Below are 227478 nucleotides of genomic sequence, written 5' to 3' on the forward strand. Positions count from 1 at the left end.
ATTACAGCAGCCTATTAATAATAAGAAATGAAACTGTCTTAAGTACGGAATTTTAACGGGTAAATTAATTAAGTGCGCATTATAAACAATACAGAACAAATATACGTTTTAATGTTTAATTTATTTTTGGTAAATCGAGAGAACATTACATAATTCATTACTCACAAAACATTTCCATTCCAGATTAGTGACAAGTCTTATGTTATAACGAAACGCGATAGCACAATTGGTGGTCAATTACTCAGTTTTGGTGAAATTAGTTGCTTCATGCCTCGAACACCTGTTAAAATTCATGGAAATCTTGCAACATCTTATGGCAAACCAACTGGAGGATTTCTTATCACTGTTTCAAATGACGGTGTGAACTTTACTCAGAACAGCGTATTGTTCTTACTTTATGATTCAAAATGCATGGAGTGTAACAAAGATTACAAAAGTTGTCTTCATAAGGTAAAGACCAATAATTAATATTTTATAAACAAAAATTAGTTTCAAAAGAAAAGAGAAAATAGAATACCGTTTTGAAATTACAGAAATACTTCGCCACGAATGAAGCATTGTAATTAAAAAATACAATAACTATTCACCGTTGTGAACATCAGTTTTTTTGCGGGAACAAAACGTAGGTACATATAAGGAACGGTGAATAGTTATTGTATTTTTTAATTACAATGCTTCATTCGTGGCGAAGTATTTCTGTAATTTCAAAACGGTATTCTATTTTCTCTTTTCTTTTGAAAGTAATTTTTGTTTATAAAATATTAATTATTGGTGTTAAACAATTATCCAGTGGTAGTTGACGGGCTTTCCTTGCTCTTAGCTGCTAATAAAAGTGACGCGTGGCCTTGTGGTTATGAAGTTTACTTCGTAATTACAAGGTCCGTGGTTCAGTCCCCAGCGCGGGCATGTTTAGCTAGTTTCCTTACCACAGCAACGGGTCAACACATGCCATGTGATGGAAATTGCGTAGGCAATGCCGTTGTATACTTAATATAAGACATTCCGAACACAGGACCCACATTAATAACAGGGTTTCCAAAATGGCTATATCCTGTATAAATAATCGGAATAATAATAAGTATACACCTCCCATTTACAAATGTTTTAAACTACCAAGATAAAACATATGTTTTGTAATTGAAACAGTTAAAGTATTTAAATATTAGCTGTTATTTACGTATATTGCTTGCGCATTTATTTTGCATTGTTTTCTATTAAAATTATCATTTAGACAACAAACCTCCTGTTTTCAGTGGTACCAACCTTAATCTAAGGTCATTTAGAAAACAAAAGTGGAGACATGTAATCTCCGCATCTGATCCTGAGATGCAGAGATTGTGATACGAACTTGTTGGTGAAAATCATGGTATGACAGTCTCTTCATATGCTGTTTTAACATCGCATCCTACTAAAGCTGGAAGACATGAATTTGTGGTAAAAGCGATCGATCCATGTGGGTTAAGCACATCGCAAAACTTCGTAAATGGTGTAGAGATATGTGCATGTGACGGACAGAATGGTGGGTTATGCATATGGAAGGGTGATAAAAGAGTTTGCAAATGCCCTGATGGATGTAAAGGAGAAAGGTGTGTAACTTTCATGGATAATACTGATCTTATGCAAGAATTTACACATTTGAGATCCTGTTGCCTCAAATTTTGTGAGTAAACATATAGGACTTATACAAGCTTACACACAAAATTTGATTGCAAACCAACTTGCAGATCCTAAGTTATTGAGTCGTCAGCAAAAAAATAAGAGGCCTGGGAAGAGCAAGCGAGTGTCATTTTGGCAAAAAAATTTATGTTAATCAATTAATCTTTATAATATCTATGCATTGATAAAGTTTGAATGCACACCCCTTAACAGGTCTAAAATTACTGATGAAAGAAAATGTCCAAATTTGCTATTACTGAAATATGACATCATAATTCATGCAGCATAATTAAATCTGAAATTCTTTAAATGTGAATATCTTGAGAACGAAAAGAGCTTTTTAAAAAATTTAAAAAGACTTGTTAGCTAACTTTTTAAGCTCTACAATATAAATCCAACATCATTTTATACCTCGGGTTCCCTTTAACATCTAACGCTTAAATGTAAACTTTTTAAATTATATTATATTTTTGTAAGCCTTTTACTTATTGTACCAACAACACTTCTCATTCTATAACCAGATAGATAACTTAATGCAATTATCACATATTTACGATAAACAGAGAATAGACAAATTTCAACCTAAAATTTGCCACAACCCGAGAATCTGTTATTAAAATTTGACGTCATTCTAGATGTGATGAAGCTATAGACGGAAAACTTTGCAAGATAAAAAGTAAGTTGTATATGACATTAAACATTGATAAAAATAACTGCATCATTATTATTACCCTTTTTTATTGGTTGGTCTATACAAAAGGAAATCGAACAAGGTCATAAGGTATAGACTAACACAGTGAGATCTATGCTAATGGCAAGAATAAATTTTATAAAAATATTTTGCTTCGACACAACAGTAGTATTGTTTAGAACAATGAAGATATAAGTATAATGACAAAATCGATATTCTCCTCAAAGCGTGTAATAATGATAAAATTAATGAATTATTCATTGCCCTACTGAATAAAAATTAGAAGGAAAACTTAATAACAACACGGTGTTTAGAAAAACAAAATCTTTTTTACATACAAAACATTATCTCTGAAGTAAGCAATCAAAACCTTGATTAAGTTCACAACAGGGTTTTAACCAGTCTAAATCCGTTTAGGGTCAAACAATTTACATCTAATACTTTTCGCTGGTCTTTTTTAAGATAGAAATATTGTTTCAAATTTAGATAACACTAGCATAGTTTTAATATATTCTTGTTGTTTTAGAAACCACAGTTGAGCAGGCTTCCACTTCTGATAACACCATCACTGTAACTGTTGTGCCTGTCGTGGGTGCGGTCATTTTAATTTTGGCAATTTTGGGTGCTGTTTTCGTGTTGTACCGGAAGCAGCATAGACAATCGCTAAATATCAAATCAACAGTTGATCAAACATCTGATGAGAAAGCCAAAATTGATAATAATGGAGTGCTTGCTTACAACTCATATGGAAGCGATAAAGTAGCTATCGGCGGATTCAGGAAGAATGTTACCTTAGTCAACGAGGGCTACTCGAATTGAGAAAGGGACATTTCGTGTTTTAATTTAAAATAACATAATTCAGTCTGCAAAATTTACACACACGCACACACACAAAAGTAGCCTATTAATATAAGCGATATCCTCAACCGTTGCAGCTTTGGATGTCATTTCGAAAATTGCAAACGCATGCGCGTACGTTCATGTACATTGCTATTTCAGCGATAATACAACCTTTCATTTTCATTACAGCTATGAAACTCTACAGAAACAAGCCGCTACAATGACAAGAATTTGATCTTCGCTTAACTAAGTGTGAGTCATTGTTTTTTCACGAAATCTGAAATAGTAATGGTACAAATTCTGATTCTTTTACATCTAATAATAGACTTAAATATCTTCCTGTGTGTAATCCGGTAAATACATTTTGTCCCCAGGTCTTTCTTTACTCATCTACATTGTGAAAATTACTGGCTTGAGCTCGAAGATGGTATTTATCAAATTATGACGTTGTTTTGATGTAATCTAATCACAAATATGTTAAAGATACCATATCAATTTCATTTACTTATCTGTTAATTAGCTTGTTTGTTTTGATATCACTGTTGCTATGGAGAAAGAATATTTTCAGAAGGGCTTTGAAGAACGAGGATTGTGACCATGTGTTTTTTCACTCCGATAAGACAAGTTATGTAATTGTGTTGTTGGCGTAGAACTGTTTATTCGTAACTCGTTTAATAGGGGTTTTGTGCCGTATTACCACGGATCGAATTGTCAATGGCGAAGTAGTTGCAAAAAAGAAAATCACTTTTTTTAGTATAAAAACAAAATAATTACTTTCAACAATTTCCATTAATGAGTTTTCCCGCGAATAAACACTATTGACTGCGTTTTAATTGGTTAAAAGTGTACAGTGAAATATTGCGGCGCTAAAAAAGTGGAATCTGTTTCTACTTTTCAGAAAACTAAATTTCTTGAAGCAAAATCAAAACAAACGAGACTAAGCATGTTCAGATTTATTTTGCAGCCCAGTTTTGTTTTTATGAAAATCTCTGCCAAAACATTTTGACAAATTCTTATTTCCTATGTAAGATTATCACGAAAACTTCATCATTTTACAACAATTTTTTTCTTTGTTATTTAAATAAAATCCAAAGTATCCAATGGATAAATCCACAACATCGCCCGTCCTTAATATATTGCATATCGTGTTTCCGTAGCATACATTTTATACGGGTAGACAGACAGACAAAAATGTGCATTATTAATATAGCTAGTCGTTAACCAGCTATATTAATGGGGAAAAAATCAAGCTACTCTTTAAATTTCACATCATTCTGCGTGACCGAACACGACAGTATTCTTTCGGACAGACCGACAGAATACGGCTATTATTGATATAGAATAGACTGCCTATAACAAGGTCATATCTCAAGAAGGTTCAAATGATTTTAGCAACAGCGTTGTTTTCAGCTTCTTCGTTTCTATTCTTAGCTTTTGTGGTATAAATTTAAGATCCAGCAGTTGTTACAGGAAGTACAACTGAAGTATAGCAAACTTTTCGCACGATTGACCAACTGGACTGGTTTGACATTGTCTTTAATTTGTCTAGCCTACTTCAAATACTCCTTCAGGGTGTCATCATAAATGCGTAAAATTTAGCGACGAAATATTTCTAAACATGAAGGCAAAATAGCATACTCCAAGTCTATTTCACTGAAAGCAGAATAATATGTACTAACTAAACGTAATATTTATTTAAGAATTTGTTTCTTTCTAGAATTTAAAACGGAGATTAGGAAAGATTGTGTCTTTGTTCCAAGGCTTTCCGAATTTACACAACCCACAAGACAAGATACTCCTGGGGATTAATGTTTTGCGGCAAACAATATTGCATTCATTCAGATCCGTTAATTATGCAACGCTAGTTGAAAAAATTACTGGCAAGTTTATTTCAATCTACCTGCGAAATTTTTCATTAACATTTTCTTTCGATGCGATTGCGGTATTGATTGTTCTTTGTTGTCTGGTTTTTTTACCACGTGTTAGACGGCGTGCGGCGTTTTCTTTGAAATCGACATTCAGTGTACTATGTTTTAAAACGGCTAAATATGACGTACTTTCACTGATAAACACTTTTTTCACAAAATTTTGATCCGGACGAAAGCCTACGTAACAAATTCTAAGGAGGGCAGATAATTCTGTCTGTATCCCTGGAATTTAAAAAGCTCCTATTCAAAGTTTTCTGGTCAACATAATTTAACCCACGAATTTTACTAAGTAAACCCTGGTGTTACACATATTCTATTTTATCATATCCTACACGGTCAGTTATTTACTAACTCATATTATACTAAACTTTTATTGTTCGTTATTTTTAGTTGAATTTTTAGTTTGATGTTTATTTTTAAAAATGTGTCTGATGCGAAATATACATTACCGTGTGACGTCATACAAACAGCATGTTAGTATTATGTGTTATCGAAGTGTTTTAGCGCTGAAATAAAAAAGGTTATAAAAAGAACTTGAGAGATAAAAAGATATGTTATATGTTTTAGAAGTTAGTTAAGTTTGATATGATAAATTCGTGATATTAGATCTCTTTTTCTTCTTCTTCTTCTTCTTCTTCTTCTTCTTCTTCTTCTTCTTCTTCTTCTTCTTCTTCTTCTTCTTCTTCTTCTTCTTCTTCTTCTTCTTCTTCTTCTTCTTCTTCTTCTTCTTCTTCTTCTTCTTCTTCTTCTTCTTCTTCTTCTTCTTCTTCTTCTTCTTCTTCTTCTTCTTCTTCTTCTTCTTCTTCTTCTTCTTCTTCTTCTTCTTCTTCTTCTTCTTCTTCTTCTTCTTCTTCTTCTTCTTCTTCTTCTTCTTCTTCTTCTTCTTCTTCTTCTTCTTCTTCTTCTTCTTCTTCTTCTTCTTCTTCTTCTTCTTCTTCTTCTTCTTCTTCTTCTTCTTCTTCTTCTTCTTCTTCTTCTTCTTCTTCTTCTTCTTCTTCTTCTTCTTCTTCTTCTTCTTCTTCTTCTTCTTCTTCTTCTTCTTCTTCTTCTTCTTCTTCTTCTTCTTCTTCTTCTTCTTCTTCTTCTTCTTCTTCTTCTTCTTCTTCTTCTTCTTCTTCTTCTTCTTCTTCTTCTTCTTCTTCTTCTTCTTCTACAATTATTCATTTATTTTAGATACCAGTAGGGTATAATTAAAACCTTAAAGTTAGCCATTAAAAACTCAAAGTTGAAACATAATGAAGACCTGGTTCGTGTTTCTGTTAGTGTTAGCATACTGCTTAGTATTACTTGTAAATGGAAACAAATTAAAATGCTTCTCTAAAAGATGGCACGGCTTATGTAAAGAGAAACAATCTAAAACACTACCAAAACAAGGTGTAAACAGTAAGTTCGCGTTTTGTGCAAATCTATATATTAATTTCAGTTGTTAAGGTTTGTCAAAGACATGATAACACGTCAGGAACTGTATGCAATGGATTAAAGTTAAACAACTAACTTGTAAAAGTCAGATATCTCCAACAAATTCCTAACATTAAACGAAATACAAACATTTGTATATAAATAGTAGCGATGTTTCTTTGTTACTCGTAGTCGATCATTATCATTCAGTCGATTTTTCAAAAACAGTGCACTCTAGCGTAGATGGTTAACTTAAATGTCCAGTTAATTCTCTAGCTTAAACAAACAACAAACGACGAAGATTCCATATATGGACATAATGACAAATAACATAAATATCAAAATTCTGTTATGTTGTTTCCCCAGGGTTTTTACGCCTATAATATTATGACAGACGCAGCTATGGATAAAACCAATATGTTAAAATAGAAACTCCCCGGCCACAATCTGGATTGCTGTTTAACTGGAGAATGTAAACATATATTTTTATTTTTGTAGGTATGGCCAAACATGTTAAAAATATGATGCTGAAGAAAGTAAATGGACGAGAACTTCACGAGGAAAAGTTAAATTACCAAAGAAGTTACCAATATGAAGAAAGTAATTTCCTAAAAGAACTTTTGGAAATGTTAGTTTAATCATATATTTAATTGAGTAACAGAAAAGAGATATTTTAAGACATCAAGATTATTATTGCAGGATTTCATGTATTGATTTTTTCCCTTTTCAGTGCACAATCATTACTTTAAAAAATAAAAATGAAAAATAGGATAAAAACTGCATTTACTTTAGTTGTTCCGGAAATTTTAGCTCTGCATTCATTTATATTTGTCAGAAACAAAACATTTTGGTCCAATGTAGACCTTTTTGGCAATATATTATTGCCAAAAGTGGTCTAAATACACGCTATATAAGCTAAATAACTGTGTGACAGGCGTAGCTCGCCTCTTTGTGATTTTGATTAGCGCCAAAAAAGTATTTCTGTCTGTCAAGATAGCCATATATGGTGGATTTTTTAAGGCCAGGCAATAAATATATAACACATAGTTTTAACTTTTTAACCCCATTCAGTCTGGGGTATTTCAAACATATTATCAAACAAATTTTGACAGCCTTGTTGTCCATATTGAATCAAACGTCGCACACTTATAGTACGGAAGCAAAACGGCAGCAATATATTTTTGCTTATGTCAGCAATTTTTCTGTGACGTCACCGGAGGTTTGAGATTTGTCTAATATATCATTATCTGCTTAAAATCTAATTACTTACGTTCTAGAGCGAATTTTTACATTCTGTAAGTTTCTGACAGCTAAATAAGAGTTAGCTAACAGATTATCTGGTTTTTACATAGTTCGCATGCATATAGGTCAAAAATTGCCTGAAAATCCGATTTTTCTCGATTTTCGGATAAAATCTGAAAAAATCGGGTAATCGCATTAAACAGGTGACAAAAATTTTCAGAAATATTTCCCTTGACACAATAAATTTGTCTCGTAAGTTTCAACTGTTAAGAATAATTCTAACGAAAGTTATTATATCTTTCCGACTATAAGAGATTTTTCTAGAGAGGTAGTTTGGGGTAATAGCCAATATCTAAAGCTCTAATTTGTTTCCATACAGGTGCCTAAATATGAATATGAAAAGTCAGCAAAAATCCCAATATTAAAAAAAAGCGGCAACACAAGCCTACGAAGCAAAGTAGTTTATATATAGTCACATCTAAAATGTATTTATAAACTACACCGATTTCTTAAAATACATCTTAAAAAGATTAGTACAATATTTTAACATTAAGTATTTCTCAGTGTTCTTGCTTGTTTTGCTAAATTTACGTAAAGGTGAAGTCTAGCTTTCTGTTTGCAAAGATCTCGTTTTCATTGTGACCGTTCAGAAAATAAAGATTGTATTTTGTAACACTTTAAAAATGACAAATTTCTGTGTAAAAAAGCAGCAGGGAAGTAATGTCAGGTGATCCCAATGAAAGTAGAATTTATTAAATAAAAAAAAAATCACTTTTTTGTGCAAAGTTTATTTCTTATTTGTTTCCTTTTCCTCAACTGGTTCTTCAGGTTCGTCACCGTTCGGTCCTTCTTTCATTTGTCGTTCCATACTATTTGCTCTTGACCGAGTAGAGCGCGGTGTTTTCGGCAATTCCACGTCATCTTCAATTTGTTCCATTTCATCAAGATTATCAATCGCATCAAAATTGTCTTCATTAGAATCTAACCAATCCAAAAATTCGTCGCGGCTCGACCATCTGTTTTCACGAGTTTGATGGTTGTGCTGTTGATACGTCGGTTGGCTCTCACTTCGACCACGGCTCGTCCATACAACAATCTTAGAAGAAAGAGATAGTTTATTACTATCGTTTTAAAAACTGAGTGAACGATGGACGATAGTAAAAGATAGAAGTCATCACTCACATCAAAATTCGAAGGACACTGAAATTAATTTTTAACTATTTTTTTTTCTTTTTAAAGAAGATTTTCTTTTTTAACTGTATTTCTTCAATAACAAATTCAATTACTCAAACAAATGTCATCTCTAACACGAAATGGCCACAAAAAAATTGAGGCAGGTACGGGATATTGACTTACTTTGACGCCAGTGTAATTTTGTTTCAATTGGACCTTTTTTTCCTCATGGTTTGTCATTATTTATTCTTGTACAAATATCTTTTTTGACCGAAAATTTCAAAGCAATGTCCAGTCCACGGATGAAGCAAGTGTGTGTAATTGCACTCAAGACATATAAATTTTTACAGTAGATCAAAAATAGAAACATCAAACTGAAATTTGGTCAATAATTTAATTATAAATCCCTACCAGTTGAAGCTTTTTGGTGAAGATATTAATTCTATTAGAACTGGTTAAAAATTTACAGCGAAATACCAAGCTACGAAGGGCAGACGCATATATTAAAATACATTGCGTCTTTTAATCTGACGTACAGAAAAACGGCTTAAAGGAATTTTGCTAGCCTTTATTAAAAAAAACAGATGAAACTAATCACAACTTAATGCGTAATTTACTTTGTCTCCTATATAAAGTAGAAATTTTTAATTCCAATCACAAGTACTTACAACAAACTTGTATTTCACATTCGGCACCAGCTTAGAAGTGAAGCATCTCGTATGCATGCCAAAGTAAATGGACTAAAATAAACAAGAAAGATCTACAGTCTCCAAGCCAATTAAAAGAAACAAATCAAACGACTCGGATGTGTAGATTCAAGTAAAATCAATAGGTATTTACCAGGTTGTCTCGAGCGATAGCTTACCTTGGAATTGCATAATACTTCAAAGCCGTTTATTCGACCTGGAGGCGCAACAGGCGGTTTCCAAGCAATGCAAATTTCATTGTGGCCAACTGGAATGATTTTTGGTTTGGAAGGAGCAAAGTAATCTAGTAACAAATATTTCTTGCTTTTATTTCGTGTATTTATTATACCAGAACTGCAACTATTAACAGTGGCAAACACATACATTTTGTTGTGAAGAAAAAAATTCTGACCTATGATTATTGTAACTAAGCTAGACTTCAAAAAAGGCTAATAATTCATCAAAACATGTCCATATCAAACGAAATCGTTTAAGGTGGCAATGATTTGGTGTCTATCCCCCGAAGAACTACCATGGTTGTGCACGTTGGACTTAAAAGTAGTAGATTTGACCATCTACTAACAATACGAATTAATCTTTTTTTAAATATTTATTATTGCAAGTTGAAATATTGGAGGGAGGGAAGGTAGCGGGAAAGGGTAATAACAACCCTTTTGCTTTCTCCGCTGCTACAGCCCCAAAAAAGACATGTAAAACAGTTTTTTAATATCTTTGTGTTAGATATTTCGCAATTTTTACCAGACACATGAGTTCTAGCACGAAGTTGTACAATAACAATCTGTGGAGATTTTTAAAACCTACCATCTCGAAGTGTTCGTACTTTTAACGTTGCAGGTTCTCCCCGACCTCGGTGCGTTATTGCACAAACCTGTGAGAGAAAAAATGGTAGACTAGTATTACTATAGTATTGAGTTTGAACACCTAACAAAGTTACTTACAAAATAAAACAGAGTCTTTTCAATTTAACGATTCATTCAGACTTACCTTAAATTCATAGTCTGTGTCCGCATCAAGATTGCGAGCGACGTGGTGCATATAGCCTGTCTCATAATGGGTATTACTTCCTAGAAAATAGAGAGTAAGCTGGGTGCACAAGAGTCTAAAATCTCCTAAATTTAAAAAAGAAGGAGTTCATCCGTGCGTGGGTGAATTCTGTGGGTGCAGGGTCGCTTTAAGCAAAAGCTTTGAGAATTTTAAAACTTTTTTTAGAGTTATTAAAGCATAATTGTACACTTAAGCGTGTAAAATTCCTAAAATCCCTTATTGTTTGTGCGGAAAGCGCTAACCCAATGGTCGCTGGTCATATCCACGGGGTCGCCCGTCCATTATATATACCTTGGTCTTCTACGTAGTAGCCTTTTAAATGTCCACTGATTTTGTTCGGTCGGTCCCAAACGACCTTTATTTCAGAGGCTGTAACTTGTATTGCTCTTAGATTGGCCGGAGGACTGGAAACTAAAAAAAGTAATTTGGAAAATTGACTTCAAGAATGATGAAAAAAGAATTTGACGGAAATAAAGACTCAGACATGAGATTGAATTTCTTACCGGCTGTCAAAGTTCTGGCTGTACTTTTCAGACTGATAAAACTTTCTTCACCGTCGCTGTTGTATGCACGAATCTTAAAATCATATTCAGTTCCATCTTTTAAATCACCTGCGGTGAAGCTTAACTCATTTCCATTGTATATACATTTGTCGTCTAAAACATCGGAAATTAATTCCAGGTTATTTGTGCCAAAAAATGTTTTATGTGAATCATTATCTAATACTTAGTTCACACCAGTGGCTAAGTTTTAATTGCACTAAGCTCATAGTAAGTTATTTTCTTAAGCTTGGTTCCCACTAGCTATATCTCCTTAGCGAATCAGTATTAACGCCCACTACCGCTCGTTAATTTTCATACCAGCGTTAACTAAGACCTAGGTAGATCTGAAAAAGTATTGATAACAGCACTAAGAATTTAGTGTCATTTTATTGCCCTGTTTTAAGATGTAATATTAAAGTGCAATGCGTCGTTTTGTGACTTTTAAATTATAACTTTCAAATCATAACTGAAAAATAAAATAACACATACTGCAAAATAGCTGATACAGCACTTCAACACCTAACTTAGATTCAACTTCTTCCCACGTCGCTGTGATGGAATATGCGTCCTCAACTAAAAAAAGTTGAAGTAAGTATCACAAAATGGAGCGTGATAAATAAACGAAACCAGGAGAAAATATAGTTAAGCTACCTTTCAATTGAGGAGGATTTGGTTTTTGTAGCATTAAGGCATTTAATGCGTCCACTGCATCCTTACGATAGTTGTTGGTGATATGCATTTGTTTTAACACATGCTAAAGTGAGAGTTGTAAGGTTGTTTAACAGCTGTTCAGTTTTAAAACGTATTTAACACACTTGTTGCGTCAAGTTATTGGTTTTCGAGTTATCGGGTTATCGGGTTATCAGGTTAATTACCAGCGTCCATGGTACTAAAAGTTCAAAAATCCTAGGAACTTAACTTCGAGTGTGGAGACGACGTGAACTGCGGTGTAAACTATTTTTAGAATGATATGTCGACATGAAAATATAATATAGATATAGATGCAAATAATCTATTTTTTTTTTTCATGTCTACATGAAACCACACGTTGTCTAAAACATGCAACCTTACACAGACGATTTAAAAAAAATACTGACATGAAATTTTAAAAATGATTGGTATAAAATGTCATGCCTGCACGAGGTTCATGCTGTCAACATGTGACAATTCACCCACAGACAAGATGGTATATAGTCTGCTGTTATTGATGACGGAAAATGGCGGCCACAAATCATTGTCAAAAATATAAATAACGTATGTACAAAGAAACTCGTACGAGCATAACTTTCAAAATAACCGTGTTCACACTGACCTCTAATGTTCTTCTGGTCGGAGCGTAATCTTTTTGTAGAACATATCCATCGATTTTTGTGGTGAGATTCTTCAAAGTGCTAAACAAATATAAGAGTTAAAAACCGCTAACAAATATGTAAGCGACAAAATATAATATGTAATTTGGGCAGATCATGATATAAGAAAAGTTAGTTATGGACATCTCAGCCTGAACACATAGGGTTGGTTAGTCATTCACTCAGGCCTTAAAAGTTATGGGCTTTTGAGGAACCAATGGAATTGCTTTGTTTTTATTTTTAAGTAATTGAAATACAGTATTACCATGATCTTTGCACGACCTGCTGCAAACAGTATCCTTCAGGTGAATCAAAAATGAAGTACAAACTTGATGAATTAAAAAAAAAAAACACAGAGGCTCATGTCAGAAAATGTTACTGAAAAAATTGCTGCTGAAATGAAACAAAATTGTTATAATGAGGAAAAGCTAGCATACACCAAAGTTTCTGTTGACATATATTGCAATGGAAAAAGTGGACTTTGTAAATCCCATCATCTTAACCGTAAAAATGTCTCTTTTTTTTCCAATTTCTCTTTTCCCCATGTCGTCTATATTCTGCACACGTTTTGGTACATTCAGACCGCAATTTTAATTGTTTTTAAAACGGTTATAAATCTAAACACCGTCAAAGGTGTAACTAAAATACCCTGGCTTTGTCCTCGTTCCTTACAAACTTTTCTTCCGTGACTGGGAGATTGCAATCAAAGATTGCGATATATAACGGACGGGCGAACCCGTGAATTTTTCCACCGGTAACGACTAGTCTACATTATAATAGCAGTATACCTTTTGTCTATATTTCACGAGAAATGATAACGCGAGTAGCGAGAGGCACGCGATGCTGTATCAAAAGGACGGGTGAACACGTGAATTTTTCCACGGGCCACCGACTAGTAAAGTTATATTATCCTAACTGATGATGGTGATAAAAGTATAATTTTTGTCAACGTTATTACTGTGTTAAGGCTAACATTGTTATGTTTTTCTTCACAAATTAGTAAGTTGTTTTACAGCTATAGCATCGCGGTAATTCTCTTCAAATTTCGTTTTTAAGGAAATGGAATGATTTTTAGATACTTACACGGCAGCCATTTTTCCTAAATCTTCGTCTCCGCATGTTAACAAATTACATAACAATTTTAACAGTAGATCAACATCAGGATCTCCATTTATACGATCTTGTCCTTCTTCTGTTTCTGACATCTTTTTTAAACAAAATGCAGCGTTTTTGCGACAATGTTCGTCAACGCATCGCAGCATATTAATCAGACCAAGTGTCTAAAATAAAACAAGCAAATTATTTTTAAATCGGCCATAAAGAAACGTTAAAGGTGCGTTTCTTTCTTTTAGAAAATAAAATAGTTCAAAATACAAAATAAAGCAACTGTACTGATTGTACTGCATAATTAATTCTTTAATTGACAGGTATTTTAATCTGAAATTCTAAATTTAGTTAAGAAACCTAGAAAGAGTAGCGAAATTTTGAAATTAACTCGTTTTTTCTGTGGTAGGGAAACGTTAAGACTTTGTTACTCAAACTTACTAAATCTAGACATTCTTTCATGTCAATTATTTTATTCCTTCCGTCTTCGTCCTCCATTAGGTATGCGATGGCAAACGCAGCGTTCATGCCGCGACCTAAACAAAGATATTAGAGTGTAAGATAGGTGTTATACTAGCGAGACAGATCGGGATAGAGTTACACAAGGCCTACAAGAATCTACATATAAGAACAAGAAAACAACGAAAAAAAAGAAACATATAGACTACCTTCATTGTCAACTCCAACAGCTGCAATGAGTTGAACTATAATCGCTTCACATTCTTCGTGCGCCAACAGTTTTTTTCGTCCTACTTCTACTTTACAGAATCTAAAATAAAAGATGCGTCGACACAAATTATACCTCCATTGCCAAATGGTGACGCAGATGGCATTTTAATGATTTGATATATGTTGTACAGACATCATTAGTAGCTACAGACGAAGAGAATAGGTGAAACAAGCAATTTTACCTTGCTAAAGCTAGGGCGCAATTGCTGGCAACATACATATCTGTCTGCATAAGGGTGGCCGACAGCAATAAAAGGAGCATATCACATGCATCTTGTTCGCATGCCCATCTTAAACACTCCTCGCTGTCAAACTAAAAGAAAAATTTAATAGTCACTGCGCATTGGCGAATGAATGAAAGGAAGAAAAGGAAATATCTTTGTTGACATTTTGGACCATGTTATTCAGAAAAGACAAGCTTCTAGCTTGTATTCACTTGGTAGGATATCCTAACAGTATCTCTCATTTTCAATTCGTATTTTCATTGCTTTCTTGAAGCGTAATTTTATTATTCTCTTCTGCAAACTGACATCGTTGTTCTTACCTCAATTTTTACAATGACAATCCTTGCGTAGTAGGTTAGTAGATTGCTTTAGAGAGGAAACAATGAAAGAAAATTTTCTGTTACGTAAATCTCCTGCCGCGGCAGAAGTTATACAGAGAGAGAAGTTGTGAACTGAGTCGTTGGCATTAACTTTTCGCAATTAGCTGTGATAATACACGTTTCCCGAATTGCATTTTCTTTTTTAAATTTTAAAATTTTGATGTTTGGACTTAAAGATCATATTCAGCATCATTGAATTTGTGTGTGTATAAATTTTGTGTGTATAATTTAATCCAACATGTGAAAATGCTGCTTTGGTGGTGTTAATATTACGTTATAGGTCTCCTGTTTGACAAAGTGGATAAATAGCAGTGGTGCATCAAAGAAAACTAATTCGGGAAAGGTGTATTGTCCAAGGAAATTCTTAGGTTAGAACTGTGAATTTTTTATGTGTGCTTATGTATGCTAATCCACAACCTTTCTTTTGCTTCCTCTATATACTGTATCTTTCGTCTCCGGCACTCTAAATTAGGGTATGTTCCCTAGATGATGAGAAGTTGGTCCAAGTTCTCTGGGAATGTCCAGTAAAAAGTTAAGTGATAAAGTAACATTATGCAAATAACAGTCAGATTTTCTGTTGCTTTTATCTGTGGCATACTTACAAACAGAGCAAGCGTTCCTGATGCGTTAGTTTGCATTTCAATTTCATTCAATTCAATCAAAGCAGCAAAACAAGCAATCAAATGCTGTGTGTCTTCCACCTTAACTTCGTGAGTTAAAATAGGTATCGTTTTCTCGCGCCCCATCTCCGTGTCAAGTAAAGCTCCAAGCAAGTACATAGCATGGCCACTCACTCTAAATATAAATACAACTTTCAAATGATAAGCTGACGGAATCGGTGCTATCGACAACTTGTACTTTATATAGCACTGAACTTTACGCAGCATATATTTCACCTGCATTACATTACAATTTGTATACGAGTCGGAAGCACTGCAAAATTAATATAGTACTTAGGCTGTAATATAGTACTTTTAACGCTGCAATATAGTACTTATAAGGTTGTAACATAGCACTTATAAAGCTGTAATATAGCACTTATAAGGCTGTAATATAATACTTATAAGAATGTAATATAATACTTATAAGGATGTAATATAGTACTTATAAGGCTGTAATATAGTACATATAAAGCTGTAATATAGTACCTATAAGGCTGTAATATAATACTTATAAGGATGTAATATAGCACTTATAAGGATGTAATATAGCACTTATAAGGCTGTAATATAGTACTTATAAGGCTGTAATATAGTACTTATAAGGCCGTAATATAATACTTATAAGGCTGTAATATAGTACTTATAAGGCTGTAATATAGTACTTATAAGGCCGTAATATAATACTTATAAGGCTGTAATATAGTACTTATAAGGATGTAATATAGTACTTATAAGGCTGTAATATAGTACTTATAATGCTGTAATATAATACTTATAAGGATGTAATATAATACTTATAAGGATGTAATATAGCACTTATAAGGCTGTAATATAGTACTTATAAGGCTGTAATATAGTACTTATAAGGCCGTAATATAATACTTATAAGGCTGTAATATAGTACTTATAAGGCTGTAATATAGTACTTATAAGGCTGTAATATAATACTTATAAGGATGTAATATAGTACTTATAAGGCTGTAATATAATACTTATAAGGATGTAATATAATACTTATAAGGATGTAATATAGTACTTATAAGGCTGTAATATAGTACTTATAAGGCTGTAATATAATACTTATAAGGATGTAATATAATACTTATAAGGATGTAATATAGCACTTATAAGGCTGTAATATAGTACTTATAAGGCTGTAATATAGTACATTTAAAGCTGTAATATAGTACTTATAAGGCTGTAATATAGTACTTATAAGGCTGTAATATAGTACTTATAAGGATGTAATATAGTACTTATAAGGCTGTAATATAATACTTATAAGGATGTAATATAATACTTATAAGGATGTAATATAGTACTTATAAGGATGTAATATAGTACATATAAAGCTGTAATATAGTACTTTTAAGGATGTAATATAGTACTTATAAGGCTGTAATATAATACTTATAAGGATGTAATATAGTACTTATAAGGCTGTAATATAATACTTATAAGGATGTAATATAATACTTATAAGGATGTAATATAGCACTTATAAGGCTGTAATATAGTACTTATAAGGCTGTAATATAGTACTTATAAGGCTGTAATATAATACTTATAAGGCTGTAATATAATACTTATAAGGATGTAATATAATACTTATAAGGATGTAATATAAGACTTATAAGGCTGTAATATAATACTTATAAGGATGTAATATAGCACTTATAAGGCTGTAATATAGTACTTATAAGGCTGTAATATAATACTTATAAGGATGTAATATAATACTTATAAGGATGTAATATAGCACTTATAAGGCTGTAATATAGTACTTATAAGGCTGTAATATAGTACTTATAAGGCTGTAATATAGTACTTATAAGGCTGTAATATAATACTTATAAGGATGTAATATAATACTTATAAGGATGTAATATAATACTTATAAGGCTGTAATATAATACTTATAAGGATGTAATATAGCACTTATAAGGCTGTAATATAGTACTTATAAGGCTGTAATATAATACTTATAAGGATGTAATATAATACTTATAAGGATGTAATATAGCACTTATAAGGCTGTAATATAGTACTTATAAGGCTGTAATATAGTACTTATAAGGCTGTAATATAGTACTTATAAGGCTGTAATATAATACTTATAAGGATGTAATATAATACTTATAAGGATGTAATATAGCACTTATAAGGCTGTAATATAGTACTTATAAGGCTGTAATATAATACTTATAAGGATGTAATATAATACTTATAAGGATGTAATATAGCACTTATAAGGCTGTAATATAGTACTTAAAAGGCTGTAATATAGTACTTATAAGGCCGTAATATAGTACTTATAAGGCTGTAATATAGTACTTATAAGGCTGTAATATAGTACTTATAAGGTTGTAACATAGCACTTGTAAGGATGTAATATAATACTTATAAGGATGTAATATAGTACATATAAAGCTGTAATATAGTACTTATAAGGCTGTAATATAATACTTATAAGGATGTAATATAATACTTATAAGGATGTAATATAATACTTATAAGGATGTAATATAGCACTTATAAGGATGTAATATAGTACATATAAAGCTGTAATATAGTACATAGGCTGTAATATAGTACTTACAAGAATGTAATATAGCACTTATAAGGATGTAATATAGCACTTATAAGGATGTAATATAGCACTTATAAGGCTGTAAGGATGTATTATAGCACTTATAAGGCTGTAATATGGTATTTACAAGGATGTAATATAATACTTATAAGGATGTAATATAGCACTTATAAGGATGTAATATAGCACTTATAAGGATGTAATATAGCACTTATAAGGATGTAATATAGTACTTATAAGGCTGTAATATAGCACTTATAAGGCTGTAATATAATACTTATAAGGATGTAATATAGCACTTATAAGGCTGTAATATAGTACTTATAAGGCTGTAATATAATACTTATAAGGCTGTAATATAGCACTTATAAGGCTGTAATATAGTACTTATAAGGCTGTAATATAATACTTATAAGGCTGTAATATAGTACTTATAAGGCTTTAATATAGTACTTATAAGGCTGTAATATAATACTTATAAGGCTGTAATATAGCACTTATAAGGATGTAATATAGTACTTATAAGGCTGTAATATAGTACTTATAAGGCTGTAATATAGTACTTATAAGGCTGTAATATAGTACTTATAAGGCCGTAATATAATACTTATCAGGATGTAATATAGTACTTATAAGGATGTAATATAGTACTTATAAGGCTATAAGGATGTAATATAGTACTTATAAGGCTGTAATATAGTACTTATAAGGCTGTAATATAATACTTATAAGGCTGTAATATAGCACTTATAAGGATGTAATATAGTACTTATAAGGCTGTAATATAGTACTTATAAGGCTGTAATATAGTACTTATAAGGCTGTAATATAGTACTTATAAGGCCGTAATATAATACTTATCAGGATGTAATATAGTACTTATAAGGCTGTAATATAGTACTTATAAGGCTGTAATATAATACTTATAAGGATGTAATATAGCACTTATAAGGCTGTAATATCGTACTTATAAGGCCGTAATATAATACTTATAAGGCTGTAATATAGCACTTATAAGGATGTAATATAGTACTTATAAGGCTGTAATATAGTACTTATAAGGCTGTAATATAGTACTTATAAGGCTGTAATATAGTACTTATAAGGCTGTAATATAATACTTATAAGGCTGTAATATAGCACTTATAAGGATGTAATATAGTACTTATAAGGCTGTAATATAGTACTTATAAGGCTGTAATATAGTACTTATAAGGCTGTAATATAGTACTTATAAGGCCGTAATATAATACTTATCAGGATGTAATATAGTACTTATAAGGATGTAATATAGTACTTATAAGGCTATAAGGATGTAATATAGTACTTATAAGGCTGTAATATAGTACATTTAAAGCTGTAATATAGTACTTATAAGGCTGTAATATAGTACTTATAAGGCTGTAATATAGTACTTATAAGGATGTAATATAGTACTTATAAGGCTGTAATATAATACTTATAAGGATGTAATATAATACTTATAAGGATGTAATATAGTACTTATAAGGATGTAATATAGTACATATAAAGCTGTAATATAGTACTTTTAAGGATGTAATATAGTACTTATAAGGCTGTAATATAATACTTATAAGGATGTAATATAGTACTTATAAGGCTGTAATATAATACTTATAAGGATGTAATATAATACTTATAAGGATGTAATATAGCACTTATAAGGCTGTAATATAGTACTTATAAGGCTGTAATATAGTACTTATAAGGCTGTAATATAATACTTATAAGGCTGTAATATAATACTTATAAGGATGTAATATAATACTTATAAGGATGTAATATAAGACTTATAAGGCTGTAATATAATACTTATAAGGATGTAATATAGCACTTATAAGGCTGTAATATAGTACTTATAAGGCTGTAATATAATACTTATAAGGATGTAATATAATACTTATAAGGATGTAATATAGCACTTATAAGGCTGTAATATAGTACTTATAAGGCTGTAATATAGTACTTATAAGGCTGTAATATAGTACTTATAAGGCTGTAATATAATACTTATAAGGATGTAATATAATACTTATAAGGATGTAATATAATACTTATAAGGCTGTAATATAATACTTATAAGGATGTAATATAGCACTTATAAGGCTGTAATATAGTACTTATAAGGCTGTAATATAATACTTATAAGGATGTAATATAATACTTATAAGGATGTAATATAGCACTTATAAGGCTGTAATATAGTACTTATAAGGCTGTAATATAGTACTTATAAGGCTGTAATATAGTACTTATAAGGCTGTAATATAATACTTATAAGGATGTAATATAATACTTATAAGGATGTAATATAGCACTTATAAGGCTGTAATATAGTACTTATAAGGCTGTAATATAATACTTATAAGGATGTAATATAATACTTATAAGGATGTAATATAGCACTTATAAGGCTGTAATATAGTACTTAAAAGGCTGTAATATAGTACTTATAAGGCCGTAATATAGTACTTATAAGGCTGTAATATAGTACTTATAAGGCTGTAATATAGTACTTATAAGGTTGTAACATAGCACTTGTAAGGATGTAATATAATACTTATAAGGATGTAATATAGTACATATAAAGCTGTAATATAGTACTTATAAGGCTGTAATATAATACTTATAAGGATGTAATATAATACTTATAAGGATGTAATATAATACTTATAAGGATGTAATATAGCACTTATAAGGATGTAATATAGTACATATAAAGCTGTAATATAGTACATAGGCTGTAATATAGTACTTACAAGAATGTAATATAGCACTTATAAGGATGTAATATAGCACTTATAAGGATGTAATATAGCACTTATAAGGCTGTAAGGATGTATTATAGCACTTATAAGGCTGTAATATGGTATTTACAAGGATGTAATATAATACTTATAAGGATGTAATATAGCACTTATAAGGATGTAATATAGCACTTATAAGGATGTAATATAGCACTTATAAGGATGTAATATAGTACTTATAAGGCTGTAATATAGCACTTATAAGGCTGTAATATAATACTTATAAGGATGTAATATAGCACTTATAAGGCTGTAATATAGTACTTATAAGGCTGTAATATAATACTTATAAGGCTGTAATATAGCACTTATAAGGCTGTAATATAGTACTTATAAGGCTGTAATATAATACTTATAAGGCTGTAATATAGTACTTATAAGGCTTTAATATAGTACTTATAAGGCTGTAATATAATACTTATAAGGCTGTAATATAGCACTTATAAGGATGTAATATAGTACTTATAAGGCTGTAATATAGTACTTATAAGGCTGTAATATAGTACTTATAAGGCTGTAATATAGTACTTATAAGGCCGTAATATAATACTTATCAGGATGTAATATAGTACTTATAAGGATGTAATATAGTACTTATAAGGCTATAAGGATGTAATATAGTACTTATAAGGCTGTAATATAGTACTTATAAGGCTGTAATATAATACTTATAAGGCTGTAATATAGCACTTATAAGGATGTAATATAGTACTTATAAGGCTGTAATATAGTACTTATAAGGCTGTAATATAGTACTTATAAGGCTGTAATATAGTACTTATAAGGCCGTAATATAATACTTATCAGGATGTAATATAGTACTTATAAGGCTGTAATATAGTACTTATAAGGCTGTAATATAATACTTATAAGGATGTAATATAGCACTTATAAGGCTGTAATATCGTACTTATAAGGCCGTAATATAATACTTATAAGGCTGTAATATAGCACTTATAAGGATGTAATATAGTACTTATAAGGCTGTAATATAGTACTTATAAGGCTGTAATATAGTACTTATAAGGCTGTAATATAGTACTTATAAGGCTGTAATATAATACTTATAAGGCTGTAATATAGCACTTATAAGGATGTAATATAGTACTTATAAGGCTGTAATATAGTACTTATAAGGCTGTAATATAGTACTTATAAGGCTGTAATATAGTACTTATAAGGCCGTAATATAATACTTATCAGGATGTAATATAGTACTTATAAGGATGTAATATAGTACTTATAAGGCTATAAGGATGTAATATAGTACTTATAAGGCTGTAATATGGTATTTACAAGGATGTAATATAATACTTATAAGGATGTAATATAGCACTTATAAGGATGTAATATAGCACTTATAAGGATGTAATATAGTACTTATAAGGCCGTAATATAATACTTATAAGGATGTAATATAGTACTTATAAGGCTGTAATATAGCACTTATAAGGATGTAATATAATACTTATAAGGCTGTAATATAGCACTTATAAGGCCGTAATATAGTACTTATAAGGATGTAATATAAGACTCATAAGGCTGTAGTCTTTATCGACATTTACAAATAAGACAAATCCTGAGTTCTGGAAATGGACGATCTGTTGTCTTTCCCTTATTTCAAAGTGAAATTGTAGAAAAAAGATGGAGGTTATGTGGGTAAAAGTTTATCTACAGACATGTACCTTGGTGTTCTTTGTGTTTCGGTGACAATAACTTTTATCACTCCATAAACAAATTCGTTGTAGTATCTATGGTTGACAATAATCTGCGGGACAATTGGAGGACACTCATGGATGTCAATAATTAGTTCTTCCAGAAAGTTTGGAGTAGATGAATCTAGTCGGATTAAACTTGTGATGTTGCGATCTAAAATTTTTCTTCCACTTCTTGTCAGCATGATTGTTGCGCTCTAAAAGTTTGACAATCGTTTTCATCTAAAACAGTCTTACTTTTATATAATACAGGTTAGTATTACAGAAAAAATATCTTTATTTCTTTTAAAACCGGTAGGTTTACATGCAGAGAAGTTACATTTTAAAATGTTAAAACCAAATGTTATTTGTTGATTGTTTAAAAAAAACTTCATCCCCGTCCTTAAGTTTTGTTGCCTGATGTCAAAACCGCTAGAGCTTACTTAACGGTTTTTTGTCGCCGACGCGATGTCAAAATGGCAAGAACCCCTGGGAATGATATTGAAAGAATTCATCTTTTCTTAAAAGTTTAAAAGGATTTATCCTTTAGAGGAATTTTTTACCACCTTTGATATATTTTCCCATTTTGCACCATTTTTTTTATCTGGAATAAATGGCTCAAGTGAGATCTTCTTCACTGATGATACACTTCGTACCCATGCACTCTTAATAGCATTGTGTAATAAGCAGACCTTACAAGGTTGAAGTAAAAGAAATTATATCCACTTTATTGCAAGGACATCAACAACCTGTAAACGAATAATTACTTTTTTTATGATTTTTTACTTTTTTAATAAAATTTTCCAAAAATAGATACATTATCTTTCAGTATCCTTCTTTTAGCAGTGAAATAAGCTACAGTCTGTAAATTATATCACATACAGCAATATTGAAAATTTGTTTAAAAATGTTAAAAATCATTGATGTTGTCTTTACTGGCTTTATTTTTCTGTATGTTTAAGTTGTATTAACGTTTGCAATAGGATATCTGAGATCGTTTTTATCCTCCTTGCTCATAAACATTTTCCCACCAGAATCTTATCTTTCGTGTAAGTCACTAAAGTCAAAAATCAACAACTCATTTCGCAGCCCCCTTTAAAAATAGAAGCTTCTTTAATAAAAAAAAATTAGCGGTTTTTTAAACTTTCTGTAACGTAAATTTTACAAGAGTTAAAAATCGCGAAACTTTTTGACTGCAAGATAGTTGATACATACAAATAGTATATTGTCGGCTTAACCAAACTAAAAGAATTTGTCGTAGAAATATGTACAAATCAAAAAACAGGTGTTACTGTTGTCTAAAATTCCTTTAAATGTTTTGCCGTATAACCGCTTAGATTGTTGGCGCTACAGTCGGACGACTAAAATTGCATTGAGTTTTCTTTGGGACAGCGCGACTTATTGATTAAAGGGTACCACAATTCACATAACACCTAATACCATCATTCTAATACACATGACGAGTAAATACTGAAACGTAAGTTAAAAATTAAGTAACGGGAAGTTTTAATGTTCTGGAGTTTCTATCCAATCGGCTAGCTCTTCCTCCCCTCCGACTGTAACTATGATACATTACCGCGAGAGATACGTATAGCATTGCTCTAACTTGCTTGCCTACCATGAAAGCCGTTTAGTGGTCAGTACATAGCACCAAATGGGCTGATAACACTACATTTAAAGTGCGCCGGTGTGGGGACTCGAATCTGAAGCCTTATGATTACAAGCCGAATGCGCTGTTACTACATGATCTCCGTTTCATGGAGGGGGTGGGGGCTATAGCAAGTCGTCTGCATTACTTGTAGAAATCTCTATTGTAACTTATGACCACCATGGGAGGCATGATAGTAACATCAAGCGACCGCGAAGCGTTTAGAACCTTGTAAGAAAACTGGAAAAATCACAAATAAAAGGTGGAAACGGTTGCTATGGGCGTTGCTATGAAACTAACTCAATGTTTGATTACGGATTTAAGCATCCAACACGAGTTTTATCATAAATACTTATCATCGCCGTATTGTCAGTTGGATTTGGAACCCGAGAATGGTTCCAAACCCAACTGAATAAAAACCTCGTTGAAATAACTCAGTAACCTTAGCCTTAAGTGATAGTAAAAATACTTTAAAGGTCGCTTTGTTAGCAAAGGTGTTTCCCATATGTTGTTTCTTCAAAAAGCAAAATAAGGAAATCTGACAACTTCGTCGCCAGGGTCTTGTGACCCCTAAGGTGAGTGGTTAACTTTTTTAGGATTTTTTTTGTCAGTTTTGTAGAATATGGAACGTGTTTATAACTTTAAAACCCGTAATGAAGGCTTTTTAGCCAATCAGCGCAGCGGTTTTCCCGCATAAACCAATTGAAAATAACTATCAGTTAAAAACAGCCAATAGTAAGCATCTAACTACGATTTATCCTAAACCAAAACAGATTCTCAATAAAACACTTATAAGAAACATAAATTTATTAGTCAATAATCACAATTTACATAGAAATAGATATACCTTATTGTTCTTACCGTAAAGTTATATTACGTTGCTTTGAGATGTAATCAGCAAATTTTTGGAACTTGCAATGTCTTTCCAATGGCTTCTCTTAATAAGAATATTTTAAAAAAAAATTCTGTATTTATCATGGTAACACTTAGATTGTTAGTATTGTTGCTAAGTGACACTCCCGACATTTTTAATTCATTCGAAATGCTCTGCATGGTATGAATACAAAAATGGTAAATAATTCACTCCAATATGACTTTGAGGTTTAATATAATTTATAAATTTATTTAAAAAATTTAAATAATAACTGATTTGGTAGAAACAGATAAAAAAACCTTTTTCTTTATTTCCCTAAATGTTTGGTGACCACAAACTTCGTCTCCAGATCTTTATCTCTATATTTTTTGGACAATAAGCGGAAATAATTTTAGGAACAAATTTCGCGACAACTCAGGGTATTTTAATTTTTAATATAATTTAACGGCATTCAATTTTAAATTAAGTAAAAAACAAAAATGTGATTTATGACTACTTGGAAAAAAATTAAATTTCATATTTATATTATCTTATAGACAAGTTAATTTTTTTTTATACCCAACAAATAATTTGTGAAAAAAAATGGGAAATGAATATACTGATATGTCTCTGAACCATTACCTTATCATCAATGTGTTATTTTATTTTTTTGGAGTTTTAAAAAGAGAAATTCTTACATTTTTTGCCTCGTCTTTCGGCCTCTTTTTGATAACCTCGTACGGCCAAAAGCTTCAAGATGGTGTTAACTCTTGTCTCTCTAATAATAGCCGTCGTCTGTTTTGTTTAGGCCATTGTGTGCGCTTTACTCGAAAACGACATGCTGCACACATGCACTAAAACGCTCCACCTTGATGTGTAGAAGTTTCGGCTCTTATCAAGCGTTTCATCATCGTTGAACACCGGATGACAGTTACTTGTTGCTTAACCCGATGTTTCGACACCGGTCGCCCAGCTAATCTCCTTAATAATAGCCGTATTGTTTGTTTGTGCGCAATGTCTTTACACGAAATGCTATATACAAAGTACGGGCTACCTGTGAATGATAAAAAGGCTCTTGACTAGTCTTAAATATTACAGCTAACTTTCCGTGAAAAAATGATTTCGTACAAAAAAACTTTAAATGTTGTCCATGAATCTTTTCATTAAAAAATGCGAATTAAATGCATGACACTTTGTAATTGATATAAATGGGGTGCTGTTCTAAGGGGTGTGATGTAAATATATTTTTACCTATCCAGTTTGACATTTCGAACATATTTATTTGCCCTTCATATTTACATATATCTTAATTTTTAGTTGTTTAGATTTTTATTCATACCAGCAAATGTTTATCAGCACCTAACTCATGGTATAATTAGCTGAACTTTCAAGACTTATATCTCGGAAACCGATATAAATTTGTTTTAGAAAAACTAAGTTCATAGATAAATAATCTTTATTCATTGTTTCAATGATGGCAAGGTATAACCTCCGCAAAAATATGGATTGTTCTATTTTATTTATTTTGAATTCTTACATGTGTCCTTATAAGAAAGTCCTAGATGTGTTCTTAATTGTGTAAAACCTTATGCCAGATCTCCTTTTAGCGATTTTGAGCGCGCGATTGCAAAGCGCACAGGACAAATTAGTGCGCGCCCAATCATTTATTCATATTACGCAATAATGGCATTGCGCATGCTAAGAACAGGGCGCTAAAGCTCAGGCGCACAAAAATTGCTGAATAGAGATCCGGCTTCGTGTATAAAAAATGTATGGTTCAGAAAGAGAAAAATTTATGTCATATATTTACAAATTAAAAAAAATAATTACTTTTTTTAAATGCGGCAAATTACAAAAGCGTTACTCCTGTGATCAAGAGACAATATCTTACCTAACGCACTGGTATGTTAAGGCTATGGCTTTATAATATCTTTCACTTTCATATTTTCTACGCAATTTCGTATTCAGCCATTTATTGTTAAAATAAAACGCATTTTTGTAGCGTCTTATTAAATCTGAAATAAACAAAAATCAATAGGAAGCAACTTTAAAAGGTTGTATCCAACTCCATTCAGTATTCCAAAAATCCAATAATTTTCATCAATACCTTTCAGGTCACGATTAAAGTAAACTAAATCAATAAAATATTCGCTAGGTTAATATACCAGTATTATCAACATTAGTATATATTGCGGATATAATTAAAAAAAAACGAGGTCAAATTTCGCGGTATGCTATGCAAGCTAATTCTTTAAACTTTTCGTTTCATCGGCATCCGTCAAGGTAATATTGGACCCTACCATGAAGGCGTCATCCAGCTCGTAATGTTCATCCAACAGTCTCACCGGAGTTTCTAAATGTGAAAAAAAGTTCTCCTGTATCTCTTACACGTAGGAGGATAGAGAAAGAAGAGAACCATCTTATTTTGCAGATATTGATGTATATTTAAATTCTGTATTGTTTTTAATACCAATGGAACCGTAGGCTCACAATCAGCGAGCGAAAGGCTACTAATTTGAGGTTCAATTAACTTCATTGTTTTTGTTTTAGCATTTAAACCGTTCAAACATCTTGTATGACGGTGTTTTAAAAATCACATAATCAAGAAGAGAACATGTAGATGCATGCTTGAAAATCACTATTTTGAAGCTTGTCGAGGTTAAAAGCGATATGAAACTGGATGTGTGTGAACATACTTGTGTTTATTATTGCTGAGTTTACGCAACAAAACTCAAAGTTTTTTTAAAAAAATTCCAGCCTGTAGGGGGCATTTAATAATTACGTAACGCCTGAGGGGTGGGGGATAACTTTTGTTTCGAATTGTTACAAAAATTAAACGTAAATCCTCCAAAAAAAAGACCTGCAACCCCTACGGCATATATCACTTTCGCAATTAGGCTAATGAAATCTATAAATATTACAATTTTGAACTGGTGTTGTTTCTTTAAATCTTAAATTTAGCATGGTTTTAATTTTTTAATCAAATATTACCAATTCCAGGTAAAGAATGTCAAAATAGGGTAGTTAGCATGCTTTGACCTATAACATACTATGTGCTTTATTTGTGTGTCATAGAGATATTTTTTTTGTTTCGAGAACAGTTTTTATTTCTTTATGTCTGAATTAACCATTATGTTGTGACATTTAAGTTGCAATAACCAACATTCAAAATTCAATGCAATTTTTTCTTCAAATTAACATATTCCAATAAATCTTTTTGCCATTAAGCATATTTTGAGCCTCAAAAAGTAATTTTCATAAGCCTTATTTTGGAGTTTTAACAAGTATAACAAATTTTGTACGTGGGAAAACTGAAAACATTTAAAATCATAATAACCATAAAAATCACATAAGAGACATTAGTAAGATTTAAAAAAAGGTGTTTCTCCTTCTCTCTTCTTATCCTCCAACACAAGACTATAAATGATTGCTCACCATTTCGGTGTAGATATTTCCCAAAGTAGTCAAATATGATTTTTCTTTGCACATGAATCGCATCAGCAAACTTCATTTGTTCTGGATGGTTTTTTATTATCCACGACGCAATGAATTGTGGTACCACACCTGGAACGTCGGTTTGATCCATATGACCAGTACCTCTAGTAGAAAAAATGGCGTTTTTATATGCTTGTTGACAAGAAAAGAAAGTATAACTATACCAGTATTATATTGTTACGAGAATATGTTATGTCCTTAATCAATGTAAAAAATAAAGTTCAAGGAGATATATTTACGCCAAATTTTAGATTTATTTACGAGAAATTTTAGATTTATTTACGATAAATTTTAGGTTCATTTACGAGAAATTTTAGATTTATTTACGAGAAATTTTAGATTTATTTACGATAAATTTTAGGTTCATTTACGAGAAATTTTAGATTTATCTACGATAAATTTTAGGTTCATTCACGAGAAATTTTAGATTTATTTACGAGAAAATTTAGGTTCATTTACGAGAAATTTTAGATTCCTTTATGTGAAATTTTAGATTCCTTTACGAGAAATTTTTTGCTCTAATCAATAGCTATTAAAAGAACACAGAAAATTGCTACTTCGGTACTTGGAAAAGCAGTGCTCAAGGAACCTCTGTAATTCCACAAAATGCCTCTTACCTTAATGTGAGAAACTCGATGTAATCTACAAAAATAAAATTACGCAAAAAATCAAAAAAATTACAAACGAATAATAAAATAGATTCAGCTGCACTGCTAACGAGCAAAATCATTTTCTTAAGTACTTTTTAATTGGTAATACCTTTAGTGGTGTTATTGATATATTTTTCACATCTTGCTAGATTTTTCTTCCAATTAAATCGTTCGGTGTTGATCAAAAGAACAGGCTTATCCGTACTTGCATTATCGTTGTAAAAATCATCAGACAATGGAACAAACCAAACATCTAAACCTATCCCGCATCTAAACACGAAAAAAGTTGTAAATAAATAGCAGGAATACGAAAGTTTAAAATCCGAGTGCTGCGCTCTAAAAATATTAACATACTAGTCGTCAACACCTGAAACAATCCACGGGGTCGCCCGTCCTTTATATATCGTATTCTGTGTTTCCGTAACAAAAAGACAAACAGACAGACGACGGCTATTATTACAGAGAATACTTACTTTAATCGCGGATCCCTTTTCAAAGTATTTAACATTGTTGCGCCACCAAACGAATGTCCCATTATTAAAGGACACGCCACATCGATACGATCCTAAAGGTAAATTAAAACATGAAAAGTAAAAAAGAAAAAAGAGAACATTTAGTTTTAAACAACATAGCCAGGGCCGAGAAATTCGACAAGGAGATGACCAATGAACGCTACCTTTAATGTACACAAATCAAATTGTACAGTCATCATATTTTGAATGGTTGAAGGATTGTTATTCAATACTTCAAGTGTGTCCAACGCAGCCATCATCTCCCGTGTTCTCTGTTCTAACTGAGGCATTAAACAAAAAAACAAAAAATAATATATAGCAGTCAAGCAAGTCGATTTATAAACAATAATCCACATCTGCAACTAATGACACGAAATACTTTACTTAAACAACAGTTCGTTTACCTGCTCCCCTCCAAAAGAAACAACTTTTGTTCAATGTTATAACATTGACAAGTCTGCCATTAATATCATTTGGTCATTGTCATAACTCTCCCACATTGACAAGCTTGCTATTAACATCATTTGGTCATTGTCATAACACTAACATCAGTTTCTTTACTACCAAAAGTCTCTAGCATTGATAAACTGCTATAGCTTCCTAACATTTACAAGTCTGGCACTAACATCATTTCGGTCATTGTCATAACTGTCTCACATTGAAAAGTCTGGCACTAACATCATTTGGTCATTGTCTAGCACTAACATCAGTTTGTTCACTACCAAAAGTCTCTAGCATTGATAAACTGCTATAGCTTCCTAACATTTAGAAGTCTGACAACACATAAGCATACCTGTGTGTTTCGTAGCCGAAAGCGTTCCTTGTCACCATCATCAACAGTTGGTGTGACATAATATGGTACTTCAATCGTCTCATTATTACTCATAACATATGAACTTGTGCTTGATGTATCTCTAGATTTAAGTTTGTTTTTTATTATTTCATTTCCGTTATTAAACTTTTTTTTAATAAAATATTTATCTTAATATTTTCTGTATTTTTGTGCTTTACAGTAATTACGGATTAATTTACCCTCTATAGGCTTTTAAAAGGGCTTTGTTTCAGAAGTATCTTTCTATTAATATATCGCATTTAATTTCCCTAATATTCTGGGAACCACCACGTTACTATAATTTTATTCTCATGTTTTTTAAAATGGTTTTTCAATAAAATGAGCTGTACTTTAAATCCATAATCAATTAATATTCTTCTTTCAAATAAACCCCCAAGTTTGACTAAGCTCCCTTTTCGGGTGTTAAGGCAAGTTGATTACGCTATCAGTATTATAGAAAAAATACTAAAAAATAAATTAATTTTGTCATTAAAAGTACTTTGTGTTTTACCTATGTTCCACAGCCGCCACGATAAAGCCTTCAGAAGCCAGTTGAGTACAAAATACCGAATACATTGCACGTTGACCACCAAGACCATGACTAAACAAAACAAGAGGAAAATTCGACTTCTTTTTTAGGTGGGAAAGATTTTGCATGCCCTGCCACGACTCTTGATCAATAACAGGAACGTCTTCATAAGCATGCATCTTGATGTTTTCTATATAAAAAAGCTCAAAAATTTGTTCCCATTTACTACAACGACTCTGTTTTGTATATTCGCCAAACACTAAAGCAGTTCACATTATAAAACTACACTGCAAAATCTTCTTTAGGGAATTTTTGAGTAAAAGAAATTAATTTTAAGGGCATATTCACAAGATTCCCTGTATGCCATCTTATCACGACCCTACACTTTAGAAAAATATCTACTATTGCCCCTGCTTATTCGACCTTCATTTCCTACAATTAAGCACAAAAAAGTAAACATAACAATGTATAGGTTCTGTAAACAAACCTGTTGAATATACTGGACAGCATGAGATGAATAGCTGGCACCAAAGTTTGTGTAAATAAGAAAGATCTTGACCATTTAGAAAGGATTAAAAAAAGTTGAGGGTTATGCAGAATCAGGAAGCAATCCAGGAAGCAATCCAATTATTAGAAAGATAATTTTTATAGAAGTACTTTAGCGTAAGAAATAAAATTGATTGGGAGACCTAGAAAGTCTAAAGTTTTCATAGTTTCTAAGCAAAGCCCGAATGTAGATGCGACAGATTTGACAGTAGAGGTAAAGAGAAATTGGAATTTAGAACTAAAACAGTCTAGATCAGATTGGAAAGTCATTAATATCCGCTGTCCAACACATAATTTAGTTGCACACAATTTTTGCTATAGCTTCCCATTTTTCTTTCATTTTTATTCACACAAAATTAGTAAATATGAACAACTGTTGAAGAAGCATCGATTCATTACAGGAATATGATGTTTTCTGTACATAGAACTTAGCATCCAAAGTTCTGCAAAGATGTGAAAAATGATTATAACAAAGTAAATTGGCAAGATAAGAGCATTTTAACATGTGTACAAGGCTTCGTTTTTACTGTTTATCCATCATTCATGCAGAAAAATTCTACTTACTAGTAAGCAAATGTGATAGCCAACCAAACCAGCGTGGACTAATGTTAAGATGCTTCATAAATGCATAAGCGTAAATTTTTTGATTTGGTTCTGGCGTCCATGTTGCTTGCTTGTATTGTGAGACATCAACATTAGCACAGGGATAAAACAAACGGAAGAACGAACCCAACTCAGCATGACAAACAGAATATGGATCATGAAAGTCTTTTGGTATGCTTTTGTCCTTAGTCATAATATCAACACAACCAACATTGTATGGACCAGTACAGTTCGGTATTGGCATTTCAATTTGTTGGTTCTACTTGTCAGAAAAGTGATAAATAGTTCACAAAAACTGTTTTTGATGCAAGGCTATATATTTATTAGACAAGATCACACAATTTACATTCGCGAAATTCTAGTTTACAGTGCGAAGTTTAAGAAACAAGAGGCTGAAAGTGGCAAGGACGTAAAAGAAACAGTGCAATCTTGATGGTAGTATAGAAAACAAGAAAGGTTTTCGAAGTTATTAAAAAAAGAGAAAATTTTCCTTCAGTAGATAAGACGTAATAAATAAATTTATGAAAAGAAGAATAAAAAGAAGGAAAGAAAGAAAGCTTATTAGAAGTAAAAAAGAGAAGATACATGTAGCATGAGAAAGTAGCATGAGTGTAAAAAAGCTTAAAATGATTAAAAAAATTAAGAAACATTTCAGGCTTAAATAAATGATTTTTTTACGAAACATTAAACCTGCCTTACAAAACCAGTTTCTAAAAAAGTATGTGTATAAGCTTTTATATGTTAAAAAAGTCTATTCTTTCATTTGCTCGCATTCTCGTTCTTGTGTTCATTTATTTATTGATTGATTCATTAAACTATATCTTTTTCGTCCACATTTTACCATTTTTTGGTATCCGTAATAATGAAATTAGCAGGTATGTCAGATAAAGTTAACCTGACACTAAATCAAATGTTTAATAATTTTAATATGTTTTTAATACTTTTAACAGAAAAAAGATGAAAATGCGTTGCTAGGGATTTGTTATTCTAAAAACAAAGTCTTCAGTAATATAGATAAAACAATCAATTTTTATTTAAAACAATCATCGTGGTAGACACCCAACAAGTATATATGCAAAAGGGTATTTTATCACATTCTACACAAAAGCTAATAGATAAATTATGTCGACCTGAGTCAATCATGTTCATCTATTGTTTTTACAATAAAATAAATCAACTAATCCTAAATCACAAATTTAACATTTTAAGATTTTTAGAAGTTATTGTACGATGTAAAAAGAAACTTTGGTAGGCACTGGCAGGAAGATGGGTAGATTTTACATGGAATCTAACCAGTAACAAATCTGATACCAGATTAAGTGGTAACATAATGAAATGTGGAAAATTTGAACTAGCAACTTAAACAAACGCTACAAATATTAATGCCGTATAATATTATCTTATTGTGTATTTAAATTGTAATTAACATTGTCCAATACATCAGATGAGGTTGAAAATATCAGGACGTTACAATTTGGTAATTTGGTAACAAAAATCTGAATAAAACAATCTAAAAACATGATATGGGCCAAATGATTTCCACTTTAATAGTTTCAAGCCCGATTAGGCTGAGGATTAACAAATGATACATAAAGGCCGCTTAAAGTGGGTTTATTTGTAAAAAGGGAAGCAAAAACAATAAGACACTTTACCTGGTTGAAAGAGTCACAAAAAACCCTATTGTTTTTGCCTGTGGTGCAAATATTTCTTAATGCATAAAAAAAGATTATATCTAGTGATTAAAAAACGATGCACTCATTCTTTGGTAAAAAAGCAAAATTTTCAAAGCCTATAGTTTCTTTCTGTTTTGTTTCAAGAACATAAAAGTCAAATTCTAAGAGGTTAAATAAAGTTCTCTACGTCTAAGTATTACGTTCCTTGAGTTTATCCTAAATCAGCAAGGAAATAATACGTTACTTATACATTAGCTTACTAACTTACTTGAAATTTAATCCTTCAAAGCCTGGGTTTGTAACAGCTCTCTAACTTTTAAATAAAAAAGTTGCTTATTGATAAAAAAGGGTTGGCAACTGTAAGCACATGTTTTTAAAATAAAACCCCTTTCAACTATCAAATATCGAGTTACTTGGAAAAAAACGTTTTTTAATGATTTTTAAGAGGTTAATTAAATCTTAAACGAAATGAAAATAAAACTTTAAAAACTAATTAAGCCAAAGTCATAATTATGAATTACAAGTCTAAAAAATGATTTAGTTTAAGGAAGGAAATTTTAACATAAAAAAAATATATTACGAATATTCACACTTATGGCCACAACCAGATGGGCAGTACTTTTTAGATTCAAACCATTCCTTTAAATGTAGGAGGTGACCACCATGGCCACATCCCTGACACCATACATACAAACCTTTGACAGGTATATGACATACCGAACACACCTGTGCAATTTGTCGACATAGGTGACAGTACCAGCCTGGAGGTGTTCCAGACATGACCTTATTACAGTTCCCACATTGCATGTGAATGGTTGTTGAGTTTTGATTTAAAGAATTTACTGGTGGTGGTGCATGGTTTATCACTTCAGTGGCTATATTAAACAGATGCAAACGATAAAGGATTTCTAAATACCCACTAAACCATTCTTCTTGTATAGAGAATTCAATCATACATCTTCCAGCGTCTTGTAACGACAATAAAACTGTTACACAAGTCTGCAAATCACCTTGTTCAGCATAATAAAACAGCATTTGTTTAACTAAGTCTTCATAATCCCAGCGTGGTAAGTACAATCCAGATGGTTTTAAGGTTCCAGTATTTGCCTTATTGTTTCTGTCTTGATCGACAGCTTCGTCTGACTGACTAACTGCTTTTTCACCAAAGGAATGTCTAAGTTGAAAAGCTTCAGTTGGTAGAGGCCCCAGCTCTCCATCATCATTACCTATTTCGCCAGTAAAATATTGTGCATTACCATCATCATAAACAGCATCAAGTTCGGGCTCCAGGGCCATGTCATTATATTGATTGCTAGACATCATTCCACTAGGAGCATGTATCCCAGTTGAGTCATTGTCATCAGAGCTTCCTGAACCATTCATCCATATATTTTCGCTAAAACTTTCTGGAGTATCAAGTTTCCTTGCCAAAATGTCATTGGACAATAATTGACTAGATAATGCTGGACTTGGCATTGGAAATACAGAATCTTGCTGTATTTTTTCTTCGTTTAAGTATAATTGTTTTAAAATTAACCATGTTTGAGATTTACCGCTTAAGTTTATCTTCTCTGCAACCTGAGCGTTGTGGTCACATAATGCAGGGAAAGGCTTTCCGTAAAACTTATACTGTTTTGCCAAGATTTCAATATAAGTTTCTTCTATAACACATCCAATATCATGAAAATTTAAAGTACTATTATTTGGTTTAAATTCATCTGTATGAGTGACAGATTTTTTGGTACCTTGATACATAGTTTGAGGAGTTCCAACAAGCTTGCTTAGTTTCTGGGATGATAATTTTTTTTTTGGAAATGCATGCCCAATAATACCAGAAGGAGATAAACTTAGAGCCACAGGTGGGGCGTGTTCTGCAGGCCTCTCAGCATTGTTAATTACATGGTGGTAGAGTGTCTTATCCTTAGAACATGATAATATCCTGTCAGAATCTTTTAACCATACAATATCAGTGGCAACATCATGGTGCTCTTGAAATGCAGCAAATGGAACAAATGGACGTCTAATATCCCATATTGTCACATTATTATCCAACAAAAGAGCACAGCTTGCAATGTGGTATTTCATGCCTGGTCGCCATTTAATACGAGCAACAGGAGCTATTGTCTGAATAATATGAGTGGGTTGAGTTTTTAGTTGAGTATCCCAAATCTTAATTGTTTTATCTCTGCCACCCGTACTCAGCCAATATTTGTCTTCTGGATGCCAATCCAATGTAAATACTGGTCCACTGTGTGCAGTAAACTGATTATAATAATGATCTGGTTTTCTTATGTCCCATAGTTGTATGTTGCCGCTCTCGCACACAGCACAAAAAATATTTTTTTCTAAGGGATGAAACTGAACATCCCATATGTTTTCACTCCTGCCACTAAATGTGGCATAAACATCTTTCCGGCGAATATCAAAACAATGCATATTACCATCTTGTGAACAACTCATTAATAAATTAGGATCTGACGGGTGAAAGCATATGTTGTGCACATATCGATTGTGTTGCTGGAATAAATGGTCTTGTTTAGATTCATTAATTTTGTTCAGATCCCACAATATAACAGCCCCATTACCAGATGCCGAAGCAATAATGTTCTCCTCTATTGGATGAAATTGAACATCTGTAATACTATAATTTAACTTCTTAGGGCCAACCACAAGATTACCACGTTCTGTAAATTTCCTTTCATCAATGCTATACACTTTGAGCAAGTGTCTGCCACCAACAACACATTTAGAGCCATCTTTATTTGTTGTAATGGCTTTTGGTGCAGACACAAGATTTTGGCAAAATGTTGTTGATGGCACTGGGAGAAAAACAGGTCGTTCTTGATTTCTATTCATTATCAAACTAAAAAATAAAATAACTTGATTAGTAGTTTTAGCTCTTTGGAATCAAAAATAGGGTAAAAGATAAGGGGGTAATTAAAGTAATGGTTTAGTTACAGGAATTTTTATAAAAAAATAGCCAATAGACAGAGTATACAAAAACACAATGGCACACCAGAGGTTAAGCCCATATACAGTATTAGGGAAATTGGGTAGGTAATGCTGGTGTATACTTAATGTATACATTCCAAACACAGGAATCACATTGATAACAATGTTTCAAACACTGGCTTATTCGGAATAATAATAATAGCATTACCGTATTTTCCGGTATATAAACCGCACATAACACACCGCGTATAACCCGCAGCTCAGCTTTTTTAGGGAGTTACAAACCAGATGCTACCAGATAGCCTGCACCTTCGTATAACCCGCATAAAATTTCAATCGGCGATTTTCCTTACCAGCACCTTTGTATAACCCGCATTGTGTTTATTTTTACTTACCAGAATCGATTTTATAAACATGCTCGTGTGGTTGTTTTTTTTCGTTTGTTTTTTAGTTCTGCGTCATTTTTATTTTCATGCTGGAGACAAGTGGGGAACGTTTAAACTCGTGAACCTCAAACACGAGAGCCGAGTGTCTGAACTAGCGACTCACTCAGTCTACACTTCCTTATCTCCGACTGCCGTAAATAATATTAAACAACATAATAAGTATCACGGATTGTCTGTAACAGCGATGTACGGAACGTTCTTTTCTAATGTTTATAAAATTTTGTTATCCATTTATATCGCAGCAATCACAATGTGCATGATAAAATAAATTGCAGCAATGGGGAGGAGATAGTTGTTGTTTTTTATACTTTCAATGGTGACCTGTTGCTTGAAGGTATGGAAGATATATAAAGAAAATTATCATTTATACATTTAATTTTACCATTTTTCAATATTTTTACCAGGAATTATTAATGAAGGCCTGTGCACTAGGTTGTGAAATAGTACATGTTAATAAAACTTAAAGATGATACCTGCTATACTGCTCTATTACCAGAAGCAAATCATTTCAATGTGCTCAATGTGATTGCAAAGATAGAAGCAGATTAAAATTACATTCAACACAAAAGAAAAAATGAACTCCAGAATTGTGTTTTAGAGAGAGCTCCTAATAGTAGCACTTGCAAGCAATAGAAATGTAAAGCAATTTCACTGTGTGAGAAAAATTAAATCACGTAGGTGAAGTAAGGTTACTACGTATCGGATAGCACATGTAGTTTTATTATTCTTTTGTGTTCCCTACTTTCTTCTCAGACCATCACATATACTATTGCTTCGTTTCATTCTGCATAATTTTATAAGGTTGTTTTAGTACTACAAATAATCAAAAGATTCTGTTAAAAGAAAGAAAACCTTGGCTTGCTTGCACCTGTAAAAGTATAAACTTTAAATTTAACAATAAATGATTGAAAAAATAAAACTTACCATATAACCCGCACCAACAGTGGAAGTCGTAAAGATCAACACAAAACCCGCAGGTGATATACCGGAAAATACGGTAAATATGAATGCAAATATATATTGCAGTACCTTCCCAAGTGCTTTTTTTCAGATTTTAAGTACCACAGTACTGGAATCAGGACACCTAACATCGTGAATCGTGTATCGATTCGCAATGCTGTCGCGATAGTAAAATTTTTTAGCATCGCGAAAGCCGCGGTCTCTCGTAGGGTCGACTTTCACAATGCACCATGATTTTCCCGTTTCACATCGCGACCATTATGATACATCTTTAAACATTATAAAAACACCTAATTAATGTCATGAGCAGCCCTAATTTTCACGAAAACAAAGAAAATAATAATAATAATAATAACATTTTTAATAAGAAAAAAAAATTAAAAACCAAACAATTTCTTATCCCATCTCGTGAAAAAAATATTATTATTGTCGTAACAGCCTTCTACCTTCCTTATACTTGCAAATGGGTACTTGAGACAAACTATTAAAAAGGTTGAGAGGAAAATCAGGAACTGAAATAATAAGAAGAGCGACTGAGAGGGTGCAGAAAATGAGCTACAGTGTGTATGTCATATATATACCAGAAACAAGTAACATACTTCGTTGGATATTAAAAGATATTAAAAAAAACCAGTGTTTCAATCTAAAAACATGCTACATATTATACTGTTGCATCCGAAAGACATAATATGTCTGAGAGTCAATGTAATATTGTCTACGAAATCCTGTGAAAGGATTGTGATGCTTTTTATGTTATTAAAACAAAACGAATGCTCAAACAAGCACAAGATCATAAATGAGCCAATTAGCTGAAAGAATGATCTTATTATTGATTGGGACAATAAAAAGATCATAGACTAAGAGTCCGGTTGCACAGCCAGAAATGTGAAAAAACGTTAAATAGTATAGACAGAAATACTGATATGAAAAGTATTTCCTATTAACTTCCAGAAATATGGTTACCCGCACTTCGGAAAGTGAATATTCAGAACAAAGTGCAAAATAATTCAAGGCAAATGTAACAAAAAATTTCTTAAAAAAGGAACATAACATAAAGCAAATTCTTAGAAAAAAAAAGATTTTAATCTATCATTGCATTCATCTAGGTTCGTAAAAAAAAATTACTATAATTGCAGTGATTTGACTGGTTGAGTTTGAACCTCTAAATATATCCTCAAAAATATATCTAAACTATAACGAAAGAAATTCTTAAAAAAAATTTTTTTCTTCAAGCAGTTAAAAAGCAATTAAAAATTAGATAAATTATTAGATACAATTTTTTTTATTAGATGTAATTTTTTGGAATTTTTTTGAAAAAAATAATTTCAAAAACGTATAAAGATGGTTTCAAATAAAATATTATATCAATTGAAATGATTATTTTTGAAACGATCGTTTTCTGTTTGAATAGTTGAAAAATTCAAATCACGCTACGTGATTGGTTTATATATAAAGAATCCATTCACAACTTACGACAAGAGAATGATACAAAGAGAATGATACAATTCTATTCATTCTTTCTGCTCGATTAGTTAAAAAACTACATGATTGGTTTATATTTTTATTTTTTCCTTGATCTGATTTGATGTTCCAAAACCCATTGACAGCAATTGATGTTGTGTAAACTGCACATGCGTCATAACTTTGTACACATGCACAAAAATTCTGTATAAAGGCTGCCTATAATAATAATTTATAAAAAATATATAATATAAAAAATGAGAAGTATTTGTTCCGTAATTTCGAACAAATGCTAAGCTCGACAAAAAAATTCAATGTCGCCCAATCACTGTGCCATTTTAAATATAGGCTTCATGTTTTGTAATATTAAGAAGGCTTAGATTTTGCCTAAATTGACTCAAGCTAATAAACATGTGTCTTCTGACAAAAACTGTGATAAATATAAATCAGAACATGAGGCCTGAGAACCAAAAACTCTAAAATGACTAAAACTTATAGTTGTATAAAAGCACAAAAAACTCCTTGTATCATGTATGGTTAAAAACTTTCCTGTTTTTGCATCGTATGTTTTGGGTTGCTAAAACATAAAAATATTATTTCGTGACAATACAAAACAGTACGTTAAGACTGAAAGCCGACATTGAGAACAAGGTGTTATGTAGAGTGAGAATGCTTGATGTGTATATAAAAAGTGTGTAAGCATCAATTGCTGAAACCCGCAAAATTTTACTGACTTGAGTTACTGAACTCCTTCAGTGTTCTAATAAGTGCAGAAAGGCTTAAAATGCGGGATTATACTTTATGTAAGGGTGGATTTCCATTAAAACTTTTTTTACGCTCAGCCAATATTTCTAAGACAGTAAATCCATATGAGCATGTGCAGTTGTTATTCAAACCAGTGATTGCATCATTGTACAGCATGCAATTGGGGCAGAAAAAGTAAAAACAGATTCTACTTGCGTACTAATAATAATAATAATAATAATAATAAATATTTAAAGTGGCTAGCCCAGAAAATCACAAAAACCTATAGTTAGTGGATTGTTTCCACTGGGGGCAACTAGAACAAAAAAGAAACAAAAAATGATAAACCTTAGACTGCCTCAGCTCAATCAAACATAGTAACATTTATAATCTGTGAAAATTGAAAAGAAAAAGAATAAAAAACAAAAATTAAAAAGTTAAAAAGTGATCTCCATTAGAATTTGCCAAATACATTAGAGATGGAAGTCTTAAACGAAAGCAGACTTCCATCACAGGTCACTTGGTCTGGAAGATTATTCCACACTTTTGCAGCTCTAAATGGGAAGGCTTTTTTGCCAAATTCCGTGTTGACCAAGGGAAGTGTGAACCTGTTTTTTGAAGCTCCTCTTGTTTGATGATTATGACAGTTTTTTGTCAAAAGGAATTTTGAGCGCATGTAATCAGGAGCAATGTGATTCATGGCTTTGAAAAATAATATGGCATCGTTTTTGATGAGTAAATTATTCATTGAATATTCCCTCTCTTTCCCAAGAAAGAAAGAAAGAAAGTGATCGTAAAAATGATCTTGTTAAAAATTAGGCGATCCTAACCCTAAAAAATGTAAACAAAACCCTACCAATGCTGAAGCAGAGCATGAAGGATTTCTTGTTTTTTTTTAAAAAAAAGGCACATGAAATAAATTTTTTAAAAATCTTATATCCTAAGTGATTCTTGGGTGGCGAAAAATTATTTTTTTCTCAAAACATGGTGTAGCAACCGAACAAGCTGCAGCAAATTCTGCAGCAAAAGCTGTTCAAATTTTGATAAAATACCCACGCAAAATAAAAAGATTACGATGGAACGTCAAGCTTAAAAATACGTGCAAGCATGGAAACAATTTAAATGGAAATCCACCTTACCTCTAAAACAGACTAGTTTCGGTGTTTTACACAACACAGCATTTTGTCAGAGGGTAACTATACATAAACTGCTCAAGTTGGCTACACATTTACTTTTTTTAATTTATGCTAGCACCATGACTATACAGGACTGGGTTGTAGCTAGCATCATCACATGGGTATCATGGGTATTTTTTTACTGTTTTTAAATTCTACTATTTTTTAATATTTTTGGGTGATAAAAGAGGGGGAAAAGAGAATGAAGGATCAATGGAGATCAATTAGCAGAACCAATCCGCTTGCTATTATATATAAGTGGTTTTGTGATTGTTTGGACTAGCCACTTATTTTTTTTTACTTATTTTTCATTATTATTTAATCATTTATCAATACTTGCATACATACAGCGATTTGTTAATCAAAGCTAAACACTTCTCGACACGAAAAATGTATAAAAAATCTGAATATCCAGCTATAGCTAGCTACATAAAATATTTCATTTTAGTTCAAGTGAACCTCCTGAAAACAATTGACAGGGGCAGCTTGGACCTACTATCAAAATCACTCTAGCAGGCTGTTCGAATAGGATAGGTTCAAAGGTTCAAATGAAACGAAAGTATCCTACATCCCGGTACACACCGCGCTATGACATCGAAGTTGCACTGTCCCACACAAAGTCGGGCCTTATACAAAGTTGGGCGAAAATATTTGTCTGGCTTTAGCCGCCTGACTTTGAAAGTTTTTGCCCTATGTGGTGCATGTATGAAAAATTAAAAGAGAGCATTTTTTAAGTGTTTTATTTGCAGGAAATAAAGAAATTATTTGCGACAAAAAGTGAAACTTTTTACCATAAGTATAAGTAAGAAAACCACTGTATTGCAAAAAAGTGCCTTTTGGTCAGCTTTGTGCTATTAAACCAAATTAGGCCCAGTCAAAGATGGAGTTTTTTTATCACGTTCATGAAATTAATACGTTTAAGAATAATTTTTTAAAAAAACTAAAAAAGGACACTCGTATTAAACCAGCAGCCTTTATTCGTAACGCTTTAGAGCCTATTAAAGATGCGTATTTACATAAAATCTTGACTTACTTTGAGCATAGTGTTTTGCGTGATTTTTTTAAAGAAGCAAAATCTGTTTCTACTTCTCTGCACAATTTCTAAACTAGTGCCCAGGTATATTCTTCCGTATGAGTTGTCAAAAGCTCAGAAAAAGGGGATCGAAGTTGGTCAACTTCTGTTTACATGTAGGTGTTTTCTGAAAGTTTCCCACTCGATCAATCAACTAACATGAGCACACACGAGAACAGAGAAAAAATTGAAGAGTGGTTAAAATCTGAGGAGGGGAAGCGTAATGGAGGCATCATGCAACAAGATATGCATGATGAAATTGTTGCATATTTGGTGACTCAAAATAAGGGAAAGTTGACGGCTTCCCAACGAGAAATTTTAGATAAGGATCGAAAAATTAAGAAGCGTGTAAAAAGACGTAATTATAATTTGATGGATTATCCAACACTCAGGTTTCATAACGTTTTATGTATGCCAACAGAACAGGTAGTTTATATTTTTCCAATATTTCCATATATAATCTTAATGATGATGCAAAAAAGCATGTATGGTGTTTAGTGAATTTCTTAAAACCTTTTCGAAAAGAATCTGCGAGAATATAAAGAAATTGAAGGGCATTGTTCCTTTATTTTAAACACTTTTTTGTCTAAAAATGTATGAAAATTTAAAACTACGCTAAAGAAATTTTATTCCTGCCCAAAGTTGATCAAAAATCGTCAATATTAAAATGCCCTACTTTGGGTGGCTTTTATTCCTGCCCTAAGTCGATCAAAAATCGTCAGTATTAAAATGCACTACTTTGGGTGGCTTTTCTGCCCTAAGTTAGTCAAAAAACGTCAATATTACAATGCCACTCTATTCTGGGCATGCTTTTGCTGAAATATAGTTGTAGATTAAAAGTTTAAATTTTGCTTAAATATGTGTTCATAAGAGCGAATTTTTGTTAAATTAGGCATAAAAATAGTAAAGTAGTTTAATAAAGTTTTTTTAAGACGCAAGGAATGCAGTTTTAACTGATAAAAGAATCTGTTTTACTTTGCATAGTTTTGCCCTTTTTGGGTTATTTTTTTAAAATGCCCGACTTTGGGCAGCCGCCCTACCTTGGGTGGAACAGCACGAAACACCAAAAGACCGTTTGTTTTGATTTTGTTCGTTTGTTTTGATTTGCTTCGAATTCGCTTCGTCGGCGAAACATTCCGCTGTACGCTTTTTAGCGGCGAAATATTTCCCTGTACAATTTTAGCAAATCAGAACACTCTTCGTGAAACTCATTACTTAAAAAAAAATTCATTTTTTGTTTTTAATGCCCAAAAGATTGCTTTAATTAAGCATTTTAAATTCACCACACATGTTTTGTGGAAATCAAAAGTATTTCGCTGCGAACTTGCCGTTCGCTCCACTCGTGCAAATTCACCAAACATTCCAAAGCGGAGCACGTGGGAGACCATTTTCCTGGGTTTGTTTTGTCTATTTAAAATTGCAGCTCTTCAAGAAAAGTATTGATCAAGAGCTTGATCCCCATCTAACCTTGAAGGAGAAATCGTGCTTCCATGTTGTTTTATTTTTTTACTGAGAATTGTTTGGTTATCCCAGTTTTGTGACAGCGCTTTAAAATTTTAAAATCTCAGTTTTCTTATGGAGCAATACATGATATTGCATGGCGATAACTATGTTATTTTTTAAGTGGTATGCCTTTTTGGCTGTGGCTGAACACTGGTGTGTAGGCAAAGGGATGCAAAAATAAGGTGGACGCTGTTAAGCTACTAGCCCAGCCAGCACAAAGAGCTCTAAAAGACTTCTTTTATACATCTGCTGTATTTCTAAAAGAGGTCTTTTCAAAGATGCATTTTAAAAGATCTCTTTTAGACATCTTTTAAAAAACATCTTTCCAAAGACGTCTTTTAGACGTTTTTAAGAAATTTTTTGCGACGCGTCTTTTTAAAGACGTCTTTTAGACCTTTTACAGATGTAGAAGCGACTCAAATGCATCTTAAATGGAACTTTTTAAATGCATCTTGAGATAGACTTCTTTTTCCGTAGAAAGAAATGTGCTGTAAAATATCAGCAACCTTTACCTTTTGCTCATCCTCTTTTCAGGTTTCAATCTCGGATCACATCTAACGGTGAATTGGATGCTGAAGCTTGATGCTGTGTATTTTCAGCAAGATGTGGGATATCATGTAGCTTCAGTATGTATTTGTGAACGATGTGAATAAACCAATTGTTGTGACTGTTTTTTTATTTATAAATGTATATCATTTGTTGGTATGTAAAAAGATATCTCACATTTTCTACTTAGTCTACTATATTCTTTACTTTTTTATTGACATTTGGTATATACAACTTTCCCAACTATTTTCTACAAATATATATATATTAAACCAGCCGTTTGGGCAGGAAGTTCTACGGCGTATTACTGATTTATAACAGTCCTCTACCGGGGAGTATTCCAATTGTGCAGGAAAAGTGATCACGTTATTAATAATTAATTATTTTCAGCTAGCACAGCTAAAGACGAAAGGAAAATATGAAAGTAGAAAAATGAGTTCAAGTTTGTAAACACTGCTTTTTTAAAAAATAGATGAAACGTAAGAATCAATAAAAACAACTATTTTTGATTTATTCTGGTTTTTAAAAAGAATTTTAGTCTGTTGAAACTCCCTGTAATCAAATACGAATCTGGCTTCATAAAATTTCCGATCACAAAACAAATTTAACAAACGACCATTGTAGCTCGGTGAAACTGGCGAAACCAAATGAACATAAAATAATAATTCAAAATGATTTATTTGTAAAAAAATAATAGGTTTTTGTACCTTTTATACCGTTAAACTTTGGAGGATCAAGGTTCAACAGGACAGTTTTCAAAATCTAATGATTTACGTACCGCTACACTAGACCGGTACCCTTCCGTGCTTCACTAGTCTAGATAGTAAAAACGGCGACAAAAAAGGAAACCCATTTTAAAGTTCTACTGGCTAAAGCTGTAGAACAATTAGGAATCTCTCTCTTCTTCCCAAAATTTCCAAGTGTATAGTTCATTCAATTTGTATTTTGTATTTTTCGTAGAAATGACCATTGTAGCTGTTCACTATAGCTGTTCATTGTGTATGGCAAATACTTCTAGGTGACCATATCACATTATCTATACCCCTCCATGAATCAGTATTTTCCAACTGAAAAAGTGAGTTCTGCAATTTTTTTTTCAATTCAAAAATATAGTTATCTTCTTTCTATAAAATTATTTCCTTTAGGCTTTGATATATTCTTACCTTTTAGAGCTCGACTTATTTTTTATTGGGAGGTAACCTTTAAGAACTATAGACTTTCAGGTTTTTTAAATGTTCATAAAAAGCTCATATAGTACCTTCTATCCACAGTATTATTAATTTCTTATTTCACACACTCTCTGCAGTCAGAACATTTTCATTTTTTAAAACTATCGGTTATAATTATATTTTTTACTCTAGTGCATTAGAGAAATTATACATGACTACATTTAAAAATACAATTTTTTTGAGGTTCTTTTGTTTTCTTCATTTTAATGCTTGCATCAATTTGGATGTTTGAAACAAATGGAAATAGAACAAGCTGAGCTCGTGAATTGGAAGACCATTGTAGTTGTCTAGGAATCTTTTTTTTAATCTTTTGAGATACATACAGGTCTTAAGTTTTGCTAATTATGCAATATTATGATTATTCATAATTATAGTAATTAAATATTAAAATTTATGTAAAATGTTCAAAAGGCCAAACTGAAGGGTAAACATAGTTCATGAAGTCATGCATAATTAGTGGAATTTCTAAGTCCATAATACTAAAAACCATTTAAGATTTTGCTAAAAATATACACATTCCTATTTAAAGGCAGTTTAGCGTAAAATTGATCTTTTGTGATTTCTTGTTGAAAACCATTATGTCTTTTAGACCATTGTTTTAATTAAAATATAAGGTGGGATAAAATATGGAACTCCCTTAAGTTTAATAATGATATTTTTTGTTAAAGGACAATGCACCTTTTATATTCATTAAAATACTTAAGAGGCTTCTAATTAGCAGATATTAACTAACAGAAAACACCAATAAATAGTTAGTTTTAGTGTTTGTAAGTTTTACCTGAACTGTACAGAATTTTTCTGAGAAAACTAAGGTATGCTAAATAAATTAATTCTACATGAAGGCTCAATTAGATTGATTTGTTGGTTTTACTGTTTTCCTTCTGTCATTTTATTTTCTTCTTTACTATGCCATTGAACAGTACTTTCATTTTATTTTCTTCTTTACTATGCCATTAGAACAGTACTGTCATTATGCATCGACTTTTGAGTTTGCTTTCTTTAAAATTACTAAGTTTCTTTTCACATTTAAAAGAACTATTGTTACATATTTGAACTTGTAAACGAATAAGCTTTAATTTTCTAACTTGTTGTGATTAGAAATGTGTTCTGTGATCTTTTTAATAACTTGCACAATGTGATTGTTCTTTGCATTTTTTTAAAAAAAATCTTTTTCTTTTATTGCATATGATTTTTTTTATTTTTAATATTTTTTTAATGCAAATTGTCCTATTCAACTTTACAAAAGGTAATGTAAATTCACAAGCCGTTAGACAGTGCTAATTGCTGAGAAATTACTAATTTTATAACATTATAACTGCCATAAACTTCATCTTTTAAATGTCATCATTTTAATGATTCTATGTATACAGAAAACGGCAATGCCAAAATGTCACAAATGTAAAGTGTAAAAAATGTTAAGTTGACCTTTACACTTGACCTTTAGTTTTAAACGTTATTGATACTTTGCGTGTTTTACTTGAATCATAGTTTTTTTTATTTTGTACACAGTATTATAATGGTGAAGTTCAAGCCAATTTTAGGAGAGGTACAACATTTCTTTTTAGGTTTTCTTTTTACTACAAGCTTGATGTTTGTTTTTTACTTCAACTATATATTTCTTGTTATTTTGTTATTGCTGCCCAGGGTAATCTTAGCTAGGATAAATCGCTCAGCCAAGGTTACAATAACTTAGAATGGGCAAGCAACCGGAATAGATAGAATAAGTTTATAAGTGCATATTATTACAAAATCTTTTTTATCTATTTTATCTTATCTTTTTTCATATATTTTGGTTATTTTTTACTGTAAGTAACAGGAAAGATAACATTGATTTCCATGTGAGATGAATAGATGTTGCTTAGCCAATTAATGGCTCAGCTAGTTTCTCAGTTCTCAATATTGGTTGAGTCTTTGCGTGAGCAAGAGTGATCGCTCTCCCCTTAGTGCTTAATGAAAATTTATAACTAACTGGTTTTAAAGATTTTACTGACTTTGATAAAAATCTAAAAGTTTTCCTCACTTAAATTATCCACCAACTCCCTACCATTATTGCAGCCCCTACTCTATCACGGCCCTCCTATTACTATTGCATACCTGAGATAAATTTCATCACCAACTTTTTGATTATTGTCTTATATCTGTGTGTCCTAATTTTGTTAAGATGATCAACTCATCACACACTTATCACTCACAAAGCTAATACACCACAGAACTAATACACAAGTCTAATCTTTCATTAGAAATACTAACACAGCTTAAACCATAGTAAGATGAATATCTTTACATATTTTTGCAATGGTTTTGAAATAAAGAAAATTATGCCGAAAAAGAAATTTGCTTCATGGAAGTTGTTTTATTGCCTAAAATGCATATAACTTTTTTGAGCAACGTCTATCACTGTTTTATCAAAATAATAATTTTCTTCTTTAATTTAACACTTGTTCAGTATTCTTTAATTATCTGTACTATGATCACTTCAATAGAAATCATTTCAAATCATACACACACTCTTGGTAGCTGTATGGGGTCTTTGTTTAACTTCTTGTGTATAATAAGAATAATATACGGTTTGTGTATAGCACAGTACTTTAACTTATTATTTAGTTAGTACATATTTTTAATATCTTGTAAAGAATTTCAACAATCTTTGCTAGTAATTGAATGATATTGCATATTTATTATTTAAGTTCAAATTTTCTATTATTTTGCTGTAATTAAAACTAATTACGTAACAAGAATTAATTACTTAATTTAATTTGAAAAGAAAGAACATTGCATGCTTTTAGTATTTAAAGTTTTTGTGTCATACAAGTTGTTAAAAGTGCTGCATCATGAACGTGAATGAAATATCAATTCAAGTCCCTCAGGTAAATAACCAAAAATCCACCAGAGATACAAAATAAATAATGTTTTTTCTCAGTATTTAAATCTGTGTATTCTTTTTAAAAGAAGCAGGAAGCATATTCTCGAAAGTAATTTTTGTCCTGTGACAAGACCATTAAGTTTGTTTTGACAGCTTATTTATGATTGACTTGCAGATGTAAATCTGATCAGGTCAGTTTGAAACAAAGATCAAACAATTATTGTTTGAAAAAAGTTTTTTTTTATATGTAAGAATATGCTTTATAATATAGCAGGCAGAGATTTTAGGTTAATAACAATAGAAGAATAATGACCAATTTTAGTATTCTTATAAAAAATGTATAGCATTAAATTAATTTTGTTGCAATTCTTTCGCACATCTTAAAAAGAAAATATTATAATTAGTTTTTTCTTTAAACATTGTATAGAGTTACATAGAATAATAATAATAATAATAATAATAATAATAATAATAATAATAATAAGAGTAATATTGACATACAGATAAATGCAGTCACTAATGTAGAAAAAAATATATATAAATAATAATGAATGTTATTTCAACATTGTATCTTTTAAAACTTTTGTAACCACAGCTAAGACTACAACAAAAAGATGTGCAGGGCCATAATGTGTGTAGCCTCTTCATTCGTTTTCATCAAGAGGTTTAAACTGTTGAAATTCTAATTCGTTGTCTACCCTGGTATACAAGCAAACATGTTTGTCTAATTTGCCTTAGCATGGATATCCACATCAGTGTTTACGATGTCCAAGCTAAGATCACAAGAAGTATAAATTGCTTTTGCATTTTGTTAGTTAAAACTAAAAATTTTGTATTACTTAAGTGGTATTATCATAACACTATGTGAGATAAAGTTTGTATAATGAAACCATAGAAAGACTTGTGCAGGAAGTTTGAGCAATAGTGTGTTTTTCTTTGGTGAGTTGTTATTGTGTTGTTTGTTATTCAAATAAAAGTGTGAAAATAAACAAAAATACAAATAAAATTAACTTTAGTTGAATGTAAGTAGTTCTAAATTCAAATGGCGTGCATCGAAAATGTAAGTTGTTGTGTGATAATATATTTTATTTTTTATATTACTTTAACACCCTGTAAAAATAAGGAAGTAGATTTTGTTTGTATTTTTTTAACTGAAAGAGATACCCATAGATAAAATAGCAAGTAAATAAACCTCTTTTATTTTAATTCTGTTATACTGTTAATAAAAAGTAATTATTTGATATTACTACTTTTACTCATTTTTTTCAGTTCCTTTTAACTTCTGCCCACAATAACAAATTGACTCTATGGAGGGCTTAGAACGCTGATGAAAAATGTATATAATAATGTGCTCTTGATGAAAGCTTTAAAGGCATTGGGATTTAAATGTTTTGATGGTGTCGTTAAACCCCATAGGTGGATTGGTTTAGGAGGTTGCTCCTATTTTGGTCTCAGGTGGTCCCTAGTTACCCACACAGGAGATGATATCAGTTATTTCTACCTGTTTCCAAATTATTTGGTCTTAAACTTAAGTGCAATGCGATGGCTTCACTAACTATAAATCAGATGTTGACCTTAACTAATGTATCAACCTCAAGAAATGGGTTATTTGTCGGCAGACAAATGGACATAAAATCACACTTTTTGAAGAAGTCATGACAAACAGATAGACACAGTTACTGTGTTATTATACTTTTTGGATGTTAGGCAACTGGGTGGTAGGCACACAGAAACTAAGTTGATGTAAAAAAATAATAATATTAAATCTTTATTCTGCATTTGTGAAATACTACACCTGATCTAATCTTGTAAAAAAAACTTGTTCGTGTCATTCTTCTCTGTCAATCATTTTATTTATTCAATAAAGTATATATGCAATTTTTCAATAGAGATTTCATGACGAGGAAGAGGTTGGTGTAGATGCAATGAAGCATCATTTGGTTCAGCATTTTTCAGAGCCTTCCAGGCTCACACTGCCTGGAACACACATACCATTACATGCACAGTCAGGAATTGAACTGTTGACATTGGAAAAGGTATTTTTTGCAACTTATGTTTATACACTTTTTTTTGCATTTTTTAAAGCTTGATTTTTATCATTGATGTTGTTTTCTACTTTGTTTGATGTTGTTTGCTTGAAATTAGATGCAAAGCTGAGAATCTTATTTATTGACTAGAATCCTTTGGCAAACATAGCTACAGGTAGTATTAAACTGAAGCTTGTTGTCACGTTTTTTATAAAAAAAAATTATAAACAGTGCTTTTACACAGATGGCAATTCAATTAACAAATTGTCATAAAGTAAATTAAGTGAAAGAAATATATGACAGTGTTTAAAATAAATATCTTATCACAGGCGGTCACTCGCTGAAAAAACTAAAAATTAAATTAAATTAAAAAGTCTTTTTTGGCAGTCAAATTTTAAACACAATATGTATGCATAGTATAAGCAGGAGTCTGGAATTAAAATTTATGGGAGAATGGTATTAAAGATAATATAAAATTCCATGCAAAAATGCGCACATACTTTGTCAATAATATAACATCGACATTTAAAGGTATAAATATCTAGTTACAAGGGTTGCGATTATTAATTATTCTTTTCTAGTAAATTCAAGTTTACAGACAATAACTTCAGTTTTTTCTTTGTACGATTTATGCTTTGGCTACCTATTTTAGACAAAATCAAAAAAGTGGAAAATCTTTTTTTTAACATTGGTTGATAACTTTTTATCAGGGATATGTAATAAATATACATTAGTGTATAAAAAATATTTCTAAAATTAAATAAAAAAAAGATGTGTTTAATGAAGAAAAAAACGGCATATTTATAAAATAAAAATTGGTTTCTTTGCTCAGAGTTTTTGTGGTTGTTGACTTCATGCTGTATTGTATAGATGCACTCTTGATAAACAATCAGTTTTTTATTGCATAAATTCTGGGATTGGTTCTCGATCGTGGAAGGAATAAATAGTTGCAGGTCAATTTGACTATTGGTTTTTGTATCCTGATGGTCAAATTCCAATTTTAAGAAATCAGTAACTGTTGACCAGCCATTATCTTAGGCGCTGTATGAGTAAAATAGAAACAAAATTTTGTGTGCTGACTTTCTCAAATCAAAATTGACGAGCAATGTTATAACATACTAAATCAAGTTCACCTCGCCCAAGGTTATGGAAATTGTATGCTATAAAAGAGTTTTCAATAAAAGTATATTTAAGGTATGCTAATGTCTGACAATGTGACAGTAAGATTCTGCAATTCCTGGTGCAAATCCTATAATAAAATGTGATGCTCTCTAAGAAATTTATACTTTTTTAACAACAAATTTCCGTATTCGGATTTTTAAATACAAATTCTTATTTTAATAATACTTTTCAAAATACTAAATACAAATTTCATATTTTTTAAATACATTCGTATTTTCAAAAATACACATATTATTTCAGTGTATTTAAAAAAAAAACGAAATACAAAATACAAAACCATATTTTGTATTTTAATAATACGAATAGGGAAGCGGTCAATTTTTCTAGAGAGAGTCACAAATAGGTAGATTAAGGAGTATTTCCAACGATGGTGAATTATTCAATTAGCTTGATGGTCAGCCATAAATAATGCTATACCAAATGGAAAGTGGACAAGAAGCTTGTAAAGTTTTTATAATTTCTGTTTAGATGACAGGTGTTGCAAAAGCAAAAAAACTTCAGCAAACAAGAAAACGTTACAAAGAAATTCAAATCAAGGTTTTTAATCTACTTGAGAGACCAAGAACATGGTTTGGTGTATTGTATCACGGAGTTGTGTAAGTTGACTTGACTGCAAGGGATTTAAGTAACGCATTTATTGTATATTGGATTAGCATTGTGTAGGAGAATCTACAGCTTCTGTTGAATCTTTGTGATGAGTTTTTAAATTCTGTTTACAAGTATAAAAAAACCAGAGTAAAATAAGCAAGCAATCAGCCACTTATTTGTCCATTTTGAAACAAGTTTTAACTATATTAATAAATGGGAAAAACACCAAAACGTCTAATGATGAACAAAGTTTTACCTTTTTAATTAAAAAGTTGTAGCTAAACTAACTTGCAGATCAAATAAAATTATGTGCAAACCACCCATATCCAAAGACTGCTCATATTTTGTTAACTCTGCATAGTTATTTTAATTAGCAACTAATTAAGGATGAAATATTTTCCATAATTTGTATATTTTAACGGCTTTTTTTCTTTTTTCTAGATTTTTGCTGATTATGGCAAGTTTGTTTTTAAGCGTCATAATTACAATGAAAGATTTTGAAGAAGATTTAAATATCCTTAATGCTGTTTACTATCTGGTCAGTGGAATTTACAGACATTTGATTTTTTTTTATCTGTTATAAGAGTTGTTTTATTATATTTTAGAAACCTTTAACCATCAAAATTTCAAAGAAATGTTATTTGCTTTTTATAGGAAATATCTCTTGTTATCGTGTTCAGTGTGGAATATATACTTCGCATGTGGTCCTGTTCATGTCATGGTAATTACAAGGGATTCTGGGGAAAAATGAGATTCATAAAAAAACCATACATGGTAATAGGTATGTTTTCAATACTCTGTCATGTTGCAACAGATTTATGTTATTAAGAATATACTTGAAATAAACTTATCAACTGGCAGTGCAATTCTGTTTGAGTTGAAGCTAATATATAATTGGAATAGCCATTTGTTATTTTGTAACTTGTATAGCAGCAGCCATCTTTTAGTTTTGTTTTGAAAGTTTAGCAAGTATATACCCTAAATGAAAACCAACCAATGTGCTGAATAAAAACCACCTTTTATCCTTGCATGCTATGATTTTTTTCTTTCAATGACTGCTAGCTCTTGCCTTCTAGACATCATTGTGATTGTTGCAACGACTGTTGTTGTGGCTACCACAACACAATCGAATAAATCCAATTATTTCAGTGTGTCGGTGTTCAGGTAGGTGTTGTGAAAGAGACTTCTCTATTAAGTAAGATTCCCACCAGTGTAAATTCTGTGACCTCTCCCCAATTATTGTGAAAAATTTTAGGATGGCAGGAATTATATGCTTAAAATGAGTTTCTATGTGGTTTATATCAATATATGATATAATATAATTATATAGTTTAGAAAAGCTATAATTAGAAGAGATGAAAACCCCCATTCGTTTGTCAAATTTATAGGAAAAGATAACAAAAAAGAGCTTTTTATCAATCTAGGTTACTTCTTTTTTCTTTAAGTGCTGACATGCATGTAGGACAAGATTTGTATTAGTTGTAAAATTATTTCTTACATGTATGTTTGGTTACCAGGTGGTTCCTGTTGTTACTAAGGAGTTATATGGATACTAGAAATAAAATACAGACCACCAGATTTAAAAGAAATATTGATCCAGTGAAATGACCTGATTTCTGATCCCAGTTGTTTTTTTAAAATAGGGGAATATATAAAGGAAAGTGTTAAAGTTATCTTGAAAAAAAAAACATTTGCATTAGTAAAAGGAAAAAAAAAAGTTCATAAGTAATTATGCTTCAGTGATTCTACATTCACATTATTTTCTTTTTAGTATGTTCTTAACACACTATAAATTTTAGCCTTGTTTTTATAAAATATTTCTATTATTTTGTTTTGTTTAGATTTCTGCGCTTTTTGCAAGTCTTGCGTATTCTACGGTTAGACCGACAACGCGGAGCTTTCAAGATAGTCAGCCATGTGGTGTATGAACACAGACAGGTACAAGATTTTGACCATACCGGAATTTATGAGCTTGTATTCAATCAATTTCATTCCCCATGTACTCTAGAATATTGAATAAACAATAAAATTGGAATAAACAGAGGGGTGGAAAAAACATTGAAAATCAACAATTAAGGGCATTTCAATAATTGGTGGATTGGAAATATTTCCACGAAAAGCTTACTTTGTTTAGTTAAATGACAAGCCAGAACATTCAAACATTGTTGTTCGATTTTTTTCTTCAGACTGCTTGTATTTTGACATACTGTTTCTATCTAATTACAGGCAAAAGTATATAGGTTGAATGTTTCAAACCAGTTAAAAACTTTGCTTATCTCAAAAAATGACCAGTTGAAATAAAAAGGCAAAAAAAGCTCAGAAATTACCAATAGAGTGATCTAGGGACGATTATTTAAAACTACACCAACTTTACTTTTTAAAATTTACATCTGAATTGTTTAAGCATCAATTTTGGAAGCCAGTTTCATCACTCTTGTGGATATATGCTCTTAAACACATAGAGCTGTGCAAAAATTCTGCTTATTATTACTATATTTAAGGTGCTCATTACTATAAATTGACTTGTGTAATTTTGTTTTAACCTGTTTTCGTATTTTGACCTTTCTTTTTGCGTTTTGACTTGTCTTTTTGTGTTTTAGAGTGTCAAATTACTTACAAAAAGACTCGGAAACGTGGGATCATAAACTCTTTTTTCTTTTTTTCTTTTTTTTTTACTTTGCTAGGAATTGATGACATGTTGGTATATGAGTTTCATTTTACTGGTGGCATGTTCATTTCTGGTTTACCTTGCTGAGAAGAGTGATGAACAGCCTGACACTGCTCAAATGAAGGATTTGGGTGAAGGGATGTACTTCGCCATTGTAGGTGCCAACTTTTTTTCATCTGACTCTCTTTCGCATGTTTATAACTTAAACATGTAAATTTTAACGTGTTTGTACCTAATTTAAAAAAAAAAACAGAATTGTTTGTTTCTGTGATAAGATGATTTTTCTTTTGAAGAAACTTTGACTAACTTCGTGTTTGTGATGTGTTTTTTTTGTAATGAGAGTTGGATAACTTTTCCAATTTTTTTTAATTTAATTTTACTTGCATGTGTGTAATGTTCTTCTATTTTACAATAACTTTAAGGACATTATTTTAAGGTTTTTTTCCTCAGATATTTTGTTAAGTGAATTTTGAATAGAATTGTTGTCACAGTATACATTGAAATATATCTTTTTTAGATCACTCTTTTGACAGTTGGTTATGGTGATATATCTCCTCAAAATTGGGTCGCAAAAATTCTCACATGTGTATTTGCTTTTGTTGGCACTGCATTTTTTGCCCTACCTGCTGTGAGTAAATTTATTGTTTGCAAAAAATTATTTTCATGAAATTAAATGTGTGCAGTGTTTGCCACACCTCAAAACTTCTCAAATTTCTCTAATAACAACAACTTTCTACTCAAATCTCCTCAATTTTCCTTTTACTAACATATATTTTTTCACAGGTTTTTTATTTTAAAATGCATAAAATGATACATTGTGCGTAAACTAAAATATCTGCAGATATTCTCAATTTCTTTAAAACATAATATTTTATTTTTATTTTTTAAAAAATAAAATCATTTGCTCAAAAACGCTTGTACATGTTTATCAAAATCCTTAAATTTCAAATTTGAATTGGTAAAAAGAGTGACAACTCTAATTTGATACATTTGTTGAAAGACCAGTACCTATTTTGTGAATGTTTTAAGTGTTTTTACAAGTCTTGCATAGTTAAACCCACTATACTTGCCACATACGAAACTGGCTTATTATGATAAAGATTTAGTATCTTTACCTGAGTGTTTGGTTATTTTCAGGGCATCTTAGGATCTGGTTTTGCAATCCAGGTCGCACAAAATCAGAAACGAAAGCATTTCAACAGAAGAAGATACCCTGCAGCACTTGTCATACAGGTAGAACTTTCTATCCTTTTTATTAATTTATTTATTTAACTGCTTTCACTCTGCGTCTGATCGAAAGTAATACTATTTTTAAAAAACTATAAGTTTCATGCTTTCCAGTGGTGAAAACCACATGCCAAAAATCATTTCATAATAATCTTGTTAAGTTTAAATTATTAGAATATATTTTTTTGCTATATTTCATTTGTCTATTTCATTGATTAACATTTTTAGTCATAGCGTCTACATTTTTTTAAATGGATTTGTGTGATGTATATGAATGTTTTTGATGGTAAGGATGGAATTTGAACTGAACTAACACATTTTTTCGCCAGTACTGTATATTTGTTTTTTAAATAGTATAATAAATTAAGTAATATATATATATAATATTATAATAATTTAATATATTTAAGCATACAGAAGAAGTGGTCAACTTAAAATATATCCCTGTGTAATTTGAAAGCGTTTATAAAAAAAATTCAAAATATATATAAAGTGTTGTTTATAAAAAAAAATTAACATTTTATAAAGTTTTTTTTTCAGCAATTCTTTTTGAAAAAATTGTTTGGAGCTCCTTCGTATTAAAATAAGTGCCAGATATTTTTGTTTGAGAGAGACCGAAAATATAACACAAAAACTCATTCAAGGAATTGGGGAAAACATTGTTGTGTATTCTCACCTTTTTTTGTTTTTATAGTACTCATGGAAATGGTTTGTGTCAAATCAACGCAGTGACGATTTTCCAGCTACGTGGATACCACACCAAGTATTAGCCCCATTAAAAGAGAAAAAGTACTCCACATACTCTCGTAGTCCAGGTGCATCACCCACTGGTGGTCGACGTAGCATGTCATATCTACGTAAAAAATTTCATTCCACACGAAACTACACATATGCAGAAGGAGATGGTTTTAACTCGAGAAGAAGTTCTATAGGTGCTACTATACCTTCTGCTTTGGATTTACGTGACCGATGCCAGTCGGAAGGGAATCTTTTACTTGTGGGTCCGCGCAATTTCGAAGATAACCAGGCTACTATTGTCAGTCTACCACCTGAATATAGAGAAAGTAAGTCTAGTTTTAGCCGATATTTTGTTTTCATTCAAAAAAAATTTTTGTAAGAAGGTCAAAATGAATTTTTATTTCAGGTGTTTTTGATACCAGAAACGCAGGTCTTTATAACAGCACACAAGATATTCATTTTAAACCGTAAGTGATACTGTTAAGCCTAGTCAACTATCATATGTAAAAGTTTTATGATATGTGACTCACCTAGGTTGTCGTTTAGGTTGACTGAATATGAGAAAAATGCAATTCGTTTTATCCGGAAAATTAAATTTCGTGTAGCTATAAGGAAATTCAGGGTAAGTGTAACCTTAGATTTTTATTAGATCTGAAAGTTTGTAGTATGTATGTTATATATATAATTTAAATTTAATAATATATGATTATACACCTTATTACACGAAATTAACGCTGTGTGGTTATTAACGTGGTTAAAAATAACAGGTCATTAATTAATGCGGTTGCTTGAGAAGACCTAGTTTAAGTGTGTGGAAATTAACGCGGTTAAAGACAAGTTTTGACAATTTTCATGTAACTAAACATTTTTTATTCAACAACAATTCAATGTAAAAGTTAGTAGAAATGTCTACTTCATAGCATCGAATGGGTTCAAATGAATATAATTTGTACCCACTTCACGAGTATTTTCAATGACGGCGGTAATACCAGCACTCTGCCAACCATTTTTTATAATACTACTTTTTTTGATTGGAGAAACTTGTATGCCTCGACCATCACTTTGGCATAATACGGTTTCAACCTACTTCTACTTTGATTGAAGTACATTGCGGTTCGGTTTTTCACGAAGGGCTGACATTATCGAAGACGTAAAGTACTTGCTCAAGGCTCTCTTCTCTAACTTCTTCAAACTACCATTGGTCGTTAAATCTAGATGTTGTAACAGATGCGTCATGTTTTTAGGGTCCATAACGCACTCGACGCTGTGTTGAGATTAGTAGATTGGGCTTTGAACGCATCCCTATCAAAAGGGTTTTCTGATTTGCATCTTTCACTTTTTCTACATAGGGCACTAAGACTTTCTCAATGAGGCGAATACTTTCTTTTTCCTTACTCCAATGCTTTTTATTGTAAGAACTTTCCCGTTATACTTGGTATGCTATGGCAGGAGGAGCAAAATTCAAAGCTTTTGTTAATGATGCAAAACAGAGGCCATCCCCATTACTTCAGGGTGGGCTTGAAATACAAATCAAAATAGAAGTAAGCTGGCTGAACATACAAAAATTTTCCATTTACACAGCAGAACTTCAATATCCAATGTATTTGGATTATGTCGACGGCTCCAAAGCTATCTTGGAAGAACTTGTTGGCCATGAAATCGAAGATTCAGATACGATGAGGAAATGGAAAGTGACAATGAAGAAGAAAGTAATTGCGAAAATTGTAGTGACAATGAATGTATATGATTACTCATTAGTTATAATTAGTATTTCTTTTTGTTGAGAATTTATTAAAATGTAGGATCCGTCTTGTTCTTTTCAGGATAACATACCTCTGTGAGAAATAGCCTTAAAGTTTAAATTTGAGGTCAAAAAATGTATATATATGATGTATATAATAATGTGTGTATACATTAGGCAGTTTTTAATTTTTTTTCGTTTTTTTTTTTTTTTTTAAATCACAAATTAAGGGTGGTTTAATTAACACGGACCAGAAATTAAGGGTGGTTTAATTAACACAGACTAGAAATTAAGGGCGGTTTCTATTAACACGGCTGGAAGTCAACCGCGGTAATAACCACACAGCGTTAATTTCGTGTAGTAAGGTATATCATTCCGGCATTATGATACAAAAAATTTTTACTGGGTTAAATTATCTAAATCATAAATATATTATATATTACATATATATATACCAACCGGTTTTGATGTTGCACTGTAAATGGCTTAATGTCCAAATTTTGCTAAGTCACCACATGTTAAGGGCATGTATCCATATTTCAAAACCTCTGTAACGACAAATTGTAAAATAGAGAACCATACAACTTTTCAAAACAAGTTTCAAATGATTACATTTATGTAATAAAATTTAACACAAAAAAGCTGGTTGATTAGGTTGATTTGGGACATTTAACTTGATCTGTAACGCAGTAAGTAAATTTGATATCTATATATTAATAAGCCAGTTCCGTGTGTCTGTAACAGGCAAAGTGGATATGTTCATTTTCCTTTGATGTTACCGAAATTTTCTCTGAAGTAACCGAAAAATGCATGTCTAATATGTTATATTTTCTGACGTTACGGCGCGACGTCAATAACACTACTTTAACGTCAATATCTTATATTAAATTAATGAAGCCGTTACAGTGCACTTAAAACTTTGAGGCCAAATAACTTGGAAACGAGGTGGTGACGTCAATGATTTTTCACCGCGTGGGTAACTAGGGACCACCTGGGACCAATTTGGGTAAGTTTCCCAAACCTTGGTCCCTGAATCCGTTTCGGAATGAACGGGTTGATGACGTCATCACAAAACCTTCAAACCCCAATATCTCTGCAACCGTTTGTCAAAAGTTCATGTTTCTATACATTTTCTTGATCAGCATTTCAAGATCTATACGATGAATGCAACGGGTGTACGAATTTGTAAAGAAAGTTTTTTTGGAACTTTTGGTAGGGACTTCGCTGACGTCAGCAAAGTTTTTAAGCCCTTATATCTTCTTAGGCGTTTGTCAAAAACATACGGTACTATGCATTATTTTGACCAGCGTTTCAACTCTATACATTACAGACAACGAATGACTAAATTTCACCAATTTTCCTTCTGTGTATGCACTGCTGATGTCAGCAAAAAATCTAAAGCAACCTATTTTTCCGTTCTTCTGCCTTAGTGGATTTTTCCACGGGCTTTATCGACTAGTCTCTTATAATAATACGCTAAGTGTGTCTGTCTGTCACTTTTGCAAAGTGGATAAAATTTCTTTGATAAAGTCTATAAAACATCGCCTATAAATTTGTTCTTTAAATTAGCAAACTTTGACGTTAAAGCAATATTGACGTCAAAGGAAAGTATATTAAGATTAGTGAAGCCATTGCATTGCACTTTTAAATTTAAGGCTTAATAACTTGGAAACGGGTGGAAATAACTGACGTCATCTCCTGCGTGGGTAACTAGGGACCACCTAGGACCAATTTGGGTAAGTTTCCCAAACCTGGGTCCCCAAATCCGTTTCGGAATGGGTGGGTTGATGACGTCATCAAAAAACCTTTAAACCCTAATATCTCTGCAACCGTTTGTCAAAAGTACATAATCCTATACATTTTCTTGATCAGCGTTTCAAGATCTATACGATGAAGGCAACAGGCATACACATTTCTGAAAAAAAAAGTTTTGTGTTCTGACATGTCTCTGCTGACGTCATCAAAATTTAAATGACGGTTATTTTTCTCTGTTATCCTGCCTAAGTGGATTTTTCCACGGGCCTTATCGACTAGTCTATATAATAATACGCCAGTTCTGTCTGTCTGTGACTTTTGCAAAGTGGATTATATTCTTCACAATTTCCTTTAACAAATTCTATAAAACATCGCCTATAAAATTGTTCTGTAATTTACCAAACTTTAACGTTAAAATAGTATTGACGTCAAAGGAAAGTTAATTAAGATTAGTGAAGCCATTACATTGCACTTTTAAATCTAAGGCTAAATAACTTGGAAACGGGTGGAAATAACTGACGTCATCTCCTGCGTGGGTAACTAGGGACTACCTGGGACCAATTTGGGTAAGTTGTCCAAACCTGGGTCACCAAATCCGTTTCGGAATGGACGGGTTAATGACGTCATAAAAAATCCTCTAAACCCTAATATCTCTGCATCCGTTTATCACAGGTACACGATCCTATACATTTTTTTGATCATCGTTTCAAGATCTATATGATGAAGGCAACAGGCATACACATTTCTGAAAAAAAAAATTTTGTGTTCTGACATGTCTCTGCTGACATCATCAAAATTTAAATGACGGTTGTTTTTCTCTGTTATCCTGCCTAAGTGGATTTTTCCACGGGCCTTACCGACTAGACTCTTATAATAATAAGAAGTGTATGTGACGGTCATAGTGGATATCCTCATTTTCCTTTAATATCGCCGAAATTTTCTTTGAAGTCGCCGAAAAAATTATGTTTTAAATGTTAAACTTTATGACGTTACGGCGCGACGTCAATAACACTACTTTAACGTCAATATCCTATATTAAATTAATGAAGCCATTACAGTGCACTTAAAATTTGAGGCCAAATAACTTGGAAACAAGGTGGTGACGTCAATGATTTTTCACCGCGTGGGTAACTAGGGACCACCTAGGACCAATTTGGGTAATTTTCCCCAACCTAGGTCCCCAAATCCGTTTCGGAATGGGCGGGTTGATGACGTCAACAAAAAACCTTTAAACCCTAATATCTCTGCAACCATTTGTCAAAGACGCATGATCCTATACATTTTCTTGATCAGCGTTTCAAGATCTATACGATGAAGGTATAACAGGTATACAAATTCCTAAAAAAATTTTTAAGGTTTTGACGGGTCTTTGCTGACGTCAGCAAAATTTTTAATCCCTTATATCTCCTTGGGCGTTCGTCGAGAACATATTATCCTGTACATTATTTTAACCAGCATTTCCACCTCTACACATAACAGACAACGAATAAACAAATTTCGCGAATTTTTTTATCTGTACTGCACTGCTGACGTCAGCAAAACATCTAAACAAACTCTCTTTTTATTGACCTTTTGCCTAAGTGGATTTCTCCATGGGCTTTATAGACTAGTATAATACTATTATTTTATCATTTAAGCTCTATCCAGTGGTGTAAGTAGAAGAGTGACTAAGGATTTTACTTGTACAAGAGAGAGCCCATGAACTTGCTTTTCTTATATATTTTGGTGTGCAAAATACCACGAAGTTAGCTGGAAACCCTCTTGAATAATATATAAAGGAAAAACAACAAACCCAAGATCAAGCTTACACCTTGACCCTTAACCGAAAAATTTGTTTTCACAATCCAACATCAAACCGTTCGGTGTCTTTTCATTAATCTCTGACTGATTAAATGGTTTGCTTCGTTTTACAAACTAATAAAATCACCATCCATCTAAGTCGTGAAACAACAATTAAGAGGGAAAACCAAACAACTTTTGGTTCTCTGATTTGTGTGAATGCACAACCCTGTGTATTATAAAGAAATACCTATAGATGTGTGCCAAAATATAGGCATTTTGCTGTACAGACATAAAGATTTATCTAGTAAATTCTATATATATATTCCTATCTAAATATGTAATCCTATATATTTAGATTTATCCTATATGCTTTCTCTGTTTCTTTCTCAAGTGAATACAGGTTAAGAAAACTGTGGTACTTCCAAATAAGCGGATTTTTTAACACGCCCACATAACAAAATAATCCACGTTGAGGTTCATAAAGGTCTTAAATATCAGAAAAAATGGTTGTGCGGTGGTCAGCAACAATTAATGCTGTTTTCGAGAATGGATTTAACCGAAAATCTAAATCCTAAGTCGGATGTGAAATTGGGCAAATTTAAAATGGGAGCATATAATAAAGAAATGAGATGAGATTGGGGATAAGCTGTCTTGTTTTTAACATATTTTGTCCATGATTATAAGTCAAAATAAACAATGTGGCTATTATGCCAGGTTTGTAATGTTTTGTCCCATAGGAAGAATGTCGACCATATGATGTAAAAGATGTAATCGAACAATACACTGAAGGTCAGATGGAAATGTTTGGATTCATCAAAAAATTTCAGTTAAGGTAAAGTAATTGGAGATAGATGTTCATTCATTTTCGTCACTTTCTAACAGAAGCTATTTAATTGCCGCTCCATATTGGGGCGGCAGCATAGTCGAATTGTAAGATATTTATGTCTTGGTATGCCAGAACAGATCTCACAGTTTGATTTGATTTTCACGCTTCCTTATTAAGGGTGGTAAAATTCTTGCAATGTATATTCAATAATTGAGACAAGGTTATCCCGAACTAACCGTACCTTACTAGTCGATAAAATCCATTTAGGCAGGAAAAAAAATGGAAAATATCTGTCATTTGATTTTTAACGACGTCATCAATAACCCCTCCAGACTTAAAAACTTTACACCAGAAGTATATTAATCAGACCGACGTATAAGCTAACCTATTATTCTAATAAACTAGTTGCTTAGGCAGATAACCAATGGAAAACATCCGTCGTGAATTTTGATGTTGTCAGTAATGACCCATCAATGCATGTCATGGTCACTGTGTTTTTAAAAAATTCACTTTGATTTTTTGTTATTTTCCAGTAACTTTTCTTTTTAAAATTAGAACGTTTTAATTTCCCAGTAACTTTTTTGAAGTAGTCTGAGAGTGTCACGAATGCAGGGAACATTTCAAAATTACAGTAAAAAGGTTTAAAAATGGTCGCATTAACTCGAATTATTTTTCACTCAACCTTTTTTAGACGTTATTTGGTATGACGCTGGAAACGTGCCCGCGGGAAATTAAAATTTATATATATTGAAGATTAAATGCTCAATTTTTTAAAAACTTTGTTATTTTTTTTTTCGACTGATATCTTTTCCAACAATTTTAATTCCACCTGATGATGGCTTAACAAGTTATTAGAAATTGCTCAAACCCACCCCGGGTTAACCAACTAGTCTATGCTATACTGTTCGCTGTCTGTTATCGAAAGATGATAGCTGCTAGTGGTAACGGGAATTTTTTGTAGATAATCCAGCAGTTTGAAAAAAATATTTTATATTTTTTCTTTTAACTGCCAACATTTTTTGTTTGCAGTTAATAGATATCATAGTTTATTTAAGTCTGCTTCGACATTATATATTTTTTAACAGAATCTTTTCTTTTCTTTAGATTGGAATCTACTTTGGGCATACGAGGTAAGTTTTTGTAAATTAGGTCTGTCGGTAGGAAGCCCGAGACTCGCCTTGCGAGAAATGCTATGTAGTATATCCTTGATAAGGTTCTGTATCTAATGAAATTGCTTTAATTTATCACGTGATTTATTCTAGCCAATTAAAAACGTAAAAAATATATAATCGACTGCTTGTTTCACACAGACAGACAGACAAAATTTCCGTATTATTATAATAGACTAGTTTTTTGAACCGTGGAATTAACAATTTTAAAGTATTTCTGGTCACAAAAGGATGTGTTGTTAATTTCTTTTATTACACTGCAAATAAAATGAAACGAAATCGACAACAATGACAATGTTTAATTGCCCGGAACCTACGTGGTAAATTAAATTGCAACAAAGCAATTACATTTGTGGTGGTTATAAAACTCTCACGACCAATTAAAATACAATAGCGAAATTTTTAGTTTTATTTTAACTTCATTTTATATCCTGATTTGTTCCAGTCAATAAAAAATGTAAAATATCTTCAGTGTCAGACGATGGCCATTGTGTTGGGCGAAACTTTATTAACGTTCTTCTTTTCCCCCAATACAAACACATTGTGTGATTTGTGTATGGAGAATTTGTTTGTTTCCGCTGCAATTCTGTTATTCTATATACCTTTTTTTTGTTAAACACAACATATCCATAGTATTCTGTATTTTAGAATCTGAATCAATTGATCCACGGCGTACTTTAAACGCAAGACTTGGTGCAGTAGAACATAAGGTGCTGACGCTTGTATTTTTTTTGGCTGTATTGACCTATATCTTACAGTAGGAACCCGGAACCTGGAACCTTACCGGATTTTGGAACGACAAAAATACAAGGGATATTTATAGTTTAAGCAGGCTTTTACACAGAGGGAACAAAAATTGCTAGTGTTTGTGCAATTTATTCGGGGTTCTGATTACGACAGAACTAAGCAAGAAATCTAACGTACCAGATATTTTCGGAAAAAATCTTAACAAAAATTGTTCCCTTAATGGACAGTAATACAAGATAAAACGTTTCAGCGGTTTTATCCTGTAATGGTTAATGCGCATTTCAAGGGAAAATAAAACCTGGGATGCAGAGACTTTAGAAGGTGGAACACGAGACTGGGGATGCGGGTGAGATGTTTGCGAACGATAATTATTTGTGCCAAGGAATTGAAAAGAAGCAAAGCAAAAAGACAGGGTTACTTGACAGTAGAAAAAGAAAGTTTTGGTAGCTAATTTTAGACAGGGTAAAAAAAGAGGATTTATCCAAATACTAGTCGAAGAGGCCTGTGGAAAAATCCACTTAGGCCAAAAAGAAATAAAAATAATCCGTCATTTGAATTTTGATGACAGCAAATTTAAAAAAAAACAGTTGAGGTTCTTAGGGTAAGGAGACAAATTATCGAGCACAACTTTACCTTTATGGCAGCATTGAAACCACTCTTCATTTTTAGACGTTACAGCTTGACAATACTCACATTTTTAACACCTAAATAATAAATATTAGGCAATAAATGTTGACGTGCAACATTATAGTACGGGGCGTTTCTGCGAGCATGAACAGCAACGTTTCGTTGTGCATTTGCTCGTCTTCTATTTACAACCTGTTCAACATTTTGCCTTTACCTCAAGCAACAGCTTGCGTTTCAGCATTTTGAGCACTTCTTTTCACAGCGCGATCAGTATTTTTTTCTAAACAACGTGCAGCAGCTTGCCTTTCAGCATCTCTAACACATTTATTAGCAGCGTGATCAGTATTTTCTAAACAACGTGCAGCAGCTTCCCTTTAGCATCTCGAGCAGGTCTATTAGCAGCGTGATCAGACTTTTTTCTTAACAACGTGCAGCAGCTTTCCTTTCATCATCTCGAACACGTCTATATACAGTGTGATCAGTATTTTCTAAACAAGGTGCAGCAGCTAGCATTTCATCATCTCGAACGCGTCTATATACAGTGGGATCAGTATTTTCTGACCAACGTGCAGCAGCTTGCCTTCCACCATCTCGAGCATGCCTATTGAAGTGAAGATATTGATCAGTATGAGTTGGTTTGTGGTATACTGATACTGATAAATTACCACCGTCGCGGGACACTGTAGTGTCTAAGAAAAAAAGCGTGCCGTTCTTCTCGTAGTATTTTAATATACATTTTCGTGTGTAAATTTTTAATATTTTCATAAATAAGTCTAGATGTGCTATTTTAATTATTAAAAAGATGTTATCCACAAATCTTTTCCAAACCCTGGAATCGTGGTTTGCAGTTGGTTAAGATGTAGTCTAATCCTGCATAAAAATTGGGTTACACCGTCAAATAAATTCATGTTTGGTAAGCACAACTTCGATCAAGGATATTAGTTTGTCATAAGGATGTGTGTTTTGCTCTCATACTCATTATCATTCAACAGTGATTCCCTGATGGTACATCATGTTTTCTTTATCGGTACATTTGTGTGTAGTAAAATAACATCAATGATGCCATACACTCATCGTCCTCAATCCGTGTGTTTCTGATAATTTCCGAAAAATTTCGAGTTGTTACAGTGACCACTCTTTATGTATTGCTAAGAATGGAAGCTAGATATTTCGATAAATTATATACGAAACCATTGGGTGTATTGGAATTCTCTGTTCTCGTGGATTTGTCATATTTGTCTTACCGCGCAAGAAAATTTTTTAACAATTTGATCGCATTTTTCTTTTTTTTTGTTTGTTATTATAAAGTAGTCTTATTTATACCTCTGTGGAGGCGAATTTTCATTTTTTAAACACGTGACTCTTCTCCGTTTTGTTCAGAATGAAAGTTAAATTGAATCCAACTTTTTCCGATAATTCCAAACGAAAATCTGAATTAATAACTAATCAAGTTCGTTAAATAAATTTTCATGCCTTTCCGATTTGTTTTAAGGCAATAGTAAAAATTGAAATTATAAATTTCCGTTCCGTTCCAATTCGATCCCTTCCGCGGCACAAAAATAGTGAAAATGCTGCCAAATTTTCTGCCCCGAAACGAAAATTTTTTGCGCATATATTAAAATATTCTGTATATTTGTTTTTCCATTTAAAGAAGTGAATAGTTAGCTATCCAGAATAGGTATAAGTCAACCATGCTGAACTAGATGCACAATCCAAATGAACCACCTGAATCGTCACATGAGATATTCCTGTGTCCAAGGTTCTACCCTCTGGGGATTCCGGATCCTTTTATCCCCATGAAATTGTAAAAATAAGCTCCTGATACAGATATAAATTCAGGAAAATGTTTCTACGCACGAAGACAGAAATGTATGAAATATTTCTTTTACTCACCAGGTCGACAACCTGGATTCAAAACTGGACAGCATCATTGAACTATTAACGAATAAAAAGAAGGGTCGTTCTCATGACGGTCATCATCATCATCGTCACCATCACCATGATGAGCATGGTCACCCAAACGAACATTTTAACCAATCAGGTGATGCAGGAGACTCAGATGTGGATTTATCCCACGAGTCTATCCCAATTGTTCACATCCAACACAGCAAGCCGCTTGCAAGTCGAGATGAATATATGTCAAGTCCCCGCGATCGTAAGCGAGGTATGACATTCCACGCAGACGAAGTCAGTAAACGGCTAGAAAAATTGATGTACGAATCAACTGACAGTTCTATAGGAGGTGTTGAAAGTAACCTAAAAGTACCTGCAGACACGCCAAAAAGAGCGTCGTCGTCACGGTTTATCGTCACCACGACGCCTGATCTTTTGCTGCAACGTACTAACGCCGTCGATATTCGCTCTGGTGAAAATAGCAATCGATCAAGCACGTCCTCTTTGCCAATTCTTAGTGAAAATAACGTAAGCAGCCACTGCTCAAGCAATTCTGATGAAGGTGCTGGATTATCCAGTAAATGCAATGGGAGCGTGTTGAAGAGGGAACATAATTCTCAATCTCGTAGATGTAAACAGTGCATATCAAAAAGTTTAGGTAGCATTCCCGCTGCTGCATTTAAAGTACCGTTAGATGAAATGACATTGAACTTCTCAGAAAGCGTTCCACAACTTCCTATAACCCCTTTCAACACAGTGCCTTCTAATAGCCTTTTGGCAAACTTAGACGAAGAGGAAGACGATACAACAAAAATATCTACCAAACAAACACTTCCACCCAATGAACATGCTGCTATAAAGAACACCATCGAGTCAAGTGAACTACCTAAAGAAAATTCGTCGAGAAATAACCGTATGACGAAACAGAGTTCTATAAATGGCCATGTTGCAACACCAAGAGAATCGCCTGTACAAAGTGTTCAAAATGCTGCGCCAGTAGTTGCCATTGTTAACCCTAAACAGACGGACGACGAGACTTCTAGTAATGCTCAAACACCAGAAAATAATCTCAGTCTGGTTTATTAATTATTAATTTAGACAAAAATTGCGCAATTTTATTTTTATTTATGTGGCATATATTCCTTAAGTGCTGTATTTTATAATATGTAGGTTGTATAATATTTTTTTCGTAATATTTAGAATTCAATACGCCATTGCTGTTAAATTTTTAATGTGGTAGATTTACATCATAAGAGTGACTGTGTTATCCTGGCGCTAAGAACAGACGGAGGTAAAATTGCATCGTACGCATCAGTCGGAAGGTGTCTTCATCATGGGACACGTTTGAAGCTACAGGGGCTTGATCCTCTTTCAAAGTTAGCTGTTCTTTGTCAGTTTGAGTTTCTAAATTTGGATTTGACCCGACCGACTGCAAAACTAAATTTATCTTTCCCGCTTATTTAGCTCACTTATTTTGGTCACGTGACAAAGGAAAGTAGACTTCAACTGTATCTTGACATACCCGGTTATATGTCTTCAAAAATTTATATAATTAATTTTTGCGATGAGCATCGGCGTTGTTTATTATGTGTTCAGAGAGGTCTTGAAAAGGCGTGTAAAGTTTCAATGAAATTTAACGTTGATAAAGAAACACGTGGTTTTGAAATAAGGATAAAAGTCATATAAATGATTTTTTTTATCTCATAGAAAAGGTCAGAATAAATATAATTTCGCGGAATTAAATTTCACAAATTGCTAATTTCAGTATATTTTGAGGAAACTTTCTTCTTCTGAATAAAGTTTTAGCCCATGTCTCAGTTTCAAGTGTTTCTCATAAAACACTCGGAACAAATAGGATTAAAACAATTTTATAACTCGGGAAGAAAACTATTATACTACATCACAATTACCAGGTGAAATCCAAATTTCGAAGGACCAAGCCTCAGTAGCTTCAAACATGTAGCATGAAGACACTTTCCGACTGATGCGCACGTATTTTGATGTAATTCTCTCTACGCATGATAGCCTTATGGTAGAGCGTTCGCTTCCAGTGCGGAAGGTCTTGGGTTCAAACCCCGGCCATGCCAGAGGCTATAAAAGTGTGAATCTTTCATAGCTCAAATGGAAGCTTTAAATGTACTAGGACCCCTTTGCAGGACTGTCGTTGATAGCAGTACCAATTGAAACTGAAGAGGCTATCCTGGGTAAATAATTTTAATAATAATAGTAATAATAATAAAGATTTCAATAATAGATATATTGTATATATTTTTCTGTAAACTGTTATTAACATGAAGTTCATTTACAATAATTACAGATGAATGATAAATTTAACAACTTCACTCCACAAGTTGGATAAAGTAGAAACATTAAAATATTTAAAAATTGACTAGTAGAAGAATAAAATAAAAGATAACATATAATAAATTTTGTTCACGAACTGGAAATTAAATTTTGGCAGCTTGAATGTGGAAATTGCAATTCAACGATATCTGATTTTGAAATAGATTTTTTATTTGAATAATTAAAATTCTATGCATGCTCGTAAAACATTTATTTTTCTGCTTGAATGACTTGGCGGGAAAGAAGGTTATCGTTGAATAAAATTATACATATTTTATAAACAGATCGCAAAATTGAATTAATGATAAACTAAGGGAAGGAAATCGATGCTTTTTAATCTTTCACGACACAAACACAAAATTACAGCTTCTACACCGCCATGCACTCTTAATTAACAAACTAGCAGATGGCATCCTTTTGTTGGTGAAAGAAAACGACTGTCATTAAATTAAAAATTCACAAATTAAGTCATTAAAGCAGTTCAACTTTTTTACTCAGCTGGCTCACACATTTTATTAAGATAATTTGTATCGAAATAATGTTTTAAAGTGCTTAAAACGGCTTGCATGCTTACTTTCTTTGTTAACCACATTATGTGCTTAGAACGGACTGCAGCGTGTAATACCTGAGAAGGTTTTTAGATAGCCCTTGAATCATATATGTACCATACATAAACGGACTGCCAATTAGACAAAGGTTACTACGTAAACATTATACAAGAACGTACGACGCAAAACAATGTACAACACGACACAACACAATGTACGACGCGACATATTGTACGACGTAACACAATGTGGGGCACGACACAATGTACGATAGGACACAATGCACGACACATCACAGTATATATACGAAACAATATACGACACGACACAATGCACGAAACGACACTGTATATACGACACGACACAATGCACGAAACGACACTGCATATACGACACGACACAATGTAACACACTAGCACGTTTTTCAACGGCATAAGGTGATAATGTTTAGAAATAAGTTCTCTCGCTCAGGAGCCTATGTATTATTATTATTTATAAAAAAACGTGCTAGTCGCACATGGTTGGCAACAAAAAACACACAACGTAGCCATGTGCGAAACGACATATAACACAAAAACAAATGACAATGTTACAGACAACAATTTATTTTATAAGCAACATACCACCTACCACTGGCAATATAGAAGTCAGCATAGACAACATAAAACGTATTACGGACAACATGCCACAGGCGCCATATGACGATCAACATAGAGACATATTACAGGACATAATACAACATGAAACACACCATTTCACAAACGTTGAATATAGTAACTTTTACAACAAATAAACAGTAAGTGAACAAAATTTAAACTTGCAGCACGAAACATGTTAGCAAAAATGCAAATGAAATAAAAAAAAGAAAGGCCTAATATAATAAGATAAATAATCCGTTAACTGAAAAAAGATGAAGAGTGCTCTACGTCAGGAACTAACTGATCATATCTTTTTCGATCCAGCCGATTCGATACTAAATTTTCAAAGTTAGACGTGAACCATGGGTGTTCAAGCAATTCTTCGGCTGTCAAACGTTCCGTGGGGTTTTTACGAAGAATTGAATGAATAAGACATTTGGCTTTCGCTGAAATAGGTTCAGGAATTGTAAAATATCCGCTCTTAATTTTAGCAAACAATGCTGTTGGATCCTGTTCATGAAAAGGATATCTACCACACAGCATTGTGTATATCATTACGCCCATGCTCCATATATCCGCCCTCTTTGAGGAGTAGCCGTTCATTGATTCTAAAATCTCTGGGCTAACGTAAGCGGGACATCCATGTTTATCGAACAAGATATCCGAGTTGTTTTCTAATTCGTAAGCATCGTCCAGAGATTGTAATTTTAATTGAGTTCTAAAAACAAAAGAAGAACATATTTATTTGTTTGGTTGGTTCCTTTCAAGTCAATTAAAAAATTATTTCATTGTTTATCAGTAAAGATTTTTGTATGTAATAAGGTTGAAAAAGAGAACAAAGAATTGCATGGAAGACGAATTAAAACTTGAAGCCACGTTGTAATAAGTAGTTTAACAAGTCAAAGCCAGGTGAGCTTTGTAAACAAACACAAAAAAGGAAGTTTGAGAAAGAAAAACCTATTTTCTTCATTCAAACGTTTTCGGCATCAGTGAGTTTGTAATGATCATAGCAGCGATCAAATTTATTATTCTGAATAAAAGAAAAAGGTTTCCGCACCACGTTTCGGCACAATCATTTGCGGTTGAATGCAAAAGCTTTTAACATTCCAGACTTAACAATCAAAATATAATTTTACAATTTTTATTTAATTATTTCGAAACTTTAGAGACATAGTAATAAACTAATCAAAAACAACATTGATCAACACGAAAGGGAATTAAATATTTCAATACACAAACCAAGCTTACTTACTTTGCTTTGTCTTTAAAAACAAACTTTCGAAGTTTTAAATCTCGTATTGCTAAGCCAACTGAGTGACAATAATTAACAACACTAACAATTTGTTTAAACAATCTACATGCTTCGTCTTCTTTTAATTTTCTTCTAGACCTGATGTAAGAATGTAAGTCACCATAAGACCTTTCAAACATGATATAAACAAATTGATCGCCAATTAATATTTCTTCTATCTTGTTTATGTTCTCATGTGAATCTGTTAGATAATAAGGACTCACTATATCTCTATATTTGCCTATTTCAACTACTCTGCAAGCAAACTCTTTTTGAGTGTCGATATGTACAGCTTTGCAAAAGCAGTTTATAGGATTAATTTCAGACAATATATATCTTCCAATTTTTGCAGGATTAAAATTTTGTACTGTATTTCTTTTTCTGTTTTTCTCTTGGACACCTTTGTGGACGAGATGTGACTTCGTGCTGGCAACGGTTTTCTTCTTTGTTCTGCGAGGACTTCTTTTGAGTTCTTCCAAATTGGGTATACGGTACGGTTCATATCTTCCCGATGCATGATAGCTCATTTTATTTCAGTTGCTTTTGTAAAATTACTGTAATGCTTCTAAAACATTGCCACGTGAAAAAAATTCATATGCTAAATGACTAACGTGCGTTACAGTGGTAAGTCTTCTTTTGGATTCTGTACAACGACTTCTTCTTGATCTTGTTCGATAGAAGCTATTTGTAGTTATATAAATATGTTTTTTCAAAACTTTACCGATGTGGAGTTCATTCACTAGCATTTGATCAACGTGAATGACTTACAAACTGAACGATGTGTTGTAAACAATTTTTCATCCGTTGCGCAACACACAGCCCTGACGCAATGTATTGTCACCGAGTAGTTATATTCATCAGCGAGTTTTTAAGTTTCCCAAACAAGAATACGCGCTATTTCAATAACATTTTGCTGACTTAGCATAATCTAAATTCGGTTTATTGTTGCCAACTCTCGGCATAATATATTCATAAGAAAAACGATTGTAATTTAAACCAATCAATGAACTGTTATCGTTATTTAAGCCAATCAAAATAAAGAATACAATATATTGTTTTACGTGAACGAATTAGAAGCTTCCAATCTTAAAATATTCAGCGACTATTCATTTCGTACGTATTTTCGGCATAATAAAACATTGCAGTGAAAAACATCATTTTACGATAGATGAAATCACCTTGGTTTTAAAAGGTTTTTGTTGAGAGAATAGACCAAATTTAAATATGAAGTACTCAAAAAAAGAAAATTATATTTTTGTGAATACAGCTAATGTGGGTTAGATAAACATTTTACCATTTTTTTTTCATATTAGCATTGCTCATTCGATATTGAATTAGTAGAGAGAGGAAACTTTCGTGATAAAAGTCGTCTTTATTTGTATTCGCTATGATGAAATTACCGCGAGATATTTATCATCCGTGTTGTATGATGAAACATATTTTTGATACAATAATTGTTTACACAAGCAATTCACAAATTATTAAAAAACAGGCTCGAAACGGAAGAAATTGAGAGATAAAAGTACATTAGTCAATCTCGTTCCGAGGGCTTTTTGCGGCTTTTTGCTATGTAGCTAGCGCTTGAAGTAGTCGTGAAAGTAGCTTGGATATAGCTAGTTAGCTAAAAAACCACAGAGGAGACAAAATTTTTCTCTTATTAGTGTTATTACTATTATTTTTGATATTGTTTACTCAGGATAGCGTCTGTTGTGTATTAGGATCACTTAGATTCACACAGATATTTCCAAATAACACATTAGGAATAGAATATATCTTCGTCTTATAATCTAGAACATGCAACTCAAAACTTTTATAAAAAAAATACGGTAGCCGATTCCCATACACAGGATACAACAGCCTCTTTAGTTCTTATTGATATTGTTATCAACAATGGTCATGCAAAGGGGGTTTTAGTGCATTTAAAGCTCTTATTTGAGCTACTAAAGTCGTGAAAGCACAACAATCTCTTAACTAGACAACAACCCAAGACATCAATCCTATTCCCATGCTAAACGGTAAGCAGAAATAAATTCACTCTTTTTCAGTTTCTGGCATGACTCGGCCGGGATTAGAACTCTTTTCGCACTTGGAAACGAACGCTCTACCACAAGGCTACCAGAAAACTAGGTTAAAATAAAAAATGTGAAAGAAAAAAAAACTTGCCATCTAGAAAGTGTCATAATTTTTCTTGCCACCGTGAAATCGGAATAGTTAAAATACAAGAAATAACGCTGGGAAGCGCTTCCGTTTGTTGGTTGGTTACTTCTACTGTTTTTTTGTTTTGTTCTTTGAGCTATTGATCGTTATCAGGAAATCCATTTTTAAGTGCGAAATGGCCTTACTCACCCGAACAAACATAATTAATTCTCGTACTATTTAATAAGAAGGTAAGATGTGACCACGCTGACTTTATGCACATCGGTTGATTTTAATTTGGGGTTTGCCCTGAGAGCATTCTCGACCCCAGAGCTTTTTGAGATAAACTCGAAAGGTTTTAATCTCAAAGAGCTCTGGGGACGAGAATAAGAGAAACTGAAATTTCATGTCCTCGAAGAATGCTTAGTTTTTGGCTAACTAAGGAGAAACATCATCATTAAGCAAAAATGTGCAAGCAGCCAATCATATTTCAAAATCCGATCAACGATACCAGGGTATTTTTTGCCGTCCTGTCTCATATCGAAAAGTCAAAAATTCTTGTGGATGAGGGTGTGCACCTGCAAATCGATCCGTGCTTTCCGCTATTATTTTTTATTCTACGACGTACTTAGTGACACCACTTGTTTAATCCTGAAAGGAACCCGAATCGTCGTACCTACCACTTTGCGAAAAGAAATGCTGAAAGTCATGCATACCGGAAACACCATGGCATTTCGAAAACTAGACAAAGCTAGATCAACGCTGTAATTGGCACCGCCATTTTCTATTTTCATAGGAAAACCCACTTCATCATCGTGGACTATTCAGCGAACTTCTGCGATGTCCGAAACCAACCTTGTCCCCAGGGCACCTTGTATTTTTTCTCGCCCTGCCGCTTATAGAGAAGACGCAACAGGCGCTGGGAACGAAGTTGGTCAATACCATTCCTAACCTTGCGAGTACCAACTGTCGTAAAGCACATCAAAGCACCCTTACTACCATTATTCTTGACGACGGGCAATACCGCTCCACATCGGCCCGTTTTCAAGAGCGCTAAACTAATCAGAATTTCTAAAAACCCGTATTGCCCGGCTTACAAAATCCAAACGTGTTAACAATGCCAAACATGACATACCAAAACAAAACATTTTGGATGATGGTCCTTAATTTACAGCTAAAAAATATGCAAAATACTAAACATCGACGGTTGTTTTTTTTGTTTTTTTTGGTACCTTGGAGTTCGTGTTACCGGGAGAGTTAACTACTGTACCTAATAAATGTCCAGGCCTCTTTCTCCACGCCCTTGGGCGTATTTAGTACAGTATATATGTTACCTGCTTTTGGATAGTTTAGCAATACTCTGAAACTACATTTCGGTTGTTTATTGATGACACAAGCAGTCCTAATAACTGATGACCTCGAGATGCTTACCATGTGTGAATAGTTGTAGACTTTTTATTTCGTACAGGATGTCCGTGCTTAAATCTTAAACTAGAAATTAAAAAAAGGTTGCGAAGCAATTCTCGCAAGTTGCAAGCAAAATTTGTTCATCAAGAACCAGAGGCGGCAATGTTCGTGGGGATATGATGGGCCTTGAAGCTGTTAGCACCTTCCCCTCCTCTTTGCTGTAGTCAGGATGGGACAAAACATAGGATCATTTGACCCTCAATTTGGGGAAAACGGCGTACTGATTCTCTAGCGTAATTTTTATTTTGCTGAAATACAATTTTGCTACACTAGAATTGCGCAGGACAGGACTTTTTGTAAGAGCAACTGTAGCGTATGATCCGCCAACTCTGTGAATCCGATAACTCCATGAAACCGCTTTCGAAGCCCACAACAACTTACCACAGCTCTGTCTACCATTTTTAATGAATAAATTTGATTCAGGGGGTTTGATACTACCACTTAATCATTTTAGGGGTGTCGGAACTCGCGCTTGACAAAAATGTGGCGGTAAGTTCAGCCGGCTACACCTTTTTGTGATTTCCAAGTCAAGCGCGACGGTGGTCATTTTTGATATATATTGTTATCTCAGTTAATTGATTATAATTATGGTCATGTTATATATACCTTTTCTGAGGGTCGAATGATTCGAGAATGTTTTCTAATGAATATTTTAATTTTTAAAATATTTTTGCTAGTCATCAGAAAGCAAACGTGTTTTTAAAATTTCACGGAGTTGAAGGATCCATCACGGCATTATCGGATGATAGTACATGTCGGATCCCGCTTATTTGTCCACAAATAAATGTATTTTTTTCTTGTCATACCCCCCCCCCCCCCCCCGAACGGTCCGCGACAGATAGCGCTACGATAATAAAAGTTTGAAATAACCAATATGTTGACGATATGGATATAAGGACGTTAAATGTGTTTTTTTCACGGAGTTGGCGGATTATATGCTATATGGCAGCACCTAAATTTTTTTCGATGAATAGGTACAAAACTGTTTCTACAACTAATAACCTGAACGAAGGTGCTGATAAGCCGCATACACCGTTAAAAGTGCAGACGTTTTTGAGCGAGTTCGGCGTTTTGAAAAAAAATTTAAGTATTCACCCGAAAAAACCCGCATAGGCCCAAACAATGCCCGAAAAAAAACAAAAAAAACAGACACTAATATGATTCATAAAAACTATAAAAATTAAAATAAACTTACTATGTGGTAGCGAAGTTCTTAAAAGAACTGTTTTTGATGGTTTTTGATAAAGTTTACTTTATAAATAACTTATATATAAACTTTATTAACTCCTTTCTCTTCTAGCGCCTCCTTCCCAACTATCGTCTGCATGGTTTGTTACAAGGAATTGCATTTCGGAAATGTTCCGGGCGAGCTCGGGAAAGTGCGGGCGGTTTCGGGTGACAAGCGCCAATTTTATTCGAAAAGTCGGCCGAACTCGCCCGTATATATACAGGCGTTTGCAGCTTATCGGCACCCTCTTTAACCTGAGTCAGAATTTTGTTAGAAAATAAGAACAAACCAGAATCTGAATTTTCTTACACTTCTTTTTAAACTACCGTAAAGTTTCATAAGTGAGAACAAAGTAGGACTTCATTCGGAAGTTGTGTAGGCATTAAAACAACGCAAGAACATATCAGACGAAAACGGGTGCAGAAAATAATAAAAACAAAATTATCTTCTAGAAAATTTAAATTGTGTGAGTTTTGAACATTTCTATAAGCAATATAACAATGCAAAACATTTAAAATTAACTTCCATTTTTTGTAAATAAAAAATGTGATTTTGAATCCAATCTTTTAAATCTAATCGTATGAGCACAAAACCAACAATAAATTTTAAAGTAGAAACAACGTTTTTTTAATTTGCAGAACATGTTTCGATTGTTGAAAGTTCGTTTCTTTAAGGAAAACACAAAATACCTGTGCTAATGGAAACAACTAAGTTTCTACAATGTTTTTTCGTTATATATAATCCTTCTTTTATTTTAGATGATTTTCAGAATTAATTAAAGGAAGATGTTCTTGGCATTAATGTATAAATGGAGAAAAAAAAATTCATTTCCCTAAACTTTTTACCAAGTCGGTTGAAGAGATCTTTGATGAAGTTTCAAAGAGATGGTATTAGATATGGCATAGAGAAAGAAGGGAGGTGGGAAACAAATAATTGTTTTTTACATAAATTTAAGTGACCACCTGCCAGAAATGTCTCTCCAGCTCTTGCACTCTTCTCCAGAGATATATTAAATCTACGGTCATCAGCTGGATGGGCTGTTAATTAAAACTTTTGCACTGATAATGGTGGTCATCAACTCCTTGTTTAGTTGATTCGATATTCCTAAAAATGCAGAGATCTCTCTCTTTTTGCATGTTTTATCATGTTAAAACGAGGCATCAAAGGTGGGTTAAATTTCCACTTAATTCCTTTGTTGGCTGTAGATGTTGTTTTTTATTAATCCTAAAACTTTTCCTAGTTCCAGATAACTCTTAGTTAGCACAAACAAAATCCTTGGAATTATCCGGTAACATCAACTTTAGTAATCCAACATTACACTTCATTCCATAGTGTTTAAGAAGGAAGGGTCAGAACCCCCTAATTTTAAAACAACGCCCTCCCCCCTATTATTACGAACTCCACCCTTCTTAAGAGTAAAGTAATTTTGAGGCCAAGCTATTATCTTTATCCTGTAACGCACACACCCCATTAATTATATTTAAGTTAAAAAAGTATCTATATGAAATACTAAAAAGTGATGTTAAATAGTTACCACAAATTGAAAGAGTTCAAGCAACTTAAATGTGCTCTTGCTAATTTAATTTGTCTACTTTGTGTGCCTTTCATAGCCATTAAATGTGACTTTAAATACCTGGTATTTTGAGAACTGGCAGTAACATCTCTAATGTATAGAGGTTTTTTTCCCAATTTTGAAAATTGCCACAGGCCTAGTTTACTGAGTTTATTGAATATTTTCACAATTGTCAACTTCAATTGATTTTTTCTAATAGGTTTTGACAGACAGAAATATGAATTTAGATATATTAATAAATAAATGGGATGTAACTTTTAAAAGAAAGACGTAGAAACTGACTGCAAACAAAAAAACAAAAAATTGCCAATTGCTGTTTAAGGCTGAATTAAATGGTCTGTCTTACTTGTAGTAGGTAATCTAGGAAGCGATAATTTACTGTGAGCAACGTTTTACTGATAAATATCATTCGCTCTACTTTTGCCTAATGTATTTGAAACTATTTATTGCTATAATATAGCAACATGCTGTATTGTAGCCGTATCGCTAATCCATTTCTATTTGGTGGTAATTCTATTTTTTTTTTATCTAATTTGTTATCAAATTCCTGGAAATCGTCACATATGAATATTCCAACAGTCATTTTAATAATGTACCTTGCGATTTTCTTTAAAACACTCTGCTTTTTTGTGTTTTAGATGCTTGATTGGTGATGAGGTTTGTAATTCATGTGTTGTTATTCTCATAGTTTGGAACAACAGTAACAAAAAGAAGAAATCAGAAAGATGTTAAACAAAATGTATATTAAAAAAAGAATTATTTTATGTGTTGCTATCCTTTTATTTTTAATTTAGCATCAGCCATGATGAAATTTCTTCTTGTTTTCTTTACAAAAAAACTGATTTAATTTTCACCATTTTCTTCTTCAAAAAAATTTAATTAATAAAATAATTTTTTTTATTATAGATGGGGTTGGGCAAAACCTTACAAGCTATTGGAATTGCATACTACTTCAAAGCAAGTTGGCCACTACTTATAATTGTGCCATCTTCAATGAAATTTAGTTGGGTTAATGAACTTGAAGAATGGCTACCTGACATTGAACCTGGAGATGTAAATGTTATTAGAAGCTTGTCCTGTATTGGGTTGGTAAATTTTTTGTTAAGGTCATACAGTTACTCTTTCTGTTTCCTGTCATCATCATCATCATCATCATCATTTCCGTATACCTTTGATCCTGTTATGTCAGACTTCATTGCAAAGAGAGGCATGAAATATCTACATCAAAACATAAATGGAATCTGCGGAAAGTTGGATATTATAAAATCTTTCTTATCCCACGCGAAAAACTGTTTTTATATCGTTAGTTTCTCTGAGACACACACAAACGACACTGTATTGAATTCGGAGCTATTTGTCTCGGGGTATATACTTGAGAGAAAGGATCGCGAGAATGGTCGTGATGGTGGTGTTTCTTTTTATATTCGGGAAGATTTACAATATCGCAGAAGGTGTGATTTAGAGATCGATGGAATTGAGTTTTTGTGGATAGAATTATTTATTCCGAAATCAAAAGTCTTGCTCGGTCTGCCTCTGGCCTTTGCCCCAGGAACTATCAAGTCTCTACACTTTCTTACCCAATTATCCTCCTCCATTTTTCCAAGTGCCCCAGCCAATTCAATCTTCTTATCTGGATAACATCTTTAATTCTACGTAGACTTAGCCTGCTTCTTAGCTCATCTGAACTCTTTCTGTCTCTCAGACTGGCGTTACACATCCACCTAACCATTCTCATATCATTCCTTTCTAAACGGTCAAGATCTTCCTGCTTCACTGCCCGTGTCTCACTACCGTACAACATAACACTTCTTACACAGGCCTCATACAACCTACATTTTACCTCAATTGACAGGACTCTGCTATTCAACAAAGGAAGTAACTCTCTGAACTGTGGAATTGGTTTATAAAAAAAAAACAAGATAGCAACTTTAGGCAATAGTTTTCATTTTCTTTCCACACACGAAAAAAAGTTTTTACTTTCACTGCTATACACTTCTCTGATGATAAATAAAATCATGAAACACCCCTGTCATGTTTGGATTTAATTTATGATGTCCTAAAAGTCTCATACAGTTTTTTTAGACTCAGAAGCATAATTTACACTGTTCCACTCCCCCATGATTCTGGCTGCTTAACTTTGTGAAATTTTAGATCCTAGGGGCGGATCTGAATTTTAAAAAACAGTGGGGGCTTAGAAAACAGCACCTAATTTTGAAGTGACCTACACAAAAACACTAATATGATGTTTTGAAAGGTACACATCTTCCTCTAGATGTTTCATTTGTAATTTACACACACACAACTCTTTTTTATTATTAAGATTCATTCTATTTATATATTCTCCATCACAGGTCTCTTTCCCTTAGTTCTTTTCATTGTTCAGCTCACTATTTCCATTTAAAGAACACTTACATATTGATATTAAAAAACATTAACAAAATCTATATTTCTGTCGTTTTTTGTTTGGATGAAAAACTTTACCTTATCTATTAGACACCTGCATGTCAAATTTTTTTTAAGTTTCATATTTCTCATAGTCTTTAAAGTATATTAGTATATTATTTAAAGTCATTTCAGTACGCGGAAAATATTACGAATTCGTTAGGATTATCTTACAACACAGCTTTATTTCATTCTGTAAAGTTTGGACACTTAATTAACCCAATTGGATTTTCGAGCGATTTTTAGCATTTTTTAATGTGAATTATTTTGGTTTTGTTTATTGCACTGATTTCGTGCATTATTAACTATCTCTCCTTTTAAAATTCTAGTTCTTAGCATTTTAATTCAAGTTCTTCTTTTTAAGTTCAAGTTCATTTTGTGATTCTTTCTGCAGAAATTTAATTGTATCAGTACCATTGCTATACATACACATTTTGAGGATGCATCATCATCAATGTTCTTGCCTTCCTGCTTTCATGTTTTCGTTTCCAGGGACAAGTGGCAAATTGAATCAACTGCTTTAAACTCATGTGCCTTTTCAGGTTCTGTACCACTCTTCCTTTACAGCTAATCCACTTTTGTTTTTAAGAAGTGTTATATCTTCAATCAAAACATCTATTTTCCTCTACTTTTCACATCAATACCTGGTACTTTTTCATTCCTAGCCTTTTTCAATGCATATTTTTTTAACAATTTATTTAGATGATCATGTATCTATCTCTATTTTACCTTGAAATTTGGTTTTTCTAATGAATTCAAAATGCCTTGAGTGCTAAAATTGTGTTCTTTCTCTAGAGCTAGTCTTGTGTTGACAGGGTTTGTTACTACAAGTTTTCTTCCCAAGAGAATGTCATTTTCTTTGGTCCAACTCTTTTTTTGGTGCTGTAAATAAAAAAAATAGTAAACCTACCCAATATTTGTTTTATATAATTTTTCAAGTTTATAAGAAATATGATCTCCTGTATTTCCAGTGTTTCCATCGAATGTAAATTACATACCTGCAGACTAAACTGTTCCAGAGGTAAATTTTGGTTGCTATCCATTTCTGACAAACAATGATTGCTGAAATATGTTTCTGTTGTTATAGGCAGAATGCAAAAAACTATGGGAATCTCTAATCCTATAAATAAAGCAAACCAAAACAACAAGTTGCATTGGATGTACAGATTGCTTTTTGCATAAACTTCCTAATCAGACACGTTTTTTAAATAATCACAAATTTACTTAGGGCTGAGACTTGCTCGAAAACTAACCAATTGGACAGGCTTTTACTTTGTTACCAACCAATCCAAATTAATAACCTTCACTGCTTGTGCAACAACTAATTAAGTCGCTTTTGCCAAGAAACAAAAATTAACTTACTTGCAGATCAACAACTAATTTTAATATTTCAAGAGGACATAGAAAAAAAAGACTTACAGTATGTCAAAATGTTAACATTAACCAACTTTGAAGATATATTTCCTATAGGACTTTCTTTATATTTAATATATTTATATCAAACAATACACTTATTTGAAGGTAAACAAGTGTAAAAACAAAACCTACCCAAGATATTGTTTTTTTTAGTTCGATGATGAATTCTCGCATAAATATTATAAGTTATGGTTTGTTAAGTTTCCAACGAACTCAAACAAATTCTCTTGCCGATCTAATCCAAAAGGCAGACATGGGTGTCGCCATTATTGATGAATCTCACTACATGAAGGGTTTCAAAGCAATTCGCACAAAAGAAATTTTAAAGTCTGTAAAGAAAATTCCCCATGTAATCTTGTTGTCAGGGACACCTTCTCTTTCAAGACCAGTAGAAGTGAGTTTCATTGTACTTCTTTAGGCTATGTTTTTTTTATTCAGATTTGATGTTTTTTGCTTTAGTTACCTAAAGGTATAGCTTAAAATGCTAAAACAGAATGCACCTAAAAATGAGAATACATTTTTCATTTATTGCTTGATTCTTCATGGAAATTATTGGTATATTTTTTAGTTACATTTGTTTTAATGAGTGGACTTTGTGTTTTTGTTATAGTTGTATCCACAGATATCTTTAATTAGACCAGGCTTGTTTGGTAGTTTTCAAGAATTTGGTAGAAGATATTGTGCTGGCCATTACACAACTGAGAGAGGAAGAGATGGTAAATTTTACCAGAAATTTGATACAAGGTATATAAGTTTTTTAATTATTGTAAGGCAACTTTTAGTTTATATTTCATGAAAGGGCATTTTTATTTCTATTTAGAGGTGCGTCAAACTTGGACGAGCTTCATCGTAAGCTGGTTGAGAATATCATGGTCAGACGACTTAAAAAAAATGTTTGTGAAGTTTTTTGTTTTGTTTTTTTTTTATGAACACGGATCATTTTTCGATTGCTTAGAAATGTATTTATTAGCTGTGGTACTCACAGTTTATAATTTGCATATATTTCACCTTTGTACCACTGTTTTGTATTTTCTTTTTTTACTATGTAGACAGAGAGTTTGGTTAGGCATCTTGCATTCAGAAAATGAATGGCTACACCTGTCTCTTAGTCTTAACCTATGATTTTTTATTTTTGCAATATCCCTCAAGATTAAATTTATTCTGTGTAAAACACAGTATCTAAAAATTCTATGTAAAACACAGTATCACCTTCTTCAACACTTCCACTTCATATACATTTTATCCAGTATGTGAGTTTACGTGGATGTGGATTGTTTGAATGTCAATGTTATCAGAAAAATTTTTTTACAAAAGTCCTAATTGTAAAAGCCTGTATTTGTTGTTGTATCAAACCATTCTTTATTAGGTTTTGACACAACTCCCAGCTAAACGACGACAAAAGATAATGTTCGAGATACCACATTCATCTTGCTATAAAAAGGTATTTTAAAAGGTATTGGGGTTATATAATTTATTTGAATGAAGAGATGTCTTTCACAAGTATGTTTATACCACAGGAACTAGACTTGTGTCAGAAAGAACTTAAAAATGTTTTGCAGAAACTTTCAAACGAGCAGCTGGATGATGACAAGCTAGTTACTTCCATGGACTATCGTTCCACGTTCACAAAGTTATTCACAGCAACTTCACTTGCTAAGGTGTGTATAAAGTTGTCGGTCGTGCGATGTTAAAATAAATAAATAAGAACAAATTGTTAAGTCAAAAAAGCCTTCGTTAAATGTTAAATGATTCTCTTTTAATGAACAAACTTGTGCGCTAGATATTTTACCAAATAGACATTATTACTTTCCATCCATTGGAATATTCTGGAATCAGAGGTGTTAAGATTATAGGCTGCTTTCTTCATACAATAGAAAGGAAGAAGCTCAGTTTAGTGTGCAGAGATTTTCTGTCTCGTATAAGAACGACCTCTAGCTGCAATGTGTGAACACCGATATACTACTCTGTTTTCGGCTATTTTTATATTTGTCAGGAATTTTTCTTATTTAAGTCAATAATCACCTGAGGTCACAACAGTTCTTCTTAGTCTTATAAAAAACTAACCATAGACAAAATAGTAGCGATATCAATATGCAACTCCTAGTATATGTATAAGCATATGTTTATATTTAGCAAAAAAGTTACAAAAGTTAATTTTCTGACATTTGCTATATTCCATGTTTTTTACTGACCTAATTTGTTCTCTTATCAAAAACACTCATAGCAATGCGTGGCTAGTATACAAGTGTAGTATGAGCTATCAAGTCGTCAGGTTGCTTGATTATTTTTGCTCGCTATCAAATTAATTCTGGCAAAGTTTAATTCATTTTTATCCACAAAAGTAGATCACATTAAAAATTTCTACTCTTCTCAGGTACCTTGATGGTGCTAATTTTTGCAACTATTAAGTTTAGCGTTTTTAGCAGTTTTTGGCCAAATATTGTGGCAAGTATATTTTTAAAGATTTTAACCATTTGCGAAAATTAAATTAAAATCTGGTATTGGTGAGCATGAAAAAGTTTACGGTAAACAAAATAGGATGCATGTTAAATGGAGAACAAGTTTTCTGCAACTTTAACGCTATTTTACGTTCAGGCTGGTCCGGTGCAGCAGTACATAATCGACCTGTTGGATGGGATGGAAAATAAATTCATTGTATTTTGTTATCACTTGACAATGGTTCAAGCTGTGCGTCAAACTTTGATTAGCAAAAAAGTGAAACATATCTCCATCACAGGGGAGGTAAACTCCATGCAACGTGGAATTGATGCGGAAATCTTTCAAACAGATCCTCTATGTCGAGTTGCAGTGTTGAGCATACAAGCAGCAGGGACAGTATGTAAAGTTTGTATTCTGTTCTTCATATGTAGATATAGGTGGCTTGTATTCGTCTGTTGCTTCACGTTCAATATATTTGATGAGGAAGCAAATAAAAACTTATTGACAATACCGTCAAGTACCTTTTTATTTTTTTACTTTTTAATTAAAGTGTTCAACTTCTCTAACTTTTGCTCCCATCTTTAAATGATCTTTTCCAAATCTTGTTGTTTTTGTTGTTCGTAGTGTTAAACTCTATCAAACATGGGTTCTTTTATCAAGTTAAGTTGCTTTAAATTGTTGATTTGTCTCAAAATTACAATTTGGTTAGCGATGCAACATATTATGGAAGATTTTTTGAATACACGGTCACAGGAGCCATGGTAAAAGCTGAAAAAATTTGAAACTGAAAAGAACTTAAAAATATTTTCTTTTTTCAAGTCTCTTTTTTTATAATTTTATTAACCAATATTTACCTGAATTTTTCTAAACTGCTGTCTAACCTGCATGAAAATCAGATCGATAGTGGTCACACATACAAACATTTCATGCAACAGTGCGAACTCAACATTTGCTTGGATGATACGTGATGTATTGCTTTTTGCAGGGGTTGACATTGACAGCAGCTGATCATGTTATTTTTACTGAATTACACTACACTCCAGGTGTTCTCATACAAGCAGAAGACAGATGTCATCGTATCGGACAAACCAACGCTGTCCAGATCCATTATTTAATTGCTATGGACAGCATCGATGAAATATTGTGGGCCTGTCTGCAACGTAAGGTAAAACTTCTACTTACTGTATCATGGATGTTTTTACATGAACTTTCGTTATTCTATGAAATTTCTTTATATTTTAAAATATATCCCTTTTTTCAAAGGACCTTATGAACTAGTCGCATATATTAATAATCTGTGTCCATGTGTCTGTCACAGGCATGGTGGACAGGTTCATTTTTAAAAAAAAATTTCCCAAATGTTATTGGACAAAAACGTCGATAATATTAATTTAACTTTAATGACTTATTTTAAATTAAGAAAGCTGTTACAATGTAGTTAGAACTTGGAGGGCAAATAACTTAAGAACGAGGTGGTGATGTCGGTTATTTTTTACTGCGCAGGTGACTAGGGAGCACCTGGGTCAAAAATGGCAATTCTGTACTGACACTAACAAATTTTAACAACTCCATAGCTACCATAACCATTCGTCAAAAGCACATGATTTTATACATTATTTTGATCAGCGTTTCTACCTCCACACAATGGGGCCATTAACGTAAAAACATTTTATGTATCTGCGGGTCATTACTGACGTCATCAAAACTCAAATAACCAGATCTTTTCTATTGAAAGTTAAGCTCGTTAAGGCAGAAGGCCTAAGTTGATTTTTTCACGAGCTTAACTACTAGTCTATTATAACAATACAAAGAGTATGTCCGTCCGTCTGCCTGTGACCGGCAAAGGTAGTGGTGACGTCAGTTTTTTTTTCCACTTCTGTAACTAGGGACAACCTGAGACCAAATTTGCATAAGTTTCTCTAACCTGGGCCATCAATCTGTTTTAAAATGGACAGGTTGATGATGTCATCAAAAAACCTTAAAACTTGACTCTATTTCAGTACAAGATTACATATATTTTTATTATTATGCTGTTGTATTTTTATTATTCAGAAAATCTTTAGAAAGCATATATCGATTACAAATGTGTACAGTAAGCAAATCCATGATATGCAAAAATCAGGAAATCAAACAGTGAATACTTGCAAGTACGAAATAAACAACTAATTATTATTAAAAGCATATAATGACCATGATATTAATTATATGCACGTGTTTTTAAGAAGAAATAAGAAAAAAAAAATGTTCGTTAACTGGAGATTCAGGATTATGAGTACTTTCAACTCCTTATTCACAAAATATTGGGAAATTAAAAAAGATAGATTCACTGGGTAGTTAAAGCGGTTTTTAAGGATATGAAACAAAGATCTGACTATGAAACAAAAATCTTCTATAGAAACTCGCAGTCTCCACCAAAAAAAGCATGCATGTTTCTTATAAAAGAAGACTTGTAATTAACTTATCAACCAACCTTTTAACTTACTTTTTTTGTTGTTTAATGTTTACATTTTACAGATCGTTGTGACGACTGCAACACTCAATGGAAAAATATCCAATCTGCCAGTTGATAGCGAAGATAAAAACTCTCTTCTTTCTGCTGTTGAAGCATGGATCCCTGTAGCTATCGAAAAAGATGTGGTGGATAATTTATTTGAGAAGGTAAATACACAGATTTTACAGTAATTTCAAAATCATTAAGAGAAAAAATGGAAAATACAAGAAAGCTGCTTTTAGATATTTTTAGGGCTATAAATTTGTATACACTTCATTTAGTTTGATTTTATAGAAACCAGAACATAAAGATATTCGTACATTTTTCACTCCTGGAGGTGAAAAAAGATTAAAAAAGAGAAAAAAAATACAAAGTATTGTTTTGATGGATGAAGATGACCATGACAACGATTTCCAACCAGTTAGAAAGAAAACAAAACAAGTCGTCACCACAGTCGAACCAGACAAACCCAATGATAAGGCTGCACCCACCCTCAGAGTTGATAGTTCTGTAGCAGACTATGCGAACGTTTCAATCGCGGGTTCTACGATGTCCTGTTGCGATAAAATTATAAAAAAATTAACGATTTTTAATAAAGTAGAGGAGCAAAAAAATGGAAATAGAGCTAAAAAAGAAGACATTTGTTTCAGTGATACAGGAACTTTATTAAAGAAGAAACAGAAAGAATGGTCGCTTGATTGCCAAGCTGGATCTAACTCAGACACACCAGTTTGTATTGATAGTGACGATGAAGAGGATAAAAGGCGTTGTGAAGGATGTGAAGAGAATACGCCTATCGTGTTTTCTGAAAATTCGAATTCATGTGACACTAATGTAGACTTGCTTCCATATAAACACCCGCCACGCAATTACCTTACACAGTGCACTCCATCGCAGGGTATTGATAACGTCATACCATCCCCTCCGATGAAGGACGTTCTGAGTGATGACGATTTGTTTGTTGTGGATGATGAAGAGAGAGAAGACATATCTGGTCCTGAAATTAATTCTGAGAACTCTCTTCACGGAAACAGTCAAGTTAAAGACAAAAATAGACTGATGATACAGGATAATGTCATTGAATGGAATTGTTCTCAATGCACTTATTTGAATGATCAGTTTCTTACTGTTTGTGAGATGTGTGGTAATGGAAAGATTGAGGAATTAAATGACAGTGTTAAGATGGACAGTCCCGATCGAAATGTTGATATCGATTCTTTTTCTTCATCTGATGGTGACAACGAAAAACTCATGCCATCGTCTGATTTGAGCAAGCAAGACGATGTTTTTAACTCGTCAATTCAGTCATTTAACAGTGAAATTCTTGTCGATGATGATGACGAAGAATTCGAGGGAGCTTTGTGTCTTTTAAACGAAAACGAGTTAACTGATGAGCCAAAATCATCTCAAGACGATAAATCGATTTCGGAGGAGAAGAGCACCCCTGGTTTTAACTTTCTCGGCAAAGATGATTTTGATTTTTCTGATGACGCTATTAATCAAGACATCTTATCGCTACAGGAGAACAAGCTGGGGGAGGGTGGCAACGAAGAGGAAGAATGCGACATGTATAAAAGTGAGGAGGAGCAGGAGAAAGAAAAAAAGCTCGTTCCTGAAGATATTAGAAAAATTAATTTGCGTTATTGCATGAGTGTTTATACAAAACGAGTCTTCGTCTACGATGAGGTAAGCCAGTTATTAACGTGATAACAGGACTGTAATTCCCTTCAAATTTAGTGAGATATTGTTTGTTTTTGCATAGTTAACTGGCTTTTTTTATCAGACAGGAAAGTACTTGCAGATGAGTTTTAACGTTGAAAGCATCAACATGAAGTTGTTTGAGGACTTGCCTCCTTTGTTGCAACATGTGGAAAATTTAAAGCAGATCAAACGTTTTGCATCCCTGTGGAAAGAGTAAGTAAGTTGTTCGTTGTAGAAGAAGGTTTTGATTCTGTAAAGTTGACAAAAGTTTATGAAAATTACAACAACCTCCACCCCAGAGCATGTTGTGTGTCCTTCTAACATAAAGACGGCAATGCGGCCTCTCTACAGAGTGTCATCACTATTGTTTGTATTGTGTTGTATTTAATATATTCAAAAGTTTTCTTTAGTGCATTACCTTCTCATTAAACCCTCATATAAAATAAAATCGCACGCAGTTAAACACCATACCTTGAAAGGATAAGCTACAACAAAAGATGGACAGACATGTAACAGGGTCATGATTTGTCTACGTTCCGATGTCAGAAGCAATCTGTTAACTTATTTTTATCTGTTCATACTTGTAGTCACTTATTTTTCTAGATTAGGTCCTCGTAAACAAAGCCTGGTGCAAAAAGTGAGAAAGGTGTTTTGCAGCCCTGTTGAAATGTACAAAGAAGCTTACGAAGATGCTTACGTGAGTGCGCTTATCTACCTCGTCAATCCAATTCGATTCAATTTAATTTATTTATTATATAAAAAGGGGGCATATACAACATAAAAAGTTGCAGTTATAATTCGATAGCTGGAGACCAACACAATAGCGAAGCGAATAACAACTTTACTGTACATGGACAGTGTACAGTAAAGGCTATGTAATGTAGCTAGGCTAACTGTCACAAAACGAAAACCTGTTCAAGGTAGTAGTAAACCTTTTTACTCTCTAAACAGCTGCATGTAATCCTTCTTAAATGAGAAGGATTATATGCCATCTCAAGGATACGGTAACTCTTTATATTTAATGAACTATATCATCCAATAGAAAATTTATTTATTTTTCAGAGCAAATTTTTAAAATAAATTGTCGAGATTTGGAGGTATTTCCAAAGGGGTAACACCCGTATCATGAAAACCTTTTAATGTTTGAAATTAAACCTGTTTTATTGGTTTGTAGGGAAGAAAGAAGAAAACTTACGAGCGATATATCAGTAAGGTACGATTCTGTTGTTTTTAGAAATACGTGTTTTGTGGTGTGCGTATCTTGCTACTTTTTCTTCTCATCAGGATGAGGAGGATGTACACGTGAAAAATGCTGCTGACTCAGCAGGAGGGAAGGTCATCAAGCTTAAACCACCATGTAAGTGCTACTTTACTGCTTGCCTGCTGGATAAATGTCTGCTTGATAAATGTCTGCTGGATAAATGTCTGCTGGATAAATGTCAAACCGTTGCATGGAATGCATCCTTTTTATACAATAAGATAATATTAACTACTAAGCCGTATTTCTTTTAGCAACCAAAAGGACTGGAAAACAAGAGAAACCTAAGACTAAAAATGGCGACAAAGATGCGAATATGTTACAAGCAGTTGATAAAGAAGGCTTTGCTCTGTGTTTGTACTGTTCTTCACGCGTGCCAGGTATTCAATCTGGTGCTAGAGAGGGAAGATACTGCTCACAAAGATGCATGGAGGAACACAAAGTAAGTGTTAAAGTTAAAGATTTCTTCTCACCTTTATAATTTTTGAATAATAACATTGACAAGATTGATCTTAATATAGGCGAATCTTTTTATTATCCTGATCTTGTCCTATTTTTGCTTTCGTAGATTCTTTTTTGCACCCCAATGTTTCGTCATCCTGTATTCATATATAATCAGTGTCATTGATTGTCTTGTTAGATCAGACGAAGAGCGCGCGACTATGGTCCGCGTGAGCTTCTGTACGAAGTGGAACAAGGTATTTGTCAAATATGTGCTATCGATGCGCATGCGCTATTTGAACAGGTAACATCTGCAAATCCAGAGGCGAGAAAAAGTGTATTAGAAAGCACACCATTTGTGAAGTTACCAATTAATATATTGAATCGTATGGTGAAAAATCCGAAACCCGGTCTGGTAAGTTCACTTACTTTGTATCGGGGAAATGTTCTCAGACCTTTTTGATACACGTTCTTTTATTGCCAACGATTTTAGAGACCCAATTTCTTTTGTTCAGTTACTTTTGCAAATAAGTCCAAGGCTTGTTATTATATTCCATATTATGTTTATCGTCATTAAAAGATAAAGTAATACTTCCATGTTTTACGTGCTTCTATTATTTTGCTGTACTACAATGTTTTCTGGCATTTTTTTTGGATTTCGCAGTTTTGGGAAGCGGATCACATCACACCTGTGGTGGAGGGTGGAGGACAATGTGGCTTAGAAAACTATCGAACACTTTGCGTGCCATGCCATCGAGACGTCACGAAGAAATTAAGAAAGAAAATGGCGAGTCATAAAAAAGAAAGAGCATGTGCTAGTGTGACAGAATTTTTTAGTTTAAAAAGTTCGTAGATGTTTATAACGAATCAGATTTTTTTTTTACCGGACTTTTTCGTTTTTTATCGTTTCGATACATATTTGCTTCTTAAGTTCCACCTAAAGAAAGAAAAGAAGACGAGATGTCGTTATTTTTTTCATTAGTTTTACATAAGAATAATCACAACTTCGATTACATTCAAATAGGACACGCCAAATTTTCATGTCAACATTTGTTTTTATTTTGTTTTTTAAGTGTACAGTGTAAATTATATTTGGAAAGAAGATTTTAGGATTTCTTGCATGGTTCAGTATTTTATTTTAGCTTATTACTTCGTAATAAAACCGCCTTAAAATGGCATCACACATAAATCACATGGTTACACGCCGTCAGACAAGTGTCCATGAAGGTTGCCCTGTAAGTCTCATCAGGGCAAGGTGTACTAAATTGTTTTCCTAGTAGCAGCCTACCATCGTAAGCCCACAAAGAGTAGAAAGTGACGTTTTGAAATCCACCCAAGCAGGTGACCATGGGTCTCGTCGTTCTATTTTCCACAGTACACGATGTCCCAAGCACTATCCCTCAGTGTTATTTTCCTAGGAGAGCCGAAAACTACGTGCTCAGTCAATCAAAGTGTGTAGTATGGCCCGTCACCGCCTAATAGGGTCTTTCAGTTAAATCACGTGGTGAGAGTATTTTTACATAAACATAACAAGAATTTACTTGTTTATTTTTAGTAAAAGCATTTGCAATGAAAAATGTATTACTAATCCGCGTCAGTAACTTCTCAAACAAGATATTCAAATTTTAGTAAGCTATGAGTAAACCTAAATAAGCCCTTACCTTCGTACTTCTTAAGGTAAGAAAATATTTTTTTCAGTTTTTGTTGAAATAAACACGTTTTGTTTGACATACGGATAACAACAAGTATGGCTGTCTGACCTTGTGAGTAAATTATTTCGAAATTGAAAGAGCATTTTAACTAATAAACAAGACGTATGATATACGCAAACAACCTCGCGAATAAAGTTTACAAAAAGCTGTCTATCAAATTGGGATTTTTGTTACGAAGTTAGACACGACATATTTTACTATTCAGATACGCAATAATATTTGTTACACACTTATTTTTCAAAATTGATTTGTGAGACCTTTCTGAACGGAAAATTCCTCGAACTTTTAATTTTCGATGGGTCCGTCTTGGGTGAACCGACTGACAGGAAGAAGAAAGACCACAAACCCACAAACCCCAAAATTTGCGAAATTCATTAATTCAGTTAATTCTGCCTACATTCACTTTTAAAAAGTTTGGTGGAAACACCTTTATTTACTAGTTAGTTAAACAAGTGTTTTGAACACTTGTCTTATCTTTTTAAAAAAGAAAAAAAAAGTAAAAATAGTTACCAAGATGAGATTCGAACCCACGACGACTCCCGTGTCGGTGCTCAGAGAGGCAAAAATTTCCATTCTTGTAGGACACATTTGCGTTTTAATACAAGCTCACGAGCTTGTAACAAGAAGCCCTGGGGGCTCTAAGAATTTCCCCTCGCTACCAAAATATTTGATGACAACCTGCTAATTCGTTGTGCTATCGTGCGAAACATTCGAAGAGGTTTGGTGCATGAAGCTCTGAAGATAAAGCACACAAGTGACATTATATCTTACAACAAACGCCAACAAAAGGAAACGTGTCATAATAAACTTACATTTTAAAAGAAATTGCTAACAAAAAATACAGCCTATCATTCATGGTTGAAAGTCTTGCGATTGAAACGTTTATGGTCTTAAACAGCATTTAGTTGACAAAAAATCAAAATTTTGATGTGACTATCATTTTCAGCATACTTTTTTATTAACTATACCAAATTTTGTCGAGAATAAAGTAGTTTTAATTTTTGGACCAATTTTGGCCTATAATGACATTTAGGTGACAAAAAATCAAAATTTTGATGTCATCATCATGTTCAGCATACTTTCTTTGTTAACTGTGCCAAATTTTGTCGAAAACAAATACCAATTTTGGCCTGAAACGTCATTTAGATGACTTCCCAGTACTTAGGGAGCTTGGATACGAAGTTTAAATCTGTGACGTTGCAATTGATCATTTGGGACAGGGTTAGTTATACCAATACTATCCTCCTCTCAGAGGAACGTGAAATCCCAGGGTCGATTTTGTCTCAAAAAATGCTCCGAAAGTAAAAAACGACGGTTTTAAAGAATTTTCTACGCCTTCGGGCACGGAAATTCAATTATGGGGAAACTCAGTGGAAACGCAATTATTTATCATAGTCTAAAGAAAGACGAAGAAAGAGCTAGAAGTGACATGTCGTAATGATTTAAGCGCTAACCTCTACACACAGTCGTTGCTCATGCTCAACCAAAAAAACATATTTCGCTGGAAGTAAGTAGACATTTTTAAAAAAAAAACTGTTATTTCAAAAATGGCTTCTATTCATAATAATAGTTTTAAAATTTACAAAATTTGTGTTTATATATGTCTGTCCACTGTTACAATCTCTATAAACCTTTACAACATCCTCTTTGACAAAAAACCAACTCTCGATATAATGCTCCATAACTACCAATCTAACTGTCTTTTCGCGCCAAAATATTTCATTCATATCGATTGAGCAAACATTTTCTTTTAAATTCGTTCCCATGTTCATGAATCCATTTATTTGCAACTAAAGAGGGTAAAAATACTGGAATAACAACAAACAAAAAAGTATGATGTGATTTGTGGCGTACAATTTTTTGTGGCAATTTATACTCCAAAACAAAATTCCTGAATGACCGTTTTTGCTAGACGGGATTAACTAACGTCAGGGGGTTGCGTGTGTTTGTATTTAAACTGAGTAGCGTAAAATAAACGTCCACACGCATGTGCGACAAGGTTTGCTTGTACTAAATCTAACTTATACACTTACCCCACTTTGACCCAGATACAACGGGACATGACGCGTGTTCAGTATCTTGTATACCTGTCCCGTTACGATATAGATTGTACCAAAACACAGCATCACCCTAAATTTACAGAAACACTTTTACTGTGAGTAACAAACTTCTTTGCATAACTATATTTTGCGCACTATTCAGAGGTTTGTGAAATAAATAGAAACCAATCTTGAAAATCTGTTGTTGTTTATAAAACCATTAGATAACAAAGTGTTCAAAAACAGGAGCGACAAAATATTATAAAGTTCGAGAAGAAATGCATTAATTATTTCATGCAAACCTAAATATATTTCGCGAAGGATTTTTTTCAGAAACAGCTTTGTACGGAAAAGAAATATGCGCAAAAAGTTAAGTGAATAAGCTAAGTTGAAGACGTTCTGCTATAAGGCGATAATTTTACGAAAAATAAAGTATTTATTAATTTTGTGGAGATTTGCTAGCGTTACTTTTTGTAGTCCATTGTTATGTTCGAGTCGACATCATGGAAAAACAAGAAAATTAAAAAAATAAATTCAGACTTAAGTTTTCGCCGGTAAAAAAATTCGCAATCCAAAGAAAACGTTAAATTTTTGGCGGAATTAAGTTTACGGGAATAATCAAAATTAAATTCGGCGAAAATGAAAAAAGAAAAATGTGTTTCTTTAGTGTTTAAACATAATCCTATATTTTCTTTCAAGGCATAATTTATATGTATATTTGTATAATATGTATAATTTTCTTATCATAGAACGTAGTATGTAACATTAAAGATAGAGAACTAAAATTGGTTTTCTCCTTAATTATCCTTATTTTTTTATTTTTTTTCCTGTTCGCAGCAAAATACCTTTAAAATATGTCAATTTGTCTCCTTAATTCTCCTTAATATCCTTACTTTTGTTGTCATTTTATTAGTGGTCACCCTGGAAGAAGAAAATGAAAATAATTACCTTCTTCGGTGGAACCGATAATCCGATTTGTGTGAAAACGGTTTCCCCTCCTCGTTCAACATCACTTAACTAAAACAGGAATGGTTTATTGACATAGACAAACAGAATCCGAAAAGAAAATGTATACAGCATGAATGAATATTTCAACGACGTAGATTGTTAGCACTGAAATTAACTCACATAACATAACAATGTCGCAATTCTATTTCCATCTGGATGATTCGCCAATCCTTGTCCAGGTAACTACAATTACAGAAATGTAAATTTAACTTAGACTGTGTCATTCGTCGTGGTCGTCCCTGCTAGCCGATTAAAAAATGTCCATGGTTGATATCATTATGTCAACACTGGGTATTTTTCGAAGAGTGAAAACTATTATTCTAAATTTCGCCAAAAAATAAGTAAAGGTGATTGTTTTAAAGAACCTCATTCCCAGGGCATGTTAAAACATTTTGATGTTTGGACGGCCTTTCAAATATAACAACATATGAATTAACTCGCGCACTAACTCGCTGAGACATGCGATTATTGCGCAACTATTTTTTGAAAAAAAAAAATTCGCCAATCAGATCACATATCTGATTGGCGAAATCTGAATAGTCTCCCCCAGGGCCATTTTCGTCTCGCCGCCTGGTTTTCAAAAGAGACAAAAAACACTGAGAACGAGGTTGTGCTTCAGACATATGCCACACAATAGTTCTAAAATTTGCATTTTTTGGTAGTCACCAACCAATACATATAATATATAAAAAATACTTTTATTTATTTATTTATTCTAAACAGGAGGTAAACACAATTTTTAGAGGGATATATAGCTTTTACAAAGGGGGTATATACATCTTTTAAAAATGATCCTTACCCCATGATCATGATGAAATTCATATTGACCTCCCAACCCATAATTGTTCATCTGAAATAAATAAATAAATTCATTTAACCTCGCACCTAAGGTATGTTAGGTGTTTTGTCCCTGGAGACTAGGCTTAAATTCATTCTAATTTAGCATGAACGAAGCAGATCACTTGCTACGTATTAATATTTTTGCATGTTTTAATCATATTAAATAAAAAAATTAATTTTTAAAATTAAATTTTAAAGTTACCTGTAGTTCCTCAGAGTACTTCATATTTAATTCAGTCACTTCACCGAATCTTTGATCTAATTTGTTTGATATCTTTTTATCGCTTGGAAACATTTCATTTAAAAACATTCTGAAACAGAATAATTAATATTAGCTACCGATATCAATAAGAGCTTTCTGGAGGGGGTGTCGATTCTAGCATCTAGAGCACTCATCAAGGTTTAGGAGCTGCGTACGCATAGAAAATAAAAATAAAATTTACTTTCTTGTCGTGTGCTGTTGTTACGGAAAATATTTGAAACAATGTTTACAAATAGATTTGTTTGGTTTTCATTGGTTTCCTTAGCAGTCGTCACAAAACCTGATACTATTCAGATACTTCAGTAGTAAAGCAAAAAAAAATTGCGCACATTGTAAATTATCCCGTTAAGAAATAGAAACACACCTATTCTACATAAATAGCTACCCTTTTTACAACTGATTAAATGATTATGACGTCACAATTGTCTCGATTACTTACGTTTTTGCAATCCGATAGTCAGCTTCCACATAGTCACCTATTTCATTGGTTTCTGTGTTAACTACTTGTGCATTCATAAGCTGGAAAAACAAAATTAACGATTCGATATTTATATGAAACTTAGACTACAAAATGAATGTTTTATGCCTCTCAAAGTTGAATCAGCTCGTTGGGAAGGTTAACACTAAGTGAAATTTTATTCGTTCTTTAATTTTACAAGGTCTACTAAACTTAACAGCTGAGCTTTAGTGGTGTTCCAAGAAAAAGACTTTGAGGTCGAAAAGACTTTAACCCTCTTCGAGCATCTATCTGGGATGCTGTCTCTACTTTTGACTTGCTTACACAAGCCTCCAAACCAACGCACAAACGTTTACACAGTCACGTGTACTTACTCTCGGTGTCGCGATTCTTCGTAATTCTTTCATCTCATTTTCTTGAAGGAGATCATGGAAGATGTACACTTCTGGATTGTCATGCATACGGGTAACTTTAAGAGGTTTTAAAGTCAATGTGGGTGCATTGCGTTTGTAAAAACACACAAGGTGATTGTGATTCTTAATTTTTAACTGAAACAGAGAAATAATGATAATTAAAATGACATTTAAACTGAAAAATAAAACATGAGTTGTGTGTGCGAATTTTATATAAATGTTTATTTTTGAGTACGCCACTACAAGGCCGTTTTTGCCACTTTAAATATTGTAAAAAATTAAATCAAATTCTTGAATTTATATAGCGTAAAAAATAACTTTAAATGTGAGAACACACGACTTAAAAACGACCACGACTTAAAAACAGAAACTGTAAAAAAAAAACCAAAAAAAACAACAACAAACAAACAGGAATATTTTAAACAAAAACAAACAACAGGCATCGAATTTTGTTTTCTTATGCTTGCAACACGTTGCGTTGTTTACGTCAACGATCAGGAGTTTGGAAAATGTCTTTTTTTTAAAAAAGCTGATGGCGTCATCTTACCAACTTCGGTTTAGTATCCCGACATGCTTTGACATATTGCAAATTAACAAATGCATCTAACACTTCCTGTGCTTTCTTCATATACGTAGCCTCGTTTTCAGGTGACTTTCTTTTCCTGCTCACATACCATGAATAAATTTTCTGATTTTGCAGAACTTTTTCATTTGTAGGATCTAAAATCAGGACCATTGATTCTTTTTTAACAGATCGAGAAATGATTCGTGGAATGACGTGTTTATGCGTGTAGAATATATTCAGGGTAAAAAATTTAATTAATGGCAGAAAAGCGAATTTATTCTTGTTAGCTTCATTTCATACTTTTTATTCTTTGTTTGTTTAATTTTGTTTAATTTTGTTTGTTTTTGTTTTTTTATATTTGTTTGTTTATTTGTTTCTTTAGCTACAACTTATAGATACCAATTTAGATTTGCTGTTACAAGCCAAAGCAAACGTTCCATTTTTATACAACTTGTCATTTTTCAATTCTTCTTTGTAATTCCATTGCTCAGGGGTTAACCATTTCTCCTTATTTTCTCTATTATAAAATTTATAAAATTCTCGATTTTTCACAGCCGATTCATTAACAGGATCTAGAGAAAGGGAGCTAAATTTACATTGAAAAATACCCAAGAACATACTTTTAAATGTATATATGTTCAGCTTTTTAAAAATAAATATTATATATTTGAATTCGCTTTTCCTAGGAATGTTTTTTAAAGGTGTGTGAGAAAGTCCAAATATAAAAGCCTAACAAGTCCTGGGGACGAGGTTGCAATAATGAATGCATTTTTGTGTCGTGCTTTGCGTTTTGTCAAAAGAGTTAGTCAAAAGAAAATTTGATGTAACTTTTCTGTGCATTATTTATGGACATTTTATTTCTTTAAATAAAAAAGTTGTTGGAATAAATTGTCGTGCCCGTATTTTTTGTAACAAGTTGAAAAAAATTACCTTCCTGTAACACAAGATTTGTGTATCTCAATGCTTCTTCCATGTCATTTGCCTACGAAACAAAAATAAAACCATATGTTTACAAATGATAATTGTTTTTTTTTTTTTTATCTCTAAGAATTGAATGTAATGTTTTTTACGCATGTATCTTGTCAAAATTATTATACTGTCAAAAACGGTTTATCTGTGTTTTAAAAATAAAAGGACTTTAAGAGGCCATCCAAAAGGTCGTCCGCACAATTTTGCCGATTTGGTGGCTAAATCAGCAAGAAATCCAAAAATTCCCTGTAAAAGATGTCCGTTTACGGCTGAACACACTCCCCCATGTCCGTTTTTTGTCTTAACTTTTGCTAACCCAAATTTAAAATAATATTTTGCTAAGATAAAGAGTGCGAGACGCTCAACAAATAACTCCATTAACTTTAATATAAGAGTTTGTTTGTTGTAAAACAGTGTAAAATTACACTTAAAGCAAATAAATATAAAAATTATAAAGATTAAATTAAAATTAAAAAAGTAAATTAAAAAAAGAAAATTTAAAGAGAAAGTATAAAACGAAAAAAAAGAAAAAGCTATGCCTAGTGTGAGGATCGAACTCACGACCTTCAGATTATGAGACTGACGCGCTGCCTACTGCGCTAACCAGGCTTGTATGTACTGTTAATAAAAATTAATTTATTCAATGTTTTGAGTTTAAACTTTTTAGCAAGCGCTTGGGGTTGAGTTAAGCATTTGACTTTCTTGTTTTATTAAGAACAAGCCTCAAATTTGCTAAAGAAAAAGAAAAAAAGAGAACAGCCCAGACTTGAATCTTTAAAAGGAGCAATATTTTCCATACTAAGAAGAATTGAGTAGATAAATTCTGGCGCTGGGAGGGAACCTTGCCCCACTTATTTGCTAGATTGTGATTTTTTAATAAAAGTATTTCAAAGTTATTTCAAAGTAAAAAGAAGCTAATTTATGGGTCTTAACTATTTACAGGTTGAAAATTTTCTTTGTCACTCAACCATGGTGGACGACATATTGTTTTATTATCTTAAAGCCCCTTTGAGATTAAATCTTACGATACGATCCCTGCGGTGTCTACCATTTTTCTTTATCTTGAGGAAAATGGTTGCTGTTGGTCACATTCAATAAAGAAAGTTATAGACATTATTATTACGAATATTTATACAGCATATACACACTTCAGTTTTGAAACATTGTTATCAAAGCGGTTCCTGTGTTCTGAATATATACATAAGGTATACACCGGCATTGCCTAACCAATTTCCTTCACATTGTATGGGTTAAACCGTAGCTGTGTTATAGACATGGGCTAAGCATTCCCGCGCTGTGGACCGAACCACGACTTGTCATTACGAAGGGAGCGCCATAATCCCGCCACATCCCCGGAAACAAGTCAGAGTCATTTGTTTTATAATTTATAAGGTGAAAATATAAAATAAAAAGATTAAAATAAAACTCACCAAATAATACGTCCATGCCAAAAATTCGTTAATTTCAAGCGCTGTAGCGTTTCCTCGCCGATGTTGTAAATATGGATCGTGAAAAATACGCTCTGCTTCTTTCAACCATTCCATGGTTCTTACATAGCGTTTCTCCTGGTGTGATCTGCTTGCAATATCCAAACAATCTTGAGCAGTAAGGACATGTGAAGACTTTGTAGTTCCTAAAACATGATAACTATCTATTAAGCCTTCCTTGTGTTGTTTTATTTTCTGCCAACCCCGTTCCCAGGGCATTTTGCCTTGTTGATGAAGTTGATCCACTCCGTAATAACGGCTCAGGCGCCACAGGATCCTTGGGACAAGATTAATTCCCTGCGTTAACCTCGTTCTTATGGACCTTTGTAGCGAACTTTGATGACCCTGGAAAAAACACTACACGCAAAGCGGAGTAAATTTCATAAAGGTGGAGGATCTTAAGTCCTACTTTTTATGTTTGTAAATCTTCAAAATGGTCACAATGGCCATCTTCTTTTGAAAGTTCAACTTCTTACCTTCCACGATACCGTCAGATATCTCTTTAGCTGTAATATCATATGTGTCTTGTAATCTCAAGATGGCGTCCGTTGCACCAATCATATCCTTCTCAAACGTCGGCATATACATTTCGTTGGATTTAAGTAAAACTTTCACATCTAAATATAATGCAACAAAACGCGATTATCTACTACGAAATCAGAAAACTTTACAAGCTTTAAAATCGTAGTATGTATATTGTTTTACACTTTTTGTTGTTGTTGTTGAAGTTGTTTCTTCTCCTTAATTACGCCCATACATAAAGTTGCGTTGAGTGACACTTTTTCCTATATTCTTAGCATGCGAAAAGCTAGAATTTTATCTCAATGGCGAATGGTTGATACTTAAACGCACGGATGACACACAATAATAACCACGCAGCATACTGACCTTCTAATTTTTTATCATCTACAGACAACCGGTCCCCTAAATCACTCCAACCGGAAGTAAATCTTTTTATAATTAAATATGAATTAATTGGATTCCCTAAGTATTTCATGGGATCATCTTTTGATAAGTTCATGGCCTCTTCGACGGAGTCAGCAAACTGTTTTAACCCATTTAATTGATGTCTTTCCTGATTTAGATATTCTCTTGCGATTTTCACTAATCTTCTTTCGATATCTATTAATGGTTCCATATGTGAGATCGCTGAATAAACATTGCCTTTCGGTTCGCAATAACAATATTGAGAGAAGGAACATAAAATTGTCAGTAAAATGGAGGATAGGTATAACCTCGTCATTGTTGATATTTGCTTCCCTAATTCTTTTTTATATATTTCCTGAAAGAGAAGAAAACGTAAAGCGAATTGAATTTTATGTGAAAAATGATGTCTGGACATTTATGTCATGATCAGAAATGACAGGACAATTTCGCAAGCTGCCGTAAAAGCAAATAAAGCGAATTATTTGCAACAAAAGTTTTATACTTACGGTCAACTAATACACTAAATAAATATACAATTTTGTGACGCCTTTTTTACTACTTCAAGTTCTTCGAATTCAAAAAAAATTGTAAATACCTTTTTCGTCGTCGTGTTTCTTCTTCGTTTTATGCTTCTCTCTTTAAATATGCCCAATGTTTATTTTGCCGAACCAAAGAGTCAAATAGTTTGAATGCCGAAAATTACTTTCGGCATTGTGTAAAAGGGTTATTCTTCAGTTGAGTATGTTTGATCTTTTGTTTCATGTCAAAATTATAAATCTTTTTCACGCTTGAATACATTTTGAGTTTTCGCCAGTTCTTTTCTTCGATTTCTGTGAACAATGTTAGGCATAGCATATGTGCACACGTGCGTTGTGGCCATGTCTCCAAGTATACATCGTTGCCCATCGTAGCCACAAGAGAAATCATATAACCTTTTTAGAATTTTTAGAAACTCAAAATATAAATACAAAAAAATCCATAAGGATAGGGTTGTCAAACGCTCAATATATTTATTTTTAACAAGTTGTATATCTATGTCCACAAAACCTTAATCAACAATATATAATAGTCTGTGATAACTTTCTTTTAGAGCATTTAGCTCCTTTGCAAGTTATCGCCTTCTTTACCTACTTTTCCTCTTTTCTTTACATAGGTATACATTTTTTCTCTGTTTGGATCGGAAGGTATTATTGTTGGGGTTTTCATCCCAAGTCTGTTTCATTTTAGTCCTTTTCTTCTTCAATATAAATAATAGCATAGAATAATAATATCAAGTAATAATATAACAAACAGGCCACACATATGTATCTGTCTAAAACCAGATGGGGTGGCAAATGACGAAAATAAAAAGATAAGTTCAATTTCAATACTTCATAGGATAAGGATTACTCGTGGCCCCGATTCAAGCTGTACCGGAGGGTATAAAGCACATGCAGATCTACAAGGCTTCGGGTACCCTAGTTATCCCGCAATGGTCGTCGGCCGCTTTTAACTAATCCCAAGTGGATTTGAACAACGAGATGTGGAATTTAACATAAAAGTGTTGAAGTGTAAAGCAGTTTGTGTAACAACAATAACAACAATGTCGCCAACCTTTTTGTGCCTAAAATGCGCCTCCTTAAGTGGAAATCGATGACGGCATAGTTATCTGCTAAAATGCTCGCTAATTACTTTGAAAGAGCAATCTAACAGCCTCACCACTTGCACAATACTAGAAGATGCATCAAATAAGAAATATGATGTTGAAGTGGACGAAAAAGTTTTATCTACATTTGTGGACGATGTTGCTATTTGTGAGAGAATGAAATTCCTATAAAGGCTTATGAAGCTGACGTTGACAGCAATAGACAATTTCCGAGTAATTCATGTTGTGAAACTTGAGCAATAATGACAACATTGACTTTTTTTGTTGAAAGTTTTTTTGTTTGTTTTTGTTTTTTTGTTTGTTCTCCTTGAAAGTTTCTTCCTAGTTATAGTTATATATTGTACGACTTTTTGAAAGTGTCGCTGTGGTTGTGACTTTTTTTTGCGTCTAGTGCAGTATACTTCCAACACTGAAATCCAGTCTTCATAAGCATTATTTTGGTGTTCGATATACCAATGAAAAACTAGGGCGTGAAACACTAGTTTTTGTTAGAAAAAAAATCACATTTAAACACTTGTATACTATTTATGAAAAAAGTATTTCTTATAAAAAAAAAATTATGGAGGAAAGAAGTGTCACATTTGGACATTAATATTTTAGTAAAAAAAAATTATTTTTAAGATAGCCAAAACATAATAACTACCTAAGTAAGAGGCAACCGTTGAATATCGGAGGAAGGGATTGGTTCAAGAAAAGGGACGCTTGGGACAGAGAAATTCCACTCTTTTTTTCAAAACAACAACCAAACTTTAAAACAGTCGAGTTACAGAGTGTGTATGGTTTTATTCACAAACAAACATATACAATAAAGTTAAATAAAAATTGGGAAAAAAATAGTATAAAAATTATAAAATATTTTCTTAATTGTGTATCGACATGTAATTATGTACACAATTCAATAACTTAAAATAAAATCTCCACATTATTTTCAGTTTCAGGATTTTCAATTTTAGGCTGTGAAGAAAAAAGTAAAAATCAAATTATTAAATGTTATGATAAGAACAAATGTTATAAACTCCATTATTCAGCCTTCGTTCTTCCCTTCTGTAACGAACACAAAGAACTGAAATTTATATCTAGCTACCTTCAACCAGCCCTGGGGTCAGCAGATTGACACATAGAAGAAATGACTATTTGTGGTAAAATATTTATGTTGCTTAAAAGTATTTCGGGGATGCCTTGTTGTGGCAAATGCAGTTTTTCCAAAAGTTGAAATTTGCAAGCAAAACATTCTCCGTAATGTCCGAGTTCATAACCTAGCAATAGGAGCCTCAATCACTCTAAATTATCGACCCATGTGAGGTAGCCATCGTAATATTTGACGGCTTCTCCCACTCTTCTTCTTTATCATAGCGAGTACACATCAGAAGCAAGTGGTCCTCCCACACCATCTCTACACTGATCAGATTTACCATATTTGTTGAACGTTCTACCGGCATCCGATGAAGTAAAGCATTGTCCGCCATTTTGTAACGCAAATACTTTGTAACCGAGCTCTTTTGCAACATCAGCACATTTTCCTGAAAGAAAAAATTAGAAATTATCCACTTCGGACGGTACAGACTTTTGTGTTATATATAGGATTTTATTTTTGTTTTGCAACTTGAAAGCCTTTTCTATGTTTGCTTAAGTAGAAAATATACTTTCAGATGCAGTTAAGACCAAAAACTATGCTTGAAGTATCAAATGTCACAGATTTATAACTGTAACTGAACCGAGCTACTGGCACCGTAAGGAAGATTTAGTATTTCTGTTATGTCTTTCCCATACCAGAATTCTAAATTTTTAAAGCTTACCTCCCACTTGAAAACAAGTTGATTTTGTAGGAAAGAGCTTGAAAAGTTGTCTAGGAATATTTTTAATGTTTTTAAAAAAATCTTTTTTGGGTCTCAAGATATTTAACTTAAAAGTTCCACTAATTATGCATGGCATCATCTCCTGGATCTAAGTGAGATGTTGTATTTACTGGTTTTACCAAGATATGATAACGTATATATGTTTTCAGCCATTTAGGTTGATATTTGGAGCATAATTAAATGGATTTCAATATTTGTCATTACAATTATCATTGATAACATCAAATGTCATAATTTCACATAATTAATGGCACTTCTAGTCCAAAACCTTGAGAATTAATAAAAGTTTTTTACAAAAAAAATAAGAAATCATTGTTTTTAAGTGGGAGACAAGCTTTAAGAAGTTATGTGAGCCACGTTTACTTTCAAACAAGCATCACTCCCTGATTGAATTGTGATCCGAATTGTCCAATTACATTTATAAGGTAAGGACATATATTCAATTTGTTAAACTTTTTAAACTAACCTATAGGATCTTTTCTCTGCCTGTAATCTCCAGTCACTTTCGGGTATTTCCCTTCGACACTTTGTATAGCACGACTGTAATCTTCCCACCACCTATTTGAGTCTTTCCAACATCCCATATTCTGAAGAAAAAAAAAGGAAAAGTAACGCAAATAAAAAGGAGATAAACAAAAAAGGCTTAAATTTAATGCTTGGACATGTAAATATATAAGTTAGTCTTCTCGCCAAAACATTGATTTGCAGTTGCAATTATTATTCAATTTTGCGCAACAAAAACCAAACAAAACCGACAAGTCCGGGAGGTTTAAGCGCATATGAAGCAGAGAGCTGAGAATTGCAGGCCACAAGAGACGACATTTAGTTCTGATTTTGTAAACAAAAAAGTTAAAAAACAACTAATAATTTACCTGGTACACAGATATAATGATGTCTTCAGCAAAGTTACCGTTCTTATTAAGCTTCTTCTGGTCTGCAGGCATAGAAGATCGCACCAATGCCTTCGCTACGTTATCAGGCAAACCCAGTGCCTGCAACTCTAAATTTATGTAAGTCATCTTTTGAAAGTAAACTATCAGTTGATGGTATAACCTTAATAAATCTTGTTCGTGCTATAGCTAGCTACGATTATAAAATTACCTTTAACATTGCCACGGCACTTGTTCTGTATAAGGAGTGGAGAGAGGGGCGTTTGGTTGGCAAGAAGGCGTGGAGGGCGTGGAGGGGTTATAAGGGGTGTCGATGGGTTGACGCAATTATATAATTCAACACAGCATTTTTTTAAAAACGCACGTATGTATGTACAAATATTTTATCAGAAAAAATATGTACGTAGATATATCAAAACAAAAAAAATAATTATATTTCTATCATATGTTTAAAGACAATAGGAAACACTATTTAAATCATAACTTCACGTTACAAGATTACCCCTCTGGTGTACCCCTTTATTTCGTGAAATTGTCTTAATTTGTATGGACGAGGTTTAGTATCTAATTTTGCCATAACATTTCGTATCAAATTGTCCATGTTGTACCTACCCTTGAGCTTCTTTTGAATGTTAAGTGGCAGCACATGAGAAGAACGTCCGTAAGAATTCTGAGTGGTTGATGCAGCAGGCTCAGCGTAAGGTTGTGTCTGTGAAGTGACTGATGACTGTGTTTGCATAGGAGGATTATATGAAGTTTGTATAGCTGCGCTGGCAGGCATCATGGATTGTGCTTCATACGTGGTAACATGAGAGGCAACAGGTTCTGGCTCTGGCTGTACATAAGACGGAGGGTACGAATATAAGTATGCCGCTGGTCCTGATGGTGGTGGTGGGGGAGGAGGAGGTGGCGGTGGAGGAGGAGGTGGAGGGGGTGGGGGCGGTGGAGGAGGAGGTGGCGGGGGAAGTGGGGGAGGTGGAGCAGGTGGACTATGAAGTAGCAAATGGTAAGAAACGCTAGGATGTGGATATGAGTGGTGTACGGGCGGAGGAGGTGGAGGTGCTGGAGGCGGTGTCGCATGTAGATCAGGAACATCTAAAACACCAACAAAACAACTTTTAAATCTACAAGCAAATTTTTATTTAGGTGTATCTTTTATCAGAGCGGCGTGTATAAGCGAGAAAGATCGCTAAAAGCTGTTGAAAACAAATAAATTTTTATTATTACGTTTAGCGTCAGAAAAAGCTTACGTTGACAATGTCCTTGTGTCATGTAATAGTCTGATTGGCAGACGCACGCCCCCTGCTCACACGTACTATGCTGAGGACATGGCTTATCGCATTCGTCATCTAAATACAAACATTAGCAGGTCTAATAAAGGTTTAGTATCATTTCTTTCACAGTTTAATAAAATAAGAAATCAGCGTTTTATTGAGTCATAATAAAATATTTGAATTCTTACTTTTTGTGCAAGTGAACCCATCACCATGGTATCCATGACGACAACGACACTTGCCGTCAGTGCAAATTGCTTGCAAGTCACACTCCATGCATTTGTCGTCTAAATAAACATACATTTATTCAGCAATGTTAAAACAGACTGCTTATACATCAACGCTAATGTCTTGTGAATTCACGTCAGCATTGCCGACCTGAAAGCCGAACTACTTTGATTTAAAGACAGCGTTTTTATGCCGCTCTATATGTGTGCTAAGGTCGGCAAGCTAAGAAAACTTCTTTATAACGTCGGCAGAACTGACCTTGTTTCAAGGAATGTAAAAAAAAAGTGAGAAAAAAATTAAAGTTAAGTAGTCTTTAATACATCGTTTGTTGCAGACAAAGGAAATAATAGACAGCGTATATCCTTCGATATTTGTAAGGTTATACATGTAAAATATGCACATCTATCAATCTAATAATATCAAAGACCTACCTTCGCAGTAGTTGCCTTTAAATTGCGGTGTACAAACACACGTGAAAGTATCGCCAACACGAAGACACTGACCGTCATTCATGCACGGGTTAGGATGACACATATTTTCTAAACATACATTAGAAACGTTTTTCAAAAGAATCTGTTGAATCAGTTTTTGGCAAGAACTAAACATCAGAATAGCTGTAGTATACTGCACTTCAAATATGCAGTATATATTTTATTACAAGTATAAATATGTAAAATTCTGAAAGTTTTCCCTACAAAGCAATGACATTAATGCAGTCTAAACTTTGCACTGCGCGACAAGTAAAAAACGAGGGAGGGACGGAGACGGTTTTTATTTTACGCAGGTATTATTTTCATTACATATCATTTATATTACTACGCTAGTCCTGCCTGCCCATTTTTCTATGACTTTTGCAAAGAGGATTTTAATTATTAACCGACAAAATAGATCATTCTTGACGTTAAAACATTAGCCTTACGCCGACAACGTTATTATTGTTAGTAAAGTCGCCGCATTATACTTTTAAGTTTGATATCTAATAGCCTGAAAACAGGTGAAAATAATCAGGAACAAAGTGGGAGCAATGCTGAGTCAACCCGCCCATGTTAGATTCAACGTGTTGATGACGCCTTAAAAAAACTACAAACCTTGATATTTCTTCTACTATTTATTAAAATATATAAATATTTGCACATACTATCAGTAGGTTTCGGTGTGGTTGTTGTCGTGGTGGATGTTGTTTCCACGATTGATGGCGTAATGATGGGCGGTGCAGGCGTTACCACTGGTGCTCTTTGATCACACAAGGGTCCTATGAAACCGGCCTGGCATGTACATTTAAAATTTCCAACACCATCACTAGTACAAGACCCATATTTGCATGGATTAGGCACACATGGATCGGTGTCTAAATTAAAAAAAAAAGTTTCAAACTACATTTACTTTAGGATATACACTACCGTGTGATATTATTACAAATATTTGAATGACATTGGAAATGATATAAAACGGCATATATATATTGTATAATTAGAAGCAAGGAATCTCGTATTTTTAATCTATATAACCTTCACAAAAAGATCCTAAATCTAATGTTCCCAATTTCTATATGACTACCTCAAAGACTCGTTGTTGCGCTGTTAATAAATGACAAATCTAACGCGAAATAACCTTACCTATATTTTCCAAAATTAAATAATTTTTTTCCCTTAATTCTTTTCTCTAATTTTTGTATACAATTTTTTTTTTTTAAATATCTTTTTAAATTCGCTAAATATTGTATCCGCGAAATATTCTTCAAGATGGCATTCGCTTAAATCAATATGCGAAAAAAAATCACAAATCATTAATTTTTGAAAATCTTATCCCGTATTTTATAACACCACTTTGCTTTCTGAACTTACCTTGTGTAATTATACCTTTAGTTTTGTCACTGTTGTTTTAAGGTAAAAACGGGGCTTTTCCACGAGGTAACGTTTTTAATTGTTCAAGAAAGTATACTAAGCCTGATTGCATTTTTCGCAAAAACATATCCCTGCCTGATTTTTAATCTTCACTTGTTTTAAAATACGTCGTTTGAAATAGAACAAAAAAATGTTTTGGAACATATGCATCAGTTCGCTCGTGGTGTACATACACCTACCTACAGATTTAACAAGACTATATGCAATCAACATTCCGAAAGAAAAGAAGAGGTCCGCTAGTTTTATCAAAGTTTGTATCAAGTTTTAAATTTATTCAGAAAAAGGACAATAGATTTTAATTATTTCAAGTCACGTGGGCTAGCCATGCGGATATTTTGTTTTGTGTTTGTTTTTGAATCACATTTGAACGCACTTTGAAGCGAACGGTCATACAAGAAAGTTACAGCCCTTTAAATTGTTTTACAAGCACTTACTTTCTACTTCTTTCTTTACACAACTCGCTCTACCATCTCCCTCGTAACCTGGTTTACATCTGCACACACCGTCAAAACAGTTAGCATTAGTATGGCATTGATCGCACTTGTCCACTAAAAAATATATAAATTAAGTTATAATTATACATATAAATTAAATTATAATTATATATATAAATTAAAAGGCATAAACATCAGATACAAACTTTGAAATAATTCGTTGTTTTAGGTTCATTGCTTTAAGCAGAAACTTTGACGAAGGATGATGTTTTTTTTTTTTGCAAATTTCGCGGGAAAAACTTGTTTGCATTCTTGCGTGAAAAAGAGATTAAATTAAAATTGGGGAGATGAAATTTGAACTTTGATGCATCTTCAGATTTTAAGACTTTCATAAAAGATCCAAGTAGCTAGAACTAAACAAATCAATGTTGTTGTTTTTTGTACTTATAAGTTTACTGTACCTTACGTTTAGGAAAGAGGTGCATTTATGACATTTATCATGTTGTTTTGTAAGAAAAATTAAGGTAAGGGGCGCTTATTTGACATAAACAAAAAAAATGAAAAAACTTTCGCGAGTTAAGAATTATATGTACTTTAGCGAGAAAAATTTTCACGGTTTTTTGATTTAGAATATTCTAAACTATAAACTTTCAGAAGAACCAAAAATCAAGAAAATTGCAAAACTTAGATACTAAATAAGCGTAAGAAATTGCAAATTTTAAGATTATCAATAATTTTAACAAGGGTCTCCATCATGCTTTAAAGTTATTAGTGTGTTGCCATGCTCTTTAAGTTTGCGTTTAATTGCACGAATATAGAGACTCACTGATGAAAACAGAATTACAGTGTACTTTAAGGGGATACAAGAAGTCCTGCGGCTTAAAGATTTCCGCCATTAGCAATAATCTGAAAAAAGATATAAAATCGTGACATACATGTCACGATTTTATAGCTATAATACATTATCTTTCACCAAAAATATCCAGCCTCAACAATTCCTCTTTAAATTAAAATTCATTGATAATTAATTAGTTCTGCTGAATATAGCTTTAGTCTACGTGCTTACAAAATTGTAATACAGAAGGAAATGACGTAATTATATAACATCAAAGATGGCGCCTTATAAGACGATCTTCATTATGCTGCACTGCACGAGCTTTAACTTTCGATTATAAACTTTAAAATAAAGTAAAGTTCATTGGATAATGAAATAATTTGTTGCACTGTTAGGATTCTTATTGGCTTAAAACTCATTTTAGCCTCGTTCTCAGAAAAAAATCTGTCAAAACGAGGATTTAAGCTTTAGCTTGGATAAGTTTTAGGCTTCCAGGCTCTGGGCTGTCTCTATCTTATCTATCTCTCTCTCTATCTTCCCAGGCGATATTAAAGATTCCGCCTTCGCCGGCGGAAATCAAAAACAACAGACTAGCGACTTCATACCTTCACATTTATCTCCCTCGTACCTCTGCAAACATGTACAAACAGGTACACCATCATTATCGGTACACTTGCCAAAATTCTTGCAAGGGTTGGGTTTACAAGCATCAGTGACTAAATGAAGAAAAAAATTACCAATACCAATTGAATCGTTGAAGTTGTATTTACGTTGTATGAAATAATTCTCAAGAATGAAAATGGGGTTATAGTGTCCGACGTTTTAATGACGTCATTCTTTATAATATCTGTATATCTCCTTAGCAAACACCTTGACAACAAACCACCTAGTAATAAGGATAATGTAAATATGCATACAACCAACACAAGATCGTACAACTGTGTACAACATCGTACAACAATTTTACGAGAATGTCGACCGTTTTTAAAATTCTAGAAAATTTACCTTCGCGATGTACTAAATCTTTTCAAACATTTCTTATATATTAAGCCTCAATCATGGTTAGAAAAGTTACAAATATTTAGCACTAAATCACATCCCTGACAAAAGTTATACCTAACCAAAGCAGTTGCGAAAACTCTCTTCCTGTGCTTATGGTATTTAAAGAAGAATTAGTTGTGGTGTTAGGAAGTATTCACTTAATATATGTGTCATGAAATCGAGACGTGATTTAGAAATATTTTAGAATTAGATTATTATTTTAATTTTTTTTTACAGCTGGAAGGTGTTTTAACCGTTGCAAGATGGGTACTCACAAACACAAGAATAAAAAAAGTGTGGTCGTACCGTTGCAAGTTGCTCCAACATACGGGTATTGACATTTACACACAGGCACCCCATGATTGTCCGTGCAAACACCATTGTTTGCGCATGGGTTTGGGTTGCATGGCTCAGTAACTAAATATAACGAAACAAAACATTACCAATGATAATTTTTCTCTAATAAGAAGATTTTTAAAAGAAAACATGATATACTTAAATTAAGTTAACTAACGTTCGCATTTTTGTCCTTTGAATCCAGTTGGACAAATACATGCATATCCATAAAAGTTCAGGTCGTTCTTATTGACACCTGACGGCAATGCATCATCTGATCTTCTTCTTCTTGTTATGTACGCTAATTCGCCATAATCTGCATCCACTGTCTTATTTGTGTTAGCTTCTTTACTATATTTATTAGATTTGTGTTTTTTAATAAATTGTTTAAAAAATGCCGTGGCAAGTTTATCATTTAAATCACGCTTCTTCTTGTTGTTGTCGGCGTTTTTGTCAAAATCAACGTCTCTTTTAAACATAGGATTCTCATCCATAAGCAGTTCTAATTTATGATTCATATTTTGCCAAGTACCTGCATTAATTTTGTCCCTCTTCGATATTTGATTATTGTTTAGCTCCGATTCCTGTCTATGAAATTCTTTGTTGTCACTAGTAGGGTCTTTTGATGCATAGCCTTTAGCTATAGAATCCTTAACAACGGGCGTGTTAGTATCTTTTAGCGGTTCTAAAATGTTTTCTAAACTCTCACGTTCTTCTTTTTCGTCGCTACGGTGGATATTGTTTCTCTTAAAAAAGAACTTCATCTTTTCGTGTTGTTCTTGACTGAGATCATTAGGTTGCATATCATCTGCCGAAAGATCGACGGGAACATGCTCAAAAGGAAAGCTATCACTGGAGTATTCCTTTCCATGCGTGTTTACGTGGCTGGAAGATATGCTGTCGTAAGCTTCATCGTATCGTGTTGGTTCGTGCGCAGCTTCGTCCAAGTAATAAAATCTGTCGATACATGTTGCGCCGTTTTCGCAAGGATTTGGGTGGCAGTTACTTTTTGCTTAAAAGAAAAGCAAATATTAATTTTTAAAAGAATGTAAATATGTATCCCTGCTATTCTAATACAGAAAATTTTGGAGGACAGCAAAAACAAAACGTTGTTTAATCGGCATTGTAACATTGTAACAGACAGGTACCACATAAAAAGAGTTTTTACAAAATCAAGGTTAGTCTGTAAAAACATACACAATATAACAGACTAGTTGTTAACCCGTGGAAAAATCCACAAGGTCGCCCGTCCTTTATATATCACATTTTGTGTTTCCGTAACAGAAAGACAAACAGAGCGACGATGGAGATTATTGGCTACTTGATCTCATATAAAATAAAATCAGTAAATAAGCATTCGTGTTTTACATATCTTTCAAACAAAACCTTTTTTCAACATGGTAACAAGTACCTCTTTCACAAAAGAATCCGTTCCCAGTATATCCTTCTCTGCATTGACAGCCATCCTCAGCACATACAGCATGCTTATTGCAATGTGCACATGGGTCTTCCATAATGGCTGTTTAAATCAGAAATATCAGTTAAAAATTGTTTGGATGTTTGAGTAAACACAACACAAAACACATTTAGAAGCAGGAATGAACAAAGTTGGCGTATAAGTAACAAGTTCAGTGATTATAAGCATCAAACATTAGCCTTCATTTTCAAAACTAAAAGGGATAATTATCCACGATTTTTTTGAATAAGCTCGCATATTTTTCAATAAAGTTTGCACTTTACTTTCAGAATTAATCACGTAAGAAAACACATTGTTTATTTTGATCTTGTCAATTATCATTATCCGCTTCATTAACAAAACATCTAGCATGACTCTATACAAAGTACTCTAAACCAATCACATCATGACATTTTATACACTAACCGTTTTTTTTTTTTCGTGATACCAGCATAAAAAAAGGTTAAAAAATTTGTTGTTGTTTTACACCCTCAACAAGGCCGATTGTTGTATGCAAGCAGAGATGAATCATCAATACTTTAGACAAATGATCAAATTTCATCCTATGCTTAATTCGCATAGAGAGAATTTATTTCCAAACTTACCTGCACATCTTTTTCCTGTTCTTCCAGGAGGACACAAACACTTGAATTCATACTGGTTCACCTCGATGCATGATCCACCAAACAGACATGTTGACGATGTACAAGCACGAAATATTTTCTCTAAATAATGATAAGGAAAAATATACAGTGTATTCATTAAATTATAAGAAATAGGGCAGAAATAAGGTAGTAATTTCTTATAAAAGTACTTCCAATCACCTGCAGTCAATTCTCTGAAAATTCCCCAAAGTGCAAATAATTATATTCATGCCTTACAAGGAAAAGTTAACCTTATTTCACATTATCGTTTTCATCCTATAACTGCAATGCACTTGAATAAGACAAACACATACCTTCACAAACCTTCCCTCTATATTCTTCTGGGCACGTACAATGAATAGCACCTCCATCTTCTGTACAAGTACCACCATTTTGACACAAGGTAGTCAAACATGTTTGCCGTTTTACTATAAAATATGAGCATTTGAAAAATAATCTTCTAGTAACTACTTATTTGAACATATAACATGGTAAGTCTTATCTCTACTACAAAACAATTAATGTAATATAACAGGCCCAGCGGAGCAATTTTGAAAGTATAGGAGCTAAATTATTCAGTATCAAAGGAGGCCTGACCATGGTTGAGGTGGACGGGCTAAGAAAATTTTTAACTTTCGATCCCCCAGATTGGCTAAAACATACTTCGAATTTCGAAATATTGCGCTCAAAAGCCTTCACAAAATGCCAGAGATTTTATATAGAAATATAGAAATGCCATATCTTATGTAAGATATATTTTCAAAATAAGCAATAGTACCTTCGAAGCAAAATAAAGATAATACAAAGAAAGGCTATAATATATGACAACTACCAGTCCCCCTTTGTAAATTCTCTGAATACTCGCTTTCTGTTGTCATTCGGTTGAACAAATGCGTTGGCAATTTTGATCAGGTATTTGGAAGCAACACTTTTACCATATAATTGTAGCACAAATACAGAGCATGTGTATATATTGATCAATTAATAATTGATTAAACATATGATAACAAAAAAGGCTCTATCAGGCCTGTATAATATATCAAAGGATTTTTATAGTGTTGTTAGAATTTCTTACCTTCACAGTTCACACCAGAGTATCCGCGTACACAGGAGCACTTGTAACTGTTGTCATCCTCACTGCAGACACCACCATTTAAGCAAGGATCATTGGGGTGACAAAATGAATTGACTAAGAAAGTAAAAGAAAGGTTTTAAGTGTTTAACTTAGACCATATTGTATAGGTTTTTCATAAGCAGGCTTCATATAAGCCGGAGGTCTAACAAAACAGGATGGGGACAAAAATTTGGGAAATTGAAACAACCGATTGGAATAAAAATAATTGAAAGACCTTAGTGTATAAGTTTTACCATTAGCTTTTTGATACAGTTTAGAATAAATTTGAAAATATTGACAATATTGATAATGATTTTGGGTGGCAAAAATTGAGGCTTGTAAGGGTGGTAATAATTAGTTGGTTACGACCCTAGTATACCGGCAACAAACAGCACTGTTATTTCAGTATTCTCTTTAAAAAATGTCAAAACAACATTAGACTTTTTAACTATTTACATATTTAGTGTAATATAGAGATACAAAAGCAGTTTTAAAAACAGTGTCGTACATATTCTCGTAATCAAGTTCCTGCTCAAACTATACTGTATCCTCGCATCGCTATTACTTCTTTAACCCAAAGTAATGATCCAAGTAACATTTTGAACATAGAGTATTCACTTTGAACAGTATCACAATGCCAATTCTTAAAGTATTTTATACACAACAACTGACACCAACAAAAATAAGATCCTCCTCATTTTTCTTTTTAAAATGTGAAATGACTCACTTGCACATGTAGGACCTTTAAAACCAAGTTCACAAGAGCATTCAAATGTTACTCCCTTTTCGTAGCAGTACCCATCATTTCGACAAGGATTGGGATGGCAGTAACTTTGTGCTACAAATAAAATAAAATACAATTTTCTAATCTAAAACCTTTTTATTGCAAAAAGTTTTTTCAATCATAAATACAATTTGGATTTTTATAACCCTGATATTGGTTACGTGTAGATGTAGAGAATGAATTTCAATCTGTTCCTATTGGACTGGCAGATATATGACATTGCACCACTGTAAAGTTCCCTCATATAATATGTCTTCAGGTAAAGTCTTAATATATATATAAGAAAAAAACAGGTACTGACCAACTGACTCATATTTGAACCCTGGGACAACATTAACCTGCAGTAGCCTGGTGACAAATCTATTTATTCATACCTTCACAACGCTCCCCAACATAACTTTGAGTGCATGTGCAAGTAAAACCAAGATCTGTTTCTGTACATGTTCCGCCATTTTTACAAGGATCGGGATGACACTTGCTAATTTCTATACGTAAAACAACGTTTTAAATATATTATTCAATATTTAAGAGTTGCTTAGAGAGCTAATTTTCTTATTAATTTTCACTTGCTTTAGTCATGCTGAAAACAACTTTCACTTGATCTGATTCACATTCTACAATTTTTACATAGACCATAAAATTGCACAATAAAAACATCTTGAAGAAAATGTTACCTTCGCAATGCTGTCCTCTGAATCCTTTAACACAAATACATCTGATTTTATCATCCACGATATTGCATGTTCCACCATTTTTACATTCATTTGCTTCACACACTAACGGTGGTGGCTCTAAGTATAAAGAGGATTGAGATATTAAAATGACAATTTATTAGGGTCAAACTTGACCACCTGACAGATATGCTGACAATAAATAACAATTAAAATTCGTGAAGACATTATTTATTTCATTTCGATTGCGTAATTTAGTATTTTATTTTTACTTTAAATTACTTCTTCCTTAAAATTTATTTGCTTCAGCATTTGACACAATCTGAAAGGAAGGTTAATGGTAGGCAAACAATTATGCATTATGTAAACAAATCTTATGTTTCATTTAATTACATACTTGTTCAGCAGGGTGGCTGGCATGCTTTTTTCCGAGTTGAAAACTTTTTTAAAAACATGCAATAGCGTTGTAACACTGCTTATTAAAAGAAAAAATGTTGTTACCGCTGCCATCTTAGAAATTTTAAAGTGATTCAGTTCTGCTTGGTGTGTGGAACCGGGTCGAACTTAGGTGTGTAGAATATTTATGTTTTGATTCAACACAGTATAGCTTGTATAATCAAACCTTACTACGTCGGTTCAACAACAAGTATATAATGCATTTACTTTTGTTTCATTAAAAAGTTTTTTTTCAAAAACACCTTTTAGCGCACTTAACATTCTGCATTGTCTGCATTCTCGGATCCAGGTTAACATCATCAAATTTTGAAAAAGAAAACAAGGAACTTTTGAGAAAAATGAGTGGCATATTTGGATTTATCAGCAAAAATTATAACATACGAAATTTAGAATACCAAAAGATAATTAGAACAGAATATATTGTAATTTAAAGTTTTTAAATTTTATAAGAGTTTGACCATAATATCTAACTGCAGTGAAATTTTTTTACTGCAGTTAATTTGTGTGGTCACTTCTTCATACAACATCAAAAGTTTGGCTACTAATAGAGGCAGTTGTACTTAGTGTATAAACTTGATAATTTGCATGTTTCTATAAATTTTGATGCTGAATTTAAATATGTTAGTCATTTTTGTTAAAAATGATTAGAAAATTTCAAGCACGTTAACCCGGATGCGAGAATTAGGGTAGTCTTGGACTAAACAAAATCTGGCCTGTCCACCTCGTCCCCAGGAGCTCTTTTTTAGATTAAACCTCTAAAGCTGTGACTTTCACCTTGGATTACTACAAACAATTCCCTGCATCATGAATCAACATTTTCAGTAACGTTTAACTAGCTAGCTAGTAGCAGAGTGAAAAAGAAAGTAGACCAGCTCCCCCGCGCGTGGACCATGGGTGGCACTTCAAGCTAGCTAGCTATATGTGAATAATAGTAAAGTACTAACAGTGAATTTTGTTAAAAGAGAGATCTGAATTTAGTTCTTAGAAGATATGTATAGCCTTTTATATCTGCTTTGTCACAACATAATCGAACGCAGGCATACTTTGATCATTCGTCTCTCTACCGCGCCATGTTTGTTTACATTAATTTTAAATACAATCTTTCGCGGAAAAACAGAGATAGCCCAATCGCAATCCATCACGTGGCCTGTCCTTGTTTTTATAAGAGAAAATTTAGTTGCTAACGTTTAGTACAACAATCTTTAACGTGAAAAAAATAAAGTTTTTATGCTTTTATTATTATTTCTAAAACAAAAAGAGAAGAGCTGATTTTCACTGGAACCATCCTCCTCTCCAGCGTGACCCTTGTCCCCAGGGTGAACAAACTTTTTTAGCCGTCAAGTGAGCGCTAGCGGCCTTGATTTAGGCAACAAACTCTGGGTAACGAGGATGCCCCAGCCTGATGTTAAAGCCACTAACGCTTACTTGACGGCAAACAAGTTTAATCCCTGTTGAGCCCGATGTCAAAAAGGCAAGAACCCTGGGGATGAGGTCAATACAAATATATATATCTATATATGTTGACTATTGAGCAGATAACAATGATTAATTTTGTGAAAAGATTTGTGAACTTTTGTTTACTACAAAAAGGGATGCAACAGTGTTGCTATGACTACATGTGCAACAGCCACCTTCATGTTTTAAAAGGTTATTAGCTTCAGTTGTAGAATAATTCGCATCGTGAATATTACAGCCCTTCAAGCATTTAAAATGGACATAGATCAAATGATCGTCCACAATTTTAAACGGTAAGTTACAATGTACTCACTTTAATTTATCTATATACTTAATATAATCAATTTGCAACGCACCCCTCGAATGAGCGCCACTCTCAACATAAGTAAGAAGTTACTAAATAAGTAAGTAACGGGGAATTTTTGGGGAAATGTATCACTCAGGCTTTAAGCTCGTTTAAAAAAAAATTCTTCAAGCATTTACCATCTTATAAGGCTAAGGTTATTTGTTCTTCAGGTTCGAGAATTGGCAATTTTTTCAGCTTTAAAGAAAGACCCACAAAAGCTCTATGTTTAAAAGTGGTATATAAATTTAGGCGCGATAGCTACAACGCTATCTATATTGGCAAGACATCACAATATTTAAAGGTTAGAGCTAGTAAACACATGGGGATCTCACTAAAAGCCTCCTCATTTTTCAGCCGTGTCTGAGCATTTTTCAGTCCAGGCCTTGTTTGGAGAATTTATTGATACTCTCCACCGCATGAATAACTATGATCTAGAGCTAAAGGAGAGTTTATCCATATCCATAGGGATAAACCAGCGTTGAATTAGAAATATTGCATCTGTTCAATTATTCCTATTTGTTGATTAATATATCGTACGATAATTGTATCGTACGATCGTAATGTATTTAAAATAATCTTTTACGAAATAGTGTTTGTAACATGACTTAATAATGGCTGTATACGGCTGAGACGTCGTCAAAATATATTTAATTGCTAAAACTGGTGATGTTTTTCTTCTACACCTAATATATGTTATAATTATAACCGAATATCTAAAACATTAATGATGGCTACTTTCATAAAAATTGATTGTAATTAGGATTAAATGTTGATTCTCTTTTATATCGAAAATATTGACACTGTCACAATTCGTTGTTAAAAATGTCAGTAAGTCATGGTTCTACTCTTAAATAAAGCAAAACACTTACCAAAATGGTGACGATGATGTCTTCTAATGACGATAATTCTTGGCCTGTGATACACATGTAAATGTCTGAAGATATTTTGCGGACGACGATGGATAATTCGAATTGGTTTTAAATAAAGACTTTTTCCAGGTATGACTTTTTGAAGGATCGGACCAGGCTCCATTCTATGTATTGGTCCCTCTGTTCTGTGTTCTGGTGGTCCAGATAGTACATTACCTGCTGGTACCACAATCTCAGGAGGGCTATCACGAGTATGGTATACATGAGGAGAAGAGCTCACATGAACATTATCCCCATGATATAACGCTCGAGGAGGCGGGAGGTGTTGGTAAGGTACTCCTCCCTGAAGTCCTTGAAGTCCACCTTGAAATGCTTCTATTGGTATACCTAACTCTCCATTTCTAAATTGTTCTCCTACTCCATGACTTAACTCTTCCATTAGTTCATGCCCTAATCTGTTGCCTTGAAAATTATTGCCCCCTATTGGGATGGGCTCTCCAATAACTTGTTCATTTGTAGGTAACGAAAGCATTCTTGGGGAACCTTGAACCATACCAGGAGGTTCTGGATCCTGTAGTAAATGGTTCGGATCGATATTGATCCCCCCGTTTATCATAGGTCCTGGTTCGATGCTTGGTTGCTGGGTTTCAGCAGCCTGTAAGTTAGTGATGTCATTTATTGTTTTAAACCTACTAGATAAACCTTTATCAAGATCTCCTACAAGACTCGTCAGACTAGCCATATCGCTTGGCTCTGACGGCGTCTTTTCACGATTGCCGTTTTTTGTGTCGGTGTCATCTTCATCGACGTCTACCCAACGTTTTTGTTTATTGCTCGCGTCGTGTAAAGTTTGCTGGGGTAGTGTATTATCGTCATCGTTTTCATCTAAAAATCTTTGTGATCTTGGAAGGGTAGTCTGTTTCCCTTCAGTTATAGAGCCTCGTTTTGCTAACTTAGACTCGTTGTTAGGGATTACATGCGCTCGTTGTTCCGCTCCAACATTGTTGTTTTTATTTTGCTGCTCAGTAAAATAAACATTAGCTCTATTTTCATCCGTATTAGGTACTGCTCCAATCAGAAGAGTATTTGGAAATAAAACCGACACAACTAATATTATACCGAACATAATACACCATCGTTTAACACATAACAAAGTATGCCTTCAAAATTCCCCATCCATGTGAATAACTTTATTAGTTTTTACTATTTATTTTTATTTAATTACATTTATTACTTTAATTACCATTTTTATTTATTTATGTGTGTCAATTTTTATAAAATCGAAGTTAGACCATAAGCAGAGCGTTTGGCTAGTTTGAGATGAATTTGTTTGCTTTGAAAATTGCATGCACCAGTGAGCATGAACAATATCCGATGCTGTGAAATAATTCATTTGTTGAAATAACAATTTTGTACAGAAGGGCCTAAAACATTATTAATTTTACGGCCATGATTTCTGACAAGAACATTGTAATTCTTCTTGACGTACTTTTTTAATTAATAATCTCCACCTTGTGCCCAGACCACTGTAGTCGTACAAGCATGTAAGAAAAAGACTGTGTATTTTTTTGTAGTAATTATGAGAGAAGTAAAAATTCTTTTCTTCGGCGTTTTCATTTTCGATTAGTGAGAACTTTTAACGTCGTCCAAAATTAGCCAAATCAGAAAAATTTCCTGTCTTGCTACACTTAAAATTTGCAAAATTTACTTTATGGATTTCTGCGGTCAGTGTTACAATAAAATGGCATGAGTGGGCGGGGAGGCGTTAAGTGGGTGGAAGATGTTGAGTGGGTGGAAGTCTGACTACCAAGCTATTTACAATTTATTTAGAAATGCTATTTACAATAGCATTTAATAATAGTGCCCACACTCTCACATACGAACATTCTTCTTTTGTACTGAAAATATTTGCGTAGTCGAATTTTTAAAGGTATTATATAGTAATGGCATTCTGATATCCTTCGGTGAAAATTAAAATCTATAGCTCTGGTCATCTATGTCGAATTGAAAAAGCGCTAGACCTTAAAATGGTTTTCAGAGTAGTAAAGTTACTTCTGGCATATTCATTCATCCATTCATTCATTCGTTTTCATTATTTAAAGTCAAAATTTTACATTTACATAGATATATATAGCTAGTTTAAATAAAAAAAACTAATATAATTCGACTATTTGCTCATGTCAAAAAAATCCAAACCTTGGATGTAGCACCTACAAAGCCTGCATGTGCAAGATTATTGGAATGGAATTTAAGGCAAGATCTAACAGTCTTGACTGGGTCTCGTTTTCAATAAATTGAAATTCAATAAAGAAAGAAATACCTGTTGTCATGTATGTCTATGTTGGATGAAAAAGAATTGTTTAGAAAAGATACTTGACAGTCCGGATAATCAGGGCGAGGGTACAACATCCCTATCTTTATTAAACAAGAACAATAAGGATGATCGATAGTCTAGGACTTTATTTCGACGTTTGAAAGGGGAGCGACTTTTGCCTTAGAAAATTCTGGAATACACCTTTCCCGAATTACACCTTTCCCGAATCAAATTATAATAATTATGCCGTCATCCAAAATTTTATAATGGTTCTGTGCTCTTTAAATAAGGATATTCAGATAGAATATTAAATTATCATGACAAAAATAAAGTTTTTAGAGCAATATAATATTCTGGTTAGATTTTATTTAGATTTGAAAAAAATAATTACTTCGAAAACAGGGCTAATCTTAGGAAGTTCGTCTATATAAAGGGTTTGACCGTAACTTTCAGCTCGGAATTGAGGCACTTAACGAAAATAAATATTTACATAATTAGGTAATTTGTTCTACCTTTTGCTAAGGAACCTAGGGATAAGAATCTTTTTTAGTATCGACCTCTTTAATTGAGTTAGACATAATTAGGAAATTCGGGAAAGGTCTATTTAAGGTCTCCAAGTTGCTATTTGACTTCTGAAGTTTTATTGTGTTAAAAAGAATAAAAAATTAGTGTTTTCGAAGTTATTTAAGCTTTTAAAACTTAGGAGGTTGCTCCTCCTCGACCCCTCCCTGCTTTTGTCCGCCGGGCAGAGTAACAATAATTGCTACACCTATAAACGAAAGTAGCCTCTCTTTGATGTTGTCAAAAAGTTACAATGTGAGCTTGACACACAATTTGTCACTTGTGTTAGCCGGGTCAGGATCGGCTTTGAATTTGATAACAACACGTCCACAAGCCTTATGTTTGTAAATATATTACACATAGTGCATAATCTTTTGTTTTTATAACAATAGGGTTTTGTATATATATATATATTGGTTTAGGTTACTATTGGCTGTTTTTGTACCACGTGACCTTAAGTTAAGAAAACGTGAAAAGCTATTTTTGAGCAGTGTAAAATACAACTCGGAATAAAAAAAATCTCTTTTATCTCGTTTTAATGGGAATAAATTACAAAAACCCTACGAGCTGTAACCTCAACCTTTTCTTCTCGCTATTTCGCAATTGAATATTCTATAAATGTATTTGAGTTTCCATTTTATTGGCAGGTTTGTTTGCAAGTTCGTTATCGTTTTAAATGAATAAAAATATTACGGATGTGTTTCCAAAGAAGAACCAGAGTTTTAAAACTGAAGGAGTTGAATTCCATCAATCCAACATATTAATTCACCTTTCCCTAAGTCATACTTTTTTTAAACTCGTAAAATATGAATACCATATTTGAATTCAGCATAGTTTGTTTAATTTATGTGTAAAAGTTTAACTTGATACGCCAACAGAAAGTGCTATTTTGAGGAGATATATATCACAGTTAAAGTCTTCTTATTGCTCAAGTTACCATGTCCCGCCTCGTTTTCAAAAAGAGGTTGGACATGCCACAAAAACTTTAAATTAGAACAGCAGGTTGTTTACTTGCTGCATTGTTTCGAAATTTTCTTTGTTTATGACATTTTTGATGAGGAATTCAAATGTGTTGTCCGTTTTTTATAAAACTCAACAGAAAAAGTTGCGGCACATCAAAAGAATAAGTCTCGGGAAAGGTGTATTCGGCAAATTGGTTAAAGCAGATATACCTGTTTCTTCTTATTTTTGACACCCAAAAGTTTCAGCCACTAGATAATTTTGCATTTCAAAAATTTAAATCTGAAGAGACAATAAGATCACACCAAAGTAAGTGGTTTAAAGATTTTCCATGACTCCACTACGACATTGAGAATAATGTTGTTTTATGTTTCTGGTGCTGTAAATCGGCGTATATAAGCAATGGCTTTAAGTTATGGAAGAAACCTGCAAAATGTTTTCGGGAGCATGAAACTTTTCAACTGCATGTAGTAGCAAAATGTGACGACACAAATCTCAAGCTGATTCTAGAGCGGAACAGAGCATTCCCTTCTTAGAAAGCAATCATTGGCGTTGACAATTTCCACCATATGCTTTTACTACGAGGAAAAGACCAATTCTGTCATTTTAAACAAACTAAAAAAAAAGATGAGCGGAAAAACAAATATGTTAACGCAAATAATATACACTTGAGATACTAGATTTACTGGCGAAAAAAGTATTGAATATGTGCCGTAAATTTGCGCGAATAAAGAAGATTTACAGCATCATTGCTGATGAACAGACTGAAATTTCAAACTTGAAACAGCTCTCAATTTTGCGTTCGTATTGTAAACAATGACTTTGCCGTTACTAAAATTTTTTTGAGTTTTTTCGATTCATTTTACGAATTATCTAGCGTGTTAGGAATAAAATTGTTTATAAAAAGTTTAACAACTTAACCTACTTTGAAAATCTTCATAACAGGTTTTAATAATTTGAAAAATATGTTTTCTGAGAACGAAGCACGTTATTAGTTAATTTGTTTGTGAGAAGAGATCACAAATAATAAATTTTTGTTTATGAGTGTGTTCACGTCCAAGTCATTCCAATTTGATTAATTTGTTTGTTGTTGTTTTTATAGGAAACAGTTATTATAATTTACATCCTTGATAATCAACCTTTCTTCTTTGATTAATCGATAACATTTTGTATTAAGCATACAACATACAAAAGAGATAGGTTGATATGGTTGACACGTTGCACGTAATAATAAAAACGCGCAATTTTCCCCAAACTAGATTCCAGGGCCTGCAGTGATTTTTTATATAAAGATATGAAACACTTTATCACATATCAAACAACTCTATAGGCCCCGGGAGCAAGGTTGGTTTTTCCTACAAGCTTAAAAATGACGTTTTGCCATACAGGCGTCATTCATGCAAAAAAGTTTTAATAGGCACCCACATTGAATCCACGTTGTATGTTTTTGAACAAGCCAGACGCTGGTAAGGAGGGTAGCCCAGACCAAGAAATGTAGTAATTGGAGATCATTGTGTTGGATTACAGTTTAAAGTAGCTTCAATGCAGGTTGGCCCAGATAGAAGCTTTAGATTGTTGCTGACGTTACAAAAAAATTAATATCAAATTTCAAATCGACGTTGATGCGCGGGATGGTGGTTGTTGACCAAAACGGCTCTGTACCGTTTTTGGCTAGCTAGCTAGCTAGCTAAGCATATTTTCCAGGTTTTCCTAACGTTTGCAGGAAATCATTGTTACTTTCTTGTTGTTTATAATCCCCAGACCTCTTACGCAAATCGACAGGCAAAATAATGCAGGCATGGACCAGTCCATTTCAAACTCTATTTTCAGTTCGAGGAATCTTTTGATCATAAAATTAGAATATAGCTTGCATGTGGTTTAGATTTAGATTATTTGTCAGTGAAAGGATGCTAAGCCACAAAACAAAAGTTTTAAACCATAATTTGACTTTCTTCACCTAGGGTCTGCATTTTTTCGCCTAACGATTTTTCGGGTTTGCTCAAGAAACCTGTAAAAACGTAAACATTAAAAGTCATCTAGCTATATGATAATTTTTCTTTTGCTTACATAAAGTGTCTATTCTTGATCTGGCATTCCATATATATATATATATATATATATATATATATATATACATTCAGAAATTATGGATAACTGAGACAATGTTACAGAGGTGAATGAGACAACAAGCACTGATGTAAACAAAGATGGTAGGCAACGAAGTGAGACAAGATGGTAGATATAAAACATAAACTTTTACAATCATAACAATGAACTAACTATGGTGATAGCGAAGTTCTTAAAAGAATTGTTTTCCATGATTTTTGATAAGATGTACTTGATAAATAACTTATATATAAACTTTATTAACTCCTTCCTCGTCAAACGCATTCTTTCAACTGTCGTCTGTCATGTTTATGTTACAAGGTGTTGCATTTCGGGAATGTTCCGGGCAAGTTCAGGCGTGTTCGGGAAAGTGCGGGCGGTTTCAGCAGACAACCGTCAATTTAATTTGTAAATTCGCCCGAACTCGCCTGTATATATGCGGGCGTTTCTCTTCAGTTAAACTGATGACCTCCAGGCTGTCAATATCACTTTCTTCATAACTCCATTTCTTACTGTGTGCAGATATGTTCTTGAAGTCGCTGCGTAAATTTTAATCATAAAATATTTTTTGGGGGAAAATATTTGTTTAAAAAAAGTTACAATTCCTCCACATATGTTTTACTGCGAATAACATAGTAAATTAATAACATATATACTTAATTTTCATGCTGTGAGAATTTCTCTAGAAAAAAATAAATATTTATAATGCCCACAGCCTTATTAAATTTATTCTGTTTACTTTCTTTTTTTCATATAGAAAGTGAGTAAACAACTTCAACTGCAAAGGAGTGAGTGTATTGCTGTAAGTTGTTCAAAGTTCTGCAAACACTTTTCAGGTAGTGAATAAACAATAATTTTATCCAACGATGAGATATTGTCTAAAAAGTTTGAAATTCATTTTGAGTAATACCCAATGTTTCGTTGATCTTGTGAATATCTTAAAGTCGCTTGAGTTGCAAAGGGTCTGATTTCATCTGCCCATTCTTAATTAAAAATCTGCCCATTTTTTTCTTATTGTATATACAGGGTGGCCATGCCTTCTCTAAAGTCTTTTTTTTGAAAAACCTCCTAAAGGTCTCTATTATCCTCTAAAAATAGCTACTTAGTGGGGAATACCTCTAAAGAATTTTTTGGTAACTTTTTACATTTTTAAGTTCATATGGGTTTGATGTTTAATGTCAACATGTTTATTTCATTTATACTATTTATACTATAATCTTTAGAGACCAACAATGAGTTTATTTGGGACATATTTCAATATTTTAACCTGTTTTATTTATTTTTCTTTAGTAAAATATATCTTAATAAAATAATGAATTATTGCTTTTCATCTCATAATATTAATTGTCACAATGCTTCCAACGACCCAAAGATTGTAGTATTATATACCAAATTTTGAAAAATTTTCTAATTTTGCAACTGATTCTCCCTCATATAGTATATGAGATTTCCTGCACAAGCATGCCTTCATTCGCCTATGGCCCTTTTCAAACTGATTGAGCATATGCATAGCATATGAGTAAGTTCCACAGTTTCATTCTCCTTAAACCGTCAAATTTTAAAGTTAGGAAAAAACATTGTTATTTTCAAAAAAATGTTTATTGATGTCATGAAAGCTTTAAATTATTATTATTTTTTTTTGTGAATTTTCAATCGCACGACTCTGAAGTTTGGAAAATTAATTGCTGACTGCTGTCTTTTGTTTTGAAAAAAAATGGAATTTCCTTGTGTGTATTTTACTTTACCATATCTAGATAACACTTCCAGGCTAAAAAACATAAAGTGAGTTTATACATATATATTTCATGAAAGTAATATTTTCGGTTTGGTTTCTTTTTAATTAAAAATAAAATATGGAAAAGACATGATACTGCTTTGAAATGTTTGATTTTACACACATATGTTATAACTAAACAAAAAGATAAAAATGCAGTAAGAGAAACATTTTTAATAATGAAAATTGTTCAAAATTTAAAAAAAAATTTATATATAAAGATATACTATACTATTGCAGATTTAAAAAGGAATGGTGTAGGATTTACTCCTGTGTGCATCCCAATTGATTCTGCATGCTTAATATTGCTCATCTGGGTTGTGCAACAAAGGGTGATAGAAATTTTCCCAACTAATTATTTAGCTGAGAATTTCTTCTTACTTTTGATCCAGTAAATAATTCATTTATTTATATAAAATTTTCTGGACTTTGTTTAAGACTTTACAGTCTAACTGGGCTTGTTTGTTTACTTGTTTTAAACCCTGATATTCACAGTTCATTCTTATTTCTAGTATATGTATATATATATCTGCATGTTTGTGTCTTCCAGCTAGTGTTAAGCTATAAAATCTGTTTGTTTAAACTTACGGTAAAAGCAACTATGTAGGTGAACTTTAAATTTTATAGTTTTTTATTATTATTTTTAGACCAGTACATAAAATGGCAGGTACGCAAGAGAGGAAAGTTGCATTAATCACTGGTGTAACCGGGCAGGTAAAAATAAGCCATTTGATATTTGCATCTAATGTAGTACAAAAGGCACAGAAATAATGTGTCTTCAATTAAAAAAGAAATTTTTGCATAATGCCGTAAATTAAGAACTAACATATCACACGCCATGTTAATTGGTAAGATATATAAAACATGGTAAACAATAAAAACAAGTAACAAAATTTACCGAAGAATAAGAACATACTTAATGTAAAATATATACCTTTTTTTTTTTTGACCTAAAATCTTAACAATTTTATTAATGAGTGCAGTTAATAAAATTACTTTGTCTGTGACTTAATTGGTGCAAAAAAAAACAAAAAAATGTCTTGAGCAAAAGATAAGGGTCTAATCTTTCATTTTTAAATTAGTGAGAAATGACATGAATAAATTACTATACAAAGTCACTCATATTTTACAGATCATGATATAAAATTATGATTTTTTTGTATGTTATATGTACATCATGTACATGTACATCTAATGTATGAATTATTTTAAAATATTTTAATAATAAAGATGAAAGCCTAACTTTTATGATAACTTTGCATGTATCATATGTCAACTACAGTGACGTGTTAAATTTTTTGAGATTTTTCAATTATACACATTCTTTACTGTAATATAAACTTGGTCTTAAGTCTAAAGTTTATTGATTCAATGAGAGATTTTATGCGCACAGTTCCACTATATAGTTTTAACTAATTTTAAATGGAATGTTTTTTTTAGGATGGGTCTTACTTAGCAGAATTTTTATTAGGAAAAGGATATGAAGTACACGGAATAATACGTAGATCAAGTTCATTTAACACTGGTAGAATTCAACATTTATACAAAGACAGAACAGCACATTTAGAAGGAAGTGAGTCCAGATTTACTTTTATTTTGTAATTCCAGGTGTCACATGTAAACAGAAAAGTGCAGCATGTATAATAAAAGCTTTTTTGTAGTATTGTTTCTCCAGATATTTGTTTTTTAAATGCTCTTTTCCAGGTAGTTTAAGGTAGTATAATAAAAAAGTACTTTTTTATTGTTGTATAATGATCCCTTTAAAAGTTTGTTTGTTTATCATTATAAAAAAGGAATATTTGAAGTAAAGTTAGTAATGAATAGGAATTGCCATCTATCTGGTAAACAACTATTTTTTACATATAACATATGTAAAACAAAAAGGTAAAAGTTGAAAGGATTGCATCACCTGGTACAATGTTATTTATCTTTTATAATGACAGTTGTTCATGCTGGAATGGGTATACTCTATATTTTAATCAGTCTGCACTCTATATTTTGATCAGTCTGCACTCTATATTTTGATCAGTCTGCACTCTATATTTTGATCAGTCTGCACTCTATATTTTGATCAGTCTGCACTCTATATTTTGAACAGTCTGCACTCTATATTTTGATCAGTCTGCAGTCTATATTTTGATCAGCCTGTACTCTATATTTTGTTCAGCCTTCACTCTATATTTTGATCAGTCTGCACTCTATATTTTGATCAGTCTGCACTCTATATTTTGATCAGTCTGCACTCTATATTTTGATCAGTCTGCACTCTATATTTTGATCAGTCTGCACTCTATATTTTGATCAGTCTGCACTTCATATTTTGATCAGCTTACACTATTTTGAACTAATTATTTTATTTTTACTTACGTGAGAATTTAACATAAATTTAACATAAACATGTCTTATAAGATATATCATATAAAATATATCAATAGACATAAAATATCTGATAAACTATTTTATTTCAGATTTACATTTACATTATGGCGATGCTACTGATTCTTCGTGTCTGTTGCATGTAGTTAGTAAGGTGAGTTTTTTTCTTCTATGAAATCTAGCACTGTTTTTTTAGACGAATTCTTTTTGCTGACAGGATTTTTTAACAAACTGGAAAAAAATTAAATTAAAAAATTCCTCAAAGAATGAAAGAATGATTTTTGTCCATGGAATAATCTTATTGCTATATTTTATGTAAAGCATGGCTTGCAAGAATTTTAATGAAAATTTTTGTTGTTTTTTCAATTATTTTTTAACGCTTTACACTTAAGAATATTGATGACAGATATTATATTTTTCATGATAATACACAAAAGAGTGAAATGTGTTAAAGATAATTAACTCCTAAATATACGGAGGTGTGGCACCTGAGGGCCAAAATATGCTGATATCAGCAGCAAATATCTGAAAATCATAAGGCAGAACCACATTTTTTTCAAAATTACTCAGAGTTCATCGACGTTGTCCGTCATTTTGACTAGCGCTGAAACTTGTTACTGAGACGCGGTTGGAAGCTCAGGGATCGTAGCTAATAGTAGTGCAAGGGAAAAAAGAGGAATTCTTAAGTAATTTTTTTTCATTGGATTTACAAGAATTTGAGGTACCCCACAATAGAATTAAAGAACAGAAACGCCTTTCCCATGTCTGGTGATGAGGGATGGTCACATCTGGATAATATTTATTTTGTGATTTTAAGCTACCTAGCCAGTACCATGCCAGCACTCCAGGGCACATTTGTTATTAAATAATTAAGTGATAAAGCACAACAGCTAAATATATTACTTTAATGTAGCTATCTGCACAAAATATTTTTCAAGGCATTCTGTCATTTTAAATAAAAATAGCTAGGTAGTTATTTGGACCTCCCACAACAGTGAACATTTAAGACTTGAGTATATAGCTAGTTAGATATGCAAGACATTGCATGTTGGTAAGCATGTTTGCATGACAAACTGAAACCTATATAAATACATTTCTGCTTATATAAATAATTTTATAGATTTTGAGTTTTCTTTTATGAAATAACAAAATTTGGGAAAGTATAGCCAGAAGTAATATTCGCTTGAAGTGGGAAGACCTAAAGTCTTCAGGTTAAGACTTAGTAAAGCGTAAACTGTTTCACATGGAGGACACTTAGTGTAATGTGTTACAAATCCAGTGGAGCGTTTATAGCATTAAGGGTATAATATCTTTTTCATAAACCAACATTCACAGGACTTATGATAAAGATAAAGCCTATTGTTACTTCTGCAAAGCAAATACAGTTGTTTAGCATTTTTAATTTTGCATAAAAAGTTCCTGTGGATATTCAAAAATTAATTGTCAGTGGCACCAGACTGTGCGATTAGTGCAAAGTAGTGTTGCAGATCCAGATGGACAAAAAAAAACTTTCTAACCACTTTGTATTTATACGACATAAAATTTAGATTATGTATTTAGCACTGTGCTTTAGAAGCACATTCCCACTTTCTCTGAGCTTGATAAGGTATTTGGGACACATTTTTATCTGTTTGAATTATTTTTAATCCTGAGAATCACTTAGAATGTTTTCTGTACACATGGCTTGTCAAAATTGATATGCTGTCAAAAAAAGTTTATCGGTGTCTCCAAAAATGGCCAAAATTAAGAACTCAGAAACTATGATAGTAGCAAAAAAAATTGGGGGTTCATTTCATCAAACTTGTCTAAAAACATGTAATACTAGTTTTCAAGTCATTATTTCAATTTTTACTGAAGTAATAGGACTTTTACTTAGTATATTTTTAGCATAGTTTTTCATACCGCCGACACCAAAATGACTGCAGGGACTAATCGATTTGAAATTAATTTATAATATTTTAATAACAAACCTTTTCTCTTGATGTGTTTTTATTTTCCTGTAAAAGTTGTTGCATAGCTGATGTATTAACAATAGGATAAGAATGAAAAAGTTACTGTGAGACATGGTCTTAAACCTTAAAGATTTCCAGCGAGAAATTTGCAAACTAATGAATGACAAAATCGCAAAAGTTTATCTTCAAATTTTTAATTTTTGTTAATGTAAAAGTAATCCACATGAAAAAAGTTTCTGATGCTTTTTATGAAGAAATCTTCTATATTAGCCATACGGGGTAACTTGATGAACAATGCATTTTCCTGCAGGTGTTCTCAAATATGTGTAGTATAATCTTAAAAAATGTGATGTAATTTTCCTCTTTAAGTTTTGACTTTTAACCCAGCTAAAAAGCCCAGCCTTGTCCTTTCATACTTAGTCTAGCTAGCTATAGCGAAAAAGTTCAATATTCAAACTTGACCTATTTTACTGAGTATTAAGTAATAAGTGCTAGTTTAATCCTAAATGTAACTATAGTAGCTAAGCTACCTGTAGGAACAATATCAAACAACATCGAGGCTGTTCTCTTTTGTAAACAAACCCATTGGTATTTTGTAATAAGTACCAAATTTTATGTGTTCATTTCTTGCGCTTATGAGTGTAACCAAAGTGCCCTGTACGTAAGTCCTAAAAATTTATGTCATTTTAAGCCATTGGCTCACTCTTTACGAATGACACCACGTAACAACGGAAAACCACGCTTTGCTATTTCCCGTAACCTATACCGAGATTTGGTTGTGATATATATCAGAGTTAATTGTCTTTAAAGGATAAATAACTGAATAAATATTTCAACACACTTTCGATCAACCTGTTATTTAAAATAAAAGAAATTACGTCAAACCATTGTTAAATACTCTTTTTACCTTAAATTCTTCAACTACATACATGGAGAATAATACAAAAATAACAAAAATGATTGCGTAATATTTTTCATGATTATTCCTACCAGCAAGTCCACCTTAATAGCAACCAACCATTTTTATTTTGCTGACATGAAATGCTGGACTGCTAATATTATCTATATTTATAAATTTCTAATACCTGAAAAAAATTGATAAATCATTATTATTATTATTATGGCAAAAAGATACGTCATTGGCTTACCTCAGGGTACACTAAACATACCTGGTGTAAACAAGAAACAAAAGAAACAAACTTTTTAAAAGTCCTCATTTTACCCTACTTTTTAAAATTCATTCTCAACTTTTACATTAAATATTCCTACTTTTTTTTTTGTAGTGTCAACCAACGGAGGTTTACCATCTAGCTGCGCAGAGTCATGTTAAGGTGTATATCATCATGTTTATAGAGTTATAGTATTACCTTAAATGTGGGTTCTCGAAAAAAAAGATCACCAACTGCATTCTGTAAATACTGATCAGTGTTGATATTCGATTTTAGGTATCATTTGATCTTGCAGAATACACAGCAGATGTTGATGCTATGGGTACCTTACGACTACTGGAAGCAATCAAAATTTGTAAATTAATTGGCAAAGTTAAATTTTATCAAGTTAGTCCCTGCAGATATTTGTAGTAAATCGGAAATATTTTGTGTGCGTTATTTTCTTGACTCGACTGTTACCTTACATAACCATTTCTATTGCACAGGCATCAACCAGTGAAATGTATGGGAAGGTAGCAGAAATTCCACAATCTGAAACTACGCCATTTCATCCACGTTCCCCTTATGGTTAGATTTTTTTATTTTTTTATTTTCTTAAGAAAGTAAATAATAAATTTTTGTCATTCTCGTCTTAACGTCCCTTTTACATGCATGGATTGGATGGGGTATATTAATAACCCTGTTCCAATCTGATCTAGACTGTGGGAGAGAATACGTTTGCAAAGTCTTTTTCTTCAAAAAGCTGAGTTCTCTTGATTAAAACGCTGTTTTACAATTGTGCAAAATATGTCTCGAAATTGTTAAAATTGAGAAAAGTATGTCCCGAAATTTTCGAAATTGCGGTAAATACATCTAAAAACCGTTGAAATTGCACAAAATATGTCCCAAAGTCTTTGAAATTGTACAAAATATATCCCAAAGTCTTTGAAATTTGTACAAAATATATCCCAAAGTCTTTGAAATTGTACAAAATATATCCCAAAATCATTAAAGTTGCAGTAAATATGTTCCGAAACCGTTAAAAAAACTTTAATGTTAGAAAATACCACACTTTCAAATTGTGGTTAAACTGTAAAAATTAAAACCTATATTGGCACTGTAAGAACCTAACCTAACTTTGCACTATTTAATGTGATCAATATATGAGAAGAATCTGGATTTTTTTCTTAGGTGTCGCAAAATTGTACGGGTACTGGATTGTTGTGAATTATAGGGAAGCTTATGGATTGTATGGATGCAATGGAATATTGTTTAACCATGAAAGTCCAAGAAGAGGTGATTTGTTTGTTTTGTTTTTTGTTTTTGTTTTCATTAAATAAATAATCCATATTGAATGCATCAGACGTAATAAGAAAATTTAATGCTTAAAATAAAAGTTTGGATTTCTTAGCTTTCATTCAAAAAAAGGACGAATTTAGGTTTTTCGTAATGATTGATAGCCCCCTTATTCGTTTTCAATTACGTACAGTTAGGCCAACAATTCCTGCTCTTTAAAGCACTTGGTACAGAACCTTCATCCCTGATAAAGTTTAGGCCTGTCGACCATACGTAAATTCAGGCGAGCAAGAATTATTAGATAACCCCCCTTGTTTTACTTTTTCGTTTAGGAGAAACTTTTGTGACTCGGAAAATTACTCGCGCCGTTGCCAAGATCCACCTTAAACTGCAAGAAGAAGTATATAATTTCTTTCTACTCTTTTCTATGGTTTTCTGCCGTTTTAAAAATTTAAAAGTTCATGATGTTATGCAGTTTATATGTTGCATGTCGGGAACGCAATGTTTGTTTAAATATATAAATCCGTTAAATAACCAGCTAAAAGTTATGAATTGACAAAGTAACCTTAAACTTAATTTAGCAATCAGATTTTAAAAAAATGTTCAGGATGGGTGCATCGTTCAACACACTTTTTTATTGAATACACCTTTTTTGTTGTAGTTAGTTCTTGGGAACATCGATTCGGTTCGTGATTGGGGTCATGCGAAGGACTACGTACAAGTAAGTTTCGCTTCGGAATATGTTATTGTATACCTACCTTGTCATAAAAAACAATGTTGGACACATTTTTCGTCACTTGTTTGGCATAAGATAAGGAAAACATCACCTGCTTTGGGGAATTTTCTGCGTTTTGGGAATAATGGGAAGATTGATAATATTTTTGTCGTGTCACAAGAGTTGTCCATGACAAAATTCTTATATCCGTTCGTGTTCAGGCCATGTGGCTTATGCTGCAACAGAAGGAGGCTGATGACTATGTAGTGGCCACTGGAGAAACACACACTGTTCGAGAATTTGTTGAACACTCCTTCAAACATGTCGGTGTCACCATAAGGTACGCATCATTTTCTACATAAATACACAGTTGACTTTAGCAGGGTGGGTTAAGCAAGTTAAGAATTGTATGGAATGTTTAAAATATCGACGAAATATCAAGAAAAATGTCAAAAACATTTTCTTTTAAATGGTCGATAAGATCATTTTTATTTTTCAAAAAAAAGAAATTTCAGAAAAGATTTCAGATCAATTCTTATTGAAAAAGCATTAATACAGTGGAATCTCTCCTCGAACTCGCAAGGGACCGAAAAATTTGTTCGAGATAGAAAAAGTTCGAGATAAAGAGAAGTTCGAGATAGAGAGTAGTCGAGATAGAGAGATTCCACTGTATTTTCAATTTGTTATGTCAATATGCTTTTATCATTTTTTTATAGCAATCCAACCTTTAATAAAATATATATGCGGCCTGAAATAGCTAGGAATAAGGAAATGAACTTTTAGTCAAAAAATGACTGAGAAAACAATATTAAATACTATTTAGTCCACTAACAGTCTGGTTTATGTCTTATTAGTGTAAAACAATGCGAGATGATTATGTTTTTCCATGCTTTAGATGGGAAGGAAAAGGAGAAAATGAGATCGGTTATGACGATAAAACCAATGTGGTACGAGTGAGAATCAGTTCAAAATATTACAGACCTGCTGAGGTGGTAAGTAATCTAACGAAACAACTAGTTTTCTTTTGTCTTGAAAAGGCGGGGACAAATTCTAAACTGTGATCCTGGAAAATTGCATAAATTAACATCTATTTTAACTTCTCTTTTCAGGATTATTTGCATGGCAATCCGAAAAAGGCGGAAGAAAAACTTGGTTGGAAGAGAAATGTATCATTTGAAGTATGTTGCTGGAAATTTTTAACTCTATGTCATAACGCATTAAAATAAGAAACTGAAAAAATCAAAATTTATTCTTTTTTCATTTTTGCAGGAGTTAGTTAAAGAAATGATGGACGCTGATATCTCACTGATGAAGAAAAACCCTGAAGCGTAAAATTTCATAAACATAAAACATTTAATAATTATGCCCATAATATTATCGTTCTGTTGAGGAGAAATTTTGAAGGGGAAAATTTTTTTCTTTCTTTCCATGTTTTTAAAACCGTTCCACAAGTAAAATTTACAAAATGGTAGAACTGTGCTTACTTTCTTTTTATTAAAACAATTGTGTTAACTTATTATTTATGTCGTGTTATTATACAAGCTATAACTGAATCTTTTTTTGTCAACTTATTTCGTGAATTAGTTTTTACAAGTATTTTTGTAATATTTATTAATCCTTGAAGGTCAAATATTGTAAACAATGAAATAGACTTGAAGACGATTTTTTTTCCACCACCAATCACTGTTTTTAGTAATTTCGCTAATTAAGCGTATTATACGGACATTCCTTTTTTAAAGAAAATCCATATGTCAAACTTAACGATTTAATTATGGAGAAGTTTTTTTGCTAGTGTCGAGTTTCCCCTCGTGGTAACAAGTTATATATTCCTAAAGGACACTGATAATTGTGTGGATTGTAGTGCTTTTTAAAACAAAGCGCATAAGAAAGCAGCTGTAATATTTTGTATTTTATTTTCCTTATTTGACATCAAAACAATATGCAGAAAATTTTTAAAATTAACGACAAAATAAACCTGTCACGAGGGTACCTTTAAAGAACCAACGTCAATTTTTCCACTTTTAATCAGAAGGTTGAAATGGAGCCACTAAGAAGTCAGGTTTTCACCTAAGAAAGAATCCTGAGAACAGCTTTTCTCTCCTTCGGCCGTCGTAATGTTTGTAAACAGAAGTGAGCAATAATGTTTTTTATCACTTGAGCGCCCACCGCCTTAATCTTTCGTACCCTGAAACGTGATTAATTCCGCAATGCTCCCCATTTTTTTAATTTTCTAAAACATGATAATGAGAAGAGATGAGAGGGTTACTTAAAATTGTCGTTTAATTAGATTTGGATTGGTTTTAAAGATTTGACAATTTTGCGTTTTATTTCGCTTATTTTTCTTTAATCGTGATTTTTTTCTCACGGGGAAAATTTAAACCACTAACTTCGTTCCCAGAATTCCTTTTTGCTATTACTTCTTCGCGCCGTCTCTTAAATATGAAAAAGCAAAAACGGATTCTGGGGACCAGGTTGGAAAAACATCACACCGCGCATTTTATTATCTATGTGCAATTATACGACGCTGTGTTTGCAACACTAAGCCTACACCATGAAAGCACTGCATACGCCCAAGGTTTATAGGTTTACGGTATAGAAATAACCTGCGCAATTACTTGTAGCGACAAACTTAAAATTTAGCTACTTTGTGTATAAATATATTCATGACCTAAATTTCTTGTTTTTTCCTCGCGAAGTTTCTACTGTTAAGTATGTAAGAACCAAATTTTTAACACCCAACGATAGAACCTAAGCACTTGCCGGTCGGCAGATTTAATTTTATACGGCTTTTATTTTGATAAGTGATCACGTGTTATAGTAGATTAATTCCAGCGGGATGTTATTTGTTTACACATTAGCGGTAAGCTCATCGGTTCTAGCATTTGGGTGAAAGGAAAAAAGATGCTAGGATTTAGTGAGAGGTCATTTCCTGTGGATTTCTTCTCACGGAAACATCGTTTAAGGTTTGAAATTATTATTAAGTGCAGATTGGTGATTGATTTATTTGAATTCGCCTAGTGACAAAACGGACTGATAATTACTTTGCTTCACCTAGCGCCCCCATCTTTTCCTGATGACACGCAGATGCCAAACTCGAAATATCTTACCACTGAAAATGTAAACAACGGAATTTATCTATATGGATAACGGATGACGCAGGTGGCTTCGTGCCCTTTGGAGTCAAGGGGTTATATTCGCCAGGTTAGATATTTTTCCAGCTTCGCCGCCCGCAGCCTTCCCTTTTTGTGTTATTTACTGTTTGGAAAATGATGGCGGCAAGAATTTGACGGTTGTCTTGTTGTTAACGTTTTTAATAAAAAGAACTGCATAGAATCAATTTCGAATTAATTTCTTCCATTTAAAAATAGACTAACGGTGTCAACGAAACTCCGGCGCTGGTGATTTTTCAGTAATGCAGATAAGAATTGAAATTTATATGCTAAAAGTATTTCAAAACGCATTATTTTGTATTGTTTTTTCCCTTGAGAAAAATTACTGGTGGTATTGGGAATATACTGGCAAGTTATTCTATGCGATACTAAAATAACTCACCTAAATTAATCGCTACGCTAGAGTGCTCATTCATTGACAAGTTGTTCTGGACATGTGTTATTTGATCAATTTCATTGGTTGTTTAAAAAAATACTATTTGTATTGTCCAATGAAATTGGTGTATGCTTTCAAATCTGGGCGTTCGAAATCGACTACTTCAGATTGATATTCTAACCTCGCATCACAAGACAAAAATTCAACCTGGAAACACGAAACAAGTTTTCTGGTAAATACGAGATGAATTTCAACAAGGGAAGGCGTCATACTTGTGCCAATATTCGAATAGCGGAGCTGCAATATGAAGAAGATTGTTTTATAACGCCAGCAGCATCAAAGACACGTCGTCGATCAGTTTTCCCTTACACAGATCTAGTGAAAGCTCCAGTTAAAGAAAAGATTTGCCGTCGTTTTTCATCCCCTGAGATGCTTTCAAAAGATCGTTTCAGTATCAGAAAGAAACTTAACTTTGATGCCTTAGATGGGTCAACAAAAAAACGGAGTATGAATCCTTTATTAGTTGCTTTACACAGTAATGATTTAGCTGTTCCCTTTTCCGAGTTAGAAGTTGGTAATAACAGATCAGCAAAGCGTGTTAAATTTGATGATGAAGTTATAACCTCTCCCGTTCCTGAGACTCCGGTGTTTAATCCTACTGTTAGAACTTTAAAATCTGACCTAAAGACCCCCAGTTGTACGGATTCGTTTACAAAACTTACCGATCCCTTTGGTCGCAAATTAGATGTTAAAAGACTATTTAACATCGGAAGAACGCCAGATAAAGCTGACAAAACCCAGGCAAGACCATCTGCAAGAAACTTAACTCTTATGTGGTAAGACAACTGCGATTATATTTAATGACAGTTTCGCTTAGTGGTCGCAATTCAAGCAAGTGTTAACTACATGAATTTCCTCAAAATAAAAGATTACAGAATCGTTATTTTTTGGACTTAATTTGCCTTTCTTGGCATACTTCTAACTTATTATAGAATCACGGTTTTCTAGACTCGAATTGCCTTTTTGGCATATTTCTAACTTATTGAGACTTTATGTAACACTTATTCGTTCGCTCTTTAGCTAGTTTTCACTATTTTCCATTTTTTTGCTGTTATATGCAATGTTGAGTTTCTTAGTTTCTATCGTTAGTCGCAAATCACAGTTTTTTCTATAAAATTTGCTATTCGTGAAAATTTTTTTCATTGACTTTGACATATTTAAACAAGGAAATATTGAATTTTTATAATAATGTTAATATGTATTTAAAATATTTTGAAATATGTAGTGAGCAATATAAATTTAACAACTTCAATTTTCTACTTCTATCGAGTGTAATATACAGGACCGTTGAGACCAGAGAGGAGAGGGAGATATTCAATCATGGTTGTTATCGAGAGACTTGAATTTTGACAATTTTTTCTATTTTCTCAAATTGCTTGATTGTCTGCTAAAGGGAACTGTTCAGCAAAGGCATTTCAGTGACAACAAGTCAATTATCGGTTAGGTCAAAAGTACTGTATAAAATGTGGTCCAAAAATGATTAATTTAAAGTTTGCATTTGCGCGCGCTTCAGGTACTTTCGGTATAATCTAGCACTATGCTATGTCCAGTATAACTATATATAACAAAACTATATCCACTTCAAACACTAGTATTAACGTAAGTAATATTTAGTCTAGCATACATTTACAAGTCACATCTCTACGCGTTTGATCATGATTCAACGGTAAATATATCTTTCTAAATATAAAGGTCGTTCTCAAGATAGTTTCAGTCCTTGAGCGACTTTTGATAGACATTTAAGGTTGAATTTTACTTGCGCATTGCTAGTGCATCGAACACGTGGTCAATTGTTTGAAATGCAAACAATAACAATATATTCGCAACAATGGTGCTTTTTTCACGGCAGTCAATCTTTAAAAAATACATAAATAATAGTAGATAGATAGATAGATAGATGTGCATATTTTACATGGCTAGCCTCACAAATATCGAGGGATATACCCTGTCTATTATTTCCAGGAGGGGCCATGGCTTAGATGGAGAGTTCTAGAGTATTTAATGCTCATTTTGAGCTACGCAGACCCAAGTAGTAGGGCCCACGCTCTACTAGACAACTCCCGGCAACATCCAACGGCTCACACAGTGTGCCATCTCCCCAATTTCCCTCACATGGCTTGGGTTAACCCGGGGCTATGGTAACATTCACTCGACCATGTTGAATCGCCGTCAAGAGGAATCGAACCCCGGTCTCCCGCACAGAGTACGAAAGCTATAACCACTAATCTACGGCGCCACGCGAAAGTATAAGAGAACCGAGTGTACGGAGGAAGTTTGCATTTTGTGAAAACGTTTAGCTGGTATGAAAAAGCTTAAAAAGTATAAAAACTTAGTGTGTTCCCAAGATTATAGGTTTACAGTTTGCAAATAATGCATGCCATCATGTATTTGATGCATTTAGCATCTTCTTGGTGTTAATGACCCTTGATCAACAGATAAAGCCCTTCTACCTTTCTTTTTCTGCTAGTTTGATATGTAAGCTGCTGACAAGTTACAGGTACATCTTGACTGCTGGGTTAAAAACCTTTACATCGAACAGAAAGCTTGTTTTTTTTAACATGCTCTTTAATTTGCAGCGTCGATAACCAATTAGATGCTTCTTTCCCAAAAAAGCTTAAGTAGAGTGTACTTTTGTTGTCCGTGGTAGCATTAAGAACCAGTTTTTGTTAATTCGCGGTTGTCCTCATATCTTTCAACCTGAGTGCAAACTTTAGTCAACGGCAAATAAACGAGAATTCCCATACTTCACTGAGCAGTGATCTGTAGGAAAAAAAATTTCTATTCCTTCCAATCTTTCCAAAGGTTCCAAATCATTAAATATATAGCCATTAAACAAAGCTGGCAGTAATAATTGTCTTCGAGGGGTTTAAAAAGATCTGATATATTGCCAATTATTCTCATGATATAATTAAACCTAAGTTGTAAACCATGGATGTAGGCAGCATATGCAGAATAGGGATAAATTTTTGCAACTTGGGTAACACACGTATTTGTTCCACCTAATCTTTTACTTCCTTTTATTAAAACCTGCAACTACAAATGCACCCTTCGACTGTTACCGTAATTTCATAGCTTTGCCTGTTCAAAACATGTACGTTGACGATCAAAACAAGTTATCAGAGGTTCCACTTATCAGAATCCCAGTAAAAACTCTCATCGGGTTCTTAAAAAGATGTCGGCTAATATATACTGCACCTGGTTTCAAGTTGTTTCTGTTTTTAAACAAATCTTTTATCCTTCGAACTCTATACTAATTAGTAGCTTACGCGGGTATGTAATTTCGCGGGGTAAATGTTGCATTTCGCGGGTATTAACTTTCTGCTGATGATCATTTGCAAAAATATTTGTTGCTAAACATTTTTAAATAAAAAGATTGTTCACGTGTGAGTGAAATTGTTCTCTTAATTGACTGCCCTTGATGGTAAATATCCGCACGATAGGCTTCTTAAAGACTGTCTTACGGAAAATAAATTCAAAACCTTTTATCGCCTTTTAAAATCATGTAATGCACCGATAAACGTATTTTTTGCCCTGTTTTCTTGTTCTACGGAAAACACGGAAGAACAATTATAAAGCTATTTCACGCCCATGTGCACAGTTCAATGTTATGTCTCACACAGCAGTTTTAACGTTAGCGAACCAATTTGGTTGGGAAATATGAAACAGTAAAGCTTGGTGAAAAATTATTTCAATATATACATCTAATTACAAGATCTTTTTATTAACAAAACGGTTATGTGCGAAATTAAAAAGTTCATTAAGAGATTCGGATATTTCGGATTAATACTTCGGAACATCATCGGTTCTGTTTTTGTAATAGTCACGTGTCTTGTACCACTAAAACATAAAAACAAACTAAACTATATCATCCCAAAAATTTCTCAAAAAGGGTTTAGGCCAAAAACTAAAAAAATTGTACATAATTTGTTAAATATTTATTTTTTTAATAACAGTCAGCTTTTCTTGAATGCTATCGTTCATTACAAAAAACAAATACAAAATTATTTATTAGCCCTGATGCAAGGCAAATATACGCTCCTTTTGTTTCGCGTGTCGTCCAAGCCGGTTTTTTTTTAAGATTTGTAGTAGCAGATCTGTTTATGCCCTTAAAATGCTTGTCTGTCAACAATTTACTTTTTCAATAGAAAATATTGCTATTACCCAGAAATTTTAAATGCGCAATGCATTATGGGATTATCAGGGAGTGTTTTTTTATTGCAGAAAAAATTGTGCATAACACGGCAAGAAGGTTGATATAAATAGCTAGCTATAAAAAGCAATCTTTTCGCTCTTTTCGTCATGACTAAATAACTTTCCTTTTTTGTTGAATTAAAACAAAGAGAATGGCGGTACATTTTATATTTAGAAAATGGGAGGAAATGACTTCGGATAAGAACAATATTGTCTATTTTCTCAATATTTGCAAGTTAGCTATTGAGAAAGTACCTATAATCTCAGCTACTTTTGGGAGAACAAGGTAATCAAAAAATTAATCTGCATTAAATTGTCTTTCAAAGGGATCTATATCATGTATTGGAAAAGCATCTCAGGAATTTTTAAATTAAAGATTTATGTTCAGTTTTACACGTATTTGCAATTTGTTTCTGTGATCGAGGGTTAAAATAATAATACCAGCGGCAATGACTACATTGTAGGAATGATGGAGAAAGAATTGACTGCTCTTCCCCACAGTTTTTTTTTAATCAAATACAACAAAAAAGTCTTAATACGCGTACGCATGGCAAAAGTTTTTTTTTGACGTGTTGACAAAAAACATTTTGGTCCCAGTCCCTGCACATAAAAAAAGTCACATCGTGTGTTCACCCATGCCATGCCATTTCGCAAATCTAAGACCATTTACGTCACTTACTTTGACTTCGTCGGTTTGTTTCATGTCTAACCAAGGGCTTGGGTTAGTTTTATGATTCCATCTGAACAAAAAAAAAAACACCTTAGAAAAATATATTTCACATATGAAACCTAGGTGGTGAACATAAGCAATTGATCAACCGTAGCTTTGCAAACAACTTCTTCTCCAAACGTCTTATCCGCTGCCACAAATCCTCATATCAGAAATCTGCAATTAAGTGCTATGAAAATTTTTAAAAGAGCGACTAACTTATAGTTTACAGAGAGCAATAATAAAAGAGTTTTGGAACTAGATTGGTTATAATACATACACGACGTCAGGATATCGTGTTGATTTGATCAAGGCACCAATCCCCAACGAAGCAGCAACTCCGACACATGCCACCAACGGATACACCTACAATATCAAGAAAAATGGTAGCAATAATAACGGCTGCATATAAACATGCGACCATTACTATGACAGCTTCTAAAATAAGAAGAAAAAAATTATGCGTTCGAATTTTAAACATTCCGAAAGTATTTTTGTGTATATTTCTTACCTCAGGGTGTCCCATAGCTTTTCTTAACAGCCACATCTTTCTCCTGTTTTTTTATCTTCGAAAACTTTTCTTCGCATGAAATGGTTTTTTATTTATACGCAATGATGTTTGTAGTTTCGTACATTTTCATGCCAACGTGCACGTCGCGAAAAAACTTACTCGAATAGAAACATGGCTTCCACGCTTAATAAAAGTTTAATGTTTTAAAACTGTGGACAAAAACCAGCTTTGTATTTATAACTTATGATATTAATGAAGCAGATGTTTTAGCACTAGCCTGGATAAAAAAATGTGTTCTGGAGTCTACCGAAAATAAAAGCTAAACGCGTCGTTCTTAAAAAATCCTCCGCGGGGGAAAACCTAATCACTTGATTGTCGGGTATACATCTGCCAAATTCTTTCAACAAGTTCAACAAGGGCAACTCATTCAACTTTGATGATCAAACTAGTTACCAGATTATAGAACCTGGAAATAAAGCTGTGACGGTTTTGAAAAACAAAATTTATTAATGTCAATGTTATTTTAAAACTTGAAGTGCCGTAGCGTACACTGTTCTGTGCAAAAAACCAGAATCCTTTCATACTTAACCTCATCTCCAGGCTTTCTTTACGTTTTCTAGGCTATCTGATATCAGAAAAGATATAAGATAACCAGGGGACGAGGTTGTTATGTTGTATTATTCCTCTTTCCCACACCCATTCCAATTTTTCTAAAGAATTTCCGCACATAGGAAACGACAAAAATAAGTTATTTCGTTGCGAGCAGAATCGTAAGCGCTGTTTTTCTAACTTTGGCGTTTAAAAGCTATATTCGCGAAAGTTTTATACACGCTACAAAAGTCACCCACATTCTGACTAAGTAGAATATTTGTAATAATCGTGAATTTACTACCAGCACACAATAAAATAAAATAAATAAAAGCCTTTTTTACGTCTTTCGAATTTTTTTTCGAAAATTAAGAACTTTTGTGGCCGCTAGAGTCTTAAAGTATGACAGCTCCAACTTCATTCTAATAAATTCTCAGGTTTTTATAGATTGTTTTTTCAGGTTCCGCCCCAGTATGTAAAAGCTAAAATGCTTCAGGGACGAAATGTTGGCAGGCTTGAATTATAAAAGTTTTCTTTAAAGTTTAACGCTGTTACAAAACATGTTTATTATTCAGTTTGTGAAAGAAAAAAAGATTTGTTTGCTGTATAATTACTGTAATAACAACCAGTGGGTTTAAATTACTTTCTTATCCTCAGTAATTTCCTGCTTTTTATTTTATCGCTCCCGCAATGCATTGCCGTATATTAGGCAGTGCAGATCGCAGTTACCTTCTTTGTTTTACAGACAACATAATAATTAATCAGTCGTTAACTTGTGGAAACATTCACGGGAATTCGCTCTTTGAAACAAATCGGATACAGAGTAGGGGTATTTTAACATAAGGATCTTTATAAAAAAAGGATCCTTCCAAATATGGATATAAATTTCAAACAGCTTGCTGTTCCTCGAAATATTTTCCACAGCATCAAAATGCCCATAAAATTAAGGACAATTCCTAATCAAAACAACTTATGCCTTTTTTTTAAATTCTACCATATTTTTCGACTTGCTGATTCTCTGGTTTGTTCCGTTTTATGGTCGTCAATCACTCTCTTAAGGCGAAATCTACATTTTTGTTAAGACGGTGTACGTTTTGCTGGCATTTGAAACGCTTCAACAGTTTTAACCCGAATAAAATTTCACATGAAATATATTCCGAATTCAATGAAGCGAAAACAGTTTGTAAACAAACGTAAATTTAAACGCAGTGGTACAGAGATGGATGTAAAAAGCAAGACGTACTGTAAGGGAATTACTTTTTACGAAAATTAAGAAATTTTCGCGTAGTTGGCAAGTTCTAATATTTTGCAAAAATTAAATTTATCTTTAATAAGGGTTACGAGAAGGAGAAAAATAATTTTTGGAGAAATGTTTGCGAAATTGAGAACAAATCTCATAGTTAAATTGAAGGTAGGGATTTAACGAGTTAAAACCATAAAACTCGCTGACTGAGTACTTGGTTCAAATTGTTTCAACCTTACCCACAGAAATGTTTCTGGTATAAAAGTATTATACGCTCAGTATGTCAAAATCATCTCTCATTACTTTCCCTCTATTGTAGAAAATTAATAATGGGAGCATGTGATGCCATAGCAACTTTGTTTTGGTCGCTGATATGGTTAATTTGTTTATTTATCACCATACCAATTGGTTTAATTTGCGCCGTCATTTACGTCATTCTGTCGCCGTTGTCAGTGTGTTGCAGCTGCTGCACGTCAATAACAGACACTCTTCATAAAGGGCTTGATTTACCAAGATCAATGGCTAGTAATATGATGGACGGAAAGAAAGGATGTTGAGACAAAAGTTGAACAATGGTTAGGCCGAAACAAGTCTTGCTGTTAAGAATGCTAGAGTGACTGGAAATTTAGTCGCGACACTTCCACAACACTGGAAAACAGCAAGTTGCCAACAATGATAACCTTCTGTTGTAGAATCTTAGTATTACCACGGAGGTAGAAATCCTTCAATGGTATTAAATATTGGGAAGGGAAATAAACGACTCGTTGTTTTCTCTTTGTTATCATTATAATTTTAAAAAAGGTTTAATTTAAAAATGTAAAATTTATAATAGTTATGACGTCATCTTACCAAAGTGACTGCAACTGAAGAGATTACATTTTACCACAGAGACTTTGGTATCGATTTTTTTAATGGATACGTACGTTCAACCGAGTTTTTTAACCAACATAAAAGCTTAAAAAGCTTGAAATAAATTTAAAAGTTGTTTTAGGTTCACAAAACTTAGAAAATAAAAAGGACTAAATTGTGTACTAGCGGTAAACTGTTTTTACCCATAAGGCATTGTAGATTCTATGTACAGCGACAAAATGGTAACCAAATACTTCAAATTCTCTTTTTCACATTTTACTCTTCCACATATTTTTCGATGCACATTCTAAACAAATAAAGCACTCAAGTAAACACATCTTCCATGTGGATTTCCCCACCTGAGGAGGAGAGATCTGTGCTATAATATTACTCAAAACTGACCATAGAATCATTGCGTCAAACCATTGAAATACGAAACATTGAACAAAAAAATAGAAAATGTATAGTCAAATTTATGGAAGATGATGGTGAATTTTAGAATTGGAAGAAATAGTTAGCGTTTCCCCTATCCTAACCCTAACCCTAGCAGAGTGGGAACTAATCAGATGACGCAATAGGATACAACTATAAGATGCAGCCAAACTGTTACTAACGAATATATGACTTACTGATCTTGCCTTCCTTCTCAAGTTTATAAAGATGATTTAAAACATTTCTTTCAGCGCTTTTGATTAGGTTTTCATCCAACCCCTAAAACATAACATATAATACAACTGTTTCTCGACTTATCTCGATATATTCGTTTTAGGGAAAAAATAGACACTGGTCACATTTCATTGTGCATGTCGGACAAGAATGACTTTTATATTCCATCGCATTGTTTCGGCGATGATCTTGTAACGTAGAAGGTCTTTATTTAAGTCATAGTTCTTCTCAAATATCAAAATTTATACACATAAAAACACAGTATTTACAAATTGAAGTTCCTCGTATAATGATATAACAAGAATTCCAGATAGCACATTTATTAGTCTGGATATCTTAATAGAATAAATTTTCGCGAAGTTTTGTGAATACCGTCATCCGCGAAATTAATTTTAAAACCTTTTAACAAAATTTTGGGAATAATAAGTCATTGTTTTTGGGTATATCACTAATTTTTGATACCGTCCGTACTTTGCTTATATATAAAAAGAAATATTTTTTATTGACATTGTGCCAGCTGGTGAAATGAAAAGTCGCATGGATCTGATTAACACATAGACTTTGGTGTTGATGCAGGACGAAATGACTTACATTATAAAATCGTAAACTTGTAGTACACGCATTTTCTTTTGTGAAAATATGCATTATAAATTATGCTCTTTTAAGAAGAGTGTGATGTTAAAATTTTAAGAAGATAATCTAACGATGACTATTTTGCGCACTAATTTTTTTATAATATTCTTTAAATATTTTAAGCATTTGTTGACAACATAGTGTAAAAAACACAACATACCTTGTATATCTCCATAACAAGACTGTTTGGCGTGTGTGACTTATCTTTATGATCCATGAAAATTTTTAAGATCTGTTAACAGAAAAAAGAAAATAAATAATAAAAAATATCATAAATAAACTGTTCTACAAACAAACTGAAATGCAGCTTGTTCGAATTTGCATCGCTGATATAACAGATTCAACTGACAGAGAGCTTTCGGTCACGGTTCAAAAGAGGTGCAAGAATGAATCAGGCAACGAAGCAGCCGAACAGTTTGCAACTTGCACATTTAATAAACTGCTAAAAACATGAATAAAGGACATAAGGTTTTATTATGTAGAGATACAAAACTGCACAGTCCAGCAATTTAAATAAATGGAACCGAATATAAATTGAAGGCAAAAATTAGAAAAATTAAAAATGATTTAGGATTGCAGTATTTAGGCTTGGCTTTTGTTTAATCATGAAACAAGATAAAATACCTGCATGAAACATAATAATGACAGAATGTGAATTTTGCAAAAACATAATTGATTTCCACCAGCGAAGGCGGAATCTTTAAAATCGCGTGAGGAGATAGAGAGATAGAGACAGCGCAGCTAGGTTGGACGCCTGAAACTTATACAGGCTAAAGATTTTTTTCTGAGAACGAGGCTAAATTGAGTTTTAAGCCAATAAGAATACAACAGTGCAACAGATTGTTTTATTATCTAATGAACAATGCTTTATTTTAAAGTTCATATGCTATCGAAAGTTAAAGCTGTGCAGTGTAGCATAATGAAGATCGTCTTATAATGCGCCATCTTTGATGTTACGTCATTTTTTTCTGTACAATTTTTCAAGCACGTAGACTAAAGCTATATTCAGTAGAACTAATTAATTAATTATTCATGAATTTTATTTTTTATTTATTGAGTTGTATTTTAACATTGCAGGTTAGTTACAATAATAATTGAGAATACTCAATGATTTGTTTACCCCATAATTCTCTGTTTTCAAGATCAACTTCAAATTTTAAAATCTTTTAGGCTAATGGCGGAAATCTTCAAGCCCCCGGGCTTCTTGTTACACATTATTTTCTTTATTTACATATAGGGCTGCAGTTGAAATTTAAATCACTATTATATATACCTACAAGATGGGCTAGATCAGAAGGAAAAATTGTTTATCTAAATTCTACCGGAATTAATTTTCGTAATTTTGGCGAATAGAAAGTTTTCACGAAACTTAATTACTTTAAGATTCTTACTTGGTTTTCTCGCATATTTCTATGATTAATGTATTCCGTGATTGTTTTCATTCCATTTTCAATAACGGGACCGTGGCCAGGATATATTCGTCCAATATTTAACGCCTGTAATTTTTCTAGAGATTTCATATAATCGAAAAGATCTTCAAATACCTAAATAGAAAAATAGGAAAATAATATGATCCAGTTTTCTAACACTTGTGTTAATAATGTGGTGTGAGAAATATATTGACAACAATATTTTAATTATAACCATCTTGGTCTACCTCCGGGGTTTTGGCCCAGGGGCTCCGAGTCTCTATACCTTACTGGTCAATTATCCTCTTTTATCCTTTCTGCAAAAAAGAAGTGACGTTTCTGTTGAGAAGACGTTTATCTCAGTTAACACTCAATATTTAATAGACCAACTTCAACCCTCTATAGTTCTTCTTTCTTGAGCATCCCAACGCCCTCGAAACAATTCACCAATACACTCGACTTCCATTTACTTGGGATAAAACTATTCTTGATAACCTGATTATCAAGACCTGTAACTCATCTGTTCAACAACATACAGGCTTGTTAATCCTCATTTAGCACTACTCATTTTTTCTTAATCTGAATACGTAGCTCCTCTAATGAATTACCATAAGGCAAAATAGCCATATCCAAACCCTGTACATAAATGCGTTTTGTAAATAGTAAAAAAAAACTATGCACTTAGTACTCACTGCAGTGCCTTCACCTAGTATACAATCAGCTGAAAACAACGCATTTTCTTCTTTTAGATGCAATGACATATGGTCTGATGTGTGACCAGGAGTATAAACTGTTTGCAATGTAGCTCCATCAGTTTTAAAGATGTGGCCATCGTCAATGTAGGAGTATTTGATTGAATCTTTAGCATTAAAAATCACTTCGTTATGACCAGGTCGAACAAACTTCGAAAAAGATACTGGTTTTTCTACAATAAAAATAACAGTGGTAACTCAGTATTTCTGTCAATAAAGCAGGCAGAAGATAAACAACTTTCCAATGGCGAAAAAAGAGAACAACATTTTCCAAATTCTGATTTTTTTATACTTAAGTTAATTGAAATCAAAACAATGAAAACATCTACTAACCTTCTAGCACGTGATTGTAAATATCATTTATCCCTCCCACGTGGTCTATATGCCAATGAGTTAATACAATTTCTTGAATAGCACAACGACATTTTTTTAGTGCACTTTGCAAATTTTCAATATACTCTGGCACATCTGGATTCCCAGTATCTATCAAAATTCGCCTAAAACATACAAAAAACATTCTATCGTTGCCAACCTTTTTTAAAGCAACAGATAAACAAATTGGCCCCATGCATTCCATTTTTAAAAACATATACATAGGAAAAATTTATTTGTCCAGGGAAAATGATTTATATGATATGCCCAGGTAGTATTGATTTCTAACTCTATACCAGCACAAAATTATAAATAATAAAATGTCAGCAACTATTTAGTTCCCTGGCTTTTTAATAAAATTAATGACACAGGTGATGGACTACTGTTCAAAATAAGTGGATATACCGTTATTACGGCAAAAAAATCTTTTTATTTTTGATCCTTATCACCATGTTGACATATAAAAAAATGAGTAAGGTACTGTGCAGTTTTGTGTGCTCCCTTTGTCTGGTTTTTAAAGTCTTGTCCATCAGCCTGGTCTCTATTTAGTATTAGTACATTTTTTTGCATAGTGTACATCAATTTTTTGCTCTTTGTACTTTCATCAAAATGTATCGCTTTATTTTGGTTTACATTATACTATCTTCACACTTTTACTAGCTTCACACTTTTACTAGCTTCACACTTTTACTAGCTTCACACTTTTACTAGCTTCACACTTTTACTAGCTTCACACTTTTACCAGCTTATTTATTTATTTGTATCTATACCAATTGTTTTAAATTTTAGAAACTTTTGTGTAATTTTATTAGTGAGTTTTTACATTTATATATTTTCTACATAACACACAACATGTAACCAAATTTTACTGTATGATTGTTGAAGCTGGTCAATAAAATAAATATATTATTGAAGATATTATTTCGGTTTGTCCGTTCAGTATTCATATTACTGTGGAAAGTTTATCATTTATTGAACATGATAGTTTAGCAGGCGACGTTTCAGGAGATCCTTCTCCCATCATCGGGCAAAGTAAAATGATGTTGAGCATGTATTTATATAATTGCTGAGGATCGAACTTCATAAAAATTAACCAATCAGAAACAAGCTGATAATTACAGTTAATTACGGTAATTAACATTTTCGCACCTAGATGTAGGTAACTACTTCTTCTGTAGGGCTGGTAACCAAAGATCAGGAAGTTGATACAAGATGCTGTTATGTGTTTGTTACGTGCTACACTGTTGATGGTTTCTTTAATCTTCCTGGCCGTTGGTCTTGTATTTCTGTCAATGATTTTCTTCTCATCCCAATTAAACTGATGACTTCTGCTCAAGCTGTGGCCGCAATTTCATTTTTCTTCACATCTCCGTTTCTCACTGCTAAACTATCATGTTCAAGAAATGATAAACTTTCCACAGTAAAATAAATATATTTTTTTAAATATGAAACTTAAAGTGTTTTTATTTCATTAAAAATCTGACTTAGATTTTGATACCTTAAAATTTTTATTCAACTTATCATACTAAAAATGATGCCATGCGTAAGGTAGATGCTGCTGCCATGAATTAACCAAAACTATCCCAGCCCATGTAAAAGGTATGCCATGTGTAAGGCTAATACTGTCCATTGTATGCTAATAAAACTACATCTGCACATAGCAAAAACAGCATAACTGCATTTAAAAACAAAAATTTTATTTAGATTCATTGTAAATAATATGTGTAAGACATATCAAAAGAAACTTTCAAAAGATAAGTATCATAGCTGTTGATATTCAACCTATGCTACTTTTCTCCTGGAATGAGCTTGAGAGAATACTAATAGCAAAGAGGATGTTTGTACAAAGGTTATAATCATGTCAAAAGGGCAGTTGTCCAAGATCAATGTGCCAATCAATGTAGCCGGAGTGGGTAAAGAACTTCCCAGAGCGGCTGACAGTAACGGAATTATAACAGTTAAAGTAACACAGAAAATAATTTCAGGCCGTGCGACACTAGTTTATTCATGCAGCATTACATTTAGGTCAAAAGCTCTTATATCAATTGAAAAGACACCACTAGATCTAAGCAATGAAATAGATGAGTGACGAAGAACCTACTAGTGATGACAACAAATGATAAAGCTAATTATGCAGAACTTTTCTAATGAAACTTAGCTCCAGGACAAGTTGTGAAATTTGCTTTGAAAATTCGAGCAAAAGTTCCAGTTATGAGGGCGTAATTTGACTAAGGGACCAAAAAAATGGTTCTTCTAATTATCGAATGTTCCACTTATCCGGAATTCCACTTATCCCAAAAGATTAGAAGATTTCTACCTCGTGGTTATGGAGTTTGCTTAGCAATCACAAGGTTCATGGTTTGGTCCACAGCGAGGGCATGTTTAGCAAGTGGCTTTACCACAGCTACGGTCAACCCATGCAATGTGAGGAAAATTGGGTAGGTATTACTAGTGCATACTGAATGTATACATTCTGAACACAGGACCCACATTGATAACAGTGTTTCCAACACCGAAGTGGCTATATCCTGCATAAATATTCGGAATAATAATAACAATAATAATGATTATAAGGGACTAGGAAAAATGGTTCCACTTAGTGAAACTTGCACTTATTACAGATTGAGCGTCGACTTTAGTAAACATCAAGTGAAACTTCAATGGATCTACCTGGATAATAATTAACTCATATTTAACACTGTTTTTTTAAAATAACTTAAATCACAGATGTAAGTACTAAAATCCATTTTTTCAGATGTTCTGACTCATTTTGACCCTGAAATCCACCATTATCTCAAAAAATTGTAAATTGTTCTCTATCTTTGTGCAAAAAATCAGAAAAACTACTGATCCAATTCTGAAAAAAATTGGTAAGGAACAAACGGACACACAGACACAGGTCAATTTATAGGACCTCACCTGTACAAGGTATTTTCAACAACAAACAAATTATTCAGCTGTATAGTAAGTTAGTAGAAACAGTATTGAGTGATCTTTGTAGTGATTAACTGCAAAATCCATACTTCTTTGCTAAACAAGAAAATGATGAAGTACATCAAGTTTTGGCTTCCACAGAAATATTAGACCACGATTGTAGTTATGATGTCAGGTTAAATCAAATAGAAATGGTAATTGTCAGCAATGGAAATGTTATTGTCAGCACGCCCTACTTTTCTTGGGGACGATGAATAAATGGTTTGATACAGTCCTTAAACAAAATTTAAAGGTTAACACCATTGTTTAACATAGGAATGAACCCCTTTACATTTTTCTGACTGGGAAAGCTCATTGTGGCAGATCATATTTAACAAATGCATTTTATCAATTAATGACAAATATTATTGATTACTGTGAAAACATTGGTATGACTCGCCATGAAAATTGATGGGTTAAAAAAGTAACTGACAATGGTTTTATACTGAAAAATTTTTGCTTTATTTTAACTTGTTTGTTTTTACTTTTTAACCCACTGTGAAAACATTCCTTTCCTGTGTTTTGTTGTTACCACCCACTGACATTTTAGCTAATAATATAAATGAAAATACAATCCACTCTGAATTAAATATTCATGTGTTATATGTTTAGCATATCTGTGCCTAGATTAAGTGACACAAATAAATTATCACTTAAAAACAAACTTTCAGAAGTTGAATTGATCACCCCGTCCAACCCATGCTAGTATGGAAAACAGACATTAAGCCGAGAATGATGATGATGACGATAATGATTATAGATGAAGTGTTGATGGTTTCTACCACCAATTAAAGCAGCACCTGTTAACTCCTTGGTATTATGGCAATAATATCCCTGAAAAGGTCTATAATGGAGAAAATTTTTTAGTTGGCAGAACTAGAGTAATGTGGCCAAAAGATAAATATTCCTCAACATGTTTCACAATCTCAAATTAGTAATGCTTTAAACAAAAGCCAAAGTGACACTGGTGGACTTGCAGCAGTACCAATGATAAAAGAAAATTGAAGAGTTAATTTAAATGTAACCATTGAATATTGGTAATATAATGGGCAGGACAAGGGTGCTGACTCGCTAAAAGCGCAGTTTATTTTTCTCATTTAAATTTTGTCGAGAAAAAGAAATGTGCTATTTTGTTGTTGTACTCTCAGTTTATTATTTGTAGGATTTTATTACAGCTATTTATGGAATAAATGATATAAAAAGTTTTTTTTAGAACTCTTCCACACTGCTCAATATTAAAAGAATTTAATCAATAATATTTATCTCCTAGTAAACTGTAATATATGTTTTTTTCATTCGTTCAATCATTGGGCAATAAGTGAGTGCTGGTAAAACTATGTGAGGAAAAAATTTGATAGTGGCCCCCAGTGGAAACAATCCACTAACTATAGGTTTTTGTGATTTTCTGGGCTAGCCACTTTAAATATTTATTATTACTATTATTATTATTATTATTATTATTATTATTATTATAGGACTTAACAAAAAATTTGCTAATTTTTTTTAAATATCTTCAAATCTTAAATATGTTTTAGCTCCTGGTTAATCTTTGTCATTTAGGTTTTAAAACGTTTTTACTTGTAAGTTTTGTTTAATTAAGATTTTTACTGTGTTTGTTTTGACTGCTGTAAGGTTTTAACTGTAAGGTTTGACTGTAAAAAGTCTGCGAGAATAAGCTAGTCATTAGCCAAAAGGTATTAAACAAAAAGAATAGAATATCCTTTAGAGATTTCACTGGCAATGATTTCATGCCACAGTCATATTTTTTTTTATTCTCAGTTTGGTGTCTCAAAACACTCTGCATAATTAAATGTAATTTATATCTACCTTTCTCCAGTGCCTACTATGTATGTGTTAGTTCCTTGTAAAGTGAGTGGGCCAGGATTACATCCCAATACACGAATTACTCTTGAAGATAGTTGCTCTAATTTGGGAATATTTTTAAGCATTTTTTGCTTATTACACAAGCGCTACCATTATGATTTCTCGCACGCTATCCGTTCTTGGACATTGGTCATGACGTCACTGATCGGTTTCTGGGGAAACTATGTAAATCAAAAAAAATGGCTGCTGAGAAAAGTATGTTCATTTGATTTTGTTATCAATATTAATTACTATCTTTTTATTTGAGTTTTAACATACCTTTTTAAAATTATTTTTAGCTAAAGGAAAAAGGATCGATTCATTGGCACGTCCTAAACCCGTTACAGCTCAATTTATTGATGATCAGTGAGTATTGGGGTGGGCTCTTCTTAAATTTGAGTGGTATAGTGATTTATATTTTATGTGGTTGGCCATATTAATTTGAAGGGATATACCTTGTAAATTATGTCAAGGGCTTCAAGGGAAGTTATAGATTGTTTAAAGCTTGACCTTTCTGTTTGTCTAATTTCCAAACTAGACGAAGAAGATTGATAGAAGATAGATAGCTAGATAAATAGATGTGCCTCACAAATATTAAAGGATATACTTGACTTTTATTTCCAGAAGGATCCATGGCTGAGATAAGGGGTCCTAGATTTTAATGCTTGTTTTGAGCTACGCAGAGCCAATTAGTTCTAACTTACAACTCCCTGTAACATCCCAAGCAGTGACCATCTCCCCAATTTCCCTAACATGGCATGGATAAACCCTGGGCTATGGTAACACACACTCACATATATTGATTCACTGTCAGACAGAATCGAAACCCAGTATTCCGCACAAAGTGCAAAAGAAAGCTGCAGTACACAACACGATTCCAATGAGGCTCGATCCCGGGTTATTCTTGGGTGGAAATGTAGATTAATAATAACTAGAGCTAGCTGGCTATAACCAGAGAAATTTGGATTGGTGTATAATAAATAGTTTAATAAATGGTTTAACTAAAATGTTGTTAAAGAAAAATAAAAGTGATCTTTTTTTCTGTATCTAGAGAAGTATAAAATTATTATACACAGGTTAGCCTTTGTTTGATAACTGTGGTGGTTGTCAATCAAAAGTGTTTAAGGACAAAACTTAGACACAAAAACAATGTTAAAGTATAACTGCAGTAAAATGTTTTTTACATAACCAACTAGCTGACTTAAAAAAAATTCAGATAGATAATGGCATGTGGTCTTTATTGGAAACTTAGCTAAATTACTGTTAAAAGATTATATTTTGCCCATTGTGTTGTTTATTTTTTAGTTGTTAGCAACAGAAATGCCACAAGGTGGTTGGACATGTTTATTAAAGAGTTACCCTGAGTGCCATTCGAAAAACTTAAAAACACTTTTTTTGCAATGTTCTTGAAATATTTTGATTTTTTCTGGTTTTTAGGTTATAACAACTTTCCAAAATTTGGTACGGTCACCCTAGATCAGTTTCTAACATCATATTTGCTGTAAAGAAGTGAGGAAATACAAAAATATTTTTTTTTACCTGAGTATTTTTAATTTTACTATGAAATACCTTATCAGGGAATTGTAGAAATTTATATATTATCATTATTTATTTTCGTGGATCAATTTTTAAAAAGACCGAAAAAGTATATTTTGCGAAGATTTGTTTTCGTGAATCAGTCTTTTTTCACAAAAACATCATTTTAGGGAGTTTTGCGAAAAATTGTTTTTACAAACCTAATATTTGCTACTAAAGTTTATTTCAGATATGCTGGCAAGGCATTACTTTTATCAGCGAAAAATTCGGTTTTAATTATTCAGCAAGGATTTATTTTCGCAAATTGACCTTTACAGGAACTTTCATAATCACAAATTTTTGAGAAGATGGATAAATTCACGAAATTTGAGAAACTTGATATCCACAATATTTATTAAAATATTTTTATTGAATTATTATTAAAAAAACATCTAAAGCAAATGGCAGTGATTTAACTATAGAAAGAAAACAAGATACCTTGGTTATAGGGCCCAAAATTGTCAACCCTCTATTTCAGATAACAGAAGTAAAACACACCATTTTGTTATTCCAATTTTGTAAAAATGCACACAAATTCTGTTATACAAGGTTGCATATAAACCCCAAACACCCCATATATTTAAGGATGTCTTTAGGCTACTTTCGAAATAAAATTGGTGATTTTTACTGAATTTCCCACACTTTCCACTACAAATTTTTTCTGAAATAATGCATGAGAAACAAGAAAAAAATGAAAGTGTAACGAGCAATATACATGCACACTTTAACATTCTTATCAATTTAGGCTGGGTGTGAAAAATGAAACTAACTGTGTAAAAGGGAGAGAGCTTTGTACAAAATTCAACAAATGAATAACTCTACATCAATGGAATTAAAACTTTTAGTAGCCACAAAGGGTAAATTCAATAGTATAAGGATGTTTCCATTGATCCATGTAAGTAAATAATGACAATATATAAGTTTTGTCCTCAAACACCTTCCATTTCCTTGACAACCACCACATTTATCAAACAAAAGCCAACCTGTGCATAATAATTCTATACTTCTTTAAAACAGAGAAAAAATTTACTTTTGTTTTGCTTTAACAACATTAGTGTGGTGTTGTCTTTCTTTTGAAATCCATGAACCTACACATTGTTGTTTAACCATTTTTGATCTTTTGAAATAATTTGGATAAACATGTGGCCCTTTTTGAGAATAGTTATTTCCTTCTGTTGATGTCATGGACTTTGAATATCAAATTAGAAATAAAATTAAAAAAGTAGCTTTTACACAACACAAAAACTTAGGTAGACAAGTTTTATATATCTAATTTCTTTTTACCACATCAATAACATGTTTTCTATCTTTTATTTTTACTGCGATTGAAGAGAATTATTCACCGTCACATGATTTGATTATGAAACCATATGCATTTTATGTTCCATCACAGTCAAAGCCTACAACAACTTTAAAATTTCCAGTTTCCATGAAACGTAGATTGGATGAAATATATCCATATTACATTTAGTTTATGAGATTACCATGTGTTTTTGTGTTTGTCCAACTTGGTGTAAACTTGATGTTAACATTTTTAAGATTTCATACAATACGCATATTGATGTTACATTGTTTAATTTGCAATGCTCAACCTTACCTCACATAGTCTAGTAAAACGTAATGTTTGTTTTCATTTTGTCATCTCTTTAGTCGTTCAGTTTATTGGAAAAACAATATATCTAAAGACTGGGATAAAAGTGATAAAGCCACAAAATTTGGTAAGTTTATTGACTGTATATATATATATATTTTTACCGTGTGTTTTGTTTATATTAAAAGTTCAACTTGTTTTCTTTATAGCCCTGTCAGAAAGATTAGAGCAGTTAGTTTTGCCTAAGCCAGTGCATAAAGAGTGGCAGGGGGATAGGTGAGTTTTTTTACGTAATTTGTCCCTGTGAAACTTAGAACCTCATAACATTGCTAAGAACACTGAGTTAATTGGACTGAAGGCTTGATTTAAGTTAACCATATAATACCCTGCGAATAAAATATTTATTCTTGCACAAATGGGCGTATAAGAAACACGACTTCTGCGTAGACAGTCACCATATTTTTTAAAAACCCAATTGACTTTAAAAATAAACTCATTTTAAACACCTTAAGGGAAGAAATTATTACGCAAGAAAAGATTGTGGGATTGACCGGAATTTGCAATCTTTTCTTTCGCAATTGCAAGAAAAAGAAAAAAAATTCGCAATCTGATTTTTCCCATTTCCATGCATTTATTTCTGTCGTTGTTTTGCTATATGAAGGTTTACAAGGGAATTCCCTCAAGTATTTGTATCAAAAGAAATTTTCTTTTCAATTTTTTTTAATTCCGCAATTTATTGTTTTTTCGACCATAAATTCGCAATCTTAAAGTCTGCAAACTTTTCTTCCCTTAAGACAGTTTTAATATTTTCGACGTGTAGTTATTTTATTACTTAAAAAAGTTACAATACGATATCGAAAAATTGTTTTTTTTAAACGGCTGATCTGACACAGGGTTTTGGTTTTCTGGGACTCTTGCTTTTACAGACTACCATTTGGTTAAGCATAAAAAAAAATTAAGAACTTATGAAAAATACCTGATACATAATATATTTCTTTAAAAACAGATTTTTCCTTAATTTACTTTTTACAGAAAGTAACAATAAATGCAGTTTTTACCCATCAGTATTGTAAATCATGCAATTTTGTACAAACAACGTGAAGTAAGTTCAGATTGTACTGTCGTGTTTCCATCTGGCCTGTGAATTATATTCTAAAAAGCTATGAAGTTACTGCAGTCACTCCGTTTCGCGTATTCGAATTATAATTCACAAATCTTTAGAAAAAACAGCTTATACAAATTGATTTTAAAATACAGTTAACTCCCGGTAACACGAACCTCCAAGGGACCAGAGAAAAAAGTTCCACTTAACGAATGTTCGACTTAGGCGAAGCTCCCGGTAATTCGAACTTAGAAAAAATGAGATATTAGTTCGAGTCTATAAACTTTACAAATGTTACAATCTTGTAAGTTTTCGCTGAAGTTTCAAATAATTCCAAAAAATTGTCGGTTTGACTTAAGCTTGTTGATAGTTCTTGTTCAACAACACGACTTATTAGATTGATGTATTTTTGAAGGCAGGCTCCGTTTTCATACCAGTATTCATTTTTTGAACATTCATTGTTTATTTAGACACTAAAAAGGCCAAGTTATCCGAAATAATTACTTAAGTGGGGATCAAAAAATGGTTCGAGAAAACTAATGTTCGAGTTATCCGGAATTCGAGTTAACAAGTAGTTTTCATAAGGAAGTATGAAGAAATGTCCAGGGGCCCGTAAAAAAAACAGCTCGCCCTTGTGTAAAACTATCTTTTGTTGGGTAGTTTGGAAGAAATATGGTTAAACGCACATTTATTTATTAAACAGTGAATGCAGAAAGTGAAATGCCATGCTTATTTCCCTTGTGAACGCACTCGTTAAATAATATTTGATATAAATTTTTATGCAACAAAAAAGAAAGTAAAATATTCCATCATTACTGAGAAATGCAGGTTACAAGAGCTAGGCTTAAATTTTATTTTTTAGGCCCTCACCTATGTGGTTAGTGAATAAATCTGCTTTAAAGGCTCAGCCATCGGAGAGATTGATCTCTTTATCATCAGCAAAGCAACACCATCGCGAGTTTCAAGATGTTAAGCCTGTATATACTGTAGTAAGCAAGGCTGCTAAGAATGCGACAGCGAGTCAACGTGTTGAGATGTTAGCTCATCCAAAACAATATACAGAGTTGGCAATTAAACCAGACAGTGGTTGGGATTATAGCGAATGGGCTTCAGATGTTTCTCAAGCTGCTTTGAAATACGAGCCCTCTGGTAGAATTTTACAATTAGCCACACCTAAAGATCTAAACAAGGGTTACGAAGAATGTCGTCCAGTAATGTGGCCAGTGACAAGGGCTGCTAAAAAAGCTCTACCCAGTATACGCGTACAACAATTATCTAGACCGAAGAGTCGAAGTCAGTATAAAGAAGATTACGACTGTAATTGGTGGAAAGTCGCACCCGGTGCAAAAAAGGCCCACGCTTCGCCTCGTATTGAAGAACTAAGCACACCTTTGCCAAGAAAGATAAGATTGAAAAAACAGGGGGGTGTAAAAAGTTAACCTTTTATATAACCTTGATATATGCTTTTATTTAATATGTACATCGTATTTTTTAATATGTATATTTTTTTAATTTTATATGATTTTAAATGATTACAATGGAATAATATTATTACATATTCTTGGTTAGTTTTTATATTTATATATCCTTTTCTTCTATTCGCTGTGGGAAGTGTGCAGATCGGGACTGAAACGAAACATTCGAATGATTATATGTAGAATTTTTTAATCCAAGGGTTTTTTTTCTGACACAATTTTCCGTATAAACCGGTAAAAAACTATCAGTTAATAAAACACAATATCTTAGAGCAATCACCAATTGAGATATCGTTATGGTGAGTTAAATTTCTACAGTTTTTGTACTTTTTCGTTGCATTATTTGTCAATCAAAGATGTTGCAAATATCAAGCTGCTAAATATGCCATCAAAGTGCAAGCTGTATCATCAAAGCTGATACAGCTTGTGAACGGATAATTTTGCGCTTGAATGATAAAGATCTTTTAAAGTTTTAAATACTAATGGCCGCATTGCACGAGGCTCATCAGAAATAGATTATAAGGAACCAATTTTTAAACAACGTCGACTCTCCCTGTGAATAAAAACACTTTGCTAATGGGTAAATTTGACTGCTTTAAATTTGCGCAAATTGTGTGGCTCTATCTAGCTCGTTCTTCTTAGTCTTAGTGTTTTGCAACTAGCTATTAATATTTGTGTACTAAAAGTTCATTTAGTACTGGTCGGAATCACGAAATAGGCTTTAAAACCAACATAATTTGCGGTCACAGTAACATATACCATTTTGGTTTGTCCATACATAATTGTGTTTATCATTATAAATGCAATGTGTATACACTATTTTAATAGCTAGAATAATAGCGGCGCTGCACCTTTTTAAAAGAGTTATGCAGCATCTGTATCTCATAAGGTATGAGAAATTAAGAACTCGCCAATGCAGTAATTCCGCCTGGAAAAGTTCTCGCTAGTTCAGTTATTCCGCCTGGGAAAGTATGTTCTCGCCGAAATAATCAATTTTTCCAAATCGTGTTTTTCACTCATTTGCATCTTTTATTTTATACGCTAATATAAAATTATGTTAAGGCGTTAAAATACAACTCACTTAGACGGTTAATAAAAAATATTTCAAACAACAGAAAGAAAATTTAAACCCTGGAACAACTAACATATATACAAAAACGTACTGAGAAAAAACAGACATGATAAAAAGTAGAATGATACAAATGTTAAAGCGTTTCGAAGACATATATGAAAAACACATTTTTATCGAATGTGGTACGCTAGTAAAAATGATATAAAAAAAACTCTGTTGCTATGGGTGCTGCTATTGAAGATAATTTCAAGTTTGACAGGGGATAGAAAAACTTTTTAGCATTCAAACTGAGCTTAAACACTTTTGCGCACAAGAATGGGTAAAAAATAAGTGAAATTGGGCTGTTTTTCAATAGTTTAGGAATTAAAAATAAACTAAGAATTTTTTTTGAAAAAGTACATTTATTATAAAATTTGCATGTGAACATGTCAAATAAAACATAGTCGTGTTCCGTGACGACACCTTATTCTCTACTGTCAGAGTTGACGGATTAAGAACCAAAAGATATTGACATTATTCTTCGTAAAGTCTAAAAAAAAAAAAAAAAAAAAAGACAGATACTTCTGACGATCAAACGAAATCAAAATGGAGTTTAAACTTTGGTTAACATTTTTTACATTTCGAAAATAGTTTTGGGACGAAAGGAGATTCTATCGAAATGCTCTTGATTTTAATACTGACAACGAGCGACTTTCTTTTTTGAAATTCATGATTATTAATGTAAAAAATAATATTGTTGTCCAAAGTAAAACACGTGAAAGTTTTTTCCACAAATCTTCTATCATTTACAAGGTATGTTTTTGTCTCATTTTAAATGTTTAATAAAAAAGTACAAGACTCTAACTACCTTTGTGTTTATTCTTGTAACTCTGGTGGGAGTGGAGCTTTCGGATGTTTACTTTCAAAGTGCTGTTTGTACGTCTTAGGGTCTGGCATCTGAGACTAAACACAATGTAAATTAACATTAATCTCCTTTTGTACACAGAGCAATCCACTTTGTACACAGCACAATGAACTTTGCACAAAGAACAATCTACTTTGCACATAGAACAATGTACTTTGCACATAGACCAATGTACTTTGCACATAGAACAATGTACTTTGCACATAGAACAATGTACTTTGCACATAGAACAATGTACTTTGCACATAGAACAATCTACTTTGCACACAGCACAATGAACTTTGCACATAGAACAATGTACTTTGCACATAGAACAATGTACTTTGCACATAGAACAACTTACTTTGCACATAGAACAATGTACTTTGCACATAGAACAACTTACTTTTCACATAGAACAACTTACTTTGCACATAGAACAATCTATTTTGCACATAGAACAATGTACTTTGCACATAGAACAATCTATTTTGCACATAGAACAATGTACTTTGCACCTAGAACAATCTATTTTGCACATAGAACAATGTACTTTGCACATAGAACAATCTATTTTGCACATAGAACAATGTACTTTGCACATAGAACAATCTATTTTGCACATAGAACAATGTACTTTGCACATAGAACAACTTACTTTGCACATAGAACAATGTACTTTGCACAAAGAACAATCTACTTTGCACATAGAACAATGTACTTTGCACATAGAACAACTTACTTTGCACATAGAACAATGTACTTTGCACAAAGAACAATCTACTTTGCACATAGAACAATGTACTTTGCACATAGAACAATGTACTTTGCACATAGAACAATGTACTTTGCACATAGAACAATGTACTTTGCACATAGAACAATGTACTTTGCACATAGAACAACTTACTTTGCACATAGAACAATGTACTTTGCATAAAAAACAACTTGCACATAGAACAATCTATTTTGCACATAGAACAATCTATTTTGCACATAGAACAATGTACTTTGCACATAGAACAACTTACTTTGCACATAGAACAATGTACTTTGCACATAGAACAATGTACTTTGCACATAGAACAATGTACTTTGCACATAGAACAATGTACTTTGCACATAGAACAACTTACTTTGCACATAGAACAATCTACTTTGCAAATAAAACAACTTACTTTGCAGATAGAACAACTTACTTTGCAGATAGAACAACCTACTTTGCAGATAGAAAAATACTCTCCATAAATAAAACAACTTACTTTGCACACAGAACAACTGAATACAAGAGCAGCATTAGCAGCTTTTTTCGTGCTTGTACCTTTTTTCAGTTTCGCTTGCTTTTCAGCATTTTTTTGTTGTGATTGAATCTTTTGCTGACCACGAGCCATATCTAGAAATACACAAAACAACTAAGAAATGTAGACAGTTGCTTAACTTTCGTAATTCTAAAAAGCTTTATCTTTTTTAAATAAACTTTTGAAAACCAAAATATTCACTCTGATGCATTTATTTACTAGTTGATTAAGTTGTTCAAATACTCACTTAGTTAAGAAGGCAAATGTTCAAAGAAATGATTTGTTGACCCCAGTAATAAACTGCCTAGATGGAAAAAATAATTTTGATAACATCATTAACTCCTGTATTCTGAAACTGATTGTTTGGTCTCAATATACGAGGACAAAATAACCTGATGCCACTACTTGATTTTTATAAAGCACAGTGCTTAGTTAAAATTAGTTACAATTAGCTTTCTTTGTTAAACTTCGAGTTGCTTTTTTCAGGCTTCCCATTTTGTAAATATGTGCTTACATGATAAATCACGTATGCCAGTTGACTACGTTACGCGATTGCATAGCATACCCAATTTGCTCTGGGTACGCAATTTTTAAAATGGCTATTTATTTCTCTAACAACGCACGTGCAAAGGATCATTTTGCGGTAGAAAAGTGGGGGAAGTTTTAAATTGTGAACCCCAAACATGATAATTGAGCGTCTACTGGTATAGCTACTCTCTCAACCTAACTTCCTTTTCTACTTGTCCGAAATAGTATGCAAGACTATACTGTCATTCTCATAGATTTATTGTTTATTTTTCAGGTCATCACAAGCAAATAGGCAAAAATATGACTCATTTTCAAATTAAAAAAAGTCTTAATCCACTTGGCTCAAATAAAATTTCAAAATTCATTCAGAAATTAAATCCATGATAAAATGTCTGTTCCACTTGTACGTGCAGTTTTGCAGACTTGCTTTATTCGTGCTCCGTCGGCGTTCACCTCTGCATTATAAAGAATCGCATGGCTGGATTTTTGTGTAAGACCTGGTTACCATTGACGAAGATTTATGTCTACATAGTTCTTTTAACTAAGTCAGTGAATTAGCTAGGATGGTCAGGTTGGCTATAAAAAGGCTTGCTCGTGGATTAAAAGGACCAGAATTATTCAATAATTCTGAGATAGTGTCTGACCAAGAAAACTAAACATTGCTATAGCATCACAGCATGTGGATTTATCGAGATAAGGAGGCCACCACACGACAAAGGTTTTTGACATTTTTCATAAGGAAATAATCTGTCAACGTAGGTACTCGGTTCCCTCCGTACCTCATGTAATTCAGGTACACGATAGGGCGTAGGAACACGATTGCGTACCCTAAAATGAGAAGCCTGTAATTTAAAAAGTAAAAGTACTAGTAGCATGTGAATGATGATCGGTTTTTTCAGGTTTTTAGCTGACCCAGATATCATGATTTATGTGGAAAAATCTAAAAAAAAATTACAAAGATGCATCATCATTTAATTTTAATGACGTTAGCAATGACCTATCAATGCACAAAGAAATGTTTTAATAATTTTCTTTTGCTGTTATCTGCATTGTGTAGAGTTTGATTAAAATAAGGTATAGAATTGTGCGATTTTGATTTGCAGATAACAATTTAAAAATATGGCTGACATCAGCAAAGTACCACGAATGTACAAAATTTATCTGTTGTCTCTATTGTGTAGAGCTTGAAATGCTGATCGGGAAAATATAGAATGCTGTCTTTCTGACAAACGGTTGAAGGGATATGGGGAGTTATAGGGTTTTTGATTGATGATGTCATTCACTGTCTGTTTCAAGCAGGGTGGGTTGACTCAGCTTTGGAAAAATAGTCCTAATTTAGTCTCAAGTAGTCATTTTCCACCCATTTTCATTTTACTTAGCCTTAACTTCACTAATCTTTATCCACTTAATTAATGTCAGACTAATGCATAGACCTTGTGCCGTAACATCAGAAAACAAACTTTTGTGGCAACTTCAAAGAAAAATGAACACATCAACTTCGCCTGTCACAAACAGATGGATACACTTATTATAGAGACTAATCAATAAGGCCCATGGAGAAATCTACTTTAGACAGAAGGACAATGGAAAGAGATTGTTTTAGATTTTTTGCTGACGTCTGCAGTGAAGATAAAAAATTGGGGAAATTTAGCTCATTTGTTGCATATAATGCATAGAGATTGTGTTTGACAATCGTATAATGAGAAATAAGGGGTTTTAAATTTTTGCTGTTGTCAGTAAAGACATGTCAAAATACAAGGAAAAAAAATTATTTAACAAATATGTATACCCTTTGCCTTAATCATAGAGAGGAATTTTAGGAATAATGAAAAACCTTTGTTTGATATTTTTTCAAGAGATCTTAGGTACCATAGTGCTTCAAATAACAGGAAAAAGTAAAAACATGTAATTTTTGCCTTGCTTTCCCTTAATTAGACAAGACAAGTAAATTGATTATGGAAGTCAACTATGTAGCCTAACACATAGAACAAACACATAGAACAAAGAAATTTATGTGATACTCTACAGATTTTGAAAATAGGTCTGAAAGTTCTGAATTCCTTACATTTTCCACTAGTTTGGGACTTGTATACTTGCAATGCAGTCAAATTTTTAAGATTGTAATAGTGTGTAATGTTTTATCAGTCTTTTATCCCAAAGTATTTTTTTGTAGAATTAAACATTCCACTATAAATAATTAATCAGAAAACATGTCTCTTTCGATTCAACCAAAGCCTAGTGTTTTTAAAATTCAAGATGGTAAAGATTATGCGATCAATTTTTATTATAGTCTCACTTAATTTACTTAATTTAACGCTTCTTTGCTTAAACTCAGGATTATGTAAACAAAAATATGAAATAAAAAGTTAGCTAACTCCTTCCTCTGGGTCTTAAGACCAATTTCGCTTGGCTTAAGCACTTATTGAAATTGAAACATTGATATCCTACTTGTCTGGGGCCCTGTGTGAATACGAATTGGAAATCTACCTAGCTATAGCTATAGAAAACAACTTTTCTGTACTGGTGCCACCAGCTCTGCAGCGTCAAAATGGGCATATAAAAAGAGCAAGACCCGATCTACGGGTGATACCCCAGATCGGATACCCGATACATTGACCCAGTAACCTCTACTCTGGCACATAATGATAATTGCGTAAAAAAATTAGGAAAACACAAGCGTGTTTTAATTAAAAGAAAACAAAATATGTAAAACTGCCTGTAACTTTATTCTCGCCAAACTATACATTTCATTTGCATGCCGAAAAAAAATAAGATTTATAACAACGAGGAGAAGTGAGGCATTGGGAATCATTAACCCGATTTCTAACTTTCCACTGTCCGATAAATTTCGGGTTATTTACTAAAAATGGCGGCCGAAGCAGTCAGACTGACGGTGCCAGCAGAGATGCGGGCATGCAGCAGAGGTGGCATGTGCTGTGCACTTATTTTTGGATCTTGATTACTTATATGCCCTGCTCTATTTAGTTAATTTTGCGTTTTTTTATCTAAAAGTTTCACCGATTTAGTTGCAAGATTTTTTTGGGGGTTCTTACTTTTTGTCGTGGCGGCAGCAGTTTTCCGCCCACCCCAACTTAGCTAGCTATATATTTTAATTCAATGTCTGAAAAACATTGAATTAAAATATATAACATTCACATGAGCTAATATTTACTATTTAAGAAAAAAACATGTTCATAAGTGGTATTTGATGTTTGAACGCTAAGAAAGTTTAGAAGAAATGATTCTAAACCTGTGCAGCTAGCTAAAAAGGATGATTTAGGAAGGGCCACCCCCTCCCTCCCTCTAGCGAGTAGCTGAGTAACATGGTCTGTATAGCTACATGATAAATTCTTAGCATTTAGCTAGTACAACAGTAAAATTTTTCATTTTTCCACTTACGATAAGCATTATTTACTTTGCACTTCGCGTTGCTTCACACTTGGAGATTAAACGTTTATTGTCCCAGAGACCAACAATTAATAATAAATAAATGTTCTTTGTTGAGAATCAAATATGTATGTGCAATGATAAATATTTACCTATGTACACACACTATCCGGCTAAACTATCTGAGTTTATCACTAACATATTGCTGAATGTATAGTTGTAGTGGGTTCGTCTGCAGCTCCCAGTTCTTGGGACCGTAGATTAAATCTTGCTCGCTGCCTGGCAGTATGCTAGTGATGAACAAAGTAGTTCTTCTTCAATATGAATTAAAAATAAAGTTAAATCCTAAAAGCTGGCACATCGAGGTGGCCTGAAACAATGGGAACTGGAACAGTGCAATACAGATCGTTTTAAAACCCTTTAAAATGGGCTCTTAGAAAGGATGTTTTTTTACTGAAAATGCCAAGTTGCCTTGCATATAACTATATATACTAAAACTACTAAGAGTCACTGTTAATAAAAAGTTTTTTTACGGTTCCAAAGCCAGTGAATGCAAGTGAAACACTTTGCATAACACAGTGGTTGCACAATATAGGTACACTGGATTAAATGTGGAAACATTTACATTTGGAAAAAATAAAGTTGTAGGCAAAGATCACTTCTATCCTCGCTGCATAAAAGATGATTTGAAAGGATGCCTACCAGTTTTCACTCAAGTAGCTGTGCCAGCAAGATCTACTCTGTATCTAGTCCAGCAAATGGTATGGTGAACCATTAACATGGAAAGAGCTAGTGTTTGGAGCAGTTCTAACTATATTTAATAGAAACTGGCAAGAAGGTGCAAGTAATAGCTATCATAAATGCTGTTGTGTTCTGCTGTTACAATGGAGTGGTGTTTCTTGCATAGGTTCATGGGTTTAAGAAAAAAACTGCAAATTGACGTTTCTTGTGGCAACTAGAGTATAACCCCTTAACTAAGGTATAAAAGAGTGACTGGCTTGAAAAAGGTAAAAAAATCAAATAAGTGCATTGGAGTCATCATCAAATTAAATCTTTCTTAAGTTGCACTAAATCACAAATCCAATTATACCTCACCACAAAAGATAAGTCAAATTTAAAACGGTTAGTTCACAAACACAGTATAAGGTAATTGAGTCACAAAAATACCGCACATATAGTGGGGTATTTTCATTTGACCAGTTGGGTCTAGAGCTATACTTTCAATATTTTGTCTGAAAGTGTGCTGCAACATGAACATTTATAAAGACAAAAATTTCTCCTCATCTTTTTCCACCATTATCTTTTTTAATCACATTTATTTTTTATTATTATGGTCCCTAGGTAATTATATTCAATTGATTATTATCAAAAAATCATGTATGTTATTTATATTCCCTTAGGTCATTATTTTATTTTATTTCTTATGCTCATCTGAGATAATTGCTGTAATTTTTTATGTAATTATTCACTAGGCAATTATTTTTGTTTCAATATTTTTATATAAATAGACACACTTTTCTTCACATCAGTTGTAACATGAGTTTCAAAGAGTACATTTATGATCAAAGTCAATTTTATAACATTTGTCAAATCAACTTCAAACAAGTTTAATTTAAAATTTATATGCACTGGGTACACTCAGTACTATTTACACTGACTACCTGGTAAGTTTTGTTTTGTTTCAGTGTCAGCCATTTTTATTTCTTAAGTGTGTCTTCTTAGGTTAAGTCAAATTTAATATTTCAAACTCAATATTATTGTCACTCTAGAATTTGTCAGTTCAATTTTTTAGTTTATTTAAAAATTTGTAAAAATTTATTTTAGTTTGAACATATTCACAAGTTACAAACAAGTCAATTCTCAATAACCCAGTCCGCATTACATTCAAACAGAAGTCAAATTATTCAAGGTGTTAATACCAGCAAATGAAGCTGTTGATGTGTAACGTCCAATGACAACACGAGGAAACAGGATCAATTATAATCTACTGAACAGTACAGGTCAAGTCGTTCCCCTCGAGGAAGAAGTTACTGCTCAATTCAACAATCTTTCACTTCACGAGCAAGCCAGTCTTTCGTTATCACGTACAACAACCACACCAACCATGGCTGAACCAAGCGATGATGCTATTGACATGATGGTATTAGCCCAGGACGCAATGGACATCATCGACGAAAGCCCTATCAAGGATCTGGGTGCAGAAGAACTAAACATCATCATTACCAAGCTGGAACAAATCAGAAGCTCCATTCGTAGAAAAGAGGTCAAAGTCAACATCCAAAGGGAGCAGCTTGGAGAGGATACGAAGATCTCAGTCAATCAAGCTATCATCTCGATAAAGGATTTTATAAAAACGGTGAACGATATGAAGACAAAAGCAAGGCTTCAACAGCAGATGGTCACCGTAAATGAAACTAGACATAAAGAGCAAGCCGTCACCTTTCTACTCAAATGCACCAATGCAGCCATCAAAGAGCTAGAAATCATATTCAACCAAAACGTTAAGACAGTTGACTCAAATGAACTCTTACAGTTGAGAAAAGATCTTCTGTCACATAACACCAAGCTAGACAAGATCAAGGACAACTACAAAGAATGCCTTGAAACTACATCAACCAATGCTGGCCTGCTAACCGATATAAAAAAGACTGGTGAAAACTACATGCAGCTCAATGAACTGAAACAAACATTTGTCAGCAACTTAAGTTCGGAGATACGTAAAAGAGAGCTTAACAAACATGCAGACTTCAAGAAATCGAACCTCAACATCAAACAACAGAAGTTCTCCGGATATGATTCAAACATTGACTACTATACATTCCGAAGCAATTTCGACAAAATGCACCTGTCAACAACACCAACAGAACTTCTGCCAGACTTGCTACGAAACAACTACCTGGCAGATCCTGCACTAACAATGGTCAAAAACATTGACAACATCGATGACATATGGAAACGTCTCAAAGAGTCGTTTGGTGATGCCAAGGTAATGATGACACAAAAATTACAAAAACTGAAGAATCTTGACTTCAACAAAAGGGATCCCGAAAGGCTCATTTCTAGCATGAGCACACTCATCAGCCTAATGAAAGAAGTTGCAACGCTAGCTGAGAAGCACAAGATAGAAGAATACCTCTACTACGGCGATACAATCACAAGAATCCATCAACTCATTGGTGATCGACGCTCAACCACCTTCCTTGAACACAACTGTGAAGACAACCTCAGCCCAAAAGAAACTTGGCAGAAGTTGATTGACTTTCTCAGCAAAGAGAGGAAAGTCAATGAGCAGAAACGTCTCCTGATCTTCAAGCAGTCTGATGCACATAAGAAAGAAGAAGCGAAGCAGTATGGAGGCAAACGAAGCACCTTATGCCACTGGAATCAAGACACAAGCGAACCAAAATGCTGCATCTGCAATTCACCTGACGGAACATCAGACCACATCTCAACAAACGGTCCAAGAGGAAGCAAGATCATGCAATACTACACATGCAAATCATTTGTTTTCAAATCACCTGCTGATCGACTCGAACTTCTTCAACAAAAAGGTTTCTGTATGCAATGCTTGTTCCCTGGAGCAGACGCATCCTTTGGAAAACATGCTGAAGGAAAGTGTCAACGTGACTTTGTATGCACTCATCCATCACACCAGAGCGACATCGTCAAAAGGCATGTTCTGGTATGCGAGGACCACAAGATGTTACAGACGAACCAACAACTCGTGCAAACCTTTGTCAAACGATTCATCAAAAACCCAGCTTTACCATCATTTGCAAAAGACATCAAGCTGTACAAAGCAACTAATCAGCAATGCAATGATCGTGGGGTGTATCTTCTACAAGAAATCAAAATCAACGGCAGCAACCTACTCATCTTCTACGATACCGGTTGTAGTGATTTTGTTATTAGCAAGAAAGGCATCCAGCTACTCGGAAGCAGAGTCAAGAAGATAACATCCGAACCAGTAACCATCGGAGGTGTCGGAGAGTGTCAAGCGGAGTCGGATGGTGTCTACAGCATCACAATCCCGTCACATGATGGCCAGGAAATTGTATTTTCTGGACCATGCCTTGATCAAATTACGTCCAGATTCCCAAGTTATCCGCTGCATGACGTTGAGAGGGACATCGTCGACTTTCACATAGCAAAAGGAAGAACAAATCCACTTCCGAAGCTTCCACCAACCATCGGCGGAGAAGTACACTTGATGATTGGGATAAAGTACCTTCGTCACCACCCACAGATGGTAACCCAATTACCATCTGGACTTACATTGTATGAATCAAAGTTTATAAACTCATCAGGAGGAAGAGGCGTTGTTGGTGGTCCACACTACAGCTTCACGAAACTGCATCAACATTTTAACTCAACCATGGCCACCACTGTCTTCTCAAGTCAATACAACATGATGAGGAATCAACCAAACGTTCCACTCTTGGGATACAGTCAGTCACACAACCTGAAAGACCTACATCCATCAAACCTCACAGATGCATCAGTCCACATTTCAACTACGATGAGGGTCTTCGAGGAGGTTGAGGCTTCAGGCAGTGAAATCGTATACCGCTGTCCAAACTGCAGAGATTGCAAGATGTGTAAGCATCCGTCAAACGAAATCATCAGCTGCAAAGAGGAAGTCGAACAAAGCATCATCAACTCTTCAATTACAATAAACTTCAAAAACAGCACCGCTACAGCACTTCTTCCATTTGTTGCAGATCCAGAAACAAGACTTGCCAACAACAGATACAAGGCAATGAAAGTCTACATACAACAAGTTCGTAAGCTCAATTTACCAAAGAATCAGAAGGACAAGCAAGATGTGCTTGAATCGGAAGCCAAGTTGCATCAGCTTGGTTATGTCAATTACGTGCGCAACCTTCCCCAAGATATTCAACTGCAACTTCAAAACGCAAAGATGCATTACTTCATTCCATGGCGAGCGGTTTGGAAATGCAACTCATTCAGCACTCCATGTCGTATCGTTTTCGATGCATCTCAGCCAACTGCATCTGGATTCAGCTTGAATGATGTTTTAGCCAAGGGTACGAACAATCTAAATAAACTGCAAGAAATTCTCATCCGATGGTATACCCGACCAGTTGCAATACACACTGATATTAAGAAAATGTATAACACAATCAAACTCGACAAGACTCATTGGTGCTACCAACGCTACTTGTGGGAAAGCAACCTCACGCCAACAGTGGAGCCAGAAGAGAAGGTCATCACAACCCTTATCTATGGGGTCAAGTCATCAGGCAATCAAGCAGAATACGCCCTACGTCAGACATCTGAAGCACAAACGGAACAATACCCAGAAGTTCACCAAATAGTGAAAAATGACATCTTTGTGGACGACTGCGTATCTGGGGAGGACGACATAGAAAGCGCCTACCGACGTGCTGACGAACTAGAACTTGTCCTCAACACTGGTGGTTTTCAACTCAAAGGAATCGCATTCTCCGGAGAAGACCCACCAAGCACACTCAGCGAAGATGGAAAAACAATCCATGTTGGGGGCATGGTATGGTTTGCAAAAGAAGACAAGCTTGCACTCAACATTGGTGAGCTAAACTTCAACAAGAAAGTCCGTGGGAAGAAACCGGAAGCAACAATCAACCTAATTCCTGCTAAACTCACTCGAAGACATTGCGCATCAAAGGTGGCTGAAGTTTTCGATATCACAGGAAAAGCAGCACCAATTTTGGCAGCGATGAAAATTGACCTCCAAGAACTTGTTCATCAAAACTTGACTGGGATGACATCATTCCAGACAATTTGCGTCCAATCTGGGAATCAAATTTCAAAGTTATCAAGGAGCTTGGTACCATAAAGTTCAAGCGTGCCATAGTACCTGAAGATGCTGTCAGTTTGAAGATTGAAACACTTGACTTCGCAGATGCCAGCCACTCAATGGTTTGTGTCGCCATCTACGGAAGATTTCTCAGACGTAATGGGCAATACTCCTGTCAACTCCTCTTTGGCCGAACAAGATCTGTGCCAAAAGATTTCACCCAACCAAGGGCAGAATTGTATGCTGCAGTTATCAATACTCATACAGGAGAAACCGTAAGACGCGCTTTGAAAAAATGGCATCAGTCATCAATAAAGTTCACTGACAGCCAAATCGTTTTACATTGGATTGAAAATGAAGAGAAGCCTCTTAAGCAGTATGTACGAAACCGAGTTGTAGAGATTAGAAGATTCACAAAGAAAAGTCAATGGTTTTATGTAAACACCACCAACATGATTGCAGATATCGGTACCAGGAAAGGGGCAACCATCAAGGACATATCTGAATCATCAACGTGGATCAATGGATTTGACTGGATGCGGGGAGATCAATCTCAATTCCCTGTCCTGAGCGCTAGAGACCTATGTTTAAATGATTCGGAAATCAAGGAAATCAGCAAGGAGACTCAAACTTTCTACGTCACCAGGAGGGAAGATCAAAGATTTTCAGAGCGATACTCATTTTCAAAATACCTGATTGACCCAAATCGCAAGAACTTCCACACTATTGTTCGAATACTTGCTTACGTCATTAAATTCTGTGATGCAATCAAAAACAAGTGCTCATCAACCATTAACTTTGTCAAGTCAATACATCTCACTGAAGCAGAAATTCACCTAGCAGAATCGTATTTCTTCAAGAAGGCAACTCAGGAGATTCTGCATTTCGTCGAACCACGTAAATACGAACCCATCTCAACACTAAAGGATGGAATTTTGATTTACAATGGTCGTATTCTGTCAAGAAACAATGCAACAATTGTTGGAAGATTCACTGAAGCCATGTTGGACTTGACTGCATCAACATTTTGTGTTCCATTGGTTGACAAAAATTCGCCTCTTGCATTCAGCATCATCTATGATGTTCACTGGAACAGCAAATCAAGCAAACATGCTGGGATTGAGACAACCATTAGGGAGGTCTTAAAGAAAGCCTATGTCATTGATTGTCGTCCATTAGTGAAGATGATCAAGAAGTCGTGCATCAAATGTCGCCTGATCAACAAGAAACAAATTCAAGCCATTATGGGCCCGATTCCTACATCAAGCATGACCATTGCACCTGCGTTCTATAACACTCAATTGGATTTGAGTGGTCCTCATCAGTCATTCTCACCATCTCACAAGAGGACCACAGTCAAGATCTGGCTTGTTGTGTACTGTTGCTGTTCAACTTCAGCTGTGATGATCAACGTAATGGATGATTACTCATCGACAGCATTCATACAATCCTTCACCCGCTTTTCTACCAGATATGGCTTTCCGAAGAAAGTGTTCTGCGATGAAGGTTCTCAACTCGTTAAAGGATCAAAGACCATGAAGCTGAATTTCACAGATATAAAAACACAAATGTTTCGAGAACGAAGCGTGGAGTTCGAGACATGCCCTGTCGGTGGCCACAACGTTAATGGAAAAGTGGAGAGGAAGATAAAGGAAATCAATCAATCCTTAGAAAAAACAGTCACCAACCAGAGGTTTTCCATCCTACAGTGGGAGACACTGGCATCTATTATAGCAAACACAATCAACAACCTTCCGCTTGCTGTTGGCAACGTTGTCGAAGTCGAGAACATGGATCTCATCACCCCTAACAGGCTCATTCTTGGACGAAATAACAATAGAAGCCCTGCTGGAAATCTAATTGTTTCTGACAATCCATCCAAGCTCCTGAAGACCAACTCAAAAATTTACGACGCATGGTTCGAAAATTGGTTGCTAAGCCACGTTCCAAAACTGATGCAACAAACCAAATGGTTTTCACAAGATAGAAATCTTCAAGTCGGTGATGTTGTGTTATTCACAAAGGTTGATTCAGCCATTTCAAAAACCTACACCTACGGAATGGTAAAGTCGGTCGAGATTAGTAATGATGGTAACGTAAGACGTGTGCTGGTCGAATACAAAAATCAAAATGAAAACGTCAAGCGCGAAACTTTTCGTTCGGTACGTAGTCTGGTTCTGGTACATGCGATCAATGATCCTGATTTTTTCAAAGAATTGTACGATTAAATTCAAAAGAACTCCTCAAAGAAATTTTTGCCTTGGCGGGGAGTGTGCTGCAACATGAACATTTATAAAGACAAAAATTTCTCCTCATCTTTTTCCACCATTATCTTTTTTAATCACATTTATTTTTTATTATTATGGTCCCTAGGTAATTATATTCAATTGATTATTATCAAAAAATCATGTATGTTATTTATATTCCCTTAGGTCATTATTTTATTTTATTTCTTATGCTCATCTGAGATAATTGCTGTAATTTTTTATGTAATTATTCACTAGGCAATTATTTTTGTTTCAATATTTTTATATAAATAGACACACTTTTCTTCACATCAGTTGTAACATGAGTTTCAAAGAGTACATTTATGATCAAAGTCAATTTTATAACATTTGTCAAATCAACTTCAAACAAGTTTAATTTAAAATTTATATGCACTGGGTACACTCAGTACTATTTACACTGACTACCTGGTAAGTTTTGTTTTGTTTCAGTGTCAGCCATTTTTATTTCTTAAGTGTGTCTTCTTAGGTTAAGTCAAATTTAATATTTCAAACTCAATATTATTGTCACTCTAGAATTTGTCAGTTCAATTTTTTAGTTTATTTAAAAATTTGTAAAAATTTATTTTAGTTTGAACATATTCACAAGTTACAAACAAGTCAATTCTCAATAACCCAGTCCGCATTACAGAAAGAGCTCTAAGGAACGAAAATTATTTTTTTTTTGATTCTGTATTTTTTAAAAGGATGTCAGTTTTCTTTGATTCAAGTTAATTTTTTTTAATTGGACATCTTTCCATTTTCTCTTGGACTTTAGAAAACACTAAACAACTGTATCAGTAAGTTCAACCTATAAATCATTCTCATACAAGTCATACCTTTATAAAGAGCTCCAGTGTAATTAATTGTAATTTCACAAGAAACTTCCAGTTCCTTTTTTATCAATTGGCTTTTTCAAATCGCAGTAATTGGTCATTCTTGCAAAATTTTTTGGAACTATTCATTCCACACAGAGTATTAAAAAATAAAAAATCTATTATTAAGGTACATAAAACTTTGTCCTACCCATTACTGCACACTATGATTTCTAAGATATAAACAGGAGAAAAAATCTTCTGTACATCGTTACAGACGATCTGTGAGAATCATCATCAAAAAAATGAGATCAAATTATTATTTTTGGTGTGTCTTACTTTTCCTGCTATTTATTTATTTTGATATCCTCTTATTTATAGATGTGCTTCTTATTTTAATGTTTTTTGTGAAGTCTTGTTTAAAAAGCCTAAATATAAAAATCTAACTATATAGTCGCTAAAAAGATTTGTCATCAATGTTGCTATACATGTGTAACTGAAAACAAAGTTTTAGAAAAGTGAATATTCTAGTAAATCTATTGTTTTCATCCAGGTCTGTAAAAAAGTTAATTACTATAATTACTGTGATTTGATTGGCTTATCTTGACCCTCTTTTTATCTCCCCAACTATTAAATAGCCAAAGATATTATCAATCATTGCCCATTAATGACAGTTGTAGGTGACGAAACGTAGCTCAAAGGTAACCCGAGGTATAAAATGGCCAACATCATTTTATACCTTTGGTTCCCTTTAAATAGTACTGCTTGATGATAATATTTTATTATTTAACAATCAGATTTACATTGTCATTTTAGGTGTAAAAAGAGAAAAACATTAATGTGATGAAAACACAAGTTTTTGTTGTTCTGTCTGCATATCATATTCACTGCATGAAGAACAGATGAGAAAATGCGGCTAGTTCAGCCACCAAATACATCAGTGTATGATGTTAGTAAGCTTGTTCCTTATTATTAAAGTTCTAGTAAAATTGACCCACTTAATAGCATGACAGTGAATTTTGGACTTATAGAAAAAAATTTTGATCAGGAGTTTTATAACTTACATCTACTATTGGGAAAAAGATAAAAAGGTATTGAAGTTTGAAGGTTTTTTATTGACTTTACCAGCCTATTGGGCCTGAAGCGGGTAGGTTAAACTAGATGTCAGAAATTGGCCTCAGTTATTCTTAAATTGTCCCTGCAAATACAATGCAATAGTTTCATTATTCATTTAAATATTTAATAATAATATTGATGTTAACCCTTGTAATGATTAAATTTTAAGTGGGACAAAAGTATGCTCTTTAATAAAGCCTGGGTTTTGGTAAGTTTAATCACAGAGAAACATATTTTTAATCTGTTTTTGGCATGAAATGTCAGCCTTTTTAATTGGTTTAGTTTAACAACCTGCAGAGACAAATTTTTTGTGTATATTTAAAACCTAAGCCACACAATTCTCAAAAATTTTGTGATGTATTAAATAGTTGTCTTTTATAAATATTCCTCCCTTCAATCATTATTTGCTCAGGTGAAGTCCTCTGACACTGTTGCAAGCATTGCACTACGTTACAACACCACACCAACAGAACTGTCAAGACTGAATCACTTGTCAAGCTCCTTACTTTATCCTGGACAGGTGAGGCGATCGTATATATTATTTTTTCAAAGAACATGGAATACTTTATTATGATTAATCTTAATTTCAAATTAAAACTACTAAATACAGGAAAGCTCTGTTGTATTTTTATAAATTCTTTTTATAAAAGTCTGTTTGAGTATAATATGCAGAATATGATAATCTTTTCTTTGAAGAAATATAGTGTGTTGATCTTTTCAGCAATTATGCAGAATCTGAGGAATTCTTGAGTATTAAAATTCTAGCTTTAACACATTAAATTTATTTGATTATGTATTGATCTTAAATAAAAAAAATGGAGGGGGTGTAGTGAGTTGACCTAAATGGCTCATTCTTCATTTGTTGACGAAGATTGGACAGATCTACATTGTAACATCTTTCAGGAAGAACAGTTTCATGAAAATGTGTTTGTACACTCTGTACAGTATAAGTGCCAGGAGAAATTTACATCATCACAAGAAAATTGTCTTAAAAGCAACACTCCATCATTGGTTGAAATATACAATGAGGAGCAAAAGATTTACTGGAGGCTTGGAAGCTGCTTTAAGGTCTTGCTTATTTTTTTATCATCCACAACACTCCCACATTTTTGCTGATATTAATTTCACTGCAGAAGAGACTTAAGCCTCTTTTTTGCTTACAAAATTGTATTGCAAAGCTTAGGGTAATGGATTTATATAAATTTATTGTTTAATAAAAAACTATGCTAGAATAAAAATCTTACTAAAATCCTCCTTATATAAATGCATTTAGCCTAGAAAAATCTTACTGGGTCCTAGAGAATCTCCCTGGTCCCTAGAAATTTTCACTGTGTCCTAGAAATTCTCACTGGTTTTTAGAAAATTACATTTTAAAAACTAGTCCATAAGCCCGTAGAAAAAAAAATCCACTTAGGCAGAAGAATTTTAGAAAAGATATAGGTTGTTTTGCTAACCTCAGTGCGTATGTTTTTAAATTTTGTTTACCCATTGCCTATAATATGTGGAGCGTGAAACACTGATGAGGAAAATGTATAGCATTATGTACTTCTGACAAACTGTTACAGATATATTTGGGTTTTTTGATGACATCATCAACCTGTTTGTTTGGAAATGGGTGTCTTGTTTTAGCTTTAGGAAATTGGTTTTTGTTCCCAGATGGTCCCCATGCAATTATTTCTTAAGCCTTAAACTTAAATTATTGACGTCTAACTAATGTATGAATGGCAACAACAAGACATAAAAACATTCTTTTTGTAAAAATTTACGGACACATGGAACCTTTGTATTATATAGATTGTGAAAGTGGAAACAAATTGAACATAACTTTAATATCCATTTTTATATTGTGCTTGCGTTGCAATATATATAATAAGCGTCTTTTGCAAAACCTTTTTTTTTGTTCATGATTTGAAGTTAACCAAAAAATGTTTGTGCCAGCCAACTGTATAGTAAACAGACAATTATTTAGAAAGGTTTAATTACATATTTTTCACTTTTACATTGAATGAAAGTGATACTGAACAGTGACGTATCCAGAGTTTTTTTTGGGACTATCGTTTTCTTATATCCAACTTCAAATTTTTGCTTAGATTAGTATCTATGTGAGGCACCACCATTGTTGGTGCAGAAGGAGAAATTTTGGATTTTGAGGTCCCTAGATCGCCGGAAAATGGCTTTGCGGCACTCAAAACAGCAAAATTTTGTACAATTATTACTTGCATTTTATTACATAATTTTATATATTTTTCGTTTTTAGTCTTTGTTGCTGATAAATACCTGTTAAAACTTTCTTCACAGAATTAATACTTACAATAAAAACAAATAGGCCACCTGTTAGTTCCCTGTTTTTTATATGATGGTGACACAAAGTCTGTTCGTTGTAGATTTATTTGAACCTCTTCAAAGTCATATTCCATACTTTTCTTCACTATTTTACAGTAGTGATGGTTTATTAAACTCACAAAGGAAAAAAAAACTTGCACATGTTTCATAACCTGTGAGGGAGTCTGCAAACTTGCGAAGGAAAGGAGAAAATTTGGACGTATTTCGAAAAGGTTTTTAACCATTTACCATATGGAGGCCTCAAAATTGTGATTACCAACCTTGTCCACAGTACTGTATTGATTTCGACGGGAAACTCTTTATGAGCCTACGTTCACAGACGTAGCGTTGGGTCTATAACACAGACTAAAGCAATCGTTCACTCGATTTGTTTTTAAATGGCCGAGTAAAGATGGTGGTAGGCTTGTGAATTCAAAACACTCAAATATTACAAATGTGATTGCATGTATGTCACATCCAAGCAGTTTATTTCTTTTGAAGGATCGCAAATTTGATGAAGAAAAACATGCTACTTAGAGTTTATATTTACTTAACTTACTAGTTTTTTTTTCTTTGCATTTTTTATTTTTTTGGAACAAGAATTGCGGATCCCATACCGGTAAACCGGTAGCAAAACCTCTCTGGATACGTCCGTGCTGAAATGTGGACTACTGTTCACAGTGTATTGTCTTGTTACGGCTATGGTCCATTTACTTTTACTAAAAACACCTAATAAAACCCTGCCCCTTTTGTAATCACCCACATTATACATTTTAATAATTGGTTAGTTCATTGCAATAGCAATAGCATGAAATTTTTTTTAAAGCGTTTTGCTATTTTACTTATTGGATTTAAAAGGTTCAGTTGATAATCTAAAAATGGACATGACATGAACAAATTAAGGTCACCTGAAGAGTATATACCATATTCATAACATAACAAAAATAATTAGTTTGTCTTGAGTCTTTTTAAACTTTAAATATGTGGAAGTCTTTAATGTCATGAATAGACCATTTCTTCTTTTTATATGTCAACTTGAATCTTTCTTAAAGTTTTCATTATTAAGTTTTAAATGAGATAATTACTTTAAAAATAAAAGAAATAATAAAACGACATAGAAAGCTTAATTAGGGATGTTGAATTTCTAAATGTCCACAGATCTGTTTGAAATTAAAATCTAGCTAGACATAAAATAAACTTGTGATAACACTAAAGGTGAAGAGCAAATCACTACATCCACAATTTGACAAATATGTAAGTCACAGTTCATCGTAGTTTTGAGTTGTAAATATTGTTCTACTTTTTTAAAAAATTAAATCTTGATAATTAAAGACAGTTTGGTATAAATTTAAATTCTTGTTTTACAAAAAATGATATTTTCAAAAATAGGATTAAAGACACTTATTGTAAAAACATTTATCTTAATAATGGTTGGCCAACTTGTAATTCACTTTGAAGACAACCAATATACATTTTTCTCCTCAATATTTCATGTGCATAAGTAATATTTCCGTAATTTGTTATTATTATATTTATTACTAGTCGATAAGGCCGGTGAAAAAATTCAAATCAGGAGAACAATGGAAAAGAGAACCATAACTTGAATTTTAATGACCTGTTAAGGAATGACCTGTCCATACACAATTTTTTTTCAGAAATTTGTTTACACGTTGCCTCTATTGTGTAGAGCATGAAACATTGATAAAGAAAATGTAAAGGATCATTACCCAATTCAGTCCCAGGTGGTCCCTACCCACACAGTGAGATATTGAATACATCCACTTTGCCTGCTACAGACAGACTCCTCTATTACTCTCTGTATTATTTTACAGACTGGTTAATAAGGCCCGTGGAAAAATCCACTTAGGCAAAGAAAGAAATAACAAGATTTTTTCACAATTCTTTTTAGTACCTGTATTGTGTGGAGCTAAAACACTAATTAAATTTGTCTATAGGATCGCGCGGTTTGGTCAGCGGTTGAGGACATATATACGTTTAAAAATTTTGGTGACATCAATTATAAAAAAATATTTTTAAGAAATTCGTATACCCGTTGCCTTTATTGTATAGTTCTTGAAATGCTGATTAAGAATGTACTTTTCAGTCATCAGTAATTTTAAACATGTTCAGGGATGTGCCCTTGACAGGTTCAAAATTACTGATTACAGAAAATGTCAAAATTTGCTATTACTTAAATATGACATCACAATTTATGCAACAATTAAATCTGCAATTCTTTAAATGTGAATATCTTAAGAACGAAAAAAGCTTTTTAAAAAATTTAAAAAGACTTGTTTTGAGCTCTATAATAGAAGTCTGACATCATTTTATACCTTGGGTTCCTTTAAAACTTAAAAGTGCTATGCAATGGCTTCACTGATCTTCACTAATACTGTCCTTTGACGTTAATATTGTTTTAACGTCAAAGTTTGGTAAATTACAGAACAATTTTATAGTCAATGTGTTATAGATTTTGTGGAAGAAAATTGTAAAAGTATAATTGACTTTGCAAAAGTCACACTCAGACAAACAGAAGCTTCGTATTATTATAAGAGATTGTCTAAATACTAGTTCTGATGTTTTTATGCACAATGTTTTTACCTAGCAATTTTATGCTGATTCTATCTTTTTTTATGTCGAGGTGAATCTTTCTTTAAGTTTTCATTATTAAGTTTTAAATGAGGTATTTACTTTAAAAATAAAAGAAATAATAAAACGAAATAGAAAGCTTAATAAGGGATGTTGAATTTCTAAATGTCAACAAATATGTGTGTGTGAATTAAAATTCAGCTGGATAAAATTAACACTAAAGGTAAAGAGAACATCACTTCATACAAACATGTCATATAGTTCTTGGTAGTTTTGGGTTGTAAATATTGTTCTACTTTTTTAAAAAATTAAATCTTGATAATTAAAGACAGTTATGGTATAAATTTAAATTCTTGTTTTACAAAAAATGATATTATTTTCAAAAATAGGATTAAAGACACTTATTGTAAAAACATTTATCTTAATATTGATACTATTGATTCTATTATTGACCTGAAGTTGTGTTCTATTTCCGCAGTAAAATTTATGTTAAAAAAAATCACCTTTGTTCCAGCTATAGCTACCCTAAACATTTACATAAATGATTTAACTAGCAGATAAATACATAAGTTTTTCTGAAATCTACACTGAAAATTATGCAGAAAAGAGGTTCCATGTGTTAAATTTTAAATAACCTGTGCCACAAGCTATCCTGAATTCCCCAATAGGGGTGAAATGTAGGGCATAGGGCATTTTTCTTTGAAAAAAAAAACAAGAAATATTTCAAACACAAAAAATGATAGTTTTTTGCCATTTTTTTTTAAAAATGGCACATCATTGCCATTAAAGCAGCAAAAGTTTAACCCGAGGGCTGTTTATATAAGAAAGGGCTAGCCTGTTTGTCAGGCTAGCTCTATAAAAGAGCCAGCTTAAAATCACAGGCTGGCCACAGACACAAAATCACAGACGTCATAACAATAAAGTCCATTAAAATCTTTTTTTTGAAATAACAAAATGGTCCCTAACAACATCAAGAATAAAATCAGTATTTTAACGATGAGATTTTAAAAAATATCACTGCAGTAGCTTAAAAGAATCTCCAGATGCCAAAAATGGAAAACTTCCATCACAACATTCTACAACGTGACAAAACGCAGAAAATCTCTTTTAAACACCGTCCAATCTTTTCCACAATTTGGTTTCTGAATTACATCGATATATCTCTGGACCTAGCCTGGAGACCCCACATAATTTTTCTTGCCACTGGGAAATCGGGAAAATCACACTGGGTCTAACGATTTTCCTGTGATAAGAATAATGACTGCGGTTTTTGATTGGTTAATTCTGTTGTTCTTTGCTCACATGATCAATATCAGAAAATATTTTGTTGTGAGCACGAATGGCCTCACTCACCCGAACAAATATCATTAATCCTTGTATTATTTAAGAGGGTAAAATGTGACCATGCCTACTTTGTGCTTATTGGTTGATTGTAATTTAGGGTTTGCTATGGGATGGATTCAAAATTCATGGATTTGCTTTGACACTTGTTCGCATCTAAGCTTTTGTTTGAGAGAAACTGAATTTGATATCCTCAAGGAAAGCTTAGTTAACTAGGTTACTCTGGAGTCTGTATCATCGAGCTGTGAAAATATCTAACTATGTTAATGGTGATCAAGCCTATTTTTTAGTTTCTTTTTGCATGAAAAATATGAACACAGTTTAAACAACAAGGAAGTAATTTTTAGTAATATGCTAGTATCAACATTAAAGTTAAGTGAGGTATTGGCCGCCTTAAGTGAAGTATTTTAACAATTTCTACAGTTATTTACTTACTTGTTTATGTTAAAATGCAAATAAATGTCATAAAAAGTAATGAAAATGAACACACAAAAATCCCAGACTTAATATACTCGAAATAAACGAAGTAGACAGCTTCGTTATACAAAGAACTCCGATTAATTTGATCTTTGAGAATTTAGAAAAAAATAAAGATATTTGAGCATTTCTGTATAAATATATATTTTAATCTGAAAAAAAACAGTAATAAACAGTATAAATATGTTTATGTGACACTACGCGTTCTGTAGAGATAGATTTATCAATATTATTTCACGCTAGTTTCTATATTGTCCAAGATGAATGTTTTGTTTAAATGACTTATAGTTATTCTTGTCCTACATGGACTATGCAGTGACAATACAGGACTATTGAGCATCTGTAAATATATATTATTATTGGTTCTGTTTTATCAGCAGCTGTGTTTGCATTAACATAGCTTGTGCTAGTAGCTCCATCAAACAAGTTTTTTTCCAGCTGAGATCTCCAATCTTGGGAGCTTGCCTCTCCATATAAACAAAATTTTAAATTCTATTGGAAATAGCATTTAAGCAAAATTTTGCAAACAGGCTTGTCCTGCTACCCAGCTGGCTCAGCATCCATATAAACAGCTTCTTAGGCAGATGTGTAGAATGGGTGATTAATGTTGAAAATGCGCTAGTTTGGGGGTGCAGTATTCTTTACGCAATTTAGATGTGCCAACTCATCATCATCATCATTCTCGGCTTAACGTCCGTTTTCCATGCTAGCATGGGTTGGACGGGGTATATTAATGACCCTCTTCCAATCTGATCTAGACTGTGTTAGATCTAAACTCAACTTCCTCTCTATCAAGTCTGTCCTTATAACCTCCTGCCAAGTCTTTCTCGGTCTGCCTCTGGGCTTTGCCCCAGGAACTATCAAGTCTCTACACTTTCTTACCCAATTATCTTCCTCCATTCTTTCCAAGTGCCCCAGCCAATTCAATCTTCTTATCTGGATAACATCTTTAATTCTACAGAGACTTAGCCTGCTTCTTAGCTCATCTGAACTCTTTCTGTCTCTCAGACTGGCATTACACATCCACCTAACCATTCTCATATCATTCCTTTCTAAACGGTCAAGATCTTCCTGCTTCACTGCCCATGTCTCACTACCATACAACATAACACTTCTTACACAGGCCTCATACAACCTACCTTTTACCTCAATTGACAGGACTCTGCTAGTCAATAAAGGAAGTAACTCTCTAAACTTTTTCCAAGCAGAACCTATCCTGCAAGTAACACTTCTTCCAACACCCTTTTCACTGCCCAACATATCACCTAAGTAACAGAAGTTCTTAACTATCTCTAACGAGCCACTGTTGTACATCATTAAAGCTGGAAATACTTCATTCTCTATAATCTCACCTTTGCAACGCTTGCATACAAACTGTATGCCAGCTCTTAACCTTCCACTAATACTACTGCACTTCTTATGTACCCAATGCTTGCAAGTCTGACAAAAAATTGAGTTACTACCAACCCCTTTCCTGCAAACTCCACAAGGCAACTTTCCAACTCAACTCAAAGATTTTATAATTAATTTATAATTTACCATTCAGCATAAAACTATCTTAGGTATCAGTCTGTGCTTGCACAAGTTACGATATCCTAGATAAACTATTTCAATAATAATGATAAAATGTATTTTTGTGATGGAACTTTTGGCGAAAATTTGGTTTTTTATATCAAGTGTTCTGAGGAATTATTCGAAGGAAGCATCTAATATTATCTATTATTATCATCACCATCATTGTCCTCATCAACGTCACTTTCCTCATCAATGTCATTGTCCTCATCAAATTGAATTTATCTCTAATCTGTTGTTATTATTATTGTAACTGCTTTTATTCTTTATTTATCATCATTACTTGTATTTGTTATTTGTTTATAAAACACTATTCTATCTGCGTATTTAACACAGTTAAAAGAATGTGAAAGGATTTATTATATCTGTGTGTCTGTGGCTGTCTGTCTGTCTGTGAGTGCAAGATATCAGCTAAGAATAATGACAGGTGAAATTTTATGTATTTTCCACAGGCAATTAGACTTATAATAATACGCCAGTTCTGTCTGTCTGTGACTTTTGCAAAGTGGATTATATTCTTCACAATTTTCTTACACAAATTCTTTAAAACATCGCCTATAAAATTGTTCTGTAATTTACCAAACTTTAACGTTAAAATAGTATTGACGTCAAAGGAAAGTTAATTAAGATTAGTAAAGCCATTGCAGTGCACCTAAAATTTTGAGGCCAAATAACTTGGAAACGAGTTGGTGACGTCAATGATTTTTCACCGCGTGGGTAACTAGGGACCACCTAGGATCAATTTGGGTAATTTTCCCAAACCCGGATCCCCGAATCCGTTTCGGAATGGACGGGTTGATGACGTCATCAAAAAACCTTTAAACCCTAATATTTTTGCAATCGTTTCTCAAAGGTACATCATCTTATACATTTTCTTGATCAGCGTTTTAAGATCTATGCGATGGAGGCAACAGGTATACTAATTTCTAAAAAAATATTTAGGGTTTTGACGGTTCTTTGCTGACGTCAGCAAAATTTTTAATCCCTGATATCTCATTAGGCGTTCGTCGAGAACATATGATTCTGTACGTTATTTTGACCAGTGTTTCAACCTCTACACATTACAGACAAAGAATAAACAAATTTCGCAATGTTTTTTTTATCTGCACTGCACTGGTGACGTCAGCAAAACATCTAAAACAACTTTCTTTTTATTGACCTTTTGCCTAAGTGGATTTATCCACGGGGTTTATACACTAGTAGTAATAGAATCAAATTCATACACCTTTAGTACAACACAAAAAGATCCTAATGCCACCCATAAATTTTTGTTTGTGTCAGCACTTCCTTGTCGTGTCAGCAGAAGCTTGAAATTTGTTCAATATATCTATCTGCCTAAAGTTTACTTACTTTAGTTCTATAATGAATTTTAACATCCATTTTAAAGTTTCTGACAGCCAAATAAAAGTTTTTAACAAACTTTCACTATAATTACCTATTTATTTTGCAGGTATAAACTATGTTTAAGGCGTTTTGATTTTTTTTGCCTAAAATAAAAAAATAAAAATTTTTTAATAAATGCCATCTCTCTTTTTAACGCCTCTCTTGAAGGAGGTCCTCAAAATTGAAAAAAGTTATTAAATGCCTCAGGAATTTATTCAAACATTGCAGTAACCTAAAGCAGTGTAACATAGAATTATTTGTTTAAACATCTTTTCCAATTTCCTGTTGAAGTGAATACAACCATTGTGAAAGGATTTATTTAGCTTTCAAAAATTATTCTTACTGTCTGTCTGTGTGTCTGCGGCTGTCTGTCTGTGAGTGCAAAATATCAGCTGAGAATAATGACAGGTGAATTTTTATGTATTTTCCACAGGCTTACAACTAACACTTTTATAAAACTTTTACATAGTTTTGGAGTAGGTGGGGTAGGTTAAAAATACTTTTAAAAGTTATAAATTACAGCTTAAGCCACCATTATTACCTTTAAACTTTCCTTTAAATTTTTTTCTATTTTATCTATTTGATGATTTCGTTGAAATATAGCTGAAAACCTGAAGATGGAAGAAATGACTAGAAAACCCTGGAATCCGAGTAGTATTTTGATTTGGAATTTTACAAATATTTTTAAACCATATTAAATTGTGGTTGGTCATCAAGCTACACAGAATTGTAAATTATGAGATTTCGACAGTTAAAAACTTCAAAATTATTTCTTAAAGGTTTAAAGCTTCATTGTAAAGCTTTACTTTTGTTGAGCTGAATGGAGTATTCAAGCATAAATATTTTTTTCTTTGCTCACTCATGTGCTACTCACATTATGCTCAAAGAGAGGATCATCCTTAAAAGAGCTGGTGCAGTGTTTAAAGCTGTGTTCTAACCTTCTGCTTTATGTTATTAAGGATAGTCTTTTTATGTGAGATACACTGATATGGTTGTTGGTAGTGTAAGCAGTCATTTAAATGAAAGGATTATGCTTGTGTGAAAGAGGCTTAATTGACAAATGTAAACAAAACTTTACCAACATGAGCATGTTAAAATACTGCATTGATTCGAAAATATTGCATCAAGTATTACCTTCTTGTTGTGATACAATATGGAGTTGTCAGGTAAACAGTGTGTCTATTTAGTCATTTGTTGTCAGTCATTTTTCTCACAGAAATATTCTCACCTAAAAATCGAATGAAAAATTTAAAAAGAGACTGCTAATTTTATATACCGTATTGACATCTTTTTAGTTCTTTTACCTTGTGCTGTAATGTCAAAAAGACAACAAATAAAACATGCTATTTTGAGTGCTGTAGAAGAAAATTAGCACATGCCTAGCGCATGCCTACATACACAGTTAGCATGTTATTAGAACAGACTAGCTGTAAGGCTAATGAAAAAATCAACTTCAAAATAATTAGATGTCGACAATGTGGAGTTTTCGGAAATTTGTTTAGCCATCGCCTCTATTGTGTACAGCAAAAAAGGCTGATCAAGATAATGTGTAGGATCGATTGACTAATTTTAGCCTAAGTTGGCTGATATTTACTCCTATGGGAATTGGCGTTATTTATTTCTACTTGTTTTAAAGTCATTTGGCCTTCGTAATAAATACAGTGCAATGCAATTTTCTAATTTTAATAAGTGACGTCAAACTAATGTACTATTGTTGTGGTGTAACAACAAAATAACTAATTTAACTTTCGACAACCAAGACATGAATAACCATCATTACACAGTTATTATAAGAGACCAGTTGTTAGACCATGGAAAAATTCCATGCTTTCACCTGTCATATAAATCCTTGGTGCCACTACTTCATGCATCCTTCGTGGAAAGTAACAATTCTGCTACTATTTTGAACAAAATACAGCTATTATTATAGAGATTTGAGTAGCAATCTACCAGAAAGTGTAGCGGGAAACAATGTTAAAGCTTTCTTCTTATTGATCTTACTTTTTATTTAATAAAGTGGTTGTAGTGTTTCGTAGTTATTTGGAAGACTGTTGTTTTATTCAAACGTTTGTTGCAATATACTAGGCAATTCAACATTATGTTCTGCAGATTCCAAGGTTATAACAAATTTATTGGAGCAGTCAAATCTGTTGTGCAATTTTTATGATTCAAAAAAAGTTTCTGATTTTCTTTGATTGACGGTACACAAAGCCTATATTAAATTGACACATAACTCTTCATCAGTTACTCTATTATATTCATGGCAATTAATATTCAATTAAAAAAGTTTAAATCGTCCATGTGTTTATTACCGAATGACTGACTTTTTTTGATATATTATTAAAAGCTCTCTTTAGGAAGAACAGTTAAATGGCACAAGTGTTTTAAAAACTGTCAGAAAACTTCTTTAGCTTGTGCTTAAAATTTTTCTCTCTCCTCCATAGACACTGTTTGTTCCTCATAAATCTGATCATAATGAGGAAGAATGTACAGGTAAAGAAACGGAGCAACTGGTGACAATTGGGAAGCAATCTTCTGATTCAATCCTAATATCAACTCCTCACTGCTCATCTCCATCAAGAGAAATGGTATGAAATATACACAACTTTCATTTTTTTAGCTTCGTATTTTGATAACAGAGTGGTTTAAAACAGTTACTTAAAATTTTTAAGACGATGGAGTTTTGTTTTTTCTAGAAAAAACTTTAAGATATGTTTGGAAGGTAACATTTTTGCATTATTTAAGTTTCTTTTAAAATTTTAGACATTTAGTCCAGATCAAAATCTCGAACATTTGCTAGGCTTAGACTATCAACATTCCTGCACAGATGAAATTTCTGCAAAGTATTTGAAAATTAAATCGAAGTACATCACTGATGGACAGGTAAGTCCAAACATTGCTGCTCTTTTTTATATTTCTGGTAAAATAATTTTTCTTAAGCTTTTCAAAATGAAACTTTCTTTTTATCAGAGCAGAATAAGTAAAATCTTGTGATGTAAACCTAAACCGACCGTGTCATGGGATACAGTTTAAAAACCTGGAGCAGCACTTAAAAAAAAACTTTTGTAAGAAATCATTTTTGCTTTTGCTGGGTTGTTTTCTTTCTTAGTATCTCTCATTTGATGTAAATAAGGATATTGTGTTGTCAACTTCAGAATTTTTGAGGTTTATTCTTATCGAGCACTTTTATTTTTAGGGTGTTGTGTCTGGTGTGCTATTGGTTACTCCACAAACAGTAATGTTTAACCCATGTGTGTCAGACCACTTAGTCATTGACAGAGGACGAGATTGTTATGTTGTACGTCTTTCTTTAAAAGCTATTTCGAGACTTGCGTTTTTCGAAGATATTGCTGCTATGGTGACTGGAGATATTTCAAAACAATTGTATGTGGATTTTTTACATTATCATGAACTTTGTTAGGGAAATAAGTAGGTCACTTTCTACTTAACAAAGTTTATGTTAAGTTTTCCACCAAGCAGAAGCTTACCATGTGAAGAAAAAATTCTCAAACTTCAGAACTAAAAAGCTTGATAACTTTCTTAGTGTTATTTTCGTCATAAGCAACTGATACAGACACATAAAAATTAATAAAGTTAATCGATTTGTCCCTGCATGTTTTTTATACTGGAAATGTTTCATTCTCAATCTATAAATTTATATTATGGTATTATCACAATTAATTTTTTAGCGAAAAATACAATTTAAGTGCAAGTCTATGAGGAAATAGTATTTCGACTATGTATTTTGTTAAATTTGTGTCCCAGTAACGTAAAAAGTAGGGGTTATTTTGAACACAATTTGCTGACATCAATTTTTATTTCTTATCTCTATCTTCAAAAAGCTTTATAGCACTAAAACATTTTGCAGAAGAAGTTGAGCCAGCATGGGTAGAACGTACCAACCCTATTTTACAAATACTAATCGTAAAATGTTATTTGTAATTATATAGTATTTTCTCTTTGATTGTGTACTCATATCTTCGATGTTATTAATTCTAATAGTTGATGGACTATAATGTGTCCAAACATGTTAAACGATGCATAGTTTATCTTGCAACTGTTGATGTCACTAATACTTATATTAAAATATTTTAATTTAGTCATCCGAAACAAAGTTTTTCCACTTTCACGTTTAATTCTTTACCCAAGCCTGGTACGATAATATGTCAAACAACAGGTGAAGAGTTTAAATTAACCTCTGCACAAAAAGAGGACGAAACTATACAACGAGACTTACAAATGCTTCATATACAACAGTCACGAGAAAAAAATTTGTACAAAGAAACTGAAAAAAAAGAGGAGTGTATGAGACAGGAGGTTAGTGCTGATCAAGGTATTAGCAGTCTCGGTGGAAGCATTTCTACAGATCATACAATCACAGACGACACCTTAACCTCAATAAATTCGCATTTATACCGACAGCGACACAATGATGAGGATACTCATGAGTCTGAGGATAATCATCATGATTTGTCATTGTTTATGGAGCAAAGTCACGAGTCGAGTACACCAAAACATAAAGCAAAACTTGTAAATAAAGCACTACACACACAAAACAACGAACATTTCTATGATGGCGAAACTTCGCCACATAGAAATAAGTTTACCAATGTCAATGTTTTACAAGATAAAAGAACTCTTGTCTCTCCAAGCAGCGATTTGAGTAAAGATAGTGGCATTTCAGAAATAAATACAACAAACTTTAGTCAACATGACTCACAAGATAGTGATATTGTTGCGCACCCGCCTCTTGCGAGTAGGAGTTCATTGAGCAATGAAGCGAAACAGTGGTTGGGTAATCGAGGCATTCGTCTTTCCTCTATGTCTTCTGATAATATAGCAACATCTTCTCAGCAAGGTAAACGAAAGTTTTGTTAATGTTGCTAGAGACTAAAAAATTAGGTAACGTGCAATTTGTTTTTTTTAGTGTAGAAATAAAGAAAATGGATAATGTTTTTTTTGTTTGTTTTCCGAAATAATCTGAGTTATCTAAGCCTATAAAGGCTAAAAATATGTCAGCTGTAATAACATCTGCTTATTGTATTCTCATCTTCAGAGGATATCTCGGAAGAAGTTTTACCTCGACCAGCTAGTAAATACGATGACGACTTGATATATGTAGCTATCAAAGTGCACAAGAACTACTGGCATACCAACAGAACGAAACAGAACAATGTGATGGGTATCCCACCCAATCGAGACCAAAAACGTAGACAGCATTGGTTTGCTATTCCAAAGGAGAGGTGGGCAAACTTTTTATGTCTACTTGGTTCTGTTGTTGTTCATTTGTTGCTAAATGAGGTGAATAGCAGAGAAGTATCGTCTTCCCTCTCTTTCACGTTTTGCTTCAAATTAAAAGTAAACAATTAGTGTAGTAGAACTTTATATGTGAAAACTTTTTCATTCTTATTCTCGTTCGTTGGTTCGTTCGTTCATTATTTCATCTTTTCATTCGCTTATCAATTTTTTCGTCCATTTTTTCATCCTTCCATTCACTTATCAATTTTATTGTCCATTTTTTCATCCTTCCATTCACTTATCAATTTTTTCGTCCATTTTTTATTTATTTATTTGCTTACCATGTTCAACCAAAGAAGTTTTTTTTTCTTCCATTTAAACCAACTCTACTTTGCATGTTTGTTCACTTGTCTCAAAAGTGTAAACACGTTTGAAGCTACAAACTTCATGAATTCTAAACTGTTCATCATGACGCTACTTGCGTTCATTCTTGATTACATTCTGGAAAAGCCTTCACGGTTGAGAATTCAATTTCGGTTAGTGGCATTTTTTGCCACTTCAATTTACAGGGAACTCAGATAAATGCTTAGACACGTGTGTTGCCACACCATAAATAATACTCTACTTAATAGATATGTTATCACGCGCGCCCTGGAAACATAATATACCTAGATTTTGTTTACAGTGTCTTCAGCTTACTGATAAGGCCTTCGCTGTTTTTTTCTCATGTGTGTTCATCTTTTAAAGTCGTTTACATTTTTTATTTTAGAGTGGATCAATTTTACGGTTTTCTACTTCAATGGAGTCCTGATTCTGATGTGCTTTTAAGTAATGCTTCAACTCCTCGTTCTGAAGAATTCCACGATACAGAAGAGGTTTATTCTTTTTATATGCTATCTTAGAAGGTTGTTTTTTACTCCGGAATAAAACAGCAATTTCGATTCTGCTGATTTTTTATTTGCTTGGGTAGAAAGTTTTTTTTTATCAGTGGAAATGAAAATGGTCGTCCGTTTTTGACTTCCGTACTAACTAAATCAATCAATTTTATAAACTCGTTACATTTCAGGGTGGGAATCAGTCTGCTTCACAGTCAGTATTTGATATTTTGGAACAGTCAGCATTTTTCTTTTACAGGGCTTAAACATAGTAGATGACGCTTTTGCTAACTCCCCCGCAACGTCGCTGGGATACGAGGTATGGTTACTTTTTTTGTAAAGTTCTTATTTGCTTGAATACTTCCATGACAAAAAGTCTATACAAATAAGAGTGGCCATGCGACAAAAGGTGTTTAAAAGAGTACCAAGCTGGCCTGCTGTCTGTTAAGAACGCTGATACGTGACCTGGTTGAAATTGTAAAGGCTTTTGTACAGACAATATCCAGAGTTTGAAATTAAAACATTTTATTTGAGTGTCTTTAAACAAAATTTGTTCCACCACAAGCGTTTTTATCAAAAGTAATATTCTTGTGAAGTTGGATGCTTAGAATGAGTTTTAAATAGATTTTAAGTTAAAATAATTAGGAGAAACCAAGTCAGGTGTAGTAGAAACCAGGTCAGGTGTAGTAGAAACCAGGTCAGGTGTAGTAGAAACCAGGTCAGGTGTAGTAGAAACCAGGCCAGGTGTAGTAGAAACCAGGCCAGGTGTAGTAGAAACCAGGCCAGGTGTAGTAGAAACCAGGCCAGGTGTAGTAGAAACCAGGTCAGGTGTAGTAGAAACCAGGTCAGGTGTAGTAGAAACCAGGTCAGGTGTAGTAGAAACCAGGTCAGGTGTAGTAGAAACCAGGCCAGGTGTAGTAGAAACCAGGCCAGGTGTAGTAGAAACCAGGCCAGGTGTAGTAGAAACCAGGTCAGGTGTAGTAGAAACCAGGTCAGGTGTAGTAGAAACCAGGTCAGGTGTAGTAGAAACCAGGCCAGGTGTAGTAGAAACCAGGCCAGGTGTAGTAGAAACCAGGTCAGGTGTAGTAGAAACCAGGTCAGGTGTAGTAGAAACCAGGTCGGGTAGCGTTGCAGTAATTATTTTATCTGGTTTCTAATAACGACGGTCTGAGTTTTTTTTCCTCATCATCATCACCATCATCATCATGGAGTTTTCCAACCTTTAATTTAAAAGTGTTTATTTCAAGATGGATTCTGCTTGGAACATGTTTAACCAGCAGAGTCTTGTCGACTGAGATAAAAGGCAGGTTGTATGAGACCTGTGTAAGAAGTGTTATGTTAAACGGTAGTGAGACAAAGTTAGTGAAGCAGGAAGATCTTGACTATATGGAATGATATGGTGAGGTGGATGTGTAACACCAGTCTGAGAGACAGAAAGAGTTCAGATGAGCTAAGAAGAAGCAGGTTATATATTTGTATCGTTGGATGGTTAACTGGAACCTCCAAGGGACCAGAGAAAATAGTTCGACTTAACGAATGTTCGACTTAAGCGAAGCTCCCGTTAATTCGAACTTAGACAAAAATGAGATATTAGTTCGAGTTAAGGCAATTTTTTTTTCAGACTCTATAAAATTTACAAATGTTACAATCTTGAAAGTTTTCACTGAAATTCCAAATAATTCCTAAAAAGTTTGCATGTCGGTTTGACGTAACAAAAGTATATTTTAAAAAAACAGAACTTATAATTTAAAAGAGGACTGTAAGAACTTGTAAGAATTTTTTCTAACCTTCTCTTCTACTTCTCCAGCCATTTGTAGGATCAAGACTTTCAGCAAATTGAAGAGCCTTCTTTTTTACCATATTGTCATCAAAAGGAACATTTCGCCTCTTTTGTAATGAGAACCTCTTTTTCGAAATTCAAAGCTACATTACATACCAGCACTCATTTTTTGAATATTTATTTTCTACTTAGACACTAAAAAGTTCGAGTTATCTGAAGAAATTAACTTAAGGGGGACCAAAAATGGTTTAAGAAAACGAATGTTCTAGTTATCCGGGGTTCGAGTTAACGAGTAGTTTTTATGAGGAAGTATTAAGAAATGTCTAAGGGACCGTAGAAAACAGTTCGACCTAATAAAATTTCCAGTTAACCGGTGTTCGAGTTACCGGGAGTCTACTGTATAAAGAAATTGAATGAAAGATACGAACGCGATAATGAACAGAAAACTTTGATTTAAAACATGTTTTACCTTAATAATTTTCGCCAAAGTTACGCGCTTTTTGGATTTTGACCAAATTAACAAAATTTTTGTTTGTAAAAATTAACATCCGCGAAAAAATTGCCAGTGCTTTGCAAAATTTTATCTATGATGAGAAAAAAAAGCAGCTTTGTTTATTCTTGTTGACACAGAGGAATAAATGGAAGGCTGACAAACATGACAAAGGACTATTAAAAGTGTACTTGTTTTTAGTGAGAATAATTTTCAAAAATATTTTATAACGCCATAATACCTGCGAAATGTAATGACGATATTTAAAATATTTTTTTTTATGAAGACCACTATTGATGAAATTTAACTTTCGTGTTACGTCTCGAATTAACCTGAAGCAATGTTGGTGTGTTTTCAGAAAGAAAGAAAAAACCTGGGGATGAGGTTGAACTACAACCCTTCTGATCCAAGCTATGGTATTGTACAAGAAAGTCATTTTGTGGTCAAATTATTTCTAACTATTTTAAAAGTTTATGTTACGTAAACAACTGTGGTATTGGATCGCCTTCTAGCTATTGTGTTGAAAATGTCAACTTGCCAACATTAGCTTTCTTAACAGGCTATCGAGTATTAGCAATATATGTAACCACTGCAACCATAACTACGACGTACGTCAGCTAATAGCGTCGGAATATTTAATGCAAATAGATTATTGATTTAGTAATGTGACATTTAGCTAGCTGTTGACGTTCGAAAACCCAATTTCTTTTTCTTTCGCGCAGCAAAAAAAGTTGTTTATTGCTGTGTTCACTGTATTTATATGTTGCCTATTATATTCTTTGCTTTTACAGAAACTAACTTCAGAAGATGCAATTGGCATGAAAGCACGTGTGGGGAGTCTAAACAGCTGTGCAAGTAAAACATCTTTACGCAGGTAAATAAAAAATTTTATTCTCTTTTTTGATCGGAAATTTCGTTTCCAAGAACGTTTCCGTTCTCTTTTATAATAGCCGAATTTTGTCTATCTCTGCGCAAAATGGTACCTCAAGTAGCGAGACACACAAAATGCGAACTCGTGCATTTATCCACGGCCCCCGACTAGTTCTCTTTTATAATTCTTTAAACATTTGAACACAATGTCGCATTGCAACAACATTCCAAAGTGAATACTTTGTAGTTATTCGAACTCTGATGCTTCAATCGCGGTCTTGTTTACACTGCCGACAATGTTTATGAAAGAAGAAACATTGTTTTTTCAATAAAGGAAGCTAAATACGCAACAAATCACAAATCAGCTTTCTCTTGTGTTGCAGTTGGAGTTATAACTCAAATAATGAATTATTGATACTGTTTAATTGCCAACTTGAATTAAATGGTTGACAGGGAAGTGAATTCCAGCTTGAAATGTTAGTATGTGTGAAAAATTGAAGAGGTTTCTGTATGAGTGTTGAAATATTGATGAGTTCTTAGATGTAGGCGGTTTTATTCGGTTTACATAGAGTAGAGCTACGTGATTTTAATCTAATCGACATATTTGATAACAAAAAATAAAATTTAGACTACCGAAGTGTTTTTTGTGTGTGTAGTCTTAGCAACTGAGACATTTTTCAAACTTAACGATTTCCTAAGATGAGAGAGCTGCAGAAGGGCTTTATTTTTATCTTGCTAAGAAAAGATCAGTTATTATTTTTGTTGCTGAACACGTCACCGCATTTTCGACAATTATTTGAGAAATAAATCACGAAGTTTTTTAAAGAGAAAGTACTTAAAGAGAATTACTACACAGAAGAGAGTTGTATATCATAGCGTATAAAGAATTTTTTATCTGACCCGTGTTGAAAGTCATCAGTTTATGTTAACCACTTCCATGGAAAGGTGCACGATGTTACCGTTCGAGTTGCAAATGTTCGGCTTACCACCATCATTAAAATCGAACAAATCGCCCTTGCATCGAAGGACACGTATATTTTCTCGAAGAAAAAAAATTAGGTACTTGTTTTCGAAATAAAAATGTTCGCAAGTAAAAGTAGGGAAGAAGAAATTTGGATTAAAAAACTTAGAAACCTAGATTTAGAAAAATGAGGATTTCCGCGAACTGATTTTTTAAAGTTTTTTTGCGAATCTCTCTCGTACTTTGTTCTGTTTACATTAAAGACAGGACGTTGTGTTTTAAACGTTTATTGTTCACCAACAGCGTGTATTTCATTCTTTTTTTAGTCTCGGTGACGATGAATCACCTGATTTGTTAGCTGATTCACAATTGCTGACAAAAAAGCAAGTTCGAATGGTTAGTACAGCCTCAATCTAGAAAATAAATATACTGTTAAAAAAATGAAACTTAAGGCTTAAGCGTTCGAAAAGTGAGACACGTGGAAATACGATATTTTACCATCCCATTCTGTCATTATAAAAGTTTACATGGCTTAATATGGTGTCTTGTTGAGGTTTTGTGGTAGTTTCAAGCATTGTCTTTTATTATTAGCGTTCTTACAACTGTTATATATAAAAAAAACTCCCAACCACTCAAAAGGTTATATTTCGAGTAGGGAATTATCGAGAAGACACGTTGATATCATTCTTTGATATCAGTCGTTGTAAGATATTTTTTGCAACTTTATTCTATATTTTTTTCAACTATTTATCTGCATTACATCTAGTTGGCGCGCAGGTTACCTTCCCGAACTGTTGGTCATAGCTGGGAACTTGTGTACAGCACACATCTTCACGGTATCAGCTTGTCAACACTGTATAGAAACTTTCAAGACTACGACACTCCCGCTGTGATTATTGTCAAAGATGAAACACAAAAGGTATGAACTTTAGATTTTATTTTCAGTTGATGTTTTATTTTTTTTTAGGACACAACTTTTGTAATCAAAACTACTCGATATATACTGCTTAACTAAGATTTAAGGACACATGAATTTTAAATTTTGTAAAGCAATCAGAACAGGTCAAAAAATTGTTTTTTTTAAGAATAATTGAGGTTGATAATGCTGGCTTATAAAAATCCGTGTACTTGTCTTACGATCAGAATAAGGAGATTCATTCAACTTTTTATTCTAATGTGTTATTTGAATAATCGAGGCACCTATCTTAATTATATAACTGCTACTGTAAGTAAGTGTAGCCTTCTGAAGTAAAAAAAAAGTTATTTCATGCCTTATTTACACAAAGTTTATCGTTTACTTTGGTTTGCTGAAGTTCTGATATAGTTAGTCAAACTGTGTATAGTTTTTCCATTTTTCCTCTATATTTCGGTGCGTTTCTTTTGGAACACTAGTATAATTTTTCCATTTTTTTCCTCCTTAGGTCTTCGGTGCGTTTCTTTCGGAACCAACAGTATAATTTTGCCATTTTTTTTATTAGGTCTTTGGTGCGTTTCTCTCGGAACCACCAAGAGTGAGCGATGGTTTCTTTGGTAATGGTGAGAGCATGTTGTTCACTTTCAATGAGCAAAACAAACTGACGGTAAGCTGTGCTCTTTCAATGAACACTCTCTTTGCATTTCATTGTAAAATCTTCTCCTGGTCTGTTGTGAACACGTGAAACATGAACTCGCATTTCATTGTAAAATCTTCTCCTGGTCTGTTGTGAACACGTAAAACATGAACTCGCATTTCATTGTAAAATCTTCTCCTGGTCTGTTGTGAACACGTGAAACATGAACTCGCATTTCATTGTAAAATCTTCTCCTGGTCTGTTGTGAACTCGTGAAACATGAACTCGCATTTCATTGTAAAATCTTCTCCTGGTCTGTTGTGAACTCGTGAAACATGAACTCGCATTTCATTGTAAAATCTTCTCCTGGTCTGTTGTGAACTCGTGAAACATGAACTCGCATTTCATTGTAAAATCTTCTCCTGGTCTGTTGTGAACACGTGAAACATGAACTCGCATTTCATTGTAAAATCTTCTCCTGGTCTGTTGTGAACTCGTGAAACATGAACTCGCATTTCATTGTAAAATCTTCTCCTGGTCTGTTGTGAACTCGTGAAACATGAACTCGCATTTCATTGTAAAATCTTCTCCTGGTCTGTTGTGAACACGTGAAACATGAACTCGCATTTCATTGTAAAATCTTCTCCTGGTCTGTTGTGAACACGTGAAACATGAACTCGCATTTCATTGTAAAATCTTCTCCTGGTCTGTTGTGAACACGTGAAACATGAACTCTATTTTTTTTTAATTGTCAAGAAAGTTCGGCTCAATTTCGGTTATGACATTCAGTCACATTTAGAAAAAATTCAATTTCATTTTATACAACTGATCGCGCAAACTTGTGGCCACGCTTACAATCAACATTTATATCTCTCCAATCTACTTTTTTTTTTTGTCTCCATCCACATCGGGTATTCTACTTTACAATTAGAGGGAGAGCATATTTTATTTACTTTCGAATTCGAATTTTATTTCGCAAAATAACTTGCAACTTTTTGGTTGACGTTTCTTGTGGGAAGTCTGAAAAGTCGGGCTTATCCTCGGGTTTTACTAAATGAATCAAAAAAGGTGATAGACGATCAATCGTATTCTAGTTTGACAAAGTTGATTGTGTAACGCCCGTTTACTCTCCACCATATACGTATTTTATTGCATTAATTTCTCCTTCTTCTTTTAGCCCTACAACTGGACTGGTGAAAACAACTTTTTTTTGAAAGGTTCAAAAATAAGTCTTGCCATCGGCGGAGGAGAGTATGTAACCTTCTATCTATCTGTCTATCCAATAGTTTGATGTCAATGTTCCGTTTGCTGTTTATATATAGCTATATGCTTTTATTTGTAGCTATATGCTTTTATATGTAGCTATATGCTTTTATATGAAGCTATATGCTTTTTTATGTAGCTATATTCTTTTTACCTACAGCTATATGCTTTTTACATTAGCATATCTTTTTTGAAATACTCGGGACCAGTGTGGAAAATAACGAGGTTTTTTATTCTATCTATAAGAGATAATTTCTTCACACTACTATTTTTCATAGGGGCGTGTTTGGTCTTTGGTTGGACGAAGATTTATATCGTGGTCGAAGCCATTCATGCAAAACATTTGGAAATGAAACACTGTCAGGCAACGAAGATTTCATATGCAGTGGATTAGAGGCATGGTCCTTTGTGTGAAAGAAAGATGATCTCAAGTCAGACGGGAAGTTGCATATCTTGTGGAGACGAAAACGTGATTCAAATCGTAAAGTTAAAATTATTTCTTTCTTAACAGACCGTCGTTAAGAATATCGCGTCACGTCGTCGACATCTTTTTCATCCGTTGAATTAAATACACGACACGAATTTCAACGTTTCTTTCATAACCACGAGGTTTCCTACTTAATCTTAAAACGTGTGGTGAGCTGAAGAACTTTTATGAATTGTTGTCTGTTTTGATGTAAATTTTCTTTAATTTGAAGTAACCTAAGAAAATCATTTTTTGTATATAGCTATATGCATATATAATTCTAATACTCCCCAAATTTTTTATTGTACAGTTTTTGACAGTTAAAATTGGTTTCTTTGGGCAGAGAGTTGAAAGAGAAAACCATTTTTGAACGTCGCACATATCAATAAAGGATACATAAACACCTCATTTTAAAATTCTTTCTCACATCACTTCTGTTTGCTCTCAATCTTCGAGATGAATTGTTTATAGAGAATTATTTTTACTTATATTTCTTTGATAAAGTTCCATACAATGGTTTATTAGGGTCGGGTTATACTGAGGGAAAATATTAATTTTTTTGCTTAATAGATAAAGCTGGTTTTCTATTTGTCGGTTTTACGAAATAGTATTAAAAATGTAATAATAAATAGAATATATGTTATTGTTTGTAAGTGTATGTTCTGTTAGACATCATGACTACAAAGTAGTTCAGATTCAACCTCCCAGTCGAAGTTGCATACCTGTTTTAATGAAATTTGATACAAACATTCAAAAGAAAATTTATCTAAAAAATTTAGAGTTACAATAAAATAAGTACCAGAATACGAACACTGGTAGCAAGATAATTTGCAGTTAGCATAAAAAATGAGCCCACAGTAGCTAATGATAGCGAATGCGACGATAGATATTGACAATCAATCACAAAAAGGTTTCAGAGGGATTAATAAGATCAAAATTTTGACGCAGAAGAAAAACGAAATTAATGCGGTACTGTAAAAAAAACTTGCCATAATTCGAATTTTGGGTGTGAAGCTATATAGAGATTGGACTTTGACTTTTTTTTATGTGACACAAATTCAGTTTTGATTATTATATTAAGCTCGCTTTCTTTTACTGTGCCAAACTTTGTCAAAAGACGAAGCAGCAATTTGGTTTAAAAAATCTCATTGTACTGTGGCAGGTTTGTAGAAGACTAAGTATTTTTAATTTTGTTGACCGAATGTGACCAAATGTATATAACATTTAACGGTATCAAGGTGACAAAAAATTAAGATTTGGACCAATTTTTATCTAAAACCAATCTTTTTAAATTTTCGGACCAATTTTGTTGACAGTGACTTCACTCAATTTTTGAAACCTCTGTTTATATGGTTGCTTAAAATTCAACTGACGCTGGATGGCTTATTTTCTACACTTTTAGCCTCGAATGTTCTTCCAAAAATGTTTCGAAATTAAATTTATTTTTTTAAATAAATACTGCAACCTCGTCCCCAGGGTCTTGAGCCTTCATTACGGAGTTGTGAAATTCATTAAAAAGGCAAAATTATCCACTCTCGTCCTCAGGGTTTTTTGTCTTTCTGATATGAGAGAAAACTTTCATATCAAGAAGGCAAAAACCCTGGGGACGAGAGTGCAAAGTTATCGTCATCATCAATTATATGAAGTTCTACCGATATTTTACATGGCTTTTTATAACGTTCCTTGCGGTGAAAGTCAACATTTGCATTAAACTCCCTTTAAAGTTGGCATCTATTAGAGGGGGCATGTATTGTAAAAAATCATGAGAAAAAGTAGTAAGATGATGAGGTGGGTAATAACAGAAGCGTTTACTCGAACCATTACTAAAACATTCTAGTTCCTCAGAGCTCTTTAAGATAAACCCCAAAGTATAACCTTGGACCCACCTGGTCACATGGTGAAAATACACCACTATGTGGGCTCGATTGTCTGATGGCTTGGTTGAACACCGTTTTTCTTTTGACTTATCGTTTGCGAGGATGAACTGGGTTTATGATTTGAAGTGTCTCTTCCGAACGCGGAAAAATGTCGCTTTTTAAGAATTACGAGGCTCCAACGGAAAAATATGTTCCTAGGCTAAAATACACGGAAAGTTTAAACGGACTGTTTAAATATAAGATAAAAAAACTTACCGTGTAACCAGGAAAGATATACAACTTTTTTTGGTTTTATAAGTTTTTTTAAAAGTTGGATATATTCAACTTTTGCTAAGTTTTTTCTATCGGAATTAACAGAATGATTAATGAGCTATTGTTTCTAACAACCAGTGCTAATCCGCTTTTTTTCTTCTACCATTATCCCTACTGCTGCTACAGCAATATCCGCAATGGAAGATATACGTATTTATTCTTTGGTATTATTGGTGAAGCACTTTCTGTTCCTCGTTTAAATTCGTGCGCTATTATTTCAGACACCGCAGTGTCTTAAGTTCCACCAAAAGTGAAGCAAGAATATGTACAACAGACAACAAACAAAAGTGAAGCAAGAGTATGTACAATAGACAACAAACAAAAGTGAAGCAAGAGTATGTACAATAGACAACAAACAAAAGTGGAGCAAGAGTATGTACAATAGACAACAAACAAAAATGAAGCAAGAGTATGTACAATAGACAACAAACAAAAATGAAGCAAGAGTATGTACAATAGACAACAAACAAAAGTGAAGCAAGAGTATGTACAATAGACAACAAACAAAAATGAAGCAAGAGTATGTACAATAGACAACAGACAAAAATGAAGCAAGAGTATGTACAATAGACAACAAACAAAAGTGAAGCAAGAGTATGTACAATAGACAACAAACAAAAATGAAGCAAGAGTATGTACAATAGACAACAGACAAAAGTAAAGCAAGAGTATGTACAATAGACAACAGACAAAAATGAAGCAAGAGTATGTACAATAGACAACAAACAAAAGTGAAGCAAGAGTATGTACAATAGACAACAGACAAAAATGAAGCAAGAGTATGTACAATAGACAACAAACAAAAGTGAAGCAAGAGTATGTACAATAGACAACAAACAAAAATGAAGCAAGAGTATGTACAATAGACAACAAACAAAAGTGAAGCAAGAGTATGTACAATAGACAACAAACAAATTGTTTTGTTAGTAATTTTACTATTAAAAAAAAATCCGCCAAAATAAATTGTGATTTTAAAACTTCACATAAAATTCTGTCTTACAAAATATATCTTTAAAATATGAAAAATATACAAAAATATAATGAGATGTTTTTATTTTGCAAAGCAAAGACGTCAAAAACGCGAAGCTAAGTCTTTTCAGAAATGAGTCGTACCTTTTTTCCTACCTTCACCGAATTACGTTATTATATAGTTACTATATTTACATAACAAATCGACCAGCGATTTTTACGGTAGTCGGTCATAGAAAGAGAGGCCAACAACGTCATCATTTATTTTATCCTTCCACAATCCACATTGTTCGTTTTTGTTGGTCCTGTACACACTCAGCGATATCTTTACACACACTGTGTAGACTGTGACAGTTTAAAAAACCTAGAATGAAAAAAAGGAGAGTTAAAAATTGATTAGTAAAAACCTGATCATACCGTATGGAATCGAATACGAGCCGATTTACATTTTAGAATTTCCTGTTTCAAAACAAAGTGTAAAAGAATGTGATAGCTTTCAAAAGGACATATTCAAAATGCGATGTCTGACCGTTAAAAATGTAATTCGCTTTCAAGGATATATTCAAAATGCGACGTCTGACCGTTAAAAATGAAATTCGCTATCAAGGATATATTCAAAATGCGACGTCTGACCGTTAAAAATGTAATTCGCTATCAAGCATTTTATTTTGTTCATGACGGTGGGGCCTGTGGTACATTTAAACATGTGACAGAAGCTGTGGTGTGGGGATGTGGTGCATGTAAACATGTGACGGCAGATAGGATAACAACACTTACAGGTCACGTGACTTTTACAATCTTTTTCCACCTTTAGATACATATCGTACAAGTCTTTTGCTGTTTTTGAGCTGATCTTGTTGAGAATATAATGACCTTCCTTCATCTCCCTACAAAAACAAAAACGAAAAGTTCAAAGACGGACACTTCACGACAATATAAAGTTTCCTATCTTCTCAGTTGTACACAAAGATATTTTAAATTGTTGTAACTGTCCCACCCTTCTTCTCATTTACCGTGTATTTCTTTGGAGTGTAAAAGCCTCGACTCAGTTCTCACAAAACATAAAGAGTCTGACGTATTTACAGCAATACCCTTACTGCTTACCCGTAACTTTGGCTAAAAAGTTAAAAAACTACATATGTTATGTTTCACATAAAACACACAAAAAACATACTTGATATGTCTTGGTGATTTGTACTTGACAAAAATGACGATCGGATGAAGTTGAAGAAGTGAGAGTTTCTCCATGGCTTCTACATTTATATCCAGTAAACAATGTTTAGACTGAAAAACACAAATACCATAAATCATTTCAGCAAAAAGCGCGTTAAAATGCACAGCAACATCGACGACGACAAAAAACAACTTCAACGACCGTAATAGCAATATCAACGACGATAAAAAAAACAATGACGACAATAAAAAAAACATTGACGACAATAAAAAAAACATTGACGACAATAAAAAAAACATTGACGACAATAAAAACAACATCGACGACAATAAAAAAACATCGACGACGTCGACAAAACAACATTAACGACGACGATAAAAACAACATTAACGACGACGATAAAAACAACATCGACGACGACGACAAAAACAACATCTACGACGACGATAAAAATAACATCAACAACGACGCTAAAAACATCATCAGCGTCAATAAAAAACAACATCAACGACGATAAAAACAACACCGACGACGACGATAAAAACAACATCAACGACGACGACAAAAACAACATCAATGACGACTAAGACAATATCAGCCTTTAAAGAGATTTAAGCATCCCATATTCACCAACATTTGACTTGGCCACCTGACGAAATACTATCCGCTTATAGCAAAAATAAGCGACGACGAGGTTCCGCACCTCAACACAAACTTCACTTCAATAATATGAAATATTTTTAGGTGTATTTTCACAAGAAAGTTTCACCGAAAACAAACTTAAACACTATCATTGACAGACGTTATGCGTGTCTACCTTTCCGTAGATGACATTCTTGATTGCTTGTGGTGTGACACATTCGTAACGATCCCCTTTCTTTGATAACTTGTAATCCACATACGTTCCATCGATCACCATAGTATCCATTGTTTCTTTCGTTGACTCGCTTATCTCTTTAAATAAGAACAAAAATAGAGTTACCATCACAGATCAATTAGGAGCCAGCCACCACACTTCGTCATTTTCAAAAGTTTTTGCCAACTTCGTGAAAAAGAAGTGGAAGACTATTCGCAGAAAGGTCTAAATTTAAATTTTTCTATTTTGAAAATGATGATTCGTTTAACGAATCCATAAATTCCAGTTCGGAAAATTCGCGAAATTTAATTTCCGCAAAATATTTGAACTCACTAACTTCGTGAAAATTTAAATTATTGTTCGAAAGATTTCTCGCGGAAAGGTAACACACTCACCCGGTAAACATCTGGCGAAACTGTTACCGTATTCTATAACAAGTTTGTCACATATAGGTTCCGCCAGAGCGCCTATCACAACGACTGGACGAGGATAGTTTGAGTCGTATCTCTTTACAAACTGGTAAGCTGTGAAGTCATCTAAAAACAACAACAAAAAACATGTAAACGTTTTGCCGCACTGACACAGTTGTAGCTGTTCTCCTCCCCACAACTTTCGACTACAACATATGTAAGGCCATGGCAAAAATTTTCTGTGCGCTGAACAGAAAGAACGTAGACTAATCAAGGAATGGCTAATATGACGGAAAAGACCAAAGTAGATACAACCTTCAATATTGTAGTCTACACTGCATGCAATGCTTCCTCTTCTCACAACAGCCAATATGGTAGCTACAATAATGCAACTAGAAAAAGCCATGTGTTTTCTCGCTTAGCCAGTAGTTACCTGTTAAAAAAGCGAGCGATGTTCCACTGCTAACCGTGCTGGTTATTTCCATATCAACCTTCGAGTCACTGCTTTCTCTCGAATGGTTGATAGCATGATGCGAAGATCCCTTTTTGCTTCGTCGAAACAAACTTTTGCGGCCTTTTAACTTGTCGTCGCCGTATGTCGAAGAACGTCGCAACAACAGTTCTTGCTCAGCTCTAGAAAAAAAGAAGCAACTTACAATAACAACTTATATTTTTTTAGTTTCTTCTCATAGCCGGGTAGTCACCTGATACTTTTTTAACCAATCACACGACAATAACAGCCGAGGAAAAGCCAAACTCACTTTCTACTGCTGGGAATCTTTCCTTGAACTTTCTTATATTCGTCACTGTCTGGGTTGTCTGTTATAATAGTAGCTCTCCATATACCAAGTTGGCCTTTATACAGTGTTTCTGTAACATGTAGTATGTCGCCTTTGCGGAAAGCGAGTTCACCTTTGGATGGGTGAGTGCGATCAAACAATGTTCTGGAAAGAAACATCAAATTTATCATCGGTGTGTCTCATCATAGGACTTAAGACGAACTTTAGGTGTTGCCACACAGAGAAGCAAAACTTGTACTGAAAATTCCACAAATCAGCACACAACAACTATCAAACTGATGACCGAGCAATTTGTTTTTGTTTTCCAGTGTGTAAAAACAAAACTTACCGGACATAAAGCGAATCACCAGGTTCATTTTGAGCTTCGATGTAACCTAAACACAAAACAGATACGAATTAAAAGGGGAAATATAATTATAAAGAAGACTTCTTCAAACGTATATTAAGTGTGACCACTCACCTGGTGGATTGTATTGCACTTGAAAATCAGCGACTTCTGTTGGTTTACCAAGTTCCAATGTGGCATCTTCCAAAGTACAGCCTTTCATATCTTTCGCATTGTACTAAAATATCAAATATTCACTTTTAAACAAAAATAGAAGAAACATCACTCGCCCCTTAACATCTAACACGCTTTTAAATAAGCAAGAATAAAAATCAATTTGCCAGAATGGTTATCTTTCGTAGCAATTTTTCAAAACATACAAGGGCGGTGTCAATAATTTTTCAATATCCCCAATCCATCTACACAGGAAAATCAATGTTTGTTAGACCCAATTTGCGCACATTAAAAGGTTGTGATAAATTTTTTAGGATTTTTTCAGTAAAATCTGTGTCGTTACATGTTCTTGAAATGAACCCAGAAGTTATGAGGTCCGGTGTCCGATACAATTTTGCAATAACTACAGAGAAACGAAATCAGCTTTAAAAGATGATCTGCGAAAATCACGATAAAAACTTAAATGCAACAGACCTTTAGGATTTTGTCTCCACATTTCAAACCAGATTGGTGGCCAGCTAAACTGTCTTTTTGAATGTCGGAAATATAGATACCAAGCGAATTACCGCCAATTATTCCAATACCAAGCGGTTCAGAGGGCTGTTCCCGATCGATGCGAATAAATCTTGGTTCTTCTACAGCGTCACCCTCGGGAATTGGAGTTCTAAGGAAAACACGATCCAAGTTTTCAAATAGTTTCACATACCTTTAATAGGTGAAAAAAAGTGAAAGAATGAGAAGTTGATAAACTTTAATATAACCAGTCATTGACATTTTTTTCAAAAAGAGTTGCATTCAAATATTACGTGAAAAATAGTTGTGATAATTTTTCGAATAAAAAACTCACCGGTAGTAAAAAACTCACCGGTAGTAAAAACTCTCGGTGGCAAAATAAACTTAAACGTAAAAAATATTTTACGTTTTTTGTACGCCAAAATAATCAGTAGAAAGTGTTCAGAACAGATTATAAAAACACTGCGCTACTCTATCGAAGTGTTAGCTACTTCATATCTTTTTACGAGTCAACTGAATATTTTACTGGTTAATTCTCTTTAGAATCCGCCAACTTTATTTTGAACGAAGATATTGCTCAGCAGTTGCAACAGCACTTACATTTTGATATCGTTCGACGTAAGTTTAGAGTGGTCTGAGCATGAGCTTGTATTCGAATTTATTCGCACGTGTATAGACACGGGAGTTCCAGGCGCGGTACATCTCAGTAAAGGCGAGCTTAACGAAGCTGCTGTGACATTTTTATGCGGAGTGCAAGGTGTAGACTGGGCACTGCTAAAAATAAAGGTGCAAACACACTGTGCAACTTACGTGCATAATATATAAGTGGAATACTACATGATAGCTAAACACAAAAAAAAACAGAATTGCGAAGGAGGGTGAAATTATGAGTGGCATAGTAAACCTACTATAAATAACTTGGCTAAAACGCTATGTATCCTGACATATATTGTTTATCATTATTGCACTTGAAATTTTTGATGAAAGTATAGAACTTAAACTTTAAACCGAGAATATAAGTGTACATAACTTTGTGTAAACTATGCATAAACTCGAATTTATACCTGACACTAGTCTCCACAGCTTCTTGCATCTCTAAAAACAAAAAAACAATTACGGGTTTTTAATTTAGCAAATCGAAAAATTGAACTTTTTTACGGTTTTATTTTAGCGAAACAACGGTTCCGCATATTTGTTTCGCGCGTAAATTGAGCTAGCAGTTATCGAAAAAGTTAATTTTGAAAAAAAACTAACGAACTTTAAACTTATTTCAAACAATATTCTATTTAAGTTCATACACACTCACTGAGAGGGTTGTATTGCACAATATGAACAACACAAAAAGTTCACACACACTCACTGAGATGGTTGTATTGCACAATAACAACAACACAAAAAGTTCACACACGCTCACTGAGAGGGCTGTACTGCACAATATGAACAACACAAAAAGTTCAGACACACTCACTGTGAGGGTTGTATTGCACAATAACAACAACAGAAAAAGTTCAGACACACTCACTATGAGGGTTGTACTGCACAATATGAACAACACAAAAAGTTTATACACGCTCACTGAGAGGGCTGTACTGCACAATATGAACAACACAAAAAGTTCAGACACACTCACTGTGAGGGTTGTATTGCACAATAACAACAACACAAAAAGTTCAGACACACTCACTGAGAGGGCTGTACTGCACAATATGAACAACACAAAAAGTTCTGACACACTCACTGTGAGGGTTGTATTGCACAATAACAACAACACAAAAAGTTCACACACACTCACTGTGAGGGTTGTATTGCACAATATGAACAACACAAAAAGTTCACATACACTCACTGTGAGGGTTGTATTGCACAATAACAACAACACAAAAAGTTCACACACGCTCACTGAGAGGGCTGTACTGCACAATATGAACAACACAAAAAGTTCACACACGCTCACTGAGAGGGTTGTATTGCACAATATGAACAACACAAAAAGTTCATACACATTCACTGTGAGGGTTGTATTGCACAATAACAACAACACAAAAAGTTCACACACACTCACTGTGAGGGTTGTATTGCACAATAACAACAACACAAAAAGTTCACACACGCTCACTGTGAGGGTTGTATTGCACAATAACAACAACACAAAAAGATCACACACGCTCACTGAGAGGGTTGTATTGCACAATATGAACAACACAAAAAGATCATACACACTCACTGTGAGGGCTGTACTGCACATTATGAACAACACAAAAAGTTCATACACACTCACTATGAGGGCTGTACTGCACAATATGAACAACACAAAAAGTTCATACGCACTCACTGTGAGGGTTGTATTGCACAATATGAACAACACAAAAAGATCATACACACTCACTGTGAGGGTTGTATTGCACAATAACAACAACACAAAAAGTTCAGACACACTCACTGAGAGGGCTGTACTGCACAATATGAACAACACAAAAAGTTCTGACACACTCACTGTGAGGGTTGTATTGCACAATAACAACAACACAAAAAGTTCACACACACTCACTGTGAGGGTTGTATTGCACAATATGAACAACACAAAAAGTTCACACACACTCACTGTGAGGGTTGTATTGCACAATAACAACAACACAAAAAGTTCACACACGCTCACTGAGAGGGCTGTACTGCACAATATGAACAACACAAAAAGTTCACACACGCTCACTGAGAGGGTTGTATTGCACAATATGAACAACACAAAAAGTTCATACACACTCACTGTGAGAGTTGTATTGCACAATAACAACAACACAAAAAGTTCACACACACTCACTGTGAGGGTTGTATTGCACAATAACAACAACACAAAAAGTTCACACACGCTCACTGTGAGGGTTGTATTGCACAATAACAACAACACAAAAAGATCACACACGCTCACTGAGAGGGTTGTATTGCACAACATGAACAACACAAAAAGATCATACACACTCACTGTGAGGGCTGTACTGCACATTATGAACAACACAAAAAGTTCATACACACTCACTATGAGGGCTGTACTGCACAATATGAACAACACAAAAAGATCATACACACTCACTGTGAGGGCTGTACTGCACATTATGAACAACACAAAAAGTTCATACACACTCACTGTGAGGGTTGTATTGCACAATATGAACAACACAAAAAGATCATACACACTCACTGTGAGGGTTGTATTGCACAAGAGCTGTTACAGTGTTAGCAACAGAAAGCTGATTCATAATGGATGCTGCTTGATCAGAATTTGCTGACCTCAAGTTGATGCCATTATACTAAAAGAAAAAGAACAGTTATTCAATGACATTCAGAATACAGCTCCATTGATATGGAAAGTTATGGGGATCAGGTGTGGTGATTAGATGTTTTCTACTGGATTTTACATTCAAAAGTTTATCAGCACCTGACACTTTACTACAAGCACGTTTTCACAATTATTACGAAAACTTTTCCTTCAGAAAAAAAAAATAAAAAAAAAAATTATACTGGCCCTTCTGTTAAATTTTCTAGTTTTGAACCCGATTTCTTGCCTCTCTCTCTTTCTCTGTTCTTCTACTGCCTAACTCTCGTTTATATAACAAAGAATGTTAACATGTTTAAACCAACCTCCAATAACTGATCACCACATCTTAATCCAACCTTAGATGCAACACTTCCCTCATTAACACCCACCACAAAAATACCATTGGATTGACCTTGCCTAATGATAATACCCAAAGGGTTTTGTCCCTTCTCAATGATTGTTTTACGTGGTTTCTCTTCTTCACTATACAAAAAACAAGATTTTGCATTACTCACTATAGCAGCCAAATCAAAATATGATATTTTTGGCAGAAACACTAGAGCTATAAAAAAGGTACAGTTGGTTTTTGTTTTGTTTTTTTGTCATGGATTTTTTTTATGTATAAAAGATAAGAATTTAAATGGTTGATTTCTGTTATCAATCAGTAAACATCTTTTCAAAAAAACACGCATTTTTGTTTTTACCCTCCATGTTATTTACACCTCATAATATCCTGAACATTAAAAAACATTTTAGATAGACAAACATCTATATTATAATACCCGCATACGTCTGTCTGCCATGCCAAAATGTTACTGAAAGTAGTGAGACACACGTAACGCGGTACAAAAGAACAGGCGAACCCGTAGATTTTTCCATGGGCCACCAACTAGTATATTAATAATATCACAACAAAGTCTTACACTTTGGTTTCAATACTGCTTGTCTGTTTAGATTTCTTGGTTTCTTCCTTTTTCACGTCACTCACTTCCCTTTTGTTTTCGTTTTTTTTCTGTTCCTCCAGATGAGTGTATGGCTCCTCAACAAGTGGTTCAATTGGATAAACAGACAAAGTGGCTCGGTCAGAAAACTCCGAGGAGTTTAATGACCCCAGCGAACTATGAGATCGATGAGAGAAAGAAGGCAAACTAGTAATGGAGGAGTGCCTATCGCCAGGATCTCGTGACAGTCGTCTCCCACCAATCGTCATGTTTGGATAAAGGCGAGTAGCCCTCAGTACTTTATTTGACCTAATTCCAGTTGAATTAATTGATGTGACTGAAGCAGTGGTACTTGAAGGCTGACCACTTGTACGGGGATTTTGAATCTCTAAGATGCTGTCATTTAGAGTGGGTGTTTTCTTTAATAGATGCGAATGTCGACCAACACTTTCACTGCTTCCAACACTTTGTTTAGAGCTGCTAGGTCTTACTCGAGTCTGCCCTGAAACAGCATCGTTGGAGTGAATTTGGATAGTTTGCAAGTTGTGTGTTGCAGGATCATTCTTGCTAGTGGATATAAATGATCCATCTCTGCAAGTTTTTAAGTCATCCATTGATTGGTGTGTTCTTTTCATATCATTCAGTCCACGTCTTTTTTCTTCTTCATACAAATCACGCAAGATTTTTTGGATCTCGTCATCTGACATCCTTCCTATAAATGAACTGCCTGCTCTATTGTGAGAAACCATACCATCAATAACATAGTTTGAATGGGAACTTGTGTGAATTGGAGCAGATGGTGCACGAGTATGAACAACCGAACTGGTCGTTATAGCATTAAACAACTTTTCGTTTATGTTGTGGGAATGAACTTCTAATTTGTCATCATCAATAATTTGGGCAAGGCTGCGTCTCGAAGATGTTGTGCTAACACTGGGCTTTAAAACTGTCAAACTTAAATTGCTTGTTTTCAAAAGCTTTTTGGCTTCTTCATATGACATGTTATCTATAGACTGTCCATTTACCTAGAAAAGCAATTGATAACCTATTATATTTCACATATTTATTGCAATAAACAAAATACGAAGTCATAAAAATTAACACTTAAATCTTAGAGACATGGGCAATTTTATAATAACAAAACTAATATATTGCCACTCTTAGTTGGTTCTGCTGTGTTCCCAGTTCTAGGGAACACAAATCAAATCCTGCTTGCTGCCAGAATATGTTAGCGTTGCACAAAGTACCTCTTCTTCTATATGACTATACTGATCATGAAATGTCTGGAGGTCTAATCAGGCAATCAGGGTGAATAATTTGCCAGTGAAGAATAGACACGCGGATGTGCTATGAAAAACTTTTATCTGCAAGCAATCCAAGATGTTGCATATGCATGACCTAACTGCACCATGTACCAGTTTTTACATGCAATGCAAAAAAATATGCTAGAACTGAGTCTTATTTCGTTGCACATTTCTCCAACATACTTTTTGCAACATTTATGTTTTTGACAATCAAAATGGTTTAAAATATTTCTCCATGTGACCTTACATATTTAAAAGTTTGTAAAAGTTTATTTACTGTACCAAGAAGATAGAAATTTTTTTTAAGGGAATTGAAGTGGTTTAATTTTGTAAATGACCACAAACGAAATAAGTCCACAGGTTTAAATCAAAACACAAAATCTGCGAAATCCCCTAAAATAAAGTTTCTCCCTGAGTTTTAATATTCATTTGTATGCCAAATTTTAAAGTTTCGTATCTCTCAGAACAATGGATATTGGCTATTACGCTAAACTATCCTTATAAATTTCTATGGAATCGGGAAACTATAACTGACACGATTATGATTTAGTTATTATTATTATTATTATTATTATTATTATTAATCATATTTATACAGGTTTACATCTTCAGTATGATATAATATATCTGCACTGTTATCAACAAGTGACCTGTTAAAACAAAAATAAACAAAGAGCCAATAATTGTTTTTTGTTTTTAAATAATATTTATAAAATTATGAATGTTAGAAAAAAAGAAAGAAAAGAAAATAAGAATCAAATAGCAGACTAATTAGCAAAAATGGGAATTAGAAAAAAATTGAGATTAGGATTCAAACTAAGGTAATAGACCTAGAACTCACTTTGTTTCAAAAACTTTTCAAAATTTATCATACTCTTTTCTCCCCTGATATTAGAGGGGAGACTATTAAAAACTAAAGCTCCTTTATAATACGTAAGATTCCGACCAGCTTCCGTCTTGATGCTAGGTAAGACTAATTTATATCTGTTTCCTCTGGTACTAATCGAATGGCTAACCAATTTGTAATTGCTGTCAACAGTAATATCTTTAACGGCTTTGAACACATCAATCACTACTTTCCATTTTCTTTGAGTGACAAATGTTGACCAATTCTTGCGGGTTTTGATGATGTGCTTAGCTCTTTTCAGTAATGACTCAAATTTTCCAAGCCATGTTTTACTCATTCCACCAAATATGTCGTAGCAGTAAAAGAACAGTGGATGGATCATTGAGTTAATGATGGTTTCAGCAACATTTGGAGAAATTTTGTAACGTATTTTATATAAAAGTTTGATGTGTGAGGTATACACTTGTATGTTTTTTTAAGGTGATAGTTCATGTTAAGGTGAGTATCCAGTTGAATCCCAAGGTATTCGTAATAATCTGGTTGGTTTATATCATTTTGATCGATCACAATACTGACAGAGGCTTGTGGTTTTCGGGACGCAAAGACGACAAATTCTGTTTTGCCCTTTTCTGGATCAAGATTTAGACAATTTTCCTTCATCCAATCGTGAATGATATTTGCATCCAAATTTATGCAATGTTCAATTTCATCTAACAACTTGCTTGATGAATATATGACTGTGTCATCAGCATACATTAATACTCGACAGTGTTTCAATTGGCACGGTAAGTCATTGATAAGAAGAATAAATAGCAATGGACCCAGAATGGAGCCTTGGGGTACACCATGCATCATATTTTCAGGATCTGAGTATGCTCCATCAATGAAAACAGGTTGACTTCGATTAAAAAGATAACTGCTTAACCAATCATTTTCAGTGCTAGTAATACCATAAAAAGGCAGTTTCTGGAGAAGGAAGCCATGGTTTACGGTATCAAAGGTCTTTCTCAAATCCATGAATAGAGCTTTGGTTGTCTTACTTTTATCCATATTGTATCTTATATCGTCAACAAGTGACTTAACCGCTTCACATGTAGATCTTTTTCGTCGAAAACCATATTGGTGCTCACTCAATAGATCTTGATTTTCTAAATAGATGACTTTAGACAACACATTTAGTATGGAAATGGGTCGGTAGTTATCTATGTTTGAACGATCGCCAGATTTATGCAATGGTATTATTTTTGCAGATTTTTCATGGGTTGGAAATGTACCAGTTTCCAAACTCTTGTTTATTAAGAACATGACAGGTTCAGCTAGATCGTTTGAGATGTCTTTAATTATCCTACCGTGGATAGTGTCAATACCAGCAGCTTTAGCTGTTTTACTCGATTTTAGTACTCTATTCACCTGATTAATTGTCACTGGTTGAAATTTAAATGATACATTCCTTTTATTAATCGTGCGTATATGATTACGTATGTTGAACAGTTTCCAAGTAAAGTTGGTTATTGATGATTTAATGAGACTTGAACCAATTAGTTTTCGTAAACAACCAATAAGATCATGATCACTCTGTCCACATAACTTTTTGTCATGATGATTGATTTCATTATTTAAAATAATTGTTTAACAAGTAAGATGCATCATACAAACAACTCTTAAAGACCCATCAAATATAAATGTTGCAATACTCACAGTCAGAATTTTGTCACCAATGGATAAAGTTTCTTCCTCAGCAGCTGCACTTCCAGGTTCAATTCTCTTGATATGCAAACCACTATCTATACTCAGTCCAATGTCTAAAGTTACCAAGGATTAAAATATTAATCTCATAATTATAACATACTGAATCTAACCAAAACAGACAGTTTACTGACAGGGATTAGAAAAGTCACTAACTTCTACAGTGTGACTGAATATTGCCAATCACATTCTTTGTCAAAAAAGATTTCAAAAGAAACAAATCAGCACATCATTGTCTGCCACGAAATTTTTTGAGGAACACAGGAAGTAGGAGTATTAAAATTTCTTGGTGCTATGTGGGTGCTTTTTTTAAGGGTGTGTTTATTTGAATCTTTATTGTACTATTATATACTTACATTTTTCTTCTGAACTTTTAATTTCAATTCTTTGCAAGGGACTCCGTACGCCAACCCTACTCTGACGCAAAATTGTCTACATCAAAAATAAAAGATAACATATATTATTATAATCGTTTGTATAAAAAAACATCTAGAATTATTTGATGGATCTTATTTCAGTCAAATGTTCTTACCATGTGTCATAAAAAGCAAACACATTCAAAACAAAGAGTCGATATGACTGACCAAAAAATATTTTTGTGAATACCATGTTTAACTATTATTTCTGCATTTTAAATATTTCTGCTTGTCATAGTAACCACACATTTTTGGCATGGATTGTAAACCTGATCATACATCTGATAATTCTACGTGCAGAATTGCTAAAATTTTATACTACATTCTCTAATTTTTCCACCGCATCATATTTTTGTGACCTTTTTAAAAAATAGCAAAAATTCTTTTATTGAAATTGACATTAATCCCGATCTTTATGCGTAAGAAAAAATAAACCTGTCTTTATTTCTAAGGTTGAAACGCTAATCCGGCAGCGGGAATAATATAGTAATTATGTTTTTATTAGATCTCGTTCTGTTACCTTTTACAGGCCTATCAATAAGAAAATAACATCAGAGCTATAAACAATAATTTAAACTGGGCGAGCAATTTGAATAAATAGAATAAGATTATAAACAAAACGCATATTTTATCACGAAGTCTTTTTTTATTTATTTTGGTTCTTTTTCACTGGAAATAATAAGAAAGATAACATTAATTTTCATGTGAGATGAATTAATGATGCTCAGCAAGAAAACTTTTTTGGAATTGAGACAGCCTTTGCGTGAGCAAGAGCAATTGCTCTCCCCTTATTGATAGGCCTGCTTTATGTACAATGTTACCATAAGTGGATAAACTGTAAGTGTTTCTTGATGCCCGTTTTAAACTAAAACAAACTTACAATATTCAAGTAGTTGTCGATGCCAGAAATAGCTTCATAAGCAATTTGGTGCTCAATGTTTGTCACATCAATACTATTCACCCTTATGATGCAATCATTTACTCTATAAAGCAGAAACATAACTAGCCATTTTTTGGTCTACAAGAATTCATTACCAAGGCTTATCGATGCATGACTAACAAAATAAGATACAAAACCACAGGGCAAAACAAAATAAGAATTAAAATCAACTAAAAATGCAGCCAATTTTCTCAAAAAATTTATTACGATGTGTGGAAATCTTACTTTAATTTGTCTTCTGCAATTGATCCTGGTATAATCTCAGTAATAAAAATGGATGCATCGTGTGGTTTTAATGGCATGTCACACCCACCACCAATTCGAAAACCAAAGTCTTGATCCTTAGATGCCTAAAGTATTTAATTATATATGCAACAAATGACAAATTAAGCTTATTTCATTAAGGAAGTAGTTTAGATCATGCGCCTTTATTTAAAATAGTAAACAAAAAACTTACTCGTTCTAGTTCTACTGCTTCGATGTGGTAAGACTAAAAGAAAAAAGAAATGAAATAAATAAGACTTTATAAACATAACAAATGTGATAGCTAGTGTTACTTACAGGTGATTCTGTGTCAATAGCTGAATCTTGACTGGATGCCATATTTTCCTTGTTCATGTTAGATGTTATGGACTTGTTTATCTGCCCATTATGAACTTCTTGTAATAGTGATTTATATTGTTGTTGAATGCAATCACGTTCAACAGTTAGAGCTTTCACTTGTTCTTCTAATTTGGATGTTTCTTTCAACATTTTTAACGATTGTTCTTTTAAATAATCCAACTCAATTTTCACCTTGTCCCTTTCACTGAATGCCCACACTCTTCGCGCACTATACAATTCTGCTTTACTCCATGCGTTTGTAAGTTCGTCTGACAGTATTTTAAACTGTTTCTTTAGCTTTTCAATCTCGTCATACTCACCAGAGTCTATTTTGGCAAATATTCTGTTTACTTCAAAACACTCTTTCAGTATTTGGTCCCTATGAATGATGGCTTCACCACGTTCTTTTTTCGCAGCATTTCTTTCTTGCTTAAGCATTTCATATTCTTGTCGCTGCTCCTCCAAATTTTTTGCTGTTGTTTCTTTTTCTTTTAGAGCTGTTTGTAAGCGAGCTTTTAAATCATGAACTTCCTTTAAAGCTTGATCACGATCATCTAATACTGCTTTTATTTCATGCCTTAGAACTTCTTTCTCAATAAAGACTTTTTCTTTGTCGTCATGTAATTTTTTTGCTTTATCTTTTGTCTGCCCTAAGTCGTCTTGAAGTTTTTCGATTTCTTGGTGAACTGTGTCTCTTTCACTCATTACAAGTTTATACTCTTGTTGTGCAGAGTTCCGTTCATCCCGCAGTTTAATAATATCTTTACTCATTTGAATTTTGACCTTAACAGCCTGTTCCAATTCTCGTACAGCAAACTCTGTTTGTTGTTTTGCATGCAAAAGCTCTCTACTTGACTCATCTCTATCTCTTAAAGCTTTTTCAAACCCACTTATAGCAGAAGCACACTGTTGTTTTAAGGTATTTCTCTCAATGGCCAATGAGTCTCGTTCACCCACTAAAATGTCGAACTGCTCTTTAAGTCGCAATTTTTCATCTTGTACATGTTTATACTTTGTAGATAATAAATCATGACTTGCTTGTAAGTCTTTTAAATCATCACTCTCTTTGTGATGATCATTTAAAAGTAAAGTCTCATCTTCTGTTTGATCCATCTCTTGTTCTCGTAACAAAACAATTTCATCGTAATCTTGTCTGTACTTGTTTCGATCCTTGATCACTTGCTCGTACTGAGCCTGCAGCAACTGATACTCTTTCACCTGTTCTTCAAGCTTGCTTGTAGCAGCTGCAAATACAAATAGCTCATTATTGATAAAGTGGAAAATCACATCCAATATAATGATACAAAACTAAGATCAGTTCTAGAGACTTATAAGAACTAAAACACTTCTGCAAGCAAAGATTTTTACTAAGTATCATTTCCCTACTTTTGTTAGAGCTTTTTTTCCATGTGCAAAAATTAGTAAAACACAAAAAATTGATTGAAGTACACACTCTGAAATTGATGTATATTCATATAAGCGCATATTAAAAATTTAAAATCTCTTAAGACGTACTTTAATTTATGAGCGTGCTTGCATAGTCTCTAGGACATATGCCTATTTATGCATTTTTTAAAGATTTTTTGCATATAATTTTTTACAACTTTTGGATTGTTACATCTTTTGGATTAATTGTACTTCTGTGTACAATAAAACTAAATACGGATAAAACGTTTAAAATCCTAATCCTGCACTAGTAACACACTAAAATAGGCAACTTTCTATAAAACATGCACACAAGGGATCATCTGCATATTACGTCCTAATTTGTCTCATGAATGTTTTGCATGCATCTTAGCACTTTCATACCAAACAATTTTTCGTAATAATAGTACTAGTAAACTGTCTTAATTTGTCTTAAATTGTTACAATTCACTTAAAGATACCATGTTTTAAAAATAAATTTGTCTCTGAAACGTCTTATTGGATTTTCCTAATTCATCTCCGAGTCATCTCAATTCGTCTCCGCTATTAATAGGTCCTAATAATTTCAAATACTTGCAGTACCTTTTAAATGGAACTTTACTGTACCAAAATAATAAGATATAATGAAGCATTTTGTTCTCACAAGTAACATGCAAACTATTGGTGAAAAGCGCTAACAAGTTATTGAAATTTATATATGTATAAATGATGGACAATGAATAAATGGACATTTAAAAAAAAACTTTAATGCTCATTTTCTAAAAATACAGTGATTTTCAGCTTTGTAGGGTTGTCTTATTGTCTTTGGAGAATGATTATACAGCCAGCCCTTAAAATTAGTGTCGGCATTCTGCACTGTCAAAGTAATTGCCGACATCAATTACGAAAATTCTGTAGTTACGTCAGCAAAAACATTGCCAGCGTAATTTTGTTTTAAAATTTTTAAAAACAACTCATTTTCAACATCAACAAAGAAAAAATTTAACAAAGAATTAATTTTTATTTTGGCGGATTTTTAAGAACATGTGCTCATATATATTTCTATCGTCCCTGTTTACCTATTATAACCTGGTTTCTACTAGCATTTTTTTGGAAAGACAAACTTTTCAATTGATCTCATATTATTCTTTGTGTTATTAAAGCCTTTGTGGTGAATTTTTATATAACATTTTCTCTGGCGAAATATGAAAACTGGCATACATTTTTTTGAGTTCTTTATCCTAAAAAAAACCAGGTCTGCAAATGGGAATGTATTTGATGGGTGGTTTATTTCATTCGAAACTGATGGATGGAATAATTTCCTGAATTCAACTCATGAAAAATTGTATATCGTATTAAAAAAAAAGTCCGGAAGTTCTCTCTCCCAGAAAACACAGCAGGCAATAAGTCAGCCCTGCATTCAGTTTTCTGAGGAGAGATGTTCTGTGAAGAGTCTATAAATTGAGTGCCTGTACTGTTCTGCTTTATGTTGAACTGTGCCAGTGACTAGCATTTTCCAAGCCTGTCCCTGGCGACTTCTGTGATAGAAAACTTAATGAAGTCCTGACCTTCAGTTCGTAAATAGCACATGCTCAAAGTACTTCTTAATGAGTTTATCTCGAAACATAGAAAGCTAGTTGGCGGGTAACTACTAACTTAATGAAGTACACCATCGGGAAGGTAAGTCAATGGGACTTGTACTCTATTTCCATTTGTCATCGTCTTAGGAGATCAATAAATCAAATTTATGTGAGGTCTAGCCCCAATACAAGGTGAATGATGAAAGTTTTTGCCAGCTGAAGAATTTTACCACAAAAAAAATTGCTGACACAAATCAGTTGAAACGTATCTTACGTCGGCAGTTTTATTGCCAAGGCTCACGGCAATGTTTAACCTTCGTAGGGAGTTTTACTCTTCATTTTAGAACAAAATAGGGCAATATTTAGGCTTTGCAGGTTCCTTTTCTTGTCATTTTAAAACTAAATACAGTGATTTTAAAGCTTTGTAGAGATGTTATCTTGTCATTTCAGAACAAACAATCCTTAAATATAGTTATTTAAAAAAAAGCAGGGAGAACTTACATTTATGTTGTTGGCAATAATAATCAGCCTTCTGTGCCTCCATCTCACAGCGATTTAATATTTCAGCATTTCTTCGCCTAAGGGGTTCCAACTCACTCATTGCACTAAGACATTGGTCACGCAGTCGCTCATAATCGCTCTGCTGGTGTTCAATGATGAAAGTGGGCTGTTCTTCCATAAGTCCATCAGACATGATTTAAGATGGGCAAGATCTTGGCTTCAGGCGCTAATACTCATGTCAAAATACTTTTATTTCTTTTCTTATATTGTTTTTCATCTGAAAGTAGACATTATCATTTTATTGTAAATACATCAATGCACAGTATTTCACCATTCCTTCTAGACAACTTAAAATCTTTTCACAATTCTTTTAAGGCAACACAAAGAAGCATTTGGGAGAAAAATAACCAATAGCAGAATTTGTTTACTTCTGACATATATCACATTTAAAAAACCCCAATAGGATTTAATGTAATTCCACGTACCACACTGGTTTTAGAGATAACATTGTATCTTAGGGTGAATCTGACAACTAATGACAAGACCTCACACTTATCTTTGTAAAATTTATAGTGTGTATATGGTTATTTCAAATTTTTTGTTTTTGACATCTATTAAACTGTTGTGAGCCTGCATGTAAAGTACCGGCTTAATTTTACAAGGATTGTTGACATTTAGGGGGAAATGGGTTTTTCGCATTTTGCGTTAAAATTTTGCAGGAGAGGATGGTATATGATTCCAAACTGTTGTTTTTTGAAATTCATTATGCAATATAATATATTGAAAGGATTAATTTTTATACAAAAGAATACACCTTGCAAGTTGTATCATATTGAAACTGATTTATCTATACTTAATATTTTACCATATTTCAAAGCCTGGCTTTTGACATTTGTGTAAGACTTTAACACATTAACAAACATGAAAATAAAACGTGTTTTGTATGAACTTTTGTAAGGAATATACAATGTTACCAAAATAAATATCGATTTAATATTTACTCCTTACTCTGCCTTCTGATTTCTAAAATTCAATTTTAACTGGTTGGTTTTTACAGTTTGTGTCAATTTTTTCTGCAGAGGAAAATGACTGATTTTTTTTAGATTAAATTTTATGTTTTCCAAACTGTTGTTTTTTTAATTTTTTGATAAGCTTTTAAAGGAAAGAGAATATTTAAAATGCGTAAAAAACCAACAGTTGAGATTATCCTTGGAGATGGAGACTGTATATCGCACTGTTTCGAACATAACACTTAAGCAAAAAATCACTTGTCCAAGGTTACAATAATTTACCTGAAACTCCTATATTTTATTAAATATATTTTTTCATTGTTTTTCGGCCTTGTGGATTTTCTACAGGTTTATAGACTAGTTGCTATTATTTTACTTATGCCAAAAACAATTTTTTTATAATTTTTTTATTTTTATTGCTTGAGAATTTTATAAATATAAATTACTTCGTGAGAATTTATGTAAATATACCTTTGTTAACTACACGATTTTCTATGTACACGAAAAAGAGAGAGAGAGATTTATTTTTTATTAGGAGTTTACAATGAAAATATATAATATGAAAAATATATTGAACATTTACCTAATAAAAGGATAACTAGCACAAAGCACTTTATGTGCTTAAATAACGTGCTTGGTACCTGGGAGAACAATCAGGTAGGACGAAGCCACAGGACAACACAGGGACAAGACGAACATTCAGACGAGGATATCACAGAGTCAAAGTCAAAAATAGCATGAAATGTCTGGAAGCTGCTTAAAACAAACCTTCAAGCAGGAAAAAGGAATTTGGACTGGGTGAAATAAAATAAAATTGTAATTAGATTTTATATGTGTTAATAAAGTGACTATGTAAAAAAATTTTTAGCTCAGAGGTATTTTTACTCAAGATTTTAAAGGGTAAGGAATTTTGAAGACGGTTCCATGAGTTTATTGCAAAGAACTTAACAGACTTTTTACCAAACGCAGTTGAATGAACAAGAGGTAGATTCAAAAAGCCTTTGTCAGCAGCACGGGTGTGGTGGGAATGGGCGAAGTCGATTGCGAAAGTATTGATGAGGCTAATAGGAAGAGTTTTATAATAAAGGTTCAGTAGGAAAATTATATTATGTATACAGATCATGTCAGAGAATTTAATTAAGTTAAGGTTCCCGTATAGTGGGGTAGGAGAAGCATTGAAAGTACTAAAAGAGATGATACGGATAGCATGGTTTTGTAAAATTTCTATTCGACGGGTAAGAGAAGATTTTTGGCCCCATACCAAGGAGCAATATTGTATTTGGGAGTAGAAAATAGCAAAATAAATTTGACGAAGAACACATTTTGGAACAAAATGACGAGCTTTGGCAAGTGCTCCATTAGATTTTTTGAGGTTGGAGATGGTGATGTTAATTTGAGATTTCCAGGAGAGGTTTGAGTCAAGAGTTATACCAAGGTATTTGACAGTATCACTAGGAACGATTTTAGTTCCATTGATTAGAAATTTAAAATTAAATAAAATTGGTTTTAACGGAGTTTTAAAAATAACAAGTTCAGTTTTAGATTTATTTAATGAGATTTTATTTGCATTGAGCCATTGACAAAGGAATTTGAGATCCAAGTTAAGATGTTTATTTAGTTGTTTAGCGGACTTACTAATATTTAGCAGGTTGGTATCATCTGCAAAGAGGTGGACCATGGAATGTTTAATTGCAGTATGAAGATCATTAATATAGAGTAGAAATAAAAGTGGACCAAGAACAGAGCCCTGAGGAACACCATGACGAATAGGTTTATGTGAAGATGACGAATTATTGATAAACACAAATTGTTCTCTGTTGGTTAGGAAAGAGCGCAGCAAAGATAAAGGAACCCCACAAATACCATAGTGATAAAGTTTTTTAATTAAAATTTCATGGTCAACAGTGTCGAAAGCTTTTTGTAGGTCAATGAAGACACCACAAACAAGAAGACCATTGTCAATAGCTTCCATAATCTTTTGAGTAATGTTTAGTAAGGCGTGTGAGGTAGAAAATTTTTTCCTGAAGCCAAACTGATCTGGAAAGATAGTATTGTTCATAGAAAAAAAATTATATAAACGATTGAAAATAAGCTTTTCGAAAATTTTGTCAATGTTTGAAAGTAAAGATATGGGCCGATAGTTGCAAAGTTCGACATTTGAGCCTTTTTTGTAAACAGGGATAACTTTTGCAATTTTAAGAGAAGATGGATAAATACCAGTTGAAAAGGAAAGATTGATTAATTTAGCAATTGGAACTACGAGGAGTTTTTTAGTAGGAAGAAGGACTTGGTACGGAATGCTAAAAGGACCTGTTGATTTTTTTTTATCAAAGAGGAAGGAGAAAAGATATTCAATCGTTCTCTGACGTCATATTTCACTTTTTTGTAATTTAAATAATTTGGAGCAAAAAGGTCACTGTCAATCATTTAAAAACAGTCAAAACAGAATTGTAAGAAGTAAAAACTTCTTCATAGATTGGTTAAAAACAGTCAAAAAAGGGTCTAGAAAGTAAAAGGATCGTTGTTGCTTGTTAGAAAACCATAAAAGTCAGATCGTAAAAGAGCAAAACATCACAATAATTTATTTAAAAAACACCAAAAGAGGATCATGTGAAGCAAAAATGTCATCATAAATATTACAAAGTCTGGAACAGTAAATACAAGCAATAAATACACAAGTTTACTAGTCCTTTCAAAGAAATTAACCTTGAGTTAATTTCATAATTTGTGTAGCCAGAAGTAAAAAGAAAATCAATTAAATAGGCTTTCGAAAAGACTTGATAAGAAAAGGGTGCAAAGCCTACTTTGATTGTTCTCTGACTACACCACATTCACTTCTTCACAATTTCGATAATTTGGAAATGCTTTGGAAAACAAAAGGAAACATTAACTTGTATATACATCTGATTAATAGCATGGCTAAAAAAATATCTGTGTATGGGGGTGTGCTTTTGTGATCCCACACCTGTCACAAAAGGGTCTGTATAGTATGTGTGACATTATTAAGTATGTATATGCTGCTTGTTTGTAATGTTTTGTTTAAAATTATATTAGTATATTGTCCTCTTTTCTTCATACCACTTCACTTACTGTCCGTCTTGTTTGTTGTACTAGGTTTGTGGGAAATCGTGAGTTTTTCTTGCCCCCAGTAGGTGTGGGGTTTTGTGTGCGTGTGTGTTTTTTTATTTTATTTAATTTATTGCTTATGTTGTTTTTTGTATGTGTTCGGATTAAACATGCATTATGTTCTGACTTTCTGACGTAAGTTCTCCCATTTGAATCTTAGGGTCATACTATACTTGCTTCTGTGTGCAGCACTACTAGGTAAGTAGTAGTAGTATTTATTTCGTGTTAGATAACTGTATATTTTACATTAAATAAATACCTACGGGGAGACCATCAGATAGTATAAATACTAATGTAGGTGATGGCCACCTATGT

General features: G+C 33.2%; 16 protein-coding genes and 1 long non-coding RNA gene across 35 annotated transcripts; 7 read left to right on the plus strand and 10 right to left on the minus strand.

The window, feature by feature from the left end:
- Positions 1-7784: 7784 nt before the first annotated feature.
- Positions 7785-25517, minus strand: LOC130646982 (uncharacterized). The gene is made up of 17 exons (XM_057452676.1): positions 25291-25517; positions 22773-22999; positions 15610-15802; positions 14586-14716; positions 14343-14443; positions 14116-14210; positions 13654-13850; positions 12534-12612; positions 11873-11975; positions 11711-11794; positions 11183-11335; positions 10971-11090; positions 10620-10699; positions 10437-10503; positions 9794-9918; positions 9597-9668; positions 7785-8851 (listed from the first exon to the last, which is right to left on the minus strand). Exons 2-17 carry the CDS (start codon positions 22985-22987, stop codon positions 8543-8545), a joined length of 2124 nt encoding a protein of 707 aa, XP_057308659.1. The 5' UTR covers positions 22988-22999; positions 25291-25517; the 3' UTR covers positions 7785-8542.
- Positions 25518-26784: 1267 nt separating this feature from the next.
- LOC130646985 (platelet-activating factor acetylhydrolase 2, cytoplasmic-like) lies at positions 26785-33271 on the minus strand. The gene is made up of 9 exons (XM_057452678.1): positions 32411-33271; positions 31283-31490; positions 30733-30853; positions 30104-30220; positions 29901-29992; positions 29537-29697; positions 29395-29419; positions 28718-28881; positions 26785-27635 (listed from the first exon to the last, which is right to left on the minus strand). The coding sequence occupies exons 1-9, from the start codon at positions 32691-32693 to the stop codon at positions 27526-27528; spliced, it is 1281 nt and encodes a 426-aa protein (XP_057308661.1). The 5' UTR covers positions 32694-33271; the 3' UTR covers positions 26785-27525.
- Positions 33272-33450: 179 nt separating this feature from the next.
- LOC130646983 (GATOR complex protein WDR24-like) lies at positions 33451-39871 on the minus strand. The gene has a single exon (XM_057452677.1). It carries the CDS (start codon positions 36976-36978, stop codon positions 34699-34701), a length of 2280 nt encoding a protein of 759 aa, XP_057308660.1. The 5' UTR covers positions 36979-39871; the 3' UTR covers positions 33451-34698.
- A 3453-nt stretch (positions 39872-43324) lies between these two features.
- Positions 43325-69250, plus strand: LOC130646924 (potassium voltage-gated channel subfamily KQT member 1-like). Of its 8 annotated transcripts, none has more exons than XM_057452591.1 (19): positions 43325-43358; positions 44970-45061; positions 46000-46056; positions 50963-51109; positions 52751-52878; positions 53312-53408; positions 53525-53651; positions 53947-54034; positions 54712-54808; positions 55555-55692; positions 56056-56166; positions 56676-56771; positions 57460-57829; positions 57910-57970; positions 58050-58125; positions 63519-63613; positions 64712-64737; positions 65425-65486; positions 68047-69250. In XM_057452591.1, the coding sequence occupies exons 1-19, from the start codon at positions 43340-43342 to the stop codon at positions 69127-69129; spliced, it is 2970 nt and encodes a 989-aa protein (XP_057308574.1). In that variant the 5' UTR covers positions 43325-43339; the 3' UTR covers positions 69130-69250. The 8 variants fall into 8 exon arrangements, with proteins under 8 accessions (XP_057308574.1, XP_057308576.1, XP_057308579.1 ...); XM_057452596.1 differs by lacking the exon at positions 43325-43358 and adding an exon at positions 44129-44328 and having other exon boundaries at positions 45942-46056; XM_057452592.1 differs by lacking the exon at positions 43325-43358 and adding an exon at positions 44346-44617.
- Positions 69251-70285: 1035 nt separating this feature from the next.
- Positions 70286-73721, minus strand: LOC130646925 (tribbles homolog 2-like). The gene is made up of 2 exons (XM_057452599.1): positions 72825-73721; positions 70286-72290 (listed from the first exon to the last, which is right to left on the minus strand). The coding sequence occupies exons 1-2, from the start codon at positions 73388-73390 to the stop codon at positions 71831-71833; spliced, it is 1026 nt and encodes a 341-aa protein (XP_057308582.1). The 5' UTR covers positions 73391-73721; the 3' UTR covers positions 70286-71830.
- A 3589-nt stretch (positions 73722-77310) lies between these two features.
- On the plus strand, positions 77311-92576 carry LOC130647909 (DNA annealing helicase and endonuclease ZRANB3-like). 5 transcript variants are annotated; one of them, XM_057453909.1, is made up of 20 exons: positions 77311-77440; positions 78453-78612; positions 79906-79924; positions 80174-80352; positions 83279-83519; positions 83736-83869; positions 83946-84018; positions 84492-84566; positions 84643-84783; positions 85721-85960; positions 86550-86729; positions 88079-88222; positions 88350-89741; positions 89839-89969; positions 90360-90453; positions 90931-90969; positions 91041-91113; positions 91269-91456; positions 91655-91870; positions 92120-92576. In XM_057453909.1, exons 2-20 carry the CDS (start codon positions 78503-78505, stop codon positions 92306-92308), a joined length of 3858 nt encoding a protein of 1285 aa, XP_057309892.1. In that variant the 5' UTR covers positions 77311-77440; positions 78453-78502; the 3' UTR covers positions 92309-92576. The 5 variants fall into 5 exon arrangements, 4 of the variants coding, with proteins under 4 accessions (XP_057309892.1, XP_057309891.1, XP_057309894.1 ...); XM_057453908.1 differs by lacking the exon at positions 77311-77440 and having other exon boundaries at positions 78276-78612; XM_057453910.1 differs by lacking the exons at positions 77311-77440; positions 79906-79924 and adding an exon at positions 79956-80006 and having other exon boundaries at positions 78480-78612.
- Positions 92577-94703: 2127 nt separating this feature from the next.
- On the minus strand, positions 94704-102815 carry LOC130647911 (prolyl 4-hydroxylase subunit alpha-1-like). Of its 2 annotated transcripts, none has more exons than XM_057453913.1 (14): positions 102730-102815; positions 102096-102489; positions 101684-101824; positions 101151-101353; positions 99682-99733; positions 98734-98906; positions 98148-98321; positions 97756-97835; positions 97257-97365; positions 97014-97064; positions 96335-96397; positions 96155-96223; positions 95201-95297; positions 94704-94957 (listed from the first exon to the last, which is right to left on the minus strand). In XM_057453913.1, the coding sequence occupies exons 2-14, from the start codon at positions 102448-102450 to the stop codon at positions 94887-94889; spliced, it is 1638 nt and encodes a 545-aa protein (XP_057309896.1). In that variant the 5' UTR covers positions 102451-102489; positions 102730-102815; the 3' UTR covers positions 94704-94886. The 2 variants fall into 2 exon arrangements, with proteins under 2 accessions (XP_057309896.1, XP_057309897.1); XM_057453914.1 differs by lacking the exon at positions 98734-98906 and adding an exon at positions 99151-99323.
- A 1727-nt stretch (positions 102816-104542) lies between these two features.
- LOC130647908 (uncharacterized) lies at positions 104543-121725 on the minus strand. The gene is made up of 20 exons (XM_057453907.1): positions 120373-121725; positions 117250-117366; positions 116950-117060; positions 116519-116629; positions 115753-115866; positions 114992-115105; positions 114639-114758; positions 113989-114096; positions 112756-113589; positions 112548-112658; positions 111806-111916; positions 110366-110479; positions 109166-109375; positions 108459-108566; positions 107988-108086; positions 107776-107874; positions 107138-107620; positions 106508-106635; positions 106102-106222; positions 104543-105299 (listed from the first exon to the last, which is right to left on the minus strand). The coding sequence occupies exons 1-20, from the start codon at positions 121496-121498 to the stop codon at positions 105127-105129; spliced, it is 4512 nt and encodes a 1503-aa protein (XP_057309890.1). The 5' UTR covers positions 121499-121725; the 3' UTR covers positions 104543-105126.
- A 7009-nt stretch (positions 121726-128734) lies between these two features.
- Positions 128735-137254, plus strand: LOC130647912 (GDP-mannose 4,6 dehydratase-like). Its single transcript, XM_057453915.1, has 13 exons — positions 128735-128801; positions 129528-129660; positions 130556-130617; positions 133699-133746; positions 133861-133971; positions 134070-134151; positions 134755-134859; positions 135192-135259; positions 135521-135580; positions 135796-135914; positions 136470-136566; positions 136684-136752; positions 136844-137254. Exons 1-13 carry the CDS (start codon positions 128748-128750, stop codon positions 136904-136906), a joined length of 1071 nt encoding a protein of 356 aa, XP_057309898.1. The 5' UTR covers positions 128735-128747; the 3' UTR covers positions 136907-137254.
- Positions 137255-142851: 5597 nt separating this feature from the next.
- On the minus strand, positions 142852-144805 carry LOC130647913 (NADH dehydrogenase [ubiquinone] 1 alpha subcomplex subunit 4-like 2). Its single transcript, XM_057453916.1, has 4 exons — positions 144592-144805; positions 144361-144446; positions 144051-144111; positions 142852-143017 (listed from the first exon to the last, which is right to left on the minus strand). The coding sequence occupies exons 1-4, from the start codon at positions 144625-144627 to the stop codon at positions 142961-142963; spliced, it is 240 nt and encodes a 79-aa protein (XP_057309899.1). The 5' UTR covers positions 144628-144805; the 3' UTR covers positions 142852-142960.
- A 2381-nt stretch (positions 144806-147186) lies between these two features.
- On the minus strand, positions 147187-158970 carry LOC130647916 (endoribonuclease LACTB2-like). Of its 2 annotated transcripts, none has more exons than XM_057453924.1 (7): positions 158799-158970; positions 151065-151228; positions 150672-150904; positions 149962-150114; positions 148731-148802; positions 147901-147982; positions 147187-147578 (listed from the first exon to the last, which is right to left on the minus strand). In XM_057453924.1, exons 1-7 carry the CDS (start codon positions 158810-158812, stop codon positions 147541-147543), a joined length of 756 nt encoding a protein of 251 aa, XP_057309907.1. In that variant the 5' UTR covers positions 158813-158970; the 3' UTR covers positions 147187-147540. The 2 variants fall into 2 exon arrangements, with proteins under 2 accessions (XP_057309907.1, XP_057309906.1); XM_057453923.1 differs by lacking the exon at positions 158799-158970 and adding an exon at positions 155904-156080.
- Positions 156047-161767, plus strand: LOC130647917 (testicular haploid expressed gene protein-like). Its single transcript, XM_057453925.1, has 5 exons — positions 156047-156155; positions 156239-156305; positions 159165-159232; positions 159315-159381; positions 161070-161767. The coding sequence occupies exons 1-5, from the start codon at positions 156140-156142 to the stop codon at positions 161644-161646; spliced, it is 795 nt and encodes a 264-aa protein (XP_057309908.1). The 5' UTR covers positions 156047-156139; the 3' UTR covers positions 161647-161767.
- Positions 161768-162685: 918 nt separating this feature from the next.
- LOC130647918 (uncharacterized) lies at positions 162686-163928 on the minus strand. Its single transcript, XR_008982904.1, has 3 exons — positions 163918-163928; positions 163602-163696; positions 162686-163283 (listed from the first exon to the last, which is right to left on the minus strand). It is a non-coding gene; the product is annotated as an uncharacterized LOC130647918 (long non-coding RNA).
- A 5150-nt stretch (positions 163929-169078) lies between these two features.
- LOC130647914 (uncharacterized) lies at positions 169079-174689 on the plus strand. Its single transcript, XM_057453917.1, has 2 exons — positions 169079-170514; positions 170675-174689. The coding sequence occupies exon 2, from the start codon at positions 170802-170804 to the stop codon at positions 174687-174689; it is 3888 nt and encodes a 1295-aa protein (XP_057309900.1). The 5' UTR covers positions 169079-170514; positions 170675-170801.
- Positions 174690-174769: 80 nt separating this feature from the next.
- Positions 174770-178573, plus strand: LOC130647447 (uncharacterized). Its single transcript, XM_057453304.1, has 7 exons — positions 174770-176746; positions 177083-177139; positions 177368-177390; positions 177889-177919; positions 178007-178013; positions 178368-178419; positions 178546-178573. The coding sequence occupies exons 1-7, from the start codon at positions 174770-174772 to the stop codon at positions 178571-178573; spliced, it is 2175 nt and encodes a 724-aa protein (XP_057309287.1).
- Positions 178540-202675, plus strand: LOC130647915 (nuclear receptor coactivator 7-like). Of its 4 annotated transcripts, XM_057453919.1 has the most exons (15): positions 178540-178678; positions 179258-179365; positions 190974-191117; positions 191293-191412; positions 191726-191913; positions 192630-193387; positions 193586-193772; positions 194537-194642; positions 194902-194961; positions 197704-197786; positions 199070-199139; positions 199510-199662; positions 200222-200323; positions 201471-201544; positions 201835-202675. In XM_057453919.1, the coding sequence occupies exons 1-15, from the start codon at positions 178640-178642 to the stop codon at positions 201968-201970; spliced, it is 2328 nt and encodes a 775-aa protein (XP_057309902.1). In that variant the 5' UTR covers positions 178540-178639; the 3' UTR covers positions 201971-202675. The 4 variants fall into 4 exon arrangements, with proteins under 4 accessions (XP_057309902.1, XP_057309901.1, XP_057309905.1 ...); XM_057453918.1 differs by lacking the exons at positions 178540-178678; positions 179258-179365 and adding an exon at positions 179606-179913; XM_057453922.1 differs by lacking the exons at positions 178540-178678; positions 179258-179365 and adding an exon at positions 182141-182421.
- A 2444-nt stretch (positions 202676-205119) lies between these two features.
- LOC130646987 (disks large homolog 5-like) lies at positions 205120-223328 on the minus strand. 3 transcript variants are annotated; one of them, XM_057452683.1, is made up of 22 exons: positions 223028-223328; positions 219501-220786; positions 219397-219429; positions 219165-219289; positions 218880-218982; positions 217940-218015; positions 217536-217639; positions 213669-214711; positions 213069-213228; positions 212629-212737; positions 210497-210527; positions 210033-210203; positions 209394-209583; positions 208881-208983; positions 208749-208794; positions 208382-208564; positions 208054-208253; positions 207606-207746; positions 207172-207308; positions 206355-206464; positions 205958-206067; positions 205120-205544 (listed from the first exon to the last, which is right to left on the minus strand). In XM_057452683.1, exons 1-22 carry the CDS (start codon positions 223218-223220, stop codon positions 205447-205449), a joined length of 4752 nt encoding a protein of 1583 aa, XP_057308666.1. In that variant the 5' UTR covers positions 223221-223328; the 3' UTR covers positions 205120-205446. The 3 variants fall into 3 exon arrangements, with proteins under 3 accessions (XP_057308666.1, XP_057308665.1, XP_057308667.1); XM_057452682.1 differs by having other exon boundaries at positions 210033-210206; XM_057452684.1 differs by lacking the exon at positions 210033-210203.
- Positions 223329-227478: the final 4150 nt, after the last annotated feature.

This window comes from Hydractinia symbiolongicarpus, chromosome 6 (assembly GCF_029227915.1).
Source record: "Hydractinia symbiolongicarpus strain clone_291-10 chromosome 6, HSymV2.1, whole genome shotgun sequence".
Lineage (NCBI taxonomy): Eukaryota > Metazoa > Cnidaria > Hydrozoa > Anthoathecata > Hydractiniidae > Hydractinia > Hydractinia symbiolongicarpus.

Excerpts from the sequence above, each read along its gene's own strand:
- LOC130647914 (XM_057453917.1), top strand. The coding sequence starts at position 170,802 with ATGACAACACGAGGAAACAGGATCAATTATAATCTACTGAACAGTACA.
- LOC130647909 (XM_057453909.1), top strand. The coding sequence starts at position 78,503 with ATGGAGAAAAAAAAATTCATTTCCCTAAACTTTTTACCAAGTCGGTTG. Across the intron at positions 83,870-83,945 it reads TACCAGAAATTTGATACAAG|AGGTGCGTCAAACTTGGACG; the intron begins GTATATAAGTTT and ends ATTTCTATTTAG. Across the intron at positions 91,457-91,654 it reads GATGCATGGAGGAACACAAA|ATCAGACGAAGAGCGCGCGA; the intron begins GTAAGTGTTAAA and ends TTGTCTTGTTAG.
- LOC130647447 (XM_057453304.1), top strand. The coding sequence starts at position 174,770 with ATGGTTTGTGTCGCCATCTACGGAAGATTTCTCAGACGTAATGGGCAA. Across the intron at positions 177,140-177,367 it reads TAATTGCTGTAATTTTTTAT|TGTCAGCCATTTTTATTTCT; the intron begins GTAATTATTCAC and ends GTTTTGTTTCAG. Across the intron at positions 177,391-177,888 it reads CAGCCATTTTTATTTCTTAA|AGTATTAAAAAATAAAAAAT; the intron begins GTGTGTCTTCTT and ends CATTCCACACAG.
- LOC130646987 (XM_057452682.1), bottom strand. The coding sequence starts at position 223,220 with ATGTCTGATGGACTTATGGAAGAACAGCCCACTTTCATCATTGAACAC. Across the intron at positions 207,747-208,053 it reads ATCGCTCGCTTTTTTAACAG|ATGACTTCACAGCTTACCAG; the intron begins GTAACTACTGGC and ends TGTTGTTTTTAG. Across the intron at positions 206,068-206,354 it reads AAATCACCAAGACATATCAA|GGAGATGAAGGAAGGTCATT; the intron begins GTATGTTTTTTG and ends TTGTTTTTGTAG.
- LOC130646924 (XM_057452591.1), top strand. Across the intron at positions 45,062-45,999 it reads TGGGATATCATGTAGCTTCA|GTGACCATATCACATTATCT; the intron begins GTATGTATTTGT and ends AAATACTTCTAG. Across the intron at positions 53,652-53,946 it reads AAAACCATACATGGTAATAG|ACATCATTGTGATTGTTGCA; the intron begins GTATGTTTTCAA and ends CTTGCCTTCTAG.
- LOC130647911 (XM_057453913.1), bottom strand. The coding sequence starts at position 102,450 with ATGACGAGGTTATACCTATCCTCCATTTTACTGACAATTTTATGTTCC. Across the intron at positions 101,825-102,095 it reads AGATGATAAAAAATTAGAAG|ATGTGAAAGTTTTACTTAAA; the intron begins GTCAGTATGCTG and ends CATTATATTTAG. Across the intron at positions 94,958-95,200 it reads TGTATCTGGGTCAAAGTGGG|TTGCAAATAAATGGATTCAT; the intron begins GTAAGTGTATAA and ends TACCCTCTTTAG.
- LOC130647917 (XM_057453925.1), top strand. Across the intron at positions 156,306-159,164 it reads GCTCAATTTATTGATGATCA|TCGTTCAGTTTATTGGAAAA; the intron begins GTGAGTATTGGG and ends TCATCTCTTTAG. Across the intron at positions 159,233-159,314 it reads TGATAAAGCCACAAAATTTG|CCCTGTCAGAAAGATTAGAG; the intron begins GTAAGTTTATTG and ends TTTTCTTTATAG.
- LOC130647915 (XM_057453918.1), top strand. The coding sequence starts at position 179,689 with ATGGCTCATTCTTCATTTGTTGACGAAGATTGGACAGATCTACATTGT. Across the intron at positions 197,787-199,069 it reads AGTAAAACATCTTTACGCAG|TCTCGGTGACGATGAATCAC; the intron begins GTAAATAAAAAA and ends TTCTTTTTTTAG. Across the intron at positions 199,140-199,509 it reads CAAAAAAGCAAGTTCGAATG|TTGGCGCGCAGGTTACCTTC; the intron begins GTTAGTACAGCC and ends CATTACATCTAG.
- LOC130646982 (XM_057452676.1), bottom strand. The coding sequence starts at position 22,987 with ATGCTGACAAGAAGTGGAAGAAAAATTTTAGATCGCAACATCACAAGT. Across the intron at positions 14,211-14,342 it reads TGTTGGAGTTGACAATGAAG|GTCGCGGCATGAACGCTGCG; the intron begins GTAGTCTATATG and ends ATCTTTGTTTAG. Across the intron at positions 9,669-9,793 it reads AAGTATTATGCAATTCCAAG|TCCATTTACTTTGGCATGCA; the intron begins GTAAGCTATCGC and ends TGTTTATTTTAG.
- LOC130646983 (XM_057452677.1), bottom strand. The coding sequence starts at position 36,978 with ATGAATAGAAATCAAGAACGACCTGTTTTTCTCCCAGTGCCATCAACA.
- LOC130647908 (XM_057453907.1), bottom strand. The coding sequence starts at position 121,498 with ATGTTCGGTATAATATTAGTTGTGTCGGTTTTATTTCCAAATACTCTT. Across the intron at positions 107,621-107,775 it reads GACACAAGGACATTGTCAAC|ATGTTCCTGATCTACATGCG; the intron begins GTAAGCTTTTTC and ends TTGGTGTTTTAG. Across the intron at positions 105,300-106,101 it reads GCAGAGAAAAGATCCTATAG|GAAAATGTGCTGATGTTGCA; the intron begins GTTAGTTTAAAA and ends TTTTTCTTTCAG.
- LOC130646925 (XM_057452599.1), bottom strand. The coding sequence starts at position 73,390 with ATGAGCTATCATGCATCGGGAAGATATGAACCGTACCGTATACCCAAT. Across the intron at positions 72,291-72,824 it reads GTTTTTAAAGACAAAGCAAA|AACTCAATTAAAATTACAAT; the intron begins GTAAGTAAGCTT and ends TTTTGTTTTTAG.
- LOC130646985 (XM_057452678.1), bottom strand. The coding sequence starts at position 32,693 with ATGCCAATACCGAACTGTACTGGTCCATACAATGTTGGTTGTGTTGAT. Across the intron at positions 31,491-32,410 it reads GCTATCACATTTGCTTACTA|AAAACATCAAGATGCATGCT; the intron begins GTAAGTAGAATT and ends TTTTTTATATAG. Across the intron at positions 27,636-28,717 it reads GAAATATCTACACCGAAATG|AAACTCCGGTGAGACTGTTG; the intron begins GTGAGCAATCAT and ends TTTCACATTTAG.
- LOC130647913 (XM_057453916.1), bottom strand. The coding sequence starts at position 144,627 with ATGTGGCTGTTAAGAAAAGCTATGGGACACCCTGAG. Across the intron at positions 144,447-144,591 it reads AAGCTATGGGACACCCTGAG|GTGTATCCGTTGGTGGCATG; the intron begins GTAAGAAATATA and ends TTGATATTGTAG. Across the intron at positions 143,018-144,050 it reads AACAAACCGACGAAGTCAAA|TGGTACAAGACACGTGACTA; the intron begins GTAAGTGACGTA and ends TTTATGTTTTAG.
- LOC130647912 (XM_057453915.1), top strand. The coding sequence starts at position 128,748 with ATGGCAGGTACGCAAGAGAGGAAAGTTGCATTAATCACTGGTGTAACC. Across the intron at positions 134,860-135,191 it reads CCATGAAAGTCCAAGAAGAG|GAGAAACTTTTGTGACTCGG; the intron begins GTGATTTGTTTG and ends TTTTTCGTTTAG. Across the intron at positions 136,753-136,843 it reads AGAGAAATGTATCATTTGAA|GAGTTAGTTAAAGAAATGAT; the intron begins GTATGTTGCTGG and ends TCATTTTTGCAG.
- LOC130647916 (XM_057453923.1), bottom strand. The coding sequence starts at position 156,025 with ATGCTTAAAAATATTCCCAAATTAGAGCAACTATCTTCAAGAGTAATT. Across the intron at positions 150,905-151,064 it reads TTACAATCACGTGCTAGAAG|AAAAACCAGTATCTTTTTCG; the intron begins GTTAGTAGATGT and ends TTTTTATTGTAG. Across the intron at positions 147,579-147,900 it reads TGAGAAGGAAGGCAAGATCA|AATGTGCATCGAAAAATATG; the intron begins GTAAGTCATATA and ends TTATTTGTTTAG.